This window comes from Diceros bicornis, chromosome 13 (assembly GCF_020826845.1).
Source record: "Diceros bicornis minor isolate mBicDic1 chromosome 13, mDicBic1.mat.cur, whole genome shotgun sequence".
Classification (NCBI taxonomy): Eukaryota; Metazoa; Chordata; class Mammalia; order Perissodactyla; family Rhinocerotidae; genus Diceros; species Diceros bicornis.
Window position 1 is genome coordinate 24,948,479 of NC_080752.1, and position 286,976 is coordinate 25,235,454.

General features: G+C 51.6%; 1 protein-coding gene across 2 annotated transcripts; it reads left to right on the top strand.

The window, feature by feature from the left end:
• Positions 1-51,222: 51,222 nt before the first annotated feature.
• Positions 51,223-178,634, top strand: AJAP1 (adherens junctions associated protein 1). Of its 2 annotated transcripts, XM_058552736.1 has the most exons (6): positions 51,223-51,323; positions 111,631-112,439; positions 164,502-164,589; positions 166,636-166,878; positions 168,714-168,844; positions 176,012-178,634. In XM_058552736.1, exons 1-5 carry the CDS (start codon positions 51,295-51,297, stop codon positions 168,784-168,786), a joined length of 1,242 nt encoding a protein of 413 aa, XP_058408719.1. In that variant the 5' UTR covers positions 51,223-51,294; the 3' UTR covers positions 168,787-168,844; positions 176,012-178,634. The 2 variants fall into 2 exon arrangements, with proteins under 2 accessions (XP_058408719.1, XP_058408721.1); XM_058552738.1 differs by lacking the exon at positions 168,714-168,844.
• Positions 178,635-286,976: the final 108,342 nt, after the last annotated feature.

Consider the following 286,976-nt stretch of genomic DNA (forward strand, 5'->3'; position numbering starts at 1 on the left):
CCTGGTGGCACATGTCAGAACTGCCTCTGCGTCTCGTCCCGCGTGGTCCAGCCCAGAAAAGTGCTTTACTGCAAAGGCCAGGGGCCTCATCTCCCTCTCTCTCTGCAGCCTGGGATTCCTCTGGGAAACTTTCAAAGGAAGGCCCCAGCCAGATCAGGGGGCAGCAACAGGGACAAGACTGAGGCTGGTCCTGGTTGAGACGCTGGACCAAGCCAAGGACAGGCTGTGTGAGCTGCTTAAAGACGTTGTAAAGTAATTAGGATTCTTTTTCTGGGGAAAACAACTGAGATAGATTTTCCCATATCACAGAAATAGAAGATCAGACTTTCTAAATGAAAAATTAAATGTACAGATGATGAAATAGAAGGATTACTGCCCCTTGGGACCAAAGTCATCTACAGCAAAGTGGTTCTGCAGGAGGACTCAGCTGCTGTGTGCGCATCCCGCCACACCCTTGCTCGCTGCCCTCCCTGGGGTCAGGAGACGGGCTTCCTTCCACTGCACTTGCTCTTTGGGGGTGTCCTTATCCAGGAAGCTTAACTATTCAATGAAACCAGAAAGAGTCTTGAGCACCTGCCGTGAATCAGACATGATGAAGGTACCACCACACGAGGATAAACAATGTCCCTCTTTTCAAGGAGAACAAGGTTTTGCAAAGAAAATAGATGTGTGTTGTGTTGTCATTTGTGAAGTAAAAAGGAAATAAAAAATACGCTGTGGCAAAGCAGAAGAGGGGATGACCACATTTGCAAAAGGGTATTGAGGACGGCTTTACAGGGGAGTGAAATTAGGATTGGGGGTCAAAGGAGTGGGAGGTGTGGGGGAGGTGGGGTCCAGAAGACACGCTGGTGAAGATTCGGAGGGGAGGAGGAAGCGATGTGTACCGATGCTATTGATGAAGGAGGGTGAGGGGGACTGGCCGGAGATGAAGGGGGAAAAGTAATTTGGAAGCAGAAGGTGAAAACCTTTGAATGGTACCCTAAGACGTGAGACACCGTCAGAGGCCACCCACGGCAGATGGAGGAGCCCCGGAAGGGGGCACATGACTTCGTTTATTCACTCACCCATTCATTAATTCATCATCAATATGGTGGGGCCCATCAGACCTAGTTTTATTTACCTCAGAGGGATTCAACTAGACGTGCTGAGTAAAGGGTGGGAGAGACAGAAAGGAGAGACCCATAGGGGTGCCTGCCTGCCTGACACAGAAATGCATTTTACTCCATCGCAGGGCAAGCTCCAGTGGTGGGGGGCGGGGCTTGGACCTGTTGCCCCTGGCCACACCACCCACACCGGCATCCGAATCTCGCTGGGTTGGGAGAGACGATCTCATTCAAAGATTTGTATTTTTCTTACCTCATGGTCCCTAAATGCACACCAATTACTTTGTGTAGATGCAAAACCACGTGTTTCCCAGGATGGTCTTGACTATTAGTGACTCTCCTATTTCAGGCCAGCTTGGGACACCCACAGTCCGGTAAGAAGTGCCCACACTGTCCCTAGTGTGTGGCCAGCACAGTCTCAGATACCAACACCCGGTGAGGGCTCCAGCCACACCCAGGGGACGACATCATCCGAGAGGGCGGATCTTGATGCTACAGTTTAGAAAGGAGTAACCACCACCTGCAATGGTCTAGGCTGTCCTGTCCCTTCCTCTCCTCATCCTCCAACATCTTGCAAATGCAACAGGATGTGCTGCATCTGCCAACTGGACAGGTGAGTGGAAACAGTGTGGCTCAGAGTGAGTTCTGACTCACTTTGTTGAAGCTGCCAATCACCAGGGACTTAGGGTGGCCCCTTCCCCGATGGCGGAGGCTCAGCTCTATCCGCCCACCTCAGCACCTTAGCCTAGCCCAGAGAAGCCCTCGTCAAACCCCAGGCCAGTGCTTGTGGTGTCAGAACGGAGCTGCAGCACCAAGAAGTGCTTTATTTATTTATTTTTTGTGAGGAAGATCAGCCCTAAGCTAACATCCATGCCAATCCTCCTGTTTTTTTTTTTTTTTTTTTTTTTTTGCTGAGGAAGACTGGCCCTGAGCTAACATCTATTGCCAATCCTCCACCTTTTTTTTTCCCCTTTTCTCCCCAAAGCCCCAGTAGATGGTTGTATGTCATGGTTGCACATCCTTCTAGTTGCTGTATGTGGGACGCGGCCTCAGCATGGCCAGAGAAGCGGTGCGTCGGTGCGCGCCCGGGATCCAAACCTGGGCTGCCAGTAGCAGAGCGCATGCACTCAACCGCCCAGCCACGGGGCCGGCCCCAAGAAGTGCTTTAATGTTGAGAACAGACACTTGTCTGTTTATATTCCGAGGCTCTGCTGGAGCGTCACCCCAGCAGAGAAATGCCACCCCCTCCACTGTGGATGCATCTAAGAGCAAACATGAGGTAGGTGCCTGCTTCCCAAACAGCGTCTCCCGCGTTTCTCAGGTGGGCATATGGGGGAACATCAGGCTGTCCCCTGAACCAAAGGGGCCTCCCTCCCCCAGAGCCAGTCCTGTTGCTCTTTCTCCCCTGGACGGGTGATCTTGGAGATGTAACACTGGAATCCCTCACTCTGTCTTGGTTGGACAAGATCTGTGGTTCTGCCATCCACAGGCATCAAGCAGGCTTTGAGCAAACCCTCTTTAAAAAGGGAGCAGTGGGGCAGTGAGGGGGCAGCCCTCCACAAATGCCCGGCAATTGGCTCACACCCTTAGAAAGCTGTCTTTTAAGTTGGGGCTGTGTTTCTGCCGCTCACCCCGCCCGTCGGCAGCACCGGGAAGCCCCCGGGTCTTACTCGGACTGTTGGGTCCTGAGTGGTGTACCATCCCTGGTGAGGGGCTGCTCTGTATAAAGCTACCCTGATCCCCTCCCCAGTCCTTCGGGCTATGAAAGCTGAGCTGGCCAGTCACCTGATTTAAAGGAAAGCCCGTGTCTTCAGTGCTCCTGCCAGGGCAGCTCCACAGCTCCAACCCCAGCATTATCCAGGAATTATTTTCCCTTCACTTTGCTCCTGGTGTTCCTGGAACCCTAGCTCTTCTCCCACCTCAGGGCCTTGGCGCTGCTGTCCCCTCTGCCCCCAGACAGCTCAGTGGCTCACACCCTCAGCTGCTGCCTGGGGCCTATGCTCAGAGGAGGCCTCCCCATGACCTGCCTTACCTCAGGACTCTCCAGGGCCCTGTCCCCGCCAGCCACACCCCTTACGCATATTTTCTCTGGTCTCTTTGTCCACCCAGCACTTATTATTCCTGGCTAACCTGCTCTGTGCTCACTTGGGTTGTTTGCTTGTTTCTCGTCTGGCTTCGCCCCTGCACTGCAACGTGAGCTCCAGGAGGACAGAGTTTGAACATCCTTGTTCTCACGCTTTCTCCAGGCCGGGGCAGTGCCGTCACTCAGTAAACATCTGTTGGTGGAATGAACAGATTTCCGGTTTCTCCACCACCACACCTCTGCTGGGTCTCCCAGCCTCCGGCCACCCTCGCCCCCAAGTCCCAGAGTCTATGTGCACAGGTAGGGAGGTGCAGTCGGCTTGGAGCCAACACATCCACTCTCCACGTGGGCACATCAGTTCTTCTGTCCAGAAGCTTACTCGAGAACCTCTGCAGAGAACAGCCTGGCCATTCCTTCGTGGCTCAGCCATCCTGGAAGAACCACCTGGTCAGCAGGTGTGAGCCATTTTCTCTAACACCGGAGACTGGAGGTGACTGCCACGTTTGAGACCATGGGTGACCTTGTAGCAGTAAGAGCTCTCTCCCTTCCTGGAAGCCCGGCCCTGCCAGGAAGGGGGTGGATGTGTTCTTCCAAGAAGAGCTAATTCTCCCATTGTTACTCCCCCAAGAGTGCAGGGTGGGGGTCACCCTAAGAACAAGGAGAGAAGATCCAACCTCTCTCTCACATGCCCACACCCAGGCGTCCCAGGAGAGAGGGACAAAGAGAAGGTGGCATTGCTGCCTGGGAGCAAATGCCCCACAGGGATTCAAGGAGGGTGAAGGCCCCTCCACTGCCCTGCACGGGCTTCCACTGCATGTCTCACGGTGCTTTGTTGCTGGTGCATCAAGTTTCAAGACTAGAGCCTTTGCAGGTTTTGTAGGGCGAAGGATGGTTTCACCGTTCCTGCATGGAAATGCAATTACTGAGCGCTAGGTATCTGCCCGGAGCTCACAGCCAGTCAGAGAGGCAGATACTGACACAGCAAGGTGGAGAGTGCTGGGCGCAGAGCCGGTGGGCAGGGAGGGCTTCCTGGAGGAGGCGAGGCCCAAGCTGAGCTAGAAAGAACGAGGAGGTGGCCCCATATCAGGTTCCTATGGCCGCTATAACAAACCACCATAAACGTGATGGCTGAAACCTACACGTTTATTCTCGCACAGTCTGGAGGTCAGAAGTCTGAAATCGAGGTGTTGGCAGGGCTGCACCCCCTCCAGAGGCTCTAGGGGAGAATCTATTCCCTGTGTCTTCCACCTCCCTGTGCTGCAGGCCTCTCATTCCTTGGCTGGTGGCCTCTTCCTCCATCATCATGCCAGCAGTGCAGCATCCTCTCCAGTCTTCGCATTGCCTTCTCTATCTGTGTCACATCTCCCTCTCCCTCCTGTTTATTAGGACACCTGTTATGGCATTTAGGGCCAACCCAGAGAGGCCAGGATCGTCTCCCACGTCAGATTCCTGAACTTGACCACATCAGCAGAGACCCATTTTCTGTATGAAGGTATGAAGATATGGATACCTTTGGGGGACACTATTCAGCTTTCTGAGGAACCCACTTATGATCCCTCCATCCCAATAGAAGCTATCATTATTTAAAAAACCACGGGGCCGGCCCCATGGCTTAACGGTTAAGTGCACGCGCTCGGCTACTGGCGGCCCGAGTTTGGGGGCGCATCTACACACCGCTTCTCCAGCCACGCTGAGGCTGTGTCCCACTTACAGCAACTAGAAGGATGTGCAACTATGACATACAACTATCTACTGGGGCTTTGGGGAAGAAAAAAAAAAAAAAGGAGGAGTATTGGCAATAGATGTTAGCTCAGAGCCAGTCTTCCTCAGCAAAAAGAGGAGGATTAGCACGGATGTTAGCTCAGGGCTGATCTCCCTCACCAAAAAAAAAAAAACACGGACAGGGCCGGCCCGGTGGCTTAGTGGTTGAGTGCACGCGCTCCGCTACTGGTGGCCCGGGTTCAGATCCCAGGCGCGCACCCACGCACCGCTTCTCCGGCCATGCTGAGGCCGCATCCCACATGTAGCAGCTGGAGGGATGTGCAACTATGACATACAACTATCTACTGGGGCTTTGGGGAAGAAAAAAAGGAGGAGGATTGGCAATAGATGTTAGCTCAGAGCTGGTCTTCCTCAGCAAAAAGAGGAGGGTTAGCATGGATGTTAGCTCAGGGCTGATCTCCCTCACAAAATGAAAAAAAAAAAAAAAAAACCACGGACAGATTATCCTCTGATCCCTTCGCTGGATGAGTTTGTGAGCATTTTAGGAGGTGGTGTTTGGGGGCCCCTGGTGCTGATGTGTCGTGGTTGGGGGCCTGGGTCTGGGGCTGAACGTGCAGCACGGACCCAGCCTCCAGCCGCTCCCCAGCTCCAGGGGCCGGGCTCTGCACGTCCTTCTCTATCGCTGCTCCCCCACCCCCCGTCCTTCCCCACCCCAGCGAGACAAAAGCAGACAGAGTTCCAGAAACAGCTCTGGGGTTACAAGCAACCTCAGGTGCTGGAAGAAGGGAAAAGAAAAAGGATGAAGACATATTAAAAGAAGTCCTGAGAGGATGTGCTTGGATGTGTCCACTGAACACAGAAGCGGGGGGCTCTGAGGTACCCCGAGTCCTTTGGAAACAGGCACAGGGCACTGCAGAACCCTGAGGGGGCACCTTCCAGGATCCTTGCTCTGTCCCAGTGGGGAGCACAGCTGCGCCGGGCAGGCCACCTCGGCCTCTTGCTGGAGCTGGGGACCACCTGCGTGCGAGCCTGAGCCCTCTAGTGGAAACTGCGGCCATCAGAGTCCACAGCGCGCCTCAGCCCTCGGGCTGCTGTCTGCTCGCCTGCTCCTGCGGGCCTGCCCGGGGCCCCAGTTCCGCCGCACACCCAGGCTGCTGGGCGGGGAGGGGAGGAGCCGGCCAAGGACCTTCCCTGCCTCCATCTGACTTGCTAGAACACCGGATCCCAGGAGTGTTGGAGGCTCTGTTATAACCAGGGCCTAGGGCCGCCATCTCTGGTCTTGGGGACCCTCGTGGGCAGGATGGATGCTTCATCCATTTCTAAGCCCCTACCACCTGGAGCAGGGGTCCGGGGCTTCCTCCCACTCAACGCATGTGATAAATGGTAAGTGTGGCCAGCCCGTCACGCCCCCGACTGGACATCTCAGCTGTCTCTTGCAGGCTGAGCCAGACGGGGCTGGCCGTGGTGCGTGTGTCCTGGCCAGCGTCCCAGGCTCAGAGGCTGTGGGTGAGGAAGAGTCCATGAGACGTGGTCACAGGAAAACCTTGAATTGGCCCAGATGTACATTAGAAAGAAAGCCACCTCGGAGGAGGTAACTGACCTCACTGTGGTGGCCGTTGTTCCAGACCCATTTGTCACAGCGCTTCCCACGTCGCGGGGCTTGGTTTCCAGACCTTTGGAATCCGCCCCTCGCCCAGCACCGAACAAGCAGCCCCCTGCAGCCCCTCAGCCAGTCCTGGACTCTCCCCTCCCAGGATGTGGTGCTGAGTCCCAGGACAGGGAGTCAGTGGGTGCCCCAAGGGCTCCCTTCTTCTCTGGGGGTATCAGAGCCCCACAGACCAGGTGGGCACAGAGCTAGAAGACAGTCGAGCCCTCAACAGGCTCCTGAGGATGGAACCACAACCCACCAACGTCTCCTGGCCTCTCCCCAGCGGTTCCCATACGGTCTGCTCATCTGCTGCTCCTGGAGGAAAACTCCAGATGGCTGCTGAGATCTATGTGTGTGAGTGTGAATGAGTGTGTGTACGTGTGTGCGCTTTCACGAACACGGAGAGGCGGCCCGTCCCAGGCATCCCTTTTTCTTTTACGTCAGGTGGGCATGACTCTCACTTATGAGAAACTGGCCGTGCTCCCGGGCAGTTTAGACCCCGGGAGGATCAGCTGCGACACGCACGGGCGAACCTTGTTTAGCTAATAAAGTTCTTGGGCTGCTTAATATAATCACAATGTTTATAAATAAAACCATATTTTAGTTGCCCTGGGAGACGTATTATTTAAAGAAACTTTGCAGGAAGTCTTTACCAATTCGCTAATGACTTAAGTGTCTCCAGTGCTGGACCAGGCAACGGGACACAGGGACCAACCAGAGTCCCCTTCAAAGAGCTCACAGACCCGCGGTGGAGGGCGCAAGTCCACACGGCCGACACACAGGCTACTGATGTCCTGGTGGCACGTGTCTCCTCATCGATTCAGCACTAACCAGCAGTTGGCTTTCGTTCCAGACAATTTTCACAATGAAATAAAGTTTTGATCGTGTCATCAGATTTTCTAGGTAATACCTAGTAAATTACTAGGTATTTACATATTAAATACCTGCTATTTAAATACTAGGTATACCTATTTAAATACCTACCAGGTGTTTACCTACCTATTACCTAGTAAATTACATATCACCTGGCAAGTTACACCCCACCAGGTAATATGTAGAAAGCAATAAACGTGCAGGTGCTTGGCGGTCCGCTAGGCTCACTTCTTAGCTAAGTGATTTATTTTCCCATGCCTGCCTCATCGTCCATAACTTAAATCCAAATCCTAACAGAATTCCAGAGATTGCTGTAAACCTTCAGTCGCCTGTGTGTTTTCACCTGTATCTGCCATGGGTAGCTGTGCCAAGCACTGAGGTGGGGAGGTCACTTGGCTGGGGGCAGGTGGGCTGTCAACTGCTCTGGGACTGGAGACGTGGTTGGGTATTGCCAGACAGGCAGGAGCTCCAAGCACCGGCGGAGAGTGTCCTGGTGGAGGGGGAGGGGGCATGTGGCCTGGCTGCCGGGGAGGAGGAAGTAGGGAGATGGAGGCAGAGCTGGAGGAGGAGAGACTTGGGAACCAAGCAAACATTTGGTCCTTCCCTGGAAGCACCTTCAGAAAGGACCACATGGGAGAATCTGGTAGAGCGAGAGGAGTCTGGCTGGAGTGTGGCTGAGATGGGGCAGCAGGGGGCTCTGGGGCTGGACAGACATGGATTCTGCTCTGGACATCACTCATAGCCAGCTGTGTGTCTTGGACTAATGACTTAACCTCCCTGAGCCTTGGTTTCCCCATCTGTAAAATGGGAACTATAAAGGGACAGAGCAAGTTTACAGCCAGTGCTCCCATCCCATACTATTAAGACGCTTTCACAACAGTCTAGAAAGGGCTCCGATGCGGTGGGGTCATGGCGGTAGAGACATGAGTCTGCGGCAATTCACATGTTGCCGGGCACTTCACACACGAAGTGTCACAAAGGGGTGTGCTCATGAGCGTCTGACCCAGAACCCACTCACGCTCTTCTCATTTCCATCGCCCTCCCAGACCACATGCCTGCGGTCCCCTCCCTTCCTCCCCTCCAGGTGAACTTCTGTGATTTCCCGCCTGACACTCCAGCATGTGCTTTCCTGGGTGCTCACTGTCTGGAGTTAGGGAGTCCGTGGCCCCTAGGAGACGCAATCTTTCATGTCCTTTCTCAGAGCAAACACAGGAGGCGGGGGCCACCCCTCTGTTGACAAAACCTGTCAAGAAAAGGCAAAGAAAAAAACTCTCCACTTTGCTGTTGCCCAAATCATCACTTTCATGCACCAACAGATAGCTGAGAGGTTCCCAAGTCACATTGGAACTATGAAAAGAGGAGATTGTGAGAAACCAAGAGGACACAGGCATGAATGGGGCACCCCACAGATCCAGCGCTCCCCAACTCAACCCGGCACTTCCGCCCCCGCGGCCTCCCTCCTGTCCCAGCTGGTTGATGACACCTGGAGTCAGCGTGTCGTCTCCCTCTGGATGCAGCTGCCCTGGAGCCAGCTTGCCCCCTCCCTCCCTCTTCCCGTTGTCCTGAAATGGATGAAGTCACACCCTGGCGCTTTCTGGCCCTCTGATCCCCCGATGCTAACTGGGTGACTTCTAGTCTGTTCCCATTCATCCTATTACTGTCAGGTGAGGCGGCTGTTGACGGGGACATTGCCGTGGGGTGGATTTACTGTCAATACCGAGGAAGACAAAGAGAATCAGGTGTCAGCGAGCTCTTGTTTGTGACCAGGAGCAAGAGAAGGGGCTGGCAGCTGTTTATGGGACAGGCTGGCTCACTCCCTGCCCCTCAATTCAACCTGGCAATTCGAGGGTCCCAGTAAAAGCTGTCCAGCTCAGGGTGGTGCATGCAGGCTATGCGGCCCTTCCTGGGTCCTCTGCTGTCAGGACACTGTCCCCATTGGGACCGCTTTGTCCTGGCAGGCCAATAACACGCCCCTGCCTGAATGAAGGAGGGGGCCACTCATTCTCGGCCTGACCTCATCCCACCTTGAGACAAGAGCAGTCTAAGCTCCTGGACTCTGATGGACACACTCTGTTCTTTCCCAGAGAGTTCTAGAATTCCCAGAATTTCCTCACCTACACTCTGAAAACAAGGGTTCCCAGATAACCACAATAATAACCCCCAAAACAGGCATGTATTTCCATCTTAACCTTAATTCCCCCAAATAGCAGAATTTCTATGGGACGAAGAGGCCACAATGATTGGCCACAGAAGGGCTGCCTTCCCAGCCAGTTCACGTGCCGTCCACCCACTCCTGAGTTTCACAGCAAAAGCAAACCTGGGAGCAGGCAGCTCCTCGCCTCCCCGCTGCCTTTCTGCCGTAACTAGGCCTCATCCTGGATAAGCCCTGGGCTGGTGAAAGAGCTCTCTGGAGAATGGCTTTCCTGCCCTGGGCGGACACCTGAGCTGAGGCCCCAGGAGGAACCTGGGCAGAGCGCACAAAAGGCCAGGCCAGGTGGGCCGACTTCTCTTTGGTGCCACCCCAGACCCGTCCCGTCTCTGCGGACACTTTATCTTTCTGCCAGCTCTGTCTCTGCTTTATTTGTTTTCACACTTGTCAGCCTGGTAGGTTTCCAATTGTTTTCAGCAATCTTCTGTTTGAAGGGAAAGGGATGGCACCCAAAGCTGTCATAAAAACCAGTGGATCAGCTGGCAAAACATAATTCCTTTTAAAGCCTGAGAACTAAGGTTTTCTGGATGGCTCACGGCAGAACCTTCACAGACACAAGCACACAGACACAGACAGTGAGAGAGATGGGTGTAATGAAAAAGACTGTGCATGTGGACTTGGGAAAATGAAGGCTGGTCGGAGCTGACTTTCCAGTGGCCTTTGCAGAGAAACTAACAGTAAAACCAGGTGAAGGCAGCCTTCTGTCAAAAGCTCGGACATCTCACGTTTAGAGGCACCGGTGTTCCGACCAACGACTGAGCACTGAGCAGGCCAGATCACCCGGCACAACACTGGGAGTGCAAGGGGCAGCTGGGAGCCCTGTCCTCACAGAGCGCAGCTGGGGTGAAGCCATGAACGCACTGGCAGGAGAAGCCCCATGATCCTCCAACCAGAAAAAGAGAAAAACAGACAACACCACCTCTTCATCAGTCAGACTTGTCTACAGAGGGAGGTTTTCCCGGATTCCCACTTCTTGCCTTGTTCTTCACAAGCATAGTGCTCTGGGGCCGGGTCTCCGCAGAGGCAGAGGAGGGGGAGCAGCACGCTGTGCCAGGGCAAGACCACTGCCTAGACGGCTTCATGTAAGGGGCTCGACCCCTGCTTTCAGATTTATCTGTTCTCTGCTCTGGCGAAGGCAGGGGGACACCAGGGGGCTCACGGCCTAATTGGCAACTTACAAGAATCTCTTTTCCGAATACAGGTCAGAAGTGTGGACATCAGTCTTACAGGTGCAAGGAAGGGTTAGCGTTGAGGAGGGATACAGTCTTGCTTGGTGTCAGGTGCGCCCATGAGCCCCTGGGGCATCCCCAGGTGAACGGAATTTGGCTGCAGGGAGGGGCCACCCAGGTTTTCCCCAGACTCATCTCCCCATATGCCAAGTGCTCACTGGGGACCACAGCGCCACCGCCCTCTGGAGGGGTTTGCTTTCACATTTTTGAAAGTTCTGTCATCTGCCATAGACAGGAAAATGTCAGAATTTACTGTTCAATTCCAGCTGTATTTGGGGGCGTCCCTTCCGCATGAGTGTGAGAAGATTTTCAGGTTTAGAAGAGTCACATGAGAGAAGATGAGGCAGCTTTGGTTTTGAATTTAGTTATTTCAGGTGGACAGAATTAGGAATCTGCAGATTAATAGGTATATAATTTTATTAACATAATACATGTATATATAGTATTTCATAATTACAATGAAGCAAGGGGTGAGGAAAGGGTTGAGCCAGGTGCTCCAGCTTCTAACCTTAATTTAATGACCCAGGAATGTCTTGCAAAGGGACTTAGGAACATTGGGTTCCTGCTTCCAGGCTGCAGTTTGCACACCTGATCTTGGGTCTCTAATGCAGCTAACGGGGGTGCGGGGCACCTACAGCCATCCTGACACATTTAGGGTATCTTTTTTTATCTATACAGACTTTGTTTTTTAGAGCAGTTTTAAGTTCACAGAAAAATTGAGCAGAAGGTACAGAGATTTCCCACACAACCCCTGACCCCCGACATGCACAACCTCCCCACTATCAACATCCCCACCAGATGGTGCATTTGCTACAAGTGATAAACCTGCATTGACACGTCATCACCCAAAGTCCACAGTGCATGTTAGGGTCACTCTTGGTGTTGGACACTGTGGGTTTGGACAGATGTGTAACAGCATACATCCCTCGTTCTGGTATCAAGCAGACTATTTGCACTGCGCTAAATATCTTCTGTGTTCTCCCTATTCATGCCTCTCCCCCAATCCCCTAAATCCATGGAAACCACTGATCTTTTTATTGTCTCCATAGTTTTGTCTTTTCTAGAATGCCATGCACTTGGAATAATATAGCATGTAGCCTTTTCAGATTGGCTTCTTTCATTCAATAATATGCATTTAAGTTTCCTCCATGTCTTTTCAAGGTTTGATAGCTCGTTTCTTTTTAGCATCGAGTAATATTCCATTGTCTGGATGGACCACTGTTTATTTATCCATTCACCTGCTGAAGGACATCTTGGTTGCTTCAAAGTTTTGCAACAAACATTTGTGTGTAGGATTTCGTGTGGACATAAGTTTTCAACTAATTCATGTAAATACCAAGGAGCACAATTGCTGGATCGTATGGTAAGAATATGTTTAGTGTTGTAAGAAACTGCCCAACTTTCTCCCAAAGTGGCTGCACACATTTTGCATTCTTACCAGCAGCAAGTGAGATTTTCTGCTGCTCCCCATCCTTGCCAGCATTTGGTGTTGGCAGTGTTCTGGATTTTGGCCATTCTGATAAGTTTGCAGTGCTGTCTCATTGTTATTGTAATTTGCAATTCTCTGATGACATTTAGTGTGGAGCATCTTCTCATGTTCTTATTTCCCGTCTGTATATCTTCTTTGACGACGTGTCTATCCAGGTCTTTTCCCTTTTTTCTTTATTTGTTTGTTTTTTTTTGGTGAGGAAGACTGGCCCTGAGCTAACATCTCTTGCCAATCCTCCTCTTTTTTGCTGAGAAAGATTGGCCTTGAGCTAACATCTGTGCCCATCTTCCTCTGTTTTATATGTGGGACTCTGCCACCGCGTGGCTTGATGAGCGGTGCATTGGTCCGCACCCAGGATTTGAACCTGCAAACCCTGGGCCACTGAAGCAGAGCGTGTGAACTTAACCACTATGCCACCAGGCTGGCCCCTTGTCCGTTTTACAATTGGGTGGTTTGTTTTCTTATTGTTATATTTTGGATCAAAGTCCTTTATCAGATGTGTTGTTTAGGATTTCTTCACAACATGATGCAACCCCATGATTGAAAAACAATGACTTTGGCTATCAAAGCTCTTAAAAAGCCTCCGCCCTGGGCCAGGATCTGAGCAGGCCACTGGAAAGGAAGAAATACGATGTTAATTATGTTGCTCCCGTATGACCGGGGAATTTACGGAGCGAGTACCTAACAACTGCTGGGTAAAATCGAGGACGGGCACACTTGGGGGAACAGGTCCTTGTGCACATGCCAGTACTTCCAACAGACCTCAAGGCTAGCAGAAGCTCAGGCGTGACTTCATAGTAACTCGCTCTCGGGAAGGATAGCTGATATGACTGATGCTGTGCCAAGCGTTGGGTTAAGTGGATTCCAGGAATTGTTTCTGCTTCTCATCAGCAGCAACCTGTCTGGCACATGGTCAATTCCATCCTCAACACTGAAAACTAACCTTCTCAAGGTTGCCAAGGACTTCCATGTTGCTGCATAGAAGGAACACATCTGTCTTCATCATATTCGAGCTTTCAGCAGCATTCAGCACCGTGGACCCTCCCACCCTCCCCTGGGCTACTTCTTACGTCACCACCCACTCCTTCCCAATCTTCTTTGCTGTCTCCTACTCCTGGTCCAGCCTTTAGGGGTCAGAGCACCCCAGGTCTCACTCTTACTTCTTCTCGTCTCTATCTCCACCCACCCCAAGTATATGACCCAGCCCCATGACTTTCAATAACCCCTATGAGCCGATGATTCACAGGAGTCCACCTGCCGCCTGGGGCTCCAGACTACACATCCAGCTGCTTGCGTGCCTTCTCCATTAGAAAATACACCAAGTGCCTCAAGCTCCCCATGCCCGTGCAGGGCCCTGTGTCCTGCCCCATCCGTAGAATTGTCCCTTCACTGATTTTCCCCTTGTCCTGGGTCTGTCCTTCATAAGCCACCTCCATAGCAGGCTTTGTTTAACTTGTTTGTTTTTAATGTAAATCAGATCCATCACTCTCCTCCTTAAAACACTTCAATAACGTCCTGAGTCCTTAGACTAAAACCTGAAGCCCTTGGCGTGGCCAACATGACTCCCTGTGGACCGGTCTCTGCTCCTTCTCCAGGGCGTGACCCCCAGTCTTGGGCGTTTTAGGCTGGGTGGGTGCTTCATTATGGCCTTTTCGTCTCCCTGGAAGGTTCTGAGCTGCCTCCCTTCAACTGTCAGGGAAACGCTCTCTAAAGCTGCATTTTGTTCTTATGCCTGTGTATTAGTCAGCTCGGGCCGCCATAACAAAGCACCCCAGACTGGGGGCTTAAAGAACAGAAATTTATTCTCTCACAGCTCTGGAGGCCAGAAGTCCAAAATCCAGGTGTTGGCAGGGCCGCACTCTCTCTGGAGGCTCCGGGGGAGGATCCTTCCTGCCTCTTCCAGCTTTGGGGGCTCCAGGTGTTCCTGGGCTTGTGGCAGCATCACTCCCGTCTCTGTCTTGGTCTTCACTTGGCCTTCTCCTCTCTACACATCTGTCTGAAAACTCCCTCGGCCTCTCTCTCATAAAGATATGCACGATTGCATGTAGGGCCCACCTGGACGATTTAGGATAAGCTCTTCCTCTCAGGACCTTCTGCCATTGAAGGTCACATTCACATGTTCTGGGAATTAGGACACGGTCATATCTTTGGGGCCACCGTTTGACCTGCCGCACTTGGTTTTATGAGTTTCTTAAATAAATGGGAGCCACTGCCTGTGGATAAAGGGAAGGGCCCACATGTATCTTACAGGCTGGTCAAACCCCCATCTTTGCAGCCTGACATTTGAGCTTGCTGGAATATTCTCAATATGAAAAGAGAAGACCTTGGTGTTTGCCTAGAAAATAACGCCTGTCTTTCAGGGCAGGAGGCAGCCCTGTACTCTTAAGGAGGGGAGGTGACAAGTGCCCAGTGGACGGTCTTTTCCTGGATAGGGTGTACTGGGAAGCTGCGAAGGGTGGATTTGAAGAAGAGGAGCCCGGGAGCAGCAGCTGGAAGTAAACCAGGAAGCGTTTCTCTGGCGAGGAAATGACGCTGGGGTCTTCTTTTCCCCTCCTCTGGAGCGGGGTGCATTCTACCGCCACCAGCGACAAACACCTCCAGCTCCCCGTCGAATGGGGCGGGTGGGAAAGAGGTGGGGTGGCTGCCCTTGTCCGCGGTCCTCCTGGGTCTGCTCCCTGGCCGTCCCGGTGGCTCTCTCCTTGGCATGTGTGTCAGCCTGAGGCTCAGGTGTCCACTCTTGAGGGATTCGGAGGCCCCTCTTTTCCCTCCTTCTGCCCCCCTGAGGTCCATCTGTGGTGTGCGCGGATAGTCCAGAGGGAAAAGCCCAGATTAGAGGCATTAAAAATAAAAGTCAGTTTGTCCTGCCTCAGAGTGAGAAGGACCAGACCCTCAGCAATCCAAACACATTTTCATTCTGCTCCTGCTCGAAGCTTTGCTCCTCCAAAAGAGGGAGAAAGTGAACACTCGCTTCCTCTCTCCTGCTAGAAAAGCAAAATGCAAATAAGTCTTCTGAAAATTGCTTCCATGTATTAAGATTTTTGTGTAACATTTTGGAACAGACAGGGAAGACGGAGGGACGCACAGATGGTGAGCTGGGAATTAACCAGGCACGTCCTCGATTCTATCTTCAGTTCTGCCCCAAACCTTCTGTGCAAACTTAGTTTGGGTTGTAACCACACTGGGCCTCTTTTCCTCTAAAACCCATAGAGATGAAGCATGCTCTGGTTTTTAAAAAAAACAACAGAGCATGAGTTTTAGAACCAGACAGAATGGCATTTAAACACTACCCAGTCATGTGATCTTGGGAAAGTTATTTAACTATTCTAACTCTATTTCCTGAGCTGATATAAACAGGTAATATGCCCCTCATTAGGTTGTTATCAAAATTGAACAGAAAATATACTTCAAAACTCATAGTCCAAACTCTTGTACGTAAGCACTCAAAAACAGTGGTCTTGGGGCCGGCCTGGTTGCATAGTGGTTAAGTTTGCGCACTCCACTTCCGCAGCCCAGGCTTAGATGGTCTGGATCCTGGGCATGGTCCTACACACTGCCTATCAAGCCATGCTGTGGAAGGCGTCCCACATTTAAGTAGAGGAAGATGGGCGCAGATGTTAGCCCAGGGCCAATCTTCCTCAGCAAAAATAAGAGGATTGGCAACAGATATTAGCTCGGGGCTAATCTTCTTCACCAAAAAAAAACCCAAACAAACAAAACAGTCATCTTTCTGACTTTCCAGAGTGAAACTGAGAATTAAACAACAGAAGTGAGCAGTCAAGTTCAGCCCCACCCTTTGTGAATTGTTCCTATGTTCTTAGCAGCAGGGAGCTAAATATTTTCTTCTCCACCAATAGGAACTCAATTTTTATGAATTTTAGTAATTTAGCAGGAAGGAATATGTAGCACATTAAAATGTAGCTCAGAAATAATATCTTTTTCTCAATCAGTTAATTTGAGGCATGGGAGTATCTTATTTTCAATGTTTTCCTCTAAATACAGCCTTCAATGATCAAACCAGCCAGAAAGGGTGGAGCCATCCATGATTTCCTGCAGTGGCTTTTCTGTAGTGAACTTTGTTTTAGTTATGTGGTTTGTTTCTCTCTCTTTCTCCTGCAGCACTGAGCTCTTTGAAGGTGAGAACTTATTTGGTCATAATTTGGGGACACGAGGGCACCTGAGAAGGTGCCTGGGACTTGCTCACTGCGTGGTTGGAACACATGTCTTTCTGGGAAAATGTGCACACTCCTTGCTCTTGCCCAGCCATACACACCCCTCCCCTTACCTCGGAGACTGTGTCAGTTAGGAATTCTCTAGCCACAAATCTACAAAGACCCGCTTCAAACTGGCTGAAGCGAGGCAGGGAATTTATGAGCTTTCCTGACCTCATGGTCCAGAGGTGGAAACACCCTCAACACCCAACAGTGTGGTGACACTTTCTGATTAGCTCCCTAGGGCTGCTGTAACAAAACACTCAAACTGGAGGCCTTAAAATAACAGATATTCATTGTCTCACAATTCTGGCAGCTAGAAGTCTGAAATTAAGGTGTCAGCAGGTCTGTGCACTCTCTGGAGGCCCAGGGGAGGATCCTTCTGTGCCCCTCTCCTGACTCTGGTGGCTCCCGGCAATCCTTCGTGTATCTCAGCTTGCAGACACATCACTCCAACCTCTGCCTCCTTCTTCCCTCTGTATGTCTCTGTGTGTCCTCTCCTCTTCTTGTAAGGACACCAGTCTTATTGGATTTAGGGCCCACTCTAAGCCAGTATGACCTCACTTAACTACCTGCGTCTGCAAAGACCTCACATTCTGAGGTTCCAGGTGGGCATGAATTTTGGGGACAACTCAACCCACTTCACCCTCCCCCGCCTCTTTTCTCCTGGTCTCTCCCCACGGCTTCCAGGAGGTTTCATTATAAGGCTCATTCTCCCCTTGTCATTGCAAGATGACTGCCAGGCCCGCGGCCACCGGGCCTGTACCCTTCCTGAGCCCACCCCGAGGGAGAGACTGGAGTCTGGTCTCCTTCCCACCTTTCCCAGAAGATGGCAGAAGGTCATCAGATCGGCAGCTTCAGTCTTGTGCCGTGTGAACGACCCCTGTGGTCAAGGTGGTGGGAATTGCTGACCAACTGGCCGGAACCAGGGAAAGCCCCACAGGAGCCTGGGAGAGAGCGTGGGGTGGGACTTCCCAAAGAGATGTGGGTGCCCGTTCCCTAAAGCGGGGAGCGGATGGTGGGTGACGAAAACAGGTGCCCTGGAGAGAGGGAGAGTGACACTGTGACACCCATTAGAAACCGGGACAATAGCAGGGAAAGGATGCGCTCCGCCCAGCTGCCAGGGCCCAGAGGAGGCCCCTCGGCTGAATTGCTCGGCCTGACAATCCCCGGATCAAATGGTGCTTAAACATGCTGAATAATTTAAATGGCAATTCCTAGGAGCCCTGCCAGCAGAGACAATAAAATGACACTCCAGACCCACCGCCTGCTCCTGCCTCACCCCTAGGGGTTAATCAGGGACCCGGCTTTGTCTTTTGATGGGTCTGAGGGGCTCTCGTCTATCAGTTCGGCTTTGTTCCCCATCGGGATCTGAAGTGGTTTCCTTCTTTTTCAAATAAATAAAACACAGCAGAGACGAACCATCATTTCACCAGCATTCAATTAGGAGAGAAAGCCATGACGGCAAAGGAAGGTGGATCATTGTCGGCACAGAACTGGGGGAGGGCGGCCTCCACATCAACGTGTCCCCTCTCCCTGTGACCAGGACGGGTCGGTTAGAAACCAGAGCGGTCCCCGGGCCGGCCAGAACAGCCTGTTAGGGTCAATAATGAGACATGAGACGTGGCGTCCAGGGGGTCTGCGGCCTGGATTTGAAGCTCTTCTGGCCCCATAAACTGGTGGCCGCCTGCCCCTCTGTTGCCTCTGCTTCCTCCTCGCCTCGCCCTGCCCCCGCCAGCCCCCCATCTCTGCTGCTGCTTCCCGCTCCCCTTGCTGTTAGTCTGTGTGTAGCATCAGCACAGAATGACAGCCGTTCTGACAACCAAGGTCAAAGTCTCTGGGCGTGCACAGCAGATGCCTGGGCGCTCAGGCCACGGGGTGGGTGTGTTTTGAGGAGTGGTGGTCTGGGGGGCATCAGACTGCCATCCAGAGGCCAGTTGCTCACACTGGAATGTTGCGGGGGAGCTCCTGAGCAGAGCAGACAATAAGGCTGTACTGAGGTGTCTCCCATTTCTGTATGGGGTGCCCACCCCCAGACGCAACTTCACCATCGGGGGGCCTGCTCGGTCCAGGTGATGGGGCCTCAGCAGGGGGTAGTGCTAGGGTCATTCCTATGAGGGTCTTTCCCACTGGCTTCCTGCTCCAACCTGCCCCCTGCCCACCCCAGGGCGCTGTGGCTCTGCTGTGGCTCTGTGGTACCCACACGGTGCCCCTGGTCATCCGCAGGAAGGTAGCACATGGACGGTCTCACGCGTTAGTGGCTTTCATTCCTCCATGATGGCTTTATCCTCTAGAAGCGTTCTCCTAGAAATGAACAGAAGGATACTGTTAAGCCTGGGCACGGGGCGGGCAGGAATGCAAATGGAAACACAAATTGTCAGGTGCCCGAGTGGGGGCAGTAAATTAACAGTTCCGCTGTAAATCAGGCTTATGCTTTGCACTTTCCATGTAATTGTTAGATTGCTCTAAAAATAAGTCACCGGTAAAATGAATAGTGATCCAATTTGCCTCATTCCTGACTCGACTTGAACCAAGAGCTGACACAGACACTGTCGCTTTCATACTCACCATTTGGCAGAGGCAGAGAAAAGCCTTTTATTCCACTAGGTTTGGGATCCACTTCAATGCAGAGAGCTAGATTGCAAAGCCAGCCGAGGGTCAGCGTGCAGGTCCATCCGCTTGGCGCTGAGCGACACCCCTCCTTCCTCTATGCACTGAGTCTGCAGCCTGGGGACACCTCTCTGAGAGCTGAGGCTGTGTCCTCAGGCCCGGCCCTCCCTACTGCAGCCCCTAATTAGCCATCCTTGGTACTGAACTTGCCCTGTTCACCAACCACAGGGATTCTTGATTGGACCCTGATGGATACACCGAGTTATCTGGACTCAGAAGAAAACCCCCAGACCTAAAATCTTATTGACGAGCTTGGGAACACGCAGTCACCCCAGCCTCCTCGAGGGCTCAGCTGTCTAGTCCGTGTCGGCCTCAGTCCCCTTTGTCAGCTGGGGACAAAGCCACTTCTATGCCTGGCCTTCTCAAGAGGGCTTTCAGGGCACTGCAGAGCCAGCGGGGGGTCCCGGAGCCCAAGAGACCCGGTCACACGTGAGCCTGACACCGCACATGTCATGTTCCCCAGCTGCAGAAGGAATGGACCCACAACCAGCCTGCAGAGTCGTCCGTGGTGGGGATGAGGTCAGGCAAGGTGTGCCCAAGGCTGAGTCAGCCGTGTTTATTTTACAGGGTTTGAATAAGACCTGACCTCCGACTTGGACTTTGCAGGACAACTCTCCTTCCTTCTGTGTGAGCTCAGAGCCGGCCGGCGGAATGTACACACCCATAAACGTGATGTGCGGGTAGGCCTTGCGCCAGGAGGGCAAAGGTGAAGACCGAGGTCTCCGGCCTCACTTGGTGAGCATGTGAGCCACAAGCCCGGGAAGAGAAGACCACCCAGGACGCACAAGGAGAGTGACACGCACTCGTGCATTCCAAACCCACCCACCAGGACTGAGTTTGCACCAACAGTTGGACTGCTTAGCGGGGGTGGAGGGGTGGGGTGTGGGGGACAGCAGGGGGAAGGGGATCCGGGAGAACTCAGCCCCAGAGCTGGGTCTTCAAGAGTGACCAGAATGCAGGCAGGGAGGGGAGCGTGGAGGGTGGGCGCAGAGAGGGGCAGTGTGAGCGCAGGGCTGTGTGGCGACGTGGCGGGACCTCTCTGTAGCGGAGCGGCAGGGTGGAAGCTGGGCGCGAGCAGTGCTGAGCTAGAGAGGTGGGGGTGACATGACCGTGGAGGGCTCTGCGTGCTGCGGAGGAGTGTGGCCTCCATCGTCCGGGCACTGGCGAGCCACAGTAGAGCTAGAGAGAGAGCAGCAGCACATTCAGACTGGACCCTGACAAGCAGAGTTTTGAATGATGGGTGGGGCACGAGGAGCAAACCATCCCGAGTGGTGAGAAGTGGGCAGGATGGCATTGGGTTAGACTGTACTGTGTGGTGGGTGACCAAGCTCTCTGAGGGGGACCCTCCCTGTGGGCTGGCCTCAGGTCCCGCGGGCTCTGGTGGCTAGTGTTGACACGGACTTGGGTCACCCCTGGGCGGTGGTACAAACTCCTTGCGCCTCTCTCTGGGCCGCCCTGCCATGTCTGGCTCTCCAGTGCTGTGCTCAGGGGAGACAGCTGCTGACAGAGGGGCCGTCTGTATCAAGAGAGCAGTCCCAAACCCCCTGCCCACCCAGACCCTGTCTCAGGCAACAGGGCCAAGAGCAGGCTGGGCGGGGCGCACACTCCTCCAGAACGAGCCCCCCATCCCACCACACCTGGCTGTGCAGGAAGCTATTAGGAGCTGTTTTGATTGGTTCATTTCAGCGGGCTCATTATTTTCACAGGGAACAATTCCTAACAATTTTCCTTGTCACTCAGGGCGGTTGCTACTAGCTGAGCTTCTCAGGCCGTTATAAATACATCATCAGACACCTTCCACGAGCACTTGCAGGTAAAAATAATCCCCTCGGCATTTGCATTGTGGGTGCAGACGTGCCTGATTTTTGGCAAGGCTGACACATTTGCGGCTCCGCGTGGTCTCTCCCCGCGGGGTAGGGGCGGGGGTCTGAGCTGCACAGCACCTAGGGGCCAGGTCCAGGGACAGGGGCTCAGAAAGCCAGGAAGTGTGAGCACCCCCCCCTTACCCCTTCCTGGTGACGGGGTCACGCAGGAATTGAGGTTAGTGATGTGGAGCCACCGAGATGCAGCCAAGAACTCGGACCCACAGGCTGGTGGCACCTGCGCCCTTTGCATTAGAATCCCCCGGGAACTTCCGAACAGGCAAACCCTCAAGGCAGCCCTGCTGAATTTGAGCCTCTGGGAATGGGGCCAGGAATACTCTGGGAATACTCCCAGGTATTTGAAGTGAAGGGCGAGGCCCAGGCAGGACACGCACACCTGCATCTCCAATAGGCCAGGCAGGATGGAGCCAGGAGGCAGAGCCAGAAGAGCCAGGCACGAAGTCCCCTTCCAGCACCTTCTAGATGGGTGGTGTGAGTGGCCTAACTTCTCTGAGCCTCAGTATTGTCTTCTGTAAAGTGGGCACGATAAGGCTTACCACGTAGGAGTGTTTAATGTTCAATTTGCCCACAGCCTGTCACAGGCGTTCGTGATCATGGTGGTGTTGTTAAGTGACTACGGTGAAGGCGAGCCTGACGACTTCCGCCCCTGCCAGCTGTGTGATCGAGAGCACGTGAGTTCATCTCACAGGCTCCCTCCTCTCAGAGCTATGGTTTGTGTCAAGTGCTGGGAAGTGCCTGGAACACCGAGAGCAGCACATAGTAGGGGCATCGGGCCCATCTTTACGGGGTAACTAGTGCTGCATGTGCTAAGGGCCATGGGCAGGGGGTGGGCGTGGGGGACATCTGTGGGATGTGGGGACAGGGATCCCTCTTGGAGTCTGAAGGGAGAAGAGCTTTCAAGGAGAAGACAGCACTCCAGGCAGTGGAGATGGTCACAAGGCTCTGTCCGAAGAAGGATGGTTACAGGGAGCTTGGGCAGACAGATGGGACAGCTGGTTCATAGGTAGGACACCTGGTACACAAGCAGGACACTTGGTACACAGGTGGGACAGCTGGCAGACAGGTAGGGCAGAGCAGGACACCCTGACAGAACTGACTGTGGAATCGTGTCCTTTCTGACCCTCCATGGCCATGGACACCCACAACTGGTGGGAGCCTGTTCTCCCTGCTCCTCAGTCACCCTTGACTGTGCTTGCCTTTGCTGAGTGCCGACTTTATGCCCCAACACTGTGCCAACACCTCAGCAACTCACGGCATCTCTCAGCAGCCCTGGGCTCTGTTCTGTGGATGGACGGAGAGGTGACTTCCGTTACCTCTCACAGCTGGTCCGTGACTGAGCCGGGGCTCAGACCCGGATCCTTCTGAGTTCAGACTAAGAGAAGAGTGGCTACTATGGAGCTAGGAAATTAACTGCAAAGGGCACAAAAGAACTTCTAGAGTGATGGAAATGTTTCGTGTCTTGGTTGGGCGTTGGTCACACAGGTGTACATTCATGTCAAAGCTTATTGAATTGTACACCTAAGATTTTTGCCTTTCACTGTGTTGTAAATTATACCCCAATTAAAAAAACAACAACATAGGTCTCAGATTGCCTGCATCAGAATGAAATAAGCTGCCAGGAGATTCTAAAGTTTGAAACTCTCCATGCTCAACAAACTTGGATGGCGTGTAGGCTGATCATTCAATCTGTCATCCAAACTGGGGCATGTGAAGAGTGAAAGGGGGGCACTAAAAATAATGAAAGTTATATATTTTTGATTGATAAGTGGGTTTTACTATATTGGTAGACTCGTTGGAATTTTTCTGAAGAATAAGTATTTTTCAATAGAATCTCAACGTTTTAAATGTTTCCATAAAATTGCTTGAGCCCTTCCTCAAAGTTGCAATTTTTTGTTAACACACTTGAAATTGTTGACATTTTAAACTGATTCCTCTCTGTTAGATCATAACATTTCTGAGACCATTTTCTCTCTGCTTGTGCAGGGGTACCTGAGAAGCTCAGAGCAAATTCTGCTCTACAGAGGATATGTGCATGGCTATTTGTTTTCCACGTTGAAATGTGGAAATATCTCACCCAAATGCATTCACAGACGCCGGCTTCTTGCCTCCATTCTGAGAACCTTTCTTTGACAAACACTCTTACAAGATAAAACTCATCAAATAAGTTGTCTATTTTGACGTTGAGTCTGTATATGATTCTCTCGAATGTGTCTCCAAATTTCGATGCAGCAAACTCGTAGATCTTTTCATTTTGTTCCATCCTGGTTCAGGATATAAATTTGTTTAATTAAAAATAGGGCTTCATTAAAAGATGCTTCTCCTCGTCGAGATACTGCAAAGCGCAATTATATAATTTCTAAATTAAATCGTATATGCTGTCGGGACTAGCATTGTTTTATTTGTTGCCTCCCTCCCTTGCTTGTATAGGGATAAATTTAATGTCTTCCTGTTTGCAAGCTTTGTTTTCAATAATTATAATTTTATAAAAGCCTCAAAAGCTGAAGTTTGTTTGTTGTTGCTGCTCTAGTCGTTGGATTACTGGGTGCAACCAAAATTCAGAGCATTTGTTCACACGAGCTTCAATGCCATCCTAGGACGCTCGGGTAGACTTACAAAGAAGCTCTGCAAAGCTCACACATTTCTAGAGTCTTATTGATGGCGAGCAGCAAAGAGAAATCACATATTGCCACGTTGAAGGGTTTTTTTAAATTCAATATCTGCTTGTCACAAAATGTTGCAATTCAGTTACTCTAACGCTATACATATAAATATTTGTAACTTTTGACAGCGACAACTTACATGATTTGATTGTTAGATTGTCTCAACTTGTGAGACATAATTTTGAATTATGTGTACCCCACAACCACTCCTCCCTCATATCTGCTCCCTACGTTTCTTACAATAATGAGAACATTGCTTTTACCCTGAAACTTATATCAAATATGTATGCATATTATTACCACAATAATGCAAATAACTTTATCTTCAATGTGGAACTTTTCAACTGAATTTGCAAAAGCACTTACAGTAGTCTCAGACGTTTTGCCTCCAACAGAGTGAAATTCTAAAAGCTGTATTTTTAGTTCATAAATTGGATTGAAATACATTGAACCATGCTTGGAATTCACTGATTTCCTATCTGAAGTGTCTGGTGTTATCGTTCAAAACTGGCTTCCTTTACCTGTTTGCAGTCCTTCTTCGCTGGTGGCGCTGACGTATGAACAGTCACCGCTTCACCTTTCTCATGTGCACAAGAAAACTTAGACTCTGAAACGTGCAGCCTGGGTTAGAAGAGCAGCACTTGATCTAAATGAAGAATCATGCCTTATAGAGTGATGTGCAAGAGACCTTCTACAGCCAGACATGGTAAATGCCCATCTTCAGGGAAAATCTTCTTCAAGTGACCACTAATGTTGGGAGTAGACGCCTTGCCTGGTCAGTGTCCTCGCTACGGCCCACGAGTAGATGGACAACGTGAATGAGCATTTTGTGCAAGCTGCAGCTTCAGCATAATTTTAATGACCAACGGAAGTTCAGTATTTGCTTTTTCATTAAATGTGTACTTTCATTATTTTAGCTCATTGCTGCCAAAAGCGTTTATTTAAAAATTTAAGAAGCATTAGCAAACAATGAAATAAATACTCGGTTGTGTATTTATCCCTCCATAAAGAAAGGGTTGTTTGTAGCAAGAGCGTGCTGCTCCTCTCGTCTGTATGCCCCTTGGCAGGACTGCTCACCTCTGTGTCTTTGTCAGATTTTTCACGTGTTTGGCTAATAACGTCCCACCAACCCCACTGACTTCCAGCTGGGGGTTTTGACGTCTTTCTAGTGGTGCCACGGGCCACAGCACAGCTGGCTGTCCGGACACCAAGGGTTGGCCCGGGTGGGTGAGTGGGGCAGGAACATGGGACATTTCTCTCCTGACTTGAGACCAGAAGAGTTTATTCTTGCTGCCACCCGTGTCTGAGCAGTGCCCAGGGTCATCCTCCCTGGGAGGCAGGAGAGACAGATGTCGGGTCTGGAAAGAGTTGAGAACAAGGCTATCCGGTCACCACTGGTGGTCTTTCAGCTTGAACCATGTGTTAAATTGAAACTGCTCCCGGGGCCTCCAGTTTTTGCCTTCTCCGTGCTCACCCTGCACGCACAGCTGAGCTCCGGCCGACCTGCTCCGTTAAATCTCTAGAGGCAAGGGACCAGGGTCTGCGCTTCCGCAGGATCCCCAGGTGGCTTCCACTCAGGTGAGCACTTCCCCTCCCGCTGGCCCCGTTGCGGGGGGTCAGGCCGGTGAGGTCAGTCCGTTTGCTTCCTCCCCACCTCCTGTCCCCAGCTCTGTCCCACACCACTTACTTTTGGGGAGAACGCAGCTGCACCCGGCTCCCGGGCGGCTGTGAGTGGCTCCTGGCCCACCTGACGTCCCAGAGGCCTTTTCGCCCAGCCCTGGCACAGACCCCTCCTGTGGCCACTTTGCCAAGAAGTCAGGCTGGACGCTCTGAGCAAGATCCTTCTGCCCCTCCATGTGCAAGACACTTGCTTTCTCAACCCTGACCCGAGCCCCAGAGAGAACGACTCGGCTCCTTCCAGTGGAGCGGGAAAGACGTGAGGAGGGAGGGGACTTCCGCGGGAACCGACGACTCGCAGAGCGGTGTGCTGTGCATCCACGATCAGAGCGAGTTCCCACCACAGCTCTGGGGAAAAACCAGCCCAGGTCCTGGGAGCAACTGAGGGAACCCCCGGCCCCGCGCCTGGGTGGTCTGGGGTGCAGCCAGCCCTTGACAGGCTGGTCTCTGAACTCAAACCTGTGTCCAGGGCTCCTCCCTTCCCTCTGCGTCTCTGTACAGAGATTCACCATCACAGGCTCTTTGCAAGGGCGGCCCAGCTTGCTAGCAATGCCAAATTCCCCTCTGTTGAACCCCAAATCTTCATGCGAATCAAAACCCAGAGGCTTTCTTTGGCTCTGCCAACCACACAGCTGCTTGGTTTCAGGGTTGAGGTCTGAACCCAGGTGCGGCTGACCTCAGAACCTGTGCCCAGGGGACCTGCTCTCCCTCACCTGGCTCACCCAGAGGTTGTCCCGGGCCCAGGATGGCTTCAACCCTCTGCACTGGCCCTCGGTCCTCTCCCACAGCCGCCTCTACACATTTGCCTCATTCCCACCTCCCCATCCCCTCCCCCACCACGGGACCCACCTCCCGTTGCTGCTGAGGCAGGACCAGGGAACGTGAGGAAAGTTCAGGTCGGCTCCCTCCAGGCTCCTCCTGCACAGTGATGGAGTGGACTGCTCGGAGAGCGCTGGAGTTCCTTCTGGAGATGGACCGTATTAGGAACAGCTCTGCTGCCCCCAGGAGAAGGCCTGGTCCTCACGCCTGCATGGAGCAGCCCCCATGGGCATTAGTCTCACTTACAGCAGATGACAAATCAATTCCTCCCTGAGGCACTCTGCGTGCAGACGTGCACAGAGAGAGGACACAGGGCAATTTGTCCAAATTACAAACAGGAAGACTTTCAGACAGATCCACCTCAATTAATGGCGATGCTTTAATTCCAGGCGCTTCTGTGACAGGAAGAACGGTAAACGCAGAGCCAGCCTGCAGCTCCCTTCGCTCGTGGTTGTCGGGTCTGTAAATGAGCTAATAAACTGAGCTGTTTCACGGGAGCCTGCCCTCCATCCATCCATGGATTATGCTCTTACTGAGCACCTATTATGCGCCCGACAGAGCTAAATGCACAGTCAGTGTTTCCTGGGCCTGCCTGAGCAGGTCTGGGGAGGGAACTGAAGGACCAGACCTGACCCCAGGGAGGAGTGAACAAGCGGCTTTGGGGATTTTCCTCCAATGAGCTCCGGCTACGTCCAAGGTCATTTCTGTGGCCTGGGGTGGTCGCCATCATTTCATTCAGCAAAGGCTCATGACACACGTATGTTCCAGGACCCTGAGCTGCGTGGTGCGTGTTACTCATAGAGAGATGAGGAAGACCTAAGCCGTGAGTACCCATGTAGAGGAATTTTATAATTATAAATCTTTATTTTTATAATTATAAAATGAAATTCAAGGGCCAGCCCCGTGGCTTAGCAATTAAGTGCGCGCGCTCCACTACTGGAGGCCCGGGTTCGGATCCTGGGCGTGCACCGACGCACCGCTTCTCCGGCCATGCTGAGGCCGCGTCCCACATACAGCAACTAGAAGGATGTGCAACTATGACATACAACTATCTACTGGGGCTTTGGGGGAAAAAAAAAAGGAGGAGGATTGGCAATAGATGTTAGCTCAGAGCCGGTCTTCCTCAGCAAAAAGAGGAGGATTAGCATGGATGTTAGCTCAGGGCTGATCTCCCTCACAAAAAAAATAAATAAATAAGAAAGAAAATGAAATTCAGAGAACGCACTGGGATGTGTGCAGGGTTGGGGGTCCTTAATCTGGCCAAGAGGTGTCTGGTCAGCGTGGGCTTCCAGAAGAAAGAGACTGACACGCCTGTGCTGAGCCGGCTGGAGCCGGGCAGGATAGGAGCCAGGCAGGGCAGAGGGGCCCACGCTGGAAGGTATGGAAGTGACAAGCAGCAGGCTCTGTGTTGCTGGGAGCAAGGGCCAAGGTGGGAAGTGGGCGCGGCGAGGGGAGGGGTCTGGGGATGGCAGGCCCAGCATGCACGCCAAGGTGGGCCACGTTTGCCGAACGTCGAGAACCTGGAGAAGACGTGGGCCTGCCCTCCAGAAGGCAGAGACAGAACGCACGTAGGCACAGCAGTTCCGCTCCTGCGTGGGGAGCTTGCCGTCCGTGCAGAGGTGGTTGGGGCCGCTCGGGCAGCCCACGAGAGCCGGTTGCTGGACACGCAGTTTGTGAGCGAGTTGTTCCGTGGTTGGTGGTGTGAATCGGCCTAGTGGGAGTATTGGCATCACGGGAACCGGCAAGGACTGCAAAGCCGGACTTTTTCTCTTTCTTTCTTTTCCAGGGAGCCAGTGTGCCGGCACAGCAGCACGGGGACGGGCAGGATGGCTGTGGAGTGCAGCAGCCCCAGTAGCTCACTCACTGAGTCTGGGGATGGAGGGGAAGGAGAGGCCGACCTGGATGCTGGTGGAGGGGCAGCAGCCCAGGGGCGGGGCCGGCAGTGGCCCAGGGCAGCCACCCTGTGGTTTGCCACAGGTTTACAGGGGCCGCCGGTTCTGCCAGGAGGTGGCTGAGAGCAGCTCCACCTGTGGCTTCCTCTGTGGGGACAGGAGGAGAGCAACTCCACTGGGGGGTCAGTGTCTTCACGGCTGTGCTGGGGGACAGCTCGGCTTTGAAGACTGGACCTTCCCCCCACTCACGTGAACACTGAGAACGCTCTAAAGGAAAAGCAGTTAGAGTGCACTTTGAGATGCCCAGTGTGAGAAGCTGCTGGGGGTGCGGGGAGAAGGCAGACTGGCCAGTGGTCACAGGTTGGGGCTCTCGGTGTGCCCTGCAGAAATGGGTCCAGGTGGGCCAGAACGGGCCCGCACCCGAACTGTGAGGGCGGAGGCCTCTATCTACTGAGCAGTCAGCTCCCAGGGCTCCCTTCAGAGCCTCCTCCCTGAGTTTCAAAGCAACGGAGAAGGGTTTTTTATTGTGCCACTTTAAATTAAAATCTCTCCATTTTGTGCAATTGTCAGCTGCTGGAGGAAATAAAACTGCTCATCGGCTTAATCATTTAAATACGACATTTCAAGATGGGCGATGACATGCAGAGGAGTAAAAGTTGCCCCACTTTTGGCAGGGACAGATCACGGAAACGATTACTCCCCGTAACTTTCAGTTTGAGGGTTTAATGTAACAGGCCTGCTCTGTGTTGATAAATAGTTCAGGCAGAGAACAAGGACTGGGGTGTAGAGTCGAGGCTCCCAAGGGGAGAGGCTGCCGGCCTCTGCGGGAGCCGGTGTGGGGAGGCAGTGGGTCTCTGTCAGCTTAGGCGCCATAACGAAGATGGCAGATGGGCACTTAAACGACAGACGTTTATTGCTCACAGCTCTGGAGGCTGGGAGGTCAAGGTCAAGGCACCAGCAGATTTGGGGTCTGGTAAGGACCCATTTCCTGGCTCACAGACAACTGCTGTCTCGCTGTGTCCTCACATGGCAGAGAAGATCATCTCTCAAGTCTCTTCTTAGAAGGGCACTAACCCCATTCACAAGGGCTCTACCCCCAGGACCTCCCGAAGGCCCCACCTCCTAATACCGTCACAATGGGGGTTCGGACTTCAACATATGGATTTGGGGGAGACGGTCCACAGCAGGCAGTCCTGGGGCAACACTGCAGGAAAGTCATCCTGTGACTCCTAATGGCAAGAATCTGCTGCCTCGTCCAACTCACCTGCAAGCGTTTGGCTGTGCCTCAGGCAGCCCCGGGCTGCCGCTGCAGGCGGAGGAAAGCGGGGTGACAGACGCCAGCATGTCCGTGTCCTCAAGCAGATTGCAAAGCAGAGGGGGAGAGCTTGGTCCCTGGAATCAGATCCGGACTCCAATTCCTGCTCCCTTGTCTGGTCCTAGCTGTGTGACATGGGATGCCCTGTTAATTCTGAAATTCAGATAAACCACAAATACATTTTGGTGGAAGTATAGCCCATGCAATATTTGGGATACAGATAAAACTTACTTATTGAAAAATTACTTATTGATTATCTGAACTTCAAATGTAACTGGCTGTCCTGTATTTTATCGTGCAGCCCTAGACCCAGGCTGGCCTTGGCTCCTCTGAGCCTCAGTTTCTTCATCCCAAAAGGATGTCCACCTGATGTGACAGGCTGACTCCAGTTAACACAGGTGTGGAGCCCAGCCCAGACCTCCTCTGTCTGGTGTTGGGTGGGTCTTGGCTGTCTTTCTAGTGACCCAGATGCACAGGAAACAACTAGAAGGCCACTCGAGGTGGCTGTGCAGAGACAGGTGCAGGACAGCGGTGGAAGGTGTCCATTCACTAGTGACACAGGGCTGGGCCAACCAAGGCACTGCTTCAAGGAAGGAGGGGAGGGCTGGATATGAGCAACACCACAAAAAAACAGCTCTGAGATCTGTGATTGTGGCACACTCTTGAGTCTAATCGGAACCTGTGACTTGCTTCCAGCCCATATACTCTGGGGATGTCATTAAGGTACCTAATCAGTTGATTTTGAGCTCGTCAAAAGGGAGGTTATCCTGGATGGGCCTGATCTAATCAGGTGAAGGTCCCTACAAGAGGGATTGGGGCCCTGCTCAAGTCAGGGCCTCTGTCTCCTGCTGGCCTTGAAGGAGGAAACCACCATGAGTTCCACAGCTGCAAGGAGCTTAATTCTGCCAACAACTCTGGGAGCTTGGAAGAGGACCCTGGCTCAGGTGAGACCCCAGTGCCCACCAATACCTTGACTGCAGCCTTGTGAGACCCACGTGGTGGACCCAGCCTGGACTCCTGGCCAACGGCAACTGTGAGATGAAGACTGTGTGTCATTTAAGCTGCTGGATTTGTGGTGAGTTTCTTGGCACCATAGACAGCCATGCAGACCCTGAGTTCCCGTCCCTGCGAGAGGAGCCAGTGTGTGTCTTATAGGGACTGGCTGTCTGGGTGAAGGAGCCCACCAGACCACTCGCCCTCGGGATCTAGAACCCATTATCCCAAGTCCCCGCACAGACTAGAAGATGGGCATCATTCATTCATTCATTCATTGGTTCATTTCAACACATTTTGTGCAAAGTGTGCTTTAGAGCAAAAACCCCAGTGGTGCCTGCCCACGGGGCTTAGACACAGGTGGAGAAGGTCGTATGTTGGCATGCAGACACATGGCAACCGGATCACGCTGCAAAACAACGCCTGTGGTGCAGGGAGGGCGCTTGGAAGGGATTGACCAAGCTGGGGGCTGCGATGGCTTCCCAGGGAAAGGAACGGCTCCAGAGAATCAGCGTCAAGGGTTTGGCGTCGACACAGAGAGGGCAGAGGCCGATCTTCCCTCAGAGCAGCAGCGGGTGAGGGCTGGGTCGGCAGCAGGGACCCCGGCCTCCCTTGCCTAGGCCGGACCTCCTCCTGGTGTGGCCCCCAGGCTTCCACTCAGGTCTCCTCTCTCACTTCTGCTTCCAGGTGGGGGTCGTAGGCCCTCCAACCACCAAGTTCTCGCTTCGGGCTCGGAGGAGGAGGAGGAGCTGGAGGAAGAAGGGCCAGTGGAAGACGTGAAGAAGGTAAGGGAGGCAGATGAGGGCTTGGGCAGCCGCGCACGTTCCCTCTGATTTACAGGGGCTGGAGGCAGCTCTGGCCGCCCGCCAGGCTAGCCCGTGTTTACAACATCTCAGACGAGTTCGTGCAGTGGGACGCGCTCACGTCACCCAGCTCTAGCTGTGGCACAACTTCTTCTTCTGTCCCAGTTAAGAAGCAAGTTTACATTTGGGATCTAGAAAGATCCTCCTGCCACCTGAACCTTCTTTCTGAACAAGGCGCTGTTCTTCCTTGCTCTCTGCACAGCAGGAAATTTGCATTTTTAATGCTCAGCGCTGCCCGTGTGATTGAAATTACCCTGATTTGCATTTTCGAGGTGGTCAGCCACTGGAGCTGTTTTTCTAACTCACATTTCTTAGAGAAAAATCTCAGAGCTGTAAGCCCTAATAATGAGCAGCAGAAGACCTGGAATGTGGAAGCAGCTGTTGGAGCCCTCCTTGGAGGGGGAACGCCTCAGGAGGGTGTGGCTTTCCACATTGGTGGGGAGGGTACCTGAAGTTGGCCAGACTCCAAGGTCAGAGGACCCAGTCTCCACGCAAGACCACTCTCACTTCTGACACCAACACCAGTGGGGGAGGGGCTCCCCAAACCATGCTCAGGTTTGAAAATTTGCTGGAAAGATCCAGAACACCCACTAAAGCTGTTCGCTGGCAGTTATGGTTTATTACAGGCGGGGATATGGGTCAGAACCAGCCAGGACAGAGGTGCATGGGGCAGAGTCTGGGCAGGCTCCCAACAGGAAGCTTTCCTTGTCCTCTCCCCATGGGATCAGGACGTGCCCCCTCCAGCATCGAGGTGTGACAACACACGCCAAGTGTCACCAACCAGGTAAGTTCACCTGAGCCTGGCTCCCAGAGCTCCATCAGGACTCCATTCGGTAGGCATAACTGATTGATGATTGACCGATCGGTGACTGATTGATTGATTGGTTGCCCATGAGGTTGACCTCAGTCACCAGGTTGGCTGAGACTGAATGACTGAAAGCGCCTCCACAAGTCACGTGATTGGTCTTTCTGCGTGGCCAGCCTCACCGGAAACAAAGGCCCTCCTGTCAGATGACATAGGTTACCTCCCAGAAGCCAAGGGCAAAGGCCAGACTGTTCTTTGGGCGTGGCTAAATTCTTTACTCATTAGTGGACTCCACTGGATGCCCCCAATGCCAGACCACGCCCCTACATTGCTCTCTAAAGGATCCCCGGGCAATGAGGGGTTCAGGAGAGTCAGGGTCAGAGCCTGTGTTGGTCTGGCGGCCCGGCTGTGGGCAGGGGTCATGGTGTGTCAGCACTGGACGGGAAGGATGGAGGCCTCTGAACCAGGCAGGGGGATGGAGACGGCACTCCAGCCATGACCTCTGGCCATGCCACCATCTGCTGGCCGCACCAGCTCTTGCTGCCTCCACGGGCAGCGCTCTGCCCTCCAACCTCACCAGCGCTGGGCTGGCCCCACTCACCAATCCAGGCTCCCGTCTGTCTGAGGTCACCTCCTCAGAGAGGCTCCCTGGCCGCCCTGTTAAAGCAGCCACAAGCCCACCCTGCCTCCAACAGTCACTCTCAGCCGTTACTCTGGTTTATTACATTCATAGACTTTTTTTTCAGTTTCCTATTTCTGCTCAAGCAAAATTCCATAAACTTGGAGACTTCCAACAACACAGATTTATCCTCTTACAGTTCTAGAGGCTGGAAGTGCTGACGTCGAGGTGTGAACAGGGCTGCATTCCTTCTGGAGGCTCTGGAGAGAATCCTTTCCTGCCTTTTCCAGCTTCTAGAGGCTCCAGCATTCCTCAGCTGGTGATCCTGTCCTCTGTCCTCAAGGCCAGCAGAGCGGCATCCTCCAGTCTGTCTCTGCCTGTGACCCCCCACCTCCGTCTTATAAGGACTCTGGGACGGCATTGGGCCACCCAGACGATCCAGAATCCTCTCCCATCTCAGGATCCTTAATTTAATACCATCACAAAGTCCCTTTGCCATGTCAGGTCACGTAGTCATAGGTTCTGGGCATTAGGATGGGGGCATCTTGGCGGGGCCGTTATTCAGCCCTCAGTAGGGGGAGATTATCTATACATTATCTATGTCTATATGGTGTCTCTTCATTTTCTTCCCTCACTAACTGTCTCCCCCAACCCCGCACCAGACTAGACATCTCCTGGAGGCAGAGCTTGTTCACTGCTGCTCCTCCAGGTCCTACTCAGTGCCCGGTACACAGTCGGGGGTCCATGCAGATGCGTGACGTGAAGGAACTAATGAATTCGGTGGTGAGAGTTAGCGGGGCTCTTCTTGAGATGGTTCAGAGAGAAGGTGGACCCTGGAGAGGGCAGAGACCTTGCTCACTGCAGTGGGGGCTGCAGAGCGTCCTCCCGGGACACCTGCCATGGGAGCTGGCGGGGCAAACCCGGAGGCTGGACATGCCCAACCCTGCTTCTGACACATGTGGGCAAGTGGCCTCAGGAAGAGCGGAGATGCAGGAGGTCACAAAGCCACCACAGAGGCTGGTTCTCCCTCTTTTGTCCACCAACAGGGAACACAGCACTACACCCTCTCTCCATCTACCCTCCCACCCAGGATGCTGCTTTAGCCAGGAATCTGTGAGCCATAAATAACCACACAAAGACCGGGTACCTGGAACCCTAGGAGGGCCTCAAGCTTCGAGGTGCCACCCCCTCCAGTCCCATCAACCTCCTCTCAAGTTCCAGAAGGTACCACCTCATTGCTCATCGGTCATCTGCGTGGCCCTGAGCTGGGAGGGAAGCATGGACAGCAGTGGGTGAGATCGTGTTAGTTCAAGAGAAACAGCTGTCTCCACCTGAGTCCCCACGGCCGGTCCTCCCACTGGGGTCCTGTCTCTCCGCATCCTTGGTCTCCCCTCTCCCGGAAGGGGGGCCTACTTTGCTTCTGAGTGAGTCAGACATCCTGAGCTATCGTGCTTTGCTTTTCACTTGTTTTTTAAAAGTCTCCAGAGCCCAGAATAGCATAATCTTCCTTGGGCAAGTAAAGGCAATTGATGAGAATGTGCCTGTCTCTCCAGTGCCGATGCCAGGGAGGCAGAACCGCGTGGAGATCTTGTCTGCAAGCAACCCTCATCCGACCACTCCTCTCGGTTAAACCAGCTCTTGTTCTCAGCCAGGTAATCCCAACGTGCAGTCAAGAGCTTGGTGCTTAGCAAAATTCTTGGGTATAATACACTTCCAGAATGAATTCATCACTTCACGATATTCAACAAAAATGAAAGGAGATGTCTACTCTTTGAGGGTCTCCTTAGAATTGACTTCCGTTAATTTGTCAGAGGGTTTTATGATGACACAGGGGAGTGAGTCTGCCAGGCGACCCAGGGGGCCTTCCCTGCAGGACAGAGAGGGTATAAGAAGTCTAGAGTGACCCACACTGCCCACCCGTGCACCTATCCACTTGTCCATCCACTTGACACACAGCCACTCAGCACCCTCGGCGAGCCAGGCAGTGAGTGGCCCCTCTACGTCGTCTCTCTGTGACCCCTGAAATGCCCGATGAGAGGGGAGGAGCTTGCCCAAGAAGTGTGGACGTCGCCTTTGTTCACCAACACTAGACTCCACGTTGAGGCTGGCACACTCCTGGCAGAGCTGGGAAAGGCTTCCCAGGACAGTATCTGGGCATTTGCAAGGACCAGTCACTAAGATGGCCAGTCCAAGTTCTTCCATGGAGGAAATGGTCCAGCCAGAGGAACAGAAGTTGAGGAAGATGAGGATGAAGGAAAGAGAAGATAGAAAAGGAGGATGGGGAGGAGGAGACCGGTTGTGGACTGTGGCAACGAAGGGGATGTGTGGGGCACTGTGGACACACAGAAATGGGACATCTAATCCAACAGGGAGGGTGGGAATACTTCCCAGAGGAGGCGACGCTGAACTGAGTCCTAAAGAACTGGGGCAAGATGGCCAGGAACAAGAGAGCAAGGAGGAGGAACTTTCCAAGAGGGACCACTGGCCAATGTAGAGGCCTGAGGGTGAGTGAGGCGGTGCAGAGAGCTTCACAATGCACAGGGCAATGATGGTGCTGGGTGGGGTGGGTGGTGTGGTGGCGGGTACCAAGAAAGGAACGTAGAGGAGAAAGAAGACCCAGGCTCTAAAGAGCCTTGTGTGCTGTGCCAAGGGCCAGCATTGTATCCTAGCAATAGGGAGCCATTGCTGAATTTTAAGCCAGGGAGTGACACCACCATGGCCACCACCCACTTCACCATGATTTATTGAGTACTTACTATGCACCAAACACTATTCCAAGGCCCGGATCTCTGATGACTCGTAATACTTAGAACCCCCAAGAGGTAGAAACTATTATTAACCTCATTTTACGGAAGCACAGAAAGGATAAGTAACTTGCCCCAGGACACACAGCCGAAATATCTGATGCAAAGCCAGAGTTTGAAGCCAAGCCTGCACCTTAGCTGTGCTCTCTATTGCAACGCAGATCTGGTTAGCCCTTGACCTTTGATTGAAGCCACAGCTCCTGGGAAGAGGGTGGCATGATGGGGACAGAGTTAGCTGCAGAGAATTTCAGAATCTTCGACACCCAAGGTCCCACTTCCTCCAGCGTTTGGGGACTTTTTGCCTCTGACATCAGTGCCTGGACCCCACTTAACAGACACATGCATCTAGGGACCTCCTCATTCTATTAACCATACTGGGTAGAAATGAGAGTTTTTTCCATCATGAGTCTGAAAGCTGCATTTTCAAAGGATGCGTCTCATTGTACAAATGAATAGCCGTCTCCTTATAAAGGCTTCTGCTTTGAAATCCCGGGATGAAAGGGCTGGAGCTGTGGTGGTTGGAAAGATGGGAATAACGGTAACAATAATCATTACCATCATACTGCACAGTCATTTTATCTTTGAAGTCAGGGGAGGGCTAATTAGTGCTCTCGCCTTTGTGCTCGAAACCTGACCTGTGCCCTTCCTAAAGCAGGAATACTACCAGCCCGAGGAGCGTGGCTCACGCAGAAATAGGGCTTTGTCGAGGTAATGCCCTCACCTTGGCTTTCTCCTCCCTGCCCCCGGCCTTTAGAAGATCCGGCAAAAATGCTTTCGTGTCATGCAGGAGCACTGGGGACCACCAGGGACTTAAACGTGTTAGAATCCAGGACAAATTCTGCAGCAGCTCTGGGCCACGTGTCCAGCCCGCGCTGCTGGACTCAGGAGGCAGCAATGTCTGCTCCGCCCCAAATACAGGGAAATCCCTCACCTTGGACCAGGGCAGTAAGAGCCTCAGACAGCGGCATGTGCATGAAAGGACTTGTGAAGCTTCCGACACACCGGGTGAGGGACAGGGGGACACGGATTACTATCCCAGGCGGAACAGTCAGGCCAGTCACACGCGATGCCCTTCTCGTCCGCGTCGCCCACCTCCTCTTCCTGAAAGTCTTCCTGAAAGTCTTCCTGCACCGCTAGCAGAGGGCAGAGGAGGCCGCCAGGCGGGCTGCGTGGGTGAGAGAAATCGCAAGATGCTCACAGCAGCTGACCGTCCTTGTTGGGGTGCAGAAAAATAAGGGTGATCTCGCAAAAAGAGAAGGAACGGAGACTTCGGACCTGGGGTGTGATCTCCAGCCAGGACGCGCACTGAGGGTTGCTCACCACGGGGAAATGCCTGGAAAGAACAGGCCTTTCAACGTACCCCCAACAGTCAACCCTCCCCATCCTGTGCAGGATGAGGTGGGGAGTGTCCCCCAAAACAAGCAATCTTGGGGTTTTCCTAGATGCTCATGGGTCAGAGCTGCTTCAATGAGGCAAGAAAAGACAGGATTCTTCACGACAGTGGGGCAGAGCCTGTGCAGGGCGCTGTCCAGATGTCACCCATCCTGTGGGGGAGCGTGTGCACCAGCTTTCTTGACCCTAGTGGGAGCAAAAACAGCAGAGTCTGCCTTGCTTTCTCACTCGGGCGAGCACCCAGTGGTCACTCTGGCTGAGCAGGTGACCAGAGGGTGCGGGAGGGCTTGGCTTTGGGAATCTTCTGGTTGACAGAGGATGAGGCCAAGATCCCATCTTGATTCCTGACCTTGCAGAAAGTCCTTCCAAAACTCCTCATCGACTGACCCCCATTGGAAATCTCAGTGTGGACGAGAGAACAGGACCCTTATCCACGGGCAGAGGCTCCTGTGGGGAGCGCTGCTGCTGTTGGGCAGGAAGCAGATGGAATGCGGATGGAGAAGGATGGAGAACCGGGACGACCCACGGGCTTGCTTTCTGGTTTCTTGTTTATCGCCTTTTCTGGACCTCAGGTGCACAGAATCTGAGTAACCCTGCGTCTCGCTTCACAACCCACCACCCATGCATGGCCCTTTTTTATTATTACTGTCGTTGTTGTTATTGGTTGTTTTTATTATTTCTTTACTTTTAATAATTTAAGGAACTCCTGAGAATCCACCACCCAACCCAAGGACTAGAACAAGTACAATTACTTAATGCTCCCATATACTTCTCCAGGATTTTGTGTTCATCATTCCTTCTCTAAAAATAGTTGTGTCATAGCTATATGTATGGCTAAGAATATGATTCATGTTGTTTAATTTTGTTGCTTTTATTTTTATAAAGAATATCATGCTGTTTGTAGTCTTCCCATACTTTTCTCAATGAAATCTAATTATGAATGAGTTTGGGTATTTCTTCAAATATTTATTGGCCATGTGTATTTTCTCTTCTGTAAAGTGTCTTTTCCTTTATTTTTGCCCATTTTCCCAATGCACAGTTTATCCCTGCATTACTAATGTGTTTACAAATTTATATATTATTGATACTAATGCTTTTTCAATTTTCTATGTTGGAACTATCTTCTCCTGGTTTGTAGCCTGTCTTCACTTTCCGTAAGGAACTTTTGATAAACAGAAGTTCTAATTTTAATGAAGCACACATTTCAATCTTTTCTTTTATGTAAGATCTTTGTGTGTTTTGTTTAAGAAATCTTGTCCTCCCCCAAGATAAAACTACAGTCTCTTTTAAGTATTGCAAAGTTTGCTTTTGGCTTGCAAGTCTTTAGCATCTGGAGGCGAGCTTCTGTACAGTGTGAGGTAGGGATCCAACTTCACGTTTTCCTCCTGGATCATAACTTTCCCAGCTTCCCTTAGTAAAGAGCCCCTCCTTTCCTCAGTGCCCTGACAGACTGGACCCTGATCTTTTCTGTCTGTCTTCAACCCCTCATTGGAAATCGGTAGGCGTAAAATGGTTAATTAACGGTTCATCCTAGAGGCCCCTCTTGATCAGGGTCCAGGGTCCCTAAGTCAGAGCAGCCTGAAGCAGTGACTTTGGACCATTTGGGCTGCTGTCCCCGTGGCCGTATAGGGTTCCTACATCACCAGTCAGAGTCAACACATAACATAGATTTTCATCTGAGTTGTGCACTCCCATCTGCTGCCTCATTTTAACTTCCTGCTCAGTGACACAGGAAGGCCACAGGACACCGAGGTCTGAGGGGGTGGATGGACTCCTGGACACACACCCAGCCAGGAGGAGGTGGAGCTGAGCCCTGGCCCCTCCCTCTTGGTCAAGTCCACACGGGCCACCTCATCTTGACACGATGGGAGGGAAACAGTACAGGGATAACTGGCATCTGGATGAAGCTTCTTACTAAATGGACTCTTAACCAGGAGCCACTCACGTGGGGCTCAGGCAGCCAGAAGGAAACCTGAGAAGGAGCCCACCCTGCAGAATTGGGGGCTGTCGCCCCTCTGCCGCTGGATGCCGTCCTGCCCCCACCTGCCTTCTCCCTGTCCTCCCGTCCTGATGCCTGAGACTGGACCATCACAGCTGGAGGCCGCCTGGGCGCCTTTCAGTGTCCTGCACCTGAGCCTGAGGGGTTGGGGGAGAGCTGGGACCAAGCACATCCCAGGGCTCGCCTCCCTGACCAGCACAGAAGCTTCCCACTCTGATTCATGGCAGGTGCCTGATGCATGTCACAGAATGAACACATGAGTGAACGAATGAATGAGCAGCGCTGCAGAGATTCTGATTCAGACAGTGAAATCCAGCTGCTTTACCACCCAGACTCGGCCCCGTGTCTCATTGCCTCTGGCCTCATGCTTCATCCTCACGCCCCCGCCCTGTGGGTTGTGTGCCCCTCAACCACTGGGGACTTAGTCACTTCTCTCTCATCCTGGAAACACTGTCCTCATGTCCGCCCTCCCTGACCTGGCTCACCTCTACTCATAGTTGAACAGAAATAGAAATTTTCATCCTTGGGGCTCCTGGAGGAGCTCCTAGACACACTTGATGTCTGCTGGCCTCTGAATCAATGAGAGACAGGGGAGGAGCAGTTAGCACCTGGGGAGGGCTGGCGGGTAGATGCCTTGGGGTCCTGTCTTGGCCGGCTCTGGCTGCTAGAACAAATACCACACACCAGGCAGCTTCAACAACAATTTATCTCTCACAGTTCTGGAGGCTGGAAGTCTGAAATCTGTTCCTGGTGAGGGTCTTCTTCCTGGCCTACAGACAGCTGCCCTCTCTCTGTGTTCTCACAGGGCAGAGAGAGTGAGCTCTGGTCTCTTCCTCTCGTTATAGGGCACCAATCCCATCATGGGGCCCCGCCCTCTTGACCTCATCTAAACCTAAGCTCCCAAAGGCCCCCCTCCAAATACCATTACACTAGGGGCTAGGGTTTCAGCATAGGAATTCGTGGGACACAAACATCTAGTCCATGTACCTGCCAAAACCATGAGGCAGGTGTGACCATTATCTCGATTTTACTGGCGAGGAGGAGAGAGGTGACATCACTGGCCCTAGGCCGCGTGGCTTCTAAGTGGCATTCCAGCTCCGGGGACTGTGTTCTTGACCACTGAACTACCCTACCCCACCCCACTGGCTGACCAGGAAGCAGACAGGTGGGAACCAAATGCCGTCAGGATGTGGCTGAGGAGGCAGCCAGGTGGATTTCCTATCTCTCTCTGCACCCGGCACTGAATCTCCGTGCTGGAAGCCCCAGGGTGGGGAAGGGTGGGGAAGAGGCTGCTGTCCCCCATAATGACCATGGAGAGCAGCCCTGAGCAGCTGTTGCACGTCCCACTGAGAAAGCTACGGCCACCAGCGTATGTGCCCACCTCACCATCACCTCGGGGAGGATCTGTGCGTCAGATTAACCACAGACGGGCCCTGCCTCTTACCCACGTCCCCCAGCCGGCGAAAGGCCCAACAAGGCCTGGACCCGGGCTCTGCTCCAGAATACGCACCGTGGACCCGTCCCTCAGCTGCTTCCCGGAGCGGCTGCCTGGGCACTAATATTCCCACTTCACAGGGCTGCTGTGAGAGTTAAATGGCTCAAATTTATGGATCACTTTGTACATAGTGACTAGTTTATAATATTAGTTAGAATTCATACAATCATCATCATCATCATATCATCCAGGCACAGAGTGGGCATTCAATGATTTTTTGAATGAATGAATGAATGAACAGCTGTGTAAGTTCAGTAATAACATGACATCTATTTTACAGCTGAGGCCAGTAGCCAGCTACTGAGTCTCCATCTCCTTCCTCCTTTTAAAAATATTACTGTTGTGAATGTAAAAAACATTTTTATTAAAAGTAACATTTCCAAATTAAAAAGAAATTGCATAAGACATCTGGATTCTCATATCTGTGTCTTTATTCAGTCTGTTGCAATGTGTCATTTCGGTTCAAGTATATGAAGCAAACGCAGCCTCAGAGATACATGTAGTTGGGAAAGAGATGAGGGTTTTAATAGCCTTTCCAGATAATTGTGGGCATCCTGTTTGATTCTACACTAAAATGTGACAAGTGGTAGTTTCTTAAGGATTAGTTGCAGTGTGGAATCCATACCCTGGCCTTTTGTACTGTACTGCATTAAAATCCAGCGGTTTATCTTACTTCAAATAGATCTTTTACCCATGAGTGATTTTTTCACAGCTTTATTGAGACGTAATTCTCATACTATACAATTCAGCCATTTAAAGTGTACAATTCAACGGTCTTGGTACGTCCACACACATGCGCAGCCATCACCAAAGTCAATTTTAGAACAATTTCGTCACCTCAAAAAGAAGTGGCACCCTTTAGCTCTCTCTCTCCTAGCCCCCTCCTACCACCACGCCCCCAGTCTTAAGCAACCAGTAATCTACTCTCTGTCTCCATAATTTCCCTATTCTGGACATTTCACATCAATAAACATCGTGTGGCCTTTTGTCTGGCTTCTCTCACTCAGCACCGTGTTTGCAAGGTTCATCCACGCTGTAGCCTGTGTCAGGGCTTCACTTTATTTCATGACTGAATAGTGTTCTGTTGTGTGGATGGACCGCATTTGTTTATCTGTTACTCTGTCGATGGACATTTGGGTTGTGTCTACCTTTTGGCGATTGTGAACAGTACTGCCATGAATATTCATGCACAAGTTTCTGTAAGGGCTCACTCCTTATGCTTAAGACCCTGGTGGTTTACATCCCCCAGGTGGGCTCTCCCTAATGCCCGAGAGCTTTTGATGTGGGAGTACTTGACTGATCAGGTCAGCATAAAAGTTATAGTCAAAACTGGGGCACTTTGACAGCGAGACGGAGCACTGCCAACAATTACTTCAGGATGACAGTCCCAGGCAGACCAGAATCTGTGGTCCCCTGCTTGCCTTCCTCTGGGTCCCCCACCTCCCCTAGACTGGCAATCTCCTTCTTAAATACCATGCGGATGAGGTGACCTGCCCCATCCCCATTTTCAAGCTTTAACAGGCCCGATGCTCCAACCACAGAGAGTTAATAACTTTCCCACCTAGATGCTTGGGGCTTGGGGTTTGACTCCAGGACTGGGCGTGGAGATGCCCAATCCTGCCAGCCCCTAATCCCAAGTCCAGGTTTCAAAGGGATGTTTGTCTAATGTGTATTTTCTGGAACTCACTAGAATGAAACAGAGAATACCCTGAGAGGAGAGACCTCGTTTGTCTGATTCAGCTGTCACAAAATACGTTTTTGGCTAAATGAACGAATGAATTGAAGAATGACTCTGACCTGAAGAGAAGTTACACAAATGTGTGGGCATCCGTTCCTACCACGCTCGTCACAGGCCCGGGCGGCTTTCTATCCCTCCTGGCTCTCAGCAGGTACTCGTCTGCCTCGGTGGCACTCAACTCCTGTTGAGTAGTGATGGCTCTCACGGACACACGTGGATGGAGCACGGCTCTCCCACAGTGTTATCCTGCTAACTCCCTTCTGAGATCCGGACTGTCCCTCCACAGCAGTTCAGCATCGTTTGCTCCTGCAGGAAGGAAGGCTGGGAAGGTGGTTTGCAGGCTTCTAGCCCCTGAGAGCAGGAGTGAACTTAGAAGGCAGGTGATGGTGCTGAGTGTCACAGACAACAGCCAGGCAATGACCTTCAGAAGGTTGTCAACGGACAGTTATGCATTCACGTCTTGCTCATCTGTTTATTATCTGAATTCTACTCTGAACGGTAAGTCCTATGAGGGCAGGGACCAGGTGTGTTTAACTTACCGAAGTATACCTGGTAGCGAGCACCGTGCACAATACAAGCTCGTTGACCGAAGAGGAAGGTAACAGACAGTTGGCACCTGTCCTCAGCTGTCCATCAGTTTTACCCACAGCAGGCCTCTTCCTAATAAGTTTCCAGAGACACTGGAACAAAGGGATGATGAATTCCTTAGCTTCACCATCCCCAAACCAGTGCAGAAGTCCCCAAAGGTGCGACACTGGGCCCTGGTGAAAAGGCGTAGATCAAGATGTATATAATGTGAAGACTTAACTTAAAACTTGTGTGTTATGTTGCTATTTAGCCTTTTGATTCCAGATTTATCTCAGTCTTCTTCTTCAGTTATAACGTTTAGCAGAGGTAAGTAAAATTCCTCCCCAGAAACTGAAAACCTTGAAGAAATGAAGGCTGGTGCCTGAGTTTTACCAGCCTTCCAGTAAGTAGTGGCCTGCTCTATCAAGTTAGGATTACATTTGGCCAAAAGTTATAGAAAGCTGGAGTAAACCGTAGCTTGAACTAATGGGAGATGTATTTTTCTTGCCAACAGGAAGTCTGCAGGTAGGTTCAATTTGGGGTTCATATGGATGTCTACAATGCCCAGACTACTTCTATCCATTGGCTCTGGCATTCTGCAGATGGAGCTTCTACCCTCATACCTGTCACCTCATGGTTACAACATGGCTGCATGATCTCTTGCATCCTGTCTGCATTCCAGGCAGGAATAGTAACAAGAAAGAAGGCAAAGGGTGCATTCTAAAGTGTTAGCCCCCTCCTAAAGAAATTTACCAGAAGTCCCATCAAGCAATTTCTGCGTACATCTGGCTGGCCAGAACTGTGTCACAGGCCACTCTAGGTGCAAGGCAGCCTGGAATATATAAACTTTTAGCCAGGCACATTTATCACCTCACCACCACCACCACAGTTCTGTTAGTAGTAAGGATGAAGGGGAGAACAGATGTCAAGTGGTCAGCTGGTAGCGTGTAACTGCAGCCACGCTCCCTGGAGGACCAAACAAAAGTGGGCACTTTATAAAAGTACACTTTCAAAGGAGAAATGAAGGGCCAGCATGGACGATGCAGGAAACGGCTCTGTTGTGTGTGAGATAAGAACAATCCAGGGCAGCAATTGGTGGTTTGGATGTCACTGTCTTGCACACATGTTGCCCACCAGGAGTTCTGCTTTTTAACATCTTCAGAAAGCGGGGAGGGACATGGCGTGAGAAGGGGCTCTCTGTGAAGTGTCCTGCAGGTCTTGCGCTACAGAGACCCTGAGTGCTGGACGGGCCCGGCTGGATCCTCCAGTCCTCCCTCCCCTGCTGGGCAATCTTGGGCAATCTGCTTGAACTTCTTATGCATATGCATGTGATCAGGCCTGATATTCAGCCAGCGTGCCCTGGAGCAGCCACACCGGATATTACAATATTGGAACACCTTCATCCCAGTGGGACACAGCCCCTAACTTCCCCAGCACCAGCCCAAATTGCTTCAGGTCAGCGCCCAGAACCCCTGCTTGGCTCTGTGGCTGTGGCCAGCCTCCATTCCAGTGCCCAAGCTGCACGTGTTAAATATTTTAAATATTAGGCCCAGGTATGATAATATCACCAACCTCTCCGGATTGTTGTGGAGGTTAAATAAGATCAGAAATGTAAAATTCATCACGGTGGCTGATGCTTACAGACTGGGGTGAATTTCAGGCCACACGGGGAGAACCAGCTGGGTATCTGCCCTGCATCTGGGCATTCAATACGTGACATGTCTTCCTCCCTTCTTGGCGTGTTCCGGAAGCCTCTTCAAGCCTGAGGATAACAGCTTGGACAAGGCATTGTTAGAGGAAGTGGTTTTTTCGCTCAATTACTCTCTAGATGGGCTGAGAGCAGCCCAGATGCCACCTGAGATGCTGCTTGGGGAAGGCAGGGTCTGACAATTACTGGATGAGAAAGGGGGCGATAGACGGGTCTGCTGCTTTTTGGTCTGTTAAGAGTGGTTCTCTCAGTAGAGCCTGAGTTCCAACAAAACTCGTAAAAATGATGATAATGGTGATGATGGTGGTAATAATGGTGATGGTGGTGATGATGGTGGTGATGGTGATGATATTGACGATGATGATGGTGGTGGTGGTGATTATGATGATGGTGGTGATGATAATAGTGATGATGGTGGTGGTGATGATATTGATGATGATGATGGTGGTGGCATTGGTGGTGATGATGATGATGGTGATGGTGGTGATGGTCGTCATGATGGTGATGAAAATCATGATGATGGTGGTGGTGATGATGTTGATGATGATGATGATGATGGTGGTGATCGTGGTGATGGTGGTGATGATAGTGATGGTGGTGATGGCCGTCATGATGGTGATGATAATGGTGGTGATGGTGGTGTTGTTGGTGGTGATGATGATGGTGATGAAAAAGGCAATGATTATGAGGATGATGATGACAAGGATGATGGTGATGATTTTTCTTGAATAATCACAGCTCTCCTCTCTAGATAGAAGCACAGCCCCTAAAGACACATTATTTGACCAACTTTACAGTTAGGGGTGAGCTAACCATTGTTGGCAAGTGTCTGACCCTGAGTTTCCAACATTAGTCTGGTGCCTGCCTCCCAGTTGGGTGATGAAGTCTAGTCCAGAATCTTCCCAGCCTTGAGATTCAAGGATCTATTCAGAGTTCAGAGGTAGAAAAGGGTATGCAAACTCAGCATGCTTGCCAGAAAACATGCTTTCTTCCTTTGAATAAATTCTGGCACTGCCAAGTTTAGGGGCTCAGTGAAAACAAGATATAAATCATCTTCTTGCATTGTTGATATCTACCGGTAAGTGTAGAAGATTGTATGAGTGTCCAAAGTGTTGCCTGCCCATCCCTGTGTGAGGTTCATGCTTCCTCAGCTCACTGGCGTCCACATGGCTGTGAACTGTGCATGGAAGTGACACGTGCCCCTTCCCAGCAGAAGCCTTGAGGGCCATGGTGAGGTTCCGTCATGACTCCTTGCCCTGTGCTGTGACTGGGGATGTCCAGGTAAGGGCAGCTCCCTCCGGCTGGGTCCCAGGATGAAGACAACGTGCAGCAGAGCATGGCAACTATTGGTGGCCATGAGTGTGAGCAAGAAACCTTCATTGGGTTCAGCCACCGAGCTCGGGGGGTTGTCTGTTGACGCAATATAATCTAGTCTGAGCTGAGCAATGTGGTTTGTGAATCTATTTGGAAGAGACATCAATAGCCCAGACTCATTGGTGCCCAGCTTTGCCTTTTCTGCCTGGAGCCAAGTAGCAGCCGCCTCTCCAGGTCAGACCTCCTTCCCTGAGCGCTTGCCACTGAATGGGGAGCTTCTCCTGCTGCCGGGAGGACTCGTTCCCAGGGACCCTCGTTCACTGGTAATTTCCGCACACTCTCAGGGCCCAGTCAACAAGATGCGCACATCCTCTCACCACTCCTACAAGCGTGATTCGGACCTTCACGGGCCAGAGAGAGACTCAGCCCTTTAGGTTATTCCTAACTGTAGCCAAGGGTCCACTCCTTCGTGTCCCTGATCTCTACCCTTTTCCTTAATATCCAAATAAACCCTGTCTCGAGCACTTTGTGAAGTCCAGTATCCCTTCCTGCCCACTCCCCACTCACGCCCCAGGCCCAGAGTCTTCTGGAATACTAGAGAGGAAGGGAATTTTCCTCACATCTCTTCCCAGGATAGTCATCGTGTCCCAATTATTCCTCCTGGCTCCCCCCTGGCTGCCGTCGTCTTCCTCCTGCCTGCCCCACAGCAGAGACCACCCCTTCCTTAACTCCTGACACATCTTTAGCAGGGGCACCACTTTCCTGGAGCAGAACCACAACACAACACAAAAACTGCAGACTTTGTTCTCAGCCACCATTGTGAGAAAATGTAAGGACTCAACTTGGCACTGCGGCCCCTCCCCCGGGGGCAACCCAGCACCTGACTGGCTTCCCTGCCCGCGCCTGCCCCCCGACCTGCTCCTCCTCCTGCCAGCTTCAGCCCCAAACCTCCTGACCCCACAATGCCAAGGACTGTGTTCAAATTGTCACTTAATTTTGCAATGCAAATTAATCCTCTTTTTTGTCCTCCTTGCCCATCTTAAGAGAAGAGGCAAAACTGTCATCACAGAGAATCCCTAAAAGCCTTGAAATGAGGGTTTTTCTCACCCCAGGCCAGACGCAATGTTTAGGCAGCCTTCTTTCCACCTGCAGTGAGAGTCCGTCCCTTGCTCAGAGTAAGCCCAGGGATCACCTTTTTCTCTTTCTGATACACAAATATGTTTGAATGGGCAGTGGAGACCTGGCACTTTCTCTTGCCAGCCCCGGGGCTGGGGGATGTTGGCCTGTGAGTCATTTTGTCAGGGGGTGGGGGGGTGGTCTCAGCTCTTCTCTCCAGCCTCTGACCCGGCAGCCTGGTCCCTGCACTCAGCGGGAGTTGGCAGGTATCTGTGTGTGGCCTCCCCTGGGAACAGCTCCAATCCCAGAGGAGGAGCACCAGAATCCAGGCACTTGACTTCCCCCTAGAAGGAAAAGTGTTGGAGCCCCCCACCATGTGTCCCCCCCACCACATGCCAGCTTTATTGAGGGGAGGGAGCTAGTAGGCAGGAGGGTGGAGGAGATAATAGAGTGAACACTTTAAAGAAACTTCTAATAATTTTAATCAGCATTTTCCCTTCCATTTAAAATCACAAACTTAGCTACTTAATCAAATGTCATGCTTAAGACACATTTGCCTCCTTGGGAGGAAAATGAACAATGGCAGCTCAATTTGGCTTTCGATGGGTTTTAAAAATAGTCAAGTCTGTGAAGGCCATTAGGTAAATGGCCTAAGAGAGCTTCAAAGAGGACCTCCTGAGGGGCCTGCCAGCTCCTTTGTTGGGAAAATAGGGCGAGGCAGACGTGAGGGGGGCAGAGAGGCCCTCGTGCGCCTGGTGGCTCCTGGGTTCCAGGGTGCAGATTTCTCCTGGGGAGGGGGAAGAGGAGATCTTTCCATATCGGGTGCATCTGAAGACTTCCCTTTTGCACTGGCTGAAGCTGATAGGCATGTGTGTGTGTATGTACGTGTGTAACAGTGTGTGTGTAACTGCGTGTGACAGTGTGTTCATGTGTGTGTAACAGTGTGTAACTGTGTGTGATTGTGTGTGACAGTGTGTGTGTTGGGTGCAGGATGACATAACACCTACCTTCCCAATTCCCAAGAAAGGAGAAAAAGGAAATGCTCAGAAATGTGAGATGCTGTCCAAGTACAGGAGACCAGTTACATTCATGGTGAAATATAAGTCCTGGTTTTCTTGTTTTACCATGTGTAAAAATGACAGTGTCGTCACCAAGAGAAAAAATAAAAACAAACAAAATACTAGGTTCTCTTTGGAGGGAGCTGGACTGGGGTTATTGGTGCCGAGGGAAGAGAGAAGCTGCTGCTCTGGTCCTAATCGCACTTTCCAGTCTTGGGGTGCTCCTCCCTCCCCAGTCAAGAGGCCCGCACCCACTTGGCCTCTTTAGACTCTGACCTGCCTCCAGCCTCTGTCACAGCTTCTTCCCACCATTGCTTTCAGAAAACTCTCCTTTCGACTATCTTCTCAGCCAGGGGTTCAAACCTGGGGCCTGGGGACCCCCAGCATATCCAGGGAGAATTCAAGGGGTCTTTACATTTGGATGGAGGAAGAATTACACGTTTATTTTTGCAAACTCCGGCTGAAATTCAGCATCTCCTTCCACTATAAATGTAGGCACAGACCGCAGTGGGACGACCTTAGCTACGACTGTCAACAGAGAACCTGCAGGCGTTCTCCGATCACGTTACGGTGATTACGGATACCTCAAAACACTATTGCCGCATATCTCGACGCCTAAGTTGTGGTATTTTTTTGGATCTGCCAAGTAATTACTTAATGTAGTAATAAAAAAGAGTGCACATTGCTATGTCAAAAATTTATTTTATTAAAATTTTTACATTGCATTTCAATATAATTGGTTTCCTAACAATCCCGTGCATTTTAGTGTCTGCACTCATAAACCTACTGAGACAAGTTCCGCAGGTTTGCACAAGGCTGCCCGAGGGGTCCCTGGAGCAGAGGGGTCAGGAGCCGCTCTCAGCCCCCTGGCTTGCTCCAGGGTTATTCTGGCTCCTGGAAGGGCATCCTGGTGCAGCACCCCCACTTCCGCCCGCTAGGTGGCAGCAGTGCAGGCGCCCCCTTCTCTCCAGGCTATTCTGGGAGCAGCCTGTTGTTCCAGGACCTCCTTGTCTCCCTTGGTGGGATCTGTCCCCCACGTGCCCAGGGCGGGGGCTCTAAGGGAGACCATCACGAGTGGCCAGGCAGGCAACGTGCTGACTCGGCCTGTTGTCTCTGGACCATAACAGTTACACCCTGTGAGGCCCATCACCTTTAGTCCCCACAAAAACCATGGAAAGGAACATGAAACCCACTTTACGGACAAGGAAACTGAGGGTCAGAGAGGTTAGAGAACGCACCCAGGTCCCCACGGTCATAAACAGCAGTGCCTGGTCTGCCCATGTCAAGACTTGGGTTCCTGACACCACCACCTGTGCTCCGGCCCCCCTCCTCAGGGATCTCCATGGGGAGGCAGGTCACCCCGGCCTCCTAGACGCCTTTGGCTCTCCAAGACCTGGAGGCCCTGGGATGAAGAGCCTACCTGGGAGGCCGCGGTCCCAACCACACTGGGCCTCCCGCCCACGCCCTTGCATCTGCAGCATAAGGGCTGCACTAGCTTGATTTCTAGGGACCTGGTTTTGCACCTCCCTCCAGGGCCTTGAGAGTTGAAAGTAGGGCTTTGTCGTGGCTTCTCAAGGAGTCAACAGGTCTGGCCTTCACTGGAGAGTCTTACTGCTTGTCACTTTCTCAGGGAAAGGGGTCCCCATCAGTGCCCTTCCTCCTCTAGTCACTGTCTTGCAAATACAGCCTACCCAGGTAAGCATGGTTCCTGGGATGCCAAAGCGGCCAGAATGGAGAATCGGGGAGGCCAAGTCCGGGAACTCTCCAGCGACTCCTCAGGAGCGGGCCTGGCCCTGCAGCAGCTGCGGTTGGGCTAGCAGGGGCTGCCAGATGCTCAGCTCTGGACTGTTGGAGCGTCAGGATTCAGGACTGGGCAGGGATGGGGCAGAAGTGCTGCAACTCTGACCAGGAACGCAGACTTCTTCCCTCAGCGCCCGAGGCCGGGGCCCAGGCAGTGGGAAGAAAGGAATCCCCTAGGAGGGGACCCTCTGCCTCCTACAGACTCCGTGGCCCCTGTCGTGCAGCTCTGCCTAGAGGAAACTTTTCGCGCAGCCCCCCGCTCCACGCGCCCCCGAGAACTTCCTCGGGAACGCCGCCTCCCCACATCAGCTCTCTGGGTCCACCCGGCACACCCGTAACCGGGCCGGAACCTCGAACTGCTTCGCATGCCATCTGGTTACCGTGGCAACACCATCCGGCGGCGCTGGCGGTCCAATCCGAGCCCGCGGCCTTTCTCTAGCCTTTCCCAAGGTGGGGACCTGACGAGGCCGGGGATGGGGGAAGACGCGGCCGGGGGCCCTGCCTGCGGCGTCGCCAGGGTGGGGCACAGGCCCCCGCGGCGAGGCGGGCCCCTGGGAGCCTGGGCGGCGAGAGGCAGCCGGCCCGGACAGGGGGCTCGGGCTCCAGTTAGAGGGGCGGGGAAGCGGGTGACGTGAGCCGGGCCAGGCGGGCGGAGTTGGGACCCGCTCGGGGAGGCGGGGGCGAGCGCGCGGAGAGGCAGACGCGCGGAGGGAGGCGGCTGAGCAGCGCGGGCGGCTCTGCGGCGGGCGCGGTGGGCGCGGGCGGCGGGGCCCCGGGATCCCCGCGCGCCTCCTCGGCGCGGCGCCGCCGCCGCGCGTCCCCACGCCCCGCGCTCCACGGCGCCCTCGCCCCGCGCGCCTTCCGTGCCCTCCTCCTGCCAGCCTCCGGCGCCGCGGCCGTCTGCAGAGCGAGCGCTCAGACGGAGCCCCCGGCCAAGTTGACCGGCGCCGACCGGCGGCGAAGATCCGGGCAGAGCCCCCTCACCCGGCGGCGCGCGGAGGGGACCTGCGTCCACCTGCGTCGCCGTCGCCCGCACCCCGGGACCGCGCCGCCCCCTCGGCGCAGGGCTCGGACTGGAGGCAGGAGTCGCGCCGCGAGACACGAACCGTGCGCGGCGGCGCCGCCTGGCCTCCCTTTTCGCTGCCCCGGAGGACGAAGCCGCAGCTCCTCTGACCCTCGCCGCGCTGCCATAGCGTCGGAGCGCGCCCCACCAGGGCCGTCCGCGGGGGGCCCTGCCTCGCCTCCACCTTCGCTGGGTCGCCCCCGGAGGGGGCCGGGAGCCCCGCGCCCCGGCCGGAGGATGTGCGCCCCCGCGGGCCGCCCCGCCTGAGCCATGCTCCCCAACGGCGGCGGCGCGCCGGCCGGCATGGAGCCCCGCGCGGCCGCGCTCTGACTCGCTCTGCGCCCCGCGGCCGGCGGGCGGCGGGCGGCGGCGGACCGAGAGCCAGAGACCGGCGCCGCGGGACGGAAGCGAGCGGGCGCGGGCGCCGCGCAGATGGCCGGGACGAGCAAGGTCTGAGGCTCCGCTCCCCGAAACGTGACCATGTGGATTCAACAGCTTTTAGGACTCAGGTGAGAGACCCGGCTGGCGCCCGGGGTACGAATGGGTGCCTGGGTGCCAGGCTGGGCTGAAGCGGTGCTTTCCTTAAGGTTGCAAATAAAGGGATCCCTTCCCCGCTCCCCGCCAGCGGCCAACGGCGTGCACAGGGAACCGGGTCTGAGCGCCAGACCGGAGCTCGGAGCCCCGCGGCCCCGCAGGGAGTGGCCCGCTCTCCCGGGCTCCGCGCGTCCAGGTCCGGGCAGGGGCGCCTGCCCCAGCTCACCGGGCAGCGGGGCCGGCCGGGCGCGCCCGCGGCTCCCGGCGCCAGCAGCGCAGTGTCCTGGCCGGCCGCCCCAGCGCGCATCCTCCCAAGGGCCCGGGGCGAGGTGCGGGCCCCTGGACGCGGGGGCCGGTGGGCCCAGGGCGGGGTCCGAAGCTGCCGGGGAAAGCCAGGACTACCGGCTCCCGGCGAGAGCTTGGCAGGCGGAGTTGGAGGAAACCAAAACCAACAGCCACTCCGCCCGCTTTCCCCTTCCTCGGGGCCCCGGGCCTGGGCAGGTGCCTCCCGGGCTCCCAGCTGCCAATCCAGCTGTTTGGCAGTGACCTCCGGGCCCGACGGGCGCGCACAGCTGGCGGGCAGCTGGGGCGGGAGACGCTGGGGCTCTGAGGAAGCCTGAGCGGGCACCCCCCACCCACCCACACAAACACCCGCGGGAGCGCCCCGAGGGTTGTCTGTGTCTCGGACTCCGGGGCCACTTGGAACCGGGACTTCGAGTCCGGAGCCCGCCGTGGGGGTACCTAGGAAGACCCTTTTCGGCAAACTTTGTCCGAGTGCCGTGTCGCTAGTCCTCCAACCCCAGCCTTGGCCGGCCTAGGGCCCAGCAGGGCACTTGTCCCTTTGGCTGGGTAGGCTGCCTCCGAGCCGTTGGTCGCCTTCTTGGGGGGCTCCGCGGAGCTGGTGCGTTTCGGTCCCATGTTGCAGCCTAGAGCCAGCCGGGAGGACATAGGCGGAGGCGGAGAACCCAGCGTGCGGTTCTCGCGTTTGTCCACTGGGATGCACTGCGCTCACGCGCTGGGGAGGAAAGCGGCCGGTGGTTACTGGAGCAGGCTGCCTGAGCCGCCTCCACCGCCGCCCGAGGAAAGCTGGGGGGAGTGAGCCGAAGGGAGAATCAAGTGCGCGTCCTGGTTTTGACAAATCGGAAGAGGACAGAGCATGCCAAGCGTTTTCTAGCTACCCTTGGTTCATGAGCCGATTCCCCACTCTGGGGATAAGGACTGTTTAAAACATCTAGTGAAACTGTCAAATGTTATCACTGCCTTTTTCTGGAAAGCGGAGTTCCTTCTCTTGGTGGCTGAGTCTTGCTTGCCGCGTGGGCTGTAAAAGGTTAATTATGAAGTGGCTCGTGTTGGGTATGATACCCTGTGCTTGGACCACATAAGATCTGGGCTCGGCCTTTCTGGGACACAGACAAAATGGAGCGAGGGCAGCTTTGCTGTGGTGACCCCATCCAGCTGCCCTGCTGTCTGCCTCCTGGTCTCAGCCAGACCCCAAGGGCCTTGGGAACATCAAAGGGGTCTCTGCCCTGGCCTGGGGTGCACCTTCAGCTCTAGATGCTTCCTGAGCTGCTGTCTGGCTCTCGATGGCTGACTGACTGCCCGCAAGTTATTTGAACCGACATTTTTTTATTACTAAGTTGCTAGATTGAAAGATTAGTACATTTTGATAAGGGGAGAGGAGAGTCAATATCACAGAAAGAAACATCTCTGTTGGTTCAAAATTCACTGAAACGGTTCCTCTCCAGCGTCCCCAGGTGAGAGCTCCTTGGGATTTTGCTTTAGGAAATAGTTCTGTTGGTGATTTTGAAGTTTGACCTTTTGTTTTTTTCCCTTCGGTGTTAGCACAAGAGATTTTCTGTAAGCATGCCTCTAAGGACGAGCCATCGCCTGCTGGGGAGGCTGACAGGAGAGAGCTCTGTCATGTCTGTTAGAGCCGTCTCCCGGCCAGGAGAAGGGGCCGAGCTGGGAAGGTCTGTGCACTTTGCATCGCAGCACCAGGCATGCGGTCACGGTGACCGAAAACCAGGGGTTGCTTCCTCGCGACCTGGAAGTGTGCTTTTTCCTTGCAGATAGCTCGTCACCTTGGCTCACAAGCCCCTCCACCGCTCCCCAGGTGAGCACTGGCCTGCTGCCAGGCTCCGAGCCTGGTTATGTCAGGCAGACACTGAGCCTGGAGCCCAGCTCGGGCATCGCCTGAGTGAGGGGCTGTCCGCTCTGGCTTCTGAGACAAAGTCTGGGCTTGGATTTTTGCTTCTGTGTTTGAAAGGAGCTGTGCGTGGAGCCTTTTCTTCTTAGGAGCGGGGGGAAACAGATTGAGTCTTACTGAGCTGTTTTATGCCTTTTTGGTGTAGTTGTAGCAAAGCTCCAAGGATACCTTCCATCAGCACAGATGACGGTGTCTCTTGAAGGCGGCCCTAGCTTGACCGGCTGCGTGGGAGCTCACACATAGACGAGCATGAGAGCAGCCTGGAGGGGCGCGCTTACTCAGCAAGCAGCACAGAGTTCCGAGTTGGGCTGCCTGGTCGTGAGTGGCCTCTGAGGCCCCTGCCCTGGGTGGATGCTGCAGCTCTCTCGGGGGCTCAGAGCCTGTGAGGCATTTGCTGGGCGCCCTCAGGAGCGGAATGGCTAGCCCATGCCACGGCTTCTTCCCAGGCCGTGTCCATTGGGGTCGCTCTGTCTGCTCCTCCTCCCTCCCTAAGGTTCTGTCGCCCCTTTGGTGTGGGAGGCCCTGGGTGGGTGTGTGCGTGTGTGGTGGGGTGAGCTGTGTAACAACGTAATGTGCCTCTCTTCTTCCGTGGGGTGCTTCACAGCTCAGAGGCCCTCACCGTGCTCGTTGCAGCTCATTTGGGCCTCGGGCACAGACTCAGTGGGTGGGCTGTCGCCCGCCCCGCTTGTGAAGTCTTCCAGCAGCTGGGGCTGTGCTGCCTGGCTTTAGAGGCCGGAGTGAGACGCTCTGTCCACAGACATTGCCCTCCTGGTGAGTCCTGGCTTGTGCCCATTTCCAGCTGCTGCTATCAAATTGGCTGCAGCTGGAATCGTCGAGTGTCAGTGGCCGTGACACTCCTCGGGGAGAATAGTGCTGGCAGCAATCGCCATGTTAGGAGGCAGCTCAAATCTCCCCACCACATGGGTGCCGGCCCCCATGTACCCACCCCACCCCACCCAGGGGATCCACAGTCCAAGCAAGGGAGGGGCTGGTGGGGTCCTCCCAGTCTGTCCCTTCTGTTGACTTATTTAATCACTTGCTTGCTTTTCTTCTGTGCGTTGAAGAGGGCAGTGAGCAGGGAGCAGGGCAGGACAGCCCCATGCCTTCCTGAGATGTGTGTCTCCAGGTCCCTGGGGAGGGAACAGCTTACTTCCTGTATCCTCCTGGCCCAGGGCACCCGATGGGGTGGGAATGCTGGTGTCCCACCCCGGCATCCTCATCCCAACCCACTGACCTGGGCACCATCAAGGTGTTTGGCAGAAGTGGGCTGCGTGTCCCCAGGCTTTTTGTGGGAAACCCAGAGGGTGCCCAGAGCTTGTGGACGGAAGCGTCCAGGTCACGATGGAGTGGCTGAACACCAAACCCCGACCGACCGATGACTACTGAGCCTTCGGGAGCCCAGGGGCTCCTGCCTGGGGTCACTAAGAGTCATCTACTTTCCATCCGTGGTTGCTAGGTATTCTTCAAAGGGTTACAAGTCAGGAGAGACTAACTTGATGTAAAGATTAGCTTGGAAAGCCAAATATGTGCTTGATCTAGATTCTCGTGTTTGAAGTCTGGCCCGAGAGGGTTTCTCCTGCCTGATACCAATCAGATGTGAGGGGGAGGCAGGAGCAGAGGCTCGCTGGGGCGGAAGCAGGCAAACTGTGCGTGAACTCGGCTCTCTTCCCCTAAGACCCCCTACCCTCTTCCAGGAATCCAAAGAAGTCATGAGTCGTGAGGCCGCCAAGTGGGGAGTGCTGCTTGCATAACTCGGATTAACTCTCAGTTAGTAGTCAAAGGTTGCAGCGAGCCCCTCAGAGCTCTGGGGGCCCTTGGGTGGGGGCCCTGGTACCCCCATGTCCATCCATGTTGGGGATGGATCAGAGCCGGCCACCTGGAGGAGGCCTGGCTGCTCCAGCCCCCTCTCTATGGGCTGCACTCTGGACCCCAGCCATGGGCCAGGAAGTTAGGATGCTTCTTCAGCTGCGGGTCCCCGGGACCCCTTCCAGAAGGGCGTGCAGCACGCATTCCCTGACTGCTGCTCGAGGGTGGGGGCTTGAGGGGCAGCTGACTAATGTCTCCCAGCGGCCTTGGGACCTGCTGAGTTAATTGGGATGCCTGGGCGGGCGCAGGGAAGTGGCTGTGCTGGGCTCTGTTTCTCTCATTAGACAGGCTCCTGGGGATGGTGAGAGGCCAGAAACCCACCATGTCTGTGGGGATGGTCACAGAGGAAAAATCTCTCCAATGTGACCCAAAGAGAGTGCGGAGTGGAGGGCGGCAGTGGGAGTCGTGTGTTGGCGAAGGCCAGGCTCCTGCCTCTGGACCACGGGCCGGCGCGTGGCTAGGGGGAGCTTGTATTTGCATTTCCATCCAATGTACACACTCTGCAAAAGGGCGTCGCTTTATTTCTTTGTCTGCTCCCACCCAGGAAAAGATTGGGGCGGCCGTGCTGGGTCCATCTGTGCTTCGACCTTCCCAGCCCCCTGGTCACTGTGCTGCTTCTGTCCTCTCCCTGGGACTTGTACCATTTGTTTCACTTTCTCTCGGGTGGCCGGCCAAGGAGGGTGGGGCTGCAGGGCCCGCGGCCTCTCTGCCCTCCTGCCCCGTGTGGTCAGTTGCCTGGGCTGTGTGGCTGCTCGGGCCCTGCCACCTGCCCTCCTCGGGCGTCAGTACACGGGCCTGTGTGTGACCTCAGAGGCTTCTGGAAAGGGCGGCATCAACAGCAGTGCCAGGACCGTGTAGCTGGCCATGGGGACTAAGGGGCGTGTCCTCCGGGGGACCTCGGAACCGTGTGCAGACTTCCTGTTTCGCACTGAGAAGAGCCCTGCTCTCTGGACCTGGGCTCTGAGGGCAGGGACTGTGACTCATTCTTTATCACCTCTTGAGCACGGCGTCTGGCACATAGTAGATGCTCAGGAGATGTCTGTGGATGAGTGACTGTGTCCGCCTGGCACAGTGCCCTTGCTTCGTCAAGTCTTGCCCTTGTGGTTACTTTGTCTCTGACACCACACTGAGACCCTAGAAAGGAGTGGCCAGCCAGGGTCAGCCTTAGATTTAGGCCCTGTCCTGCCCCAAATAGATATACTACTTCTTCAGCTTGGCTTACTGGCACTCACAATTCCACCGTTAGAGATTCATCCCTATGGCTAGAGGATTTAGTCACAGTTGAAAGCGGACATGTTCAGGAAAGACTATCCCATTGAGCTCTTTCGGTCATTATCAGTTCAGGATGAGTGAGAGCATCCAATTTTTAACTGTCTGGAAGGAAGGGTGGGTATAGCTGGGAAGAGAACATGAAGGTAGGTGGCACAGGTCTGGTAGCTGGAAGGGGGAACCAAGGTACTACCAAGGGAGGACATGGGGAGGGGCTTGGGGCAAAAGGGGAACTTATTGGCTTTACAATCAGGCTGAGGTCTCCCCTTCTCCTCGGCTTGCTTGGGAACTGGGACAGTTCATACTTCTACTGGGGACTGGGAAAGGTTAACTAGAGACAGAGCAGGTTCATTCAGAAGAGAAGGTTCTGGTCAGTGTATGAGCCCATGAGTGGACACGTACATACCGTAAGACACCTCCACTCCTGTCCCAAACGTGAGCTACAGAATTTGCACTGTACTTGGCTGAAACATGACTGCTTTTTTAAATTTAGATGTATTTGACATACAGCATTATGTTAGTTTCAGGTGTACAACACAACAGTTGGGTATTTGTATACATTGCGAAATAATCACCACAGTAAGTCCAGTTAACGTCCACCATACATAGTTACAGGGTATTTTTTTCTTGTGATAAGAACTTTTTAAAGTCTACTCTCTTAGCAGCTCTCAAATATGCAGCACAGGGGCAGGACGTAGGGGGTGGGAAAATGGGTGAAGGGGGTCAATAGGTACAAACTTTCACTTATGAAATGAATAAGTCATGGGGATGTCGTGTACAGCATGGCGACTACAGTTAACAAAACATGTCTGCTTTAAATATCTATGGACCATGGAGAAAATGCCCTGGTCCCTGTTTTCATTCATTTCTTTGCATCTTTAATTCTTTCCCCAGTTCTTGAACACCTGGGGGATGCCCGGCCACGAGCAGACGCCATGCAGACCCAGAAAGAGTGGGTTTCTGCTGTCAAGGACTCTGCAGTCCAATAATGAAGGGGGAATATATGTGGATAAAAATACTTTTATCAGAGTAGAGACCAGCACCATCCAATAGAAATATGATATGAGCCACATTTGTATTTTGAAAATTTCCAGTAGCCATATTAAAATAAAAAAGCAACAACAGGTGAAATGAATTTATAATGAAATATTTCATTTAGCTCAATATATACAAAATATTATCATTTCAATGTATAATCAGTATAAAATAGTATTAACTTTACCTTCTTACCCGGTTCTATGTCTTTGAAATCAGGAGTGTAATTCATTCTCACAACACATCTCACTTTGGGCCAGCCGCCCTGGGGGTGCACAGTGGCCTTGTGGGCTAACAGCTGCTGTACTGGACACTTTCCTAGGGAAACTCAGAAGTGAGAAAAGTCAATGTTTAGAGCCTGCCACCTCCCCAGCCAATGTCTGACTTTGGCACGGTTGCTCTGTCTGTACGAGCGCTGGAGGGCCAGCCTGGCCGGCAGCCCTCCTAATTCAACAGTGGACGTTTGCCGAGTGCCAGCTCTGTGCCCGGTCAGCGCCAATGCCAGAGGCAGAACAATGAGCAGGTGGGGGCCAGCAGCCCCTGCCTTCAGGGACCTACAGTCTCGAGAGCGAGGCGGCCGGCTATGCAAGTAGGTCGTTCATACCTGCTGGGGCACATCCCACGCCAGGTTGTAACGAAGTGCTTTTGGGGGCCCGAGGAGGGAGTGACAGAGCCTGTCCACTTGTAACAGATGCTGGGGGGACAGCTGATGGAGAGGTAGGACCAGCAAGTGAAAGAGCAGGACAGAAGCCGAGTCACCTTCCAGAAGGGAGAGCTGACCTCCTGGAGGGAGGTTTCCAGGGTTCTCCCCTGACCTACCACAGAGCCAGCGCCAGGCCAGAACCAAGTGGTCCCCGAGTGAACACCCTGGGGTGGCAGACATCGCGGTGGCCCCTGCTGAGCTCCAGCAGCTCACATTCGCCAGAACTGACCCAAAGGCGGGGCCTTCATCCTCTCCCCTGCACCCCAGCGCCTGTCACCGATGCTGACTCCATGCCACCTCGGGCCCCATGGGACGGGGAGAGATGGTCAATTGCCATGGCCTGGTTTCAATAACAACCTTTGGGAACGTTGTTCCAGAAGTCTGTGTCTGTGTGTGCATGTACATGCTGTGTGTGGGGAAGAGTGGGTGCCTCTGTTGGGCAGTATATGTGGGTGTACATGCGTGGGTGTGTGTTATGTGGGTATGAGTGATTGTGTGCACGTGTAGTGTGTGTGGGTGTGTGGGGTGTGTGTTTGGGGAGCTTGGAGGCCAGTGGATATCAAAGGACTTATTATCAGGAGCTCCAACCCCAGATGAAGAGACTGGTTTCTAAAACAAAACTCCTCCTGCAGAAGGAAATTTGGGCTGGTTCACGGGTTTGAGAGTCTGAATAAGAGAGCGTGTGGAACCTGCCACATCAGAACTTGTCTGCTGTTAAGTGCACAGAGAGGCACCTGGTTCCAGGGCTGCACAGGCGCAAGGGGGGCTCCTGAGGGGATTTCGAGGTGTGCCCTGCATTGGCAAGCCCACCCTGTGCCTTCACAGACCTTGATGGGGCGCCCGCTAAGTGCCAGGCTCCACACAGGTGTGGCTTCCAGGTGGTGGGGTGGGACCTGTGGAAGGAGCACACTCTGCGGAGGTGCCTTGGTGATCACCTGTGGCCGCCCTTCCTGTTAAAATACAGAATTTGTATTGCTGGACAATTTCACAATTTGGGAGCTCTGTCTAAATTAAATGGTAGACTCTGAGCTCTGAGACAGCTCCGGTTGTGATCGCATGTGAGTTATTTTGAATACACTGACTTAGTTAGGCAGGGCACAGATTCCTTGTAAGACCTCTACATTCAAACTTACAGAACTTTGGGGCGACTGACTAGCAGATCAAGTGCCCTCTTTTCCCAAATCCAATGGTGCAACCTCCTCAAATTGACATAAGGGTTCTATTAGCTGTTGTGAAGATTCTAGAGAATGGAGGGTGAGGGGGTAAGTAAACAGCAGTGACTTTAGGAGGGAATCTCAGGAGTTTAGGATTGAGTGATGGGCCACAGGGGCCCAGGGCCCTGCAGGGCATTTTCATGCTATTTCCTGGAATCCATGGTCCTGAAGAAAGGGTGTTGAGGTTGGAAGAAGGGAAGAGCTCAGTGGGGAAGGTTTGGCATCAGGAAAGTGCTGTTAAAAAAACTAACATTCTCAGTTCATTTTATGAACCTGATATTACCCTGATATCAAGGCCAAAGACAGTAAAAAAAAAAAAAGAAAATGAAAACTACAGACCAATATTGCCTGTGAAAATAGACCCCCCAAAATGCTTAATAAAATATTAGCAAATAAAATTTAGCAATATGTAAAAAGAAGTATATACCATGGCTAAGTGGGGTTTATTCCAGAGATACAAGGATGCTTCAATATAATCCATCAAGGCAATCTGTCATATGAAAAGGCTACAAAAGATAAATCATATGACCACATGCATTTGATAAATTCAACACCTATCCATGATAAGAACTCTCAGAAAAATAGGAATAGAGGGCACTTCCTTGACTTGATCAAGAACATCTGCAAAGCCTGCCACTTGCTTCATATTTAATGGTGAGAAACTGGAAGCTTTCCCCCTGAGATCAGGAACAAGTCAAGGATGTCCACTCTCACCACTCTTATTCAGCATAGAGCTGGAGGTTCTAATCAGTGTGAAACAGGAAGAAGAGGAAATAAAAGACATACAGAGAGGAAGAAATAAAACTGTCCCTTTGCAGATGATATGATTGTCTATACAAAGGATCTCAGGTAATCTATAAAAAACTCCTAAAATTAGTGAGTTTAGCAAAGGTGCAGGATACGAGATAAATATACAAAAATGAATTGCAGTGAACACATGGGCACTGAAATTAAAAATGCAATACACTTTACAATAGCTCAAAAAATAAAATTTTCAGTGTAAATCTAACAAAACATATGATGCTGACAACTTGTATGCTGAGAACTACACAATGCTGGTGACAGACATTAAAGAAAGTCCAGATAAATGGAGAGACATACCATGTTCATGGACGGGAAGACTCAACATAGTATGGGTGTCACTTCTCAAGTTGATATAGAGGTTTATCACAATTCTCATAAAAAACTCAGCAAAATATTTGTACATAAAGATTATTTTAAAATTCATATGTAAAGGTAAAGGAACCAAAATAGTTAAAACAATTTTGAAAAAGAGTAATAAAATAAGAAGCATCAGTCTGTTTGATTACAAGACTTTTATTATATAGCTACCACAATCAAGACTGTGTAGTGTCGATGGATGGGTGGATATGTAGGCAGTGAGACAGGACAGAGACTCCAGAGATAGACTCCCACAGATATGCCCAGCTGGTTTTTGACAAAGATGCAAATTCAGTGGAGGAAAAACAGCCTATTCAACAAATGGTACCAGAGCAACAGGACATTCATAGCCAAAAAGAAAGAACCTCAACTTAAATCTCATTCCTTATACAAAATTAACTCAAAATTGGTAACAGAATTAAATGTAAAACTTTTGGAAAAAAAATAAGGAGAAAATCTTCAAGATGTGGGGCTAGATAAAGAGTTCTTAGACTTGACACCAAAAGCTCAATTCATAAAAAGAAAAACTGATAGAGTGGACCTCACCAAAGTTTTAAAATTTCCTCTGTGAAAGACTCTTTTAAGAGGATGACAGACAAGGTACAGAGTGGGAGAGAATATTTGCAAACCGCGTATCTGATAAAGTACTAGTATGCAAAATACATAATGACTTCTCAAAACTCAACAGTAAAAAAATTGAACAATCCAATTAGAAACAGGTAAAAGCCGTGGAGGCACATTTCACCAGAGAGGATATTTAGATGGTAAAAAGGACGTGGAAATATGTTCAACAGCGTTAGCCATTAGAGAAATGCAAATGAAAACCACAATGAGACATCACTATCCGTCTATCAGAATGGGTAAAATAAAAAATACTGACAACACCAAATGCTGGCGAGGATGTGGAGAAACCGATCCCTCCTCCACTGTGGTGGGAAGGTAGATGGTCCAGCCCCTGTGGAAAGCAGTTTGGCAGTTTCTTATGAAATGAAACGTGCAGCTGCCGTACAGTTGAGCGTTTCACTCTCGGACGTTTATGCTAGAGAAATGAAGACTTACGTTCACACAAAAACCTGTACGTGAATGTTTACGGCAGCTTGATTTGTAATAGTCTCAATTTGGAAGCCACCCAGATGCCCTTCAGTGGGTGAATGGTGAAACAAACTGTGGTTCATTCACACCGTGGCATCGTGCCCGGCAATAAAAATGAAAGAACTGTCGATACACCCAGCAACCTGCATGAGTCTCCAGGGAGTTATGCTGAGTGGAAAAAGCCAGTCTCAGAGGTTATATACCGTGTGATGATTCCGTAGTGTTCTTGAAATGACGACATGATGGGGGTGGAGAACGGAGTGGTAGTTGCTGGGGGTTAGAGAGAGGCTGGGAGGTGGGAGGGAGGAGAATGTGGCTGTAACAGGGCAACGTGAGGGGCCCTTGTGGTGGTGGGGATGCTTCCTATCCTGATTGTGTCAGTGTCAATATCCTCCTTATATCACTTTACTGTCATGTTGCCGCTGGGGGAACTGGGTGAGGGGTACACAGGATCTTTCTGTGTTAACATCTTACAGTTCTTGTGAATCTACAATGAACCTAAAATAAAAAGTTTAATTAAAGAAACTATTATTCTCTACCTACTTGTCAAAGATTAGCACCTGATTGTCTGCTTGTTTGGGGGGGGGGGGCTATGACCTCTTTAGGGACTGTCTATGTGGACTTAATGGCAGTCATGGGTGATGTGGAAATGAGGAAAGGGGTAAAAATTTTACTTTACGAAATTTGCTATGTTGTGATTCTGCCACATTTTTCAGAATGCAAAATACAGCAGCATATGAATGTGCGGTGATGCTAATATTATGAGATTCATCATCAGTGACAGTAATAAATGACCTGGTGCATAATTATTGGATAAGAAGAGCTGTCCACATCCTTGCATAAATCAGGTCAGCTATGAAAATAGAGCGGCCTTTTTGGGGACAGCCCCACTTTCCTACCCTGGCACATAGGGTGGCTTCAAGACCATGCTCTGAGGATTTTAAGCCAAACAGGAAAACAGTTGATTTCTCATTTCTGGATCAGTAGACATGAACCTGAAGGTTGTGAAGGCGGAACGTTAGTCTGTGGCTTTGCTGATTTGGTCTTTATGATAAAGACGTGGAGTTTGCGTGTGTGTGTGCGTGCGTGCGCACACGCGCACTCTATAAATGCTTGTTGAATTAAGTTGGGTAATGCATTGAGAAGCTCTATGTTAGATTTGACTGTGAGCTTCTGAGATCCCATGAACTAGACCCATCCAGCTAGGAGGCGCTGGAACACACTAGTTCCAGACCTTTCCATAACCCAGGCTTTGCACTAAGTGACAACCAAAATATGCCATCTCACTTCATCCTCAGGACCCTCACGATGACACTGCAAGGCTGCTCTCATTTTACAAAGGAGGAAACTGAAGCTCAGAGAGGTTAAGGAATTTGCCCAAGATCACACAGCTAGCTAGTGGGACAGCTGAGATTTGAACCCAGGTTTCATGGACTCCAAGGTCCATTCATGCTCTTCCCACTGTCCATTACAGCTCCCATGGTTTATGTAAAATCTACTTCTCACTCTTTTGATTAAGTTACACGTTGCCCTTTTGAGAAAAACAAAACAAAATTTAATAAAACAGAATAAAACTAGAAGGACCCAGCTGCTATGATGTCAGGCCGGCACTTTATGGATCCAGCCCTTGTATCCAGCTGACTCTGGAACCCTAAGTCCTTCTGGCACCCACAATTTTAGGTGAAAGTTTTATAGTCTAAATGAGAGATTATTTTGCGGCAAAGAATTAATGAAATGTCATAAAGGGATGAAAACATATCTGTGACAGATACTGTTAATCAATCTATTTAATAATTAAAAATAAATATGTCACCAAATCCAAGGAGGCCCCTCTTGAGAGCTCTTGTGAAATTAAACTGGAAATTAGTGAATGACCAGGTTGAGAAGCTTGGGTTCAGCGTAACTTAGAAGCCTGTGTAAAAAGGATGGCCCACCGTGCGTGTGTGTGTGCACGCGCGCGCCTGTGTGTATTTATTTATTGAGGTATAATTTGTGTTCCATAACATCCACCCATGTTAAGTGTACAATTCAATTATTTTTAGTAAACTTCCCGTATGTGCAGCCATCGCTGTAGCCGTACTAGAACATTCCCATCACCCCCGATAAGGTCCCCATGCTGTTTACGGTCAATCCCCATTCCTACCCCCAGCCTCAAGCAACCACAAAAATCTATTTGTCTCCATAGATTTGCCTTTCTGGACATTCCTATAAATGAATCATACAGAATGTGTGTCTTCTGTCTGGTTTTCTTCATGTAGCACAATGTCCTTGAGGTTTGTTTACGTTGTAGCATGTTTCTTCCATCCTTCATTATTTCTGAGTAGATTCTGTGTTTATCCACTCACCTGTGACGGGCTTTTGGCTTGTTTCTACTTTGTGGCCAGTACGAATCATGCTGCTGTGAACGTTGTTTCCATTTCTCTTGCCTCCTCATCTACTTTATAACCACAGGGGGAGATGCCTCTGGGGCTCGGAGAAGCCCCCATGCCTTATCCAGAGAAGCCCCCATGCCTTATCCGGCTGGTGGAAATGCTCTGGGCCAGGTGTCCAGGCTTGCCCCCTCTGGCTTGGATTCGCTCCTTTCCTCACTCGAAGGAGAACAGCTGACTACACACAAGCATTGTCTATTTGTTCATTTTTCATTTGATAAACATTTATTGAGTGTCAGCTGTGTCTCGCCGTGGCGCTGTGTCCTGGCGAGATAAAGGTGAGGACAAAGGTTTCCGTGGGCCTTGGTACAGAGATCCTGTGAGAAGGAGCATCTTGATTCATGGGAGGGCGGGCTCCTCGCTGGCCCGGGCGTGGGTCCTGCGGCTGGAGGAAGGCAGCGTGTGGCCTTGGGGGGAGTGGAGGGGGTTGGTAGGTGGTCCTGCAAAGAGCCCCCCACCACGGAGCCTTCTCTGGCTGTGCCTCGGTGGCATGATCCTCAGGCCCTCCAGGGAGCCCAAGGGAGGTGCCGTGCTTGTCTTGATCCCGTGGTTCCTTCCAGAGGGCACTGGTGCTTGGAAGTCCACCCTCCTGGAGTGCCTTGCGGCAAATGGCTTTAGGTTTCATTTTAGATGAAGGAGACGGTGCCGGGTCCATACACACAGCACAGAGCCCACAGGAAGCTTCCCGGGCGGAGCTCTTGCTGCGTGGTGGGTGCTGCACGCAGCTCCTGTGAAGGTCCAGTGCTCAGCGATGCATGTGTGTTCCAAGATGGGGCTGTTTCCAGAGGAGCTGGGACCTTTGCACAGCCTGATTTCATAAAAGGAAAAGATGAAGCGAGTATTTACCAACATGCGAAGAGACAACAGACCCGCTGGTTGTCCTGGAGCCTGCGTTTCAGGCTGGGGACATGAGGAGGGGGACTCCTGGCATCCTTCCCGAGCTGGTCCCATGTGCCTGGACAGGAATCATGGCCCAGCTGGCCCAAGAGGGTCTTTGCTCTCAGATGCCAGCTTATCAGCTGGTGTCAAGAGCAGGGGCTCCCCAGACCCAGGGACGCAGGAGAGATCTCAGCTCTGCTGACCAGAGCTGATTGGGTGTAGCTGCTTCCTCGAGCTCTGTGTTGAGAAGGATTCTGAGTTCTCCTTGAGGCTTAGAGAGGGAAAAGTGTCTGTAGACTGTTCATTGTGTCTGTGCTGAGCGTGGGTTGGGAGACTGGTTGCCCGAATACCACAGGAGTCCCGTCCCCCCCGGGAGGACTAACTGCAGGGCTTGCTAGTGGTAGTGGGCTGAACACCTTGATGGCGGCATGTATATACCAGTGAACACGTGTGCTTACTGTGTACCAGGCACTGCGCTAAGCACTTGACATAACTTAACTCATCCTCACAACAGGGCTGTGATGTAGGCATTTTTTTTTTTTTTTTGCTGAAAAAGATTCTCCCCGAGCTAACTTCCACTGCCGATCTTCCTCTTTTTGTATGTAGCCACCACCACAGCATGCCTACTGACAGAGGAGTGGTGTAGGTCCACTGGAACTGAACCCAGGCTGCCGAAGTGGAGCGTGCTGAACTTAACCACTCGGGCACCGGGGCTGGCCCTATGGGCATATAATTATCTCCTTTTTGCAGAGAAGGCACAGAGAGGTTGAGTGGCTTGCCCAAGGTCACACAGCAAGTAAATGGCAGAGCCAGGACTCAAACTGAGGTGGTGTGGCTCCAGTATCTGTCCTCTGAACCGTCACATCCTGTTCTTCCCAGCCTAGAAGACAACACATGGAATTTGGATGTATTTAAGGACTGCAGTGTCCGCCAGGCCCAGGCAGGCAGCAAAGCATGGGATTGGAGCCCAGTGTCTAGGGTCAGTTTCTTTGCTGTCTGCTCCGTGTGGGACACACATGGATGCCCAGGATGCAGAGGTGAAAAGGACACTTCCTCACCCTCGAGTGTTCTGAGTCTGGTAGGAAGGATGGTGGCTGTGGAGTGCCCCTGTGACAAGAGAAGGCTGTCTCTCTGTTTGGGGGCTGGTGGCCCAGGAGTCGGGCCTGTCTGAGGGATCAGCTGGGGAGCACGGAGGACCGACACACACAGTCAGCTCTTCCCCACGATTGGCTGCAGAACCTCTGGACAGCGCCCTCCTGCTGGGGGGCGGGTCGAGAACGCAGTCCTCACACGGGTCAAGGATGGCCCTGGGAGGAGGCGGTGATTCTGGAGACAGGGCAGGTCGAGTCCACGCCTGCTGCTGTTTCCTTTGGCGAACCTTTAGGTGACGCCCCACGTGGCTCCGACGTGCTCCTGCTGGGGCGTCTAAATAACGTAGCTCACCTTGGACGGGAGCCCGGTAACCGCCTGCCTGGAGCGACGGCACCGTGATCGCAAGTAAACGTTCCGTTGTGGAGTCCATCTCCACGTTGTTGCAAAAAGCCTTCTTGAGCAAGAGTGAAGAATTACCCGGGGACAGTAGACTTCATTGGCATGCAAGTACTATTTTTTAAAATTGACTTTACTAAAAAAGAGTCTGTCACCAGGCAGGGGCCTTGTATCTTGCATATTACAGTGAACCTCCCGAAACCACGCGGCAGGCCTTGTGACAAAGCCTCAGCCTCCTGCCCCGCTGAGGACCATGTCCCCACCCTCAGCCAAGAGAATGTTATAATGAGGAGGGACAGAACCCACCCAGGAGTCGGTTTTCCTCACGCTTCCCACCCCCTTCTTTGTAAAGAGGAAATTCAGGACTGTACCCAGATGCTGAGGAAAGCTGTGCTTCCTGTCGAGGGACACGGTGGCTTTCAGAATGCAAGGATTCTTTAGGGAGCCAATTATGCAAGACAAGCGTAAGCATGTTTATTTTTATGACACCGCATTTCAAAATCCCAGCAAACGTTGATGGAATGGCCCCATTAGGCGCCGGGGCCCCTGGATGCCGTGGTGTTACACCTTGCTTTGCGGGGGGCGTTTGTGGGCTCTTGATTAAGGCCCCGGTGCTGGGCTAATTTACTGCCCCTCACCACCCTGGAGCTCTGCTTTAGCTCTCCCCGCTCCAGGTTCCTTCTTCCCTCAGCACTTTTCAGGCTAATTTGATTCCCTTCACAGAAGCCTGATGCTCCAGAAAACCTGAGCTGTGAGCTCACTCAGCTGGTTCTCACGCCCAGGTCACGGGTGTGGGGGGGGTCAGGGCTGTGGCTTTGTAGCAATAACCACCCTGGGTGTCCCCCGAGGGTCTGCTGCCCCAGGACCACAGCCCAGGCTGACTCAGTGCCCGGTGGGGCGAGGATGCCTTCATTCAACAGATGAAGATGGAGTGCCCACTGTGTGCGGGTGCTGGGCTGGGCACAGGGGTGGGGGAACCCCCTCCTGGCCCTGCAGGAACTTTCAAACGGAGGTGCAAATGGAATTGCAGGAGCCAAGAGGAGGAAGGAGGTGGCTCTACCTGGAGCAGTTGGGAAGGCTTCCTGGAGAAAGTGGCACTAGACCTCCATCTGGGAGCACGAGTAGAAGGAAGCCAGGTGGGCCCAGGAAGGAAGGTGCATCCAGGTCGAGGGAGCAGGGTGGCTGCTGGGTATCGAGCACTTACGGTGTGCGTGCTTCACAGACGGGGACATGGAGGCACCTGCTGGTTAAATGACCCGCTGAGGACCCCCACCCAGGAGGAGTGCAGGTGCAGGGAGTGGGCAGAGCAGGTACATTGGATGAGTCTCTGGTTCTGTGTAGCTGGGGGGGAAGGCACGTGTAGGGCCGCCAGAGGGAGGAGCCTGGGAGGGCCAGCAGGGCCCGAGCGTGGGGCCTTGACGCCAAGCCCAGGACTCCTGTTTCTGTCCTGCAGGCTGGGGAGCCGGGGATGGTCTTGGGGGAGGTTCTGCTCCTCCCCCGCTGTGTGTTCAGGTGGAAGGGGGAACACCACCCTGGGGAGCGAGTGGGGACGACACGGGCCACTGAGAGGCGGGGCAGCGAGCAGACTTAGAGGAGCCGCCATGGGGCAGAGCCTCATGTCATGGCTTGTCATCGTGGTCGTGTGCTGGGCCCCGGGGAGGCCGATCAGAAACAGAGGCCGAGAGCCCTGGGGCAGAGGCCCAGAGGAGACCCCAGTGGGCAGGGCCTGGGAGAGGGAAGACAGCCAGGCCAGGCCCTTGGAAGCGCGGCTGCAGTCAGTTGCCTGGCGACTCTGGTCTGTGTCCACTCAGAATTACTCTTAGGGACAGCGCTGGCTCAAGACCACACGGGGACAGCACACACCGTGCCCCCACCCTCCCCCAGGGCCCCGAGCTTTCACCCCTGCCGCTCCCTCAGAGAAACCCGTCCCCTCCCGGTGATGCTCAGCTCGTCCCCCACACTGCGCGTTTGCGTTTGAGGAGGACCCCCCTGGAGCAAGGGGTGAACCAACAGCCCGAGCAGTGCGGGGTGTCAAGTAGGAAAGGGAAGACTCTAGGGAATTTGTTTCCTCCCCAAATAATGTCGTCAGGGGCTGCTGCCTTTGTCCACGTGTGGGTCCACACCTGGGGGGCAGGAAAGCTAAAAGCCCCTTTCTTAAAGTAGCTCAAGAAGAGAACTGGGGTGCTTGTGCGTGTGTGTATGTGGAGTGTGTGGGGTATGGATATGTAGGTGTGTCTGTGTGTGTGTCTATGCATGTTAGGTGTGTCTATGTCTGTAAGTGTGTGTGGAGGGGTGTATGTGGAAGTGTATGTGTTGGTGTTTGTGTGTGTTGTGGAGTGTGTGCACTGAGGATTGTATTTGGTGTATGTGTGTGTGTATGTGTGTGTATGTAGGTGTTGTGTATGTGTGGGTGAGTGTGGAGTGTGTGCATGTAACTGTGTATGTATGTGAAGGTTTGTGTGTGTCTGTGTCTGGGTGTGTGTGTGTGTGTAGGTGTAGTGTCTGTGTGTCTGTGTCTGGGTGTGTGTAGGTATGTGTGTGTATGTAGGTTTCTGTAGGAGTGCTTGTGTATGTGCATGTAGGTGTGTGGATGTGTGGAGTGTGAGTGTGTGTCTATCTGGGTCTGTGTGTGTTTGGAGTGTGTAGGTGTGTGTGTTGGGTAGGGGTGTGTGTGTGAAGGTGTGTATGTGGAAGTGTGTGAGTCAGTGTCTGTGTGTTGTGGGGGGTATGTATGTGGAGTGTGTGCATGGAGGTGTATACGTGGAGGTGTGTGTGTCTGTGTCTGTGTGTGGAGTGTGTGTGTATGTCTGTATATGTGTGTGGGGGGTGTATGTAGGTGTTGTGTAAGTGTGTGTGTGTGTGTGTGGAGTGTGTGCATGTAGGTGTGTATGTGGAGGTTTGTGTGTGCGTCTGTGTCTGGGAGTGTGTGTCTATGTAGGTGTAGCGTATGTGTGTGTACATGTATGTATGTGTGTCTGTGAGTCGGGTATGTGTAGGGGTATATGTGTGTATAAGTGTTGTGTATGGGTGTTTGTGTATGTGCATGTAGGTGCATATGTGGAGGGGTGTGTGTGTGTTGTGAGGTGTGTGTGTAGGTGTGTGTATATGTGCAGTGTGTCTGCAGCTGAGTCTGTGTGTGTGGAAAGTGTGTGCCTATGTGTGTGTGTGGAGGTGTGTGGAGTGTGTGCACGCAGGTGTATATGTGGAAGTGTGTATGTGTGTGTCTGTGTCGTATAGGAGTGTGTGTGTGAGGAGTGTGTGCAAGTAGGTACCTTTGTGGAGGTGTGTGTCTGTATCTGAGTGTGTGTGTGGAGTGTGTGCATAGTGTATGTGTGTAGGTATGTGTATGTAGGGGTGTGTGTGGAGTGTGTGCGTAGGGGTGTGTGTGTATGTAGGGGTGTGTGTGTAGGTGTGTATGGAGTGTGTGTGTATGTAGGGGTGTGTGTGTGTGCATAGGTGAGTGTGTGTGGAGGTGTGTGTGTCTGTGTGTTGTGGGGGGAGTGGGTAGAAGGCCTCAGTGGACTGGAAAGTCACCAGTTAACAAATCTCTGCCTTTTCATCCATCAGCTGCTGAGCGGTTCAGAAACGTTAATTAACAAAATCTCTCACAGCCCTTCAAGGTCGGGAAGTAGATTAGCCTTGTTTCACAGATGGTAAACTGAGGCAGAGCAGGGTTAAGCAGTTTTTCTAAGGTTATGCAAGTCAGCAAAGTGGCACCCCAGGACTCCAAGAGGTGCTTGACTGGACTCGGGCAGCCCCTCCGTCCAGCCCCAGTCCTGGGAGGGGGACGCCCGGGGAGAGTGGGACACACCCTTTTCTTGTTTTGTGGGTCAGGCGTGTCCTGGAGCCAGGGTCCCCATCTGGGAGATGGAGTGTGTCCAGGGCTGGTGTCCACGGGGCAGAGCCTTTACTGGCCGGGCCTCTTGCCGGGCCCTGCCTGCCTTTGATTGTTTCTCACTTGTTTTCGGTGAGAGACTGAGGTCCATATAGGTCCATACAGCTCCCAGAGAGGATGGGAAGGGTGGGCTTACCCTCCCCCCACATAACCTCCCCAGCCCCTCCCATCGTTCTAAGACCCCTCTTGTGTAGGAATTCCAGAGTCCTACTGAGTCACAGGTGGGTAGAATTTATGTCAGTGGCCACAGGGCATATTTGGGTTTCATAGGAGGGACCCAGACTCAGCCAACACTTCTTTTTTGTTTACATTTTTTTCCTGAGGTGAAATTCACATGACATAAAATTAACCATTTTAAAGTGTGCACTTCAGTGGCATTCAGTACGTACACAGAATTGTGCAACCATGACTGCTAGCTAGTTCCAAAACATTTTAATCTTCCAAAAGGAAACCTGGTACCCATTAGCTATCACTCCCCATCGGCCCTCCCCTCCCCTGCAACCGCCAGTCTGCTTTCCATCTCTATGGATTTGCCTGTTCTGGAGAGTTCACATACATGGGATCCTACGATATGTGACCTTTTGTGTCTGGCTTCTTTCACTCAGTGTCGTGTCTTTGAGATTCATCCACAGTGTAGTGTGTGTCAGCACTTCACTCCTTTTTATGGCTGAATAATACTCCACTCTGTGGATGGACCACATTTTGTTATCCATTCGTCCATTGATGGACATTTGGGTTGTTTTGCCTTCTGCCTACTGTGGATGGTGCTGCTGTGGACATGGGTGTAGAAGTGTCTGTTTCAGTCCCTGGTTTGATTCTACAGGGTCCATGCCTCGGTGCCAACGCGTCTTGAATGTGGGTTTTATCCACAGCAGCCTGGGTTGGAAACAGCTGCACTGCTTGTGTGATTATGGTCCCTCAGAGCCTGAGTTTCCTCATCTGAAGGGCAGGGATGTCACCCTGCATGAGGCAGGGAGGATGGTGACTGTGCGTGAAAAGCACAGCCCAGCGCCTGGCGAGCACTGGTGGCTGCTCAGTGACAGGCCCCCCCAGGCCCCCCACCCGTCTCCGAGCAGACGGGCCCCACTTTGCCTGTGGGCCGAGTGTGGAGCGCTGGGCGTGGAGCAGCTGTTCCGTCTTTACTTCTCACACCTCCCCAGGGGGGCCGCTCCGGTGAGAAGGAGCACTTTTTATAAGCTCTACACTAAAGAGGGATTATGAACCATTTTGGGAGTGGATTAGAGCAGTCGCCCCTGGGATGAATCTTATCCTCGGTGACTTTTGCTTTCCCCTCTTCCGGACCTCAGCACTGAGCCTAGTGGTCTATTGAAAAATACCTGAGCCGACGTTTATCCTTTTAGTGAGATACCAGCCCGGACCTCGAGGTAACGTGGGGCCTCCAAGACCCAGCCACGTGCCATGAGCTTGGAGCTTCCCCGGCAATGACCCAGCTTGTTGAGGTTGTCGCTTTACATTGAGAGCAGCATCTTGCTGGCACGGAAGTAGGATGCCCACTCTGCTGCTGGCTCCCGGGCACTGCCGCCCCTCCACTCCAGTGCCCGGGTCGCAGAGCAGCGATGAGGCTGAGGTGTCAGCACCCAGCTGATCCATCTGCGGTTTCCTATCCCAAGAACCCACTGGGCAACATCTTCAGGAAAAAACCAATTAACTGGAGCACAGTTTTCCAGAATGTTCTTTTGCCCTCTCCCTTTGGGAGGAGAGGAAGAAGCAAATGACAACAAATTCAGTTGATAGTGGGGATTTTATTTTGGAAAACCTCTTTTCAGGGATGTCCTGGCATGCACGTTGTTTGAGAAAATATCCTGAACCTTATCCATCATTACTCTCTGCAGAGATGATGGTGATAGTAACACTTGCTGGTATTTTGGTTTGCATCACACTTCCCCTGCATTGTTTCCGTTGTTCTTCACAGCGATGAGTAGAGTCTGCTCATTTTATAGTAGAAGAAACTGAGGTCCAAAGTATAATAATAATAATACCAACATTATGATGACAATCTTCATAAAAATAACAGCAGCTGATTGTAATGAGGAATTTATGATGTATCACATAGCGTGCATATATCGCCTTCCTTAATCCTCTCCCCCCTTCTAGCTTTGGAACCTCGGTCTTCCCATCTAACAAGTGTGGGGTCATGGCTCTGACTTTCCTGAATGCACCCCGGGAGGTAGAGGAGAGGGACCCCTCCCGGGTCCTGCATCCTTCCCCAAATGCCCCTTCTGATTCTATATCCCCGTCCGCACATGCCCATTCATCAAAGGATGTTGGCATGATGACATGGAAACCTTGTTAGCTGTGCTTCTAATCTCAAAGATATTGGCCCATTATTTTTCCTGCTTTTGTAAATCCAGAGAGTGAACAAAATTGAATCCCTGGGTAACCAGAAAATGTAATTAATGGGAACACGGAGTTTCACAGGGAGGCTGGTTAGAGCCTGCTCTCGTAATGGTTTAACCAGGGACCCACCGCGCAGACCTCCACCTGCGCTCCGGCGCCTGGGGAGGGCAGAGACTTGGAGAATGCGCACTCTCCTGAGCACTGCTCTTCCCCATTCGGTGGTGTCCTCACAGAGCCCCTCACCTGCCATCCTTGGGTTCCTGTTGGCTTGAGACTCTCCAAGCTGCTTGTGAATCATGTTATGACATGTGCGTTTAAGCTAAGCAGCTGGGCGTCTCCCCGGGGTGCAGATTATTATGGGGGCTGTCATGGAGCATGTGCCCGGCCGTACTGGGTGGAAGGAGCAGTCAGGGGTCCTTCGGGCCTTCCATAGTTGGACCTTATGGCTGCCGAGGTTATTGGCACCTCTAATCACTGTGACATAAAGGAGCTCCAGGCGTGTCAGACGAAAGTGAAACCGCCGGGAGCCTCGAAGGGCCGCACAGTTGGATGTTTTCATCTTGGGCACATTGCAGTGGTGGAAGACTTTGTTTCTGCATGAGCTTTGCCCACGTGGCATTGGGGTATAGTATTTGTTTCTGTTCGGGACCCATTGTGCTTCCAAATGATGATAAAGCTCGAACCCTAGGGGTCTGGGAGCAGAATATCTGACGTCAACTCCCCAGGAGGCCCCAAACCAGCCGTTTGCTGGGCTCCAGACCCAGGGTCGAGGGGCTCCCATCGCAAACACCAGGTCTCTCCAAAGTCATGTCCAGGGATGGGGCCATATCTGTCCCGGGAACCACTGTGTCCCCAGTGGTGTGTGTCCCTGTCTCATGGGTGATGTGGGGGGAATCGTGAACCTCAGGCAGCTCTTACCCCTGGTTCCCAGGATATGACTATGCTGTGAACCCATTGCCCTGAATATGTCACCTGACGTGCAATGGGGACTTTGCAGAGGTAATTAAGGTCACTAGTCAGTTGATCTTAAGATAGGGAGATTATCCCAGATTATCCAGGTGGGTCCAGTACATGCCCTTAAACACAGAGACAAAAAGAAAGATGGAGAGATGCAGTGGGGGAGGGGTCAGAGACGGCGTGACGCGGCTTGAAGATGGAGACGGCCATGTGTTGAGGAAACCGGCGCCTCAGTCCTGCAACATGAGGGACTGGATTCTGCCGACCTCCTGAGTGAGCTCAGAATTGGATCCTTCCCTGGGGTCTCCAGAGAGGGACGCAGCCCGGCAGCCATGATGTGTGCTTGTGCGACCCCGAGCCGAGGCGGCCATGCCACTCCAACTCTGACCCACAGAGCTGAGCGCTGACAAATGGTGGTGTTTTAAGCTGCTGTGTTTGTGGTCATTTGTCATGCAACAATCGATCGCTGATACAGATAAATTGGTTGTGAGGTGCCCTTGATGGCCCAGGTTTTCTCCCACTCTCTCATTTTCCCTTCTCCCTCTCTCCTTTCTCTCTTCCCTCCCCCTCACTCTTCCCTGCAGTTTGTACTTTGGATGTGGGTGGGGTGGGGTCCAGGAGACCTCTTTTGCCCTGGGGGCTGTGGCCACACAGACGTAGCCAGTGGCCGTGCCAGAGCTGGGGTCGCGCAGTGACTTCCAGTCTCGAGTAGACAGACTTGGGCGTGAGTCTTGGCTCTGCCTGGTGTCTGGTCAATGACTGAGTCAGTGCACCATTGGCATTTTGGACACGTGACTTTTCTTGCCAGCTCTAATCAAGGCTTTATCGGAATTACTGGCTCAGGGGAGCCTCTGGTCCTGAGCTAGGAGCAGAGAATTCGGGATCTCGGTGGAGTACATCTAACCGCCCTGCCCCCAGATAGGGCTGCCAGATAAAATATAGGATGCCTGGTTATGTTTCAATTGCAGACCAACGACAAATACTTTTTTGGTGTAAGTATGTCCCAAGTTTTGTACAGGATATCCTTATACGAAAAAAAAGCTGTTATGTCTCTGAAATACAAATGTAACTGGGCGTCGTGTATTTTTATTTGCTAAATCTGGCTGCCCTAGTCCCAGAGATTGCAAACAGGCCGAGAGGCTGAATTAGAGCACAGGGCAGAGGGCGGGGAGAGGGCACTGGAGAGAGGATTCAGTGAAGCTTCGGCCTGTAGTAACTATTCTCCAGGTCAGGGGTCAGCAAAAGTATGTTATGAGAGCGAATCTCTCAGCTGCCTGATTTTATAAATAAAGTTTTTTTGGCACGTGGCCACGCCCACTAGTTTGCATATTGTCTGTAACTGCTTTTGTGCTACAAAGGACAGAATTGAGTGGCTGTGACAGAGACCCCCGCCTAGTCCGCAAAGCCTAAAACACTTGCTCTCTGGGCCTTTCCAGAAACAGTTTGCCAGTCCCTGCTGTGGGTTGAGGTCAGTGGGAAGGCAGAAGTGCTGGGGTGGGATGGAGGGCTGAAGTCAGACTCGAGGGACCGTCTGACAGGAGGGCTGCCAGCCAGGCCTCGGGTGGGCGGGCGAGGGTCCAGAGGCGCGGCTCGGGACCCCACTCCTGGGGCTCTGGGCCAGGGAGAAGCTTTCAGAGCCCTGGTTCTGATAGCACGGGGGACAGGGCGGAGGAAGCAGGCTGTGTCCTTCTCTGCCTCCCCGGCTCCATGTTGTGGGGGCTCTGGCAGAAAGTTCTGTGCAAACAAAAGCCTCGCTTCATCTGCATCTGCCTATTTCTGTCTCATTGCCTGCTGCTCTTCCTTCTTGACATTCAGCATTTTCAGACGCAGAATCTGCACAGCCATGAATCACGTTGCCGTGTGGCCACGGACAAGTTGTGCTGGGCGCAGGCTCCAGTGTATTCCTGCGGGCTGGAGAATGCTGTCCCTTCTCCATGAGGCCCGGGTGTCCGAGCAGGGGGACTGGAAGGAGGGGGCAGGACCCGGAGCACAACCTGTGCCCTCCTCTCCTGGCCCCCATCCCCTCTCTAAGACCCCTCAGGGGCCAGCCGTGGACGCACGCTTATGCAAAGTCTCCAGGACCACTCTCACTTCTGATATTGCCTCCAGCATTTGGGGATCCCAGGACCATCCTTACTTCTAACGACAACTGAGTGTTTGGGGGTCCCTAGGTCCACTCCCACTTCTGACATCAACTGCAGCATTTGGGGGGTCCTCATAACCACCCTCAGGTTCAGTAATTCACTAGAAGTACTCACAGAACTCAGGAAAGCCCTTATACTCACAGTTGAGGTTTACAGGGAAAGGATGCAGATTAAAATCAGCCAAGGGAAGCGATGCATGGGGTGGAGTCCAGGAAGGAACCAAACAGACTGCCAGCCGTCCTCTCTCCGTGGAGTCAGGACACCTTACTTTTCTGGTGACAGTGGGTGACAGTGCACATGGAGCGTTGCCCACCAGGGAAGCTCACCCGGGGCTCAGTCACAGGCCTGGTTGACGGCCCACATGCTAACCTCAGTCTCCAGCCCCTGGGGAGGTCAAGCAGATACCACGAGACCCAAAGCCACCATCCTAAGTCATGCAGTTAGACTGTTTGGTGGCCAAGGCCCCCGGAAAACACAGACACTCTCATTAGGCAGCACATTCCCAGGGCCTGGAGACACCTCCCAGGAGCTGAGGGCAAAGGCCAGGCTTCTAACTGGGCAAGGTTAAATTCTTTACTAGACAACGTGCCTTACACCAGGGTCCGGGTGTCTCACATAATCCCACTGCTGATAACCGTGTAGCCAAAGCCAGTTAAACACGGCCCCAGAGGCCTTCTGGACAGAAAAGCCAAGGAGCAGATGGAGAGTGGTTTCTCCATTAATCGGCAAGACATCCGGGTGTACAGTACGTTGCTGCAAGAAGCACCACCAGTGCCATCACGTTTCCTGTGGGACTCGGACGCCTGCGCTGGAGCGGAGGCTGCCTATGGGCTCCCTACCCCGTGCCCTTGCGAGGGACAGCCAGCCCGCGTCGCTCGCCACACCTCCTCCCCCGTGGCTTTTGGACACTGCGTGTTTCAGGAGAGGGTCCTTTTCCAGTCCATCCTCTGCTGCAGAGGCCAGCGGGCACCGCGCGTCGGCCACTCGCTTCGTCTTTGGGGCCTGTGTGTTAGTCACGCTCCCCTGATTTCCTCATCTCCTATGCACTTGCTCGGGTGCTTTTTTTTAACCAGTTCCAAAAATAGATGATTTGTGTGAAGGGTGTGAAAATTGAGTTTATTTACGACAAATCTAAACTTTGGCAAAGAAATCCAGAAGAGGCCGCTGGCTTCTGAAACGTATCTGTTGCATCATCATGTGTGGAGTTTCTGGTCCAGCTGGCCAGGCTAGACTCTGACCCTCGCTCCTGTCCTCCTGGGGTCCCCGATGTCTATTTCTGCACCACCTCTTCCCAGACAGTAAAACCAAGGCTGTCTGAGGGACTCTGTGAAGTCACCTTTCAAATAACGCACATGATAGAAGAGAGAAGAAAGGCTGTTCTTTGGGAACTCCAGCCCACAAGGCACCTGGCTGTTGATCTGGGGGCAAGAGCACGTGGGGCTGAGTGAGGGAGACCTAGGATTGTTGGGCCCCCCGCTTGTCTGTCATCCATGCTTTGGGGGTCACATGGCCCTCAAACAGAGAGTGTCTGCAGTCTACCAGTGTCTGCACAAAGAAGCCAGGCAACAAGAAATGGTAACCTGAGGATTTCAGCCTCTAGATGCCAAAAGGGGTATTACTGTGTTACTGAATTTGCTAAGAGTTGGAAAAATAAATGCAATGGTGCTGGCTCCTGGAGTTTAAAAAAAAAATTAACAAAAACATCACTGATGCGCTGCTGTCAGTTGGGTATGAGTAGAAGGTTGGACCTTCCCCAACCCTTGGGTGGAAGGGAGCGAGGGGGAGTAAAGTTCCCCAGCCACCAGAAGAACAGGCTCGCATTTGTATTCTTAAATCATCTGGCCTCTTTGGACTGACGCTTATGCCCCCTCAGCCCCTCCCGCCCCCTCCTGGTCCTTCCTAGAGAGGACGGCTCCGTCTCTACCCAGGGAAGAGGTAGCCATGGCGGTTGTCTTGCCCACACCCAGGAAGTGATGAGCCTGCGGAAGACCAGGAGCAGGTCCAAAGATGACTGTGGAGATCCTGACCCCCGCCCACCACACTCCTTCCTGTTCCCTCGCAGAGATGACCAGGCCAAGCCAGCCCCACCAGGAGCCATGGAGAGAACATTCTGGAAGCAGGAATGACTGCCTGGAGTGCCCCAGTGCCCAGCATTTTCCTTGGCTTGTTTGTTCTCAGCCCCGCAGGTCTCTAGTTCAGTGTACATCCCTGGCCTTCCTTCTCAAAGGGCCTCCTGAGACGCCATGACACCCCTTTTTGTTTGTAAGGCATTGGGGACCATCCAAAGTGGCCTGTTGAAATGGTCGCTTCCTCTGGGACAGATGCTCCAGGAGAGCAGGGGCTCTGTCCATTTTGCTCCTCCTGGGTCCCAGCACCTAGCACAGACCTGGCACTTCCCCAGTGAATGCCTAGACAGTGTTTCCTGACCCCATGGATGGACGGCTGGATGACAGATGGACTGAATGTGTGGACACATTGAGGCTGTTCATCCGGGAGGAGAGAAGGCTTGGGAAGGTTGAAAGGACTGAGGCCATGAGAGCTAAGCTCACAGGTCAGGAGGGCAGGCTAGTGGCGTGTGAGGACCCCATGATAGATTGGGTAGCCATGGGCAGGAGTTGCAGGGTGGCTGGGATTAGTTCAAGGTAAACAGTGAGGTCATTGCAAACGTCCAGTGATACAATGAGCTGCCCATGGTGACAGTGAGTTCCCCGCCAGAAAAGGTATGTAAGCCTGGTTGAGTGACAGGTGGCAGGGATGTTGCAAGGGGACACCGTGGCAGACAGTCAGGGTGGGATGTAATCTCATGCATGTTCCAGCTTGTAGGGCTGCTGAAGGTTGAGTCTCTGACCCCACACACTCCTGCTTCCACCAGTAGAGAGGCTGCCCTGTGTGTGCAGCTGCCCTACCGAGCACGCTGCTAAGATTAATTGCTTTTATTTGTAGTAAATGAACTGTTGGAATAGAGGAGGGCCTCGGCAGGAGCTGGCCAGTGGCTTTTCTCTCCTTTTCCCAGAGGGGAGCCCACCGTCTCTTGGCCCTCTCTGTTGTGCCATGCAGAGGACAGAGAGGGGATTAAGGAGGGAGAGAAGGATTAAAAAAACCCTAACATCTGAAACCAAAAGCTGCCAAACAGTGGGTGTGAAGCTGTGGTTTGCAGGAGAAACTCTTTTCAAGTCAGTCAGCGGATATTGACATGGGGTGGAAGAGAGTTGCCTCATAAGAAGGAACCAGCTAGTGCCCCAAATGAAAATGACTTGAAATTCAAAAAAAAAAAAAATGTATATGTGAATGTGTGTTCAGGTCATTAAGAGCCAATATGCTAAATATATCCCATAAATGATAAAAATTAAACACTTCTTTTCTCTATCCGTAGTGGTGCTGGAGCTAACCATTGGTTTAAATCAGAAAGCTAATTTATTAATTTTAAGAAGAAACACAAAGAACACGTGGAGTGGGGTACTTGTTTGCACAAATAGTGCATTTTCTCCCTGCAGGTGGTTTGCTGAGCCCGGATCAGCCTGAGTGGCGGGAGGCAGTGGGTTCAGCAGCCCCAGTGGGGCACACTGAGACGTCTCCCACACAGCGTAGGGATGGCCCTGCCAGCAAACGTAACGGGGATGTGCCTTTCTCAAGCACTAGGGGCTATGTTGAATTACTAGCTCCCTTACGAATCTCCCCTGTGGCCTGAAATTCACAGGATTCTTGCAGGTCCAGTTGAGAAAGAACACATATTTGTGAGTCACTCGGAACAACATCTGGTACAGAAAGCGTGTGTATTGCAGACGTTAGTGAATCTGGCGTGAGACTGTGCACTGCAGGGCCTGGCCTGTTTCTAAAGATGAGCAGTGTTTGTGTTAGTTATCGATTGCCATGTAACAAGTTAACACAAACTCAGTGGCTTAAAACAACACACATTTATCATCTCACACTTTCTGTGGGTCAGGAGCCCAGACCAGGCTTAGCTGGGCACTGTGCCAGTCAGGATGTCGGCTGGGCTGCATTCTCATCTGAGGCTCAACTGGGGAAGGACCCACTGCCAAGCTTGTGGTTGGTGCAGCACGCAGTTCCTTGAAGGCTGCCTGACTGAGGGCCTCCATATCTTGCTGGGTGTCAGCTCCTTGCCCTGTGGCCCTCTCCCAATGATAGCTCACATGGCAGCTTGCTTCTTCAAAGCCAGCCAAAGAGCGAATCCTCTAGCAAGACGGATGTCAGAATCTTATACAATGTTATCCCAGAAGTGACATCACCACCTTTGCTGTTTTCTGTTGGTTAGAAAGAGTCACAGGTCCCACCCACACTCAGGAGTGGATTATGTAAGGCATGAACGCCAGGAGGTGGGGACTGTCCACCACCAGAGTCTGTCTGCCATGGTGGTAAATGGCTCTGTCTGGGGGTTCCACATAATTGCTCACATTTGTGAACTCAGCAGTACCACGGCCAGTGCACCTACCTTGAAACATCTCATCTCATCGTCACGACAATCCAGTGAGCTCGACCCTGACATTATCCCCACCTGACAGCTGAGAAAATCGATTCACAGAGAGGTTCAGTAACTCACCCAAGGCCACATAGCAAGTATCTGAACTGCGCAGTCAGGTGTGCATGCCCTTACCTGTTTCACCCCTGAAGGTCAAGGGCAAGCTGCTGACCAGAATCTGAACTCTGGGGGACAGCTCTGTACCACGCACCCTCTGCTTCCCCCAGTCTTAAAGGTACCAGCCTATTTCTAAGAGCACCCCCTCCTCGTTGCTCCATATCCCACTTTCTGATGCACCCATTTCCCTCACTCATCGCTGTCTGATCCACTGTACGTTTTGCCTGATCTGTGTCTTGCCTGTCTCATCTCCCTAGAATGTAAACTCCATGAGGGCAGTGAGTTGCCTCTTGTGTCCCCAGATCCTAGAACAGAGATCTTCAAATAGTAGATGATCAATATTTGGTGGATCAATGAATGATTAAAATGGATGAATGATCATGTCTTGGACTCTTTGGTAGGGGCCTCAGATCATAAGTGACCCCACTTGATTAGTTTCCTGGGGCTGCCATAACAAAGGAGCACACACTGGGGGGCTTAAAACAATGAGAATTGGTTCTCTCACAGTTCTAGGGGCCAAAGGTCAAAGATCAAGGTGTTGGCAGGGCCAAGCTCTCTAAAGGCTCTAGGGAAGAGTCCTTCCTTGCCTCTTCCAGCTTCTGGTGGCTGCAGGCCATCCTTGGCGTTGCTTGGCTTGTGGCTGCATCACCCCAATCTCTGCCTCTATCTTAGCGTGGCCTTCTTCCATCTGTGTGTGTCTCTGTGTGCCCTCTCCTCTTATAAAGACACCAGTCATATTAGTCAGGGTTCTCCAGAGAAGCAGGACCAATAGAAGGCATGTGTATGTATATGTCTACATATACACACACACATGTATGTGTGCACACACGTGTACAGTCATGCGTCACGTAGTGACGGGGATGTTCTGAGAAATGCGTTGTTAAGGCAATTTCATTGTTGTGTGAATAGCAGAGTGTACTGACACAAACCCAGATGGTAGAGCCTACTGCACACCTAGGCTATGTGGTACTAATCTTATAGGACCACTGCTGTATATGCGGCTCATCATTGACGGAAACGTTGTTATGCGGCACATGACTATATATGTGTATGTGTGTGTGTATATATATATATATGTATGTAACCAGCCCTGGTGGTCTAGTGGTTAAGATCTGGTGCTCTCACTGCTGCGGCCCGGGGTTCATTTCCTGGACAGGGAACCACACCACCCGTCTGTCAGTTGTCATACTGTGGCAGCTGTGTGTTGCTGTGAAGCTGAGAGCTCTGCCACCGGGATTTCAAATACCACCAGGGTCACCCACGGTGGACAGGTTTCAGTGGAGCTTCTAGAGTAAGACAGACTAGGAAGAAGGACCTGGCCACCCACCTCCAAAAAAACTGACCATGAAAACCCTGTGAACAGCAGCAGAGCATTGTCTGGTAGAGCGCTGGAAGGTGAGAGGATGGCACACAAAGACCAAGCAGGGTTCTGCTCTGCTGTGCACAGGGGTGCTAGGAGTCAGTGTCGACTCAACAGCACTAACAACAAAAAATGTGTATATATGTGTGTGTGTGTATATATATAGATGTGTATATGTAGTATTAGGTATATATGTTTACACACATAAATAAGAAGAGATTCACTATAAGGAATTGGATCACGTGATTTGGAGACTGACAAGTCCCAAGATCCGTGGTTTGCAAGCTGGAGACCCAGGAGAGCCAGTGATGTTAAGTTCCAGTCAAACATCAGTAGACTTGAGACCCAGAGAAGAGTTAACGTTTTAGTGTGAGTCTGAGGGCAGGAAAAGACGGACGCCCCAGCTCAGAGCAGTCGGGCAGAAAGAGCCCCTCTTACTCAGCCTTTTTGTTCTATTTGGATCTCTACTGATGAGATGAGGTCCACTCTCAGCAGGGAGGGCAATCTGCTTTACTCAGGCTACGGATTCATATGTTCATCTCATCCAGAAACACCCTTACAGACACACCCAGAATAATGTTTGAACAAATGTCTGGGAACCCCTTGGCCCAGTCAAGATGATGCGTAAAATTACCCGTCACACTAGACTTAGATTTAGGGTCCACCATAATCCAACGTCATCTTAACTTAATTACATCTTCAAAGACACTATGTCCAAATAAGGTCACATTCTGAGGTTCCAGGTGGACATGAATTTTGGGGGGACCCTATTCAGCCCACTACACCCTCCTATGGGAGGCAGAGGCTGAGAAGGACTTGGCTCGTGTGTCAGCCAGGCTTTGCCTTCCTCCATCCCACAGCATCTCGCCTCACTAGACACTTGCGAATGAATGACCGTCACGGGACTGCACACAGGCCATCCTGCTGGCCCTCATCTCTGGCCACCATCCAGGCCTCTGCTGTCCATGTCACTCCGTAGCAAAGCCACCCTCGCGTCTGGTACAAATGCCAGGCAGAGACGGCTGCTCGAGAAGGAGAATTACAGCTGTATTTTCAGGTGCACTGGAGTTTTTATATATAGATGTATAAAATTTGTTTCCATCCCGGTAAGAACGGTGTCGTTCAATGTGGCACTCCTACTTAGGAGCTTCGATTCCAGCATGAGCATCTTTCTGGAGGTGTTTTTATATGGACTTTTGGCTGAAGGGGAGTAGAAATGGACCATTTCTCTGCAGGATTACAGTTTAGCGTCTTATAACCTATACAATATACCAGCTAAATAATAGGTCTTTGGCATTAGAATTCGGGTGGATTTAGAAATATTGCAAAGATAAACTTCTGAGCAAGTTCTGTTTGAAATGGAGTGTTTTCCAGCACCCGTTATTGGCTTAAAATCCTGAGGGGAAGAGTTAAATAAATCAAAGAGACAGGTGCAGTTTTTAGATTAAACAGCCAAACTCATACAAAATCCCTTTGTCTAGACTGGACAAACATCGAGTGTTATTTCAGACAGTTTGATGAAACGCCCCACTGTTAACCCACAGCCCGCTAAATGCCCGCAGTGTTTGGTAAAGCCCTTTGGAAGCCCGTGTTTTCAGCAGCACGGACAGTGTGCAAAATTGCCACAGACTGGAACGGAGAGGGGTGTCAACGGGGCCGCACTGTCAGCGTCCCCGTCTGCCAGCCACAGGCCAAGGAGAGGAGGCCAAGTGCCTGCCAGGGCGGGCGCGCCGGCCACACCCTGCTCGAGGGCGGGCCTCCTGGAAGACACACGAGGCGAGGCGGGGTTGTTGCTCTGGGGATGGCCTCCGTCTGGGTCCAGAGTCTGGCCTGAGGCAGGGCTGGGTTCTGCCTGTTCTGGGCACTTCTGCTCACCTCACAGACAGGCCCAGAGGGGTAGACAAGGGGCAGAGGGGACACATTTAGACAGGGGCTGCTCCTGGGGCAGAGGGGTTCTTCTTGCCTGACAAAGCCCTGCGCTCCACCACGGGTGTGGAAGCAAGGTCTCTTGGAAATGGCGCACCCTGAATGTGCCTGTCCGCGGGCCTCCCACAGAGGAGGGCTGGCCGAGTGCGGGAAGGCCACATGCTCCGGCTCTTACACCCCCAGGTGGGGAACATCGTCAGCTCTGTGATCTTGGGCAGGTGAGTCAGGTTCTCTGCCTCAGTCTCCCCATCTACAAAAGGAAGCTGATGACGGTAGCTGTGGCCACAGCTTCTGTCGGGTCTGCTAGTTCCAGGCGCTGCTCTGAGCACTGGACACGGTGCCGTGGTCAGCCCTCAGCACCCCTGCAATGGTCCCCATTTTACAGACGAGGAAACTGAGGCACGGAGAAGGTAAGTAAGTTCATAAGGCCACACAGCCAGGAGGTACCAGGGCCAGAATTAATCTAGAGAGCCTGGCTCAGAGTCCGCTGATAACACCATAGTCTGTCGGCACTATGATGCCGTGGATTGGTGACACATCCTAATGTCCCAACTTTGGAGATGCTGAATGAGCAGGCAGCGTGTCTTAGAGTCCATGGAATCTGGAGGAGCTGGCCTCGCAGGGCTGTGGTCGTTGATGAGGTTCTCCATGAATGGTGAGTGGTTGTCACCATGTGGTTGTTGCTGCTAAAATAGCATCTCCCTGTTCAGGGGCGCTTCATCCACTCCCCAGTCCAGTCCGGCCACTTGTCTAGCTTCCACCTCCCTCTGTGTGGCTCCCTCCCTCCAGCCCCGCCCAGGCCCCCCACCTGTGCCTCCACCTGGACCCCTGGTCTCTGCTCCCCAGCCTTGAGACTACATCAGCCCTTCGAGGCCAGCTCGCATCTCCACTGCCCCTGGGTTCTGGGCCCTTCCGAGCTCTGTCTCCCAGGTAGGTCTCCGTGGCACCCGCATAGAGTCGGCCTGGTTTTGTGTGGTCCAAACCCAAGACTGCCTTGTGTGTTTCCTGTACCCCACCCCCCACAGCACCACAGCCGTGCTGAGCCTTCATGAGTTTTGGACATGGGTGTGATGATGGTGAGGATGATGATTCTGTGAGGAGTAAGGCAGCCTCGTTGTGAAGCCCCGCTGTGTCAGCTCAGGCCCCCAGTGCTCTCTCTACCCCTGTGTGTGCAGGTTCCAACTGCACCACCTACCAGAGTCCCAGCTCTGAATTAATGGTGAGAGGCAGACTGGTAAGGCTCAAATCTGGATTCTTATCTGCTGTGTGGCCTTGGGTGCATTAGTCACCCTCTCTGTGCCTCCTTCCCCTTATTTGTAGAGTGCGTTAATAACAGCGTCTGTCCTTCAGGGGTGCGGGAGGATTAAGTTGATTGAGATCGTAAGGCGCCTTGCCCAGAGCCTGCCCGGAGCATGTGCTCGAGAAGGTCAGTCAAGGTTCCCGCTCGCCCACAGGGCTTGGAGTCGCCCGCCTGGCAGGGCTTGTGAAAACGCAGATTCTCTGACTCAGTGGGTCTGGGGTGGGCTGAGAGTTTGCTTTTCTTACCAGCTCTCAGGTGATGCTGGTGCCACGGGCCCGGGGGCCCCTCAGAACCTCAGAGCGGGTCCCTTCCGTTTCAGTAGATCTTCTATGACCTTGATGTGGGCAAAAGGCAAAGGTGACTCCACACACTCAGGACAGCAAGGAGATGCAGGAAATGCTGATTCTGTGTGTTTAGGGTCATTGCTTCCTGTGCTGGGTGCCCGCGGTCCTGGCTCTGCCGGGGGGACTCCCGCACATGTTCTGGCCTCAGAGCTTGGAAAATCTCCGTGAGACTCATGGGCTGAGATGAAGTTGTCCCCACCCTTTCTCTCATTCATTCCGCAGCCACTCGAGGGCACTGCCTGTGTGCCAGCTCTGGAGCGGGATGGGGCTGCAGAGGGGTGTTGGAAGGACCTGCCATCACTGCCTCAGAAAGCCCGGGGTGGAACTTGGACAGGTGCAGAGTGAGAAGGGTCAGGAGGGCTTGATGCACAGGGCCTGGGGGCGTGAGGAAGTGGGTGTGGGCGGGGCCTGATGGAGGAAGAAGAAGGTGGAGGGAGGAGGGGGCAGGGCGGAAGGCCAGGAAAGCAGCCCAGGAAAGGCGGGGAAGGGCAGGGCCGTTGAGTGTGCAGGGCTGATGGTGGCAGGGCTCACTCCAGTGCGTTTAGTTTCCTGCATCTGTAAAGCTCCAAGGTTCACAGGATGTTGCTGCTCTCTGCATGTGCAGGGCGGGGATGCATCCCTAGCTGTTTGGGGGCAGCTGTTAGGGAGCCGATAATTGTCCTCTGTGGAAACCATTCTCCATTCCATTTGCTCCGGGCTCAGCACATCTTGCAGGTTGAAGAGTTCACAGGGCAGGCAGGAAGGACGGGCCGTGCGAGTCCCTCACGGCCGGGGCAAGGGAGCTACACCGCCACGTTTATGAACAGCAGCTTTCGCAGCTGTCAGCTGAATGAGCTGCAGGAGGGCGGGTTCAGGGAGCGGACCCCGGGCAGCTCAGAGGCCTGCCTGGCTTCCTGGTGGAGGCAGCAGGGTGGGGATGGAGGGAGTGAGCAGCGGGGCAGGGGGGCGGAGCGGGGGCAGCAACAGGAGCAAATTACCCACACGTCCTGGTTCCAAGGAGCTCTTTCTCTCCTTCTTAGCATTCCAGGTCCACTGCCTCTCCCGGGTAGATTCCTGGGATGAGAAGACTTTTGTAGGCACCTCTGGGTCATCACTTGCTTCCAAATACAGCTATGTGTTAACCGTTGGAGACAGACAGACATCTCTCCATTCCACAGATGGGAATGCAGAGGCACGGGGAGGTGACTTGTCCGAGGGCAGCCGGTAAATGCAGAGCAGTACAGAGACAGAACAGAGGCAGGGTCAGACGGTCCAGTGCGCTCAACTCCCCTGGCTCCCGACTCCCTGGAGAGCCCCCTGAGTTCTTGGTGTGGACAGCAGGGTTCAGAGAATGGAGTCAGACCTAGTCCCAAGCAATTGTCTTCTGCTTTCTGTCATCGTAAGTCATCATGGCAGGAGGAAAAAGGGCAAGACGACAAAGGCAACCTCCTGGGGCTGGAGTTTCCCCTCTTACGGGCTTCTCTGGAGGACGCGATAATGGCCTAGATCCCGTCCCGCGGCTTTCCCGCGGCTGTGTGACAGCCAGCCTTCCTGGGCACCCACAGCACGTGTTGGCATGACTGTGTCCAGAACCAGGAGCTGTGAAATGCTCCAAGCCCATAAATCATGAAAAACAAGGACATAACCTTGGTTCTCTCTGCACCATCAATACCTTACCTAATTCAATCATAAAATGGAAGAGTGGTTCCATTTGTATAATTCTGTGTGAAAAATCAGCAGATCTTTGCATTTTAAATGCTGCTTGCATAGCTTCTCCACGGGGACGAGTGAGGCCTCCTTTTGATGGAACAAGTGTCAAGCAGAAAGGATATACACAAGCCCCGTGTCACTGCCTTCCGCCAGGGTGCTTATTTAGGGGATCTTGTAATGCCTCACTGTGATAGTTTATTTGCAAATGCTCTGCAAGCTGCTAACAATTTGTATTTCACAATTTGCGGGGGCCCGGTGGCAGCCACGATCTTTACTAATAACACTGATGGATCACCAAACCCGGCGTCTCTGCCTTCAGGCTGCTGCTGGCAGGAGGTCCTTCCGGGGACCAGGGACCTGACCCCACTCTGAGACTCCCTGCACCCCTGCCCCAGGTGGGGGACACACAGACTCCATGAAGACCGCTCCGTGGTGCCATCTGAGCATGCATGGTGGGGGCCTCCCTCTTCCCCTGTGGTGCACACCTGGCTGTGGGGGCAGGTGCTGTTGGCAGCCTGTGATCAGCCATCTGGTCAACCTGAGGCCACAGGGCTGAAGGTCTGCTTGCTTGGTTGTCACAGCCTCTGCCAGCTTGGGCGGCAGGAAGTGTCAGGTGACAGAGGGGCCCGCGTGGCCACCGAAGCCTGCACCAAACTTGGCAGGACCCCTTCCTTCAGGGATTGTCCCCTGCTTTCCCTGGGTAAGCCCAAACGGTAGCCTGGATGGCAGGGCCTTTCTTCTCCTCTGAGGTCTTCCCCCAAAACACACGTGCCAGGCACGAGGCCGCTGATGGTTGCTGGTTGCTGAACTGATGGAATGATTTAGCCTTATTTTTGCTCCTTCCTTGTAGCCGGTAGAGTCTCCTTTACTCAGCAACCCCTTATCAAATGATCACAGCTGTATGAGTGTCCTGGGGCTGCTGTAACAAAGCAGTGGTGGTGGGGGGCCTCAAAACCACAGGAATATATCCTCTCACAGTTCTGGAGGCCAGAAGTCCAGAATCGAGGTGTTGGCAGGGCCGTGCTTCCTCCAAAGGCTCTAGAGGAGAATCCTTCTTTAGCTCTCCCAGCTCCTGGTGGCTCCAGTGGCTCCAGGGGTTCCTTGGCTTGTGGCTGCATCACTCCCATCTCTGCCTCCACCCTCACGTGGCCGTCTTCTCTGTCTCCAAAATCTCTTCTAAGGTATCTTCTCTTATAAGGACACTTGTCATTGTATTTTGTGCCCACTCAGATAATCCGGGATGATCTCACCTCCAGATCTTTAACTTAATCACGTCTGCAAATACCCTTTTTCCGAGTAAGGCCACATTCTCAGGTTCAGAGGGTTGGGACATGGACATATCTTTTTGGGGGCTGCCATTCACCCACTACAACCGCATTGTCACGTTGAGTGTCTACTATGTGCCAGGGACTTTGTGTCCATCATCCCTGCTCTTTCTGAAAACTCCACAGGCAGCTTCTGTCATCCATGATTTACAGATGAAGAAACCGAGGCTCCCAGAGGAGCAAACATACTGAAGGCCGTATAGTGTAGCCAGGGAGTGAGTGGTTGAGCTGGATCTCACCCCAGGACTGTTGGGCTTCAAGGTTCAGATTCCTCCCTTGATGACCCCGTCTCCCTTCCCCCAACTGGAACTTCAGGGGGGGCTGGGTTCAAGTTTTCTTTCTTCATTGACAGCACATGTAAGTCCCTAATTCCCTTGTGCCCCCAGAATAACTGCATCTCCAAAAGAGCACCCCACACACACATGGCTTCAATAATCCCAGTCCTCCTGGACCCCTCCCCGACTCTGAGGGAGCAAGTAAATCCGTGGCAGGCCCCCACTGAGCCCTCTTGTCATGTGGCACCAGTGGGAATTTACTTCCTTGTTGCCATTCTACCCATCTCAACACCCACAAATGAAAAAGGAGATTAGCTTAGATGCCATTGTGGACAGACCATCATTCCAGAATGTTTTACCTGCTCTTCTTGGCTACGATGAGGATGCCCACCTGGGGAACCATGAGCCCCTTGGTCTGTTTGTCCCCTTTAGCCTTCCAGAAGTCACCAATGCCTGTGGTCCCTCAGTGTGACTCGCTGGCTGGTATCAACCCTGCTTTTGGGATTTCAACCTCGAAGTGAAGGATAGTCTCCGCTTCTGCAGAGGGATCAGAGTTAGCACCCCGAGTAAGCTCAGCACCCTTGCTTCCCACTCCCCATCCACGAGCTGACCGGGCCAGCCACCTGTCAGCTGTCAGCCAAATCCTCCCCAAGGTAGCCCTCCTGTAAGTTTCAGGACCAAGAAAATGGATGGTGACAGGAGCCAGGAGCCCTGGTCCTTCCCTCAGACCCTCTAGTTGGCGTCTTCCTCCTAAAAGACGGCTGAGTGTGTCTGTCTTTCTTTTCTCTCTCTTTTTGGAATCCATTCAACAAACATAGAAAAGTATTCAATTTTTAAAACCGTGATTATAGTGAGAATATAGGATTGAGGGCTTGAAAACCTCATGAAATCCACCGTGGGCACTCACCGTGTAGCGGAATCCTGGGGGAATTTATTTAGAGAAGTCGTGGACCATTTTTTGCAATCTCTCGTAATCATCTGTTGTCTCAGCCGAAATTTGGAGATAGGTTCTCCTTAAGCCCAGCATGGAAGAGGTTAGAAACTTGACACACCTTCTGCTGACCTCAGTGTACCAATGTAGCCATCATAACACCGTGCCCAGCCTGAGGTCAAGCCTGGGTGGGCAGCCTCTGGGCTGGGGTTGGAACCCCTGGGGTTCGTCGGCTGGATCATCTCCACTGAGGTCTGAGTTTCCTGTCTGAAGGGAAATAAAAGATCTAACGTCTTTTCTGTGCTCCTCACGGCTGGGGACAGGGGTTCAGGGGTGCCAGGTGAGGTGGGTGTGTCTTACTCCGGGGCCTGGAAGGATCCGTCGTGGAGCAGGCCTAAGACGTGTGAGCTAATTGTGGCCTGATTAACCCAAAAAGAAAGGAGAGAAGAGAGGGAGGGAGACAAAGAGAGACAGAGACAGACTGAGAGACAGAGAGGGATACAGAGAGAGAAAGAGAGAGAAGAGACAGAGAAAGACAGACAGACAGAGAGATAGACCGGGAGAGAGAGATTGAAGTCCTGAGGTGAAATGCAACATGTGAGAAATTTTAGTGTACTGATTGACATTCAAACACAGACTTATTTAGTGAAAACACTCAAGGTGTAGCTTGTCACTTAAAAACAAACAAATGATTAACTTGAAAACAGAATTCTGAAAAAAAAGGGCCCTGATTTGATGTTTTTCCTCGTCGTTTTCCTTGCTGTGGAGATTCTCCACATACTCGAATCGTATCACTCGCAAAATTCAGGGGAAGTCCCTAAGAACATCACTGCCCTTCCACAGTTGGGGAAACTGAGGCACGGAGGCATTGGCTTGCCGCTTAGCCCTGCTGGCGCCTGGCCTCACTCTGAGTGGCACCCAGTCAGTCCACACCCATCGGAAGAGCCTCATCTGGGTGCTCAGGCTCCTTATGAGGCCCAGGGGCTCTCCAGGTGCCTGGTGAGGGAAGGCGAGCCTCCCCCTCCCCGGTCACTCCTTTTCACGGTGGCGAGGGCTCCTGACCAACCCTGGCACACCGGCTCTGGTCTGGGACACTCTCCGTTCTCCGTGGAATGTTCCTGAGATCATGTCAAGGGAGCAGAGCGTCCAGAACAGCTCCTGGCAGAGTAAAGAGAGAGAAACACGCCGGCATCCTTCTGCCCCAAAAGAGGTTTCAGAGACAATTACCGATAAATCAGAACATCGCGCCCGGTGTGAATTCAACTGATTAAGGCGGTTAAATTGTTTTCCCTTGCCAAAGGGTTGCCCGATTAACAACCGAACAAGCAATTTGTTACGCCTAAAATACCTGTTTTCTGGTCTAATGGCAAGATGAGTGGAGTCTGGCAGAGCCCACCCACAGGCGGGCAGAGGCTGGACCGCAGAGGCGTAGGCCTGCTTTCTGTGCAGAAGGTAGAAGGCGTTCCTGGCGGAATTTTGCACACAGCAGGGTGAGTACCAGACCCCCCACTGCCCAGGACCCTGGGGACAGCTCTGGGGACAGCACCTGGCATTCCCTCCTGTAGATTCCGCTGGACGTGGTCGCTGTGCGAAGCTGGAACAAGATGCAGGATGAGGACGGGGACCCCAGAGACCTGGGGCTTGGCTTCAGCTCCTTTGGGTGGGGTGGACCTGGGCAGGTCCCTGGACTTTGAGCATCGGTTTCCTCAGCCATCAGGCACGATTGGGCCGTGAACTCCAGCATGAGCATGAAGGAGAGTGTGCTTTCCACGCTGTAAGGTGCTCGGCGCACGTGACGGACGGCTGTGCAGATAGCGGAGAGCGGAGAAGCGGGGCTGGTAGGGAGCACACCTGCCTGCCGAGGGGATGGAAGGCCCCGGTGGGGGCAAGTCAGGGGAGAAGTTCGTTCTTTCTCCCCTTCGAACAAGAAAGGGGGTTCCCACCCTCGTCTGGGCTGCCTGGCCCAGGGCTGCACCTGGATTTCACGGCTGCCCCAAGTTGTAACACCGAACCTCCCCAGCTCCGGGCACGTGGATCCCCAGTGCACCCCTGGAGAAGCGATGGATGTATTTCCTCCTCTGACGGAGACAAGAAGACTCGACCCTTCCCTGGAGGAGCACAGAGTCGAGGGTGGAGCCTTACCCTGGCCCATGGCCAGAAGACGTTCTGACTTCCTCCAGGAGGCCGGTGGAGGGCTGCACCCAGCCAGACCCTGCAGGAGGATTTCCAGGCTCTGGAACCAGCCCCTTCATTGTCCCAAAGACCTGTTCCCCAGGCAGGGCTGGGCACTACCCTGCCATCACCTAGGGGTCTGGGATGCTGAGCTGAGTCTGCAATGCTGACCCAAGGGGTCCAGATCTTTGCACCTTTACAATGATTTGTGTGACTCTGGTTTTAAGGATGGGAGCCCAGCAGAGCAGCCGTTGGCAGCCCCCACGGCCGCATCCTCTCCTCCTTGTGGACCCGCAGCCAGGAGCTGCTGCACGCGCTCGAGGTGGCTCCCAGGAGAGGGAACATCACTGTTTCCTCTGTCTGCGTCTCTGGGCCTGATGGGCGCTGGGTGCTGTCCTGGTCCAAGAGAAACACAGCTCCTCACCCATTAACTGAGCATCTACTGGAAGCCAGGTCCTAGACTGCTGTTATTTCATTTAATCCTCACCACTGTTCCAGGAGACAGGCATTTCAGTCCATTTTACAGACAGGGACACTGAGAGCTTCAGCAGCTGCCCAAGGCTGCACCGTCCACAAGGAGAAATGGAATTTCCCACGTTCTCTTGACACTCAAGGTCCTGGAACCATTTCTGGTAAAAGGGAAGTCTCCACTCTGTGTGACCCGATTCCTTTTCAGGGGACACACCTGGGGCTGGGCAGTGTCCGCTACTCTTGGCAACCCTCCCTCCCTCCCCTGCAGCCTTGTCAGACCAGGCCAGGGCTGGGCAGCGGGGGTCAGGCAGGGCTCACTGACGGCCTCCCCGGGTCCACCTCTGGGCAGTAGGGAACGGCACCTATAGGCTGTGGAGGGAGTGCCCTGGGCTGCCATTTGGTCAGCAGGGGCCAGCTGCCCGCTTGCTCTGAGAGTGCAGGGCACACAGTAGACCTTGGGGGAATTACTGGACACGTGTCCTGGGCTGGCCAAGGGGAATCCAGAGAGGAGGTGGGGTTCCGGGTCTCATGCTGCATCTCAACCATGAGCCGAGGAGATGTTGGAGGAGAACCTGAGAGTTAGCTGACCCTCCGAGGCGCCCCGGGTGGACGTGAGCACTTGTCTTGGGTGGTAAAGGCAGTTGACCAGCTAATGCTGGGCCCAGGAGTGGACAAGGAAGGAAGGGAGAATTCAGGGGGGTGCGGAGGAGTCGGGCAGGTGCTCCCAGCTGGGAGAAAGCCACGGGCAAAGCTTTCGAGGCCGGAGGGTGAAAATGCATTTAGGGGGACAGGCTCATAGAGGGCCGCCTGTGACCTCCAGACCCAGGCCTGCCCACTGCCGCCTCCTCTCAAGAGCCTGAGGAAAATCCCATCCATCCCATTTCCAAGTCAGGCTGGCCCGGGGGAGGGTGCAGGTGCGCCTGGGCCGGGCTGGGCTGGGCTGGGCTTGGCAGGTGGGGCAGGTGAGCAGAGGGAGCCAGAACAGCCTTGTCCCCGCAGGATGCCTCCCTCCTGAGGCTGGACACAGGCCGGGCTTCCCTTCCGAGTAGGCCCTTTCTCCTCATTGCTGAGAAGGACAGTAGGAGTAAGGACAAACTACCGGCACCCCTGGGGCTGAGCTCGAGCCCTGCGCTCCTATTATCTCCTTCCATGGTCGCCGCCTTCCCAGGGGTCAGATGTGGTCTCTGTTTACAAGTGAGGAAACTGAGGCCCAGAAACGGAGGCTCCTCTCTGCCGCTTGGTGCTGCCGGGTGCCTGCGGCCTCTGCAGGATCCCACAGAGAAGAGGGTTGTTGGGGGCTGGGTCGTCTCTCCTGTGCGTGTGCTGCCCTCTCCCCTCCTCCGTGTCCCTCCCTCAGCTCTTTCTCTCCCGCTGGCCCCAAACCTCCACCTCCACCTGGGAGGCAGCGATGGGCAGGGTCCCCCAGCGGGCAGTGGCATCAGTGATTCGTGATCAGGGTGACTTCTAGCTGCTGTGCTGATTGGGTCCCGAGGAAGCACCTACCTGGTAGAGGAGGGAAACGGCGTGGGCGGGAGCTTCCTGGTCAAGAGCAAAGCAGCTGGGCACTGGGGACCCCGGGGGGCCGGCGCCGCCGCTGCATGTGGTCACCAGGATTGCACACGTCAACACTGCTCCCCCAGATCTTCCTCCGGGAATCGTCTGCCAAGTGCATCTCTTCACCCTCCGTGCCAACAAGGCGAGCTAGCAGAGCTGTGGTGCACCGGGGGCTTTGGGGCCGAGAGCCTGGGCCTGAACCGCAGCTCCCCTCTTACTGTGGGTGCTCAGATCACCTGCCCATTCTACAGATGAGGAAACTGAGGCACAGGGAGGTGCCATGTCCTCCATCATCGGGTCATCATGGGGACTGACGGAGCTTGTGAATGTGAGAACCCAGCCCTGTTCCTGCCTCAGGCAAAGTGCTCAGTGAGCCTTGGGGGGTTCCTAACGCCCCCAGAGAAGATGGGTTCAGGAGTCCCCCACTGCCCACCTTCCTCGGCAGCCCTCCTGACCGCTGTTGGGCCTCCCCGAGCAGACTCCACAAATCAAGCCACGGCATTCCTTCTGCTCTCCCCAACTCCTCTCCCTGGTAAACTTCTACTGGGCATTCGAGACCCATCACCTCCTCCAAGCAGCCCCCGAGGCTCACCCAGGCGGAGCTGAATCCACCCCAGCACATAGACTGCTCTGCCTCTGGCTCATTTGTCCGCTAAAATGCCTGTTTCCCGAAGTGGACTGTGAGCTCCTGACTCCTCCGTCCATTCACTCATTCACTCCATAAACGATCGTCGAGTGCACGTTTGAGCCGGGCCCTGAGGTGTGCACTGGATTGGAGAAGGTGGGCACTTTCTCTCCTCATTTCTGGATCCCCAGCACCCATCATTATAGTTGCTTAATCAATGGTTGTAGAGTAATTGGATAAAAATAAAAATTAAGAAGCACAATTAACTTTAGTATTAAAGTGTAATGAATATTAAATAATTAAATAATATTAAATAACAATCAAGCTTAATAAACACCCACCTCAGGCTGCAATTTCGTTTTCCTAGCACCGTCCCTCCCCCACCCCAGCCCTTGGAGATCGGCGAGGCCGGGCCCCTCTCCCATTTTGTGGGGAGAAAGCTTCTGAGGAACCACATAGAAGCCCCGTGATGCTGCCAGGACGTGAAGACCTGCCAGGACGTGAAGACCTGCCTGGCAGAAGCGGGGGGCGGTGCCCACCAGTGGTCCTGGGGTACATAGGCAGGCACTGGTGGAGAGGGACTCTGAGCTTCATGGGGCCAGGAAAGAGGAAGGAAGTGGGGGAGGGAGTCATGGAGGGCTTCTGGGAGGTGTGAGGAGGGGAGAGGGGCTAGAAGATGCCCAAGGATGGACAGGGAGAGCTTCCTGGATGGGACAGATATGGGCTGGAGGATGCCCTCCTTGGAAGCACCATACCCCCACCTCCCACTGGCTGCAAAGGGGCCCTTTCTCCCCTAGTGAGGCTGGCTGCATGTGCACTGGGCACTGAGGGACTGAGAGAGGGAGAGAGAGAGTTGCCAACTCGTGTCAAGAATGATTAGCACTGGAGGAAAACGAGCCTCATTCCTTGAGTCGGGGACAAGTAAAGGAGAGTGGACAGTCTCAGGGAGAAGAGCCACCATGGGGCCTGCAGTGTCCTCCCTGGAGCTGTTCCTCTGTCTCTCAGCGACCCTTTGGCCCGAGAGCTGGGAGGAGCAGGGTGAGGTCCCTGCACTGGCATCTCCCTTGTGGTCCTCCCAGGCTGGGCGGGCACAGGCTCCATCCATGTGGGCTGCACACCTTCCACATGGTGTCCTCCGCTCATGGTGGTGAGGATGGTCCTAACCCATCTGACAGCCTTGATAATCAGGGCCCCCTTGAGGGATGGTGGTCGAGTGACTGTCCCAGAGCTGGCGCCGTTTCCTCTCCCTGACAGACGAAGGAAACTGAGGCTTAGAGAGGTCAAGTGACTTAACCACTCATTCACTCACTCATCCATTCATTCCCTCAACGCATCTTCATCGGGTGCCTGCTCTGTCCTGGGAGCTGTCTGCTTGTCAGAGACACCCTGGTGAGGAAGATGAGCACAGTTCCTGTCCTCAGGGAGCATCAATTCCAGAGAAAATAATCAGACTAAGGAGGAGATGAGCTCGTGGGTTGCACAAGGGGGCTTCCTTTAGATGGATTCACGAAGACCGGGGTGGTGTCCCTGGAAGGACACCGAGAGGGAGAAGCAGCGCACTGTTCAATTAGGTTGTAGCATCTTTTTGGCAGCTGGGTGGGGAATGGCTGGTGGGGAGCCAGCGTGAAGCGGAGACGGCTGGAGGCAGGCAAGATGGCGACCTGGAGGAGGTGGAGGTGGAGACAGGAGGATTTCAAGGTGTGTGTTAGAGCAATGATTCTCAGCCTGGGGCACTTGGTCCCCCAGGGGATGCATGGCGATGTCTGGAGACCTTGTCCCAACTTTGGGGGTGCTATTGGCATCTCCTGGGTGGAGGCCAGGGACGCTGCTGAACATCCCACGATGCGCAGGACAGGCTCCAAAGTCCTTGTACAGAAGCTGAGAACCCTGTGTGGCAGGAAGGAATGGACAAGGCCCACTGAGCATGTGTTTGGGGAGCCGGGAAGGAAAGGGTGGGATTCCGTGGCCTGTAGATTCTCGACTCTGGTACCTGGTAAATGGTGGTGCCGTCTGGGCACACGGACGGGTGCACCATTTTGAAGTGGGCAAGGGTTTTGCAGGGGCCGTGTTGAGTTCTCCTGTGAGCTGGCCATGTGGGTGGATAAGCCTGGGCTGGCCAGCCTGGTCCGGACCTGTGAGGTGGGGTCATGTTCGTGAGTGACCTCTGCACGTACAGCATCCAGAGCCGCGGTCCCCGAGCCCCCAGAGAGAGAGTGGAGATGGAGACGAGCCGAAGGCCCTGAGCTCTGAACCCCTCCAGGTGGGAGCTGAGGCAGCAGCAGCAGGAGAGGGAAGGGCCTGCTGTGGTCAGCTCGGGCAGCTGTCACAAAGCACCACAGACGGGGCCCTGAACCACGGACATTGACTCTCTCTCAGTCCTGGAGCTGGGAGTCTGAGATCAAGGTGTGGGCAGGGCTGGTTTCTCCTGAGGCCTCTCTCCTTGGCGTGTAGACGGCTGTCTTCCCCCCGTGTCCTCACATGGTCCCTCTGTGCATGTCTGTGTCCTCATCTCCTCCTCTTATAAGGACACTAGTCATATCTGATTAGGGCCCACCCTCATGACCTCATTTTACCTTAGTCACCTCTGTAAAGGCCCATCTCCTAATGAAGTCACACTCTGAGGTCCTGGGGGTCAGGACTTCAGCATATGAATTTGGGGAGGACTCAATTCAGTACATAACAGGGCCTCGGGAGGTGGGAGGTCGACACCAAGGGAAGACACCCCTTGGTGAGAACAGAGGGCAGCAATTCTCGGTGCTGCCAAGAGGTCCTACCCGCTGATAGCAGAGGCCTGTCCACGGGGTCAGAATCATGGTGGTTGCAGGCGATCTTGACGGTTTTGTAGAGCAGGGCGTTGGAAGCTGGGTCAGAGCGGGCTGCAGTGGCGACAGGCCCGGGGGCGGCCCCTTTGTGGAAGAATGTGCCCTGAGGCCACAAAGGCACATGAGGCAGCGTCTCTTGGCTCCTGGCTTAGGGTGCTTTCTTCACACCAGGGCGATGTTCCTGTGAGGGTGCAGCTCAGCGCCCAGCCTGCTGCCCAGAAGGTTCGTGGCTTCTGTGGACAGGCGTTTCTCTCCTTCCTCTTCCTCCCTCGAAACTCAGCTTGGCAGGTGGTCCTCAGGAGGCCACCGACCTCTGCCCCCTCTCCAGCCTACGGGCCAGCTTTGGAGCGGTGAGCCTTTGCCGTGGGACTGTCTCTTGTTCTTAATGATGTTTAATGACAACTAAAGGCCATTGATTTCTGCACAGCTGTCCCCATGGTAAGGATAATTACCTGCGACGGCAGGAGTTGGTGTGGTGACAGGTGGAGGTGGGCCAGGTTTAGATCTTGGCTCTGCTCCCAATCACGCCCTGCCCACTTAACCCCTGTCACCTTGGGCCTCAGGGTCCCCATCTCTATGGTGGGAATGGCCATCCCTGCCCTGCCTGTGTCGGACATTGTCTTTGGAGTGTGGAGCTCAGGTGCAGGAAGGAGAAAAGATGCAAAGCCAGACCTGCTTGTCACAGACACTGAAGACAGAGCTGCTAATTCCAGAGAGCTCGTTGATACCACACTGCCGTCCATCCCGGGGGCGGGAATGGAGAACTTTCCAGACAATCCTATGAAACCCTCTCCTGAGTGGAGAATGTAGTGTGTCTACAAACCAACCCCTCTTGGAAGTGCCCAGGAGCTGGTCAGGGACTTCCACACAAAGCCGACCAGAGCTTGAAGCCAGGTGTCCTGGATGAGGGGGATGGGGTGGGGAGGCCTCCTTGGTCCTGGTCCCTCAGAGCCCGGCATCTGGGGACATGGGTTTCCTGGAAAACAGAGCACTTCCTCCCCCTTCAAGGCACGGCTGCTGCCTAGAAGCTCTGGGCTTCCTGGAAATGCTGTCACACACCCCAGACATTCCCGGAAGGACTCCTGTGACACCTGCTTCTCGGGGCATTGGCAGGATGGGTGATCTTAGGAAGAGTGCGAGGTTCTGACCCCCCGGGAAGCCCCTTCCTGGGCCGAACGCTGGCCTGGCTCCACTGGGTTCTTTTGGGAAGAATTTCCCCAAATGGCAGTTTTTTGTCACCACACCAGTGGTGGCCATCACATCAGGTTTATACCAAGCTGCGTTTGTGGCCGAGCTCTGGACACTCCACTTGGAGACTCAGTGAGATGGCGTTTGCCTGATGGAGGCGGCGAGGACAGTGGGTCTCACAGCTGTGCCCCAAGAGGAGACGGTGGGGGAACACACAAGGGGCAGTGGGGAACTAGTGTCTATGTGTGTTTCTGTGTGTGCATGCATGTGTGCGCCTCTGTGTGTCCATGTGTGTCTGTGTGTAAGCATGTGTGTGGATGTGTGCATGTGTCTGTGTGTGTGTGTGTGTGCAGTGTCTATGTATGTGTATACCTGTGTGTGTGCCTATGTGCATGTGTGTGTATCCACATATGTCTCTGTGTGTATGTGTGTTTGTCCATGTGGGTTGGTGTGTGTGCACCTGTGTGTGTGTCTGTGTGTATGCCCATGTGCATCCGTGTGTGTCCATGTGTGTCTGTGTTTGTGTATCCATGTGCATCTGGGTGTCTGTGTGTATCTCTGTGTGTGTGTCCGTGTGTATCTGTGTGTGTGTCCATGTGTGTCTGTAAGTATCTCTGTGTGTGTCTGTGTCCCTGTGTCTCTGTGTGTGTGTCCATGTGTGCCTGTGTGTGTGTATGTCCACGTGTATCCATGTGTGTCCATGTGAGTCTGTGTGTCTGTGCATCTGTGTGGGTCCATGTGTGACCATGTGTGTCTGTGTGTGTGTGCATCAGGGCACATGCGACCTGTGTGTGGGAGTTTAGCTCAGGGGTTGGATGGGAGCTGAGCCCCCCGCAGGCAGAGCTGGGGGCGGGAGGCAGGAACCCCGTGGAAACTGTTCACGGTTCACACAGGAAGGCTTTTCTATCTGAGGAGCTGCTCCCCGTTTGCTCAGTGTTCTTTGGGGGTAGTGAGTTCCCTGTCACCATTTGTGTTCAAACAGAGGCTGGGAAACCATTGATGGTGGTGGTTACAGTGGATTCGTCTGCATCAGGCGGAACTTCCCCTGGCTCCCTCTGACTCTGCACAGCTGGCAGGAAGCTTGCCCCTGAATCGCTCTGCACCCAAGCCCCTGGGGGGAGGCAGGGCCGGGCAGCCACAAAGTGGGTTCCGAGTTCCGCAGGCCAGTGCTGGGTCCCCGAGGCACCACCCCCTACCTGGTGACCTTGGGCAGGTACGCCAACGTCTCTGAAGTGTCCATCCCCTCATTGGTAACACATGGGGAGTGGGGTCGCCTCTCTCAGAGGGCATAGACGGGGCAGATGGGACCAAGCGAGGACCTAGGAGGGAGCTGGCCCAGGTGAGCACACGGTACAGGGCTGTTCTGGGGCCACTGCTGGTGCTCGGGCAGCCCGCCTCGCCCAGGGGCGCTTCCACAGGCCAGTGTGTCCATGGCCTCACTTGCAGCCTGTTGGGACTTGCGTCCGGTGCTCTGTCCCCGTAGGCTGGGCTTGGGCTCAGGTGGGCATCAGGGTGGGGAAGGGGCAGAGCCTCTCTTCTCTGATGGGGACTGGGAACCTTGCGTAGCTGGAGACCAGACAGAACAGTGGCCTACACTATGGGATTTGCATAGACGATTTCATGTACTTCTGTCAATTCCAGCTTCTTTCCAATTTACCGTTTTCTCTTTTCCTTTCTATGGACGTTGGAGTGTTAGATGGACCATGGAGGAGCCCCTGACTGACCCCTGCCCCTCCAGGCCCTCTGTTCAGATCCCCTGTACCCCATGCAGGCCACCAAAAAAGTCCCTTGATCCCCTGCAAAGGCCCCATTTCATCTCAGCCTCATTTACACTCAGGTATAAGGGACTGAGGACAGTGATGCATTTGTAGGAGGGTGTGGAGAAGGCTGGTTGAGGACTTCTGGGCTCCCAAGTCCCCTTAGGTCGGTGGGTCTCCTTTTGACTGTGTAAGGCTGCACCCTTCTTCTCCCACCTCGTGCTACCCAGAATCTGCTGGTCAGAGACTCAGAAGGACCTTCAAGGTCATCTGCCCTTCCCTTCCCCCCAGTCGACTGCAGGAGCCCCTCCCCCAGCTGCCTGAAGAGGGCCTGTCTGTCCTTCCTCTGCGGGGTGCTCCTGGTCCAACACCGGTGCCTCCCATGAGGTTCTGAACCTCGCCAGCTTCTTCTACAGTTTCACCTCCTCCATAACGCCCACTCTGAGCTCTTAGACGACTGATTTCGTCTTCCTCCCAGTTTATCTTCTGCTGTGGGAGGAGCCACAGTGCCTTAGCTACACCGAGCCCCTTGGAGCAGCCACCCCAGGAAGGAAGCTCTTCCTCCAAGCTTTTCCTAAGGGATGGTCCTGGGGGTTCTGGGGGTCAGAGATGAGTGGCTCGGGCAGGGTGGGCCTGGAGACCGGTGGAAAGAACTAGGGTCCCAGCCTTAGTTGGTCCCCGGGGGTTCCTTTGGCTGTGGCCTTTCTCTGTCACTGGACACACGGCTGCTCTGTCGTAACCTCCTGTGGCCAGAGTCCAGACTTCCTTTTCATTGCTAACAAGTGAGGCCAGGCCCTTTGCTAAGAGCTCTGCCAGCATCTTGTCATCATCACATCCCCTCGTACAAGGTAGGCACAGGAGACAGTGCCCAGGGGTGGTGAAGGGACCTGGTCCAGGCCATACGGTTGGTGAGCTGGTTAGTGATGGAGCTGGACCTTTGGCCCAAATCCACCTGACTGTAGAGCTTTCCCTTGGCCGTCTTGCTCCCCCTTCCCAGTGCCTCGCCCTCCCTACCCCCATCAAGGTCATTCTTTTCCTTGTCTCTGCAAATCCTAGAAACCCATGGAGCCCACAACAGCCCTGCTGTTGTTACTCTGAGAGGCAGCAACTCCTTCGCTGTTCTCCTCCATCCTTCTTGTTGGCTTAAAAAGTGCCTGGCACGCGTACCGAGCTTTGTAAATACCAACATAACAATGGCAACAAAACCAAAATAGATATTTCCCATGAAGACAGAGGGACGTCAATGGGCGCTTTGGAAGCTGGCAACGTCTTCTGATTCCACTTTTCAGGGACGAGACTATCAATAATGAGCTGTATATCTCCAGGAGCAGCGTCGGAGATACTCGAATGTTCTCTCCGAGGAATGCATATTGCTCAGCATGAGAGATGACCGGACAGTTTTCAAAACCGGAAACCTTGGAAAAACACGTCCTGCCTAGAACCAACTTCTCCCTGCAGCTGAATATCTACCTCCTTCAGCATCACCTGCTTCCCGTTGCATTTTTAAGAGACTTCTTTGCAGAGAAAACACAGCCACTGTCTTCGTGCTCCCCTCTCTCCTGCAGGATGAAAGTAACAGCAGCCCTTCTCCGAGGGCTGCCATGCGAATGTCATGAGATGATCCCTGTGAAACGCTCTGCCCGGCGCCTGGCGTGGCAGCTGCACAACCCACGTGGGTTCCCGCCTCGTGCTCCACTCCGTCCTTTCTCCCCGTGCTCAGTCCTCCTCCGACTGGTTTTCATGATTATGTTTTGTGTAGTGCTCCTGTCTCTTCACATGATTGAGTGAGAACTTTCCCGTGAGCATCTTCCTGGCCTGACAACCCTGGCGGAGGGCAGCCGAGCTCTGAAGGAGCAGTGACACGTGTGTTTATGTCCTGCCTGGGACCCCTGTTCTGAAGTGTGCCCCGGCACCAGTCCTGCCTGCAGCATCGCTGCCCCCCAATCGCCCCCATCCTATATCTCTTTTTAAAAGTAGACATAAAGTAGGATTAAACTAGGTCCAAGTGAGGAATGGGCAATGTTCCTCGGCTTGCAACCCTGGACGCCCCTAGGGAGCTTCCGAAAACTATTGATGCTGGGCCTGGTCCCCCAAGATGCCGATTAGTGAGTCTGTGCTGGGGCCTGGGTCTCAGTGACTTGTCATCTCGCTCTCCCCCAACCAGGTGATTCTCACATGAGGCTCAGGCTGAGAACCTCTGCTGGGGGTTTGCAGAATCGCCTTTGCCTTTCCAGGGCCTTCTGAGCTTCTTTGCTCTGAGTTGACGTCACTGGGGGGGTGGGTACCACACAGCAGGATTCTAGTCCAGCTCCTATTAATGTCCAGCTGTGCCAAGTCTGTTCCTTTGCCCAAAGGAAGATGGATAGGATACAAGGCTTGGCCCCAAGATGGGCTAGCTCGTGCTGGAGGCCCATCTCAGATCTTTGTCCCCAACTGCAGAGGAATCATGGGAGGTGTGGCTCAGGGTACCTGGCAGACCTGGGGAGGCAATCTGGCCACTGGGGCAGCTGCTGGTCACATCCTGGGCGCTGCCCAGAGAGGGCACAGATGTGATGTAGGAGGGACAGTAGCTGAACCGAGGGACGTGCTGGGCCAGAGACACTTCATGGGGCAGCTGGTCCTGGGTGGCCTGCCCGCTGTCCCGCTGCAGTATGGTTGCAGGAGGGCACTGGGATGGGGCTGCAGCAGCAGGGGCTGTAGTGTCAGACACGCAGAAGCCCTGCTCCCCACTCCCGGGAGAGAACGTTCCCACCCACAGTGTACCCACCCACTGCTTGTCACCACTTCACTCCTCCGGAATGCTCGCGGGCATGTTGCCCAGGCAACCAGAACGCCAGCGTTGCTATCCTTCAGTCTCCTCAAGCACCGGGAAGGCTGTCGAGCAACCTCCCCCGTGCCTCTGAGTTCTGCAGACACCCTGCTCCGGAGCTCCCAGGGAGAGGAGGCGGGCCCCTCAGCACCATCCGCGGGCACAAGAGGGTGGAGGGATCACAGCTGACACTCATGAGCACTTACGAGGAGCCAGGCCGAAAGTGTGGAGTCCCCGTGATGCCCCGCGGTGTGGGTACCCGTGTTCGCCCCATCTTACAGGTAGGGAAACTGAGGCGCAGAGGTCACTCAGATTGCCCAAGCTCATGCAGCCAGCAGGGCAGCACCAAGATTGGAAGTCAGGCAGCCAGCCGTGAGCCCCTCCTGTCAGCACCGCACTGTTCCTCTTCTGGAGCATTGTGCGGGTCTGTCATCTCTGAGTCTCTTTGCTCTTGGGGATAAAGATGGTCATTCCCACCTCACCAGGCCCCAGGAGGAGCAAACCATACATGTGCAAGAGGGTTTCTCGACCTCAGCCCTGTGGGCATTCAGGGCCGGTTCAGTCTGTGGTGGCGGCTGTCCTGTGCACTGTAGGATGTTTGCAGCATCCTTGGCCTCCGCCCACTAGGTGCCAGTAGCAACGTACCCCCAGCTACCCGATAACCAAAAATGTCTCCAGACGTTGCTAAACATCCCCTGGGGGCACAGTCACCCCGGCTGAGAAACATCGATGTATATAAATGTGCTGTGTAAACCCTAAGGACCACGGAGATTCTACGGCTGATTATCTTCTGCAGGAGCGTGTGAAGCAATTCCCCGAGACCTGCAGGGTCCTGACTCTGTGTAAGGTTCGGAGGGGGCGTGGAGTAGCACCTGAAAAGGTCCAGTGCCCACCCCACGCCTCCCTGGGGTGGAGCCACTGTCCAGGGAGTGGGGTCACCACAGTTAACGGGGTCGGAGGTTCTGCCTTTGCTCTATTTTCTATGTCCAGTGTGTCCCTGGTCCCACAGGTCTAGGACTGTCAGGACCTAGTTCCTGAGCACAGAGATCTTAAGTCTGTGAGTCCGGGTCCAGGTCCAATGCTGGCTCCCTGTGACCCCAGCCAGGCCCCTTCATTTGTGGGTCTTGGTATCATCCGGGTCTGAGGGTGTGGCGTAGGAACACTCACCCACAGATGCCCCACGAGGGAGGGGTCAGTCAAGAGACTGGTTTCACTTTGCTTTGCCTACCGCTTCCCGCATGAGCCTGACCATAGGACCTAAGCTGATCACCCCACTCATGTCCCACGCAGCAGTGGGTGGAGGACCTGGCTTTGGGGTGGGCTGGACCAGAAGACTGCAGCTCTTCCTTCCAGCCAGGACATCCTGCGATTCCCACTGCGGCTGGTGAACGCGAACGGAGGGGTTAGGTGGACACACATTTGGGGTGGTCTCAGATTCTTCTCACACGCCCCCTGTGATGACCCTGGCCCTGGGCGGAGGCCGCGTTACAGCCAGCACACCCTCTGCAAGGTGCTGGCCCTCAGCTGCCCTGGAGCGGGCAGGAGGCACGCCCCTGGTCCACTCAGGCTTTGGCGCCTCCCAGGCTGGGACCCAGGAGTGAGACCTGCTCTTGTGGGGGAGGGTGCCTAGAGGACCCTGGCACCCCATGGCTGACCCCCATGCTCCAGGAAAGAGAGTAGCCAGAGACTTCTTGTCCTTCTGGAGGTTTCTCTCCAACACTGCTCCTTCTCTTTGTGTCAAATATCACGCGTGCCCATGAAATCCCTTGGGGCCATTGACGTGAAAGCCCTCTAGGCAACCCGGGCGCCTTTCCTGAGAGGGAGGACGCTGTTGATCCTCTAAGTCATGAGGTGACAGAGCAGCATCTGACAGACGCTCAGTGACATCGGGCTGAGAATGCCATTCAGGAGAATCACGGCTCCGTGGGTTTCATTAGGAAAATGGAACCTGTGACTGCGTTCCAGAAGAGAGCGTGTTCCTTTCCTGAGCCGATGCTGGGGACAGAGACCAAAAGACTGTGTGTCCCTGAGTACGGAGGGCAGCTCTCTGCTCCTGAGATCTGGTGGGGGACCGCCTGCTGCTCGGGGGACGCCGTCGAAAGGAGGCTCCCTGAGATTGTGTGGGCACCAGAGGTTCTCGTGTGGAGGGAAGAGACGGGGGTCTGCGGCCTGGGGAGATGGCATCGCTCTCTCCAGGGCAGGGGCGCCAGAGAGCTGGGGACAGCGTGGAATCGAGGGAGAACCTGGGGGTGACGGGCCTTGTCTGCAGCAGGCACCAAGATCTCCCTTCCCACCTAAAAAGCACATGTCTCTTCCTGATGGAGTGCATGTTTTAGAGGAGGAGGACGAGGGATGAGAAAAGGGCCCCCACCTGGGGTTTTTCTCTGCCCAAAGTCAGGGGTTGAGCCTGGCAGCCGTGGGCCCCTCAGTCGTAGCCTCGGGGTCTGGGATTTGTTCTCAGAAGGCTCGCTGCTAGCCCCATCCATCCAGCACCCCAAGCCTGCTGCCCCTTCGTCTCGTCTTTGCAAGGAATGGAATAACACCATCGTGTTCTAGGAGAAGGTGGCTCTGAGCATGCCTGAGAGCAAATCTCCGTGACGCCGTCCCTCTCAGGCCTCACTCCAGCTCCCTGGGGACAGATCCCTGGGGGCTGGACCCACTGGCTCCGCCATGCCAGCCAACACCCTGGAAACCCTTGAAGCATAAGTTTTAAGGAAAGGGAAAATAGTGCCTGTCATCCAGCATCAGCTCTGCGTGGGACGGTTACTTCCTTAGATCTGTCCCGTTCCGTTTCCTCCAGCCCGTTTGGCTGTCAAAGGGGTGAGTTATGAAGTGTTAAAAGAAGTGGGTGCCCCCACCAAGAGGCTCTCTGTGCTTAGTGACCTTCTTCCTGATGTTAGCATCCATATGGAAGGGAGGGAGGTCGTTCAGTGGAGACACTTGGCAGACAAGACCTCAGCCAGGGTACCGCGGTCAGCATCAACAGGGGTGAGTCGTGTCGATAGCAGCTCCCTGTGACATGATGTGGTGAGAAAACCCCATCACCAGTCTACTCACGAGAAAAACAGTAGACGAATCCCGATAGAGGGACAGTCGACAGAATAGCTGACCGGCCCTCCTCACAGCTCTCATGGTCCCCAAGACGAGGACAGTCTGAGTAGCTGTCACAGCCCAGAGGAGCCTGAGGATATGTGACGACTCAATGTCACCTGGTGTCCTGGGTGGGTTCCTGGGAGAGAAAAAAGGCATTAGGGAAAAAGTAATGAAATCCAAATAAAGCACGGAATTTCGTTAATGGTAATGTACCTGTGCTTTTCCTTAGTTGTGACAAATACACCAGGTGGTACAGGATGTTAACTTCAGGGGATCTGCACCAGGAGTACATAGGAACTCTCTGTGCTCTGTGCAATTTTTATGAAAATTGAGAACTATCCTAAGAGGACAAGTTTAAGCAAACAAACCAATGGAAGAGGAGTGAGATCAAGAAGCGTCTGGACACGGAGTCATGCTGAGGAGGGGCAGGGAGTCTCCACAGGGTCCCTGGGCCCCAGGTGAGGGGACATCTATGTCTGGGGCGGGGGAGTGTCCACAAAGGAGCAGGGACTCACATGAGCCGACGGAGTGCCAGAAGCACATCTGTGTCTCTTTGCCTGCGTCCCCGGAGTCATTTCCAGCTGTACCCTGTCGATTATTGATCATAGACGCATACATCTTCTTAGAAGGGGAGAAGACCTCAGAGTCCACCTGCTCCAACCATCTGGTGTGAAGGATGGAAAAACTGGGGCTTGCAGAGCAGAAGCAATAGGCCCACTTTTCCATCAAACAGAATTATTCCCACTGTGGCTTGTCCCTCGAGCCAGCTGATGACAAGCCCAAGAGCAGACACTCTGGGGGCTGGGGTCTTCCTCAGTCATCTAGTGCTGGGTTGTGTGTGGGGTGCTCGTCACTGCCCGTGGCAGGGCTGGGACAGACTGGCCACCTGCGGACGGCTCTGAGGTCCCATCCCATCCTGGACATTCCTGGTGGCCTCTGGGCCGGGCACTCCCAGGGCTCCTGCGTGAGCTTCTGGCCCGGCCAGCCCAGGTTCTCATCATCGCAGTGCTCTGGGAACTGCTTGCAGGAGGCAGCCCCTGCACACCTGCCCCCGTCGGGGAAAGGTGCAACCTCGAGTGGAGACATGTCTTTGTCTCCCTTAATTGACAGAGATTTTATGCTGGGAAGAAAATATACAGAAGGTAGCAAATTGAATCTCAATTCACTGAATCTTGTTAAACTGTTCTTGGGAAAAAAAGATTTCAATAAAAATTTAAAAGGAAGAGAAGCAAGAATGCTGCAAACTAGAAACTAAAGTGAGGTGGCGCAGCAGTTCCCAATTTGGAAGCTGTCAGGTGGGGAGGTGGGCGAGCTTGTTCTCCACCGGAAGGTCTGGGTGGGGCCGCTGCTGAGCGGGCGCCATCCCGGCCGTCCATCTCAGGGTGTGGACCTGGGCACCCGGGCGCTCACGCGAGGGGCGAGGCCCAGCGAGGATCGTGTGGACGAGTCTGAGACGTCCCCACGACGCGTTCACTGCAGTGTGCCTGCAGCCCAGAGGGGCCACTCCTGCCTCAGCATCCTTCCCTCCCTCCACCTGCCAGGCCAGGGCCCAGGTTAGGATGCTGTGCAGCGCACCCCAAGTCGGTCTCCCCACTACCCTTCACACATCCACTTCTTGAGATATGACTTACACACCCTAAGTTCACCTTTTTAAAGTGTACAGTTCAGTGGTTTTAATATATTTACAAGGATGTGCAACCATCACTGCTATTAATTCCAGAACATTTTTATCACCCCTAAAGGAAACCCTGTTACCGTTAGCAGTCACGCCCTGTTCCCCCTGCCCCCAGCTCCTGGCGCTGATGTACTTTCTATCTCTACAGATCTCTCTACTGATTCTGGGCATTTCATGTAAACGGATCAGGCGACATGTAGCCTCATGTGTCTCGCCTCTTTTCCTTCGTGTATTGTTTTCAAGTCCATGCACATTGTAGCACGTGCCAGTGCTTCTTTTTGTGGCCTGTAGGGGTAGACCACATTTTCTTTATCCATCCATCAGTAACGGACACTAGGTTGTTTCCTCTTTCTGCTATTATGAGTGATGCTGCTGTGAACATTCCTGTACCCAGTTTTGTGTGGGCATATATTTGTACCCAAGAGTAGAATTTCTAGGTCAACAGTAACTCTTAGTGTTTGAGGAACTATCAGGCTGTTTTCCGTAGTGGCTGTACCATTTCACATTCCCACCAACACTGTCTGAGGGTTCTCATCTCCCCACATCCTCGCCAACACTTGGAATTGTCTCTCTTTTTGCTTGTAGCCATCTTCATGGGTGTGAAGTGGGGACATGTTCTTAATGGGTCTGTGGATGCCCCAGAGTTTTGGGGGAGCTGGCACAGCCTCTGCCTGCACCGTGGCCTGGCATCCCTGGTGTGTATGTGTTGTATGCTAGCTTTGACAGTTAGTGATATCGTCGGCAGCCGAGAGGCCTCCCTCCTGCAGATGTGTGGGGTCCTCTGCCATATTGGGAAATGGCTGACAGCACCACGATGCCTTCCTGGGGTGAGAGGACTTGGGAGTGATCCTCCAAGAACCTCTTAATCATGAAATGAGGGTGGAATTGGGGGCTTCCCAGGCCTGTGCTGAGTGGGGTCAGAGGGAAGAGTGTTCCTGGGGTCCTGCCTGGTTGCAAGGCTGGCTGGAGGGATGAGGACAGACGTCACTTGGTGCTCCTCATGTGGTCCTTCCCGATGTGGCTGAATCCGCTTGTGCCAAGATGCGGCCTCACCCCAGGAAGTCCCCACGTGTGTCCCAGGACCAGGAAGGTCCAGATTGCACATTAGGCCAATGGGCCAGGTGACAGAGCAGAGGATTTGGGGCCTTTGACCCCTGTAAAGAGACCAATCGTGGGTCCCCTGCTGGCCACAGAATTGGCCCCTGACCTCCCTGTGGGAGGGGCTCTCTCTGCAACCCCCCCCCCCGGCCAGGCCTTTCCTTGCTGCTGGTCTGGGGTGGAGCCCCTGTCCTGACTTGTCCCCACGCCCTCCATATTTTCCCTCTCTGAACAGATCCATCACTTTAAAAAGAAGGAAGAAACTGAACTTGAAGAGGAAAAACGAATCCAGCTCTCCCTGCTGTTGCAGTGGGTGGGTTTTTCTGCATAACAGCTGGGTGTGTGGAAATGCTGGGGTTTCCATGGTAACCAATTACAGCTCACAGATGACGGAGCTCACAAATAGCTTCACCTGTGTGTGAAGTTACGCCAGGGCGGGCAGGCGAGCACAGGCTCAGGTGCCACGGTTTTAATTTCCTGGGGCGATATGTCTCGAAGTACTGACGGCAGGCAGGTTTGCCTGTGGCTGCTCTTCGTTCAGCCTGCCCAGTGGGGCCCTGAGGGGGCCTGGTGGTACCTGATGGTGGCTGGTGGTCCCCTCTGGGCTGAGGCACCACGCCTGCTTGGGCAGCATCTCATTTCTCTGCGGCCTGCACCGCCGTCCAGTGTGCAGAGTGGTGGGAGCAGCAGAGGCTCCACAGCCTCCTCCCTGAGTCACTGCGGCTGCAGAGTTGGTGCCCTTATGTGCAGGGGGAATTTCACACTGACCTAATTTCTGCCTGCTGTGACAGTGGCCCCGGTCCCTGCACCGAGCTTGCCTGGCTGGGCAGGGAAATTGCACCCCAGCAGAAACCTGCGGAGGCATTAGCATAATGAGCAATTCTTAATTTCTTCAGCAAAGCACTTTCATTCTGATTAAAACACTGGGGCCTTATTTGGGGATGAGTCCTTTTTGGTAATTAGCGCTCATTACTGCAAGTTTCTTCTTTTCAACATCTGATGACCGGCGGGCAGCAGCATGGTCCTCGGTATCGGTGAGAGTGGGGTCAGCCCCACGTGGGGTTCAGTGCGGAGTGAGGAGGGGGAGCACAGACAGACACACCCACACAGACACCCTCACACACACTGACACACTCATTCACGTGCTGATGCACTCACACCCACCGTACACTCAGCCTCACACTCTGACACACACTCACACTGACACTATCTCACACACACACCCAACACGCAATTCTGAAACACACCCCTGTGCTCACACAGTGACACACACACACTCACTCACTGATTTAGTCCCTTTTAAAGTCATGTGACACCTCATAAAGAAAAATTGCCAAACTTCATTTCTCCCGGCCTGGTTTGGAGCAACTTTCTGGCTGTGGCTCCAAGCACCCAATGCCCTCTCCCACCCCCACCTGCAACAGGCACTGAAGTTCTGGGTTCATGTCAATTTTCAGACGTGATGTTGGTGACGAGCACTGACTCTGCCTGTCACCTGGCCTCAATTATCTGAGCTGGTGGGATGGGGAGCATGGGCCCTGACCCCCAGCCCTTCCACGGGGCTCCCACTGTGCTCTGCATTTTCAGGTCCACTCCGTGAGCCCACCTAGCTTCACCTTCCCTACAGCCCAGCCTGCTGAGAGGCGGCCCCGAACCCTCACCTGGCTGTGCGGGGTCTGCCCTTTCTCCAGCCTTCCCTGGGGGCTGTGGGGGTGGATGATCAGGTTTCAGAGGGCACCTGCACTGAAGATGAACCGGGGAGGCGGGGAGGCGGCGCATCGCCAGGAGACGCCTTGCACAGAGCCGGGTAAACTTTCTGCTCATCCACAGCAGGTCTCGTGTTCCTGAGCACATCCAGAGGATGCCAAAAATAAGAAGCTTTCCCGTGTACAGCATGTGCACTGCTTCAACACATGCATATTTGCCGAGGTGCCAGGGGGAGGGGAGACGGTGGGGCGTGCAGAGTGCAGAGCGCGTGGCAGGGGCTCAGGAGATGGCTGGCCTGTGCGCCCCACGGGAAGCCCAACAGGTTACCTTCTGCCCCTCCAAACCTCAGGAGAGAGGACTGCGCTCTTCGAGTCACCCAGCTTGGGTCGGGTGACTTCTGTGACCTGGAGGAATGCACTGGGTCCTGGGCCTGGAGCGTAGACTGTGCTCAGGGCTCGGCCGTTCCCTCACCTGCTGGCCTCTTGGTGCCTCCGTTTTATTCTGGGCGAAAGCAAGCAGAGGATGGAAGGCCTCTGAGGCCATCTTGTCATGGGGGTTGGTTTGAGGGTTGGTTTCCCTCCCATGCGGTGGGCTGTGTGTTACCAACCAGCCGTGTGTGTTGCGAGCTCCTTGGAAGAGACGTGAGGTGGGGACGAGCTCTTGTAAACACACGCAGTCAGGACTGTTCTTTTAGGATGCCAGTTAATAGATCGCCCTTGAGTAGCCTTTGAAGTGAACTAATGAAAGGGTTCATTCCCTTCTGCAGTTGGGATTAGCGCTCATCATAGAGGGAGTTCCCTCATCCTGGGGGGGGGGTGGAGAGACGGCCCTCGGGGCCCCACACTGACGCTGCTCTCTCTTTTCCACGCAGTTCCGTGTGCATCCGCTGGCCGGGCTGCTCCCTAGGAAGCCATGCTTGGATACTTATAGCCATGTTTCAGCTCGCCATGGATCTGCCCGCCTGTGAGTCCCTGGGCCCCGGCCCCGAGTTCCGGCTCCTGCCGCGGCCAACGCACCGGCCTCCCAGGTTGTGGAGTTTTAAAAGTGGACAGCCGGCCCGGGTCCCCGCCCCGGTGTGGAGCCCGCGCCCGCCCCGCGTGGAGCGCGGTCACGGGCAGATGCAGAGTCCCCGTGCCAAACGGGCGCATAGACCCCGGGACCAGGTGGCCGCCCTGGTTCCCAAAGGGGGGCTCGCCAAGCCCCCAGCTGCTGTGAAATCCAGCCCGTCCCTCGGCTCCTCCTCCTCCTCGTCGTCGTCCCCAGCGGGCAGTGGGGCCACCACGGACCAGCAGGCCCTCCTGCGGAGGGGGAGGAGGCACCTGCAGGGGCCCGGCTTCAATGGTTTTGACTTCCGAGGCAGCAGGCCCACCACGGAGACGGAGTTCATTGCCTGGGGGCCCACCGGGGAGGAGGAGGCCCCAGAATCCAACACATTTCCGGGCTTCTACGGCCCCACCACAGTCTCCATCTTCCAAACTCGAAAGACAACTGTGGCCACCACCACCACCACCACTATGGCCACCACGGCCACTTCCATGACGCTGCAGACTAAGGGGGTCACCGAGCCCCTGGACCCCAGGAATAGGATCCCAGTTGGGTTTAGCACAACGGAGCCTTCCACCAGTCCCAGCAAAGACGGTGGCCAAGACAAGCCCCCACGGATTCTGGGGGAGACCTCAGGTACGGCTCTCTCTCTCTTTTGGTTGGGGTTCGCTCGTAGGGGGGAGGGATGCTGAGCTGTGCCCGTGTGATCCTCCCTTGTGGGAATCTCCGTTTCCCAGTGGTGGAGCCTAAAACAATGATGGCGAAGGGCTGGGAGTTGGGTGTGGGGCCTGGGGGAGGGATGGGGCGTTGCGTGTCCCTGAACTTGCACACACATGTGTACTGGCAAGTGTAGGCTGTGCTCTAGAAGGAGGGAGCCAGGCCGTTTTGGCTGGTGGAAGGAAAACGGAGAGCTCCATCCCTAGTGGGGGTCTGGAAGTGGTTGCTGTGCCCGCCGTGCTTGTCTTACGGGTGTCTGAGCCCCGCCAGACACAGAGCCACATCTTCCCAAAGGGTGGAACTTTGTCTCCTGGGCCAGCCCAGGAGTAAGATGTGGGCATATCTGCTGATGGAGTTAGGGGCCCTGTGGAGTCTTCAAAAACCTTCAAGGGTGTGGCCCTATAATGAGGTGATTGCCAGATTGGTCCAGAATTAAGAATCCCCTTAAACAGCAGGAGAGACTGAGGTCAGGTGTAAGGAAGAACTTCCCGTGGTGTTAGGTGAGGCTTTGCACACTGATTCAGGTTGGGGAGTGTCCTTTCTCCAGAGACAGGTTACGAGGTGTTTGGAGGATGCAGGTCAGAGCAAATGGCTCTGGTTCCTCTGCCTCTGTCATTTGATGTGCCTGTGGACGATGACCATTTCTTGGCTTTGAAATATCTACTACCGTGTAGTTTTGTTTTCTTTTCTCCTCCTGTACCTTCCCCTCCGCTTGCCTCAGAATTGCTCCTTGAAAATCTCCCAGGCCAAAGCTTGTCCATTCACGGGTAGCCACTGGCGTGTACCCAGCTTCACAGCCAGCTGAGGGAGAGTGCCGAGTCCAGGACCCCTGTGTTCCAGGCCGCCCCCAGCTCCCTTTGTCTCTGTGACCCGGCCGTGGCCCCACGCCCCTCTGTGACTCAGAAGTTCACGGAGCAGACTTTGCCTGCAGTCCTAGACACGCAGCGATGTCCGCTGACTTCATGAAGCGGGATGCAAATGCCGGGGCGTAAGTGCAAAGGGGTGGGGGCTTCCTCCGCTTGTTTCCCCACGCTCCCCAGGGTTTGGGCTCTGCGGGCCCCGTAGGGGTCCTCTTCACAACCCAGGGGACGGAAGAGAATTGTTCCGCAAAGGCGCCACCGTTTCCCCTGCACTCGGCGTCTGCACTTGACTCTGCCTCCTGGCCGGCAGGCAGACCACGGCCGGTAGTTGGACGGGTTTCCATGGAGTGGGTGGCTTTTGTGCCATGACCTACTTCCTTCCTTTACGGGACACGAGAACCTCAGTTTTCATTCTGAGCTCCTCTTCCCTAGAGAGCGACGTATCTGTGAAAGGAAACCCAGCTCCATCTCAATGCCAGGGGTCAGGGGCCGGGCCCAGGGATGGAGGCTGTGAGCTGGGGAGCACCATGGGCTCTGCAGGGCCACGCGTAGGCCATCTCCCTCATAGCCTGCTTTCAGAATCTACGGTCACAGGGGCCTGCGGTTCATCAGCTCTGTGCCAGGCTCCCATGAGCAGTTCACAAAGCACTTGTTTTTACCTCAATAAACTCACAAGCCATCATCATAATAGAATTTAGTGCTGTATTCATTTACTGTCATCTCCTCTGCATACGTCACTTACTATATAGACACGGGTGAGAAAGCAGGTTCCCATTTATTCCAAATTGCATTTGTTATTACTAAGTTAAACACCCGGGACAGCATTATAAGGCTTAGCAAATTAATTCACAGTACATTGGATGCTGCTAATCCAACTCGACAGATGCTTATCTTGGAAAAGATTTATGGTTCTTCATAATATAATCTGGTGCTACATTAATTTGTTTAGCAAAACAAATTTAAAAGGGGGAAACTCTGTGCGTTTGCTTCTAATGCAGAGCAATGTTAATTCTGGGAAGCGATGCCCGATGCTGAGAAGGGACAGCCGGCAGTCCTGGGCTCCCAGGCCAAGGCAAAGGGAAGAGAGAAAACGTGGAGATGGTTCCCCTCGCCGGGTCCGTCAAAGCCCAGCTGGTGCTACATAAGTTCTGGCGCATCGAGAGCCCAAACAGGAGTCCCCCAAGTCCCCCTTGCTCTGCTGTCGTCAGATGGGGACCCGGGCCCCTGAGTCTGTGTGGAGCACGACCGCCACTCACACTTCTCAGAATCTGAGGTGGCAAGGGTGGTTGGGGGTCCCAGACCATGGCAGTTAGCAGCACATGCTTCCAGGCTGCAGATCTGCCTGTGAAGCTGGGCTCTGCTGCACGTAGCTGTGTGACCCTGGGCAGGTTCTCTGCTCTCTCGGCTTCATTTTCTCTATCAGCAAAATAAAGCTCAAAACTGCTCTCCTCAAGGGTTGCTGTGAGGACTCAGTGAATCAACGCAGAGGAGAAACTTCTACAGGGCCCGGCACCTACGACTCCTCCGTCCCTGCCAGTTGTTTTTATACCCAGCAAGAGTGACTCTGAGGACAGGGTCCAGGTGTCAAGGGCAAATGTGCCCCCAGGGAATCTCGTCATCTCAGACACACCCAGCTTTGCCCCCTCACTGCCAGGGCACCTCACATTCTGGAATTAGGGTTCTAGGAAGTGACATGGAGAATTCATTGTCAGTTCTGCTATCCAAAGAGGGATGTTTGGAATCAAATTTTGGGAGTTGTGAGTTTTGTTTTTGCTTCTGTAGAGAAATGTTTAGAATGTTACATTTTCCTGTCTGTCTGTAGCACAGGCATTGCCGAGCATGGAAAGGGCAGGTGGTTGGTGATTTGAGGTATTCTGAACTCCCTCAGGAGCTAACATTACATGGAGTAGCTGCTGAAATCACCCTGCAAGTGAAGTGACCGGGAAATTCCTCCTGGTTTTACTGTAGTGGTTGAGAGTGCTCCTGCCTTCCTTCAAATTTCTGTCCTCACCTTGTGTCAGCTGAACTTGGGTAACTAGCTTGTCCTTACTGTGCCTCCATGGGAAATACAGAATTAACCATCTAATAATGTTGTCAAAATTAAGTGAGATAGTGTGTGCCAGGTGCTCAGTGCCTGACACATGAAAGCTACTCAATATATGTTTGCTGCTGTTAATATGATGATGATGGTGGTGGTGGTGATGATGATGATGGATATGATGATGGTGATGATGATAATGGTGGTGATGATAATGGTGGTGGTGATGATAATGGTGGTGATGATGAGGATGGATATGATGATGGTGGTGGTGATACTGGTAGTGATGGTGATGATGTTGGTGATGAAGGTGATGATAATGATGGAGCAGATGATGATGGAGATAATGGTGGTGATGATGATGATGGTCATGGTGATGATGTTGATGGTGGTGATTGATGATGGTGATGGTGGTGGTGATGATGATGGCGATGATGATGACAACGATGATGGTGATGATGATGGTGGTGATGATGTTGATGGTGGTCATTGATGATGGTGATGATGGTAGTGGTGATGGTGATGATGAGGATGATGGTGATGGACATGATATTGATGGTGGTGATGGTGATGACAATGATGATTATTATCCTTGTAACGACTTGCTGCTACCAACTTGCAGCCCCACTTGCTGCTCCATCGTGGGGGTATTGGATGAGGTCATTTTTGAGGTCCCACGTCCTCAACCCTGACCTTGGTGCTGCATGCAGAGGTGTAGATGGCGCTGGCCAGGAACTGCTCAGGGTGGAAAATCACCTGGCTCAGGTTCACTGAGGCACTGAGCTCCATCCTCACATGGTGCTGGCAGAGGGTGCGTGTCAGATGGGTCAGAAGTTCACTTACGGTCGAGAGAGGAAGGCTCCCCACAGCGAAGTGCCATCCTGTGACAGCTCTCTTGCTGGTTGTGTTCTGAGTCTGGAATCACAAAGTCTCCCGGGAGAAAAACAGAAAGTCATTTCCTGGGCTTTAATCTTGAAACTCATAAAGGGAGCTGTGGGGAATGCAAGGCGGCTGCTTTCCGTGACTGCCTTTGCCCGCTGTGGGGCCTCCCGGGCCGCGGGTGCTTGGCGTACAGTTAGTGCTCTGTAGAAGTCTCCTGTGCCTGAAGTTCTTAGACCCTGCCTGCTGGCCCCCGGCCCCGAGACTCTCCAGCCTGTTAGACACCCTTGGCACTTTCTTCAACAGCTCAGGTTCACAACTCAGAAAGTACACCGCACAGAAGGGGCCAAGAAGCCCTCTAGATCCCATTGTCATTCAAGGTTTGTTCCCATTTGGATCAATCACGTATTCCTGACACCCAGCAGCTCAAGGATGCATTGGCTCAGATGTCATCCCGGTCCAGCCTGGTAATTTTTACTTTGGAATCCACTCATGCATTTCCAAGGATGATTTCCAAGTTGCGTTGTCCTTGTCACCAGGAGGCCCTCAGTGTCCTTTAGGTGTGTCCCTCTGAAAGCACGAAGGACAGGCTGGGGTCAGCTCCTCTTGCTCTGATGGTCGGATTGCCTCCGGAGCAGGGCTCAGAGGATGCACTGCTTTCTCCACGCAGGATCGGAGTGGGGGGAGTCCACTGTTGTGGGGAGAGACGTGCTCCTCCCCTCTGCCAGCAGCTGCGGTGGTATTTTCAATGCTGAGACCCTTTTAATTAACTGGCTGGCTGTTTGCTACCAGGGAAGTGAATCTGTCCTTAATTTAAAGATATTTGAAGCAAATGACTCATGAACTTCAAAAGTTTTGAGTGGCCTAATTGGGATAAAAGCATCAAGGAACAAATGAGCATTCAGAGCTCACTAAACGTCCTGAGCTCTGTAGCTGGCGAGGCTGGCCTGTAGGGTCTTAACTGGGGCCTTTGAACGGATGCAGTGCGGCACGTCCTGCCAGCTGTGGTTTCGGATGGCGACCTGTCGCGGCATCACGTGTGCCTGCCAACAGCTCTCTGGACCCATCCGGCCTCCCAGGGCTCCCCTCTGCTTTTGCTGAGCAAAGCTGTGTTCACACCCAGTGGATAAATGAGCTCCAACTCATTAAAGCCAGCCTGGAGTTCTGGGAGGGCTGATCACCGGCTTTCTTTCGTTCCCTTTCTCATTCTCCCCGTTCCCACTTACTGCATTTAGTGCTTCTTAAGCTTCTTTGTTTCCCCCAGGGCCTCATTCTCCTTCTAAGTGCACGTTAGGGATCAGAAGTTTCCTGAATTCCTGCAGAACCGTGGGGCCTCTCCTAGCACACTTTCTACCTAGGCGCCTGTGCTCAACTCGCCCGCCTCGGCCCTCGAGAGCTGCAGGGAGGCCTGAGTTGACACTTCCTCCGCCTGGAAGTCGGTCTCCTCTGGGGGTGACGAGTGGGGTGACCGGCTATGCAGGTATTGGGTGTTGGTGAGCTGCAGGCGACACCCCCCTGTGGCATGTGTCTTCCTTACGTCCCGCACTTCACTAAACACTGAATTGCTGACAGATCTGTCATCGGTGGACTGAATTTATGGTTTTCCTCCCCTCACAGGGGAATGATTCTAAACGTTGAGGTTACATATTAGACAGAACATCGTTTTTAGAATTTTTATTTGGCTATGTTAAGAGGGCCGGTTGTAGAATTTCTGGCTTCTGATGGCAGAGGAACCATCAACTCTGTTACTTAGTTGAATTAAATGCTGCATCTCGGGTTGGGGAGGGGTGAGGTGATGGAAAACGCAGCCCCTCGCCCTCTTTCAAGGAGTTTAAAATCTGTTTGGGAAAGCTAGACAGGTAAGGACACCTACTTGAACAGGAAAGAAATGACAGCTAAGGACGAGAGAGGAAATGTCACAGAGCCACAACTTAGGCAGTCACACAATTGTTATTCTGGAAACACGGATCAGAGGAGGAGGGGTGGTTTCAGGTGGTGGGGGGATGGCTGGCCAGGCTTCTTGGTGAGTGAATGAGTCCTGAGGGGTGGGGAGGACGTGCAGGGGTACAGAGGATGGGGAAGCGGTGGCTGGGTGGGAGGGCTGAGCACAGAGCTGGAGACCAGAGCTCCTGTAAGCCCAGAGGCCTGGACGGTAGAGGGAGCCGGGCAGGCGGCACCCCCCAGACTCAGTCTCCTCGCCTCTAGAACAGACGCTGGATGAGAAAACCCTTGAGGCCCCTCCTCCAGCTCTGAACTGCCGTGGCCCTGTGTTCCTTCCGCCTGTAGCTAGAAAAATGGCCTTGGCAAGACTTCCCTCCTGGTTTGTCGTCAATGACAGGAGAAGCTGCAGAGGTTTGCTGCCCCCGCCCCAGCATCAACAGTCTGCCATCCTGGGGGGCCAGGCGCAAGCCCAGCGGTTCCTGGGCACCGGCCAGCTCTGGGGTTGGCGGGGCAGCAGGCTGTGGACTGGGTGTCAGAGCTGCCGTCCTGGGGTGAGGAGTCACTTTCCCCTGAGCTGGGTGAACCCCGGCCCCTGCCCAGGAGTGGCCCACATCGCAGGTGTTGGCTTGAAAGGGTCCCGCTGGATACACCTGGTGGGAGAAGCACCAGCCGCACCTTTGTGGCAGGTAGGTTCCTCGTGAAGCTCCAGCGCTCCCCGGTGGTGGCCGCCCAGCTCTGGAGACTCAGCTAAGATCACACGCGTGGTGAGTGTGCCATATGGTCAGACGGGAAGACGAGGCCTTGAGTCTTTGCTCTCGATGTGGTTCAGTGAATCTCCGCCTTGAAGTCTGTTGCTAGGAGGTGATGATAAGCAATAATAGAGGAGTATTTTTCCCTTTCCAGAAGTTTCTTTCAGCAGTGGAGATGCTGAGTATGTCACAGGAGCAAAGGCTCAGAATCTCCCCTTGGAGGTAACCGATGTATGGGATGTGTGGGGGATGAAGATGCCCCTGCCTTGACCCAGACCTGGCCCAGGAGCTGGTCGCCCACCGACACTGGCCAGAGCGTGTCCTTGACTATGCCACGTGACCTCGGAGTGCAGGTCTCTTTGCCTGCAGAACCTGGAAATAACTTCTACCTCGCGGTCGTTCTGAGACTTGGCCATGTTAACCCAGGTGGAAAGCTGAGCAGACAGTGAGTGATAGTCAGCGGACCCAGTTCACGTGTAGTCCATCTCGCTCTGTGGCTGCGTTGGGAGGATGGAACGGCACTTGTGCTGGAACAGAGCTACTTGTTCTGTCTCCTTCAGCATCCTTCCCCAAAGGTATTAGGGTCAGGACGTGCAGCTGTCCGGCCAGAGCTGTTCTAGTTGTTTCGTGGCCTTTCTCTGCCCTGGAAGGCTTCAGACAGTCAGATCTACCCTGGGAAGCCATCAACAGACCCCCCATAATGTGCCAGATCAGCAGCCTCCCCGAGGTGTGGTTGGTGGGAGCCGCATCACAGGGGTTCAGGCCTGGGGAGGGGTGTGGGCTGGAGTGGTGAGTCAGCACGTCCTTTGCAGGGGACAACTTCCTCTCTCCAGACCCTCCCCTGCACATCCAGACCCTCCCCTGCACACACGCCCCTCTTGTAGCCTTAACAGCACTTCCCAGGTTGCCAAGCACAGGCTCCACTCTTCGGTTCTCAAACCGCCGACAGAGGGGGCGGTGCTTATGCTGAGGAAGGTTTACCACTGGGACGGCGGGGCCCTGAGGTGCTGTGTGAGGGCTCTGGGTTTATTCTGAGTATTTGGGATAAACAAAGTGACAGATGTGATCCTGTTGATGCTCCTGTAGGCTCTGGAGCTCCTGGAGGACAGTCCGTGGGAGGAGGGCAGAGGCAGTGGGCCCGGAGCGGGGGTCATAGTGGGAATCCAGGTGAGAGGTGAGGATGAGGACTTACTGAGGAATCGGATGGGGAAGTGAAGGAAAGAGAACAATCTAGAAGGTCTCTCAAGTCTTTGGTCTGAGCAACTTATGTCTTCAACTGCAAGTTGTGCCTTTGACTGAGACGGGTGAGCTTGGGTGGGTGCAGATTGGAGACCAGTCAGCAGCCCCGGTCAGCCATGTAGAGTTTCAGCTGCCATGTTAGCCATCAAGAGGAGGCGTCTGTGGGACTTCTGGGTTTGTGAGTTTGCAGCCAGGGGAAGGTGCAGTCTGGGGTGGAGATTCAGGAGCCATCCAGTGTCTGATGTGGAAGGTCATGTGGACCCGGAGCGGGTGTGGACGGCGTGAGAGAGGGACGGAGGACTGGGCCCTGGGGAGTCAGCGCAGCATGAGGAAGAGTGCTCAGGGAAGAGGAAAGCAGAGGGCGGCCCCATGGAAGCCTGGAGAAGAAAGCACCTCCCCAAGGAAGAGAAGGGGAGGAGGGGTAGGAGGAAGAGGATGGAGGAGTGGTCTCATGTCAGAGCTCCCAGCAGGCAAGAGAGATGAGCACAAGGCGACCGTCGCCTTTGTCCTAGTCGAGGTCCTAGTCAAGGTTAGGCGATTGGAGGCTGGATAAGAGAAAGGCCCGCTGGAGGGGACTGGTGGAGACAGGAGGTGAGTGCGTGGAGGCAGTTGGGCAGCCGGAGATCTTGGGAGTTTGGCCTGATGGGGCTGGGGGTGCAGAGGGTGGAGGACGACAGAGGTGAGAGAATTTCTGCTGTTTTGTTGTGTCTGGCTGGTTTCTAACAAGGGCGTGTGGAGGCGTGTTGGCCCGCTGATGCCAATGGTCCAGTAGAGAATGAAGAATCATGATGGAGGGAGCAGAGGTGTTGCGAGGGGGAGTCCTTAAGGAGACAAAGGACTGTCCTGACGCTTGAGGAGCTGCCGTCCCACACAGTCCAGCTGAACAGGACGAGCCGAGCTCGGGGTCGAGAGAGCGAGGGGTGGCCGTGAGAAGGTGGGTCTGGAGGTCCTGCCTTAGCCACTGGTGGGCGTTTCTCCTCTTTGCTTGTGAGGATCTACCTTGAGCAGTGAGTGTCCACAAGAGACAGCACAGAGGAGGCTCTGTCGTCGCAGGCAGGGGACAGACAAAAAGCGGGAACACACAGAGGTCATTCAGGATGGCCTGGCACCTGCGGAGAGTCAGATGGAACGTTGGGGCTGACTTAGGTCATGGCCAAGGAGGCCCCCACGGAGGGAGGTGGGAGCATGAGGGCGAGGCCTGACTGGTGGGAAGGTGGTGGCGGGGAGGATGCGGGCCCGGAGCCTTCCAGGGCAAGTGCGGAGGCCTCCTGGCAGGAGGGAGACTGGACGGGGGAAGGAGATGGTGGGGCTGGAGCTAGTGGCGGGGGCGTGGCCTGGTCAGGAGCAGGAATTGGGTGTTTCCCTGAGTTCAAACAGGAGCTGTGGTAGAGCTGTGCCCAAATGTGCAACCCGGTTCTGCCCTGCTGGCCTTGGCAATGTCCTGGCCTCGCCTGTGACCCGTCACCTGTTGAGGTGAGCTTGGCATCCTCACCTGGTCACATAATGGGTCAGCAGAATCTCAAGAATGCATCCCAGACACCACCCTGCACCAACTCCTATACCCGCTCCTCTGGGGCCTTGCAACCCCCACCTGCCCCAGTCAGAGAGGTTCTTGGGAAAACACCACCAAGTGCATCGGTCGTCCCAGGCACTTTCCCCTGCCTTCCATCAGCTCCTTCTCAGGCATGGGGACAGACCATCTGGAGCACACCCTTTAACAGCCTTCTCCAACCACACCAGGACTGGCCTTGCTCCTGGCAGAGACTCAGTCCCTCACTCTTCCCTCTGAGGCCCAGGCTTTACTGGGAATTCACATTCTGTGGCCCCCATGGGGCCATGGGCCTACATTCAGGGCATGTGGACCCCAGACCCAGGGCTGGCCCTGCATCCAGAACCCCCGTCCGTGGTTGCTGCTTGTCCTCAGAAGACTGGGGAGCCCCTTCTGCTCGGTGGAGGGCTGACCCGTCAGATTAGGCAGGGCACCCGTTTCCAAAGGCTTGGGAGACATGAGCCACGTGTGGCAAGGCCAACAGCAGTGCTGGCTGCCTTTGATATCTCAGCAGCGGCTAAGGATGGGCTAGTGCCTCCAGGCCGTTATTAGGAAAAATGAAGCCTCCGGCTTGGCCGTGGGGGCTGCCGCTTAATGGAGAACAGACACTTAACTTGCCCTGTTGTTGCCCCAAACTTCCATGGGGTGGGTGCAGTGTGGGGCAGAGTGGAGATTGGGGCAAGGAGAGGGAGGCAGGAAGGTTACACATTTCCCAAGATATCCTGAAGACTCACGCCCACCGTCCTTCTGGCCACATCCCCAGCTCTCCGTCTTCCCATCAGCAGTTTATCCTTTGGGCCATTGATCACTGTTGGGACGCTTAAAATCCCCGCCCCTGCCCCACGGTGGAGAGGCACTCCCTGGTTCCTTCGTTAAGAACCTGGCAGCCTAGAGGGAGAGAGGGCGAGGAGGCCTCCTGGGATCCCCCAGGAGCAACCTGGGGGCCTTTCCTTGGCCAGGCTCCTGCTCCTCCCCCTCCACGCCCCTCTTCCTTTTGCCCACACCTCTAGGACCTCTGGATCCTTTGTCCCCATCTACTGGCATTCACCTGACTTCTCTCATTTCACAGTCACTTGCTCAGACGCCTGGCCTCCCCGCGCCCCACCAATGCCAATAACAGCACATCTCACCTGAGAGCCCAGTACTTTCCATGGGTGACCACCCAGCCTGGGAACTCCGTCAGGATCAGGAACAAACCTCCCCCTGCCAGATCCCACAGCCCTGTGCCCCTGACTCCCAGCACAGTGCCAGGTCCACAGCCAACCCCACATCAGTTTTCTGAATGGTGTTAAAAATGAAACTTCTGGGCTCAGAGACAGCTGTGGGAATGGGTCACAGGGTGAAATGCCACGCAGGTCCTTAGATCTTTGGGAGAGATAAAGGAAAGGAAAAGGAGAGACAGGATAACAATGTTGGTGCTTTTCAAAGTCGACAAAGCCCAGCCTGAGTAAGGTGCTTCTGCTCCTGTTCGGACACTCCACACCCTGGTCTCTACGCACACTGGGGCTGCGTGTGCATGGCCATCCCGGGACACACCTGCTGGCATCCACCACCAGCCCACGTGGGCGAATGTGGGCAATTCCAGCTTGTCTCCAAAGTGAGCAAAGCGGCCGTGTCTTGGAGAAAAGAATGAAGCCACTTGCCTGTGCCCCTCAGGCTCCAGGTAGCGGGGAAGTGTGGAGGCACTCAGCTCAGCTGAGGCTGACTGGTCCCCTGCAGCTGAATACAGGAGGGGAGTCCCATCCAGGTGTGGAGAAGCCTTCTTTGGTAGGGCCCTGGGAACCCGGAGTAGCAAGGGCCTCCCCTGCCCAGCAGGCAAGGAGGAGGAAAGTCACTTCTACGGCAAAGCTGGTGCCAAAGCTGATGTCCCTGGAAGCAGTGGAGGGGCAGCAGGGTGGGCCTCCCGCATGTGGGGGGGGGGGGCCCTCACTCAGGCGCTGGGTGGAGCACCCCACGCCCCTTCCCTGCCTACGCACTGGGCATTCCCCTCCCTGTAGTCCTCAGGGAGACGCCTACCCTGGGTAGTCGAGTGAGCTCACTGCGATGGGGCTGCATCCATCCTGTCCTGGGGTCCCCTTGCACCTCAGCTGGGGCCGTGCGCATGACCACACTCAAGGAGTGCCTGTGTCATGAACAAGGAAGCCTGCTGTTGGATACCCTCCTCCTCCCACCAGGGGAACGAGGCTTGCAAAGAGCCCGTGCTGCCCCGGGCCCCAGTGCGTGTTAGTGGCCGACCCAGGATTCACATGTGGGTCACCTGACCCATCCGTGGCCTGAGAGGTCATGTTGGACAGTGTTCTCCAGTGAGCCAGCCCCAGGACATTCCTCCCAATGGGGGCTTTACTGTAAAACTTTTACGTTAGAACAGAAGTGTGTGGGGAGGACTCAGGTTGACAAAGGTCAGCGGGTTTTCCTAATACAGGACTCCTGGAGCACGTTAGTATGCTAGGGTACCGTTAATATTGTCAACTGAAAAAGGAAACAGTCCAGTTGTTCTCCCTGCAGAATGAGCCTATTAGGGAACAACCAAAAGAACTGCAATTTAGGGTACAAAGGCCATGGGGACCACAGGCAAATCCAGAGAACAAAGGAGGGGGCTGCTTTTATAGAGAAAAGGGGGAGTTGGGGAGGGTGTAATAAACAAAGAGTCCATTGGAGGAAACTGGGAGTCTGACGTGTAGAGGCTTCTCATTGGCTGGGCTGTTGCTGGGCTGGGAGAGAAATCTTCCTTCCTCCTGCTGAGTAGTGAAGCAGAAAACACCTTCCTGTCAGAGATGCAGGATATGCCCTTCCTGTTTGGAGTAATCAACAATGTATCACAGGGCATGAGAGCTCCTCCTACAGGCCCTCCAACTCCAATTTAGTTGATTTTTTTTTTATTAATTTCACAGAATGCTGATGTATGTCATGCACTGCCTTGAGGGAGGGGGAGATGACAGTGTTTCTCAAACTCATTTCTCATTTGACTAAAGAACCCCGAGTATAGAGAATCTATCAGGATGGTGTCCCAGAGATCACTCCTTGGGAAGTGCCTCTCCAGTGGCTCTGTGGTCCACAGATGGCAGCCTTTGGGGTTGACCACACCATCAGTGAGCTTAGTCAGCACCGAGAGGTCATCAGGGGTCAAGACCAGCACTTTACAGGACTCAGAACAGGGTTGGCAAACTATGGCTAGTGGGCCGAATCTGGCCTTCCTCTTGCTTTTGTAAATAAAGTTTTATTGGAACATGGCCATGCTCATTCATTTCTATGGTGTCTATGGCAGCTTTCTCGCCTCAGTGGCAAAGTTGAGTAGTTGCAACACAGATTGTACGATCCACAAAACTAAAATATTTACTTTATGGCCCTTTATGGAAAAAACTTGCCATCCCCTGGAGTAGAGTCGTGCACCAAAGTGAACCCCCAATTAGAAAGGTGGGAGCACTGAGTTTGCATGTAGACATCCCTACTTGCTTTTGTTTGGGGAACTGTGATGGGGTAAGGATGGGTGAGGAAGAGAAGGGGTAAAAACATGCTAGAAGGACCTGGGCATGTGCCGGGGCAGAACAGGTTGCAGATCGCACATGTTGATCGTGTATGTACCACTGACCAGTTTCTCTGAGGGGCACGGAGATCACAGATGGAGGGCGCCAGGTGATCTTTGACTGTGAGATGGAATTGATTATTCCCATAGTGCAGCATGTTATGGCGTCAGAACAGAGGCTGTAACTGGCCCAGTCCCATGTTACTCATACAGTTGGGCTAGGCTTCCCTGCTTCCCTCCTTCCCTCCCTTCCTTCCCCAGGAAGTGCCCTGAGATTGAGGTTGGAATAACTTGGACAGCATAACGACGAACTCTCCTGCCTTCATGAAGCTTCTGTCTAAGGCAGAGGCAGGTCACCTATAGTGTGCACAAGCCAGCATGACACAGAATCTTGACAGGTCTGTAACGGAGACGTACCTGGTTCTGAGAGCCCATGATGGGGTGGGGCATGGGCCAAACTGGTCAGAGGGGCTTGGCTGAGGAGGAGAACAGGGTGGCAAAAGTGGGGGAGTGTCCGGGATTGACCAAGAAACCAGGCTTGTTCTGCTGCTGCCAGTACATCCCAGAGGGAAAACCAGACCTCAGATGGCCTTGGTCACTACGCTGGAGGGGCTGGCCCTGGCCACCCCAGTGATTTCCTTGGGTGGTGGGGCCTCCTATATTAGTCTGCTTGGGCCCCATAACAAAGTACCACAGACCACGTGGCTTCAACAACAGGATTTATTTCCTCACAGTTGTGGAGCCTCAAAGTCCAAGACCAAGGGGTCGGCAGGGTTGGTTTCTCCTGAGGCCTCTCCTTGGCTTGTAAATGACCGCCATCTCCCTGTGTCCTCATGGTCTTTCCTCTGTGCAGGTGGAGAGAGAGAGACAGCTCTCTGGTGTTTCTTCCTTTTCTTATAATGTCACAAGTCCTGCTGAATTAGGGCCGCACCCTTATGATCATTTAACCTTAATTACCTCCTTAAAGGCCTCTTCTCCAAATACAGTCACATTTTGAGGTACTGGGGGGGGGACCAGTGTAGGAGAGGAAATGGTGCTCCAGTCTCCATGGGGATGAAGAGAGGTGGATGTGGGGGGCATTCTGTAGAACCCCTTAGCAGAGGCTGAGTGTGTGTTTATGTGTGCGTGTGTGCTGGGGGGGGGCACCACTCCAGGGGGTTGTACTGGAAACTTACAGTGGTCAGGATTGTGTGCATTCCTATTCAACGTTCCATCATCTTTTTATGTTTGGTGGGGGAGCCTTAGTAATTGCATGGTTTGGGAAGCGTTCACCCCAGGAGCCAGGAGGGGCCCACAGTCTGCTTCCTGGAGTTGAGTGGGCTTCACAGTGGGGAGCGGGTACTGGCTGGGGTGGCAAGTTTGGGAGCCTGGAGGGGATTTCTGGGGGAGGTCTGGTCAGGAGGAAGTGGCCAGGTTCGGTTTATCCAGGGGTGGGTTTTGGAGCCCCCATAAGTGCTCTTGGACTTCAGGGCAGGTGAGAAGCACCATCTCAGGAAGCAGGACGGGAAACAGACAAGAAGGGCCCTGGAGAGGCAGAGGCGTGCCTGCACCGCAGCCACGGGCTGGCCTTGCCTCCTCTCCTCTTCTCCAATTCGGCTTCTCCAGGGGAGAAACCCCGCTGAATGGCCCACGGAGCCCAGCCCCCAGGGGCGGCCGCCCCGAAGCTATCCCCTCTGCACAGCACCGCCTGGGGGCTGGCCCCAGGTGCCTCCGTTTGGGTTGCGTCTGCTCCACGGTGAGTCCTTGCTCAGAGCCTGGGCCGCACTGCTCTTTGCATGCGGGAGCCCTGCAGAAGCGGGCGTGTGAAGACCACCTGACCGCTCGCTCAGCACCTGCCTGGCCGGGGGGCAGCACATCGCTTGGTCGCAGTGGGAAAGGCCTGCGGGGGAGCCCAAAGCCCTCAGGACAGAAGGGCCCTTGGTCCCCCTTTGTCACTCTGAGCCCAGAGTCAGGGCGTCCAGAGTATTGATTGGCTCCGGGGCCCACCCCTGTGTTTTCTGGGCTCCCGAGTCCACCACCTTGGCCACCATCCCTCCCCTTGGCTGAGAAAACTCATGACTCCCTTAAACAGTGTTTATTGCACGGCCACATGGAGCAGACACCCTCTGGGCACTCCCTGCCCTGGCCTCATCTGCCCCATGAATCCCCCTCCTGGCATTGGTGCCCCTGGAGATCCCTTCCCGGGGGCACAAGCGGGGCCTGCAACCTGCTTCTAACCGCTGGAAGATGGCAGAGGTGACAGGAGCCATCATCCCTTGATTACCTTTGGTCATACAGGACCGCCTTGCCAGCAGACTCACTAGGGAGACTGTCCCCTGCTGGCCTTGAAGAAGCAGCTGCCATGTGGTTGGACGGCCTTCAGGGGACAGGGGACTGCAGGCAGCCTCTAGGAGCTGAGGACGGCTCCCCTGGCAGCCAGTGAGAAGCCAGGGCTGTCGTCCCACAACCACAAGGAAATTAATTCCACCCACTCCTGGGATGAGCTCGCAAGTGTTTCCTTCCCTAGTCGGGCTTCCAGATAAGAACTCAGCCCAGCCATGGGAGGGCCCAGGAGCCTCAGAACAGTGGAGATCTCTGGTCCCTGCTTGACACCTCTGGAGCCCAGAGCCTCTGAGACCCCAGGCAGAGGACCCAGCGAAGCCACAGTGAGGCTCCCGACCCACAAATCTGACATCACAAAAGGTGGTGTTGAGACGCTGAGCTTGTGGCCATTTGTCCCACAGCATGGATGACCAACACAGCCTGGAAGCTAGGGAGGCCATTAGGTGGGTTTGATTGAGTGAATGCATGAATAAATGGTGGTCATGGGTGATGGGTCTGGGTGGCTGTCAGGCACTGTGGCCGTCCTTCGTTGGCCAATGTGACCACTGCCTCAGCCGCTCAGAGAGGAGCATCAAGGCCCTGGAAACTTCCATCTTGGGCCGCAGATGGCTACACTTTGTCTCCTTCTTGAATTTTCCTCTACCTGGACTCAGGTCCCTCTCCTCCAGTGCCCGCCCTCCTGGTGGGCTCTCTGTCACCAGTTCCCCCTTAGAACCAGCCTCAATGGGCCTGTCACCCCACACATGTGTGGCCCTCAGCCCTGGCCGCAGACCCCCTGTTGGTCTCCCCATTAGCCCCTGATGTTCATGGGGCCTATGGACCCCGAGGGCACTGTCCCCCCACTCCTGCTCCTTCCAGCCCTGGCTAGCACAGAGCCCATTGTTCTGCTGTGTCCTGGGAAAAATCATGGAAATGAATTACACATCAACACCCGGAGATGGGTCATCAATTAATAAACTCAGCCATCTCGACCTCCCACCTGTAAATAGCACCTACGGGGAATGAATGAGCCTCCCGGCTTCCGGGACAGGATATTGACAACTTGCTCCCTTTTCCTGCGGCCGAGGAGCAGATCAGAAGGAGAAACACTTGACGGGCCCATGTCCCTGTGGGTGTCACTACACTAACCCGGACGCTCTGACTGTCCAGCTGGAGGGTGCAGAGCTGGGCGGCCGAGGTGGGAGAGCCACCTGCCCGTGCACTCCATGCTCTGGCCCCTCCCGGAGAGCCGTGTTTTTCGACTCCTTGGCTCCATCGGGATGGCCTGCCTACCTGTCCACGGGCCTGTTTGCCAGGTTCCGACTTGGTGCCAGTGAATCATCGCAGAACGTCAGCCAGAGCCAAATAAAAGCTCCACACGTGGGGGCAGGGAGTCTTTCTGCCTCGGGAGCTCTGTGAGTTTGCGTGGCTCCCGCAGACTGGGGGCTTACACCACAGACATTTATTGTCTCAGTTCTGGAGGCTGAAGTCCAAGACCAAGGTGTGGTCCGGGCTGGTCCTTCTGAGGCTGCGAGGGAGACTGTTCCAGGCCTCTCCCCCAGCTCGGTGGTCCCAGGTGCTCCTTGGTGTATAGAGGGCGTCGTCTCCCGTGTCCTCACATCGTCTTCCCCGTGTGCACATCTCTGTGCCCAAATTTCCCCTTTTTATAAGGATGTGGGTCATATTGGATGAGGGCCCCCCTAATGACCTCAATGTAACTTGATTACCTCTGTAAAGACCCTATTTCCAAATACGGTCACCTTCACAGGTACTGGGGGTTAGGACTTCAGCATCTTTTGGGGGGACAAAGTTCAACCCTAGAGTACCCCCTTCTTTCCCCACCCCATTGCCAACCAAATAGAACCCTTCTCTCTTGTCTCCTGGTGTCAGCAGACGGCCCCTGAGGCCCCACAAGAGGAGGGAGGGGGCGTTTGGCTGTGGAGGGAAGGGGCTCTTTGCCCACAAGGACAGAAGTTTCTGGGAGTTTTCCTCGACCACATGTGGATTATTTAACATGTCTGCTGCTGTGTTGGTGGCAGTTTTCTTGTAAAGTTTGAAGTTATTTGTAACTTCGCTTCGGGGGAAAAATGAGTCACAAGGCCCTGAGAGCACTCTGGGCAGAGCGGCACGGCTGTTCCAGCAGCACGATTACTCTGCGCTCGCCCCACCGGGCGCCTGAGAAGAAGCAGGCGGTGGGAAAGCGCTCCCCTCCTCTTGATCTTGTCTCATTGCAAATTTTAAAGAGAAGCAAAAACACAAGCCGCTACTTCTGCTGGATTTGTTGTTCGTGCAGATGGATTCCTGGAAGGCAGGCAGCGTCACCCGCTAACCCAGATATTGGCAACGTTGCGGGGCCCCCCCACTCTGCAGCAGGACATAGCACTATGGACCTCGAGGCCTGCCTTTCAGGTCAGAGCCTGAGGGAAGGATGCATCTCCCTCAGGAGGAAAACGCTAGCCGTTTCTGTCCTTCAGTACTGAGCCCACATCTGCCAGATTGAGGCAGCCCCGTTCCCCTGTAGAAACAAACATTTCTTGAGCATCTGTCAGGTGCAGCATGGAGTTGGGCACCCAAAGGTGCACAAGAAAGGTCAGACATTCCAAGCGACACTCAACTCTCATCCGGGCCCCCCTCCTATGCTCAGTGCTTGAGCAGTTCTCATCCCCTGCCTGGCTGGATCAAACTTTACCTGCACTCCTCCTTTTCCCCCTAAGCAGAAAGTATGTCACTTCTTCCTTGGGTATCTCTTTAGTCTCATTCATGGATTCAGCTCCCAAAATTAAGAGGAGATTGCAAATGCTTTTACCACGAGGACATTTCATTGCTGTTGTTGTTTTTTAAGTAACTAAAGAGCTGACATTTGCTCAGACTCCTGTAAGATCCTGTTGTCACCAGGCAGAGCTGCAACCCTCCTCTGTGCATTCTTAAGTGCCCCCAAATAGTTAGGAAAAGTGTGAGATATCAGAGCATCCTGTTGTACACTTTAGACATACACAATTTTATTTGTCAATTATACCTCAATAAAGCTGGGGGAAAAGAAAATGAAAGAGACATGGCAGACGGGCCGTGCAGGCAGAGGGCCGTGGGGCACTGTCCGCCGGCAGAGAAGACCCCGTCATGTCATCATCTGAGGTCAGAGGTGCAGGGGCAGCTTGAGAAGGATGAAGAGGCAGGTGGTTTAAGGGGCTGTGGCCTGAAAGCTTGGCGGGTGACACACGGAGGCCCCACAGAGCAAGCTTGTTCTGACACGGGGTGCATTTTGCATAGACCTCTGGAAGGGCCGGCCCCCACAGGCTCCTGGCCTGCCTGGGACAAGCCAGAGATGCTCACAGAGCAGTCTCTTTGCCTGGAAGTTTCTGGAGAAAAGCCACAGCTGTACTAGGCTCCTGGGAGAATGCCCTCCTCCCCCATTCCCTCGGTTCCGATCCATCCTGGGAGGCTGGGGTTCCCCTCAACATCCATCTGGAGGGGCCGGGGGTCTGGCACCAGCAGCATTCCTCTCCATGTGGTCTGTCCCCCAAGACGCCTTCCTGGAGGCCAGGTGTCCCTCCTAATCTTGGCTGTGACAGTGACAGGGGAAGGGGGTGCCTGTTACTGACCCCCCCAGAACCTGTGAGCCCCTAAAGCCTTCGGAATGGCAGTGGGACGTGCCCTTTGGGGAGAGAGGATCCTCAGGAGGGGGCAGATGGAAGCATGCCTCCCCCTCGGGGCCAATGGCTGCGTCCCCCTCACCTCCCCAAAGAGCCTGATAAGGGAGCGGGGTGGCAGTAGACCCTCAGGGTATGAGTGTTCTGAGGAGGCCCCACCAGGGGACCCTAAAGCCATCTCTTCTAGGACCTTTCATTGTTGGATGTCACACGGGCCAAACTGCAGGAATGGGGAAGGAAGAATGGCACGGAGATGTTGGAGTGAAGCCTGCCCCCCGCCGTCCTCTCCAAGTCCTGGGGCCCTGGAAACGGTGCAGAGGCAAGGGGTCTAAGGGGGACCCTCAGAATCAGGCCTAGAGACAGCCTCTCAGTGCCAGCACTTACCGGAAACAAGAGCGTCACCTGTCCTGGGGGCCCCACGGTGCCAGCTGGCGCAGAGCAGCCTGGCAGAAGGAGCACAGGGGTGGGGTGGCACCCATCCACTGCGAGACCCAGGACGGGCCTCAGTGTGCACCTCTGTAAGTGGGGTGACCCTGCTGCCAGGCCCCCCTGGGCCTCGGGTCGGGGACACTAGAACTCCCACTAGTTACAGCATGCCTTTATCCTCCTTGCCTCTGACGTTCTCAGGACCCCTGGGAGAACTTCCTTCCCCAGCCAGCCGTCTTGGCCCAGACATCCACCTGTGGCCTCTTCTGGTCCACATTCCCCACAGATGAACTAAAATAGGATTCTGGACTCCTCTCTGCCCGGCGGGGCATCCAGAGCATGTGATCTTGGAAAACAATTAAAAAGCTGTTAAAACACTCATTTTCACCTCGGGAATCTTCACAGGATTTCCTGGCCCCTCAGCTGTGGGCCGCCTCGCACCCCAGTCTTCTCCTTTCTGGTCTTGTGGAGTTGAGAGGGGGTCGGCAGGGCCCCCCGGGCTGGGCTCAGGGTTTCACCTGATTTATTTTCTGTAGAAGTATAATGCTCCTTTCAGACTGCCCCCACATCCTGGAGCTCAGACCTCCTGGGGAAAATGTGGGTCTGCACTACCCAAGGCCCCAGCTGCCCTGAGAATCGTCATCTCCAAGTCCTGGGTTTAGAAGCAGGCTGTGCGGTAGGAGAAGCTGCTCGAGATAATCCCATTTGCTTGTCCATTCGTTCAATCATTCGTTCATTCAACCAACCAAAATATACCCGGTGCCCGGCACTGCGCTAGGAGCTGGGGCCTCAACAGTCAGCAGAATGGTCTCGCCCCTGTCCTCATGGAGCCTGCAGGCCAGTGGGGACCAGATACAACTGAACGGCTACCTTCCCTGTTCTGAGAATCATCGTTCTGGAAAAACGGGACGGGAGAACTGATCCTGCTCCCTAGCACGGCACATCCCAATGGGCATGACTTGGGGTCAAGGTCCCGTGTGTCCTGACCACCCCCGCCCCGGGTGGTCTGGGATGAGCCTGTCCCCCTCAGGTGGCCAGGGCAGGAGAAGGTCACTGTGACTTGTGCTATTTCCCAGAGACCAGAGAAAATTCTGGTGTTATGATCTGCCCACACTGTCGTCTGTGTCGGAGCCAGAAATAGAACGCGGAAGATTCTTGCTCTGATTTCTGTGCTCATAATTCTAGGGCAAGATGCCCTTACGAAATGTGGATCAAAGGAGATGGAGGGAGAGAGAACAGAACGGAGCAGTTCACGCGAGGTCTGTGCGGCACCAGCAGGGCCTCGCGAAACTCCAATTAGCTGCGTTTGTAAGCCATCACGTCCCAGGTATTGACTTGGCTCAGCCCAGGAGAAAATCAGAGTGATTTGCAAAAGGCCCCTTTAATCATGACAATTAAAATCCAACTACAGACCCGCAAATCTCCTGAACCCCGACCGCTTGTTCTGGGTGGAGGAAGAAAGGCGCCAGCTTGGATGATGCATTCTCTTAGAAGACAGCATCACATCAGCTGAGCCCTAGAAAATGAAGGAGGGGGGTCCAATTCATATCACCTGCCTTAATGTCAACAGTTAGATAGATTGCACACTCACAAGGAGCCAGGTTCTAATTGCTTGTCTTGAATGAAATCTTGTATGCATGAGGCAGTTCTGAGAGGTGGACACTCCTCTGATCCTTATTCAGCAGAGGCAGAAATGGAAGCACAGAGAGGTTAAGTGACTTGCCCAAGGTCACACAGCCTCTAAGGGGTGGAGTCAGAATTTGAACCCAGCTTCAAGGGTGTTATTGTTATGCATTGCACTACTGTAGGCCTTATCTTGTTCAATCCTCTCTACAACTCTTTGGGGTATATAGTATTTTTTTTTAAATTATTTTACGGATTAGGAAATGGAGACTAAAAGAGATTAGGGAGTCCGTGCACCATCTATGGCAGGGCGGAACCAGAGGCTGACCCCAGGGCTACGGGCCCCAAAGGTCCCCTGTTCCCTGGACCCTGGGCCTCCGAGCACGCACACCTGTGTGGAGCCGGCCCATCCCTCTGCTGAAGTCCGGCCCTGGCCCACCGGCTCCTGTCCAGGCGCATTCTCGGGGACCCTCTGTTCTCAGTTGCTCACACTGGAGCCTGCACGCAGCTTCTGCTGCCTCTCCAGGAGCTGCCAGCCCTGAGGGCGCCTGGTGAAGGCGCATAGAGCCTCTGATGACGGGGACAGAGGTGCCTGAGAGGGGCAGGAAAGCCCCCATACCCTGACGTCACAGCACCCCCACTGTCAGCTTTGGGAAACACCATCCCTCTCCCCAGCAGTCTGGGGACCCAGCTTGTTGTCACACATGAACAAATGGCGACCTTGTCGCTACGTGATCTCAGACCACATTCGAGCGGATGCAGTGCATGGGCTGTCTTTGTGGGCCTTCTGGAAAGGAAGGGGCAGCAGCTCCAGTGGGGCCAACTTCCTCACCTCCGTCTGCGCAGTTTCCAAGGTCCAGGGATGTCCCCTCCTCCCAGGTCCCTAACCTGGGTTCAGGGCTGCAATAAATAACCTTTGCACGTGGCCTCCTGGATCCCCCCACTCCCGCTGCTCTGTGGTCAGCCCTCCTCCTTCCACGGCTCACCTCTGCCTGTGGTCCCTCCCTGTCCCCTGCTCTGCCCCAGAGCCCCTGACCAAAAACACTCCAGTCACACACCTCTCTCTCTAATGCCCTGTGGCCGGAGTGGTCCCTTCCTCCCCTCAGTGCTCATGGGGGCTTCCTGGTCCTGCTTGTCTGTGTAAGTAACTCAGTAAGCTGAGACGAGGCGCTCCCTCCCGACTAACCCCCAGCCCTTCAGAGCAGAGCCTCTTTGTTCTTATCCTCTATGTAGCAGACTGCAGAGTCATTTGTACACATTGGTGCTCAATAAGTATCTATTGAATAAGTAAATGAAGAGACAATTTAGATATGAAGACCATGCTGCTGTAGCCCAGGCCCCAGTCGGCCAGGTGCAGGGGGGAGCAGGCAGGGGAGCCCCTCCAAACTTGGGAGGCAGCTCAGGGGGCTCCGCCTGGGTCTCTATGTGGACACGGCTGTCCTAGCGCAGGCTTCTGTGTGGAATGAGGCCTGGGCAGTCCATCCCGTGAGGGCTCGTTTGCATGCCTGGGTAAGCAAGGGCCTTCAACTCCAACCATCCTGGGAAGGATGGGATAAGCCCGACAGGCCTGAGCTGGCATGCGTGAATTGGGTGAATGGGGATTTTTACCCATTTTTGCGTCATCACAAGCAAAGTGGGGACTTCTGAGTTGCTTCTTGAGAGGACTTTGTCCCTTCTCCACCTGGAGTTACTACTGGGGTGGTTGACAGAGCACCCGTGGGCCTTGGGGGCTCTCATCAGAGCCCAGGCCCTGGGGTCGAGGTGGATATTGAAGGCAGAGCTGCATGGCAGTGGGGGTAAGCTCTGCCTGCTCCTCGCTTCTCCGAGCACCCTGGCCAGGCCCGTCTCACCACCCATCAGCCCCTCACATCTTGCACAGTTCTGATTCCCTGGCAGGGGTTGGAGGGCTGGGCACATTGTTTTCTCTTTCCCTTGCTGTCATGACCGACAGCATGATGGCTGTCGGTTTGGGTGTGTCGTGTTGTACAGGGTCGGGACCGGGTGCTGGGTCCCAGCCTACTGAGGCCCGTTTTCATGGGCTTGGGCGTAACTAGAGAAATGCCAGCTGCCTAATTGTGCCCAGGTCCCAAAAGAGGGAGCGATAAACTGAAGGGTGGGGGTGCCATGTGGGTCTGGGGATAACCTGGAACCCAGTGTCTCCCTTCCTGCACCCGCCTGGAGCTCAGGGCTTCCTGCACTGATTGTACCTGGGTGCTAGGACAGATCTCACTCACAGGTCTTAAAAGCTGTACTTCTTTCCTCCTAATCTGTCAGAAGAGCAAAGAGACCCAAAGCCCGGGTCCCTGGGCGATGGGCAGCCTCGTAATCAGGATGGGACGACCTGGTGCTGGGAGGACTGCCCCGGAGTAGAAGAGGGTCCAGGCCCAGAGAGGTGGCACATTCATTCATTCCTGTCTCAGGTCTTCATTGGGCCGCGGTGACAGGCCCTGGAAACACCGTGGTGAACACAGCGGGCCTTGTTCTCACGAGCCGGTTGTCCAGGGAGGGCAATTATCCGGAAATTCACTCAAACTAACGTGTGATTGGGAACTGCGGCGAGCACCTGGGGTGGACGTGAGGCCACCACAGGAGGGCTTACAGAGCAGCACCGTCGCTCGGAGGGGGAATCCTGCGCCCGCAGCAGGGGCAGCGGCCAGGACTCGCGTCAGCAGTGGGAGGAAGAGTGCTGAGGGCAGCACAGAACGGCCGGGCTGCACTGGCGCAGGGTCCGAGGCGTAGCGGGGAGGCGAGGTGCGGGCTGAGTGTGCATGGAGCAGAGGGGAGAGTGCGGCTGGCCTGGGCGTTCAGACCACGGGCAGCACCTCCAGGGCATCCAGAGACTAGGAGAAGCCACGGGAGGTTTGAGCCAGGGAGCGACAAGATCCGATCCGATCTCTGTTCTCAAGTGTGTTCAGAAGGGACAGCGGGAGCGGGGAGACCTGTTGGAGATGCCAGGGCAGGGGAGCCGTGCAGGGGCACAGGACCAGCATGAAGGCTGTGACTTGACTTGGGTCAGTGATGACCAGAAGCCCAGTAGGAGAAGGACAGGGATAGAGGATGTCGGCGAGATCTGGGCCAAGCAGCAGGAGAATGGAGACTGTCACCTGCTGAGATGGAGCCGGGGCATGCCTGGGCATGACATTCAGGTGGAGAGTTGGGACGTGGGGAGGGCAAAGCTGTCTCTTCCCCTCTCCCAGGAGGCTGGTTTTGCCATCAGCATTGGGCTGAGACCCCCGGTGGTGACCAGGACCTGAATGACACGGGGTGCCCAGGTGCTGGTCAAGCCAATAGATCTTGCTTGACCACAGGCCCTGGTCTGCCAGCTTGGGTCCATCCCAGCACAGACAGCTCCCCTCTGTCCACCTCAATGGCCAGGTGACAGGCCCCGGAAGCCCAAGGTTGGAAATGCATCTGTGACTCGATCCCCGCAAGGCTCCTGTGTTTCCCGGGAGAGAGTGTTAACCCGAGGTCTCGTTGCTGCCCTCTGAGCTTTCTGGAGAAATAAGTCAAAAAGTTAATTTGATTTTGAACAGATTCTTAAATCAGTTCCCGAGAAGCAGAGATCAATTTGCATTTCATCTTCTCTTACTTAGTCATCTTGGCTGGTATTTCACGTGAGTTGTTGGTATTTTCATGTTCTCTCACTGCACAGAAATGACTCTTAGAGCATATTTTTTTAAAAAAGAAAGCCATCTGAAGAAGTGGAGGAGGCAGCAGATTCTGGGGTTTTTAGTTTTTTTTATTTCCTTGTTTTCCTACGTACTTGTGATTTCTGTTGCTCACGGTATTGCATGGTTGCCATGACCCTCACCTCTGACTTTGCATTGTGTGTTTGGTCAAATGCACTTTTCTTTCTGCTTCCCCAGCAGGGTCCGGGGTCTCTTCCTGTCTCCTTGGCACCTGAGTGTCTACTGAGGGGTCGAGATCCCCCTATGTATACTCCCCACCATAGGCTCTCACCCACTGTGTCCTAAGAGGGCATCCAGGACCACTCCCTCCCCTGCTGGGCATCCCCGTGCAGCTCACAGAGGATTCCCTCATCTTGGAAGGTGAAAAGGACCTGACGGGGCATATTCCCAAAAGAGAGAAAGCAGAGACTTGAAGAGATATTTGCACACCCATATTCACAGCAGCATTATTCACAATCATCAAAAGATGGAAGCAACCCAAGTGTCCATCGATGGATGAAGGAGAAACAAAATGTGGTCCACTCACACAATGGAGTATCATTCAGCCTTAAATAAAAGAAGGAAATTCTGACACATGCTACAACGTGGATGAAACTTGAGGACATAATACTCAGTGAAATAAGCCAGTCACAAAAAGCCAAATACTATATGATTCCACTTATATGAGGTTCCTAGAGTTGTCAAGCTCACAGAGACAGAAAATGGAATGGTGGGTGCCGGGGCGGTGGGAGGGGGATGGGGAGTGAGTGTTTAATGGGGACAGAGTTTCAGTTTTGCAAGATGAAAAAGTTCTTGAGGTCAGTTGCACAACAGTGTGAATACACTTTACCAAACTATACACTTAAAAAGGGTTAAGGTAAATTTTATGTGTTTTTTTATCACAGTTTTTTAAAATTAAAAAAAAAGGAGGGGCAGGCCTGGTGGCGTAGTGGTTAAACTCGTGCGCTCCACTTAGGTGGCCTGGGGTTTGCAGGTTTGGATCCCGGGCGCGCACCCACGCACCGCATATCAAGTCATGCTGTGGCGGCGTCCCATATAAAGGAGAGGAAGATGGCCACGGATGTTAGCCCAGGGCCAATCTTCCTCAACAACAACAACAACAAAAAAGGATCGACAGAGCTCCGTCCAGTGTGAGGACTTGGGTGTCTTGCTCCTGGCACTGGACTTCATGCTCTGGAAGCATCTAAAGCAGAGACTTTCTGGATGTCTTGACAGCACAGGAGCTGTTGGGACTCTGCACGTGCAAAGAGAGAGTATCTTTCGGCTGAAAGTCCAGTGCCTGGCGGCCATTCAGGGAGGACATGAAGGCAGGGCAGTGGCTGGCAGGGTTGAGATGAGACTCATGCAGGGCCTGAGCAGATAAGCAAGCACATGCTGGGAGCCAGGCTTCTCCCTGGGCAGAGGAGGCACAGAGGTGGAAAGGGGGCGCTGAAATGGTCTGACGGCGTTGGGTTGGATTGGAGGTTGGATTGGTTTCCTGGGGCTTCTGTAACAAAGTGCCATGAACCAGGGGGCTTAAAACAACAGAACTTGATTCTCTCACAGTCTGGAGTCCAGACGTCTAAAATCAACATGTGGCAGGGCCGTGCTCCCTCGGGAGGCTCTCAGGGAGGACACTTCCTGCCTCTTCCAGCCTCTGAGGGCTCCGAGCATTCCTTGCTTGTGGCTGCACCCTTCCACCTCCACCTCCATCTGCACATGGCGTTATCCCCCGTGCGTGTGTCTGTGCGTCCTCTCCTCTTCTCACAAGGACACCAGTCGTATAGGATTTAGGGCCCACCCTACTCCAGGATGACCTCATCTTAACTTAATCACAGCTTCAAAGACCCTATTCCAAATAAGGTCACATTCTACGGTTCTGGGTAGAAACGAATTTTGGGGGGACATTATTCAACCCACTACAGAGGCATTGGTGCAGACTCATGGTTTTCCGCGTGACTGTTCATAAATGCATTTCCTGGCCCTCCGACTAAGAGGCCCGGGGAGCAGCAGCACCCCCGTGGCAATGACCATGCCCAGCACGCAGGCCTTGGTTCCCAGCATTCTCCACTGGAGGACCAGGGCTCTGCAGAAGTAGCTGACTCCAGGGCTGGGGCAGGGGAGGAATATGTGAGGTCTGGAACATCTTGTGGGACCAGAAACTAAGGAAGTGCTCAAAGAGCGATGGGGACATGTCAGGAAGACTGAGAAGTGGCTTGAAGGGGCTCCCACTGCCCAGATCCAAGAAAACTTCAGGTACAAAATAAGCAATGATGGTAAAACCCTGTGAGTAAAGTAGGGGTCCCTGAGTGAATAAAGAAATGAAAAGGGAACACTCCTCTTCTTGACAGTAGAATGCCAGCTAATAAATGCTGGCAGGAGGAATGAGGGAATTAGAACAGTTGCCACCATCATAGTAATCATTAATTCAGGCGAGAAACATCAACAGATGATAACAAGAGTGGGCCAAAGTTGGGCGAGGAATGGGACTTGACATCTCAAATTATCTCCCAGAAAGTACTTACTTCCACAAAGTGGGTAAGTAAATTTGTAGTGAAGATACTTCGCAGACGCCACCTGGCCCCAGTGGTCCAAGTCGCCCCCGCCAGGAGGCGGACAAGTCGGCCTCATGCTCCGGCCGATTGGAGTCACCGAGAACACAGCATCCTTCATGATTTTCCTCTCTGAAACTCATAACTCATGCGATAACACTGGACAAATCAAAATTGAGGGACATTCTGCAAAATGACTGGTTATTCTATCATCTTCAAAAATGCCGAGGTCGTGAAAGTCGAGGAAAGCCTGGGAAATTGTTCCAGATGGAAGGAGATTAGTGACAAGCCAAAACTCCAGGCGACATGTGGTCTGGGAGGGGCAATGCCGGGACGGTTGGTGAAACTGGGTGGGGGCCTGGGGAAAGGGTACGCGCTGTCTTCATGCTGTCCTCACCCCTTTTCTCAGAGTTGGAGGTGGTTTCAAAATACAAAGTAAGAAAAATTAAATCACTAAGTCTAAAAGCCCGTCACCTTTTCAGTTCCTCCTTAAGCCCCGTCCTGTGCCTGTGTGTGCACACACGCACGCACACGTGCACACACACACAAAAAGCGTCCCTGCCTTCAGGAGTCAACGGGAGGCATAACGAGGACATCGTTACCCCACTCCCAGTTAAGAAATGGTTAGGGACAATACTTATACTTTTCTCCAAAAGCCCTGGTGTTCAGAGGCCATTGCCACCATGAATGGGCTTTATGTTGTTTTCTTTGGGTAACTGCATCTTGTGGGGAAAAACAAGGTGATAATGATGGCAAAGATGTGCTGAGAGATGCCCCTCAGGCAGTGGTGGCTGGCATGTGCCAGGACATGCCCCTCGGGTCCTGTGCCTGCAGACCCCGTGCCGGTTCCACAGCTGCCTCCAGAATATGACCTGGGAGTTCTGAAGCTTAGCCTTTGCCCAGACACTTGCCGCAGGATGGCTGCAGTGCCGTCCACACCCACCAATGGCCACCCTTGGCGGAGGTGTGAGAGGCTCTTGTGAAAATGAAAGTGTTCAATGTTCTCTGCTGTGGGAGTCCCCGGGGTCCCCTTGGCTCCTTCTCAGGTTATCAGAACTTCATCAGAGTCCTGGGGCAGCAGGACACAGGACAGAGATTCCAAAAGCAGAGATATGCACACTAAGCTCAGCTTAGACGAGAACTTGTGTGCGGTGGGGGCGGGGCCCGGGCGGGGGAAGAGGTACAGTTAAGGGGCTGCGAGATGGGCATAAGGGTGTAGGGAATTAAAGGGGAGAGGACTCAGCGTCGGTGGAGATACAGCAAAACAAACTTCATGGAAACCAGGTACCCTCTTTGCCAGTTCTCCCTGCACGCCTATTCATCCAAGTATCTATGTATTCATTCATTCATTCACTCATTCAACAGCAGGCTGTCAGATAAATGCTGAGACTCCACCAGGAGCTAATTGTTTTCAGTTTCTTCCCCTCCCCACCTCCCAATGAGTCCATCTTCTACATTTTGACCTGAACCCTTAAGTGCTCTGTGCAGCTGGGGCGGATTTGCAAAATGAAGGTCGGGTTGTCTCAACCCCATCTGTAGGAGGTCTCGCCAGGAACAATTCCTGACTTACCTACTCAGAATTGATTGGGGAATGATTGGCCTCCTGACTTCAGTAACACACGTGTACTGATTCAATCTTGATGATATAATTAGGGGAGACGGCGGGGCGGCGCAAGCCTGGACCATCACAGTGAGAGCTCTCGAGACTGGGACTGCGGTTCGGTATGGGAAGATGAAGCGATCAGGTGTTCTACTTGGGAGAGGGTGGGATCATATGGACAGGCTAGGAGGCTAGTTAAAAGAGGTTATAGAGGGCTGGCCCGATGGTGTAGTGGTTGAGTTTGGGTGCTCTGCTTTGGTGGCCTGGGGTTTGTGGGTTGGGATCCCAGCACAGACCTGCCCACTGCCCATCAAGCCATGCTGTGGTGGCATCCCGCATGCAAAAAATAGAGGAAGATTGGCACGGATGTTAGCTCAGGGCCAATCTTCCTCACCAAACAGAAAAAGGGGAGGGAGGTTATAGGAGGAGAGTGGGAGAGAGGTGCACAGAGGCACACGGGCTTCTGGTCAATGCCACCTTGACCGCAGGGGAAATCTGAGTGTATAGACCAAATTGGCCCTTTGAGGGCCTGAGTCATTTTGTTGAGGGCAGAGAAGCCAGGCCGGAGCTTCGCAGCACACAGGGCAGCCTCTTGCATGTAGGTTTAGACCCAGAAGGAACCTTGGCTCCCAAGCTGGATGCAGCCATCCCTCCTGTTCCCAGCCTTGGACATAATCCTCACATTTGTACAATGCTTCATGATTTTTAAAGGACTTTCATGTATTTTTTTCCTCTGGAAGATGAGTAGGCTGAGAATTTAAGTGATTTGTCCAAGGTCAATGAGTCAATCCACAGAGCAATTATTGAACTCTATCAGAGAGCACGGTGCTGAGTGCCCCAGGAGAGGCCCCGTGGGGAAGGACCGGGCCTGTCTGAGCTGGGCCAGAGAGAGAGTGCGGATCTGAATGCAGATGCGACACATGTGCATGCACACCGGCATGCTCAGCCACGTGCTTGCAGCACACACAGGCACATAGGCACAGGCACATCCACCTACAGGCACACCCAAAACAGATGTGCATGCACACATATATGTGCACACTTATGCATGCACGCCCGCATGCTCAGCCATGTGCACGCAGCACACACAGGCACACACACCCACATGCACACACTCATCCACACACGTCTGTATGCCCAGTCTTATGCACACAGCACACGCTAACACATATGCACAGGCACACACACGTGCATGCACACAGACGCACGCACACCCAAAGACAAATTCCAATTTCAAGTCAAGCATGATGATTTGCCCAAGGATGGTGGCACCACCATGCAGTGTGACGGGAAGGCAGAAGTAGTAGAAACACGTGGGTTATGGGAGCTTCAGGAGAGAGGCAGACCTAAAACTTGGGCCTGAATGCTGAGCTTGGCGGCTGTTGTGGGGCCCAGGGGTCCAGACCTCACCTGCACCTTGCTCCTCTGGGGCCAACGCCCCCGTGCCAAGGAAAGAGCCACTTAGACCAAGCCTCCTTGGAAGGAAGGAACGAGGCAATCCCATCTCAACTTCCAGCTGCATTTCCCCTCCACAGCTAGAATTGAGATAATCAAAATAATCGTATGCAATCATGCTAGATAACAATGTGTAACAATAACAAATGGCCATCAGAGGCTCCCTCAAAGGCCTGGAATTTGTTGGACAGTCTAGGATGACAATTTCCTGAATTAATTGTTCTGCAGAGAAGCGGCAGTCATGGGCCACGTGTGCTGAAGTGGGCTCAGCTACGACTCTGCTCCCTTCTTCCGAGGAGGGCACAGGTGTTCTGGCTTCTCTGTTTGCTTTTCCCCGTTAAGAGCCTTTGGCTTCTCCCCACACCTTTGAGAGTAATGCCACCCCACTGTCCAACCTTGACAGCAGCTGCAGATCTCGGTGCTTTGATTAGAAAATAGTAACGCTCAGTACGGCACTGAGAGAGGGGTCCGAGGGAGTGCTCCTCTGGGGTTCCCCCTCCTTCTGCCAGGACCACGCCTCCCTCCCACTGCCAGTCAGCGGTGCGCTTCCCAGACTGATTTATGCCCAGGAATGAATTATGTATGTCTTGGAGTTCCCAGAGCCCCTGGCTGGAGCGGGCAGGTGGAGATGAAAGGCTGCCTCCGAAAGGTCTGAGGCGTCCCTTTTGCGTTTGGCTTTGAGTCCAGAGCAGGAGGGTCATTTGGGGATCTTAGGTGGAGTCTGGCCAGCGGAGGCTGCAGGGTCCTGGGAAACACATTCTCTTGGAGAATGTCCTTGTCCCATGTCCCTCTGTTGCTGGGGCAAGTGGCCTGCTTCGGTGTTTGGCTGGGACTTGAGGACACGTGGAGAGAGTGTGGGTTTGGAATCAGGCTGAGCTGAGTCTGCACGTGGGCTCTGCCACTCATCAGACGCCCGGTCACGTGGACAAGCCTCACCCTCCTCGTAAAGTGAAGACAGCCAAGTCTGCTGTGTGAGTGTCCTGGGGCTGCTGCAACAAGTCACCACAAACTGGAGGGCTTACAATGAGAGAAATTTATCACCTCACAGTTCTGGAAGCCAGAAGTCCCAGATCTAGGTGTTGGAAGGGCTGTGCTCCCTCTGAAGGCTTTACGGGGGGATCCTTCCTGTCTCTCTCAGTTTCTGGGGGCTCCCGGTGTTCTTGGCTCGTGGCTGCATTGCTCCATCTCTGCCTCCTCCTCACACGGCCTTCTCTTCTGTGTCTCTGTGTGTCCCAAATCTCCCTCTCTTTTCTCTTATGAGAATGTCTGTCATTGGACTTAGAGGGCACCCCAAGTCCAGGATAATGGAGATCTTTAACTAATTACGTCTGCCAGGACTACTTCCAGATAAGGTCACATTCAGAGGGACGGGGAGCAAGGAATTGAATCTCTCTTTGGGGAGCGGCCATTCAACCCACTGCACCCACTTTGTGAGATCACTCTGTGTGTCGGGCCTGGACGGCACCTGGCCTGTAGCAATGACCCAGCCAATGGTGGCTCATTGTCGTCATCTGGGGGAGGACCCACACTCTCCAGCACTGACCACTCTAGGTCCTCTCGGAAGCTGATTTCACACCATGACTGAAAACGTTTCATGGCCTAGGATGAAAATAGTCGCATTTGATACAAACTATTTGCATTGAACTCTGTTCTTTTGCAGCTCAGCGGGCACCCACTTGGGTGGCGGCGCTTGTGCGGAATGAACATCAGGCTTTATGTTTTGCCTGTTTGTTTGTTCACAGGTGGCCTCTAGAAATGCTCCCTCACCTGAGGAATTGCCTCCCTAAATCAGGACTTTGGTGACCTTTGGCGTCCCAGATGAGACAGCAGTGCACCACTGGTCATCGCATGCCGTGTTGGGAAGGCACTGTGTCCCTGTGGTCGCTGCACTGCTGGGACAGGGGTCTGAGTGTGGAGCCAAGGGTGGAGGCCCCGGATTAGTCTACAATGAAGAGTCTCTCTCTGCAGAGCCAGCAGGACGAGGCTGTGTGCGTGTGAGGTCCACCCACGCCTCGTCAAGAGAAGCCCCCTTCTGAAGGCTTGGCTGCCTGACCCCACAGAATCCCGTCTTTACTGTTTGTGAGTTTCTTGTTGCTGTTGTGACAAAGCACCACAAACTGGGTGGCTTAAAACAACAGAAATGTACTCTATTGCAGTCTGGAGGCCAGAGGTCCGAAATCAAGCTGTCGACAGGGCCGTGCCTCCTACAGGTGTTCCAGGGGAGGCTCCTGCCTCTCCCATTGCCACGTGTCCTTGGCTTGAGGCCGCATCTCTGATCTCTGCCCCTGTCATCACGTGGACTTCTTCCCTCTACATGTGTCTGTGTCCTCTCCTCTTCTGATAAGGACACTAGACACACTGGATGAGAGACCACCCTACTCCAGTATGCTCTTATAACTAATTACATTTGCCATGACCCTATTTCCAAATAAGATCACATTCTAGGTACTGGGGTTAGAACTTCACCCTGTCTTTTGGGGGGGGCACAATTCGACCAGTAACACCGTCTCTCTGCTCCTATCACAGTCCGGGTGTCCCTCCACCCAGCGGCTCAACCTTGAGGGCCGTCCTATCAACTTTGTATTCCCTGCTTGAGTGGCAAGTACCCTCAGGAGTTTAAACAGCTGTCGGGCCCCGCCCCCCCAGGTCCCATGGGACCCTGAAGAAGCTCTTGGGACGCACACCTCTGCAGGGCCTCTCGCGGAGCGTGGAGTCAGGCGCCACTCCAAGTGGTGCTCTGCTTCATGCCGCTGCGTCTCCTTGGAGAAGTCACCTTGTCCCTGGATCCTTGATCTTATCTGCAAAACTGAGACCCTCACCACCCATGGGTCTCTGCAGAGAGTGAAGGCAGGGGACATGGTAATCCCAGACATGTAGGGCCGTGGGAGGACCGCAGGTACTTCTGTGCATCTGCATCTCTCAGATGCAGTGCAAGCTCTCAGAGGACAGGTTGATCGGGCCTTCCTCAGACGCGGGAGGGAGGGAGGCACGTTGTGTGGGGTGCTGTGAGCTGATAAGAGGCCGACCAGGGAAGACAGAAATATTTGGTGTGTCTGCTTCGTCACCAGGAGCCGACACACGCTGGACGGGTGCAGGCCCCATGTGTGAGGGGCACTGCGGCAGAGAGGGCGTTTCAGGAAGGGAGTGCGCGTGTGCTTATGTGTCCATGTGCGTGGCCAAGTGTGTTTGTGTGCCTGTGTGTGCCTGTGCGCACATGCACCGGAGGCAGATGGGGGAGGTGTGGACGCACTTCACACCGTCAAGGCAGGATGACCCTGGCTGCCCCGCTGCCCTCGAGACCTTTGTGCTAAAGAGGAACATAGGAGGTGACCACAGGGACCCGATGGCTGACCTCATCATCCTCATAACTCTCCTTTTAAAGTAGTTTTCACGGAAGCCTGGAGTGAACGGAGCACCTGGCGACCGACACCTTTGCAGTGGAACCATCCTTGCCGCCAGGCCAGGACAAGCAGTTGCCCAGGTGTGGGGCCGAGGTGGGGCACATGCTGTAGTGGGGAGACATAGCAAACCTCAGAAATCTCCTGTAAAACTTCATCCTCCATCACTGTGTCCTCCTTCCTGCTGTCACCTCAGGAGGAGGGCGATGTGGCCCAGATTTGGCCTGATTGGACTAGAGAGGAAGGGATCTCACCTTCCCAGAGAGAGACACAGAGAGAATGAGAGAGAAAATGAGAGAGCAGGAGGGAGGGAGGGAGAAGTGATGTGGTCATCCTCCGTGTCCCAGGGAGCCAGTGATGTATTGGATGGAACTTCCAGGAGGCAGGGTCAAGACCCCCACGGCCCTGGCCTGGGCTGGGAGGGTGAGTGGGGAAGCAGTCAGCTTTCATTGATCCCACTGTAGAATCTGAGACTCTGAGCGGTCAGCCAGTCTGGTTCCCCGGGGTCACCCGGCTAGGCGTGGCCCCAAGGCCAGCGCTCCTCCATTACCCCGGCTGCTCCCCGTGCCGGTGGCTACCTGTGGACACTGCCTGGGAGGAGCTGCTCCTCAGGACCACCCATTTCTCCCCCATCACGATCATTTCTCCTTCCCCTCATCTGGAGACGATGTCAGGGTCACTGGATCTGGCAGAGTGCTTTGTGGCCTGGGAAGGATTTTGAAGGCTTTGGCCAGCACAGTGTTTGGCACCCGGGGTGACGACCGTGAATGAGCATCTGATTCCGGTCGGTTCCAGCAAGCGGTTGACGTGAGGAGCCTGTGAGGCAGCACTCCCGCCTCAGTGGGATGCAGGAGCTAGAGGAGAGGGGGCCCAGGCTGCAGCCAGTGTGCGCCAGTCTGGGTGCGGCTCACCCTCATGGCTGTGCGTGTTCTCTCTGAGGTGTCTGGTCCCCAGTTTTATGCAGGGCCCGACCGTTTCATTCAAAGAACAGAGAGGCCTGGTGGGCAGACCAGGTGATGGTACTTTGTCCAAGAAGCCAGGACGGCTATTGAAACAAAAGCTGAGGGGAAAGCATCCTGCTCACTGCAAAGTGTTTCCACTCCATGTGTGCTAAGAGCAGGTCACTGGGCCCGGACACACCTGCCGGGCCTGAGCAGAAGCCAACTGCACAGGTGACTCTGGACACAGCAGCTGAGGGGCTGGGCGGGGTCCCGGCTCCTGGACTCAGCCCCTGGGTCCTGATGCAACCAGACCTCCTCCTGAGACAGGTGGCTGCCATCTCACGGGATGGTGATGTCAGTGCCCACAGTGAGACGGGGCGAGTTAGCCAGGAAAGTCACCGTGCAAAGTACAGGGCTCGCTGGATGGAAGAAACTCCATCAGACACATGAGGAAGGAAGAGCCACAGCGTGTCCTGAAAGGAGGGGCAGAAAGGAGAGGCGGGGGAGGGGGAGGAGGCAGAGGGGGAAAACACTGGTGGCGTCCACTGAGATGCAGAGACAAGGAAGGAGGATTTGTTTTGTGCTGGAGGGGTGCAGAATTACTCCAGGGAGAAACCCAACAGATGGAAGAATGTAGAAGGCAAGAGATCTTGTAAGAGATGATGCCGTGGGCGTGGTCGGTGTGGAGACGGGAATCATGCTGCTGAGAGCTGAGCCAGCTGCCCAGGGAGAGTGCCCATGCAATCTCTGTGAGCCCGTATTCCCCATCCTATGGAGCTGGGAAGGCTGAGCGGTCCAGCCAGCACATAGTAGGACTGTTACATTGTGGCGCCCATGTTAGATAAGCAGGAGGGAGCCTAGTGCAGTTTCTGGGGCAGAGTTCTCCCCAAGGGTTGGCCTCTACCCTTCCCTCGCTTCTCGACGTCTCCACTGTATCAGGACTCAGGATTTTCTTGCTTCTCTGAATCCCTCCTGCCATGAAGAAATGGTCTTGATTCCCCATGCCCCCCACACTGCCACCCACTTAAACTGTCACCTGAATGATTTATTCTTCTCAAAAGACAACTATAAAACTGGGACCCAAATGGTGGAATTCAAGGCGTGAGACAAAGGCTGGGTGCTCTGGGGAGAAGGGGGCCTCGTGGAGCCCACGAAGATGCATCCTGATACAAAGGTGGCAGGGTGTCCCTTTTCTGCTCAGCCCTCCTCATACTCTTTGCACAGACTCCTGCCAACCGTGACCTGGGGACTCCTTGGCCACATGGCCTTTGTTCTGGCCACCTCACAGGTTCCCTTCCCTGGACCTTTCCTGATCATTCCACCCCTGCCTCTGAAGATGCTAGCCAGAACCTATCAGGAACCTCCTCCCTTTACAGAATCTGCATCATTGCCTCTGGAAGGGCCCTCGTGCACTAATCAAAGGTTTGCAAAGTTCTTTTAGTGAAATGTTGTATCCCCATGGAGAACATGTTGAAGGGGGACAGCACAGTATGGAGAGAGAGTGGGGACCCCAGAGCCTCCTCCGTCGTTCTTCTCCAGCTCCTGAAAGGTACGATGTCAAGGCTCAGAGGAACAGTTGGAGGACCACTGATGCAGGCTCAGTTCCCTGCTACACAGATGGGGAAACCAGGACCCGAAAAAGAAACAAGAATTGCCCAAGGCCAACCACACAGGAATTAGCAGGAATAGATTGTTTTCTTCAAAAGTATTCATATGTATTATTCATATATAAATATATAAATTATTCATGTGCATTATTTATAGATAAGATGTTAGTATTTATATTTGTCCCGATTCTCTCTTGAAATTCTGCATCTTGTAATCTGTTTTCTTTAATACATTAAAGCTGGTGCCTGATAATTCCGATACCTATATACTCTACAAGACTGTTTCTTTTGTCTGTTATTTTTGCCTCTCTTGATTTTTGTACATTTGGTCCTGCCCCGAGGTATGCCTGGTAATCTTGTGTTCAGTGCTGGACATTGTGCACAAAAAGATAGAGGGAATTTGAGGCTCTAGATGAGAGGTTGGCCAATCATGGCCTGTGGGCCAAATCCTGCCTGTTTCCTGTTTTTGCACATTCCGGGAGCTAAGAATGGTTTTTCACACCTTTAAATTGTTGAAAAAAATCAAAAGGATAGTATTTCGTGACAGGTGAAAATTATTTGAAATTTGAATGTCAGTGTCCACAGGCAAAGGCTTATTGGAACACGGCTGAACCCCTTTGCGTTTGTCTGTGGCAGCTTCTGAGCTACAGGGGCAGAGGCGACTGGTTACAAGGGAGACTATAGGGGCCACGAGGTCTAAAGTTTTAACTCTTTGGCCCTTTACAGGAAACAGCTGCTGACTCTTGCTCTAGTGGCTGTTTCTCAGCAACTAGGTTGCGACCTTGTGGACTGGGAGCTGTGTTTCCATCTTTCTGGAGGGCCCATCCTCCTCGGAAGGCTTCAGCCTCCGTTTTGTCTCTGCAGCCCACGGATGCCTCCTTGAATCCTAATGGCTGTCATTTTGGGGGTGGGAGAACAGTGCCTTTTCTGTTCTCCAAACTCGCAGGGAATTCCTGGCTTCTGATTTCCCAGACTGATCTTGAACATTTTTCTGTGTGTTTGTTTCTGCTTGTTCTCTGTGACGGGGTCTCAGCCTCGTGCTTTGAAAGGCTGTCTTGCAAACATGGGTTAGGATGTCACCAGGATCCCACAGCAAAGTGAAGGGCAGCTGTTTTCCTGTTGGCTTCCTTCTTCCACCAGGAGCTCCCCTCCCCTCCCTCCCACCCCTCAGGCCCTCCTCCCTGCTCTCGTGACACCACGGGGACATGTGTCCAAAGCCACCACTGCAGCAGCCCCCGGGGACAAGATATGGAGAAAAGCCCAGCCCTACCCAGGCAAAGCCTTTCCCAGCTGGCCCAGCAGGTGGCTCTGCCATGGAGCTGGGGGGGGGGACAGCAGTGACTCTCGTCAAGTGCCCCATCCTAGTGGGAGAAGGGCGAGCAGGCCACGGCCTGAGGGCAACAGTACTACCAAGTAGGGCCTCTGGGCAGGGGAAGGGGGCGTTGGAGCCTTTTAAATGCATCTATTTATTGTTTTTAATAAACTGGTAGTTAGTGGTGTAAAGACAGTGCCTGCTACTGGATATAACGGTATTCCCAGGAAGCCTGTAGGAAGTGTCCAGAGAACCCCTGCGGGAAGCTGGTGCTGGGAGCTCCTGGTGCTGGGAGCTCCTGCATTTCTCTTCTCTCTTACACCCCCCTTCTCCGTCAACGTTCCATTACAATTTCCCCAAACTTTCTGGCTGCATGGAGATCTTAATGGAACGTGGGGTAGCCATGTCCCTCCTGCTGGCTCCAGTGACGCTGTCAGTGGGTTTTGAAGGCAGAGCTGACAGCCAACGGGGCCGCCGGGCTCTGTTGGCAAGCTTTGCGCAGTGCTTCAAGGAGACAAGGCCGGACCCTCCCACCCTGCCTCTCAGACTCGGTATAACCCTAAAGGTTTGACTCAGAACTCACTGGAAGGTAGGCTGCTGATGGAGTTCTGTAGCTACATCAATGAGCAAGCCCCTCTCAACATGCAAATGGAGGGTGGCCACCATGGGCCCCACACCAGAAGCAGCCAGCCCAGGTGAGGGACTCGGTCCTGCAGAAGGCAGCTCAGTGAGGGCTGAGAGATGACTGTCTCTACACAGCGGGCCCCCTGGCTCAGAGTCCAGGACCAGTGCTCCAGAATGCTCTGGGTGACGTTTCTAGTGGACATGCATCCTGGACAGCTCTTCTCTGATCTTTTAATTTCCAAAGCAGGAGCTTGTCCCAGCTGTGATTGGGCAGCAAGGAGAATCCCCCTGGATCAGCGATTCCCAAGCTGGGTTCCTTCCCTCTCTCCCAGAAACGTTTACTGAGGGCTGAGGGTGCAGCACATAGCATGCTGGATTTGGAGAAGCAGCAGTGAGCAGAACCACAAGACAAGGGGCTCACTCCTCCTGAGCCTACGTTCTGCTGAGTTTCATGGAGCCTTCGTTTCCCCAGGGGTTCCGATGTCTGTGTTCTGTGGGAGGAGAGCGCAGGTGTCAAGTTGTCTGGGGAATGCTGGGCTAAACCAACTCTCTGAAATGGGTTTCTTTTCTGGAGGGTTCTCAAACTTGTGCATCATGAATCTCTAGGAGGGCACTAGGCTTCATGCATAGAGTGCCTCGTTCTGATTTGAGCACAGAACTCTTGCTTTTTGGAACACTGAGAAGGGTCTTTGGGAAGGCAGGGGGCTGCGTCCACCATAGTCCATGCAGATGGGGTGCCTTCAGGCTGCCCACAGCCACGTCCCTAAGCCCTTCTCTCTCTACAATGTAAAACCCGTCTGTCCCATAGCCCTTCCCTTCATTCCATGTGGCAGAGCCCAAGGTTCCTGAGCCGAGGCTCACATGTGAGTAGTTGTTCGGGGAAGTGATAACAGAGTGAGTGAGGCTGGGAAGATTAGATGTCACACCTGGCGATGTCTGGTACTCTGAGCTCTCTGGTCTGGAAACTGCCACGCCCCCGAGGAGCAATAATCCCCCTATACTGCTGTGTCAGTGGAGCCTTCCTGCCGCAAGGCCTCCCAGGCTGTCTCACTCCGACCTTCGTCCATGCAGCTCCTTCTCTTTGCCTGGAAGACCGTTTCCTCCCCCCTTCACCTAGCGTATCAGCTAGCTGTGGCCCCAGAAATGCTGTGTAACAAACAGCACCAAACCTCAGGGCATACAACTGGAAGAGTGTATTCCTCAGCTTCGCGTACGTGGCTGGGGCTTGCTGTCTGTTGGCTGATCTGGGCTGGCTTCAGTTCTCATGACTGAGGCTGCCAACTCTGCTCCATGTGCCTCTCATGCCCCAGCACCTGCCCTGGGCATGTTCTCCTCATGACGGCAAGGTGCACAAGAGCGGGCCTCACCCACAGGCCCGTGTCCAGCCTCTGCCCCCATCACTGGCCCAGCCCGGAGGTGAGACGGGGAGCACTGCAAAGAGACACAGCAAAGAGCATGGAGGGAGGGATGAAGACCTGGAGTCACAGTGGCGACATCTCACTCCTGGAGGACTGGTTTCAGTCTCTCGGGGACCTTCTCCCCAACTTCGTGGATTGGCTCCATTGTAGGCCTTCATGGTACTCCTTGTCATTGAAGTCTTCGTCACAGATGCAATGCACATTCATTTCTGAGCATATTTGCTAGGAGCCTGCCTCCTCAGCCTCTGACTGAGCATGCTCAGGGTGGGGACTCGCCTGCTGTTGTCCCCAACTGCAGCTTAGTGTCCAGCCCAGTGCCTGCACATAGTAGGTCCTCAGTAGACAGCTAGTGAGTGGATACATAGCACTTTTCTGTCTAAGAGGGACCTTCTGGAGACGAGGTGTGTCCCTCTTCAATTGTGTCTCTTTGTGGGGCTGTCAGGCCCTGCACGAGGACGAGGGAGAGAAATGATGGGGTGGCCATTTGAGGTCCTGCAGGCCCAGCACTGAGACACGGCCCTACCCTGCCTCACTCTCAGTGAAGGGCACACAGCATGGGCCAGCTCCTTCAGGACGGCCTGCCTGCGGAAGGCGTTCTCATGAGTGACCCTCGTGGATACAGGGGTCAGGGGGCAGCTTCTGTCTGAAATCAGTCTCAGACACTGCTCTTTCCTCTACCCAAGACCCCAGGACAGGAGCAGTGATGGTGGGCCCACTCTGCGCTGCGTGCTGGACTAGAGGCTTCCTGTGCTTCACCTGCTACCTCCTGAGCGATTCTGAAGGTAGGGAGCTCAAAGTTACAGAGCTGAGGTCAAAGTGCAAGTAGAACCGGCTCCGAGCGTGATGGAATTCTTCTTATATTTGTCTTTGCCCTGTGATTCTGTCTTTGTCTGTGACGCACCAACAGTCAGGGGTCTTCTCGCTGCACTTGGTCTGAGTGCCCCTCTGGTTTTCAGCCGGCATCCGAGAACCGCTTGCTCCGTCCTTCGCCTGGTCTCTGCCTGTAGACTGTGGAGGCCGTGCTCAGAGCCACTGCTCTCAGATGGAGCCTCTAGACGGGCGTGTCCGTCCTCGGTCACAGCCAACCCACTGAAACATCACTGAAAACAAGTAGGTGATGAGGGTGCAGACCACAGGGAGGTACGTGTCCTGTGGTCTGGTCTCTCGTCTGTGTAATTTGGGTAGGTGACTGGGGCATAGGGGATGTATTTTTAAAGAGAGCTTCAAATAAAAGATTGATGAGACTAAGACCCCTGGGATTGGACACGGTGGGAGTGGGGCCGCGGTGCTCTGAGCGTCGTGGGGCTTCCTGAAACAGAAGGGACATTGGGCTCCATTTGTTTAGAACCTGTTTACCAAGAGTCTGCTCCGGCCGTGCACTGAGCCCCAGCCTTCCTGCGCCAGGACTGTGGCTGAGCCTCTGTCCAGACTCGGCTGTGATGCTAACCAGGGTGAGAGCCACTGCCCTCCACACACCTACTGTGCGCCGGCCGCTGATCTGGAGTACCGCGGCAGCGCCAGGAGCAGCGTCTGCAGAATGGGAATAGTGAGGGCGCATGGCGAGGATGGCTCTGAGAGGCGGGGCAGCCAGGTTTTGTGGGGGAGAGCCTCGCCATTGCTTAGAGGTTTGATCCATTCACCATTTGACGGGCTAAATATAGACTCCGTCCCGATGGTGGGTGCTGGCGCTGCTGGTGAGTAATCCGCTCACAGACTTCGCAGCTGACATGTGGGACCCAGAGCCTCAGCTGCCAGGCCCAGGTCCGTGGACCGTGCTGCTTTGACAGCAGAAGGCCCCTCTGCTCTCTGAAGCGCTGGCTGATGGGCGCCATGTGGGTGTCCCTTCCCAGCCCCCCTGACCTCTCTGTTAGCAAGGAGCAATGCTGGCTCCCCCCGCACATTCCTTCCCAGCCTGTGGTGCTTTGTTGGAATATTCAGATGCTATTGGGAGTTAAGTGAAGGAAATGGGTCATTTCCATATTGGCTACTGAGCTCAAAGCTGAGTATCAGCTGCTTGGTCTTCAACAAGATGAGTGATAAATTCAGTACGTGTGCACGCGTGCGTGTGCATGCATGCACGTGTGTGCATGTGCCCCAGAGTCCTGGGAGGAAACAGCACACAACACGGGGAGAGGTGGAGGCGGTGACAGGCTTCAGAAGCCCCCATACTCCTGCTTTCAAAGCTGCCCTGGAAGTTGAGAATTTCATCCTCTCTTGGAGGCGTTTTGCATTTCCCTCAGGACTGGCCTTCCTGCTTGGAAACGATGCTGCCTGTAAATGAGCAGATCTGGTCCCCACACCTGGGGTGGCCGGCTCCCGAGCCTGGGAGGCACGTTTCCTGGGCCCCCATTCTGCGTCCTGGTCACTGCTGCCAGCTGAATGTGAGTCCGGGAGACCAGATGGATGGGGCCTGGCTTCCGCGTGTAACCCATTCTCGTGGCCATGAAATGCCATTCAGAGGTGCTTAGGAAGCCTTTGCAGCTCTCCGCAAGGGGCGACTTCCTGGATCCGTGTGATCGTGTCAGGGAGACACCCATGAGAAAAGCGGGTGGGCCGGGTCACAGAAGGTCAGCCGTCACTCCCCCCAGCTGCCCACTCGCCCCCGGGTCTGGCCACACATAGCAGTGCCCACTCTGGGATTCTCAGGGGTCCTCTAGGGCAGGGGTCCCAAACTTTTTCTTAAAGGACCAGATAGAAAATGTTTTCAGCTCTCAGGTCTCAACCCTGTCGTTGAGGCGTAAAGGCAGCCTTAGACAACATGTACGTGAGTAGACATGGCCACGTGCCAATAAAACTTCATTTACAAAATCAGGCTGGATGTGGCCTGAGGGCCGCAGTTTTCTGACCTTGAATCCAAAGAGCGGGAGAGTCACAGAACCTCAGCCCCTCAGAGGGAGGGCTGCCAAGTCAGAGTCTGCATTCACCTCCATCTCTGGAGGATTTGTGTGCATGTGCAGGGAGGAGCAGCAGAGCTGTAGAGGCCCAGCCTCAACACCACAGGAGAAAAGAAACCTGCGCTCACGGAGGCCTCCTGCGCGCCAGGCGTGCGGCTAATGCCGTGCCTGCATCCTCTGAATAAATCCTGCCTCCATCTTTTTGCAAATAAGGAAACTGAGGCAAAGTGAATTTATTAACTCCCTGGGGCTGCCATGACAAATTACCACAAACTAGGTGGCGTAAAGCAACAGAAATTTATTCTCTCACAGAAGCCAAAATCAGGGTGTCAGCAGCACCATGCTCCCTCCGCAGGCTCTAGGGGAGGATCCTTCCAGACTCTTCTAGCTGCTGGGGGCCAACAGCAGTCATTGGCTTGTGGCCACATCACTCCAACGTCTGCCTCCGTCTTCAATGTGGATTTCTTCCCTGTGTCTCTCTCCGCTCTTCTGTCTCTTATAAGGACACCAGCCATTGGGTTGAGGGCCCACCTTGAATCTAGGATGATTTCATCTCGAGATCCTTAGGTAGTTAATTAAATTTGTAATTTCCAAATAAGGTCACAGTCTGAGCTTCCAGGTGGATGTGAATTCTGAGGGGACACTGTTCAGCCCATTATAGAGAAACCAAGTCACTTGTCCAGGGGCTGGACACCCAGGTCCCAGTGTCAGCCGTCTCGGGGCCGACAAAGTGTGTGGTTAAGACAGTGGCTCTGAAGTCAGCTGTGAAGCCGATCGTGATTTTGTAAATACACAGTGAGGGCTCTGGGCCTCTTTGCCTCTAACTGATGCCCCAAGGTGCCTGAGCTGTCAGAAAGCATCTCAGCTCAGAAGGTGTAGTAGATTCCAGGGCTGCCATAACAAAGTGCCACAAGGTAACAACAGAATTTGTTGTCTCGCAGTCTGGAGGCCGGAAGTCCGAGATCAAGGTGTCTGCAGGGCCATACTCCTCTGAAGGATCTATAGGAGGATGTCCCAGGCCCCTCTCCTGGCTTTTGGTAGTTCCTTGGCTTGTGGCAGCATCACTCCAATCTTCTTCCTGTGTGCGTGTCTGTCCCCAAATGTCTCCTTTTCATAAGGACACCAGTCATTTTGGATTAGAGGCCTACCCTCCTCCAGTACAACTTCATCTGAACTTCAACCAATTACATCTGCAGCAACCCTATTTCCAAATAAAGTCACATTCTGAGGTACTGGGGGGCTAGGACTTCAACATACGAATAATGGGGGACAAACTTGACCCATGACATAGGGAAAACCCCATTGCCAGGGCATGGCGTTTCCCAAGCTCTCTGCTCACCATGTCCTACCGGGTCTGAAAGGGCGGTGCTTGCCCCTCGGGGTAAGCCACGGAACAGGCTGAGATCTGGCCGGGAAGATGGTGCTGAGATGTGGGAGCAGACGGATGCCTTTGCTGGAGTCTAGATCTGGCTGCTGCGTGATCTTTATAGCCCCCAGGCTCCTCTGTCTCCCCCTCTGTGGCACCGTGCTCTCAAGTTCAGAGCAGTCTCCAAATGCGAAGAAAGTTCTCCTTTTCCAAAGAGTTTGCTCCTCAATGTGGCCAACCCAGGGATGGGACAGCTTTAGTTGAGCCTAATGTCAGGGGATGTAAGTCCAACTGCAAGTCCCTTCTGGAACCCCCAGCCAGCAGGGTTTGTGTGATGATCCCCAGGTACTCTCTGGACCATGGCACCACGGCCACTGGCCATTCCCTGTGGAGACAGGACCACTGTTCTCTGACAGCCTGTACAGGGGAGCTGCTGAGGGCATGGGCCCAGAGCAGGCCTTCGTGGGTTTGAGTCCCATGCTTACCGGCTGTTAGCTGTGTGCTGTCAATGGTTAACCTTGCTCAAAGAAATGTCCTTGACCTCAGATCCTGGGAGGTCACCTCTAGGAAAGCCCTCGAAAGATCCTGCCTGATAAGAATGTCTTTGTTTACCTGGGGGCCTTGGGCTACAGGGTGTCAGCTCTACCTCTAAAGGGGCTGGAGACTAAGACCAGCCATGCAGGAGGTCAACTATGTCCACATGACCAAGCCCCACCAAAGACTCTGGACACCCAGGCTCAAGGGAGCTTCCCTGACTCGAGACGCTCCATGCATGTGGTCACCATCGTCACTGGGAGGAGTGGTGCTGTGGTGGTCCTCTGCTGGACGGGGATGGCTGCAAGCCCACGCCTGCTTGGGCTCTCCTGGCCTCCGCCCCATGTGCTTCTTCCAGTTTCTGACTTCAGTCTGCACCCTTTCACCGTAATAACCTGTGACTGGAGTGTAACAGCTTTGTTCAGTTCTGTGGGTCCTTTCTAGTGAATTATTCAACCCGAGGGTGGTTTTGGGGACCTCCCAGATTGCACTGTTCAACCTTAAGAAAACCCCTGAACCTCCCTGTGGAAACGGGGAGCATCTTTGCACCCACCTCACGGGATTGTAGTGAGCTGTGTGTGAACTAATTCACTTGGAACAGTGTGGCACCCACTACCAGTAAAAGGAGCATCATTCCGTGATGTGGATTGACTCCATAGCAGCTGCACGCTGTGGGGAAGTCAGTCCTGCATGCCCTCCCAGCCCTGCCTTTGCTCCCAGTGAGGGGGGGCTGGAGGGAGAAGACGGGATGTGGGGGGACAGGACCACATTTCTCACTTTGTGGCCACATGGAGTGTGATCGCAGGACATTTCTGACTCGCTAACCACAGGCTGCCACACTGATGGTGTCCCAGAGAATCGATTCGGATGGTGTGACGTGGGTTTGAGACTCAGAAGCCCTGTTCTTGATGTTGTTCACACATTTCTCCCCTTAGCAAGCAACCTCAGCATCGTTGACATTTGGGGCCAGATCATTCTTTCTTACGGGGCCGTCCTGTGCACTGTAGGACAGCTGCCAGCATCTTTGGCCTCTACCTGTAGATGCGAATAGAACCACCCCAGCCCTGTGTGACAATCAGAAATGTCTCCAGACAAGGCCGGATGTCCCCGGCTGAGGACCACTGCTGCAATCTGACTCTGAGGTCCCTTTGGGGTGATTCCTTGAGGACTTGCTTTCACCGTGTTGTGGAGACAAAGCTGAGTCCTGTGAGGTGTCAGCACAGCCGTTTCACTTGTGGGGCCCTGTTCTCTCTATTGATGATCCTGCCCTGAGCTGGAGGGACTTCAATGAGAGGAGACTTCATCTCGATAGAGCCTTTGCTCGAAGCTCCTCCATCACTCACCCCGTGGAAGGCTCTCGGGGTCACTCAGAAAACGGCGTGCCTTTGTGTCCCTGCCACAGAAGCTGGCAGCCTTGTTTTTCTGTGACAACCCCAGTTTTAGAAGGTGCATTTTCCTCAACATCCTGCCCCCACCCCTCAGAGGTGGCCTCCTGCCTCAGAACGAGCCTAAACCTTGGCATAAACCTTGGAGCATAAACCTCCTCCTCAGGAAAGCCAGGTTGGCCTCTGGCCTGTCCCACAGTGGACGCTGCAGCTTCACCGTGTTCCCGAGACTATTTGTTAAGGGTGTACTGTGGAGTCAACGTGCTGTAGCCTTTGTGGAAAAGGGATGGTTTCTTTGCAGTGGAATTGTCACTTTGAACACCCATTGTCACCTCTCACCTGTCACACCCCTGATGATACACATCCTTGGATCCATTGGTCACCAAGTCTTTGTTCCCATGATGCAGGCACACGAGATCTCTGCGTTGTAAGATGAGCTACTGTAAACTCAGAAACATCATCCCTTTGCTCTGGCAAATTCCAGGGCCATTGTTCCTGCCTTCTTCCAAACATACCAGCCAGATGTGCCACTCACCCCCCTCAAGTGCAGGAAAAGAAAGCACTCGATGGGGTTGTTTTTGCCATGGACAATGGCCCATGTTTGATTTGACGTCATGTAATAAGAAATTCGTCCAGACCCAGAGATGGATTACCAACTTCCACATCAATCTTTGGGGCCTGATCTTATTACACACCACCACAGATATAACCATAAAAGCCCTATTGATTGATGCAGAGCTTGGTAATCCATCTGTCCTCATCCATTATTCCGGGTGTAATTTTTCATTATCTGGGTGGCAGCTGATTCCTAGCACATTAGTATACAGTGGCAATTACCAGGAACAGAAAGAGCCCCTAAATTAGCAGGAACGATAACACCTGTCAGGAAAGGGAAGCAGGAACCCCCACACAGCATGCTCTGTGCTCTAGGACCACGTCTGAATTGCAAAGAGTTTGAAGATGGATTTAATACTGACCTTGGAAGAGGAGAGGAGAAACTTGGTTTTTTTCCTTCTTTCTTGAGGGTATAGAGTGTATGTTCCCTTAAGGTGACATCATTGTCCGCCGAATCACAGCCGCCCAGCAGTTGGTGTAGACGCTGTTCAAGAATCACCTTGCCCAGGGTCAGTAGGGTTTATGGGACAGATGTTCCTGCCTGCATTATTTAATGACCACCAGATATTGACCTGAGGGAACACTGTTAAAGTGTGATTGTTGAGAGAAATCAGTAAGGAAGGAGAGAGGTTGGGAAGACGTCCTCCTGAGAACGGGGCCACTTGCATGGTGGGGAGGGGAAGCACCATCCGTAGACCATCGACACGGTGACTGCGTCTGCTCAACATTCTTGTCGTTTGCAAGATGCAGTTTCTTTTCAACCTTAATGGAGAAAATTGAGAGACACGTGGCTGAAATATTTCTGTGGGTCATTGGAGGAATTAAATTGGTAAAATTCTCCCTGAGATTCAGTTTCCAAAACTCAAGACTCCTGTCTAATTGAGTTCTCAAGGGGAACCGTCACACGAAGTGATCCATCCTCAAGCCAACTTCACATGCACAAACCTAGCCCGCTGCTGGGTTTCCTGGCCCAACTTGATAAGATAGAAGCTGTGGCTGTCTTTGAAATCATCTTGTCAGTGGCCAGTGAAAATCTCAAAAGACAGTAGACCTTTGATGATGGAGTGTGAAGGTTCTAGTCTTCAGAACCAAAGGATTGCAGTCTGAGTCCCGGCTTTAACCAACCATTCAAAATAGATGTATACTTCTATTTCATTTATACGCCAAGTCACCTTCAATAATTCACCTAAATCAGGGGTCAGCAACCTCTAGCCTGTGACCAAAATCTGACCACTGTCTGTTTTTATAAATAAAGTTTTATTAGAACACACCATTTGTTTGCATACTGTCTGTGGCTGCTCTTGCGCTATAATGGCAGGGTTGAGAAATTGCAACAGAGACCATACTGCCTGCAAAACCTGAAATATTTACTCTATGGCCCTTAAGGGCAAGGTTTCCTACCCAGGATCCACACAAAGACTTAAGGCGCTTACACGGACGAGGAAACGACTCCCGGCACTCGTGGAGGACTATATGATGGACAGATGCTTGAAACGCTACACTTCTGACGTATTGTTCTGCTCTCTTCTTAGTAGCCGGCCCCTCAAGGGGAGGAAATGGTGCAGCATCCTTATGGACTTTCCATCTTCCAACCTGCTTCCTACAAATATCATTCCTACCACGTGTCAAAAGCATGGGGTCTGTGGGGTCTTCTTGTAGCCATTGACTCCTGATGCGTGAGCCCAGTGGCCCATCCAAACCCATGGGCGGGGGGATGCGGCACAAGGCTGGTTGCTTGGCAAGTCAAGTGTGTGAGGAGTAGTAAGATGTTACCTCTAACCAATTTCATTACCAGGAAGTGGCTCCAGATGCATTAGATCCGGACCTAGACATTTGGTTTTCACTGGAACTCCAGAGCAGAGAACTGCCTTTCCTCCTGGCTCTGCCGAATGACCACAGGAAAGTCATTTTGCTCCTTTGAGTATCAGGCTCCTCATTGGTCAGGCAGGTGCAAAAATGCAGGATAGGTGATGGATTAAATTGAGCGCATGTGTGAAGACTTAGCACAGGGCCTGGTGTAGAGAAGTCTTTCCAGAAAGCATAGCCATTATATTATTGTTGTATTTCTGCCCAGATGATCTTAGGTTATGAACCCATGTACCATTTCCTCCAATTTTTGATTTGGCAAGTCCTGTGGAGAAATTTCACACGGAAGGCAGGAGAAGGGCCTCCAGCACAAGGCAAACATTGGAATTCTGTTGTTCTTTCTGCCTGTTCCCTGGCTTTTATTCTCCACTCTTCATGCCTTGGTTCAATAATACGTCACATAGCTACTGTTGTAAGGTATTGTGTCACACAATGTTGGGAGGGAGGTATGATTATAAAGATGGTGAAGAATTGCCTTTCCTTAAGGGGCTCAGAGACTCACCAGGACCTCAGGCAAAGGTCTGGGCTTCTGTTCTCCCACTTGTCAGCGAGGGAGTCCCTTGAGCCACTGTTTTCTCCTCTGGGCCTCAGTTTCTTCCATCCATCAGAAGAAGAGAATCACTGCTTTCCTGTCCTCACCCACAGGGGGAGTGGGAGGGAATTAACCATCTAAGATACAGCTGGTCATGGACTCTTCTTTTCCAAGGACTTTGGCCACTGCAGATATTCAGCCCAACAGAAGAATTCCCTTGGTAAGAAGACGAAAGGTCAAAACCTGGCAGTACCTTGGGCCTCCTCTGGGCCTGCAGACGTTGGGGAATGGACGAGATGCTCTGCTCTTGTTAGGGGATGCCCAGTGCCTCTAGCAGGGCCTGGCCTCGCAGTTGAACAGGTCCCCACTGCTCCTGTTGGCTCACACCCACTCGCTGTGCTCTTTTACATTCCCCACTTCCACAGGCGTTGAGTTCTCCTGACCTAGAAGATGGCAGATTCAGCACAAGAAACAAAGGTATAGTTCTTGCCGTGGAGATGAGGGTGTGACCTGCCAAGAAATGGCTGAGAAGCTTTGGGCATGGGCCCAGAGCACTCCCCAAGGGGTCTGTCTGTGAGGAGGTGGTGAGGCTCAAGCACCTGCCTCCGTGATTTAGAAGCCTGTTCTCCCAGGATGTAGAGGGGAGAGGGGCCCGCCTCTGCCTCAGAAGAAGTGAGGCTGTCAGGTCAAAGCCAAAACTGAGATGAACGGAGTCTGAGCTCAGAATCCCGTAATACTGCCTCTCTCAGTATGGGCTTTGGAGCCGGCAGATCCTGTTGATCCAAGGGTTTTACACAAACTTGCCCAGGTAGTTTTCACTTCCATAAATGATGACAACAGTATCTACTTTTGAGAGTTCTTGCCAGGAATAAATGCGATATTATACACCTGACGATTGCTGCCACTTTTTGAGCATGATTATCTTCATCACTATCATCGTCGTCATCATCATCATCACCGTCATCATCACCATCATCACCATCTCCACTATCATTATCACCACCACCAGCATCATCATCACCACCACTTATGGCATCACTGTCATCATTGTCACCACCACCACCACCATCATCACCACTTATAGTATCACTTTCATCATCATCACCATCACCACTATCATCATCACCATCATCATGATCACCATTATCACCATCATCACCTCGACCATCTTCACCACCACCATCATCACCATCATCACCATCACCGGCATCACTGGACTCCTTCTCCTCACAGGAAGCACAGACACAGGATGAGCACACACTCTTCATGACAGCATGGCTGTCTCTTGACTGGGTTAGTGGAGTGTGTGGATGGAGGGTGAGGGGAGTCTGAGCAGCTATCCTCCATAGTTGCTCATTAAACTGGACACCCTTTTCAACCTCCCTCTGTCAACAGAGTCTGAGTTGGATCTCAGGGAAGCTGGTGAATAAATAGGGCTTACTGAGCCTGGTGGGCACTCCATTGTTGGTGAGGTTGAGGGTGGTCCCAGTGGCATAGCTAGCTTCCAACCTCGTTGGCAAGCCAATTTGGCAATCCTAGCGGAGAAGGAAAGCTGGCCCAGAGGTTTACTGCAGATGCCATGAATTGGTCACAGGTGTATGGGAAGCCACTGGCTAGAACCAGCAATGAGGGCTGCCACTTTAAAAAATGGCAGCAGAGTAGCTCTTCCCTCAGGGTGGCACCACGGCTGAGCTGGTCAAAACTGGCCCTGCCTGGCACTCAGCAGGTGCTCCATAAGTGGTTCTTGAATCAATGGGTAAAAGAATGAATGAAGGGAGGCCTGTGGCATCCGTGCATGTGCCCCAGTTTCCTAGTGGTGCTTATCCTGTGGGCTCAGGGTGAGAATCCCTCATGACAAACGGAAGCAGCCCGGAAGAGGGGCAAACAGGAAGAGAAAGCTTGCTTTCTGGTCACACCAAGTTTGAATCATTTATTAGCAATTCCCCCCACGAAGAACACAGTCAGTAGAGAGGTAACATCTGTTTGGGAGACTGTGTCCTTGGGAGGCCACCAGAAAAATCTTAGACTAAATGAAGTCCTCCCCGCTGGGACACATGTACACATGTTCTCACCCCAGGACCCCTGGGGTCCTCAGGTGTGTTGGGTGGGTCTCTGTAAGTGGACATCAGGATGGGGAGCTAGGAGTGGAGAGAGGCAGGTGCTCAGACATGGGGAATCAGCGCTTCTGTGGGGCAGGGAGCTGCCACCTGCAGGGCTCTCTGCACAGCCCCTCAGGGCCTCTATCACCCGGCTCCTCAGGTTTGATTCTTGCTGACAGCAGGAAGACGGGGCCGGATCCCGGGACCTAACAAGTGGTCCTCTCTGACCGGTGGCGCCAGCCAAAAGGTGCCCTAGTGTCCATGTCCTGGGAAGGATGTAACAGATGTGTCGCCAGAAGGAACATAGCTGTGTTTGGGGGACCAGAGATGAGAGCTGTTGCCAGCCTGCCTTTCCTCCCTCCCTGTGCCTCTGTAGTTGGTGCGAGATGGTGCAGGGGGCTGGGGGCGGAGGGAGAGTGTGGGAGAGAATTCCTGTGCTCGGCTGCCCATGTGTGGGGTTAGCAGGCAGCTGATTTGGGGCTCTGGCTGCCCTGTTTCTAGAGTGGCTGGTCCCTCTGTCCCTGTCCCCTTCTGTTTCTGTCCCCCCCCCCCGCAACGTGCACACACATGCACACACAGAGAAGGACAGGGCAGTGAGGTGAGACCACAGACCCTCCTCTGGGACTTTTGGAAGCATCAGCCACTGGTCTGGAGCTTTTATTCCCTGGAACCTCATCAGGCAATGAACTTCTTGAAGAGAACTTGTAAAGAGAAGATGTTTCCTAATGATCCACATGCCTGAGTCTGCAAGAGTGTCAACCCATGTGTCCCTCTTCCCCACCTTCCCAAAGTCCTGGGCCAGCCTGGCTTCACCTGGGTCAGGCCAAACCCTGCTCCCACTCACAGGCCAGCTGCCCTGGTGCTTAGAATCGAGGAGCAGACTTACCCAAGGTGGGAGGGAGAAGGGAGGGTGACAGGCCCTGGGGGAATGCCTCAGCCAGAGCTTACCTGTCCCAGGTGAGGGGCTCATGCAAGAAAGGACACAGCCTCCCATGGTTGGGTCACTGCTCGGGGACTGAGAGGCTGGGCTGGGGCCTCCCTTCTGAGACTCCAGGTGAGAGCAGCCCTGGTGCCCAACAGCACCTGCCAGCACCTGATGTGGGGCAGGAGAGACCCAAGAGCCTGTCCTGTCCCCACGCAGCCCTCCTGCACGGCCCCTTCCCTGGGGAGGCTGTAGACTGCGTGTGGACGGGACCTGCGTGTTCATAGCCAGGTTGACAGGAACATGTGGCCCACCCCGTCAGTCCGTCTCCCCGTGTCATCCCCACCCCCATTCCTGGACTCCTTTGTCTTGCAGCCCTGGTTTCACGGCTCCCCTCTCTCTCATTCTCTGTTCCCAGGTTTGGCTGTCCATCAGATTATCACCATCACCGTCTCCCTCATCATGGTCATAGCTGCCCTGATTACAACTCTTGTCTTAAAAAACTGGTAAGCCTCCTCAGCTCCTCTGGCCTGGAGGAGGGGGTGCTGTGGGGGTCCTTGGGGAAGTGTGCACAGAAAGATTGAACCCGGCCGGTCACAACCCAGGGAATGGTTTTTCCGTTTGGGCCAGAGAATCCAGTGCAGTCCCTTCTGCCCTGGCACAGCCCCCTCACCTTGGCCCCAGGGCAGCTTGACTGCTGGGCGCCGCCGGGCTCCCTGACACCGCCCTGGGGTGTAGCCCCCTCCGGGGCTTTCTCTGCAGAATGCCGGTGAGCCTAGCCTGCCTGACTTAGTTTCTCAGGCAGCAGGTTCCTGTTTCCGAAGCCTTTCTCTGGATCCAAGCGTAACTTTGGACCTCGCCCACCCAGCGCACGACCCTTTTTCTGTATTTCCTACCAGCCGCCTGGGCTGGTCCGCGCCTGCCCCTCGCTGTCCTGGGCTGTCCCTGCGGCCGGTGCTCGGCCAGCCTCTTTGTATCCTTCCTGCCTCTCGCAGCCGCTCTGTGTCTGCTGAACTAGGTTACTGCTTTGCTCCGGGCCGCCTGTCTTTACCTATTTCCTCCTGAAAATTGGCCTACTTTGAGGTTGGCCTTGCTGGGTGTACATGCCTGCTACACCCTGGGAAGATCGGGGAGCTGCGGGCTGACCCTGCTGCTCACATGCCTCGGAGGCGCCGTCTGCCTGCAGCCACCCCTCCAGCAGACGTGGCTCCTTTTAGCATCAAAGCTGGAGCTCCCTCGTAGAAAAGTGGACCCAATGATCCCCCGCTGCCCGCAGGTGGGATAGGAAATCAGACGGGGCTGAGGGGTGAGGGGTGGCACAACCCCACAACAGACCTCCCACCGAACCAGCGAGGCCTCGGAGCCGCCTCCTACTGGCCAGCTAGCCCGAGACCCAGGGCGTTTTCCGGGGCAGATGACGAGGACAAGACTCAGCTCACAGAGGGGCGTCTTGGGCAGGAGCTGGCCAGCTGGAGAAGTGCTCTGGAGCCCTGGACTGCGTGGACGCATGGCGGGACAATCCCATCCAGCATCTTGATCAAGGAAAGGCCCCCTACCCCAGGAGAAACCCAGCCGGTAGATGAGTGGGTTCTGTGACCTTGGGGACCCCCTGACTTTTTCATTCATCTTCTCACCCTCAGGAATCAGGATTCCTCTCGCTGGGAAGACAAGGCAGGGCATATCCATGACTTACAGGGAGGCAGGGTCATGAGCCCTGCCCCTTGCAGCCCCCTCATTCCGCATAGGCTCTGAGCACAGAAGGGAGGGAGAGGAGAAGAACCGCTGCCCTGATGAGGCTCCCCAAAGTGAAGCCTCCCCAAATTTCCTCCTAGCTGTCCCCCTCCGTGGGGATGGGATTCCTGCCCATCCTATGAACTTGCCAGAAGTGACATCCGGGGACAGGGAGGGTCATTGATTGTCTGTTCTGTCAAATCCCTTGGCCGACAAAGGTGGGATTCCCAGTCCATCCTAGGTGGCATCTGGAAGCCTCCGAGGTCCAGAGGAGTGGGCATGAAGGCCGGTGTCCTTGGGCACGCAGGATGGTGAAGGACGGACAGTCCAGTCTCATTTCCAACTTGTGGGCGTGGGCGGGGGAGGGGCTGAGGATGCCAGCTCTCCCCAAAGATAATTACAGAGTCTGTTCCAAAGTGAACAATCGGGCCACCCCAGCCTATGCAGCAACGCTTCCCTACCGGCACCCATCAGTTTTCATCCCGTCAAGGCGTTCCTGAGGAAACCGAGTCAGCACCACTGTCCGGCTGATGTTCTTCGGCCAGACAAGGCCTCAGCCCTGGGGTAACACAGCTCCACCGCTTACCTCATAATCCTCTCTGCAGTAATGGCCGCATTTAAAATTCAAATTTTATTAAAAAAAAAAAGCTGATTGCTTGATTGTGGTTGATCTTTCTGAAGAGGCTGGGGATTACCATTTAATATTAAATGATGTGTAATTAATGCCTGGAGAAGAAGGCTCCGCAGTTTAGCGCCGGACTTGTGTTTGCGGGTTTTGGCATCTACCTGCCCCCACCCCACCCCACCTGTCTGTCTTCCAGCTGTGCCCAAAGCGGGAACACGCGTAGGAACAGCCACCAGCGGAAAATCAACCAGCAGGAGGAGAGCTGCCAGAACCTGACGGACTTCACCCCCGCCCGGGTGCCCAGCAGCCTGGACATCTTCACGGCCTATAACGAGACCCTGCAGTGTTCGCACGAGTGTGTCCGGGCGTCCGTGCCCGTGTACACCGACGAGACGCTGCGCCCGACGGGGGAGTACAAATCCACGTTTAACGGGAACCGGTAAGCTTGGGTTCGGGCCAGACCCTGCCGCTGCAAACTGCTGGTGGCACGGCATTGTCACGGGGGCTGTTGATCCACGTGAAGCACCCTTTACATCTCTTGAGGGCCCGAGCAAGTGCAGGCAGCCGGTTTGGCGAAACAAGAGGGCCAGGGTAGACATAAACAGGTGTTTCTCCACGCAGAGAGAAAAGGCAGCAGCAGCCAGGGTTCACTTGGATAGTGGACGGAAACGCCTCCCCAGCCCTCAGTACCACCTGGCGGGGGCGGGCGTCATCCTGCAAAGCCAGCTCTGTAGTACAGGCCTCCTAAATATCAACAAACCATGATTGATCACTCCCCAGTCAGTATCTCTGAACCCCATCAATAAAATGTCAGCAGCAAATCTAGCAAAAATATCAAATACCAACCAGACTCCTGGTTATTGAATGCTCTTTTTTATTAATCGCGTGTAGTCTCTCAAAGAAGACATGCTCCAAAGACCATCCCTGGGAATATTTAAGAAACCCTTGGGTCAGCTTCTGAAGGTTTATCTAGAATTAGATTAAAACATCAGTAAGCTATTTTTTTAAGTGAGCATGCATTCATGCATCATTTTGTAAATTAAAAAAAAAATTCTCCAACAACTTAAAAATCTTAGGACAAAGTCAGTAGGACACCAGGCTGCCTTGAAGGGCCCACTGTGGGCAACAGGATGAGCAGCGGAGGACACTACCCAAGGTGCCCTGAGGGGTTCCGCCCGGAGCCAAGGTCCAGGAGACTCAGGGGTGGCTGCTCGCTCCTGTGTTGCTTGCTCATCAGGGGGAGGCAGGGGCCCTGGGAGTGAGGGCTGCCTGTCCAGCTGTAGTGCCCATACTGTATGTGTCCCGTCCTGCCCCTGAGAAGATTGGGTGCTCCTTAAATTCCTTCTCGCTGCTCCTCTCCTCTCTCCACGTGGGACTCTGCCATATTCTCTGTCTGGGAGGCCTCCTTCCCAGAGGAGGAGGCTGGAGAGCAGAAACCTCAGAAATGTCTTTCTAAACTACTTTACTTTCACTCAGCGACATTTGGGGAGCTCCTTGGTTGCATCCCAGCCTTCCAGAAGGCCGAGTTCGCAACAAATTGGCAAAAGGATTTTCAAACGGTTTCACTGAATGTGTGTGTCGGTTTGGGTGTGAATCCTGGCTGACCAGTGCCTCAGCCTTTGGGGGAAGGGAGGGAGGCGGGTTCTGGAGTGGTCATTGTCCTCTTTGTCCCACTCTCTGCCCCTGCGTCGTGTGAGAGCCCTGTCCACGTGCAGGGTGGGCACAGTTGGCGCTCCCACGTCCTGGCTCAGAAGCGTCGGATGGAACAGGTTCTTGCTTTTTGGCGGAAAGTGATGCCCTGTTGGCTCTCACTGGCCTTGGGAAACGGTAGCTGAGTCTCAAAAGTGACAAAACACAGGGGGGCCATTTTAGGAGTCAGGCCCTGCCCTCTACAAAGTGTGGTAACATGGGTGGAATCCCTGCGCTCGCAGGCAGAGACACAGAGCTGTATGTTTGTCCCACAAATTCAAAAACTGAAATCTGGAGATCGCACCACTGTGCTGGAACGCCAGCCTTCCGGCCTCTGTGTCGGGTTCCTCCTGTGCACGGATCCCTCGGGCCGTGTCCTCCAAGGCTGCCCACGGTGGAAGGGAGCATTGGCGGGCCACAGGGAGGGGTGGGTCCCTTCCTGCCACAGGCCAGTGGGTCCAGCAGAGCATCATATTCCTGGGCCCTTTTCTAGCCAGAAGCAAGTTTTCTGCGGCAGGCCCAACCGGGCCTGCCTGCCGGTGTTGTGTACCAGCGCGGGCAAGCACGTTTCTCTGCTTGCTGCAGACCCTCTTCTTCTGATCGGCATCTTATTCCTGTGGCCTTTGTGTCTGAGAAATGGTTTGAGATCTCCTGCTGACTGGCCGAAGTCTTTTTTACCTCCTGGGGCAGGGCAGACGCCATGTGTCTATTTTATGGTACGTACCTCTCTTTTTGGACACGATTGATTTTTCCCTCTGCCTCACCTTCCCCACCTTCCCCACCCGTCTCCACTCAGGGATAACCGGAAGCCCTTCTCACCGTGGGTGGGATTCCAATGGCGTTTCCCTGTCCAGAGGGCTGGGCTTGTGGTCTCTCCGCTGCACATGTTAGAAATGCCCCACGGCCCAGGGAGGGGAGTAACAGATACCCACAAACCCGACTCAGCACCGTGCTGGCTCTGTCAGTGCCGGCCCAGCCCAGGGAAGGCCAGGCGTGGCCTGTGGGGCAGGGAGAAGCAGTTCCTCTACAACCACAGCTCTCATTTCCCTCAACCCGGAGAGACGGGGCAGCTGCTAAGTGGGCAGGCCCCACCCCACCACCGCACGTCTTCACACGGCAGGGAGGGCACCAGGCGGAATTAAAATACAATTTTGAAACATAAAAATAAGAGATAAGAAGGAAAATGATAAAGAAAGGAAGTGAAGACTTGAGACATCCACTAATTTGGAGCCCAGGCCTGGTACTGAGACAGGATGAATTTTCCACGCTCTGCTGGATAGGAACATTTGGTTTGCTTTCAATGATATTAACTTTAATGCCTACGTTAAATTGCTTTCTTCTCCGAACGCCCGGCTGCTGTGGGGAGCATTTCGCCCCCGTGGCTGCACATTCTGTGCACAGTCAGTAGATGCCACCCAGGGTTGTGTCTTTGTTTTTCTTTTCAATGCTAAGTTTTCTAAGGATACACATTTTGCTCATCCAGAGAGCATCTTTTTTTCCCCCAGATATTCCTTTTAAACGTGACATCAGATCCCTTCCATGAGACGGGAACCCAATTTCTAGGTTGGCGTATTGATATTTGAAAATATTTTTTCTTACTTTTGCTCGCCTTCTGATGTGGGGACTGAATGGAAAATGCTGTCGTCAGAGTGAAGTGAAGGGCCCAGGTGGGAAGGTGTTTTCTCGGGGCTGCACAGGGCCCTCTGAGGACTCAGCTCGCAGCATTGACCTGGGGGCTGGAGGAGCCAGCTGCTTCTAGAAGTAGGAATGAAGTGATCAGTTCCTGATCCCAGCCCTCACTGCCTATCCTGAAGCCAAAATGACTTGCTTAGCATGATGTTCAGCCAACGAACAAAGAGCAGTGATTAGATTAGGATGGAAACCAAGCCCCCCACCCAAAGGCCTTTGCTGAGACTGTGCGGGCCAGGCAGGTAAGATGCAGTCTGTCCCCGACCATGCAAGGGCCAGATGCGCTGAGCGTGGCCCATCCATCAAAAGCGTGTGCCTTTGTCTGCCTCGATGTGACTCACCTCATTAAGGCCACGGACAGAGCTCCCTTCCGAGTTCCAACCAGGCTAGCAGTGGGGAGCTTGCTTATTAGCAGCGGAGTCCCCGCCTGCCTGGCAAGGCCTCTGCAGGGCCGGGCTAGGTGGTTGCCAACATCTTTGTTAGGATTTTAAACATGCGTAAAAGCATAAGACGTTGACCTGGTTGATGCTGGCCCTGCCATCAAAGACCTCCACTCCCTTCCTTCAGGAGCTGCAGGCCCGCAGGCCTGGAGGCAGCCACACCTTCTGGTCCAGAGAGCCCCCGCTAGGGGGGACAGTTCCCTAATGTGGACGTTCAGATGGCAGCTCATTGGAGCACTGTTTACATCTAGGAACTCATACAGTTCTCCCAGCAATCCCATCTTACAGAGGGGGAAACTGAGGCATGGGGAAGTGAAGTGACTTGCCTGAGGTCAGTCAGGTTGTGAGTGGTGGGGCCGGATCACCCTAGGCTGCCTGGCTCTGCCCACCCGTCAGAGAGCCTCCATTGCGAGCCCCGGTGCAATGCCTCTGTACCCCGTTCTACCGCCAGCCCGGCCCCAAGTGGGAAGAGAGTTGGGTGGTGGGAGATGAAGTCGATCTCTCCAACTAAATTGGTGTCCCAGGGACGTTCAGCCTGATTCTGCTGAGCAAGGAGCTGTGCAGCTGAGTGGTCAGCTCCTGAGCTCCCTAAAGCCTGGGCCGAGGGCCTCTTCATCCACCTGGGAACAGGGAGCTGCAGCCCTGACTTAAAAAATAAAATCCAAGTGGGAAAAAAGTGCCGTTATTACTCCTCTCCTCCAGAAAACTTTCCCATCTCATTAGTCGAGTTCTCTCCTGGCAACACGGGGCACCGAAGGCCCCCCACAAACAGTGTTGGCGCCATGTGGGTGCCCCTAGATGGGCCCTGGGTGGGCCACATTCTTCTCAAAGTGTACAGACCCCACTTCCTAACTGCACCGAGGAGCTATTTCAGGACCACCTCCATTTAGAGAAGGAGACACCTCTGTGTCCCAAGAACTTCAGCCCTTCGCTGTGGGTCTCAGGTAGGCCATTTGAGGTGGTGAGAAGAGCCGACAGGACTTACTTCGGGCCTGGCTGTGCTCAGCCACCATGCCTGTGGACACAAAGCAATGACTCACTCCAGCCATCTCTTGTTCCTACAGATGGGGACCAGGAGGGCTGTGCAAACAGCCTTGTTAGTCCTTGAAAAATGCCTCAAGATTCCGGCACTGCATGTCGGACAGACTGTTTATCACTCACTGGGAGGAAGGCATTCAGATTCTAAGAATCCCTGATTTTTGCAGTTAATGCCTGGACATGAGCATTGGGTGGAGAAAGGCCCAGAAGATCACTCAGATTTACTAGATACTTATTGTCCCTTAAATAAATAGCAATTAATACTGAAACATTTAATTAAGGTTTAAGAGCCAGCAGAGAGATTTATCTTGTGCGTAGCTGTTAAGCCTCTCCAGATGCATTTTTAATGATGAGAGAGCAGTTTGTGATGACACTGCCTTGTCTGCTCATGCCATCCCGATGCGCATTTGGGGCCCAACCGTGGCCAAGTTCGCTTCCCTGCACGCGAGTGTGGGTGATGCCCGGGCTTGGGGGCACAGGCGCCCCAGCGTGGGCAGACAGTTACTCTGGTTCTCTAGATTCAGCCTCTGTGATAGATTCCAGCAAATTCTTGCCTCCTTGAGACCTCTGTGGAGGGGCTCGATTCGTCTGGGTGAGACGAATGAAGCTGGCCTTCCCCTGGTGTGCCAGGGAAAGAAACCTCGGACACACGCCTGCCATGGCTCTTCGGCTAATTTCCTGTCATTTTTCATGTAACAAGTAAACTTCAGAAAACCTCATTAGTGTTCAGATCTTCCCATTTGCCAAGGCCACTTCATTCTGAAGGGAGCCTGAAAAGTAATAAAAGCTCTCGCATCTGAAGCAAGAGAGAAATAAATCATGTGTTATTATTATTTGCAAAAACACACCGAAGACATAACTAATAAAAAACAAGAACCACACCTGAGCCTTCCCGCTTTGTTCTAAAAAATACATTAACAGAACATCCAGCTTTTGAAATTCAAAGGAACACTTTTTTCAAAGAAACATCCAGACCCTTCTGGAAACCATTCTCTCTAAGATGAGAACCAGCACCAAGGAAAACTTTGGGGGACAGCGGCCCTTTCGGGATGTGGAGAAATTAACTAGCAGCTTCAGCGCTCCAGGGGGCTCTTGCTGTAGTCTGCCGGTTCTCTTTGTTTTGCAAAAGCAGACGCTGATCGTTAAGCCCACGACTGACTGTGTGGTTTGCAGCCCTCAGGGGCCAGGAGAGCTGAGAATTTCCTTCCAGGCAGCAGAGGGCACTAGTTTCTCCAAAGTCAGGATTTATCCCAGATCTCGATCTCTCGGATCCCTTTGCAGCACACAGCTTCCCCTTTTGGCCGGGGCCATCCTCGCTGGTGTCCTTCTCCAGCCAGGACGTCGAGGGCTCACCTTGTCAAAAATCTTTCCCAACTGGCCTGGGACGCACGTCCCTCTCCGACCCCTCCTCGGGTTAGTGCTCCGCTGAGAGGCTCATGGGCTGAGCCTTTGAAACAGAGAAACACGAGCACTCCCCCATGGGCTGAGGGCAAGCAGCAGGGTTTTGGCAGGAATGTAGGGCAGGCCCTGAAGGTGCTGGTGGGCAGCCTCAGACCCCTCCCCGCAGCCTGAGGGGCTGATGCTGCCCCTGCGGGAGCCCCTCGAGGGAACCCATCCACCTCTGCAGGAAGCCAGCGCTGCTCTTACAATGGCAGTTCGAGGTGCAGGGTTGGAGCCAGCTCCCTGTCTCTGCGTCATCCTGAGACACTGGGCAGAGACAGGTGCCCATCGGTTTGGAAGAGGCTCCATCCCGAGGTGGCCCAGAGCCCCTCCGTCGACCCTCCGAGGTGGCTCTCCCTTCAGTGTCCACCTGCGGGCAGCACGTGCAGGTCATCCCAGGCTTCAGTCTCCGGGGCCGAGGACGAGGCTGCTTCCACACAGATGCCTCTTCTCTCAGCTTCATCCAGGAGTGATTTCCCTCTCCGGGCCAGGCTCAGAGCCGGAACCCAGGTGAACCAAAGGTGGGCCTGGCAGACACCCCGTGACACTTGGGTGGCACTGACACACACTCGCTTAGATAAATATCACTGCAGCTCATCCTCTACCTGAGAAGCCATAGAACCAGTGCTCTAATAGACAGAAACGGGATGGAGAACACATTTAGGAAAAGAGGGGTGTCCACAAAGGCCTCCCCAGGGAGGTGACCGTCAGCAGCAACTTGAAGGAGTTGAGGTCTGAGATTTCCATTGGCGGCCAGGGTGCCACCTGGAATGTGGAGAAGAAGAGGAAGAGGAGGGATGAGGGGAACAGGAGGCGAGACTGTGTCCCAAAGGACCCAAAGCCCTGAAGACTCTTAGGTAGGAAAGTGATGGGCTAATGTCTGTGTGGAAAACCCGAGGGAGACGCCTGGCCTGAGGGAAGGAGCGGAAGCTGGCCTCCCACCTTGATCTGTCTGGTTAAGATCAGAATAAAGGATCGGAAAGCAGCCTCGGCGACGGTTCTGCAGAACCTTCCTTGTAAGGGCCGGAAGCCACTGACTCGTGGTCCAACCCTGGACGCATCTGAGAGTAAGGAGGGGCGCTGTCAGTCATCACGCTGGGACAATGGACGGCAGCTTAAACTGGAGGCTGTCCCTGGCCGCCAGAACTGGGTGGTTGGTTACCAGGCCCAGCTTTCAGTGTCCCCATATTTTTTAATATATTTTTTTAACTTTTAAAATTGTAGGAAAAGAGACATAACATAAAGTTTACTGTTTTACCCATTTTTAAGTGTACAGGACAGTGGCATTAAGTACATTTACATTGTTATGCAACCATCACCACCATCCATCTCCAGAACTTTTGCATCTTCCCAAGCTGAAACTCTGGCCCCATTAAACACTAACTCGCCATCCCCCTCCCCAGCCCCTGGCAACCTCCATTCTACTCTCAGTCTCTATGAATTTGACTCCTCTAGGGACCTCATAGAAGTGGGATCATACAGCATTTGTCTCCACATTTTTTAACTTTCAAAAAATTAGAATGGAGATAGACATGCAAGAGGGGCATTTCTCTCTGTTTTAATTATTTTGCTTTGTTAACCACCACTCCCTCCCCCAGTTCTAGAAAGTGGAGGAGGTGGGTGGGGCACAGTTGGAGGAAAGCTACCCTGGGTGGTCCAGCACCCATCTGATGAGATGACACGCCTGCTCACAGCAGAGTGGGCAGGTGATCCCACAGGATATGAGTAGATGCTCTGTTGTAGGCCTTCTGCAGTTGCCCAAACAGGTGTCATGTGAAGGTAGAAGGCAGGGTAAGGTGATGACCAGGGGCCCTGACTTCATTGTCCAGACCGGGAGGGATCCTAGAGAGGGAGCAAGCGTGCCCACCCCTGCTCCAGGAGGAATAGACGTAGATGTGGTGAGGCTCTTGGAGAAGATGACGAAGACAGCACTGAGCAGAATGTGTCCCCTCCACCTGGGTGCCTCTCAGTCCAGGCGAGGATCACCCAGCCAGCTTATTTGATTCAGGAGAAAGAGCCCCACACCCTAGTCTGTTGAGAAGAACGGGTAATGGGCCCGGGCCTGGCACGTCATCCGAGTCACCTGGAGAGCTTGCAGAAACCCATGTTCACGGGCCCCGCCCAGAGGCCCTGATTCTGGTTCTCCAGAATCTTCTTCCTGGCCCAGGAAGCTGTATTTCTGAACTGCTCCGAAGATGACTGGGATGGGGCCAGCCTGGCTGCCATGTCTGGGAGTTGCTGTGAAAATGCAGAGCTCCAGCTGAGTTCTTCCCAACTGCGTTTTGGAATCATTGCGTCCCCCATCTGCTTTCTAATTTGTATCAGCTGCTTAGATGAGGGTGCAGTGGCATTCCCCTTTACACTGTTTAAAGGTCCTAATTTCCTGTCATTGTGGGGTGCTGGTGGGAGCTCTGAGTGACAGCAGAGAGAAGCAATGCCCATCCTTGGAACGGAGGTACAGCTTCGAGCTCAAGTGCCTCCAGGCTCCTCCGCTATGATGCCTTCTGACTCACCTGGCCACGCCCGGCACGGCTGTAGCTCTCTGACTCCCTGGGGGATGTGGACTTTTGGGGTCTATCACTGAGGCAGGGAGACTTTGGGGTTCCCACTTTCTGAGGCACACACCCAGGCTGGGTAAGAGCCGCCCCCTTCTTTGCAGCCAGCTGATCTGGCCTGCATGCACCTGTGATTCACGTTCTTTCTCTCTTCAGCAAGATCCCCTCTTGGGGAGATCCAGGAGGTGGTTTTTCTGATGAAATCCGTTAAACTTCTCTGAGTCCCGGCCTCAGTGAGCCCTCAGCCCAGCAGTGGATTGAAATGGACTGCACTGCTTCCTGCCGTCCAGGCGTGGGGCAGGCGGCACCTCTGCCCTTGGTGGGTAGGAGCTGGAGAAGGAGTGAGCGTGGTGCTGGGTGCGCTCAGTCACGGGCAGGCTTGGGGTGCAATCTCCCCTTGAGGGTTAATGCGGAATGGTCCCAGCCCCTCTTAGCAAGCCCCGCCCCACTGCTGGTGCCAGCAGCAGAAACAGCTCCTCCACTGAATACAGTAACACACATGAGGGCCTGGGCCCGCTTCACACCCCTGGGACTCCTAGCGAGTATACCAGGTCCTGGGGGCCAGGTCCAGCAGACATCTGTGTGTTCTGAGGACACTTTGGTGCCCATTGGCTGGGAAGCAGGGCGACTGGGGCTTGATTACAGAGGCTCAGAGAGGCTGCCTAGAGTCAGCCTGCCCTCGATCTGCTGCCATTTAATCTCTTCTTTTCTTTCCACACAGGATTCCGTTGGTGAACCTGTAAAAAAATAAAATAAAACAATAAAAACACAAAACCTAAAACTAAACTATCTAAGAGGGAGGGTCCCCACACCTACCCCTTCTGTCTGCCGGTGGGGAACTGACAGAGCAGGACGCTATAGGCCAAATATATTTTTATAAAAATGCTCACGCCTATGGGGAACTGCCTTTTCCCGAGTTTTCTTTGGAGAACAGAACCAAGAAATGCAAGAACGGACCTGGAGACAGAGAGGAGAGGAGACCAAGCGACAGGACCGAAGGGAGCGCCTGACCCTGGGATGTGTACTCCGATTCCGAACCTGTGCCAATAATACCATTATGTGCCATGTACTGACCGAAAGACTTGGTGACACAGCTGAAGCCAAGCGAACCGCGCGTAGAAACTCACAGTAAACTGGGGTGGGAATCTCTTCCGATAGAGTCTCTATTTCTGGTTAATATATATATATAAATATATAAATACACACAGACACACACACACACTTTTTTTGTACTGTAGCAATTTTTGAAGATCTTCAGTGTTCCTTTTTAAAAAAAAAAAGTGTGTTATCAGTTACAAAATCTGATTTACTTAACATGCTTAGTATGAACAGAATAAACTGGTGTTTTCTACTTTGGCAATTCACACACACACGCATACATACCCACACACACACACACATACACGCACATAGATATGCATATATTGGAAATGCAGTTCCACGAGTGAGCATATCCTTTCTGGTGACCTGGTACCCCATCGCCATCCACCCCGGGGACAGCCTCGACCCATGCAAGGAGACCCTTAGATGACTTGTCCCGCATTTGCTAGGTATTTGGTGAGTGGCAACAGACGTGCGATTTATTATCTTGGGCCAGAATTAAGAATGCCATGGTTTTATATACATACATATATATATATACACACACACACATAAATATGATCTTTTTGCATTTAATTGTTTGAAGAAGCTACCTGACAGCCACGCGCACGTTTATGTAGCTGGCTGCTGACAGAGGGGCCTGAGCGTGAGATTGGGTGGGCCGTGGATTGTTGGCCATCTTGTGTTATACAGGCACAGACCGAATTAAAGAAATTTTCCAGTTCCAAAAATTAAAGGAATATATCCTTATAATGTGTGTGTGTATGTCAGAGCAGAACTCAGAAATTTACAAGGGCCCAAGTCTGTTTGGAAATGAGAAATAATTTCATGTGCGAAAGACCCAGGCTGCTCCCACGTGAGCCGTGCCCCAGCATGGTCTGCATTTCTTTCCCACACCAGTGGACAGAAGGTGCCTGCTCTTTCTTGAGCCGGAGAGTGACTTTGAATGTTGGGGGAGGCTGTAGCAAAGATGCTGTCTCTTGTCGGCTCCCATTGGGCGACATTTGTGTTTTGACATCAAGAATCCTACTAAGGAGGTTTCCAGCGGAAATGGGGCCCCAGACCAGAGCCTCATTACAGAGAATCCCGACCACACGCACTTCATTAAAAGTACTGCCATGTCTGGCAGGGTGGGACTCCCTCACAACCCCACTTACGAAGGCGCCCTGGTGCCCCAGCGCGCGTCAGTAGGGGGCGCTGTAAGGGATAAGTGGGTCCATCTGAGGGTCTCACACCTCCCCATTCAAAAGCGAGTGTCTCCTTGGGGGGACCCCAGATCAGGTGCGCATGGCCTACCTCCTATGAATGGCCCACGTGTGACTGTGGTTTCACCTGTGGGGTATGTGAGCCAGTCTAACGGAATGTCTGCAGACCAGGTTCAAAGGTTAAAGGTCAGGTGGACAGCTAACCTCGCACCCCTTTGTTGGCTGGGCTGGAGACCTCCTGATTCTCCCACTGGGCTCAGTCTCCCTCTGCGTCACCTTAAAATGTGCTTAACAAGTTCCCTGTTGCACCTCTTGAATATGGGAGAGTAAAGCAACGTCAATGGAGGGAAAAAATTGTTTTTGTAACACCGTAGGGTGAAGGTCTGTGTTCATGGTGTTGCTTGCCGAGTAGGAAAGGCATTGTTTTGGTTTGGTTTTGGTTTTGTCGTTTTCCCCCAAAGCTTCGGCACACAGAGACACCACAAACATCCGCCACTGGCGTGTGATCACATCCCGTTGCTGGGACTCACCTGTGTAGCGCTCCATCCCGCACCTCCCTTTGTGGGCCATTCCACTCATCCATCTCACTGCCTGCAAACCACGCTCCCCTGGAGGCTGGCGCTGGGCCTTCCTGACTCAGGTGAGCACAGCTTGGTGTCACTGTCACCAGGGCCAGGCTGTCAGCCTCGGTCAAGGCCGTTGAAGCTGCTGCTCTGCTCTAACACGCGGAGCTTCAGTGAGCCCAGCCAGGAAGAAGGTGATGGCAGGGGGCCTGTTCATTCTCCAACAGTGGGAACCCAGGGTTCCCGATGGGGCCGCAATTCGGTGTCCACCACCTCACCTCTGGCTGCACGCCCGATGCCCGAACTCTTTCCAGAGCACCTTAGGACTCCAGGCCTGAAATAACAAAGCCCCCTTCCCCCAAACACACACACACACAGCCCCTCGGGCACACACTCAGGGCAGGGCCAGGAGACGCGCACATGTCCAACCTCCAGACAGGCAGACCCCAGCACGTTCCCCACCAGGAGGTCTAGTTTGCACTAACATTTGTCAAAACAGATCCACGTGGGGAAGACTCCCATCTCGTGACAATTGAGGGAGTGTGTGTATAGATGTTTTGTTTTATTTTTTAAATGGTTACCTGGAAACCTCATCTCTGCACAAGGAGATAATAAATGAAAGTAGGGAGGCTTGCAAAATCCAACTCCACCACAGGAAGGTCTACAAAACGACAGAGCACAGGTTTTTACTGAATCAGGCCCTGTGTACACACGTCCAAACATTTTATGCGTCAGTGTCTGACGAGTTTGGCCTGCCCATCCTTGCGCAGCCGCGAGTAATGTTCTGGGCTGGTCAGTGTTCTCTCTGCGTGGCTGTCTGTACTTCAGGGTCCATTAGCAACCCCACGGGGGTCCATCCATCACAAAGGCTACAGCTTCTTGGCCCCAGGGCTCAGTCCTTACATTTGCTTTAGCGTTTTTTTCCTAAAGAAAGGTACTCAAAGGAAGGGCGATGTGGTTTGGTAAGGTCCCCAAATTACTGTCTAACCTCCATCTCATTCCTTCAGTGACTCCCTGAAATCCCACAGTCCTGGGGCCCCGGGCAGCACATAGACCACTGTCTATTGCCTACCGTTAGACTCTTAAAGCTTCCAGAACAACTGGGCTTGGCTTTTAGCTGTATAGTCAAATCTATTTCTAGGCGTAATCACCTCTAATCTTCACGTACTTGATGTCATTTTTATCTGGTTGAAGTAACAGATGTAATGACTTTTGTTTACAAGTTCTGAGTGCTAAGGGGGGGATGCTCCAGGCATGGCCAGGAAGGCTTACTGATCATTTCCCACCAGGCTCAGATTCCAGCAGTGTCCAAGGCAAAGCCAGGCCGTGTGCCCACCCAGTCTTCCTTCTCAGCTCCAGCCTGCTCACACATAGTGTGGAAGTAGAGGGACCCCTGGGGCATGTCAGAGAGTTGTCAGTGTCCAGTTAGTGTCCTTCTTGCACGGAAAGGAGGGGCCACTTAGGAGGCTATGTTTTCTCCCACGTGTTGCTGGTCCTTCCCCATCTTGAATTTGGGTGGACTTCTCATGCTGCATTCAACTCCTAGATATTCATCTCAGTCCTTCGTGGAGCATTTTAAATTTAGAAACCTGGACTCATGTGCAAATCCCACCAGCTCTCTGAATTGGACTTCCAGGAATTCAGTAATTACTACAGTTATCTTGCAGTCTTCACTCTTTCTTCTCACAAATATATTACTCTTTCTCAGTCACATTTCAACATCAGGCAGAACCTTCCTTACAGGTTTTGGTCTTCAGGAATTTTGTGCATGGATGTCCACTCCCATCTGTTGTATTATGAAATGTAAACATCAGAGAATTGACCCCTTCACCTTGTACAGTCTCTATTTGACTCTATTGCCCTTGGAGATATTCCATCTCTTTTGCCTCTCCCAGATGATCCAGTATCTGGATCCCAGTTTCTTGGAAGATAAGATGAGGAACCAGGGCTGATGTTCAGGGCAGGGACCAGCAGCTCTTTCAAGGCCAGGCTGGATCTTCCCGTGGCATTCATTTCAAAATGGCATCAGTACACACTGTTTCTTTGTCTATATATGGCACTGTCACCCTCTTTCATCAGGGAGGTTTCAGCAAAAGTGAGTGTCGATACTCCGCTGGGCTGTCTTTGCCCCTCTCTTCCACAGAGTCATCCTGCAAGTCAGGATGGGAAAAGATAATGAGATTCCTGAGTTCTATCGAGATTCCAGGGCCATTTTGTTTCGCCGAGTGAGTTCTTTAAGAAGACACTACTCGTGTATGCAATTAGAAGAGAAACAACTCTTCCTGGATCACCATAACTAGCTGATCATTTATCCATCTGATTGTTCAACAAAGTCTTGTTGAATTTCTCCATGTTGGCAGTAAGATGAGGAGACAGACAGACAAGTCCTGCCCTCATGGGTTTTACTGTCTGCTCTGAGAGGAGGCAGATAATTAACATAAAAGCAAACCAAATGATTTCCAGAGAGAGGAGTAAGTGATAGGAAGGGAACAGAGCAGAGTGACTGGAGAGAGAGAGAAGAGGGAGTTTGTGTCTCTTCCTCCTGCCACCACCTGCTCCTGGGAAATCATCACCGAGGGCTGGTCTGGGGTTGAAGGGAGCAAGAAAGCCTTACTCCTACCTTCCGGATAAAAATGCAGTGCAGTGCTGAGGATAAGATGTCTCAATCATTACAAACTCTTCTATCTGGTTTTCCACCAAACCCCTCAATCATTCAGCCAGGAGTGGTACTGCAGGGGAAGCAGAGAGGCGGGGCCAAGGGGTGGGATGTTACCCTGATGATGAACTTTCATCTTCCTTGGGTGCTGTCTCTGCCCCCGGACTCCTCCCCATGCACATACCTATGTTGTCAAGTCACCACTAGGTTAACCAGGTCTCAAGGAGGACAAACGAATTCAAGGACAGAGATGGAGCCCACAAGGCACTGTGGACCCCCAGGAGAGTCATCCCTCCTCCTAAGAGAAGGCAGCTGCCTTGTCAAAAGTTCACCCTCAACACTGATCACACTTAGCAGCGTACTTCTTAAACAACATCTGCTTTTAAGTAAGCAGCTATTCCAAAACATGCTGTGATTCATGTAATTTTGGAGTGGTTACTTGGGTGCAGTTTGTCAATTTGCTATGCCATACTGTTTTCTGATCGTTTGTTTGTTTTCCAATGTAAATAGCACAGCCCACATAAATGAGCCAAACTCGCGCCATCTGAGCATCTTTGAGTATCCGTCCGGACTTATTTTACATTGATGCGCTTCCTGTATGAGGATGAACTTCTTCTTCGTCCTCCACTCTGAGCCAAGATTTCTGTGTTAGTTACACTCAGTGTTATCCGTGAGGTTTCCAGTGAAGTCTTGCATGGTGGTTTGACATTTCGAAATATGCTACCAGCCCTTCCTTCCAAAAAGGGTGGAGTAGGGTTGTGCAGAGTTTCGCATTTCTGGGTTTAGAGTTTGCATTTGAATGTAAGGAGTGGGTGAATAGAGGCAGAGAATCATCATCTTTTCTATCACCCCAACCATCGAGCAAAGAGAAAGATTGAGCTTCTTTTGACCTCAAATGATTCTAGAAAGATCTCAGCCAGCAAGCACGCTTTAGCCAATCTGTGGAGTTCAAATCAGTCACCACGTGAGCGGGCAATCCGTGGGTAGGGAATTTAACTCTGTGCACAATCTCCCTTTATGCCAAAGGGCCAGTAGTAGCATCTGCGATGAAGCGGAGGAGCAGCCCCTCCAGAACTGGGACAGCCAGGCTCCCAGGTGCTCGCACGTCCCCCCCTCGTGCTGTTTCACTTTGCTTTGGGGGAAGTTAAACACAGGCTCAGCTGATGAGGAAGCTGTGCACACAATGGCACCAAGAATGTAGAATGACACAGGAGCAAGAGGCGAGGCTGGGGCAGGGGCTTCTCTCCAGGATTCCCAGACAGCACGCCAGCCATAGGTCCGCACTCCACACTTGTAAATGCACAGCCCACGCCCAGCTCTAAAGGCAACTGAAGAGAATGGTTAACTTGGTTATAATGTGTGTCTGTGTTGGAGCTGAAATGCTAAAATAAATCCTTCCAGGAGCTCCATTGCATTTCCCACTTGATAGATTTCCTCCTAAATGCTCTGAGAGTTACTGTGCATAGAATCAAGAGAGTAGTTTTGAATAAAACCATAAATCTAAGTCATAGATGGAACAGCCTCAGCTTAAGAGGCATGATATAAACGGGGTCGACCTTGCCCATGTGGGACACATAGGTTTATAAGCACTTAGAGTGGGAGTAGTTTAAGCAGCTAGTGAGTAGTGCGGGCGGGTCAGCGAATGTATAAATGCTATGTTCTTTCTTCCGTGTAGGTTGGAATCAGAACACACATGCACCATGGATAGTATAAATCAAATGGGCTAATATAACATGACAAGAGAGTTGCTAGGACATGCCCAGCAGGTGAATTAGCTCTTACTAATATCTTGAACCCCCCAGTAGACACCTGCTGAGAAATGCATGGCAGGAATGATGCAGAGAGGATGGGATTGTAGGAAACACTCCTTTATGAAAGTTGATTAGTTTTGTTCCAGGTGGTCTCTCTCTTAAAATAGAATCCCCTGGACACCTGGATTTTCATGCATAAATCAACACCCAAATATTTGCAACGCTAAATAACAACTTTCTAGAAGCTTCATTCTTATGTGGACATAAAGTCAGCTGATGACACTGGTTAACATTTGTCGAAATTCTGAAATTCTGCCATAAAATTCTCTAGTGTTGATGTTTATGGCTTTTGGGTTGGCAGACTGTCAGGTAATACCAGTCTTACTGCATTTGGCAAGTTATTGCTTCTAGAGAATCAAGGAGAACTTTGACCATGGGAGAAACAAGAACACTATGCAGTACTAAGTTTGACTTTTCATCACCATCATATAGATTTGTAGCCAGTAAAAGTCTAGGATGGGGGACCCTTTGAGACCCCCATATAATTGTTTCAAATCATTACACAGGAAACTGCAAGGTCAGACACCATTGCACCAACCTCCTGGGCCGCTGTCCCATTTCCCAAGAGGACCATCCCACTCTTGGGATGGAAGAGATGGAAGGATGGAGAACATCCTTCTCCACTCTTCAGTCATCCCAAGCCAAAAGGGGTAACTTCAAAGCCCTTGTGACACCCCAAACCCAATTTCCAACCTTTGGGGGACTAATTGGAGTAGGAGAGAGGCGTTTTACTGAAGTCTTCAGCTGCTGAAGTCCATGTAAGGGTGTAGCAGCAAGCCAATAGCATTCTTCTTGACAAGGTTTTGTGTGACAGCCGCTGCCACCAGAAGGAACTCTCTCCGTCTGCCTCTCAAGTCTATTTTAGCATGGGAAGACCACTCTATATTATCTCTCTCTTATACATATGGATCCCTAATATTAAGTTATGTAACTGCCTATAACTTAAAGTCTACAAAGCAAAATGAGTGGTTTTTTTTTTTGACTGATGAGTTTACATACAGCCAGGAAACATGAACTCGCATGAAAGTTCTGGAGAGGAGGGATCCCTAAGGTGCTCTTAGGTACTGTGCCATTTCCCATACAAGCACAACTGCTCTCCAGTGAAGGGCCTTAAAGACAGGGATGGGCAGCTGGTTTTGAAAAGCCAGTGGGCATTACAGATCCCACGTTTAGCCACACTCTCCTTGAATTGAACTGCCATGACCTTCAGACAGATTGTTTTATTTTTTTGTTTGCTTTGCGCTTGCATTCGGGTTGCTTCCCCTGAAGCCGGAAGGGTGAAATGACCATTGCAAACCTGCTTCTTAGTCAACTGACCATAAAGTCGATCCTTAAGGATGAATTCCCAACCCAGGAGGACGCGGCACGGCTTGAGGTTCAGTAGATGTTTCAGACCTTCACGTGTTGTGCTGCTCGGTGGGAAGACAGGAGAACACTGTCCACAGCACTCAACGCTCCCTGAAACTTTCCCAGTCGTGGTGAGAGGGAGAAGTGGCAACTTGCAAGGTTTTGGAATGAAACATTGAGATTTTGGGAAAACGTGACCAGTTTTGAGCTCCAGATAATTGTTTTCTTAAAAACTAGAGAGTTCTGTTTTTTTTAAATTTCCTCTTCTTCTGGCGGCCCCATTTGGATCCTTTCTTCCTCCTACCATCCCTGGAGGAACAAGATGGCAGGTACTGGAACCCAGAACACGGTTGTTCACCCTTCAGTTAAAATCATTTAAAGGAAAAGCAGGTCAACTGCAACAAAGCCTCACCCGAACTTTAATGACCTTGTTTATTAAATTTACTTAATTAGTGATTGACGTATGGATCGACAAGAGATTAATGGGACTGAAATGCAGTTTTCAGTCCCTCTACACATGCTATTGCCTGAGAGTCTCCTTGAACATGAGTTGGACCCAGAAGGTGTCAAACTGGACATTGCAGGAAGCGTAAGTCCAGGCCTTGGTTGTATTTTTAGTCTTTTATATTTTTTTCAAAAGGAATAAATGTTTACTGCAAAACAATTAGAAAATACCAATAACCAAACAGAACGGAAACGTCTGAAACCCTTCAATTATTGTGTAATTCAGTGGAAACTGGTCATTAAATGCCGAACTAGCGAGGACAAGTTGCAGGGGTCTCTCCATGGTTAGCACAGTTGACAATTCTGGCTCCAGTGAATGTTGTATGAAAAGGACGTCCAATTAGCTTTTGACTGCATCTTTGCCAGTTTCACTTATCATTGGCTTAGCTCATCATTGATCATTACAGTGTCTCTGTGATTAAGTGGAAAAGGCACTCAGTCTTTTGGATGTTTTGATTTCACATCATCCAGCGTGGGCTGTTGGGCACATCTGGGCATCAGGCTGAGATAAACAGAATACCCAGAGAAACATCCAAATGACTGGCTGCATTTTTCTTGTGGGGCATCTATCTGAGAGACACAGGTATGAGAAACAGAAGGGTTCATTTCCATTTCGACACTCCCAGTGTTTTAGAATAACACTGAATTCACCAGGTCTCATTCATAAATTTAAAGATGGGGCCCATTTCTCCCTCCTCCTCCCCAGCTCACCCATGGAACTAGAAAACTCACAAACCAAGAACCTGAACCACAGGACAGGAAACTAAATGATGATGGCCACAGTGGCCTATTTTCACAGGTTTTAAGTTGAATGTTTTAGAACTTTATTTTTTCCCCCTTACTCATGTATAGTAAAACTGAGTTTATTTTGATTTTCCTAAATTATTTTCTGATACAATAAACTGTTAACTGTTTATTTATACTTTTACACGGAGCACTTGTTATTTTTCAACAGAAAAAGGAAAACCTCTCTGTTTCAGTGTTATACATAAATCTATACCACTGCTGTCCTTATAGACATATTTATATATCATCTTCTTGAAAGAGTTAAACTATTGTAGTTTATTGTTGTGTTTTTCTTTAAATGCATATCATAATCATGTTAATAAACAGAAATGACACAATATATTTGGTTGGGGGGTGGGGGGCTGGGTGTGATTTCCATACAGGTGAACTTTTATTCCAGATTTTTTTAAGTTGTTTCTGTATTTCAAAGCTATGTATTTGGAAAACATTGTAAATGCAACACCTATATCAACTTTCCTGTGTATATTTAGTACTCTGATGTTGCTATTAAAAAAAAAAACATAATATGAAAAAAAATTGAGAAAAGAATCACCATGAGTTGAGGCCATGATCTCAAAGGGACTTTTTTTTCTAGTGTTATTTGTCTATTTTTTTGACAATCTTATTTGAGACCTACTCTAAGAATATGCACGTTCAGGTTTCTACGCTATGGCTCACAGATTCTAAGATTTCCACCCTGATTCTTCATTATTTCCAAACGAACGCTTTCCTGGTTTAACAGCTAAGAAGGTTTCCAGGTCTCTGTGTGCGGGTCCTGGGGTTGGTGTAGCTGAGTCTGGGCCAACTGGGATGGTCCCACAAGGCTGTACTTGAGACCAGCAGCACCCACAACAGCAGGCTTGGGGGGTTCCCGTTGCACTTTGAGGGACAGTCCGAGCCCAGCTCAAGTCTGCAGATCCCTGCAGTGGAAACCGCCCCTCGGGGAAAAGCATATACTTGTGCACCTGTGTCATGGCCAGAGAGCCAAAGGGCCTCCATCACTGGAGCTGAGGGACACGTGGAAGGCACAGAATTTACAGAGGGCAAAAGACAGGCTCAGATCCAGCCAATAACGTGTGAGCAAGAGCCCTGCCGCCAGCCCAGCGGTTCTTACCCAGGAGCGGTTTCCCCCCAGGGGACATCTGGCAATGTCTGGAGACATTTCTGCTTGTCACAGCTGGGGAGGGGGTGCTACTGGCATCTGTTGGGTAGAAGCTGGGGATGCCACTAAACCTCTTAGAGTGCACAGGATGGCCCCCCAAACAAAGAATTATCCTGCCCAAAATGTCAACCAAACAAAGAATTATCCTGCCCAAAATGTCAATAATGCCAAGGTTGAGAAAGACTGTCCCCTTTTTTAGGGGTTGCTGGACTGAACTCGGCTTCTGGTGGGAGCAGAGGTCTTGCTCGCCCTGAGGTAGACTGAAAGGCGAAGTCCTTGTGTCAGCTGCTGAGGTTTCCGGCCCCTGGCCAGTGGGCTCTAAGACTTCATCTAAGAAAGCCGGGAGGATAAGGCAGCCATTTAATGGGTGGGACAGACCAGGACACCACGAGAGCACATGGCTTGTGAAGGGCCCCTAGCCTGGGAGAGGTGGGGCAAAGCTGGACCCAGCACCGTACCCAGTCCACCCCCGCTCCAACTGCAGCCTCACATGCCTCCAGAAATGTCTTCCTGGCATGGTTAACCTGCTGCTAAGTTTTCTGGCCCTTCTTTCTTAAGTGTAGCCATTGCCAAGGCCAAAGACCAGCGTCAGAAATACAGGAAGGCAGGGAGCCGCGGTCCTAGGGATCATCCAGCCCAAAGGAGCTGACCTGCACATAAGGACCCCAAGTGAAGGTGTGCAGAGCTGGAGAAAGTCTCAGCCATCTTTTCTTAAGAGGAAAACACATTCAAGGATGCAGACATGCCAAGGACTGAAAGCAGGGGGTAGAGCGTTCCTCACAAATTGGATGAGCATCATTTTCCCCTGATTAGCTCAGGAGAGCAGGTGGTGCTCTCCCCCACCCCCATCCCATGTCCACTGTGGAATCGCTAGATGATTTACTCATTGCCTCTTCCAGCATGCGGGGCCTTCGGTGACATTTGAGCTTCTGTTCTGTCTTAGCTCGGAGTGCTGCCTTTGTCTCTCTCCTCGTACACCCCGGGAGCCTCCATTTGTTTCTGAGGCTGGGAGCGGGCAGACGGCTGAAGTAACCATTGGCTCTCCAGGGAAAACCTCTCCTGAGTCAGTGAGGGGCTTAATGCCCTGAGACACATTGATGAATGGGATACATAACTGTCTTTAACAAGCAGAAAAAACAATACCGCTTCGGTCGTTTAGCTGATTTAAACAAATCAACAGCCAGGATACCATTAACATAAACTTAATTTGCTCACCAGCGAGAAGGGGAAATTGGGATTCTAGTGTCCGTTTGCTAGTGCATTGAGCTCTTGCCTTTGAACTGGAGCCAGGAAAATAAATATGGGGTCTCAATATGGTGGCATCAACTTGGCAGAGTTGGCCGTGACAGGTTTCCAAACACGCAAGCACAGTAGAAACCTTTTGGCGCTGGAGGATGGCTGGGCAGGCTCCCCTCCCGGCACAGGCAAGATGGGCTGAGCATCAAAGGGACATGGCGTGCTACACAGGATCCCTTTAGAAGTGTCCCCACTGACTGTAGGGAGAAGAAGGAGGGCAAAGAAGTATGTTTTCAGGGAGCAGGGGCCCCACATCACTTCCCTCATGAGAAAGGCAATTCAGTCGTCTAGAAGTCAAAGGTGCACGCTGGGTCTGTTACAAAACCAACTGAACCAATGACCCAGGCTGGGAAAGGCCACAGGATTCTAGACCCTTCTAGGCTGCCAGTCTGCAGGGGCCCTCTACATTGCAGCCGTTCATTTTCCTCCTAACAAAAGCCTTTCAAGTAGATGCATCTCCTGTGCTTTATTGCTGGGCATTAAAGCGAGGAGAAGCAAGAACGTGGGGTCTAAGACAGTGTGATGGGCTCCTTTAGGACAGTGGTGCTCAACCCCGGGGATTTTGCTACCCCGCCCCGCCCCCTAAGGAGACATGTGGCACTGCCTGGAGACGTTTTTGGTTGTCACAGCTGGGGAGGGGGGTGTTGCCGGCCTATGGCGTGCGGAGGCCCGGGATGCTGCCACAGCTCCGACACGCGCAGGACGGCCCCACGGCAGAGCCATCTGGCCCCGCGTGTTAATAGTGCCAACGCTGAGACAGCCTGCCTTAGGGGAGTTGAAGGTGATCTTCTTTCTGCAGAGGGTCGTTGGGAATAGACGGGATGTTATCATCCAAGACATCCTGTCTGGCACTGGTTGGCTCCCAGGACTGACAGGAAAGTCTTCCCCAAAACCACAACTCCATCGGGAGACATGGTGGCGTCCCAGGCAGTGAAGCATGGCCTCCCTTTTCCCTGGTTTTTTATTTATTTATTTATTTTCCTTTTTAACTGGGTTATTGGTTTGCTGTGGCTGCTGGAACAGAGTACCACAAGCAGGGTGGTTTAGAACAATAGAAATGTGTCACCTCACAGTTCTGGAGGCCAGAAGTCCAAAATCGAAGTGTCGGCACAGCCGTGCTCCTTCACAAGGATGTCCCAGGCCCCTCTCCTGGCTTCTGGTGGCTCCTAGCTCGTGGCAGCATCACTCCAGGCTCCACATGGCCTTCTCCCTGTGTGTGCTCTGTGTCCACATTTCCCCTTTCTATACAGATGACCGTCCTATTGGATTAGGGCCGCATGACCTCATCTTAACCCCTCACAGCTGCAGTGCCCTGTTTCCTTATAAGGTCTCATTCTAGGTACTGGGGGTTAGGACTCCACCATGTGAATTTGGGGGGACACAAATCAGCCCAGAACAGCGGGGAATCAGAGTGCAGTGCCATCACTAGTATTGGAACCTGCCCACTTTTCCTAGTTCTGTATCTAACCTGAGAAAAAGTGGGGGGCTGGGGGCGGGGGGTGAATCCAGAAAGGAGGTTCCAGTTCCTTCTCCACCCCCGCTGAAGCTGGGGGCTGGTCCGGGAAAAGACGGAACAGTGGCCGCACCTTTGAGTTCCGAGGCAGCTGGGTTTCTAGTCGGAGGCCCAGCTGGGCTTTGAAAGGAGAAGCGGCTCCCCTTTCAAGTGATGTCCCCAGAATACTGCTTTTGTTTTGGTCTCAGGTTGCCAGACAGAGGTGAAGCAGCTGCCAAGGTTGTCTGCTGTAATGAAGCTCAGGAAAGAGGGCCCGGGATGCACACCTCCTTGCTCCAGAGCAGCTGCAAAGGCAGAGATTTACCTCTTTTTTTCTTGCTCGGCATCTGTGGTTCCTTATTTCTGTTTCTCTTCCTCCCTGAAGTTCCTGCATGCTTCCTCCTGCAGCGTCACAGTGTCCCCACTAGGATCTGCCACACTGAGAAAGGGAAGGAGGCCGCTGTGGCTGGCGAGAGGCGCTGTCGGCAACTTTGCCTCGAGATCCACTGGGCTCTTCCCAGCACTCTTTTCCCCCCTACACTCACCTTTGGCAAGAGAGTCTGGATTTGAGAAGGACCCCTCTGCCCTCTGACCTGTGCAGATCCAGTGCTGTACGCTCCCTCTTCTCCACAGCATTCTCTGCGTCTCCTAGCTATTAGCTTTGAACTTGGCAGAAACGAAGCAGCAATACCTCCGGCCTTAGAGGCTGTGGCTCTCCAGGCTTGCGGAGTTTCTGGGAGTGAGGTTGAGGGCCCCAAGGCGGGAGGCGGGGTGAGAGGGTGTGGGAGGGAGGCCACGCCCTAGCCACAGTGCAGAGCCAGTCTGGGTTGTCCTACTGTGTGCTTGCAGCTCTGCTCTAAGACGGCCCCGGCCGGTTCCAGAGCTCCCCTTGGCACTGGAGATGCTGGGGTCGGTTCACTTGCTCTCTGGCTTGATAGCGCATCTTGAGAACCAGCATGTGGACATCCTGCTGGGAGTTTTAGAGGCAGTCACCCAGAGCCTGGTCACTGAGAATGTTTCTGCACAAACAAGAGCTTCTGGAAAACTACAAGATAATGAGTTTTTGAGAATGACACTGAATGAGCTGTGGACACAGGCTCGGACCACTAACCACCTCCAACTGATCTCATGAATACCAGCTGGCTTTGTGGGGCTGTCATCACAAAACAGCTGAGTCAGGAGAGCACCTCAGGGCTTTGACTGCTTCACCCCATTCTGTTGAAGTCGTGCGTCGAGGCGGTTCATTCTGTGACCCCGCTTATCTTATATCCTCCCCACATCCACAAAGGACTCCCCCCCCATTATGCTGGATCACTTTGGGTCATGGAGAAAAATAATAGTGAAGTGTTATCACGGGCACCTGGCTGAGCCTTGTTCTTCCCATGAGAAAAGAAATCATGCCACAATCGCTCCAAGAGTGAAGCAGACACCTGATTCCCTAGACCAGACCCTCGCTGGGCTTCAAGACCGTGCCCTGTGGCTGCGTAATGATTGGGATGTGAGCGTCCCTCAGCCCAGGTCCTTAGGTATGATAACATAATGCAGAAAAATAATGAGAACTATTGAAAGATGCTGTTCACTTTGGGATTGAATTACTGCTTAAATCAAGCTGACGGTGGGCGGGGGCTGGTGGAATGGAATTAAGGAGGAAGCTGTGTTTCAGTTGGGAAGGTCTGGGTGCTTTCCAGGAGAGCAGGGCTCCTCTAAGTGAAATACAACACTGAGCTCTCATTCCATCCGCTGTGATTTATCTGAGCTGAAGAGGCTTGTTTGAATGGTTCCGAATGTTATTTTCAAAGAGCAAATGAACATCTCATTCTGGAATCAATGACACAGGAAACAGGCTCGGAAGGATGTGGCGCTGGAGGAGAGCACAGGAGGCAACTTGCAATTCTGCCGTATTCCTTGTTTAATCCCCAGCTCAAGGCAGGATGGAGGGGCCTGTGGAAGGGGGAACTTGTGGGTGGAGTGGGAACTGTGGTTCCTGGGGCTTTTCCTCTGAACGTCATCAACAGGCATTAGGCTTGTCTCCCATCGTCAGTGTTAGCAGGGGATGCACATGGCCAGGGGCCGAGGGTCGAAGGTGCGCCAGCCAGGGAAATAGAGAGAGACCGGCCCAACTCAGACCCCAACTTTCCCAGTCGGGTCCCATTGGCGCCCAGACCACCTCAGTGTTACACACATCCCACCCTCCTCTTCCTGCCTGTCCAATCCTAGGTGGTAGATTTCAGAACCTCCACTTGTTCTCCTGAAAAGGAGGTCAAAGATGACCTTGTCTCAGTCCTCTCATTGGGGGTCTTTTTGACTGGTAGAGCCAAGCTTCTGTCAACTTGCCCAAGAGTGTGGCTCTCAAAGTGAGTAGCATCTTTTCATGGCTCACATTCACCTTCTGTGTAAGGTTATCACATATAACGTGGACTGAGGGGTGCTCACACCCAGCTCACCCACCTTGCATGGTCTCTAAGCCTGTCCTGGTGGCCTCAGCACAGAACTCTTTGGAGAGGTGGCTGAGAGAGGTTTACTCTAACTCAGTTCTCATGGTTATTTTTAAATTTCCTGGACACAAATATTGATTAGCAACATAACTTGGGTGAACCACACATGAGGGAGACTAATAGTTCAGCTCCAGTTCTGCAGAAATGGCAGATCGGAGGGCCCAGTGGTGCAGCTGCAGGCTCATCACTGTCATTGAGATGAGCATGTGTGAAGGCAGAGGGTTGTTCTGATCTGTGGACCATTTGCATCCAAACCCAGGGGCTGGAGCTCCTCCATGCCCCACTTCCTGCTCAAGCTCTCTCTGTTCTCCTTCCTCCCACCACCACACCTGCCAGAACATCATCTCTGGTTTGTAAGGGCCTGTCTTCTTGAACCTAAGGAGGAGGAGCCTTAATCCTTCCTTGGGTTCAGTATTCCTCCTGCACTGCTGAGCATTGCCAAGAAAGCTCAATGTACCAGGTAGGGCAACTTGCTGGAGGTGAGCAGGGAGAGAAGGAACCGCCTTGGAGCCAAAGGGTGAGAATCCCTCCAGAAAAACCTTGGCTTCCTCCTCCTCCTCCCTCATGGCACCATTACAACAGGGCTTGAGCCATTCCTGGCCACAGATCCAGTGCCAAGCACATTGCTTGCATTGCCTCATTTACTCCTGACAATCATGCTAGGAAGGAAGCATTAGTGCCATCCAAGCTTTACAGACGAGGAAACTGAGGTGGGGAGATACTGAGTAACTTTCCTGAGGTCACACAGCCTGACTGGGACTGGGTGGTCCTACTCCAGCATAGACACACTTCATCACTCTGCTAAGCCACCTGCCAGGAAGGCCAGTCTGGAATGCCACATGCTGGTGGTGGCTTAGTGGGTTCTGGCAAAGCCCTCTGGAGGAGAGGTCTTCAACCAACATTCCTGGAGGGCTTGTGAGTCCTGGGAAGAAGACTCACCATCAGATGAGGGAAGGAAACTGAGTCAGATACACAAAAATGGAAAGTCCAAGAAAGAGGGTGCTTCAAGCATGTGGAAGTTACAGATGAGAAGGCCTGGGAGCCCCGAGGAGGACCCCATGGAAGTGACGATGCCGTACTCCGTCTAGCTGCCTCACTATGTCACTTGACTGAGGTTTGCTGGTGGTGCAGTTGATGCCCCTCCAGGAGGATCACTGGCACCAGACTCACCCTTGCCCAGGGAAGAGGCCGGGCTCTTTGGTGGAGACATTCTCCCTGAGCCCCGTCATAGCCTCTATGGTGGAGGCCACTGAACTTGCACCTACTTGAGCAGTGGGGACAGGGCAGCAGCTGTGCCTCCCCCCTGAGTCCAGACAAGGCTTCACTTCACACCTCCCACCTCCCCCTCCCACCCTCCTGGTCCCCGTGGCCAAGTGAGGTGCTACAAATCCTGCTTAGCACTTACACACATGGCTGGGCCTGCAGAGATCTGTGGGCTGTGTCCACTCACCAGTTCCCCCAGCACGCCATGCCTGGGTGATCCCTTGATATCGCAGAACTGGGCTTCCCCAGATGTTGCCCCGCCAGGCCAGGTCGTTTAAACCTGGACACGCACAGGGGTTAACAACCTTTGGGGCAAACTTTGCGAGAAGGAAGGAAAGAAGGAGCTGGATGATGAATTCTTCTCCTTTCCACCCCCAGTAGACCACTCCAAACAGAGTGTGTCCACGTGGCCTCTCTGGAGAACTCCTGCCTGACAAAGCAAGCCCACTGTGTGTTCTGGAGAGGCCGCAGTCAACGCGGTAACTCTCCCCACCTGGCATTTGTATCCCCTTCTGGACTCACCTCGTCCCCCACAGCGGTTGCATTCCTAGAATGTCACCCCTGTACTAAAGCATTGGCATAGAAACTGGGGAACTCAAAGGAAGACAGAGGTGGGTCTCAGAGGGAAAGCATGGCTCCCGTGTGCAGTCGGGTGGGAAGGTCGTGGCTTGGGAGCAATGTCAGGGAACCTGAAGGGGACCAGTCTGCCCCAGAGGTTTTCTCCAGGGAGCGATTGCAATGAGGCTACAGAGGTAGGGCCAGGCCTTGATGGATGGGTTCAGACATTCTGACCTCATTCTGTGGACCAGAGGGGAACACACTCAATTGTCACACACTGGGTCACCTGGACAATGGGCTCTCATTCAGACTAAATGGGTCTGGTTTTGAAAGGTGTCCCAGGTGGACCAGATGTATCCCACTGGACCAGAATCACTTCTTTATGCAATGAGGAGCCGTTGGTGTTTTTGAGCAGGGGGTGACATGAACGGAGCAGAGTTTGGGAAAAAAGACTTGGGCAGTGGATTGGAGGAAATGAGACCATAGCCAAGGGTCAGAGAGGAGACATGAGAGCAGTCACCCAGGGGAGGAGGCCACCCAAGGCAGACCCACGGCCCAGGGGGAGGATCCACAGAGGAACAGAACACAGAGCTGTCTCCATGACCATCTGGGGTGCTCACCAGGAAGCCAGATGTCCGTGCTGTGAAACGTCCACGCACAAGGCTGCTCCAGGCACAACGCCCGAAGGTGGTGGAGGTGGCTGGGGCAGAAGGTCTTACGGTGTGATCTGGGAGAAAACAGACCAGGAGCCCAGCCAGAACCAGAGAGCCCCGTTCTCCCGGAGCCTCTCCCAGGTGGCCCGTCAGCCCCATCTCTTGCTCACCGCCTACTGGGACTCCTGTCTCCACCTTGCAGGAATGTGGCCAGAGAAGAGGAAGGGACATGTGCCCATCAGGGAAGAAGGGTCTTGGGGTGGGTTCTGGTGAATAAAGACTGGGGCGCAGAGCAGAGATTGGGGGCTGCCCAGTGCTGAGGAAGGCAGGGGGGCCACCCAGGAATCAAGACCCCATCCCTGGGGAGGCCAGTTCTCCCCACAGGTCATTAAGAAATGGCTCTGCCCTCTCCCTCTCTGCATCACTCTCTCATTGTTCTGATCAAGCCTTGGGGTCCTTCATCCGGTCTATTTGCATCACTTTCTGATTGGTCTGGCCACCCTCTCTCCTAACCTTCTCACCTAACTGCCTGTTACAAATCTGACCTTAAATATTTTCTGCACAAAAATCTCCAGTGGCTCCTCATTGGCCCAAATGCCTTCACAGAGCTTCCAAACCCATTCAATGTCTGTCTTTGTGATGGTCTTAGGGAAGGGCTGAGTTTTCATTTCATCTATTCACCCAGGGAATGGACACCCTTGAATTCACTTTTTGCCTAGAAAAGAACAGTCCTTTGGAAATTGACAACACAGGGGAAGGTTTATTTTATTCAATGAAAGACAAACGCTAATTCTTCTAGGAGTATTTCCTACCTTCCCCTGAATGGTGGAGTCACACTTCTTGGTTGCATCCAGATTTTCTGGGTCGACTTTAATTATGGCTAGACCGGTGGTTTTCTCCCAAACCTCTCCCCTGGGTGTCGTCTGTCATCTGGCCCCTGTTTGAGAGCTGACCAAGGTGAAACCCACCACCAAAGGAGGATTTCTTCCTTCCCCTTTTATTAAGGTTTGGGCCCTGGCCCGTGATGGGCGAAGGAATATCAAGCATCACAGAAAGCATACAAATCAAACCGTTGGGTCATTGGAGGCCCTTTGCTGGGCGCCTGGGAGAGGCAGTCTGCCTCTGCTCCACCCTTTCCTGGCTGCGCTCCAGAAGCACAGGCATGCACCCCACAGCACCCTGCCTGCAGTCAGGAATGCTGGGCTGAGCACGAAGGAGCCAGAAGAAGCGTCTGCCCAAGCAAGACCTTACAACACCAACTTCTGGAAATATGGGGGGACAATGGCCAAATCAGGGTCATATCATTTATTGCTGTAACTCTGCTGCTAGCATCTCATAAATCCCTTGTTCACTTGTGAGATAAGCTGGTAAGGCCATTCCTCTCGTTTCCAATACTTGGATAAGATAAACCACATGGGCAAATCAAATGAAGGGGTTTCCAAAGCCTGGATATTTTCTGCCAATGAGAAGCTGCCCTTTTCCTTCAAAAGGCACTAGATTGGACAGGCTCCTCCCCACCTTCACAGCTTTTCTGCCCCCTCCCTACTCTTCCTATGCTTCGACCTCAAGGACCAAAGAATTAGTCCTCAATATATCTTATTATTTGGGGTCCATGCTTAACTGTTTGCTCAGCCTAAATTACTCTTCTCCCAGGAAAAGTATTTCAAACTCTTTGACATTCTGACACACACACCCTGACCTTGGGATTGGTCCACCGCTGCCCTAGGCTCCCACAGCATTGGGTTGTGTCTGTAGTACATGCTCATCACTGTAACAGCAGTACTGGAGGTAGTGGTAGTGACAACAGGTGGCACTGACTGGGCATTTGCCTTGTGCACATCTAGACCAGAGTCTTCCCTGACTCTGGCCTGAATGGCCAGTGCAAGATGAAGTCAGTGGTCTGGTTGTCTATTGCTATACAACAAACCACCCCAAATGTAGTGACTTAAAATAAAAATGATCATTTTATTTTTCATCTCTAACTCTTTTGGGAGTTAAGTGGGCTCAGCAGGGTGGTTCTCTCTCGAGGTCTCTCACCTGCTTGTAGTCAGATGGTAGCTGGAGCTGAAATCCTCTGAAGGCTCCATCACTCGTGTGTCTGGGGCCAGAGCTGAAAAAACTCAAACAGCTGGGCCTCCTTGGGCATCTCTCTCTATGTGGTCCCCTGTGAGCTTCAGTTTCCTCATCACTCAAACAATTTCCTCATCTTTAAAACAGAATTGATAATATGAACTATCTTTTGGGAGTGTTGTCAAATTCAAATAAGCAGGTAAACAGTTGACAAATATCAGCCGATATAGCGACATTTGTTATCATTATCAAGAAGACTTGGGAGCTGTGAGAAGTCTTGGGATACTGAATAGTGATCATTGGAATATAGGACAGCACTTGTCTACACACATTCAGAGGGCAGACTGAGGCCAATGGATGGAAGTTATGTGGAAGAAGAGTCTGGTGCAATTTCTAACAATCAAATAGGTCAGAAATGGCGCAGGCTGCCATGACAAAGAATAAGTTCCCAGTTACTGAGTGAGTTCAACACAGTCTGGCTGACCATTTACTAGGGAGTGGCAGGGGGACCCCCACACTGAATGGAAGATTAGACTAAGTTACTTCTAGGGCTTTCCTCACTCTGACATCCTGTAAGTCTCTGATTCTGTTTTGTTGCCATTGATGGGACCAAGAACATACAATGTAAACATCACCCTTATTTCTTCATGTAGTGGAGGATACAGTTACGAAACCAGGCAATAAGAGAAATGCTCTGTTGGGAAAGAAACCCAGAGGAAGGCAACCAAACCTCATCTGTGGAAGAAGATGGAAGGGAAGCTTTTCTGAAAGAAAGAATATTTAATTTGAGAAATGAAGAATGATTAGAAGTTTGGAGACAAAGTTCAGCTGGGGAGGAGATGTGGGAAAGAAGAGTGGGTCAAGAAGAGGTAATAGTACGTGGAAAGATTCAGAGATGAGAGACAGCATGGTAGAGGGGATTAATATAGCCATTTAAGTGTCCAGGGCACAGGATATGGAGTGGACTTGTTGGTCATTGAGAGACATTCTTGTGTCTCTGGTATATATGCTATCACCCAGCCTCCCCCCACAGTCTGTCATTTAGAGCTATTATTGAATTGATGAGGGCCTGTCTCAGTGAGGTTGCAGTAGAAAGAGAAAGAAGAGAGTAGATTTAAATGATCTCCAAGGAAGAATTGGCATGCTTTGAAACTGAAATTGATTTTAAAAAGGAGATGCACCATTAAGTTAATGACCAAGATTTTGAGCTTAACAGAAACGGAAAACAAGAAGAGCTGATGAGAAGGGAAAGATAAGGAAGTCACTTTGGAACATGGTGACTCAGAGATAATGGCAGGGCAGGAAATGTCCTCTAGCTAATTAGAGATGAGATCCAGACACTGAGGGAAAGGCTGGGTGGATTTACTGACTCAAGACTCAGCAGGAAGATACATCTTTGCTTCCACTAATCTAGAGTACATGATGCTGGACTTGTACTCACATTATAAGCAACTAGAAAACTGGATAAAATATATGAAACATTGGAGAACTGGCAGACTAGGACTGTGGCCCATGAGAGAAGGAACAGAGGAGGGGATTGCTCTCTCCCTGGAGCATACTGTGGCACAGAGAGGGGACCCAAGCAGACAACAAACAGAGGCGAGGAGACAGAGATTGGAGTTTGGGTAGACTGAGGCTGGAGCTGGTGGGAGTCCAATGCTAGAGAGGAAAGTGTCATGTTGAAAAAAAGAGCTCTAGAAAGCTCATAAAACCTCTCCTGAGGTTCTTCAGAGTTGTTAAAGTGTTCTTAGTGTTGTTAACCCCAAGCAGCATGGGGTTTTATGCTTTATTCCATAAAATTTGGTAAAGAACTACCAAGGAGCTGTAAGGTGAGCAATTCCTGAAATCCACTCAGGATTCCTGGATTCTTGAGTTCTGATCCACCACAGTGGAGAGACTTCGCTTAACATCTTGACACTCACGAGAGACCCCAGAAACTTACACCTTATTGGTAGGGCTAAACTGCCATATATTAAAGGCTACTCTAGACTTGTCCTGAAAGAAACTAACAACAAGTCTCAAAAGGATCAAACTGATCCACAAGTAACTTAACTATGGCCAGAACAAAATTCAATGTATTCTAAGGGAAATCAAAATACAGACACTCAACAATGTAACATTCAAAGTGTCTAGCATCCAATAAAAAATTACTAGACATGTAAAGGAGCAGGATAAGGTGACCTATTACAAGGAGAAAACTTATTTAATAGAAACAGACTCAGAAATCACAGAAATGATGGCATTCACAGCCAAGGTCTTTAAAACTAATTATAAATATGCTCAAGGGCTTAAAGAGAAAACAAAAATAATGGGAAAAAATAGAAGATATAAAAAATATCAGATGGAAATTCTAAAGCTGATAAATCAAATATCTGAAATGAAAAACTTCCTGGATCCACTTAACAGCAGATTAAATGCTTAAGAAGAAAAGATCAGTGAACTTGAAGATATAGAAGTAGAAATTATCCAATTGACACATAGAAAAAAAAAAAGCTGAAGAAAATAAAGCTGTGGTGATCTGTAGGACAAAAATCCACCAGTGTAACACATGTATAATTGAAGTCCCAGGAGAAGACAATGGAAAGGGGTCAGAAAAATATTTAAAGAAAAAAATGGCTGAAGTTTCCCCAATTTGATAAAACTATAACCCACATATCCAAGAAACCTAATAGACTCTAACAGGATAAACATAAAGAAAACCACACAAAGGCGTATTGTCACCAATTCCTGAAAACCAGTGGTAGAGAAAATCTTAAAAATATTCAGAGTAAGAAAAGACACCTTCCATACAGGGGAACAAAGATAGGACTTATCATAGATAAGTCTCATCAAAAACAATGCAAGACAGAAGACAGTGAAATGACTTAAAAGCGGAAATAAAGACTTTTAAAGATAACACAAGCTGAGAGAATTCACGGCCAGTAAACTTGTACTAAGAAATGCTCCAGCTTTTCAGGCTGAAATGATAACAAAGGAAACTCAGATCTACACAAACCAATGAAGAACATCAGAAATGGTAAATAAGTGGGTAAATTTAAAATAAGCTCTTTTCATCTTGACTTTTAAAAAGGTAATTTACTGTTTAAAGCAAAACATTTAGTGTTCTGTGGAGTTTAAATAAATATAGTAGTAAAATATATGACAATATTAACACAGAGGATGGGAAGTTTATTGATTGTAAAGTTGCTATATTATACATAAAATGGCATAATATTGGGTGAAGCCAGACTGTGATTAGTTAAAATGCATATGATAAGCCCTATATAAATCACTAAACAATTAAAACGAGGAGGTAAAGCCAGAGATGGAGATAAAATGAAACACTAAAAAATAATCAATCCAAAGTAAGGCAGGAGAAAAAGAGAAAGACGAGCAAAGAGAACATGATACAAATAGAAAGATGGTAGGCTCAAACCTAATCATACTGATAATTATATTAAGTGTAAATAGTCAAAATATTCACATTAAAAGCAGGTATCATCAGACTGGAAAAAAGCAAAACTAGTGGTCTGCCGGTAAATGTTTAACAACCAGCTACCTAGAGGAATAAAAGCTCTAATTTACATCAATTACTGATTTGTGTGGTGTAAATACTCCCACTAAGGCCAATTTCAAGATGCAACATGACATCTGCCAGCTTGCAAAATTCCTGAAAATTTAACAATCTACTATTATGAATCAATCTGATCTAGCGCCAGCAAATCGCTGATAAAAAACCTCGTCTCTGTTCTATCTACAAGAAACACACTATAACTATAAGGTACCAACAGGTTAAAAGTAAAAAAAATAAAAATGGGAAAAGATATACTATGCTAAAAATAATCATTAGAAACCTTAAGTGTCTACATTAATTTCTGACACAGTAGATTTCAGGACAAGAAATATCACCAGGGACAAAAAAGAATATTTTATAATGATAAAGGAGTCCGTTCAGAAGACATAATAATTCTAAAGATGTATGCAACTAATAACAGAACTTCAAAACACGCTAAGCAAAAACTGATATAACTGAAAGAAAGATATATTCACAATTATAGTTTAATAGTCCTCTCAGTGTTGATAGGACAATTGGACTGAAAATCAGGACAGTATAGAAGACTTGACCAACACTATCAATCATTTTGACCTACTTGACATTTATAGAAAATTATCGCAATCAACAGAAGACTACATTTTCTTTTCAAGTGCATGTGTAAAATTCACCAAGTTAAACCATATTCTGGGCCATAAAACAAATATCAATAAATTTAAAATCTTGAAACCATACACAGTATGTGCTCTGATTATAACAAAATTTTATTAGAAATAAAAAATAAACACATATCTGGATTATATGCAAATATTTAGAAATTAAATAAAACTTAAAAAAAGAAGTTACAAGAGACATTAGAAAATATGTTAAGCTGAACATAATGAAAACATAAAGAAGAAATCACACAGGAAATTGGAACATATTTAGAACTGAATGGTAATGAAAACACAGCGTATGAAATTTTATGTGATGCAGCTAAAACAGTGCTTAGAGGGAAATTTATAACTTTGAATGTTAACATGAGAAAAGAATCAAGTTGTAAGACCAGGGATCTAATTTTCCCCAAAACAAAAACAAAAATAAAAATAAAAGAAGTGGAAATCAATGAAATATAATATTAACAAACAATAGGAAAAATCAATAAAATGAAAAACTAGTTCTTTGAAAATATCCATAAAAATCATAAACTCCAGCTATGTTATTTAAAATACCCAGATAAGCCACCATATCAGAATGAAAGTGGGACATTGGCCCTCCAGATAATAAAAGGGAAGTAAGGGGATATTGGGAACAACTTTATGTGAACAAGTTCAACAAGTCAGATGAAATAAACAAATTCCTTGAAAGATACAAATTACTAAAACTGATCCGAGGAGAAGAAGAAATTCTGGCTAGCTCTGTACCTATTAAAGCAATTGAATTCACAACTGAAAAAATTCCACAAGGAAAACTCCAGATCCAGATGGCTTCCTGCTGGTGAATAATAGCACCAGTCCTGAAGAAATAACACCAGTCCTGCACAACCTCGCACAAAATAAAAGGATAAGTACTTCTTAGCTCATCTGTGAGTTGAGTACCAAACAAAGATATTACAAAAAATAAAACAAACCCCACAAACAAACAAAAATACACCCCCATTGACATAGATGAAAAAAATCCTTAATACCATTTCACCAAATCAAATCCAGGTATATATGAAAAAGGGTAATACCACCTGGTGCTTATTCCAGGAATGTGAAGTAGGTTTAATAGTCAAAAACTCAGTTAGATATTTCCTTATATTAACAGGAAAAAAAATATGATCAATTCAATGGATTAAGAAAAAGCATTTGACAAAATTCAGCACCCATAGTGTTAAAACTCTTAGCAAAGTAGAAATAGAAGGAAACATCCTCATTGATAAAGGGCATCCCCCCAAAAATCCACAAACAAAAACAAAAATAAAATTTATTGCTAAAATCACACTGAATGGTGAAAGCCTAAACGTTTACAGGCACATGGCAAGGGTGTCCATTCTCACTATTTCTATTCGTTATTTCACCAGAGGTCCTAGCCAGTACAATAATACATGAAAAGAAGTAACACACATTGGACGAGAAGCAGTAAAACTGTCTTATTCACAGACGACCTGATCATGCACGTAGAAAATCCTAAAGCATCTCCAAAAGCATTACTGGAACAAATAACTAAATTTAGCAAGTTCTTTGAAAACAAAGTCAGTATATAAAAATCAGTTTTATCTCTATATTATGGCAACAAACAAATGGAAAATGAAATTATAAAAATAGCAACACATAATATTATCAAAAAAATTATCAAAAAATATTTAAGGATATTTATTCAGTATAGATATATACACCTAATATATTATATACACTATATAAAATATGTAAATATTTGGAGATACATGGATATGTGTGTGTGTATACACACACACACACACACACACACACACACAAGAACTATCCACTGAAAAACTACCAAACATTGCTGAAAGAAATTAAAAACCTACATAAATGGAGAGAAATATCTTGTTCAAAGACTGAAAGACTTAATATTAAGATGTTAGTTCTTTCCAAATTGATCCATAGATTCAATGTAATCCCAATCAAAATCCACACAGACTTTTTTTGGAAATTGACAACTGATTCTAAACTTTTCCTGGAAATGCAAAAAAACCTAGAACACGCAAAATGATTTTGAAGAAAGAATAGTGTCTTCATCCATTCTTGCTGCTATAACAAAATGCCATAGACTGGGTACCATAGACAGTTTTGGGGACTAGAAAGTCCAAGATCATATGGTGGCAGGTGTGGGGGAGGTGGGGTGGAGAGAGAGAGGGAGAAGGGAAGCTCTCTGGTGAAGGGCACTAACATTATCTATCCTGGGGGTCCCACCCTCACCACCCCATCTAAACCTAATTACCTCCCACAGGCCATACCTCCTAATACCATCATCAAGGTGGGGGTTAGGGTTCTAACATATGAATGTGGGGACAGGCACAAACATGAATCCATAACAAATAGCAAAGTGGGAGACTTACCATTTTTTGATTTCAGAACTTATTATAAAGGCACGGTAATCAAGGCAGTGTGGTTCAGCCATGAGGACAGATACATAAGTCAATGGAACAGAATAGAGACTCAAGAAATAAGCTCACACTTACACAGTCAATGAAATTTCAGTACACATGTCACGGTAATTTAACGGGGAAATGACAGTCTTCTCAAAAGTGCTTGGGGCAACTGAACACCCATATACAAAAAAATTAGCTTACCTTACCTCTCACCATATTAAAAAACTTATTGAGAGGCCGCCCTATGGCTTAGCGGTTAAGTGCGCAGGCTCCGCTACTGGCTTGGAACCCCAGGCGCGCACCAACGCACTGCTTGTCCGGCCATGCTGAGGCCGCGTCCCACATACCGCAACTAGAAGGATGTGCAACCATGACATACAACTATCTACTGGGGCTTTGGGGAGAAAAAGAGAAAAAAAGGAGGAGGATTGGCAATAGATGTTAGCTCAAGGCTGGTCCTCCTCAGCAAGAAGAGGACGCTTGACATGGATACAAGCTCAGGGCTGAGCTTCCTCACACACACACACAAAAAACTTATTTGAAATGAACAGTAGACTTAAATGTACAAGCTAAATGTATAAACTTTTGGAACAAAATGTAGGAGAAATCTTCATGATCTTGAGGTTTCTTGAAGCAAAGATTTCATAGGACACAGAGAAGACAAAGCACAAGAGAAAAATGATAATTTGGACTTCATTCACCATTAAAAACTTCTGCTTTTCAAAAAACACCATTAAGAAAATAAAGTCACAGACGGGGAGAGAATATCTACAATATATATTCCTGACAAAGAACTCATATCCAGACTATGTAAAGAACAGAATATGAAATGAACCTGACAAAAGACGACAAAAAACTCTGTTTTAAAAATGGGCAAAATACTTGAATACTTCCAGGGACAAGTAGCTGGGCATCAAAAACCAGCGAAACCACACGGACGCCCACGGGGCACCTGCCGCCTGTTTAGCGTCCGGTATTGTGATGTGAGAAGAAGCGGCTGAAGGGGTGAGTAAGCCAGGACACTCAGGCCCTCAGGAATCAGACTGTTCTCTGTGGCGGGAGGCGGGGGGTGGATGATGAAGATCTTCCTCAGGGACTAACACGTGGAGATTTGGTTTTCGCGCTCGCTTCTGGCACCCGTGTGGACAGTAAACTGTAAGAGGCCAACGGCAAGTTAGAGGTGAAGTTAGGTATGTGGAAACCATGAAAAGTGAGAATAACTGAGAAAAATCGTTTTGAGGCAAAACTGGGAGGCTTTGGAAATTGGTTTGCTGAGGGGATGAGAGAGAGGCAAGACTTAAACAAAATCAACAAGTAAAATTTTTTAAAAAGATGGATTGCCCCATATAAAAAGGCCAATATTGTGAACAAGTGCCTCACAAAGGAGGATCTATGAACGGCCGATAAACACACGAAAAGCTGCTCAACATCATTAATCATCAGAGGAATGCAAACGGAATCCACAAAAATATACCCCATTGCACCGATGTGACTGGCCAAAGTTTGACAGTCTGACATTCTCTACTGCTTGTCGAGGGTGTAGAACAACAGAAACACATATAAATTGTTGCAACCACTTTGCAACACGGTTGAGCGTTATCTACTCAAATTGAACGTACACGTTCCCTATGCCCTACTGATTTCACTCCCAGCTCTGTACCCAGGTGCATCACGGCACCTGGACACGCATACGAGATTCTCCATAGCAACACTGAAGACAGGAGCCCAAATGGAGACAAGCCAGACTCCCATCAAGGGTAGAAGAGATATGTGAACTGCGGTATATTCTGACAATGAAATACTTAAGCAGCAGTAAAGATGAATGAACTACATCGACAAGGGTGGACAAATCTCACAAATATAATGTTGAGCGAAAGAAGCCAGACGCAGAATACACACAGCATGACTCAGTTTATGGTATTGCACGCAGAATACACACAGTGTGATTCAGCTTATAGTACTGCATGCAGAATATGCATAGCATGATTCAGTTCACAGTATTGCGTGTAGAATACATGCAGCGTGATTCAGCTCATGGTTTACGTGCAGAATACACATAACGCGATTCAGTTCACAGTATTGTGTGCAGAATACACACAGCATGAGTCAGTCTACAGAACTGCGTTCCGTGACCAGCAGAGCTAAGGTATGGCCTTTAGGGGTGCACACTTGGGCGACTTCACTATAGCAACAGCAACAACCAAAGAAAGGAAGGAATCAACGTAAAAGTCAAGACAAGGCCACCTCTGTGGAAGGGACAGTAGAGGTCCTCGTGGAGTGCTGGCAACATTCCATGTCTTGATTTAGGTGATGGTTACACGGGTGTATGCTGTAGAACTATTCATTAGTCTGAACGGTTATGTTTCATGCACTTTTCTTTGTTTATATTACATTCACAACTTAAAAAACTCAAAAAGGTCAGCAGAACATGGGTGGTCATTGAAAGCTTCGGAAGCACAGGGCCAGCATGCGTTGCTGCACAGGTTGTGTACTGCACGATGCCAGCAGGAGCCATTCACATAGACGCCAATGATCCCAAAAGTGAGTCAAGAGGAAAGAGCTGAGCACCTGGTCTGAGGCCTTGATGGGTAGGTGAAACGGATAAACAGTTAGCCGTTGAAGATTAGGGAGCCAGTAACTAAAATTTTTTTCTTTTTTGCAATTACTGATTATAGCTTTTAGTTGTTCACCAACCTATTGTTAACTGTGCTGCGTAGGCAATATGCTATCTGACTCCCACTAGGTTCCTACAGATAACATCTTGAAGCCTGGGTCACCATGGTAATGGGTGTTTGAGCTGTTTTTCAGGAATTGGAACCCCTTGTCCATTTCAGGCCGATTGAGACCACCAACCCATCAACTGGGCGCACACAGATGTCCGATAAGTGACCTTTTGACGTCAAGAGGCTAAAAACTCCACCCTTGGGTCATGCCAATGCCGCCATTTTGTGAACGTGTGTCCTATGAAGAGGCATGAAGTCTGACTACACTTGCGCAGATCATCAAGTACCTCACCTCTCCTCACCTCCAATCATCTATCTCCACATTTCAGACCACCTTGCCCTCTTCCAGATACATGTCCCTGAGTCTCCATTTTTGGGGAGGCGGATTTGAGACTTGTTCTCCAGTTTTCCTCACTTGGTTGCCTTGTGATTAAACCCTCTCTGCTGCAATCTCGTCGTCTCAGTGTTTGGCTTTCTGAGCTACAGGCAAAAACGAACCTGGTTCAGTAACACACGTGCTTCCTGGGAGAAGCATGAGACGCTGGGGGGAGAGACCAAGAAGGAAGGGCCAGAAGGCAGGTGGCCAACCAGGAAAGTGCAGAGATGGGAAGAGGATCCCCAAGGAGCAGCTCTGCCTCCTCCTGGTGGTCCCCTCTCCGGGCCCCACAGCTCTGTGGAGCGCTGCCTCCTTGTTTCCCCACCAGAACCCAGTTTTGGGGCAGGACACCCCCAGAAGCAGCCAGAATCAGAGCTGCTGGTGGTCAGGGCCCCAGGCCCCTCCCAGGGAGAAAGCGAAGGATTAGCTTTGAGAGTGAAGGTGGCTAAGAAAATGACGGAAGATGCAACCAAGCGTCTCCTGGAAACAGACTTGTGGTCACCTTGCTGGTCAACGTCCTTCTGTGTCAACCCTCTCGTTTTCTGGAGGAGAAAGCAGAGGCCCAGAGATGGGATGGGCCTCCTGAAGGTCACAGGGAATTAGCCTCAGGGCTAAGAGGAAGCCTGAGTCAGGCTGTTCCCGGAGGACAAGGACAGGACGGCCTCCTCATTTCTTATTCTGATCTGGTGGGTTAGCTCCTATTAATGATTCCTGATGGGTAGAAATGTTATTCTGTTAACATATTTGCATGATAATAGGAATTCGGTGTCTTAACTGGAGAAACTCCAGCCCCGGGGGAAGGCCAGTGAAGCAGGATTTTGCCACTCATTGGAGGTTCTGGACTTGCTGTGAATTTGAGAAAAGCCACAGACTCCCGCCCCAGAGACGGTGACATAGGCCCAGAATTGTGCACACACCTTAAGGGGTTCACAGACGCCCTCTAACCCCCCAACCCACTGGAGGCCCAGGCTGATACCTTTGAGAAGCCAGCTTTAGCCCTAATGACCCTGTGACTGTGGGGAAGGATTGAGAAGATGCCCATCATTTAGAGAGAGACAGAGAGACACACAGGGAGGGAGAGACAGAGGCAGAGACAGAGGGAGAAGTTCTCCTCTGTCATTTATTAATAATAATACCAAGTGACAGCCCTCATCCACTGAGCGCCCACCCTGGGCCAGGCGCTGTTCCATGCACATCCCAGGGAACAGCTCACTCACAATTAGGGGTTCATATCAGAAACCTCCCAGGGCTCCCTGTAGCCGTCCAGGACCATGGGACCCCAGACAGAGATGGCGTGAGATGCCGAGTCCTTGGGTCAGGAAGGGGCCTTGGCCACAGCACTTCTCATCCGTGTAGGTGAGGCCACCCCGCTTATTATAAAAGCCAAGCAAAGAACAACAAAACCCCCATCATTATCCATTATCCAGCCTCAAGACGGTAATTAAGGCAGCGAGGAATGTCTGGGGTATTTTAAGCGGCAGTCAAGATATCATTTTGAAAAATGGAAAGCAGGATTCTGAAGCTACAGGTCGCAGCCTTTTGTAAATAGCCATTTGAACCCCTGCTTCTTAGCACCCCCCAATCCCCTGTTCCTTTTATTCAGACCCAAGTCCAGCTGCAAGTCCTTTCCGGGAGGCAGGCACAACGGTGAACCATGGTGTGAAGTGTCCCCACGTAACCCTCCAGGACCCTGGGCCGGCCCTCCAGGATTAGTTCAACTGACCCCATCTCTTATCAACAGTGTTTTTAGGAATCACCTTTCAGAAAATCTGCAAAGTCATGTAGCCAGGACGTGCGCAAAAGAAGAGATTGTGACCTGAAACAACCTCAGAACCAATGATCTTCCTTCCCTCAGAGCTCAAAGACAGGGATACGACCGGAACTTGAAAGTCGGACTCTTATCAGAAGCGAGGTGTGCCTCCTTCAAGAAGATCCTGTGTTAAAATTCCTTGCCCACCTCATCAAAAATGTTTAGCACCCCATCATAAATGTCTAGAACTCTGTCATAAATGCTTGAAACCTTACCATAAATGCTTAAAGCCCACCAATAAAAACCCGTCCCACCAGCAATTCCACGTGCCAGCCTGCCTTCCCTAACCTCTTAAATAGCACCCCAAATCCTGAATCGGACAGATCTGAGGGCACATGCCCCCTGTCTCCTTGCAGATCGATCTTGCAGAATGAAAGCTGATTTCTCCCCCAAAGTCTGATGCTGTAATTAATTGGCTTCTTTACGCACATCTGGGAGAAAACCCCAGTTTTGTTCAGTAACACCCACGTGATGGATGTCCAGGAGGACAGGGGCCTCACCCTCACCCCAGCCCACCCTCCTCAGCCCCTGCAGGCTAGCTGTCACCTTGAGCTGGTCTCTGGGCCACATCTGGAGATGGAGATGGTCCTGGACAGATTCTGCACTCTCCCCCTACACGCTTGGTTGTACACTTACCCCCCCCACACACACACGGACACACTCAGCAGGGCTTGTGCTATGCACGAGGACCCCCTCATCCCCACACCCACTTGTCTTGAGCATTGCACACAGACGGGACCCCAAAGGTGGTTCAACAACCTGCACCCCACCCAGCGCCAGCCCCCTGCAACCGGCCCACAGGTGTGCTCGTGCGTTAATTCCTGAGCCCAGGTGACACAGGCTCTTCCCACCCTGGATCCAGGAGCCCAGGTGCCTCTGCTTTCTTCCTGCTTCTTTCTCTTGTGTTAACACAGCTTTGTCTCTCCTTTGGGGACTCGCTGGAGGGGCTGCTGCCAGTCCGGAGCAGATAATATCTGCCTGACACCTACTGGGCAATAAATGTCAGCGCAGCAACAATTGATGGGCGGGATTGTTTCCTGTTCCTTCCTGACGGTAGAGTTGTTGTCTGAGGTGTAATTGCGGGGGGGTGGAAGGTGGTGAGAAAGGGGGTTTGCAAGGCCCGTCTGTGGGGTGTGAGGGCGTGAGGGTGCACAGGCTGGTATAAAGTCCACGTGCATCTGCCGTTGTGGGAAGGTGGGTGTGGGGGAGGCGTGCGTGTGTGTTTGTGTGTCGGGGGGGGTGGCAGTGATGTTTGTCGGTGATGACATGTCTATAAGCATGCAGCTGGGGCCACTGAGAGTCTGTATGTTACTAAGTGGACTTGTGGACCGTGGGAGTGGCACCAGAGGGTCTGTGTGTGCCTGGGGCTGTGGGTGTGTTCACGACCAACGTGTGGGAGGTTGTCACTGTTTGGGTTTGTGTGTTGGGCACGTCTGTACGCTTCCACCAGGAGGTTATTTCTCAGACGTGCACTCTCTCCTCCACCCCTCCAGCCAGAAGAGGGACGTGTGACTTCACTTAAGGGATGAGAAGTGTGATTTCTTGGGCATTTTCATGTTCTCACCTAAAGAGGGAGCCACGTGTCTCACCTAAACACACACACGTGTGCACGCACACACACACATCCCTTTCACAATCTCAGACGCACAGAAAACAGGACGCTGCTACCCCATGAGGGATAAGTCCATGGGCAGGCAGGATACTGGGAAAAGACCTCCCCATCTCCCCTTCTCCCGGACACTGCACCGCCATTCTGGGTACCTGGACGTCCTGGCTTCTATGACGGTGAGCAGTCCCTTTGCCCCGTTGCGGTTCTGGTCTTTAGGTACAAAAGACCTTGATCAGGTGTGCCCCAAACCGATGGTGCTGGAACGTGATGACGTGGGGATGACAGCTGTGACCTGTGGATGCTCGTAATGTAGCAGGCGCTCTCTGAGCGTCTCACGTGCATTGTGGCATTTAGTCTTCACCGCAACACTGGAGGGTCTGCATTCATCCTCACGGGAACTTGGGGGGACCCGCCAGGTTACTTGCAGAGGACTGCTGCTGCCTTCCCCTTCTCTGGGTCCTTGCATTTTCCTCAGGAAAGGACTCGAGCTGGGCGTGTGGCTGCCTATGAAGTCTGCATATTCTTGCACATAACGAGGTCATAGACTCAGTGGGGTGCTTCGTAGGGGTCTTTCCCTAAAATGGATCAGCTGTGCCTTTGCCTGGTCCTTCTCCCTCTTCCGATGGGCTGCGGGATGGAAAGAGCTGGTGCGTCCCCATGACCCACAAAAGGATGCTGCGAGTTAAAGATGCAGAGCTGTCCTGCTGGCCATGGGTTGCTTACTTCTGAATTAGAACATGACAAAGTAAGTTCCTACCGTGATGAATCTGGGTCCCTGGCTAGAGCACTGAGATTGTTCTCTAATTAATACAGAAATGGGTACCAGAAATGGGATACTTACTCCAAAAAGATGTGAGATTGACTTAGTGAGACCCCCGATCTTGCAGGCTGGAAGCCAAGGCCCTTTAGTGCATCCTTCAGTTTCCTAACACCAGGAAGACCAGCGAGAGTCAACCACATGCTCAAGAAGAACTGGTTGAGACAAGGGAGAAAATTAGAACAGGTCAGCAGCTCCTCACTGATTTTAGCAAAGCCCAGCAAGAGAGGAACCCAGACAAGCACGAGCTGCTTTGCAGGCAGGCGGCGAGGAGAAGGATGACCGCCCTGCTAGGAAGACTCTCCACCGGTGCCCACGCCCCAAGTGGACGGAGAGTTCAGAAACCCGGGCCGTTGTTGGCTTGAGAAAGTCAACTGCGTTTGAACTGCAAAGAGTAGGATACAGGGTGGGGGCCTCTGCCTTTCCCAAGAGTCCCTCGTTAATACTTCCTGGCCAGACAGTAGAGCCAGTCCAGCTGGCAGAGCCAGACTGAGGCAGATTAAGGGTGGCTCCCCACCCAAGTCTGTCATCTCCATTGGTCTCAAAGGAGCCATCACTGAGGAGAAGGGAAAGGGGATGAGCCATGTGTAGAGGCCCGAATATGAATGGGGAGATGCTGGGCCAATTCTCATCATAAAGGAGGACTTTGCTTCTGATTCTGGGACTCGGAACAGCCTGGAAGTCTGTCAGACTTGAAGAGAACTGGTTTGCCAAGTACAATACAACCTTTTTCTGCAAATGTCGTGACCATTAGAACCTGGAAGTAAGTCCTAGCTCCCAAAACCGTAGCCCTAAAGGAGGGCGTCCTGCAACACCTCCCTCGCGTGCACAGGGGTGGCCTAGTGGTGAAAACCGGAGGCTGTGGACTGTGGTAGATGAGCTTCCCCGAGAGCAGAATCAGAGTCTGACCAAGGAACACGTTCAGCTCAGGAACAAGGAAACTTCAGAGTCCTTACCCAGCAGGGGAAATCCAAGTTTTGTGGGGCTATTTATTTAAAAATGAGCACAAAATCATCATGCATTTGAAACCTGAAAAAGCTGAGAAGCACATTATCTTTTGGTTTACGTTTTTGGCTTCCATTAGGATCCTCTTTTCTCTCACATTTAAATTTTGAGTGTGATCCATAATTCTGAAAGAATTAAAAAAATTCATCAGAAATCGATGCATTTTACTGCCACTGCCGTGTTGTATTGAACTACATCACTGTGTAATGAAATCATCCCACACTCTGTAGGTTAACTCATTGATGAATTTGTATAGTTTTGTCATTGAAACATTGATTTCATCAGCAGTTTCACTGGCTTGGTGGTATTACACGCTATTTTGGCTAAAAATTCTAGCCTTGGTTAGGATAAGAGACAGTGGCTATACCAAGACTTGATCCAATATCTTGGAATGTGGAGAACTGGGGCTGTTGCACACAGGTGTTGCTGGTGGTAGCTCAGCTACAGGTTTTTGTCTTACAAACACAATTCTAATAAAGTCTACTTTGTAATTTTCATCATAAAGTAAAAAATATATGGTGTTTTTATAATTGTATACACAGCACTATGGAGCATGTTCCTGTGAGCCTCTGTTTTCATGAGGAGATGAGGAGACCCAGCCCACCCCTTACTATTTTCACACCCTGAGTTGGGAAGAATTTACTGCACACCAGCTTTGTCTCTGTGTGTTCCTCCCCTACATACCCAACCCCAGTGCTGGGCAGGGAGAGACACTTCACATCAAGACATCACCCCTGCCCCCGGATCTTCAGGTCACAACTCTTGGTGAGTGGGCACACTAGGCAGCAAAGGAATTTCTAGAAGCCATTCCTGTACAAGACAGCTAGCAAAGCCCTATCCACAGAAACACCCCCCCATCCCCAGTGCACCCCAAACTCAACTCCCCCTTAGCCACTTCCCAATAGCCATTCTAACATCCCAGACGGGAGAGGAAATGTGATGAGGGACGTTGAAGTGGAAAGAAACAGTGGCTTAACTGTTGCAGTTACAATGTCTCCTGTGAATTTTATAAAAATACACCACAGTGCAACCCTCATGAAGCCCATGAAAATTATTTAAGTAAGGAAAAATTAGAAGATTTAGAAAATAGTGGAGGACCCATCAAGATGGTTTGGGGCTTTGTCTCCTGGTGAGCCCTCAGAGGTGATGTGAGAGATGGAACGAGAAGGTGATGTTGCCTCAGGAGAGCGAGGCTGGGGCCCCACCTCATCACTGACTCCCTGTGAGACCTGGGCAAGTTGCTTCCCTCTGCGGGTCTCCATCTCCCGATGACTAAAGCAGGCAGAGAGAACGTCAGCTCCACAGGCCGCCCCCATCATCATGAGGGTCAGACCATAAGCACTGCAGGCAGCGCTTTGTCAACCAGGCTGTGCTCGGAACGGAGTCATTACCGATGCCGGCATGTTTGAGGGAAGGTGGAAATCAGCTCCGTAGATCCCATTCCATCCCTGCAGAGCAACCAGCAGGACAACCTCCACACCGAGAGACTGCTAGTCTGGGCGTTCCCATTTGCAAACTCTCTGCTCATTTTTTCATTATTCTTTGCCTCAGAAACTTCTGGAGCACCTGCTCTGTGCCAGACGCCGGTGTTACAGGCACAGAGGCTGTGATGTCCCTGCTTACACAGCGCTGTGCTTTAGCTGTGAAAGTAGATCTGGAGATGGATGGGAGCAGACTGGACCAGCCCTTCTCCCTGCTTGACAGTCACGGGCTGGAGTGCACGCTGCCAGGATCCAGAGTCAAGGATAGAACAAACCACAGCCACTGTTGCATCTGGGCAGATCCACCCTGATTTTCCAGCCAGGCTTCTTGTTGCAGTTGTTGTTGATGTGGTGATGGTGGTGGTGGTGGTTGATGGTAATGTTGTTATGGTTTTGATAGTGGCTTTGATGGTTGCAGTTGTTGGTTTTGTTGTTGTTGCAATGGTGGTGTGATGCTTATGATTGTTCTTCTGGTGCTTGTGGTTGTTGTTGATGTTACTGTCGCTGGGATGGTGGTGGTGATTGTTATTGTGGTGGTGGTGGTGGTTGGTGATGTTGATGTTGGTGGTATTTGTAGTTGATGTTGTTGCAGTGTCGCGATGGTGGTGGAGGTTGTGATGGTGGTTATGGATGTCACTGTTGTTGAAGTGGTGCTGGTGGTTGATGTTGTTATGGTTGTTCTTATGTTAGTGGTGTTGGCAGTGGTTGATGATGATGTGGTAGTGGTGGTGGTGGTGCTGGCAGTTGATGTTGTGGTTGTTGCAATGGTGGTGGTGGTTGATGCTGATGTGGTGGTGGCAGTGGTCGTTGCTAATGTGGTGTTGGTGTTGGTGGTGTTGGTAGTTGGCGGTGTTGTAGTGGTGCAATGGTGGTGGTAGCGGTGGTTGACGATGATGTTGTGTTGTAGTGGTGGCAGTGGTAGTTACTGATGTGGTGTTGGTGTTGGTGCTGTTGATAGTTGGTGGTGTTGCAGTGGTGCAATGGTGGTGGTGGTGGTGGTTGATAATGATGTTGTTGTGGTGGTGACAGTGGTGGTTGCTAATGTTGTGGTGTTGGTGGTGTTGGTAGTTGGTGATGTTGTGGTGGTGGTGGTTGATGATGTTGTAATCGTGGTGGCAGTGGTGGTTGCTGATGTGGTGTTGGTGGTGTTGGTAGTTGGTGGTGTTGCAGTGGTGCAATGGTGGTGGTGGTGGTGGTGGTGATGTCACTGTTGTTGGATGGTGTTGGTGGTGGTGGTTTGGACTACATCTGTTTCCAAGTGCATCCACTATAGCCCCCTTTCCCAGAGAGCCACACTTACTTATTTTAATTATTGATGGAGAAGTTAATTAAAACGTGGAACTTCTGCCACCACAGAGCACCAGTCTTCAAACGCTCTCTCTCTGCCATTTATTATGACCCTCTATTCACAGGCAGTGATCCAGCCTTCAATCTTGGTGACAATGTTCCGATCCCAGCCAATTTAAATAATTCTGCCAGTAAAAATTCCACAAGACGCCATCAAACATTTTATGAGTCTAAATATATAGCACCAACTGTGTCAAATCATCTTTTTTTAAATCCTCTTGGGAGGAGACAAGCAATAAAGAATGTCAACATGATGTGTTCTCATGCGTCCCTCTTATTATTGCTAGGGATGCTGGAATCTTCCATTTCTTCTCCTAATTGTTCCATTATTTTATTTACTTGAAAATATCCTGCTAGGTGACACCTGAGAGCAGTTTTGTTCAACATGTATGAAGGTAAGTCTCCCTCACACAATGCTTTATTTACCAGCTAGCTGTGGGCTCAGGACAATCGGCGTCTCAGGCGTGAGAAAGCAGAAGGGAGGCTGCAGCCCAGAGACTTGTGTTCTGATCCAGCCATCAGCGCCTTGACCCGGGGCTGCAGATTAATTGCTGAGTCTGTTTCTTCATCTATAACATTGGAGTCACAATGCCAACCTGCAGGGCTGTCCTGAGGAAGAAATTAGATTGGGACGTAAAGCTCCCAAATCTCAGCCCTGCACAGCTGAGCAGCCCTCTCCATAAGGAGGCGCAGCGTCTCCTACAACAGCTGGTCCGAGCAGTCAGTGCTGCCAGTGCACCTGCCGCCGGCCTCCCTCACCCCTTCATCAGCACGTCTCCTCAAGGACTGCTGGCAAGGAGGGGGCATCCTTTGGGTGCACGGGCATTTCCTTCCTTGCTCATTACCGAGTTCCTGTCTTCTTTCCCCGGGCCTCCCTCGCAGGCCCTGATGCAAACTGGAAAATGGCAAGAACGAGACAGTCAGTTCTTGCCCTGAGGAAGTCCATGTTCTGCTGGAGAAGTGGGGAGAGGCGAGACTGGCTTCACAATTGCAGGGCCCAGTGCAAAAGCGACACGTGAGGCCCGTTGCTCATAGATTACTGAAAATTTCAAAACAGCAGAGGATTAAACCAAACACAGGGCCCTTCTAAGCACAGGTGCTTGTGCAACTGTGCAAGTCACACACCCCTGGAGCCATTCCTGGGGAGAAGGGAATGCCTGCCACCTGTCCTGCTCACGACAGGCCGGGTCAGGCTCTCTGTGTTTTATTTAAGAAGCCCGGAGGGCTTGAAGTGTTGAGAGAGTTCCCAAGCACAGATATCTCCAAAGTCCGTGCTTTACTGACGACGCTGGACATTCGATTCTCCGTGGTCCCCGCAGGCCCTTCCCGGGCTGTGGAGGCAGTGACGAGCCCGGCTGCAGTCAGGGGAAGGAGACAGGGCCTTGTTCATACAGCCTCGCTCCAGGCCTGGATCTGCCTTGCTGCTAAGAGCAAAATCTCTAGGTCTAGGGTTCAAATCCTGTCCTTCCCTCCTGCTAGCTAGGTAGTAATTGGACCTGTTATTAAAATCCTGTGGGCCTCAATATCCCATCTTTAAACAAGAGAAAATTGAACCTCATAACGTTGTTGAGAGGATCGGATGAGTGAAGATAAGGGAAGCATATGGAACTGTGCCTCATATTAGCGAGTCTTATATTAGTGTTGATAGATTATGTAATAACAATAATAATAACTTCTGTGGACCCAGGATAAAAAGTAGGCTTCATTTCAGCAAACAGAATGATCCTTCTAATGGGAAGAATCGTGAGGTTGGGAGAGGATGCCGCGATTGTTTATTAATGTCTGCAGGGGGTGCAGGTGGAAGGCAGGGCGAGCTGTGAGTTGCTGGCCTTCTTCTAGACAAACTGGGTACAGAACTCAGTAGTAGGGAACGTGGATTGATCCTCTCTTATCACTGGAGGCCACCGGGCCTCTGATACAGGCCCAGCACTGTGTGAAGCCCCCTCCAGCGAGACCTCATTTAATCCTCACATGATTCAGCATTGAATCTCTGCTTCAGCCCAAGGCTTTTTCTACCAAATGCTGGAGCATCTGAGGGAAGATAGGAAGAGAAGAGCCACGCCAAGACTGGATTCCATTTGACACCACCTCTGAACTGAGCATTTGAAATGGGGCTAGCCCGAATGGAGATGAGCCTGATTTTAAAGACTTTGTATGCAAAAATCATGTGAAATATCTCAATAATTTTATAGGATTACATGCTCAAGTGAAAATATTTGATATCGGTTGGGTTAAATAAATTATGTTATAAATAATTTCACATTTTCTTTTTACTTTTTTCAACGTGGCTTCTAGAAAACGTAAAATTACGTGCTGGGCTCACACTGTGATTCCATGGGATGGTGCGGCCGCAGAGTGCATGTTCTCCTGACATTCCAGGCAGACTGCGGGAAGCACCCAGTGGCCTCAGAGTCCCGTCCCCTGCACCAAGCACTCAGGGAGATGGCCTGGAGAGCTCTGGCTTATCCTGCAGGAGCTAAAACCAAGCCTGCAGCTCTCGTCATAGTTGCCCAGACCAGGGGGCACCTTTCTAGGATAAAGGCTGACCACGTCTGGGCTGGAAATGAAGAAAGACAACAGGGACACCCCTTTGACAGAGTTAGGCATGCATCTCCTCCCCGGGTTGCATGTGGGCAGACTGACCCACTTAGACCCTCTCCCTGGGTGGGGCTCAAACTCCAGATATGGTCAAGACTCCCTCCCTTTCTTTTTTTATTATTTTTTATTTATTTATTTATTTTTTGTGAGGAAGATCAGCCCTGAGCTAACATCCATGCTAATCCTCCTCTTTTTGCTGAGGAAGACCGGCTCTGAGCTAACATCTATTGCCAATCCTCCTCCTTTTTTTTCCCCCCAAAGCCCCAGTAGATAGTTGTATGTCATTGTTGCACATCCTTCCAGTTGCTGTATATGGGACGCGGCCTCAGCATGGCCGGAGAAGTGGTGTGTTGGTGCGCGCCCGGGATCCGAACCCGGGCCCCCAGTAGCGGAGTGCGCACTTAACCACTAAGCCACGGGGCCGGCCCTCCCTCCCTTTCTGGTCTTTGCTCAAACGCCCCCTCGTCAGGGAGGCCTCTCTGGAGCACCTTGTAGTGGCCAGCCACCCCCTCTGGCACCCGGTAGCCCTCCTCTGCCTTAATTTCTCCATGGCACCTATCACTACAGAATACACCTCTGTGATGGTTAATTTCCTGTGGCAGCTTGACTGGCCAAAGGGATGCCCAGACAGCTAGTAAAACACAATTTCTGGGTGTTTCCAGAAGAGATTAGCATTTGATTCCGTGGACTGAGTGAAGAGATCTGCCCTCCCCCAGTGTGGGCCGCATCAGCCAATCTGCCGGGGCCCCAAGGGAACAAAAAGGAGAAGGAAGGGTGCACCCTCTCTCTCTCTTCTCAAGTCGGGATGTCCATATTTTCCTGCCCTCGGACATTGGTGCTCCTGGTTCTCGGGCCTTCAGACTCTGGGACTCTCACCAGTGGCCCCCAGTTCTCAGGCCTTCAGAGTTGGACTGAATTACATCTCTGGCTTTCTTGGGTCTCCAGCTTGTAGATGGCGGATTGTGGGACTCCTTGGCCTTCATAACCTGGTGAGCCAATTCCTATAATAAATATCCTCTTCTATCATCTATCATCTGTCTGTCTGTCTATCTATCTATCTATCTATCTATTTATCTATCTATCTATCTATCTATCTATCTATCTATCTATCTATCTATCTACCTACCTACCTATCTATCTATCTATCTTATTGGTTCTGTTTCTCTGGAGAGCCCTGACTACCACAAGCCCCACTTCACTTATTGTCGGGCTCACGAGAGCAGGAGCTGTGTCTGTTGTGTTCACTGTTATTTGCTTAGCACCTGGAACAGTGCCTGGTCAGTGCTCAAGAAATATTTATGGAATATTGGAGAAAGTGTCTAGGTGACAGAGACAGCAGCTTCCTTTACTCGATCCCCAGAGTCATGCTGAGATCTCCTTTGTTTTCCAGCAGACCTGCCCTACAGAGCACTTGCTTCTGGGTGACGATGAAGCTAAAGGGACTGAGCCCTTTGTCCCCACATGTACATATGTCCCCTAAGACACCCCCACACACTGCATGCCCTCTGTATGTTTCTTCATGGGAATCTTAAAGAACAAGGGAAATTTCCATGATATATCCCCACTCCCAGTGGCGTGAGGCCCAAGCCTCAGGTCCATGCTTGCCTGGGACACGAGCAATGCCTCTGACCCAGAGGAGGCCCCCTTAGCACTGAGTCTGCCCTCCACCCCTGTGGATGACAGATCAAATTTCGGGATTAGGTCACAGATCACAGATGAAGATTTGGTTACATTCTTACCATATGTTGTCATATGTACACGGTTTCATAGACTCAGTTCCGTGGGGGCAGAAGTGACTGTGTCTTCTGATCTCCATATTCCCTAGATGCAGCACAGGGTGGGGCTCACACCGATGGAGGGTCTAAGGAGTTGGGAGGTGCTGTCTGCTGAATTGTGTCTCCCCAAAGGATTGAGTCCTAACTCCCAGTACCTGTGAGTGTGACCAATTTAGAAATAGGGTCATTGCAGATGATCAAGTTAAGGTGAAGTCATTAGGGTGGCCCCATCCAATGTGACTGGCATCCGTATAAACAGGGGAAATTTGGACAGAGACGCGCAAACAGGGAGACACTGCATGAAGCTGAAAGCAGAGATCAACATGATGCATCTATGAACCAAGGAACACCAAAGATGCCAGTCAATACCAGGGGCTGGGAGAGACATGGGACAGACTCTCCCTCACAGCCTCAGGAGGAACCAGCCCTGCTGGCGCCTCAATCTCGGACTTCCAGCCTCCAGACTGTGAGGAATAAAGTCTTGTTGTTTCAGCCCCCCAGTCTGTGGCACTTTGTTATGGCAGCCCAGCAGATGAATAGAGGAGGGGAGGCAGCTCTTTGTGCTGTTCACTGAATATTTCTGGTTCTCCTTCTGGGCATGTGGTAGGACCACCACTCCCTGGTCCATTCAAGGTAGGGGTGACCACAGGACTTGCTTTGGTCAGTGTGATGTGGGCAAAGAAGAGTGTCAACTCAAGTAGACGCTCCCAAACCGCATGTGAGTCGCCACATTCCCTTTTGTCTGCTTCCATGACCCCAGGAGCTGTGCTGGGACGAAGCCTTGTCAGCTTCTGTCCCCTAGGGGTGACAGTTATCTTGAGTCCCCTACCAACCTGCAACGGGCCTTCAATGGATGAGGCATAACTTCTGTTATGTTGAGCCTCTGAGACTGAGGGCTACTTGTTACACAGCATAACCTAGTCTACCCTGGCTGATACAGGTAGAGTGGAAAGAAAGAAAGGAGGGAGGGATGGAGGGAAGGAAGAAAGGAGGAAGGATGTTTGCTGGATGACAATGGGTTTTCTTCCTGGAAAAGCTGAACTTGGGGGCTTCCATGTGGCAGCCAGATGTGCCCATTAATTTCAGTCCCTGATGCTGGTGGTTTAGACTAAGAGTGTGCACATGTATGCAACACTTGCACGCATGTGTATGCGTGTACCACGTGTGAGCATGCATTCCTATGTGCGTGCACACGTGCATGTTACTGTTCAAGCAGTTCCCTGTGGAGTCCGCTTTGAAAGCTGATACTCTGCTTATGCTCAGGGGCCAGAGTGTGCATTAGTTCAGCCAGGTCTGACAGCGCTGAGTCGGAGACACTGTGTGCGTCTGAGACGGGGGATCTTCCTCCTCCCTCTGGATCCCGAGCCCCTTACCTGGGGCTGAAGCGGGCTTGCAGTGAAGAGCTAACGCTATAAAAGAGCTGATGTCCAGGTAATTTGTCACAATAAGCCTTTTCCACCTGCAATCTCCCTCAGCAGAGGTTTGAAATATGGCAGAAACTCATTTAAGGCAGAAGAATGATAACAGACCCAGAGCTCAAGGAAACCAGCTACTCTCAAGCAAAATCAGTCTTGGTCACAACCAACCCATTAAAAAAAAAAGAACACAGCGTGCCTAGTTCTATGCAGGGCATTTGCGTATTTTTCAAGTTCTCAACAGAGAAGAATCTCAAGGTGTCAGGATGGGAACCTCAAGACAGCTCCCACTCCCTTCAAAATGAACGAGAGCGTCATTTTTAATGGAGAGAGAAAAAAGATGCCTTGAATCCCCTCGCCAATCTCCCCCCCACCCTCCACAAGTTGGGAGCCCTCTCTTTGTAAGCCACAACAGAGAAAGGAACGTGAAAATTACCCAGGTTGGTCTGAGTGGGGCTCATTAGTCTTTTCGACTGAACAGCCAAGGGTCTCCTGCACGTGGGCTTGTGTGGGCTGGCAGTGAACTGGACATCGATTCCAGGCAGTGCCGTCTCCTGACCCCCACAGTCTCCAGGGCGCGCGGAGGCTGCACCCAGCCAGCCCTGAGCCAGGCTCCGCCCTTTCAAACCAACAGCTAACCCGCAGGGCAAGCCATGCCTCCCTGGACGTGGAGGTGGAGGGTGACGGGCAGGTCCTGGGGGCTCCCCAGGTGGGGGCTTCTTGTGAATGTTGCAGAAGGTGCACAGCTTGGGGGCGGGGAGTCTGCACAGAACAGACCGCACACAGCTGTCCAAGCAGGACTGAGCCGAGCTGTCCGCGGCTGGAGTCAGTGGGTGGGGGCCCCCACGGCACTCCCCATCCCCCTGCAATCATTCTGGCCAGCAGGCCATTCCAGCTTCGAATGTCTGCTGCTTCATTACTACCCACCAACGTAATCTCCAGAGGCTTGCCCCTTTAAAATGAAATAGTTAATTTTAAGCCTCATTGACTCTAGGAGCTTTCCTTCGCTGGAGGAGTGGGACCTCGTGGCAGGCAGAATTTGAAGATGGTCTTCGGGATTCCCAGCCCCTGGTTTGCACGCCCTGTGTAATCCCCTTTCCTTGGGTGTGGGTGGGCCTGACCTAATCAGGTGATCCCTTTGACAAGAGGGTCTAGGGATCAGAGAAGGAAGAAGTCAGAAGGAGTCAAAGCTACAGAAACGCTCTCCTGTTGGCCTTAGAGGAAACTGCCGTGTTGTGAGAGCCACGTGGCAAAGAACCGCAGATGGAATCGAGGAGCTGAGGGTGGTCCCTGGCCGGCAGCCAGCAGGAAGCAAGGACCTCCATCCAGCAACAGCAAGACACTGGATTCTGTCAACTCCACGTGAAGTTAGAAGAGGACCTGAGGCTCCAGAAAGGGCCGCGGCCCGGCTGATCCCTTGACTGCAGCCCTGTGAGACTGAGGGGAGAGCCGGCTAAGCCGAGCCCAGATCCTGACCTTGGAGACCCCAGGACCATCAACGATGGTGGTGCAAGCACCCAGCGTGTGGTCATTTGTTAGGTGGCTTAGACAATTAATGCAGACTTTCCACAGGACGTGGGACTGAACGCTGCCGGCCACGTGCAAATGCACGGCTGACAGAGGATCTGCACCCACTTCTGGCTTCCTCTGCAGTGCCACACACCCACCCCCTTGCGTTAACGCAGCGGGTCGCAGTTTAAGGAGGGGCTTTGTGTAGGGGGCCTCCTCCGTGTGAGCCCGTGCTTTCCTGCTGGACTCACCACTGGGGATCGTCTCCCCAGGAGGGAGCCCCCGAGGGCGGGGGCTGTCTGTTGTTTCTACCCCAGGATGCGCTGCCACCGCCAAGCAGCTTGGTAACTGCTGTAACACTTGATGAGTCCTCTAGTTTAGCAAGATCTTTGTGGCACTCTGGAGACATGGCCGTTACCTCCCAAGCGACCGCTGCAGCGGTCCATCTTGTAGCATCACTGGTTTGAGTGGGGTTGATTCATGCCCCCCCGCCCTCAGGGCTCAGGAGGGGGCCCTGGCTGGTCTGTATCAGGCTGGGAAATCCTTCCCACCTTGCCACAGAGATGAGCTCAGAAATGGGCAGAAGCCCAAACAAAGGCAAATCAGTGCATGGGGTTGCTGTGGCCCCAGGGTCTGGTTACCACGGTGATGAGGCATTCTGTCATTTAGCGGTTGGAGGAAGAGAAGTCCACTTGCTCTGTGGACAGTCAGATATGCACACAGACTTCCTGCAGTAATTTGCCCACCATGAGGGAAGCCATCTTTACATGGAGAAGGGGAGAGACAAGATTATCACAGGGACGTGGAGCTGTATCTTTGATGAAACCATGCCTGAAAACCACACACTTCTGTATTTTTCTTATTGTCATATAATCAGAGTTGGGTTTTTTTTCGCCCCAACCAAAAGCAACCCTAATAAACCAGATGGGAAGGTAGATATTTATTCCCTTTTCGTAGATAAGCATGGAGGCCTCAAGTTTTTAACCAAATGGTACTGGAAACCATCAAAGCTAGAAATCATCAAAGGAGAAAGAATGAAGTCAAATTTTTTCTAGTAGGTGGTAGGCAGAATTCTAAGATGGTTCCCACAATTCCCACCCCCCAGTGTTCACAATCTGTATAGCCTTTCCCTTTGAATGTGGGCAAAAGTTATGAATATGATGTGATATCACTCCCATGGGTGATCAGGTTATACTATATGGCAAAGGTGAAAAGATTCTGAAGATATAGTTAAGGTCCAAACCAGTTGACTTTGAGATAATCCAAAGGGAGATTGTCCTTGGTGGGTCTGACCTAATCAGATGATCCCTTAAAAGAGACTAGAAGGAGCAGAGACTCCCCTGCTGGTCTGGAAGGAAGCAAGCTGCCATGCTGTGGAGGGGGCCATGTGGCAGAGGTCGATGGGCAGCCTGTAGGATCTGAAGGCCCCAGTCCTACAATCACAAGAAACAGAATTCTGCCAACCAGTGAGCTTAGAAGAGAACTGTGAGCCCCAGATGATACTGTAGTCCTGGACAACGTCTTCATTTCAGCCTTGTGTGACCCTGAGCAGAGAGCCCAGCTAACCTGTACCCAGAGTCCCGACCCACAGAAACTGCGAGATAATAGGTTTGTGTTGTTTAAGCTACTAAGTTTGTGCTAATTTATTACACGGCAATAGAAAACTGACACACAATATAACTCATTGTTATATGAGTTTAGACTGATTAAGAGTTAAAGACTAAACTACTTATGCCTGCATAATCAATCAGTCAATCTATATCTATCTATCCATCCATCTATCTTTCTATCTTCTGTCTATATGTCTATTATCTATCTATCTATCTATCTATTACCTATATATATATATATATATATCACCTTGGTCCACCCAGGATAATCTCCCTTTGATTAACTCAAAGCCAACTGATTCGAGACCTTAATCGCATGTGCAGAATCCCTTCACTTTTGCCATCTAATGTACCTAGTCACAGGCGGAATCTTCCATCACATTTGTATATATGTTCACATATCTTGAGTGCTTTCCCCATGCCAGACCCTTCCAAATACAGAGCCCCCGGGTGTTCCCAATAGCCCCAGAACACTGTCATCCTTGCTTTACAGATGAGATAGTTGACACTCAGGGTCAAGTGACTTGCCCAGTGGTGCCAGAGCCAGGTTCTCCCTCTGTAGTTGGCTTTTAACGCCAACCTTGTCCTGTTGGAGAGAAGAAAACAGCACGAATGTGAGAAAGCAGACGCAGATTTGAATCCTGGCTTTGTCACTTTGTGGTTGTGGGATTTGGGCTGAGTGAGAGCATCTCCCTGAGCTTCTGCTTCCTGCACGATAAGGAGCGTAGATTTATTGTAAGGATTAAGTGTGATGTTGTGTGTAAAGTGTCCACAATGCTGCCTGGCATACAGAGTAAGCACGTAGAACAGGCTATGGAAGCTGTTACTTTCAGTTAGTATTATTTTTATTGTTACCACTGCTGAGACTACCCCATAGTAGGAAGGTAGCAACTTCATTGGCAGGAGCAGAGGAGGAGAGAAAGTGACAGCACCACAAACTGATGAACCTGGTTGGGAAGTTGGGTTTGCCGGGAGACCTTTGAAGAACTTCCTGTTCTTCAAAACTCTTCCAAAATCATAAACATCATCACAGGACCCAAGTGACTAGAGTTCAGTAAGTCCAAACCACTAAAGTTATGTCCAATTAGCTAGTCTTAATTGACATTAAGATAAATAACATTTCAAATTATTTTTCCTCTATGAAATTGGGACTTGTTGGAGGGCAAGCATCTCTAATTTAAATCAATGAGTTAAAACAAATGTGATTTAGTGGCTGCTGAAAGGAGAGGGAAATTTTAATATGCTAATCAACTCATCCGTGTTGATGGGGGAAAATTATAAAACACATTAATCAGCTGTGGATAAAACAGTGTGGCGACAGTATCGTGCTGTCAGGAGCGTACATAAGCAATAATGGTTTAATAACAAGCAGCACTGGATGTTTCATCCCCCCCACAGGTAGGGTTCGCCCACTGCCCAGCACCGCATTTTTTTCTCACTTGCAGTTGAAAAGGCTGGTCTTCAAGTGCTATGCCCACTGTCTATAAAAAGCATGGCTTGACACTTATTTTTGCTGTCTATTTCTCACTCATCCTGCCTCTTTTCTTGTTCTAAGCTCCTGCTGACATCCAAGTCTGAAGTTTTAAAATGTATCAAAGTAAGTTTTCTCTGAAATATGATTGTGTGGTGATGAGGGAAATAGTATATTTCAACAAGGGGAGAGAACACGTGGAGTGGCAGCCCACTTCCTGCATGTGTTGAGAGTTGGGGGAACCCAAAGCTGACCCCAGAGGCAGAGGCATAGCACAAGCCAAGGTTGCAGGCAGGGGCAGCACAATCTGACTGTAGTTAGGGAGGCAGCCCCAAGAGGCTGAACATTTTGTTCAGCTTTTCTTTGTTTTCAGCTTCTATGTTGATTTAAAAAAAGGTCAACTTTATCTTTCAATTTCACATTCTATTTAAGTTGTGAAAAATGAGAGAATATTGAATCAGTTACGATCCTTTCTATTGAAAGTGACAAAACTTGATATAAACTGTCTTAAGCAGAAATGGGAATTTATTGGCTCACGCAACTGAAAATCTTGGAACGTATTCAGCTTAGGGCAGAATTATAACCAAGACACAAACAAAGCTCTCGGAATTTTCATCTCTTAGCCCTGCTTTCCCTCCATTGGCTCCAGCCAGGGAGCTCCAGCTCTCCTGTCGTGGTAAGGGGATGGATGAGCCATCTCCAGCCTCATAGCCTCTCACATTGAGATGACCAAGGAGAATGAGAGTCTTTTCTGTAGGTAGACCCTGGAATCTTGCCAATCACTAATTCAATGGGCCTGGGGGATACACAGTAGACTGTGGTGGTCAAGAACTCAAGCTCTAAGTGACTTCTTGGGATCACATCCCTGCTCTGTGTCCTTGCGCAAGTCACTAAACCTCTCCAGGCTTCATCTATAGAAGGGATGGTACCTACTGCATAGGTAGATATGCGACTTAGATGGGTTTGCACAGACTGAGTGCTCAGGGCAGCGCATGTCACACAGTAAGAGCCCAGCAAATATCAACTACAGCTGTCATCTCCCTGCCCTGCATCTGTCACAGGGCGAGGAGACAAATGACCTGGACTGGGTGCTTAGGCAGAGGTCCTGTGCCCTGGCAGACCACCTAGACAGAGAGAGGAGAGAGGGCAGACCCCCACAGTAAATTTACACTATCCTCAGTGGGGACAAGCCCACATTATAGCCTGGGTGGGGACACATTGAGACGTGGGGGGAGGGAACTGCAGCACCTCCTTGCCTCTTGGGTGCTGTGGGGTGGTGCATCCTGTGGGGGTGGCCAGCTCCACTCGCTGTCATTCTAGTGACTGCAGGGCTTGTATTGCATGCCTCTCCCTCCTGCTTTCCCGCTGGATGGAGAAGCAGAGGAGGAAGCGCTCGTCCGTGTGTAAGAGCTGTCCAGAGGGGGCTCGGATGGTCAGACTCGCCGCCGTGTTACTCAGTTACCAACACAGCTTCGTGCTCAGAGCTCTCCATGCTCAGAGCGTCGACTGAGCTTGGCTTCCGTGGAGATGGCTTCCACTGATGGGAGTCTACTCAGAGTGAGGGCTTCTGGATTACGGAGCTAAGGATGTGAGACAATTTCCTCCAACCAGAGGCTGACACTCGGCTCCCTGATTTGGCAAAGTGGCTTCCTTGGTCTGGCCCAAGGTGGGTATGGGGTGACTCATGGGGCACGACCTCCATAACAACACGGAAAGTCAGGATGGGGCACAGATGTGGGGTTGGGGGCAGGGGCACGGGCTCTGATCCTCGCAACTAGCAACTCTTAGAGAAAAATTACACGATGTCTCTGAGCATCAGTTTCCTCATCTGTAAAAGGGGGAAGTAACCCTACCTCACTGAGCTAACATAAGAAATGAACAAGGTGATGTGTGGAAGGGCTTGGTGTGCAGCAGGTCCCAGGATGTTTTCAACGTGCAGGATTTCGGCACATCCTAATGTGCTTGAGTTAGGGATAATCTTGACCTGTCCATCCATTCCTTTATTAAAAACGACACTGCACCTGTGTCTTCCCGGGACCCGAGACTTCCCGATGTACCTTCTCCCATTCAATCCTCCAACCACAGTAAATCAGTGGATTGTCCCCTATTATGAACCCTATTTTCAAGTTAACTTTAAAATCTACCCTCACTGAGGGCTTTCAGTGTGAGAAAGGAGTGTTAATACAACCCTCTAAATTAGACCAGATGGCAGAAGAAGTCATACAAATAACCCTTTCCCAGGTTCACCAAATGCTGCTGTGACATCACGCCCCAAGTGTACTCAGCAGTCACCAGCTCAACAAACAGGTCCTGGTCACCAGGCCCTCTAGACAAATTTGCTCATTGCTCTTCAACAAAAACTCCCCAGTGGTTCCCAGCCCCACTCATCCATCTCCCCCTGCAGGATGATCCCCTCACAAGCCTAAACTCTGCCAGCACGGAGGGTCTCCCCATGCCTAGTCTTAAATGTCCGTGGGGTCTTGGGCAGGATGGTTCAAGTCCCCTGGCCTCAGTTTCCTCAGCTACAAGACAGGGAGGAAGCCAAGGTCGCCTCTCAGAGCTGTTAGTGCAACCAGGCCCGCAAAGGAGCCACCTCAGGCAAACAGCCAAGCGCCATGGGGCTGTTGGCCGCCCCAAGCTTCCTCCCCCGCTCCTCTTCCCAGTCTGAGGGAAGGATTTGAGGGTAAATTAGGTAATATAAGTGAAAGATCTCCATAAACAAAAGAGCGCCGTGATGCTTCAGCCCCATCATCAGTATTACATTCAAGTGCTACGTGATGAGCAGTGAGCAACAATCCTCTCCCAGCTACAATCAAGCAGAGAAGAGCAGGCAGGTTGCAACGATGGTTCCCCCAAGTTAGCTTTCCCTCATGGATGCGCTATTTTCCAATCTTTATTTTTCCATCAAAAAAAAAAAAATAGTCCCTCCCCAGAGGCTCCCTCCAACACTTTGAAAATATACTCAGCACAGCCGCCTGGCGCCTGAGAAGCGCGGTCTCTGTGCTTGTTTGTTTCCTGAAGAAACGGCTTTGATGGACCCACTGGTGGAGCCGTACGATGGCGGCATAAATTCGCAGCTCGTTAAACCAGCCACATAAAATACTGCGTGGACCCAGCATGTCCCGGAGGAGGCTGGTGGGAAAGAATGGGAAGCTGCAGTCCGCATCAGGCCAGGCGCGTGATCACGAGCCCGCAGCACGCAGCACAGAAGGTGTTGATTAAGAGCTGTGGTGTGGTGCCATGTTAGAGTAAATTCTGTAATTGTTAATCAGGCAGCATTATCATCCCTGATGATACCCCATTCACCACCTAAGGAGCCAGAGACGCCCACCTGTGTTCTCCCGGTACATATTTTGCAGCACAATGCACGGTGAGATGGTAATTCAGAGTAATGAGGGTGCATTTTTATTCCTTTCTGCTTGTATACATCACGGAGAAACACGAGGCCTTAACAAGCCCTTTCAGATGTAAAGTAATGTAGAAGAAAAGCGGGCTCCTTGTGGGGTTTCAGAGATGGATGGCAATTAGGAAGCCCTGTGCCCCTGATTAATGCATGTTTATAAACACACTTGAAGTGCCTGCCTCCTGTGGTACACAAGGGAACAGGGACACGATTCCCATGACACCACCTTGACACGGAGGCTTGTTCTTTGGTTTCAAAGCCCATCATTGGAGAGAAGCCTTGCCTCTCCTTGCGGCCCAGGAAAGCCTGTTGTAGGAGCCGCCAGATCAGCGCTGGGCAAACCTAGACGAATGCGGCCTTGGTTCTGAGTGCTGTGTGGGCGGGCGGCGGCTACATGCTGACGCAGATACTGCCGAGGGTTTCATCCAAGACACAATTTCACCTTCAGTGAGAAGTAAGGCATCTCCAGGGCACGAAAGTGAAGAGTAATGAGGTCCTGATGGGAGACCCTCCCAGATTCCTGAGCTGGGAGCAGCTTCTTGACGATGTTCACTGACTTAGGAAATGCGTCAGTCAGGGTTCCTCCAGAGGACAGAACCAGCAGGAGACCCATATCTACATCTGTATCCACATCAATACCTGTATCTGTCTACCTCTGTCCGTATTTGCATCTACATATCTACGTCCATACCTATGCAGACATCTATATCCACATCTATGTGGAGAGAGAGATACAGGAAGATATGGATACAGACATAGATAGAGCTTTATATTACATCTCTGTCTCTATATCATGACATAGAGAGAGATACAGAGATAGAGATATATGGAGATGTAGATATAATCTCTCTCCATCTATTTCTGTGTTGATCCTTTCGGGCTGCTGTAACAAAATGCCATAGATTGCGTGGCTCACATACAGCGCATTTATTTCTCACATCTCTGGGGGCTGGAAGCCCGAGATCGGGGTGCCAGCATGGTTGGGTTTTGGTGACAGCCCTCTTCCAGCTTGCAGATGGCTGTCTTCTGGTCATGTCCTCACACGGCTGAAGGAGTGAGAGGGCTCTCTGGGGTCCCTTTTATAAGGACACTGATCCCATTCGTGAGGCCTCCACCCTCAAGACTTAATCACCTCCTAAAGCCCCTCCCCCATTACATTGGGGGTTAGGATTTCAATATATGAATTTGGAGGGGGTACAAACATTCAGTTCATTGCAATATCTATATCATATGATACAGAGAAAGATATACAGAGATATGGATACAGATATGGATATCGAGATGTGTATTAAATCTCAATATCTATATAAGGTCTGTCTATATATCTATATCACAAGATCTATCTTGTTTATCTGTATCTTATGATATAGTTATAGAGATCTACACAGAGATATAGATACGGATCTAGAGATAGAGGTATAGACATTCTTTCTCTAGATCCATGTCTATATCTATTTTATTTCTATATCCATATCCATATCAATATCTACATATCATATATCCATATCTTATGCATATCCATACAGATATCTCTCTATCTCTATATGTATGTATGATCTCTATATATCATATATGATATCATATACATATATTTATATTTCTATGTAAGTATATAGAGATTTATATCTATTTTTAGAAATAAAAACAGAAAAAGGTAGATATGGATAGAGACATATACATATATGCAAATACATATATTAAGAGGTTTACTTCAAGGAATTGTCTTCCACGATGGTAGGGGGCTGGCAATTCCGAAATCCTAGGGCAGGCGGTCAGGAAGGGCAGGCTGGAGACTCTTGGGCAGGAGCAGAAGCTGCTGTCCGCAGGCAGAGCTTCCCCTTCCTCAGGGGAACCTCAGTTCTGTTCTTAGGGTCTTTCAACTGATTGGACCAGGCCCACCCAGATTATCAGGGTCATCTCCTTTACTTAGAGTCCCCTCAGTGTACATGTCAACCACATCTACAAGATGCCTTCGCAGCAGCACTCAGATGTTAGTGTGGGGTGGACTGGGTACTACAGCTTAGCCAGGTTGACGCATCAAACTGAACATTATAGGAATGAACGTAAGATCTCTTGTTAAGTTTGAGAGGTTGGTAGTTGTGTTGGGAAGTTAAATATCAGAAAATAATTTGGGGGAGGAATTTCTATCAACTCTTCAGATTATTGGGTGTGTTATGGAGGTCTCACTAAATCAACACCAGCCAACCAAGAGCATGCATCTGATGGTGCTCAGGGCAAGCTGCCCCAGGAAGCACCACTCTGGTATGCGGATTATTTCGAGCTGAAGACAATAAGGATATTTGACCTCCCCCACTAACTGCCTAGAGAATCTGGCATGGTGGCTCATTCCTGGAACAGATCTTCTATCATGATGGCTATAAAGATAATGTAAAATAGATGTTGCAATGGGAGGGGCACCAAGCCCCTTTTATCAAAAAACTCTATCTCTCCCTGACCAAATTGTCAATAGATGACCCTGAAAAGAATTGTCCTTCTGCCCTCTGAAGTCCCAGGCCACTACCCACCCCCAGCACGTTCCTTCGCCTTTAGCTGCAATACTTAAGCAAGCAGCTTAGACAGAGGGACGAGTTGCTCATTTCTGAGCTTCTCCCATGTATACATGTTATTAAACTTGGTATTATTTTCTCCTGCTAACCTGTCTTGTTGATTATTTGGCCAGCCAGAAGAACCTTAAGGGAAAGGGCAGAGGGAGATTCTCCCTCTTCCCCCGACACATCCATATGCTAGCCGGTGCACCCATGCGCTAATCCATAAAACCATGCCCTAGCCCTGTCCTCCACCTTGCGTGGCTGGGTCTTACTGAACCACCCACAAGTATAGGAGAGAGACCCCAGTTTCATGCCCACTTTCCTGACGAGGACACGCAGGTGCAGTGGTGTCTCTGGGGCCATGTAGTTAGCTCATGGCAGAACCAGGGTTTGAGCCCAGGAACCCTGGCACCCGAGCCTTTAATCATTCTTTTATAAGTTGTCCCAATGATCTTTGTATTTTGAGCCAGTCCTGAATTATTCTTTTTTTGGGGGGAGCGGGGGAGGAAGATCAGCCCTGAGCTAACATCCATGCTAATCCTCCTCGTTTTGCTGAGGAAGACCGGCTCTGAGCTAACATCTATTGCCAATCCTCCTCTTTTTTTTCCCCCAAAGCCCCAGTAGATAGTTGTATGTCATTGTTGCACATCCTTCTAGTTGCTGTATGTGGGACGCAGCCTCAGCATGGCCAGAGAAGCGGTGTGTCGGTGCGCACCTGGGATCCAAACCGGGCCGCCAGTAGAAGAGCGTGCGCACTTAACCGCTAAGCCACGGGACCGGCCCCTGAATTATTCTTGAGAGACAGATGAGAGTCAGAACCAAGGACACCAGTGTTCACCTGTGAAGCTTTCGACAAGTTGCTTTGCCTCTCTGAGCCTCAGTTTCAGCGTGTGGAAATGGCTGTGCCGTCCCTGTTTCAGGCAGTCCGTGGTCTGCTAGCTTGCCCGAACGTTTAGAAAGCACCAAATGTGTGGATATGTTTCTGTAAAATGTAAGCACTGCAAATGGGAGGAATTCTTTTCCCTCAGTTTCTCATATGTGTACTTTTACCAGCTGCTACGTCTGTGTGCAGCTCTGCTTGATGAATCGCCCCGTGTAATAGGCAGGACTAGCTCCATGGCACGTGAGGTGCGATTAAAAAATGCCATCTCTAAAATGCATTTATTTCCAGCTCCTTTAGAAGCAAGATTGGAGAGAAGTCCACTTCCACTCACTTTTTCCTGTTGGCTCTTTCCTCCTCTCCCATGTCTCCTAGAATGGGGAGCTCTGGGAGACCCCCGGGCACAGCCGGATGGCCTCTGTTCTCCTTGTCCTGGCTCGGACCCCCATTCCTAGGAACATCCTCTACCCGAGCTCAGCCACCAGGAATCTTGCAGAGGCTCCCGAGGCCCCATGTTCAGAGCCTGACCCTCCACAGACAGCTGTCATGGGCGTCCTATCCCCTCCAGGCCTTGGGGACCCTGCCACACTTGGGTTTCCTTCCCCTGGTCTTGGGCCATTTCCTTGTTCCTCTAACCAGTCTCCAGTGCCTTCCCTTCCAGGATACACAACCCTGATGGGCTTCCCCTTCAAAGCAGCTCATGCCAGCCTCACCCACTTCCCCCTTCACAGGACTGCTCCCCTGGGACTCGAGGAGCCTGGATCTTGGGAAAGAAGAGCTGATCTCTCCTTGGTGAGAAGGTGCAAAGAGATGCTTCCTCCTCCTCTCCTCCTCCCCCTTCTCCTCTCCTTCCTCTTCCCTTTTCTTTCTTAGTCCAAAACTGTAATTACAAAACTCTTATTCTTTCTTTAATGGGCAGCTCACCCCGTCACATCTAGTTGCACAGACAAGCACGGAGTGTGGTGGCGGCTCCAGGGACTGGCAGGGCGGGTCCCACATGCGTCTTTCACCCACAACACTCTGGGTGGGACCTGAAAGTGAGGAGGAAGCCCATTCGTGGCGCTCTCTGAGGAGGCCTGTTGCTATGGGAACTCCAGCTTGGCACCATATGCAAATACCTGTCTGCCTTGAAATCCGCCTGACAGTGATGCTGAGCAGAAAAATATAGAACATGATAAAATGGGTTTTAACTTTTAGGTAGGGACTGTGAGAGCTGTGCCTGCTCATTAATTATGCGCAAGCACATGAGAGGCACCCAGTAGACATGTCTGCAGGTAATGGCCTTCTGACAAATTCCCTTCAACTCATAATTTTTTAAAGGGAATCTTTTTTTCACTAAATAGGATAAGAAAAGGAGAGTCAGTTCATTTAGAGCCGGCTGCTCTGGACGCCCATTAGTGGAGCCCTCACTGCACTGCTTCTCTCTGCTCCTCATTAGTTTGACGGCAACACGACCACTGAGGGGCCACCTGCCCTGCCTCGTGGGCTCGGGCAAATCCCATGGGGATGCCTATAATAAGGGAAAGCGTGGAAGGAGCTCCCACAGTATTAACAGCAGCCACTCTCTCAGTGTCTGCCATCCGAGGGCACCAGGGGCCTTACCAACTTCAGCCATCGGGGAGCGGCTCTCAAGTCCAGTCCAGGAGACTTCTCGGAGCTCAGAGAGACGGGGACATGGAGTTTGGGTCCTGAGCCCTCCGTGGCTTCCAAGGACATAGGGAAGACATATCCAGGCCTGGTACAGCTCTCTGCTCAAGGTCACCGAAATTTATTAGCATTAGAGGAGACCAGTGAAGGGGGAAATTGAAATGTTAGGGGATGAGATGAGAATTAGAGAGATAATGGCATAAATGGGAGAATATTGAGAGTCTGTCTGTGGATGGAGGTGGCCTCCATCAACAGGACCCTGGGCAGGCCCTGGTGAGGAACTTTCCAGAAGCAGGGCTGGAAGCACTGGGCCCCTCAAGCCCACCCTCTAGGGTCTGGGTCCTTCTCAGTGGGGTGCACAGAATGTGATGGCACAGCCCACTGGGACCCAGAGGCTGAGGCGGAGCAGAAGTCAGACAGACGGGCAGTGAAGTAAGAGGCTGGTCCCTGCGCAGTGGGATGTGGGTCAAGTGACGCAGGGAGGTGGAGAGGTGCTGGGCGTGGGGGGAAACTGTGAGAGAGCATGAGGCAGGTCCCAGCTGTCATGTGGCTCTGTTTCATCCATACATTATCTAGAGTGGGCCCCAGCTCCACTTTATAGAAGAGACTGAGTCTCCACAAGGTGGGAGGGGCTGGCCTGGCACACAGCAAAGAGGGCAGCAGCACTGGGCAGCATCCTTCAGTCCTTCCCTTAAATTCCCTGGGGCAGCATGTAGGTGGGATCATGTCTCGGAAAGGAGTGGCACACCCTTTGGAAACCACTTAGCAAGATTCGGGGGCATGATGGCTCTCAAATTTGCATCCACATCTGACACACTTCCTAAGCCTCCCTGGGCCTCCTCTATTGTGAATGTACCAGTAGGAGAGGGGGGTTATCTTGTGGGTTGAATTGTGTCACCCCAAAATTCTTATGTTGGAGTCCTAACCCCCAGGACCTCAGAATGTAACCTTATTTGGAAATAGGGTCATTGCAGATGTAATTAGTTGAGTTAAGGTGAGGTCACACCAGAGTAGGGTGGCCTTAATCCAACGTGACTAGCGTCCTTATAAAAAAGCATATTTGGACACAGACACGCACACAGGGAGAAGGCCATGTGAACATGAAAGCAGAGGTCAGGGTGATGCAGCTACAAGCCAGGGATCACCAAAGATGCCAGCAAACCGCCCGGAGCTAGGAGAGGCCTGGAGCAGATCCTCTCCACAGCCTCAGAAGGAACCAGCCCTGCCCACACTTGGATCTTGGACTTCCAGCCTCCAGAGCTGGGAGAGAGTATGTTTCTGCTGTTTAAGCAGCCCCAACTGTGGTGCTTTGTTTCAGCAGCCCCAAGAGGCTGACACAGGCGAGACCACCCCTCAGAGCCATTCTTCATGAGGCCGGTGGTGACTGTCAGTGCTCCTACGACAGCTGTTTGTGGACCATGCAAGGATGGTGAGGAAGGTGATCAGCAGCCGCACCGGGACATCCTCTCCAGGCCTCAGGGAGCCTGTAGGATGCCATATTAATGTGGTACATTTTCTGGGGGTTGCACAGCTCTCTGCTAGGTTCTCTCCTTTGATTCTCACAGCCGTATGGCAAAGAAAACAAACCAAGTGTTGGTATGAAGACCGTGAGGGCCTTGTACCCACAGCTGGTGAGCAGTGAAGGCCAGCCTTTAGGACCCAGCCCCACCCCCCAGTGCGTTACACCTTCGGCTCCACTGGCCCCGGGCTGGGTCCCTGTTTGAAGGTGACAGCCTTCAAGTCAGTAATATTTCTCCAGGAGAATTTCAGCTGATGAATTGTTTAGTAGGTAAAATTCACTTCCTCCATAATTGGAAATGCAAACAGAAGTGATTATAAACTGATTTGTAGCAATTTGGCAAATTTAAGGAGCATGCCATTCTGCTGGAACATAGGCTGTCACTGTGGGCTCTGCCTGCTCATGATAGATGTGAGGGCCGCGCCAGGGCCCCTCGGCAAGAGGAGTGGGTTCCCGGAGGGCACTCTGCCAGCACAGCACAGCCCAAGCATCAGGATTCTGCTGTCAAGGGGGACGCTTTTAAAACTCAGACCCAGGACTGTGGGTGCCACAGACACACGGAGGCGCTGTCTTCAACTACGCTGAAGATGTGAGGTTTGTTTCTTGTACCTCCCTTGGCCCCAACATCACACACATCACACAATCACCATGCATGGACACAGAAACACACAAGTGTGCACACATCCATGCACATATCGTACATAAGCACACACACCACACAACCACCACACATGTACACGCACGTAGGCACACATCTACACAGACATAACACACACCACCCCACACCACACACACGTGCACAAACACATTCATGCACACTCACACACACACATACACACAGGCACATATACATCCCATATGCCTCTTTTGTAACATCTCCCTCACTCTGTGCTGTATCCCACTATATTCACTCAGTCCTTTGGGGTCAGGATCCTCCCAGGCATGCAGAGATGCTGATGGATGCAGAGATGCTGATGGATGCAGAGATCCTGGTGGATGCACAGATACCGGCGGATGCACAGATACTGGTGGATGCACAGATACTGGTGGATGCAGATATTGCATGATACTGATGGTGCCGCCTCCATTGCCTGGGTGGTCTTTCTGTGTCCCAGGCTTTGCTCACATCAGCTCATTTCAGCCCTTCTCCAGCCAGGCAGAGAAATCTGTACTTTTGAGACATGAAGTGGCCTGTCTGTGTCATGCAAGGTCATGTAAGGTAATGCATGTCCTTAGCCACACAGCTAGGATCTGTGTCCGGTCAGCCCAGCTTGAGTGCCCTTAACTGCTGGCCTTGCTGTGTGCCCAAGCCCACCATCCCACCTTCTCTTTCTGGTTCCAGAGAACAGCTGATGTAGAACTGATTCCTGCCCCCACCGCCCCTCACTGGCATTTGGGGGCCGCTGACATCTTACGTACCTGCCTTGTCTTCTCCAGTGGCCTCTGACAATGCCCTTACTTTCACAATGTTTACAGGTTTAAAGTAGAGGCCAATGCCTAAACCCAAAGAATGAACCCTTCAGTGTAGAGTGTTTAAGTTCTGAGAATCTTTGCCAGAAAGTTTGGATGACAATGTTTTATTTAATGACCGCATGCCTTCTTGTCTAGCTCCCAATGCTGGAACACCTGCTGACCCTGCTGCTGGCTGTCCCTTCTTGTAACTTAAAATTGATGCCTCCCCTCTTGCCCTCCTGCCCCCACCCCCCAGGCCTCTGGGGCATCGCTGGGTTCAGCACCGCCTTTCAGTCAACAAACCAGGGAGGCGCTGGATGCTTCTTAGGGACACTTCCAGCACGGAGACTCCAAAGGGTCCTCTCACTGGGCCTGAAAAAGTGACAGGCCTCCGAACAGTGGCCCTGTTCCCACGTGTTTACCTACCGAGAGGCTCATCCAGACCTCCCCTGAAGTGGCTTCCTGCAGCCAAAGCCTTCCTTGTGGAGCCTTCTCCTTTCTCAACCAAGGCTGCCACCTGGAACTAACCCTATGGAGATTAGGCCTTGCTTGTCACACATTTAGATGGCAGCGTACTAAGCTTGTGTCAACTCAAGGTGCAGAGTGATTAAAAAGAGTAAATCGAAGTGAAAATGACTTTTAAGAACCCTGGATTACTGAAGCCTTGGTCCTCTGCTGTCTGCAATTTTGTCTCTAATATATATCATGCAAATCTCTCTGCCTCTGTCCCTCTAATGGAAGAGTCTGGCTGGGTTTCCCTGGATTTTTAAAGTAGAAATTCACATACAGTATCTGAAGCTTTTAGCCTTACTTACGGCAACACAAAAAATCCAATTATCAATTAGAACCGATAATGTTTTATAGACTGTTCTCTTTATTAGAGCCATAGTGCAGCTAATTCTCGAGAATGGCTTCTCGGAAATGTCCCTGGGTTATGGTTTCGCTGACTCCATTTTGCAGAAGATTTAAGATTCCAGCGAGAGCCGGTCTGAGCGTGCGGAAAGTCCCGCCACTGCCATCTCTCGGCGGCCTGCATGGCCCCATGCTCCCGTGCGGTGCTTGAGAGGCAACCACAGACATGCCCTGAGGTCCCTGGTCCTCCATTAGGTGATTTACCAACGTCTTTACACATTTGGTTTGGGTCTTTATTCACTGCTAGGCGCATGCCTATGGTACCTGCAGAAAGTCTGCAGAAACAGAGGAAGCAGCCTCCTGCATAACCTTCCCGCCAGCATTTCTGACACCAGATAATGGGAGCTGACCCCTCTGCAGGACTCATGGGCAAAACTCCCAGTCCTGGCCCCACGAGCCCTCCGCAAGCCCACATTTGCAGATTCAATCTTACACCATTTGGCGCACCCCGTCTCCAGCATCTCGCAATTTGGCTCACCCTCCCGCCGGCAATTTAATCTGGAGGCAGGAGGGAAGCGGCTGTCTGCTCTGCACTGGGCCATTTTTCCAGGTCGAAGTTCTGGGGGAGAATGGGCGGTTTCCACCTCAAAATGCAAACCCTGCTGGGCGAGTGTACAGGAACAGAGTGAAAGGAGCTGGGCCTCAGAGCCAATCCTTCTGAGAAGACGACTTTCAGGTCCTTGTCTAATTGGATCCCTGGGAACCCCCAGGCGAACATCATTGCTGGTTTTCCAGTGGAGGAAGCGACCCTCAGGAAGGTTCAGTAGCTTGTTCAGGTGTCAGAGCCTCGAGGAGGGGGAGCCAGGACTCAAGCTCGAGTTTCCTCTGCACGAGTGTGGACACTCCCAGGAGCCTTGATGCGGAGAGAGGCAGCCAGAAATGCTTCTCTTTTTAAAATGGAGTGTTCTGGTCGTTACATCTTCCCTCCAGTCCCAACCTCTCGGCTGTGCTCCTGTGCCACCCAGAGGCTCGTCCACACATCTGTAACGGCCGGTGCTGACGGCCTGGTTCCCGCTCTCGTTACTGACTGATTAGCAATTAGGGCTGAGCTAAAATTAACTCACTGTTCCCAGAGCCCAGCACAGCCACCCCACGGAGGCCTCTCTCATTGGGTGGGGGGTGGGGGGAGGTGGGGGAGTCAGCCAGTGAGGGGGGACAGAAAGCATCGTTTGTTCACTTATTCATTCATTCAATGCGTTGTCACTGAATGCTGGGCCCACGTAACTTCTGTTGTTAGGACTCCCAGATTGTAGCTGCAGAGTTGTCCCAGCCGTGGGGTAAAGAGGGGCTAAGCGTTGATCGGGGGTTCTTCCCTCCACCCCTGCACGATCCCACCATGCAGGCAGCTCGGGGGGTGGCTTCCAACATGAGGGAAAACCCATCTCCTTTAGCAGGAAAGGGAAGTTGTTAAATCTGGGCAACACGATAGGATATGACGGGCGTGGCAAAACCAAGACCAAGTACCTCCACCCCCTGAGGTGATGGGCTGAGGAGGAGACCCTCGGACGCTGCTTCCCAGCAAATATTGTGGTTGCCTGAGTCCAAGGTCATTGACCTGTGGTGCCCTGCCAGTGGGATTTCCATTGATGAGGTGGCATAAAGACCTATGTCCCTGCTTCTGGATGGTCTGTGGTCCTCTCTCTCCTTACTAGGGGATCTGGGGGAGAGACTTAGAGTATTGTTGGCAGCGGTCTTAGACGGCAGAAGTGGGAGGGAGTTTGTTATTAAGTGAAGCTGCAATCCTAAACAAATCACAAGGGATGTGAGAGAGGCATGAAGGAACAGAGAGTTTGGGTGACAAACCGAAGGATGAGAGGCGAACGTCCAGGAGGCTGGCAGCCTCTCCTGTCACAAACATGAGTGCTCCAGCTTCTTCTTGGTGCTGGCATGGGCAGGTTTCCCTGGTGACCAGGTCAGCTCACTCAACAAGGCCAAGAGGGGAAAATCTATCTATGTCTTGGCCGGTATAGAGACAGGAAACGTACTTCTTGGCCAGAACACTGAACGTAATCAACTCGTGGGCTCTTGTAGAACCAGAGAAATGGTGAAATCTTTGCAGGTGGGATGTGGGACTCAAATGCCAAGGGACATTAGTTCTAGGGGACAACACGGGTCATCCCTCTCAGCCGCTGGAACCCTCCTCAGGAAGTGGGGAGCAGAGAAATGCCCAATGTAAATCCTGTTGCATATTTCAGCTCCTGGGGAACAAAACTCTAGCTTGTATTTTAATGAATAAATTAGTGGTGCAAAAGGAGCTTGGAGCATGTGAATTTATCTTCAGTTTATTGGGAGGTTCGTGCAGGTGATCCTTCTGAATTTCCACAGATACCTCAGGCTAAGTCTGGTTCCATCCCAACAGATTTTCGGTAGAGATCTTCAGTCCCAAGTGCCCCAGTTCTTCGAGCTGAGAAGATGTTGGGGGCTTCTTGAAGATGACGAGTCACTGCAGGAACAATGAATCAGGCCCTGGTCTGCGAGAAGACCAGTGTCCTCTCTTTTTAGACCAGGGGCCTGGCCTGTTATGTTAACATGTGCTGTCAATGCTTCTCCTCCAAGTAAACACACACCAATCTAATAAAGAAGAATACAGAATTGCAAGCAAATGGCCTTCAAGTATTGAAAAATGTACAGGTGGTTCCTGGGCACAAGTGACGGGTGGGGAGGGCTCCTCAAGGAGCTTGGGTGGACACAGCTTCCCAAGGCAAGGAGGAAGGCAGTGGAAGGGACGCACATACAGAACAGGACTCACACATGGCTGAGATGCCCAGGTGAGAGGAGGTGAGGGCTCTTTCTTCAAAACCCCAATTCATAACTTGGGGCAACTCTACCATCAGCCAAGGAAGGACGGAAACAACAGGAGTGCAGAGATTTCGGGTGGGGACTCAGTGAGGGTTGCATTGCATAGGGATTAAGGATGGAGATTCAGGGAGAACAGAGAACAGAGCACCTCCGCCTTAATTATCGCCCTGAGGACTCCAAGGCCAAAGTCACCATATCTGCTCATTTTCATCTAGACACACTTTCAGAAGCCAGATCCTAAAAGAGAAGTTGGAAAGATGCCTTTGAAGGGGTGCCTAATAATGGCTCAAGACGGTGCTTTTATTTAGAAGTGTGACTCGTCTCATCAGGCCATGGATGGCCGGAGGGAAGCAGACAAGGCAGCATAGCCCCCCAGTTAGTAGTTTCTTCCTTTTAAGCTGCAAGGACATGGAGCCAGAACCCCAACTTCAAGCAAAGGCTCAGAACCTTCTCCCAGCAGCTCAGAAATAAGAGCCACTCAAGACTTGCTTGGCGCAACCAGAAACTCTAATGAGTTTGTTTTGTTCTGTTCGATTCACCAGGAACAGAGGTATTTCATTCTCTCCTTCAACCGGGGGATGATTTAACTCCCCTTCACTTGCTCCTTCCCTAAGGAGCTCCGAGATGCTCCGTGGACTGGGATCCCAATTTGTAGACAGTCGGGGGTCACTGGCTGACCTTATCCTCCAGAGGCATGTTCCTTTTTGTATTGAGCGTGGCCATCTAGCCTGGGATGTCTGAGACAGAGTGCAGTCATCCCTCTCCACAGGAATGTTTGCAAGATGAGTGAACCTGGAGTGGGTTATTGGAGACTTTTTCTCAGGGTTAGCATGAGGACACCAGGGAACACCATGGGGACAAGAGGAGGACAGTGACACCCTTCTCCTAATTTGACTCAAAGGCCCGGAGGAGGAATAAGGAAGAGCCAGGCGCACCCTGCCACCTAGAGACCCTCCTGTGGGCTGTTCCTGGACTTCTGGCAGAAAAACAGATTAAAGAGAGGCTTCCCCTTTGAATACTGCAGGGCAGAGGGGACCTAAGCAAGAAGCCAGAAATAAGACCCTGGAATTCGGGGGCACTGAGCAAGCCTGGGGCTTCTGTGGCTTACAGAGCTTTGAGGCTGAGATGCTCGCTCCCCAGGGTGATTGGATTAGGTGTGTCTATCTTATCATTTTTATTTTGCTTTTTAAAATGTAGACTGATGGGGCTCAGAACATGATACCCCAAATCTGGCACCTTGGCATAGTGACTATTTTCAGCTGAAGGAATTCGAGAAACAGCAGGTGCAGGAAAGACTCTCTGACCTTCCCCTGCGGCAGGTCGGAACGCCTTCCGTGAGACGGGCCCTCTGTACGCCCGGAGGAAAGGAGCATCCTTGTCTTCGAAAAGATGGAGAGACGCTGAGAGGAGTCTGAGCAGCAGGCCTCGCTCGGTCCCCCCAGTTCACTCCCCTTAGCGCACACCCTCTGTCCCATCACAGTTTTCCACGACTTTGCACTCTTCATCAAACCTGGTATAAAATGGTCAGGCTTAACCAGGCATTTGGGTCTTCATTTCTTTATGAAGGCTGTCGTGTCGTGTAATATTTGTGTTAAACACATTTGTGTACTTTTCTCCCAATAATCTGTCTTTTGTTACAGACCCCAGCTGAGAACCTAGAGGGTAGAAAGAAAAGACTTTTTTTCCTCCCTACAGGACTGCGTATTTTTCCCCTCGTTGGTCGTGTATTCTAATAAACAGCATTGTTGGCTACGTCCATCCTACAGCTTGCGTTGGCCACCGCTTTTTCTCAAGAACAGGGACTGAGCTTCTCGCTCAGTGCGCAGTGACCACAGCACACAGACAGACGCTCCTAGCTGGACTGCCCAGGTTCGCACCAGGGCTCAGCACCTTACTTGGCAGAGGGACCGTGGGAAAGTCCCTAATTTCTTTGTGTCTCTGTGATCTCATCCACAACATGGGGATAATAATAACCCATATCTTATGTGGTTGTGGGGAGTCAATGAATTAATATACGTAAAGTACAGAGATCCGGGTCTGGTGAGAACTAAGTATGGGATCTTGATTATTGCCCAAGCTTGGTCGGAGTTTAATTAGTTATTTTAGAAATAATTGAGGCATGCTAAAGGAAAACTTATTCTGGCTCCTGTTAAAATGATAGGGTAGACTTTATCCAGGACCGTCGTGATAGGTCCAGGGACTGCTGCAGTGGGGTTTGCAGTGCGGGAGGAGGTTGAGCTCCACTTCCAAAACAGCAGGAAAACGGAGATTGATAGACAAGGAGCAGGATGGGGGGGTCAGTGGATGGAAAATTACTAAGAGGGTGATTCTTCCCTAAAGCGACCTAACAGTGTTCTTGCTGAAGGCAGGCCAGGGCGGTCAGACATCACCTAGGTGATGAGGAGTTTGATCACATATCATATTGAGAGTGACTAGATATTGAGGGTGGGGGGTTCTGGCTAAACCAGCTTGATGGGATTCCTGCTAAAATTGGGCAATGAGAAGACGGACACAGAAATCCAAAAGCAGGCCTGGTTGGGAAGAGGATACAGGGGCCTGACTAAACTCCAGTCAGGGAGAAGCTCTCTGTTCAGGCAGGAGGCAAGAAATCGGAAAAGTCACATTTCAGAGCGCTTACTCCACGTCAGTATCCGGCAGGGTTTGGCTTATTTTGTCACTGAAGATTCTTGTGCACCTACTGCGCGCCAAGCACTCGCCCTGAGCTCTCCATCCTGTACACACATCAGCTATTTGCTCCTCACCAAGCCCTTGGGGGTCAGTCCTACAGTGGTGATGCCCAGGAGACTGAAGTCTGGAAGAGTTCATTGGCATCAAGAAGAACCCTGGACCAAGACCGTCCTGATCCAAGGGCTTGTCCCGGAAAATCGGATGGCTGGGTGGCTCCTCCTTTTTTGATCTTGTCTAAAGAGAGGACGCAACTTCAGAGGCTCTCACAGATGCTCTGAGGACCAGCGGTTCCCAGGCCTGCTGGCGGCCCCTGTAGGTAAACAGATTTCTGAGATCCAATCCTTTTGGCCAATGCTGGACTAAACAAAACCTTTTGAACTGCTTCTACTCACTTTAATATGCTAATGTGTGCTGGGAGTGGGGTATGGGGTCTGGGGTTCCCAGGTGGATTTGACTACAGAATATTATTTTTATAGGATTATCTCCTTACCCGTTTCCAAAGGAGAACCACTGGGAAACATTGTCCTGGATGCTCTCGAAGGCTCTCTGCAGGTATTAAAACTCTTTGACCAGCTAATTACACAAGACTGAGTAGCAACTTGTATCTAAGAAAATACACTTAAAAGAAGAGTAAAAGGAATATCAGCCTTCCTTCCCCATAGATGGCATACAGAGGGTAAAATAAATTGCCGTCTGTCCTAGTCCCTCCTGCGTCCATATCTGGGCAACCGGACGCTGCAAAGCCATCATGTCGTGTCAGTTGGACGCGATCTGTCATCGGCGGCATTTCAACCTTTCTGCTGGGCCTCTGCCTTTGGTTTGAAAAGTGGGCCCGTATTAATTGTGAGGCCCTGTTTCCCTCCTATTCCCCCAAGTGAAAGACAAGGGCCGCTGCCTTCCCTTCGCCGCAACAGTTGTCAGACAGGAAGACAGCTCTCCCCCAGAGTATCAGTTCTGCGTCTCCATCCCTGCGAGTTTTCCATCTACAAGAACAGCTCCGAGCCATTTGGCAGTATAGCGCCTGAGATCTCAATGAGAAAATCTGCTTGATATTTGCAGGATGGAAGGTTTATCATTTTGGCAGGAGCCTGATTATGTAAATTGGAAAATGCTCTGCCCGTTCCCTGGAGGCCTACAAACCTTTCCAGGTGCTCAAGACGAGAAGCGGCGTGCTGTTCCCTATGCTGCTGATGGCCAACAGGACCCCTAAAGTGGGTCTATAGAACCCTGCAGATGGAGGCAGCTCTTCCCGACCATACTGACGTCTGGACTGCCCCCAGATGTTCGACTCTCTCAGATGGAAGGGTGCTTCCAGGGATAGCCGGCAGGGCGGACAGCCAGTGAGCTCTTCCTAGTGTTACAGTTTTTCTTGAGAAATGTCAGCAATGTCATACTAACCAATGGGTAAGACATAAGACTCCAAAATATATATGGGCCAAAGACACAAGTAGGTAATTCACAAACACAAACATACAGCTAGGAAGTAAATGAATGGAAAAATGTCCAACAGCCTGGACACTCAAAACTGCAGTTGAAACAATGAGACATAATATGTGTGTAAATGTGTGTGTGTTTGCCTATCAAATTAGGAGTGACTACATATGTGTCTAATAACCAGCTAGTGAAATGATGAGTCTTACTCGTTGCTAGTGGCTATATTAACTGATTTTGGGGGCAATATTTATCAAAGATTTAATAAAGCCTTGTAAAAAGAATAGTTAACACTTACCAGACACCAGGTCCAACCCTAAGTACTGGACACACTGGCGTATGTAGCCATCACACAACTCTGCACGGCAGGTGTACTTAGTCTTTATCCTCATCTTCTGGGTAGTGAAACAGAAGAAGAAAGAGTTCGAGTAACTGGCCCGAGGCTATGCAGCTAGTAAGTGACAGACATAGAATCTGGACACAAGACATGTAGCCCCAACCACCTCACTCCACTGCCCTGTGTGACTCACTCCTGAGTTCCACGTCTGTGATGGAGCCTAAATCCACACTCACATAATGACTTTGACGCTAAGATGTTCACCCGTTTGTTTATGATAGTGAAAACTTGGAAAGGACTCAATGCAATAATACACTGTCACTTAAAAATAACATCTAGGATTTCAGGTTCTAGATGTCAAAATGAATGTAAACACATTTATCTCTAGGACCTACTACAAAGGAGAATAGGTGGAAATTTTTAATAACACCTCAGATCCCAAGGACAATGAGAGCAGACAAGGGAACAATAACATTATTTTGGATGCTGAGAGGCAGACAGACAAATGTTTACAGATCCAGCCATCCAAGAAAGGAGAATCTAATCAGCAGTAGATAAAATGTAGAAGAAAACTCACAGAACATAGAAGGCTGATTGGCACTGCAGGCCTCCAGTGGGCTCAAGACTTGATGCCCCTGGCACCCTGGAAGCAAACGTGGAGGTGTGGTGAAAACAGGAGAACTGTTGATGTCCATACAGGAAGTGGTGAGACCACTCCTTCCCCCAGACTCACCTCTCCCACTCAGTGTTCTGGAAGAGTGACCTCCCCACCCTGGCAGGAGACTGGAGGTTTATTCTTTGGCTAAAACAGAGTGTCACTGAAAACGAGAGGAGTAAACAAATGGCCAAATTGAAAATATAACAATTAAATGGAGGTTATCCTCTGGTTGACTCTTGGGACCCTGGTGGTCAGACTTCTCCCTTCCAGGCAGGATACTGGAAGAGTCTTCTCTGGTAAATCTGACCAGTCCAAGAGAAAAGACCTAAAGAAACTAATAGCAGAGTCTCCTCAATGACATCCCAGGCAGATCACCCCCCTGCAAGACCACACTTGACAAGTGCCAGTGTTACTTAGGCTTCCCAGTCAGCTTTTTAGAGCCCATCTCTTAAATATGAGCAAACTTTCAAAGGTCACCAAATATTTGAAGAAGGCTTATAACATAGACAAATACCAAACAAGCAAACAGAACCCCAGAGAAGAAACAATTATGCAGAAAGATGAAAATCAAAGCCAAACAAATAAGAAACACCCCATAATATCCTCAGAGTTATAAGAAAAGATGTTACATCTATGAAACAAGAACAGAGTGCCATTAAAAAGGAACATTAGAGAACAAAACAAAACAAACCAGTCTGGGGACATTAAAAGGACAATTGTGGGACCAGCCCAGTAGCATAGCTGTGGAGTTTGTGCATTCTGGTTTGGCGGCCCAGGGTGTGCCGGTTTGGATGCTGAGCGCAGACCTGCTGTCCGCTCATCAAACCACGCTGAGGTGGCATCCCACATACAAGAGCTACAACTCTACAACTATGATACACAACTGTGTACTGGGGCTTTGGGGAGAAAAAAGAAAAAGAGGAAGATTGGCAACAGATGTTAGTGCAGGACCAATTTTCCTCAAAAAAAAAAAAAGAAAGAAGAAGAAAGATAATGGCAAAAATTAAAAACTCAGAAGAAAGTTTCTAAGATAAAGTTGAAGAAATTTCCCAGAAAGTAGCAAAATGACAAAGAGATTTTTAAAAAGATCAGAAAATTAGAGGATCAGACGAAGAAGATGAAGAAGAAAAGATGAAGAAGACAAAAAGGAAGGTGAAGACGAAGAAGAAGGAGAAAACGGAGGAGGAGGAGGAGAGGAAGAAGTTAGAGAAAGAGAGAACAGACGTCATAGAGGAGAACAAATTGTCAAAGACTAGCTGAGATAGTTGGCGATGATGTAGTGATGCTATGTGCCTCGAAATATACCAAGCATTGCCTATTAACTCAACTCAAGCATTGGGTATTAACTCATGTAATCATAATGAAAACTCTTGAGGTAGACATTATTTTTATCCTATTTTACAAATGGGGACACTAAAGAACAGACAGGGTAGAAGACTGATTACCCCAGGTCACCCATCTGGTAAATGGCAGAGCGAGGATGTGAACCAGGGCAGGCTGACTCTCTTGTTCTAGCTCTTAACCACTCTTCTAGACTGCCTCTAGTAAAAGAGCTGTGGAATTCAACAAATACTTCAAGATTGTTTTCCAGACCTGATGGACATAAGTTTCCAAATTTAAAGTACCCTTTGAGTGTCTGGCACAATGAATAAAAAATTATCCATACTAAGTCATAAAATCATAGCATTGTGGAACTTCAGAATGCTGAGGACAAAGCCAAGATCCTAAAAGCTGAGAGAGAGATGAGAGAGAGAACAAATTGCTTATAAAATCAAGAATTGGAATGACATCTGACTTCTTAAGAGCAGTATTGGAAACAAGGAGAAAATGGAATAATGCAATGTCTTCAGTTCTGAGGGAACTGTAGTCAAACTGGCAGCTGATACTCAGCCAAATGGTCAAGTGTGAGGGTGGAGTAACAACATTTTTAGGTGCTCTGGGTCTCATGCACCTTTTCTCTGAAACCTACTGGAGGAGGCGCTCCATTGACATGAGGGAGTCAACCAGAGAGAGGAAGGCATGGCATCAGGAAGTGGGGATGGATGCAAGAGAGATGGATCCCTAGGGTCCTGGGGAAGGAGATTCCAGGATGACAGTTGTATGTCAGGATGGTATCCAGATCAGAACAGTCTGGAAACCGGGAGAGATGTCCCCACGAAGAAGAAATTCACCAGATGTGTTTAAGTGAACCTTTTCTACAAGAGAGGCAGTTTCTACAAGAATATGGAAAAACAGGCAGACAAACAAAACAAACCAAGAGACAATACCCAAGACAATTAACTCCACTGAGAATAAGCAGTTGTTCAGGAAAGAACAATGATCTCATTGTCTCGGGTTCACATGTTACCATTCAGATTTGTGTGGATATAAAAGCATGAACACCGAATATGGATCTAACCAGAATGGGGATGTGACACCATCATTATGGTGCGGTGATGGAGGAGTGGGGCACGGGCACACGTGGGAGTGGGAAGGGTTAAAGAGTCCTGGACATGTCTTGTCCTTAGTGGTAAGCCAAAAAGTAGTGACTGGTGTTGAAAAGTCAACAGGTATAAATATGTTATTTATTAGAAGAGGAATAAAGACCAAAAGAAACAGCTCAAAACTGGAAAGTGGTAAATTCTAGGCGGTGGGAATGGGCAGGAGTTTGATCAGGCACTATTGATTTTTGTAATAAATCTTACATAATTATTAACTAATTGATTCTATAGCTATGTGTGTGGGTAACTGATTACAATGAAAACTCAATAGAGAAATGATGACGAATAAGAAGACTGTGTAATAACATGAAGGACGAGAATCATGTGGTGTTGAGTGAAAAGCCAGATCCCAAATGACGTGAGCAGCAGACTTCAACTGTGTGAAAAAAACATAGAAAAATGACTGGAAGCAAATGCACCAAATACTAAAGGTGGATGGTCAGAGAGTGGAGTATTTTAAAGTTTCTTCTTTTAAGTGTTTATCACATTTTCTGTAATGTGATTATAGTCCTTTGATAATGAAAATGGAGGGGAGAACAAATGCCTCTGTAAAGCAATGGTGATCGCTCACTTTAAACAAGGTCTCCCTGTTTTGCTGGGAGCCAGGGAAGCCCTCCTCTCTGTGAAATCTGATGATGTCCACGCCTACGTGTTGGTCAGGAGCCAGGGCATAACACTCTGGAGTGGCCATCAGCAGAAAGAACTGAGAAGAGCTGGCAAGGAATCAAAAGGGAAAGCTAGGGGAGCCTGCGCACGCTGATGGCATTCAGCTGGTAACTGCCTACTTGACTCCCCCGCACTGCCTTGGACTATCAGGAGCACTGGGCCGTGGACCGTCCTCTTGTGTTGCTTCCAGACGCATCTCTACCATGGTGGGAGGACTAGTGTGGGTCAGCTCAGAGTGAGTCACCCTTCCTCTCCCCTTTACACTTCAGCCCGCACTCCCTCAACAGACCTGAGACAGAATCCCCGTCATGGAGGCTCCATGGGGCCCCACTCTCATTTCTTCAGTTGTGAAATCCTCTTCCACTGCAGTGTAATCATCTCTACCCCTCATCTCCCCCATTACACTAGGGGCTTCTTGGAGGCAACTGTACGACGTTGTACACACGGGAGACACTCGACAAAGGAAGAGATCCTACCTCAGGGAGAGTTTCTCAAACAGCACATCTGTTTGATGAGAACGAGAACTCTCCCAGTGGCGGCCGGGACCAGCTCACATGGGCTCACAAGGATGGATGGCGAGCATCTTTTCCCAATTCCGTGTTTTGATGTCGTGTCAGTAGTTTGGAATTAGCTGTAGTGGGAGTATTTACACCAAGATAATCGGTAAAAATCACAAACAGGCTCCCAGCTCCCCAGGAGAGCCAGTTAAGCATTTACCCCCACACTGCTGCAGATCTGTACCCACTTCCTTCTTGGCCACAAGTGTCTATCCCTGGAAGCAATCAACAGTCCGGTGATCCTGCTAATGGCCACACTGTCACTCTGAGCTGGCACTCAGGCATCCACGAGGACTTTTCCAGCAGAGAGTGTTAAGAATCTTTATATTTGAGAGGATTGGAAGGTCAAGGCTCTTTATGTCCCAATAATTCTGGCACTCACCTCTGAGGCTTTCAGAGATTTCAGTTACAACCCAGGGAGAGGGGAGGGAGAAGAGTGGGGTTCCCAACCATTGTCTAATTCAGCAGCAGGACCAAGCAAACATTCCACAGCAGTCTTTGGAATTTCTAGAGACTATGTTTGAGCATTGTAATATTTTAGAATTTTTTTTTTCATGCTTGTGCCTGGGAGGAAGCCACAGATCACAGACTATCCATCTCTGCACACCGTTGCCTGGTTTAAAAATCAAAAACGTGGTAAATGAGTCCTGGGTGGATCTGCCAACACAGAGTAATAAAGGTTGATGCTTTGTAGAAGGTTTCATCTCAGAATGCAAATGCTGTCTCTGTGAATCCCAAGTGTAATCACAGTGAGTGAAAAAACCCCGACGTTCAGTGCTAGACCCCTAGGTAACACCAGGTCTCTGAGTCAGAAGGCAAGGGGTTCTATGAGGTTCTTTGGGGGACTCTAAGATCCCCACTAGGGCCAGCCCAGGTGCTTTTCGAACCCCAGAACTGATGGGGTGACTGAGTGTCTTGAAGATTTCTCCTTCCTGTTAACAGAGTTCAACTATATTCACACTTGATATAAGCTACCATTCACTCATTTTGTTCAACGGGCACTTATCGACCACCTACTTTTTGCCTAGATTTTGTGCTGGCTGCTTCCACAGCAACAGTCTTATTTAAAACTTTACACAGCTCCATGAGGCAGGTACCATTACACGCCCCTCAAGACGAGGAGACAGCCTTTGAGAAGTGGAGGGTGCCTGCCAGACCTCCTTCCTCTCCCCAAGGCATCCTCACCTCACTTGCCAGCCTCCAGACACACTCTTCTTCTTTCTCTGCCTCAAACGCTGCGCTCCTCTCTGCTCCGGGGCCTTGGGGCAGGTTACTCTTTCCTCAGAAGTCTGTTTTTCTGGCAGCTTCCCAGAATTGGCTCTCAGCAGAGCCCTGGCCCTCTCCAGGCTACTCCAGCTTTACGTTCTTCACCGCGGTGACTCCCCGACCCTGCTGTCCAGGGTACAGGCCCCCACTCCCCACACACCACATCTTCTCCAGACCTGCTGCCAGGAGGCGCTGAGGAGGCCACATCGAGCCTGACCACTACGACTATTATTTCATCTACGCGCATTGTCTTGTAATAACGTTGTCTCCATAACATGGGTCTTTAACTGTCAGGGCAGCTGGGGTTATTTAAGGCTCAGGGCTACCGAGTCCTGGGCTCTGCTTGGTTAAGTTCCCGCTCTGTGCGACCTGCTTCACTCTGTGCGTGACAGTTTCCACTCCTTGTTCGTCTCTCTGTGAGGTCATGGGGACGTGAACATGTTCCTCTAAAGTGAACGACCCTTCATGTTCTACTTCTGCCAACAAACCCTGATAACTCGCCCTCCCGTCTAATAAAATAGGTTTCCCTCTGATCTGTGCCACCAGCTCAACGGTGGGAGGAAACCCAAGTTCTGCTTGTCTGTGATTTGGCCTGTCCTCCCCGGGAGACCGGCCGCTCCAGGGAAGTTGATGCAGCCCTGACTCCTGGGTTTCTCAGATGGCGCTCTTCAGAATTGGTGGGTAAACAGTCAAAAACGGTAGTCGTCCTACAGTTCAATAATAGAGACAAATAACCAAAAAACAGAGAGAAGAAATGAAAAAAAAAAATGGGAGGAATAAAGCTTGAACAGACACTTCACAGAAGGTGTGCAAATGGCCAGCAGCATATCTAGAGGGACAGCATCATGAGTCATAAAAATGATGCATATTAAAACCACAATGAAGTATTAAAGCCATAAGGAAACAAAAAACTTGATTAAAAAACACAAAACGGAAATCCCAAATGTTGGCAAGAATGTGGAGCAGACAGAACTGCGTCACTGGTGGGAAGGTAAAACAGGACAAGGATTCTGGAAAACTGCAGTGTCTCCACGCTGACACTCTCACCCTATGATTCCGTGGGTCTCCTTCCGGCGTTTACCCGGGAGAAATGAAAGCAAACGTTTAGCAATCCCAACCAAATGTGCATGGTGCACAAATGTGCATGGCAGCCAAATTCATAATGTCTTCAAATTGGAAATGATGCCAGTGCCCACCCACAAGAGGCTGGACAAATTATAAGTCCATGCAAAAGAATACTTAACAACAAAAGGAATAATCCACTGATACACGCAACAGCTTCGGTGAACCTCACGGTGCTACACTGAGAATAAGAAGGATGCCAGAGTACCTACCATAGCATGAGTTGATATGGAGTTCTAGGACAGGCAAAACCACTCTATGGGAAAGAAAATCAGAACAGTAGTTGCCTGTGGGGTGTCGGGAGTTGACTGGAATTGGGCTGGAGTACTTTTTGGGGAGATGGAAACGTTCTATATCTTGATTGGAGTGGTGTATACACAACACACATGGGTGTACACATTTGTCAAAAGTCGTCCAACTAGACACTCAAAATCTGGGCACTTTAGTTTATGTACATTATACGTGGGGAGATAGAGAGATAGATAGACAGAGAGAGAGAACTAGAGAGAGGGAGAGAGATAGGGCTAATCAGAATCTCCAGGGACCACTTTCCCTTAGAATGATGTGTAAAACCCAGAAAAGCCCACTGATTAGCAAAGAGCCAGTTGTGTGAGTGTGTTTGCTGTAGAGGGAATTACTGGCCCCATCCTCCCGCTCCCTGCACCCACTCCCAGTGCCTTGTGACTTTGCCGTTTCTTCCAGTAAAAGCAGAGGGTGCCCTCCCCTGTCCCAGGGCCCATCCTGTGGCTTTCTTTGGCCAGTGGGAGAAGAGCTCCTCCCAGCTCACAGTCGCCCCTTCTGTTTGGGCCCCAGGATGCACGCACGTGGAGTGGACCAGATCCAGCACAGCAAGGAGCCGAGGCAGAGGGGAATGCGGCAGAGCTCAGCCTAGATGACCTGAAAATGCCTGAGACACAAATACTCCTTGTTGTACGTCTCTGAGACTCTGTGGTTGCTTGTTACTCATCAGTAGCTGGTCAGTACCTTCTCCTCTCCATTCACGCTACCTTTGCGTCTTCCCCCAAAAGTCACTTGCCAGCTGACAGTATTCCTTCCACTCTCCCACAATGACTATTAACACTGCTGACTCCAAACTGCTCTGATTATATCGCATGCCACCAGACTACCAGAATAACCACCAGACTCCTACTGCTCATCAGATAGAGCCAACCCAGGTCCTTCAGTTGGTATCCAGACCCCACTTTGGCAATCCCCAGCACCCCTCATGCTCTCTATGGCCCAATACTTTCCCAGCATCTCACAGTCACGCCTGGACCCAAACCTGCCCAGCTCCAGAGCCCCTGATTTCCACATCCATCTCCTGTTACAGTTCTTGCCACCACACCACAGTGTGCCTCCTGTGGAGTTAGGTCACTCTGTCTCTGGTTCTCCAAGGACTGTAGAGAACACCTGTGGAGGAAAGGAGAGGAGGAAGGAGGCAGGAGTGGAGGGAGGGGAGGAAAAGACTCCCCAAGGGTGGGCACAGAAGTCAGATGCAGAGCATCACTGTGGATGTGGAAGCAATGAATGGAGTCCATCAAGAGGATCAGGATGCATCACTCCAAAATACGCACCAAAGAATAATCGCCATAAATACCCTCCTGTTCTCAGAGAGGAGTGGGCACCACAATCGGGACGTTGCCACAAGACTATCCTGTCACCCACTATTTCTCCTAAGGGCCCATTTATCTTTTGAAAAAATTGATCAGTGTTTCCATCGCCCTCCCTGCCTTCTCCCAGAAGTGCCCCGTGCCCCTCCCCACAAGCTCTCAGATGTCACCCCTCCCGTGGGCATTCACTTCTTTCTGAGATGCCCCTGCACATGTAAAATTAAAAATTAATAAATATGTGTGCTTTTCTCCTGTTAGTCGGTCTGTCGCCAGTTTTAATTCACAGGTCCTCCAGCTGCTAAACCTAAGTGGGTAGAGGAAAAGATTTTCCTCTCCTACGACCACACATGTGTTGAGAAGTCAGATTTTGGAAGCCAGAAGAGAAGTTAGAAATTGTAAGATTAAGAAGCAAGGCCCAGAGGGTTTTATTTTGCTTGGCTTGTAAACAATTCTGGGTCCAGCTAAACAATCTGCCTCAGTCTCCCTCCCAGGGTGACCAGGAGCACTCTGCCTCCTGCCCCCTCCAGCGGCTGGAAGGAGCAGACGCCTGCGATTTATAAGGACGTGGTGTTTAATGAGGCCTGAGGAGCCGCACTTGCACTGTTCCCATGAAGCCCAAGAGCCCAGGAGCAGGCGGTAGAGACGGCGGCCGTGGTCTTGGCCGTCAATACCAGTTAAATGTAATCGTGGGGTCTTATTGACTGTAAGAGTCTTAATTATCAGGAAGAATGACCCTGTCTGTTAACAGCAGAAAAATGATTAAAACTGAAACCCAATAAACTTAAATTGTTTGCTTGTCCTTTTATAAATAAGATTAATTGGCTAAATGGAGCCTATAGGTTAAAAGGGATAAATGGCAGGTTTTATCCAACAACTGCCTTCTTAACACTCTCAGACTTACGCTCCGGAGGTTCGATGTGGGAACATTCATCAAAGAGCATTATCGTTATTATGTTTTAATGCGTCTCTTCTCTCAACATCTCTCACCTCAGTACGTCGTCTGCTAGAAGTCAAACAGGCCTCCAGGCTGCCGGAATTGGATGTTCTGAGGAGGGTGGGGTGGGTGGAAGCATCCCTGGGAAGTCACTCAGGCCCACACACACATGGACACACACGCACACACAAATAAACACATATCTTGCACTTGAGGATGGCAGGTGCCTGGAAAGGTTTAATACCAGCTAAGCCACCTTTGTGCAAAGGTCCCAGTGCGCATGGAAGACGGAGAACTCATTTCACTGGCTGATTTATTTTGAAAAGAAAGCCTGGGTCCTATTGGGATCTTTTCCTCTGCTATGACCTGGGACTTAATTGCCTTTCTTCTTGAATGGGCTCCTTTGGTGGAGGTTTTCCCCTCCTCACTCTATGCCCTTCTGACTCCAGATGTGTAGTCACCACAGTTTTAAGGATGTGATGGACAGCCAGGGAGAAGGCCTGCACGTCCAGACTCTCATCTCAGGTTAATCCCCCACATCTAGGAAAACAGTGATTCTTCCACTGTGGTGGGCAGGAACTCAGTGTTTAAAACGAGGTGGGAAGTAGAAATGAACAGAGAATCAAGCCAGCGGAAGAACACACCGCGTCATTGATGGGGAGTCATTCAAAGTAAGACAGGTGATTCCTCAGAACCCAGGAGTGGGGGTCAGCTGTGCCCACACTGCGGTCAGTGAGGGATTCTGGTCCAGGACACGGGGCTATGGGCTGAATTGTGCCCCCCAAATTCACCTGCTAAAGTCCTACCCCTCAGGACCTCAGGATGTGACTGCATTAGGAGGTAGGTCTTTACAGAGATGATTAAGGTAAAATGAGGCACATGGGTGGGCCCTAATCCAATGTGACTGATGTCCTTACAAGAAGAGGAGATGAGGACACAAACACCCACAGAGGGACCAGGTGAGGACACGAGGAGAAGACGGCGTCTACACGCCAAGGAGAGAGGCTTCAGGAGAAACCAGCCCTGCCGACACCTTGATCTCAGACTTCCAGCCTCCAGGAAGGCAAGAAAGTAGATTTCTGCTTATAAGCCCCCTAGTCCGTGGTGTTTTGTCACAGCAACCCAAGCTGACTAACACAGCAAGTCTCTTCTGTTCTCTGTAGGTTTCTCGAAGCCCAGCTTCTGAGACGAGGAATGGGGAGGAAACAGGTGGGTCCTGCCTGGTTCTTTTCCCGCAAGGACTTTCTGCTCTGGTCTTAACTTGCGTGGCATTTTTAAGGCAGAGAAAACATCCTTGCCCTTAAATCAAAGCCTTATATTTCAAAGGAAATTTAATAAAGCCTGCTTTTGCAGCCTCATGGAAATGTGTGCTATGCAAACAGTGAAGATCCTTGTCTGAAAGTAATTCTCTCCTGGCTCCTTGGGCCACCGAGGGAACGAAATCAAAAGATGGGCAGCAGTTCCAAGCTCTTCATGTGTCAAAGCAAGGCAAGCTCAAAGCTGCAGACTTTTGTGTCCTGGGCTAAATTTAGCTAATCACCCCTCGGGGCTCTGTTCTCTGTCCAGGACCCCTGGCATCCCCAGTGAAAGGATTAGCGGTGCTGACAGCAATAATGATCGTCTGCGCCTTCAGCTCCTCACTTCAGACTGTGTTGAAAGGACTCTGCCACCCCGCCTGCACTCGTGTCTGTGACACCCAGCCGAGACTGCCCGGGGGAGGATGCTGAGCCTGCCCTACAAGCCACAGAGTGGAGAGGCAGACAGATGCACATCTGTCCACGCGCTAGACACACGCAGAACCGGCCTGTGCGTGCACTGTCCCCATCCTCCAGGACACACCGAGGACTCAGGGTGGGCCACCACCCTCATGAAGCTTCCACCATGGGACATTCCAGAGAAATGAAATGTGTCACCTCCCTCGGTCTAGGTGGTTCTAAAGGTGCCCTGGTGCAGAGGTCACTTGGGACACTGCTGGTGTAGTCTCCTGACCCATCACCATGAGCGCTGCTGGAGTGGCTCACAGGTGATGCCCAGGGGGCTGCGTGTTTGATAAGGACCACAGGTGATCCCGTCTCGTGGGCACCCTCTGAGTAAGCACGCTTAGCTGTGACAACTGAAGGCAGAGAGAGAAAGTGGAACTCCCCCAGGACCCCAGGTGAAGTGGGACAAAGTGACCACAGTGGCCACATAAGTTCGGGAGGGTGGGGGTGGGGTGGGGGGAGGAGTCCCTCTCCTCTGCTGTTCCTTCTACCGTGTGTGGAGGGGGCGGGCTTGTCTCCAGTGTTTCCTTCCATGGTGACATGTGGAAGTGGCATTCTCCAGCGTGGGCTCTACCTGAACCCTAACATCCCTTCTTAACGGTTTATATCATTTCTCAAATGGCTCAGAACACAGGCAGGGAGAAATGTGATACTAGTGCCCCCTCTCCCTGCCCACCCTGCGCTGCAAGTCTCGGCTGCTCTGATGCAGAAGTAAGTGTGGGATCTGAGTTATAGTTCTAGATATGTTTACTTATCCATATTCGCAGTGATTCTGGCCAAAAACAACACGTGAATTTGACAGCCTTGAAATCTAAACTAAAGCTCGGAACTTCCAGGGGGTGGGGGATGTGAGCTGAGGCCTGCTGGAGACTCAAGTCACCTGGGGGATCAAGGAAGTCTCTGGAGCTGCAGCCTGTCCACGGCCCACACCTCCCTCTGCCCCTACGTTGTGGCAACAGACACCAGAATGACGTGCAAGGCAGATGGAGACGTCCCTCTCGGCTCTCCGGCTCCTGGGGAAAGGGGACGCAGGTCGTGTGTGTGGCAGAGGTTCAGTCTATCAAGGGCTCTTGTCCGGGGACCCTCCCGGCTCCCAGCTCACTGATGAAGCTGAGGTGCGTGTCGGGCTCTGAGCGCTGGTGGTCAGGGTGGCCCGGTGACCAGGCGGCCCATTCACACAGGTGCGCTCTGCAAAGGCAACCCATCTGTCCAGCGGCTCACTCCTTCTCTCTGCCCTCCTCAGCTCGTGAGTGGTTCTGGGGGTGTCAGGATGAAGGAGGTATCATCTCCATCCTCAAGAAGCTCCTAGACCCAAGCAGGGGAGAAAGGATGCTTGAGAGCAGTGTGACCTCAACTCTGTGACTGCCCAGAGCTTCTTAAAATGCCTCTCAAGGCCCACCCTGGCCCCTGCTGCCGTTCGCCCCATCTGCTGTCCCCTCGCTCCCTCACTGCAGCCACACCAGCCTCCCCACTACTGCTCAGAGGGGCTCTCACTCCTCCTCTCAGTCTGCAAGTAAAACCCCTAGAGGGTGAGGAAGGCAGCAGGTTTACACACGTGATGGGCACAGCTCACTTCGGAGGGTCCAGGGTGCCCGGCCCCACCCCCAGGCAGCTGCGGACGCCCAGACGTCATCACCAGCGCCTCACTGAGCCCCGGTTTGACTCTGCAGCTGCCACCTGGGGACCCCGAAGAAGTCCCGGCAATCCAGTCTCCCCTGAGAGGTTCCTTCCTCCAGACGGTGGACATTCCCAAACAACGAATCTGAGTCCTCAGAGCGGCCGGCAATAAATTGTCTCTGCAGTGCCCGCCTCTCCACGAGCTCGGACCCCCGTGCGTGCCCATCCTGAGTGACCACACACCCAGGCCACTGGGAGTAAAACTCAGTGGTTTCTCAGCCCATCCTGCCCCCTGCCCCCACAGCTCCACTCAGGCCCACGTTCCAAGTAGAGGTGTTATTATCTGTGTGGGTCTTGTTTCAGTGCCCTCCCTTCTGCGTCCGTCAGCATCCAGGGGAATTTTCTGGGTCAACTTTGCCGCCTCCAACAGGCGTCTCCCGTGGGTGGGAAAGGAGTCCGTGTGGCAGTCCTGGAGAATTCCCTGCAGCTCCAGCTCTGCTCTTGCAAGCGAGCTGGGGCTCTCCCTCACTGCTGGCACCCCGGCAGGCGCCACTGTCCCTTTGCGGAGAGCAGCCACCCTGGACTTCGTGTGGTGAATCAGCTGGGGTGTAAGGGAAAGAGAGAAACAGGCCTGGAGGCCAAGGGCTTGGGGGACATCATGCTGCCTCGCCACATATGGCTGTGTGAGCCTGTGCAGCTTACAGCCTTCTGAGCCTCTGTCTTCCCTCTGAAATGGGGATGCACTCCTGCTGGCAGGTGAGCCATCACAAATGGATAAAAGTGAGCGCAGCTGCCACTCAGGAGGCACTCAACTAAACAAAGCCTTCTTTCAGTTGTTAGTAAAATCTGAGGCTGAGTCGAGGAGCCAAGCCTCAGGGGTGATGTGGAGAGCAGGGCCTGGGTTGGGGGGGCCCTAGGGTGTGGCAGGGGAGGGGGGCTAATGAAGGCCGACAGTTGGTGGCCCTAGACCACAAAGTACTTGCCTCTCACTTTCTCTCACTTTAGAGTCATTTTAAGGGATGGGGTAGGCCAGCAATTTGGGACAAGTTGTTAAAAATAAAAGATTCATTAAAAAAATACAAAACAATAAAAACTCATCTAACACATTTTATGGATGACTACACAACATTGAGATAATTCAGGATGGTAATGTCCTTTCAAACCTCCTAGTGGATAGATACGGTTTTCTTTATTTCTCTTTTTTCCCTCTCTACTGCTTTTGTACTTACGTTTTTCTCTTCTTTTAATTTTTTCTTTAGTGGTTTCTAATTTTAAATTTTAGTGTCTATTAACAAAGCCTGATAATAAACAACATTTCTATATGTCACCAGAATTTATAAAACTCCAACACCAAACTCTCTCCATTTCCAACTTCATGTTTTTGATGGCTAGTATTTTAGTATCATCATGTTTTTAAACCCTTGTCATTTTTTTTAGACATCATTGTTTATTTAGAGTTTATTTAGAGTTACCAATGTGTTCATGACTTTCTTAATTTGCGTAGGTTTTCTTGCATCCTTACCTGTTCCTTTGGGTTTGATTTCCTACTTGTGGAAGTGTATCCTTTAATACGTCTTTCAAAAAGGGTTGCTGAAAAGCAAATAATGAACAGTAAACTCCATCAGTCTGCGTCTGAAATTGTCTGGATGGTAGATAACTGGACATAGTACTTCTGGGTTAAGAGGTGTTTCCTTCAGTGTTTAAAAGCGTATTCAATTGAATTCTATTGAATTCTATTAGCAAATCGGCTAATGAGATGTCTGCTTTCCATCTTATTATTGTTCTTTTGTTACTTTTCCTGTCTCTTTCCTCCAGGAGAGTTTAAGATTTTCCCTCTGTCTATGAAGTTCTGAGGATTTTGTGATTCTATCTTGGTTGACAAGTTTTGGTAATTTTACTATAACATGCAGATGTGTGGGTTTGTTTTATTTATTTTGCGTGGAACTTTTTGAGTTTCTTAGATCTGAGTACTCACATCTTTCATCATTTTTGAGAAACTGGCAGCCATTTTTTTCTTCAAGGGTTTTCTCTCCTTCTCATATTTCTAGACACTTGCTGGTGTTTCTCCCTCTGTCCTCCCCGTGTCTTAGCAGTTCTCTTACTCTCTCCCTGACCTGCCTTCTCAGCCATCTCCTCTGATCTCCCTGCTCACCCAACCTGTCTGCTGTGCCCTGTCTACTAGCGTTCCTTCCAGGAATAACATCTAGTCATGACAAATAAGCCTGTTGTTGTTGTTTGCACACCTTCTCAGTCCCACCCCCCCTTCCTATATCCTACGGAAATTTTAAATTAGTGTTCTGAAATCTCTTTCACCTTTTATTCCTCTCCTTCCTGAGGTGCTGATTCTGTTGTTGTTGGGTTGCGGGCTCTGGTCTTGGATCGTGTGTTCCTTTTCAGGAGGGATGTTTTTATGGGGTCTCGTGGGCCTGCTGGTTTTCCCTCCGCATCCCCTCTCATCGTCTTCCTTACTAGCAGAACCCTGGTTTGGATCGATTGGTAATCGACTCCAGTAAAAATGTTTGTTCCCAGACTGGCATTCGGCTGGCACTAACCACGCAACCCAGACCTGGGGTGAGGAGAGGTCTCTGAGCAGGGCCTCCTTCATCCTGCGGGGCCCCACATGACCCAGCATGAATGCCCACTCCTGGATCGCTGGTTGTGTGACACAAATAAATCCCTCGCTTGCTCAGTTCTATACAGAAAGTTCTATTAATTTCCCGGCCTGAGTTCCTGCAGCAAAGCCAAGTGTGAAGTGAACTCCATGCTCAGTATGACTACAGTGTGGGGTTCTCAGCTCTTGCTGGTGACACTTTTTCCAGTCTCTGTCCAGGCCACAACTCTTCCCTTATTCCTCACCAGGGCTGGCAGCCAGCATGACTCCAGGCTTAATGCGGGAGCCCCCTCTCATGTCCCCACAACTCAAGGACTTGGACGCTCCTTGCAGACAACAAATGCTCGGACCTCAGGCCCTGTCCCAAAACCCCCGCAAGGCCTGCGGCTCACTCTCTCATTGCTCCCTCTGAGCTCGTTTGTCATTTCTGACCTGCGAATGTCCTTTCTGGTTTTGGCCCTCGCTGGTGTTCAGCCACTTCTTCTTATAGTTAATCTGTGAGTGAGTGGCCCCCCACATCACTTCCATTAGCCACACTCATCTCAAGTCTCAACAATAATGGCCTTTTATAGTCTAATGAAAGATGGAAATCCTCCTCCCAGAAAACTGTGCTTATCACCATGGGCATTCATGGAGGCACTCCCGGGTTAAGAATCTGTGTTAAAGATTCTTTAACACAGCCATCCCACTTCTGGGTATAGATCTGATGGAAAGAAATCAGGATCTTGAGGAGGTATCTCCACCCCCATGTTCATTGCAGCATTATTCATAATAGACAAGACATGGAAACAACCTAAGTGTCCATCAATAGGTGATGGATAAGGAAAATGTGGTGTGTATATATATATATATGATGTAATATTATTGAGCCATAAAAAAGAAGGAAATCTAGCCATTTGTAACAACATGGATGGACTTTGAGGGCGTTATGCTAAGTGAAATAAGCCAGGCAAAGAAAGACAAATATTGTATGATCTCATTTGTGTGTGTAATCTAAAAAACCCAGACTCAAAGGAACAGAGAGTAGAATGGTGATTTCCAGGGCCTGGGGATGGGGATAATGGGGAGATGTTGGTCAAAGGGTACAAACTTCTAGTTATATGATCAACAAGTTCTGGGGGCCTAATGTACAGCATGATGACTTAGTTAACAACACTGTGAAAGTTGCTGAGAGAGTAGGTCTTAAATGTTCTCACCATAATAAACAAAAGGTAATTGGTGAGGGGGTGGAGGTGTTAACTGACCTCCTTGTGGTCATCATTTTGCGATACATATGTGTCAAATCACCACGTTGTACACCTTAAACTTACACAATGTTATATGTCACTTATATCTCAAGAAAGCTGATGGGGAGAAGGATATTTTTTAGCACAGACAGATATTTATTCTATGTTACAGTTTTGAAAGGTAGATAACAAAATATCATAAGTGGTAAGATACACTGTAGGTTTATACATGTGCTATACTTGTACATACATACCTAAAATGTACACATGGCAAAAGTCTGGAATGGCTTCTCCCCAAACGTTAATACTGTCTTCTTCAGGGTTCTATGATTATGTGTGACTTAGTTGCTTCCATTTATGTAAATGTAGCTGCTGAGATTTTATTACGAACATTGATTTGTTTTGAAATATAAAAGAGAGAACTGGACTTCTAGACCCTTGTAAGCTGGTAGTGGAAACAGATGCGACTCCCGAGACAGGAACAAAACTCCCTCCCCACAGGAACGAACTGAATTTGCCCCACACACAGGGGCAGCTCTCGGAAGGGCCCTAAATCTCGGCTGATGGTCCGACGGGCCCTGAGGGCTTGGTTGGCGCTCTCCACTTGGAAGCTGCATTTTGAGTTCACTGTTGAGCCCCACAGGTAAGCCAGGTGCGGTGCCCTCCAGGGGACCTGTCACTCCCATCCCCACAATCGGCCTGGACGTCTTGACCTCGTTCCATAAAACCAATGAGAAGATCTGCTGTCACAGAAACAGCTTCCAAGAAAGGGGTGCATTCCTCTGGAGGAAATTCCCGAAGACTGGACCTCCTACTTGGGCTGCAGCAGGCGTCTTTCTTCTGGCTGCCCCAGGGGAGTGTTTTGTGGGGATTGTTGGGGTCCACTCCCAGGGAAGTGTAAAGTCCCCCCAGGGGGCAGCCTCTGGAGACAGAGATTCTCGAGCATAGGCACACAGCACAGGGTGTGGTCCACCCTCTTCGAGCTGCAAGGTGGTAGGGTCCCATGTGGAGAGCCTGGTCAAGCATCAGCCTCGGGATATCCAGGCTCCTTCTAGCTGCCAGCTCTCACTCACTCCTCACTCATCCTCCTGCGTTGACAGTTTGAGCCTCCGAGTCACCGCCTGCGCCCCAGATGGTGATTACTAGTCCATCGCTGGCCGATTTAGATTCAGAACACTGACCCAAAGCCACCATGTGGCCCATTAGGACAATGATCAGACTGTGAATGATCTGTTTGGCCACTGTGAAGGGTCCTCAGAGGATTAATTCCGCCTTTGTTAATGAGAGCTTTTCTGATTTCCTGGCACTGCTTTTCTTGATGTATGACAGATTTATGATTCATGGATCATTTTAATATTAATGTTGGCCTGATGGGAGATAAATCGGACACAGAATTTATTGGTGTAGTAAGGAATTAGATGTTCCCTGCCCACGACAAAGAAAACGGCAGCAGGAATTCGCTCACTGGACACCCTGAGCCCTGTTTTGGGGCTCCTCAATAGCAGCTGGTGGATGGAGACTGAGTCTGCACCCGGCAGGAGAAGGTCCAGTGAGGAAGCTGCCTGTGCTCCAAGGCCCCATAAATGGAGGGGTACGGGGTGCTGCCTGGGAAAGCTGGTTAAGTCTGCACCTGTTGCCACGGCCTCCACTTCTGTTGGCTTTTATTGGACCTGTAAATAAGGCCTTGCGGCTCGAATGGCGGGTGCATTGTGGGGAGTGCCCGCGAAAGAATTCGGAAAGAGAATAAAATTGATGGATGCCCTCGGCGTCTCCTGCCGGCGTCGGGAAGTCGTGCAGGAATTGGCTGGGCATTCTATTCTCTCCTGGGGAATTCTGTATTTCAGTTACAATTTCTATTGCTGAACACTAAGATCCAGAGTTGGCCTGCCTCTGGCTTTCCCAATTTAAATACAGAGACAAAAGATGTGACGTGTTTAGTGAGCGCTCACTCTACATCAGGCCAGCTTCCAGGAAGTGTCTTATGTCATATCACCCAATCCTTGAAACAGCTCTGCCTAGTAGGATGTGTTATTACCAACCCCGTAACAGTGGTAGAGACACCACGGCCCTCTCAGGTTAGGAAGCGTGCCCAAATTCACTGAGTGACTAAAGGGCAGAGCTCAGATTCAAAGCTGGCTGGCTACAAAGTCAAACTCTTCACCACAATCGTGCATCCTCAAGTGGCTGTCAGGGGTAAGACCCTCCTCTCCTTCCCTATTGGGCTTCACCAAGGCATGAGGCCCAGCTCTAAGCATTGACCTCTCTGGTGCATTGCATGTGTGTGGATTCTATTCTTTAAAATTCTATAGGAAATCCTCAGGCAAGCACTTATTGTCTGGATTCCCAAATTCCCAGGAACAAATGTCATCAAGGCACTTAGCCCTCAAGGCCAGTTCTATGGGGACCACTGGCTGGTGGACACAGAGACCATCTGCCTTTGCCCCACCCGCTGGTTTTCCAGAACTGTTTCTTTGTGACAGTGGTTTGAGGACTTTCTTTCTCTTCAACAGCACAATAATGGGGGAACACGATGACGAATGGCGTCCTAAATGGCAGAGAGGCAACACCATCCTCTCTGCAGAAGGCAGCTCCTAAAATAAGTAAAAGCTGTCTGCTGGGTTTGTGCCCATGGAGCTGTCTTTCTTCCTTTGTTCTCGGAGTCTATTCTGTTTCCACCCCCACTGGGTGGACCCCAGTGCAACTCTGACTCAAACCACCCCAGTTAGCATCAGACCCCACAGATCAAGGGCTCCGTCCTCCCCAAGACGGTCCCCACTTCAGATGCAGCTGCAAGTGGAGGCCTCCGACCGCCCGTACTTCTGACCAACTTGGTACAATTCGGGGGTTTTTGAGACCTTCTCCTCAGGTTTGATAATTCACTAGAATGACTCAGAACTCAGGGAAGCTCTGTATACAGTTTTATTATAGAAGATACACATGGGAATGACACAATGAAGAAATCCATAGTGTAGGCCTGGGTGGGGGCTCAGAGCTTCCGGGCCCTCTCCTGGGGAATCAAGGTGTGTCACCCTCCAGGCACATGGATGGAAGTTCCACCGAGTCTCAGTGTCCAGAGCTTCAATTGGGGTCTCATTACACAGACGTGATGGATTAAATCATTGGCCACGTGATTGATCTCAATCTCCATGGAGGCCTCCTCCCCTCCCAGAGGTCTGGCTGGTTCAAATCGCGAACCCTTTAATCACGTGGTTGGTCTTTCTGGTGCCTGGTCCCTATCCTGAAACTATCTAGGGGCCCACTAGGAGTCGCCTCATTAGCATAACAAAGAAACTCCTGTCACATAGGGCATTCCAAGTGTTTCTGAAGCTCCTGCCAGGAACCAGGGACAAAGATGAAAGGCACGTTATATTAGACCGCAGGGTCCCTTGCTCAGAGTCAGCTCTTCCCAGCACTGTGTCCAGGCCTCAGTATTCAGTGGGCATTGCAGATGCTGCCATTGTCTTCCCTGCAGGTAAAGCTCTACACCACCCCCACCCACGGGCTCTGTCCTGTGGGTGAGATGCTGTGGGGCCCACGTGGGTTCCAGCCCCATCCTCTTTAAGACTCTCATCAAAGAGCCCTGAGCACACAAGGGCTCAAATATCTGGCTTAGAACAGGTCAAGACAGTGCATAGCAGGAGTTTCAATGACAATTACCTTGTTCTCATTTCTTTCTGGCGAGTAGGTCAAGGGGGTCATTCTCATTGAACATATTTTGCATTTTTAAACTGTAGCCAAAGGAGTACAGAGGGTAAATCAGAGACATTATTAACTCTTCAGGACCAGCCCATGCCTGAGCTGACGGTATCACTTTCCTGCTAATTATACGCATGAGGAAATGTCAGAAGGCCCTAGGCTTCTTGCCCTTTTCAATTCTGTTTCCTTCCTTGTTGACTTTCTGACTCACTGGGCTTAAACAAACTCTTCTTAGAGAGACGAAAGGGCATCCACTGGACAGAGCTCCCTTTTGTATCCCATCAAGCAGGCAGGAAAAGTGTGAAGGGAGAGGACAGTGGGATGCGCTGTGCTGGCTGGAACATACAGCCCCTTCCCACCATTTGCCTCTCCCAGGGGCTTCTGTTTCTGTCAGGATCTGGGCAGATGCGGTCCCAGAGCTCAAGGATGGCCATGGATGCCCTATCATCAGGATTAAAGCAGGGTCCAGGTAGGCAGGCTCCAGGGAGCTGTGGGCCTGACCCAGTGTCTCAGTCAGCAGGGGCAGCCGTAACAAAATGCCACAGACCGGTGGCTTACACAATAGATATCGATTTCTCACAGTTCTGGAGGCCGGGAGTCCAAGATCAAGGTGCCAGCAGATTCCGTTCCTGGTGAAGAACCTCTTCCTGGCTGGCAGACAGCCGTCTTCTCACTGTGTCCTCACGTGGCAGAGAGACAGAGAGAGCGTGGGGCAGAGAGAGAGAGATTGGACTCTCTGCTGTCTCTTCTTATAAGGACACTGATCCTGTCGGGTTGGGGCCCCAACCTCATGACCTCTGTTTACCTTAATTACTTCCTTAGAGGCCCCTTCTCCAAATCCAGTCACACTGGTCCATATGAAGTAAGCAAAAGTTAACATATGGATTCGGGGGACACAATTCAGTCCATAGCACCAGGGTTTTGTGGGCAGGGTATTGGGAAACGCTTTAGAAACTCTTTTTCGACTCCCCACAATTCTTCCTTCCGTATTGTAAGAGAAACTTCATTTCTCTCCTCTCCTCTCATACTTCTGACGCCAGGTGTGTGGAGGTAGCCATGCCAAGCCATGCTCCAGCTCTCAGTGGGCATCAACCTCCGCCGGCTCCCACCCGTGTCCTTGGTGCACACGCAGTCTTGTACTGAGCTACCAGGGCACACCTGTCTACCTCAACATGCGTTATTTCCACTTGAAGCTTGAGGGGCGGCTTTAGGACAATGATTTGCATTGCCTTTCCGGTTTTCAAAAGAGGAAAAAATCTGCTACACGCTTTTGCTAAAAAATACACAGGCATCTTCTAAGGGTTTTTAAGCAGTTGGAACATAAAAGGAAATTGGCCTGACAGAGGCGCAGTGGTTGATTTGGCCAATAATACATATGATATTGCATTCTAGAAACCTTAGCGTCTCTGTGGGCAATCTCATCAATACACGCAACTTTAAATAAGACACTTTGTTATTAAATAAAACCTCCTCGCAGACAGGGACCGTAAGGGCTTGCCGGGTCACTCATTTGGGTTTGAAATCTCCTTTAATATGAATTTCCAGAGGATATTACAAAAGGACCTACATGGGCAATAAAACACATTGTGTGAAGCAGCTAAATATGCATTTCTGCACTGGACCTCTTCAAATGTCCGTAAATACATATGCATGAGACACAGATAAGGCGCTCGCCTCTTCTTCACTCTGGGCCTCAGGTTCTGGGAAGACTCTGTGACAAGCCTTCTATTCACCACAGAGCCGCTGCCTGACCCAGGGCCAGCTGGAAAATTCAAGAGGGGACAAACAGCCCTTGTCTCTCAGGCTGGAGGCCCCAGTGTCACTGGAGACAGCAGGCAGACCTTTTGGCATTCTAGAAGGAAGAGGCCCTGGGCCCCCAGTGACCGAGTTCAACCCACCCCTAGTGACCAGGTTTGTTTTCCATTTCCATCGTCCCCATGTATAAGCTCCAGAGACCGGCACATCTGCCCCATTATTGTGGCCATCTCCTCCTAGCACAGTGCCTTCAGACCCCGGCAGGATCCTTGAGGACAGGTTGTGGCCTTCTGCCTTTCCAAAGATGCATATGTGGCCTTTTAAGGGGTGACAGTGTATGAGATTCCTGTGGCTGCTGTAACAAATGACCACAAACTGGGTGGCTTACAACAACAAGAATTTATTCTTTCCTAATTCAAGAGGCCGGAAGTCCAAACTCAAGGTATCTGCAGGGTTGGGTCTCTCTGGAGGTTCGGAGGGGACTCTCTCTCCTAGCTTCCAGTTGCTGCCAGCAATCCTTGACGGTCCTCGGCTTGTGGCTGCGTCACCCCAACCTCTGCCTCTGTCATCACATGGCCATCTTCCCTCTGCGTGCCTGTTGTCTCTTCTTATGAGGAATCAGTCATATTGCATTAGGGCCACCCTACTCCAGTATGACCTCTTCTTATCAGTTACATCTGCAAGGACGCTACTTCTACCTAAGGTCACATTCTAAGGTCCTGGAGGTTAGGACCACAACATATGTTTTTGGGGGAAACAATTCAACCCATAAGAGATGGCTGTTACTCATGGTAGCTATGGACACTGCAACTGCATTTTCAGTACCAGAAATTCATTTATTCATTCATTTATTCAACTTGCCAACAGTTAATAAGCACCTACCAGGCGTCATGCTGAACTCAGGGGATTTAGCGGGGAGTCAAGCGAACATGTACCTCTGCTGGAGGCAGCACCAGATCAGAGGTGAGGATGGAGGGGTGGCGGAGGGGGTGAGGATGGAGGGGGAGGGGGGCACGGTGGGTGAAGATGGAGAGGGCACCTGATTGTGTAGGACCACAAGGCCACGTGAAGATTCATCTTTATCCCAACAGCAGAGGAAGCATTGCCAGTTGCAGCGGGTCATAAATGCAATCAGATTTGTGTTTTAAATAGAGGAACTGTGTGGCTGGGAGGAGAAAGCTGCCCTGAGAGCCAGCACGGATGTGGGCACCTCCTGAGGAGGTACTGTGAAGGTCCAGGTGAGAGATAATGGTGGCTTCAGTCAAGGAGGCGATAACAACTCAGCCAGACAGCAGAAAATGGAGTCAAGAGACCCCGCAGCAGAATTAAGATGTGGAGATGCTCAACGTGACCCAATTCAGCACCGTCTGAGAGTACCCAGCATACCTGCTCACTCCAACTATTAGGAGGGGAGATGAAGGACAGCGGTGAAACCATAGCAAAAAGCCGCAGGGCTGTCACAGAGTCCCACGAACTCCTGGAAATCTGCAGCGACATGAATAAAACAGGAGCGCCCATTTTTCACTTGTCAAATTGGCAAAAATAAATCAAAGGAAAAAGGAAAATAATACTCAGTGCTGCAGAGGTGGGCTGAAATATGACTGCCATGCCCTATGGAAGGGATAGAAATTGGTGAAACCCTTCAAGAAGACCAGTTAGCAGAAAGCTCTCTTCTGGTAAACTACTGCTGAGAATTTACCTTAAAGCAATGATCACATCTGCGCGAAGACTTACACAGATGGGGTCTCAGAGCAGCATTCATCAAGCTAATCACCTGTGTATCAATAATAGAGGAGCAGTTAAAAAAATTAGGGAATGTCCACATTTAAATTATGGTTTGAAAAGGATTTAGTTAGTGGGGAAATGACTACCACATAATATTAAATGAAAAATGCTAGATGTAAAAATATACTTCAGTATGTTTCCCATTTGTGGGGAAATGTATATAACATAATATTAAACGGCAAGGGCTGACAACAAAACTGTTTATGGTATGATCCCACTTGAAAGGCTGTGTGTTTGTATTGTGTGTGAATATATACAAATCACGCAGGTGTGTATGTATTTGGAAATTGGAGTGAAAGAAAATACATCAAATTGTCAACAGCGATTATTTCTGTTTGGTGGGGAGCGGGGTCATATTTAAAAAATTCATTTTTTTGTTTTTATGTATTTGTAACATGATTTCATGGCAATGCAGAAAAATGTGTATTATTTTAGAGCATTCTCAAGTAACACAAATCGTTGGATACCTTCTTTCTTAGACCACTTTGCTAAGCTCTACTTCTTAATTTTTCCTTTGGGAGACTGCCTCCCACTTATCTTCTGAGAACCAGATCTTCTCCCCTAGGGATGGAGTGCAGGCTGCGGAGAAGACGCCCTCCAGGGACGGCCTCCTGGACCTGATGGCCTCCTGCTCCTGTGCAGTGGGGTCACCTTAGGCGTTTGCCGGCACCTGCCTGGTGAGTACATGTGAAAGAATTGTGAATGAAGCGTGAGAACAAAAAGGAGGCAGGGTGTGTGCGTGTGTGTGTGCGCGCGTGTGTGTGAGAGAAGGGCGTGAACCGGGACTGGGTCCAGGCTGATTCACCTGGACGTAAGGAGGGCAACTTCTGTCTCCAGGGACCATCCATCTGACCGTTTTCACCGACACTGAATCCTCCTTAGAGCAAGGCAAATAATTAAGCGTTCTTTTAAATATATGTTTTTAGAGGTCTGGCTTTAAAACCTGGAAGCTAGGAAACCTGAGCTCAGGCTGAAATTCTCTTTGCAAGCAGGTCTGGGGCAGCACAAATGACATGAATTATACCCGCCGTTACCTCAAGACACACTGCTCTGCGTTGGCATAAAATGGCCATTTCCTGCGGTGATATAAGGGGCCTTATTCTCGACACTTGGTCGATATCAGAGCTCCTATTTCGTCCCTGACACATCGGTCATTTTAATCCCCCACCCTCCGGATCTGGCCGTGTCCCACTCCTCTTTGGCCATATTTCTGACTCTGTCTGCAGTTTTCACTGCCTGGGTCCTTAGGACGGGCTCATATTATCCAGAAAAGTCGAGGGCCTCATCCCTCCAGGGCATGTCAAGAAGTGGAGGCAAGGTGATAGCACACAGCATAAATAACAGGGCAGTAAAGGCAGCGGTGAGGTGGTGAGGCCTTGGGAGGTGTCATTGGGGGAGGGACAGTGGCGTCTCTGAGCACCTCCCACGTGTGTGTGTGCGTGTGTGTGCACGTGTGTGCACATGTGTACTTGCACCCTCCCCACCCCCAGCGTGCGCGGAGCCTGCTCCCCTCCAGCTGCCCTGATCTTCAGTGGAATTCCAGAGGAATGGACCTGGCCCCCTTGCTGCCCATTTTACCATTAGTTCTGCTGTAACGCTGGCTTTGCAAACGCGAATTTGTTCCAACTTGGTTGATATGTTATGGAACAATCTGAGCATGATGCAATTCTGATTTTCAAGTTTGCTTACGTGCGATTTTGTCAGGAAGAAACCGAGGAAGGCAGAAAATGCAGGTGAATGTAGGTGAATGCAGAGAGCTGAGCAGAGCTGTTTAGGAACACCCTGACACACACACACCTCAGATACCTACTGCTGCCTCTGTGCACGACATGTGCCAGGAGCCACACTTGTCCATGTCAGGTGTCAGAACTTTCCATCTGATTTCAGACAACCTTCCTTCCACCCCCACAATAACTCAGGAGCTGCAGCCTTTCCAACACCCATGTCCACAGCAAACTGCAAAGTGAGAACGTGGCGTTTGTGCATTTCCTAGCCGTTTCACACGGTAACAGGATGCTACTGTGTTTATTAGGTTCGCATCTTATTGTATGTGTTACTATCCAGGATATTAACTGGTGTCCTCCTACCCCCATTTCCCCACAACCTTGTGGCTTTAGTGTGTGATTTTGCGCAAGGCCATGACTTTTAGGGGCGTGTATGTTGCACTAGCAGAACTGACTGTACTTATATAATTCTTTTACCCAGGAGAAGTTACAGGCAAAATCTGAATTTGTTGTTGCCATTTTGTTCCCCAAGAAGATGTGGGGATGGTGCTGGAGAGAGACTAGGGAGAGGACAATGACTGGGATCTCTCTGGAGGATGGAGATAAACGGTTTGTAGCAAAGGACTCTGGGGTTGTTGTGGGAGGCTGAGGAATGCCCCCAAAGGTACCCACATCCTAGTCCCTGGAATCTGTGAGTGTCACCCATGTGGCAAAAGGCATTTCACAGATGTGATTAAGTTAAGGATCTTGAGATGGGGAGATTATCCTGGGTTATCTGGGCGGGCCCTAAATGTAATCAGAAGGGTCCTTGTGAGAGGGAGGTGGAGGAAGAATTGACTATGGAAGAAGAGGCAATGTGAGGACCACGAGATGAGGCAAGAAGATACCCTGCTGGCTTTGAAAATGGAAGAGGAGGCCACAAGGCACAGAACACAGCCCTAGAAGCTGGAAAAGGCTGGGAACAGACTCTCCCCCCAAGCCTCTGGAGGGAGTGTGGCCCTGCTGACACCTTGATTTTGGCCTGCTGAAACTGATTTTGGATTTATGACCTCCAGAACTGTAAAAGAGTAAATGTGTGTTGTTTAAAACAACCAAGTTTGGGATGATCTATTACAGCAGCCACAGGAAACTCACACACAAGCTTTATTTGATGAGGCTCAGTCTTGGAAACAGCCTGGGCTGGCGGCAGGGAGGAGCATGCAGCCCAGGACAGTTTGCCTGGTTTCTCTGCTTCCCAGATGCCACGAGGGCAGAATGGCCTTGGCAGGACATGTAACTTCTCCGTGACAATCTGGTCTTTCTGGGTTGCTTGGAGAATTATATGAAAAAAATTCCACGGTACATGGCTCCCCCTGCGCCTGACCCAGAGAAGGCAGGTGACGTATTTGGGTTTTTTTCTTCTGAGAAGTGACCAATTTCCTTTCTTCTTAGCTCCTCTGAACCTGGCTCCTACCTGCCCCTCTTCCTGCGGTCAATGCCATGGAAGGAAAGCCTTTCCGGAACCAACTCCTACCCCAGGCACAGGTGTTCTCTTCCAGCATCCAGATGCTCCAGCTCCTTGAACCCCACCCAGCCCCCTCCCAATCACAGCTCTAACTGCCCTCTCAGTCATGCCCGCTGCTTCTCCGTAACCCCATTATTGAAACCCAGAAAACCATTTTAGGATGCAGTTTGCAGGAGAGACATTATCCAAGATAAATGCTGATGGCGTTGAGCTGTTTTTTCTAGCATTCATCTTCCAAATGCCATTAATCAACCTGCCGTTCTCCAAGAGGACAGACTGCACCCAGCTCTGGCTTCCATTAACAACGTCATTGCTCGCCTGGGTTGCTTCCTGGGGCTGCAGCTGAGGCTACATTTCTGTTGTATCTAATTTGGGATGTGTGCAGGCATGGGGGTGGTGGTCTCATGCCCCTGAGCTCTGCCCCAGAATGTTGAAATCACTTGGTTACTTGCTTTCAGACAGCTTAGGAGCTGTGGGGTGGGGATCACACAGATGCCGCAGGTGGGGTACAAGGTCTGGCCTGGTTAGGCAGCAGGGGACAAGCCGGATGTGGGCTGAGCACTCCACTCCCTCACCACTGTCGGATTGCACTGGGGTGTTGGGTTCCAGGAGGATCAAACTGCCTTGATTTATCAACCCCATGAATGGATTAATTAGCCAATTAACCCTTTACTCAGCTGGTGCCAGGCGCTATCTGCAGAGGTAAGACAATCTTCGTGAGCCAGCGCTCCCAGTCTGGAGGGGGTGAGGGTTGTGTAAACAGACAGACCACCAGCAAATTGTCCCTTATTAAGGAGAGAGCTGCCCGTACCCAGGTCCTCACAAAGACCGTCACAGAACAGGGAACTCCTGCAATTTCTTTATTTTGAACCACATCATGCTAGACGAGGAAGAGGCATCAGCCAGGGTGACCTCAATCAATGCTGGTCACAGATGCTTCCAGAGCGCAAAAAATGGGAACAGCTGGTAAAAAAGAAAGAGGCAGAGGAATTCAATACACCATGATGATGCTGACGACGATGAGATTTCCAGTGACAGACTCAAATCAGAATTTCAAAGGCTCCTCGACTCAACCAGCCAGACAGGAAGCAATGGCTTTACCCCAAAGATGCCCTGCACAGTGTCTGAATAAGATTGCCTGATGAAATAGGAGTGGAGCAAAAAGCAATGATTCCAATTAATGCATTAATTCTACGTATGGATGTTTAACTAGGTAATTTAATATGTAGGATTTCATTAGTTCATCTTTATTCAGAAAAAGTAAATATTCAAGATGACCAGACTTTTTTTGCATGTTATCAATGGAACGTGTGTATGGGGGCGGGGGTCCCTTACACTTGGACATGGATAGTGGACCTTTTGGGACAAACGCAAAGAGATGAATGAGGTCAGTGTTGTCTGAGGCCAGGGCCTTGCAGGAGCAGTGAGGAGGGAAGAGAAGGGAAGGAATCAGGAACGGGTTTCTGAAAGAATCGAGTCTGAGCTGAGACTGGAGACAAGTCTGGGTGAAGAAAGGAGGAGAGAGAGATTTCCACTGTGAAACACAAAGGCGTGAGATTCCACGACCCATGAAGACCCCTGAGGGTCTGGAGTCCTGACTCCGAGACATGAGGTTGCAGAGAGGGACAGGGGCTGATTTGGGGGAAGCACGCCTGGCTGAGGAGTGTCTTTCAACCGGGCAAGTGGCAGAACACACAATGGCTCCCCCATCCTGCAGGACACCCCAGGTATCATTTAAAATTCTTCCCCTCCTTGCCATGCCACCAGAAATCACACCAATGGAGAAACTTGTGGATTAGCAGCAATTGAAATGTTCAACCTGAAATGTCCCGGAAGATTCTCTGGGCTCCATCTAACACATCTTTGTGAGGATTATTTTCAACAGGTCGGTTTCTTTCAAGTTTAGGAGATGAGAAGTTTGGATTCGGAGGGCAGTGAGGTTGGAGTTGGTGGGATAACAGGATTAGGTGGGGGCAAGAGAGAAGAAGTGACTTCAGGGGAATGGACACCTTGTGGAAGGGTGAAGGCAGGAGAGCTGCTGGGAGATGGGAGAAGAAGACAAACCTGTGACCGGTGGATTTAAGAGGCATGGTGACAGGCCATGAAGGGTTAACTCTTCAGACCTGCAGTGCTCAAACCTGGGCCCTGGATGGCTCTGGGAGAAGTCTCTGAGTTTCTGGGACATCCTGTCTGTTCACCTGGGGCCTTGGGCCAGGCCAGCTAGTTTATGCCAACAGTGTGGTTCACAGTGAGGCCTTGGGTCACCGGTATCAGCTTGGCCTCTGGGGCCTGGACACTTAGCAGTTCCGGTCAGCTGTGAGGGCACTCCATGCCTACATGGCAGATCCCCAAGAGAAACCCTGACACCAAGGCTCGGCGAGCTTTCCCTGGCTGGCAATGCTTTTATGGGTTGGCACATGTCATTGCTGGGAGAATGAAGCGCTGTCCACTGACTTTCCTGGCAGAGGAAGCTAGAAGCCCATGCCTCATTTCTCTTGGACTCGCCCTACTGCCTTTCTCCTTGCTGACTTACGTCTGCATCCTTTCCCTGTAGTAAACCATAACCGTGAGCATGATGGCCTTCTTAAGGTCTGAGTCCTTCTAGTGAATCATTGAACCTGGGGTGGTCTTGGGGACCTTTGATCTGAAGGGGAATGCTGCAGATTTAGTCCTCATATGGTTGCACCATAAATAACTAGACAAGGGAGAGAGCAGAGTGGACTTCAGAGGGAGCCTAGATTTCCAGTTGGGAGAGAGCAGGGCACAGCTTAAAGCATGGCTGCAGAAACGACGAAGCCCAGCACGACTGCGTCTCCATCCCCCTTCCTTTTCCTGTGGAGCCGTCTTGACTGCTGCCCGTTTTCCTTTCCCACCAGACTCACTGCTTCATTGTTCCCTATCTTAAATCCTCTCCTCCCCTTTCTTTGGCAGAAGAATTTCTGCTCATCCCTCAAGAGCCAGCCTAAACATTTCACTGTGAATGTTCCTCTAACCCACCAACCCCCGAGAAACATTTTGCATTTACCTCTATGACAACATATTCCTTTGTTATCAAGCATCTTAAAGAGTGGGCTCAAACACGTCTTACTCACCTTTGTGACCCTATGGTCTAACTTACTGCCCAATACAATGAAGATTTAGATTCCTATGAAGTCAGCCAAACAATCCCCAAAATCCTGGAACAATTTTCTTTACTCATGATTTCAAGAAAATGTCAATGAACAGTCTTGATTTTTATGTTTTAATCACCAAAAGCCAATGTGTGAATATAATAGGTGGAACATTAAATTAAGAGTTAAGAACTTAGATTTAAAACTTAGATTTAAGATGTTGTCTCTAAGTTTCAGGGGAACTGTGTTGGTCATTTCCCCTTTCTGGCCATAGTTTCTACAGGAGATTTGGATTAGGCCAGGGTTGGGAGCTCTAAGACGTTATGTACTACCATTCCCATCCTATGCCCATGGCAGACATAACTAATCATCAGGGCACTCATCCTCATGTCTCTCTAAGCAGGCGGAACACATTTGGTATGGAAATGAAACCTACTTGCCAGCACAGGGTTAGACGATCCATAAGGTTTTCACGTTCCAATTTTAATCCAGTGTGAGTTTTTGCCTAAGATCACAATGGTGTCAGAGATGGATGGGGAGTGGGTAACATGGCCCTCTTTAAGTTAATTTATGGTGATTCAGCTAAGGATTCTCCCAGAAAGTCCCCATGGTTAAGTCATGAGGTCAAAAAAGTTGATCTACATTCCATCTAGTCATCACAGGGCAAGATGTCAGGCCATGAAATAATCTATCTGTACAGAGGAAATTCCATGGTAAGAGGCTTGCTATGGGATGAGTTCTGTCCCCTACAAAATTCATATGTCAACATCCTAACCCCCAGTGCCTCAGAGTGTTACTCTATTTGAGATAGAGTCTCTAAAGAGGTAATTAAGGTAAAAAGAGGTCATTAGGGTGGACCGCAATCCAATCTAATTGGTGTCCTTACAAGAAGAGGAGATTAGGCCACAGACACACACAGAGGGATGACCATGTGAGGACACAGGGAGAAGATGGCCATCCACATGTCTAGTAAAGAGGCCTCAGAAGAAACCAACCCTGCTGATACCTTGATCTTGGACTTCTAGCCTCCAGGACCATGACAAATACATATCTGTTGTTTATGGCACCCAATCTGTGGTACTCTGTGATGGCAGTCCTAGGACACTATTACAGGGCCCTTCGAAAGGAGGCACAAAGAGAAGAGGAGGAGAGCTCCTTTTCTTCATCCTGCACCTACTGTGCTATAAGCATCTCGCCTGTGTCAATAAACCCCAAAGCAACAATGCCAAACACCCAAAGAAAAGGTCTCTGAAATGTGTTAGTAGACTGAAGGCCCAGTCTGGAAAGAGAAGGGCATCACTCACTGCCTCCCAGGCCACTGTTGTGGACAACCATGAAGGTCTGTCTCCATTGCCTCTACCTTTATGCTCAACACCACTTCCTCTCCCCTTCCAGAACCTTCCTCTCAGTCTCCAGAACTCCTCTCTCTGACTCTCTGGCTGGGAAGAAATAAATTCAACCAAGTCATTTGCATTTTATTTCTGATGAATTTCTCTCTTATGACTGTTGGTAAAATTAGATTTTAAACATAAGAGCCAAAAAAAAAAAAAAACAAAGAAAAGAGAACCAGGTGCACCCAAGGGGAAATATCCTCTAATTGTGGTATTTTGGTCCCCAAGAAGGGCAGAGGAGCAAAGGATTGGTGTGATGGGTTTTCTTTGCACCCCTCAATGATGCCACTCAGGAAAACCCCAGCTCTGGTCATCTGTCGCTTCAGCCCTGGTGGCTAAAGGATGAGGTAGAAGCCTTGGCATCTGTTCTTGTCTGTCAATCCAGAAAGTCAGTGGTCTTTTCCTTGGATCTGTTCCTTCAAAGCAAAGTAATACCTCAGACACTCGTCTTATCAAAAGACAAGAGCTGCCCCTTTTAACCGAAGGACCCTTATTCTGATGGGAATTTGACGCATCTGGGTAGAGACTGGGTCCCAGCTCGGTGGGTGTTGGCAGAGTCGCAGAACCTCCAGATTCCACCTGGCCATGGACTGAAAGTTTGTGTCCCCTGAAGTCATATGTTGGAATCCTAACCCCCAAGGTGATGGTGTTAGGAGGTGGGGCTTATGGGAAGTGATTAGGTCGTGAGGGTGGAGCCCACATGAACGGATTAGTCTTATAAAGGAGACAACAGAGAGTTCCCTGGCCCCTTCTGCCAGGTGAGGACACAGTGAGAAGATGTCCCTCTGCAAACCAGGAAGTGGGCCCTCACCAGACGCAGAATCTGGGGGTGCCTTGATCTTGGACTTCCAGCCTCCAGAACTGTGAGAAATAATGTCTGCTTTTATAAGCCCCCAGTCTCCGGTATTCTGTTATGTCACCCCGAACAGACTGAGACACAAGGGCAGTTCCTGGTTCCCTCCCAAGGCAGCCAGGAAAGGAGCTCATGGGCTGGAGTTCTGACGCGAGGGGACAAATGAACAGAGGCCGGGACTACAGGGATCCATACAGTTTCTTGGGAAGGATCAGACTGTCACTCAGAAATGTCCCTAACATTTACCCACCATCGTCCCAGCTGCTCTACTTGTTCCCAAGGGAGCGGAGGGTGGTGATGTCAGCTGTTGGCTGGGCTTTGGGCAGCAGGGACAATCCGGCATTGGCCATCACCTTCCAATACTGATTAGTGTCATCCCAGGACTCAGAATGGCAGAGACCAGGCGTGCATGTGTGTGCGTGTGCATGTTTGCGCATGCGTTAATGGCACCAAGCACCTGAAACAGGCTTCGTGAGTTGCCTCACGCCTGTGGCTTTGGCCTTGGGGACCCAGCATCCCCGACAGAGCTGTTTTCCTTTTCTACCTCTCTGTCCCCAAAGAGGAAGGGAAAAGCAGATGGGAACCAGCACATAGAACAGGGGACAGGCTATTCTCCCTGCCATTGCTAAGCAGAGACTCAGTGCCTTGAAGACACGTCCTCTGATGGGGCACACTCAGCATCCTCCTGCCTGCGTCTGGAAAACAACCCGTGGCTCCTGGCGCTTCCCAGAACCAGAGGAGCCATTCTCAGAGCAGTTCAGGAAAGCATTGCTTCTTAAAGTGAAAGAATCCAGCCACCTTCCACCTCTCATCACTGAACAGGGTGAGCAGGCTTTCCAATCACCCCTGTTTCCATTCAGCTGTAAGCTTTGTCTGTGCACTTTTTTTCCCAGAACAGGGAAACTGCCACAAGATGTAATTTAACTAGTAATTTTATTTTCTGTGGGGTAGCTTAAGCAATGATTGTATTTGACGTGGAGTTGAAATGCATAAAGAGATAAATGGCTTAGTTTGAATCAATATTAATTTTGTGCAATTTACTCTCAACTTTACTTCATAGCAAATGAAGTTACTCTGCTCAGGAGTCACTCAAAACTTTTCCCTGCTCAGAAAACTGCGCTAACCCGGCAGGGCTTTTCACTGGTTGAGGCCCCAAGTTTACCACTTCAACACAGTCTGCTGAAGACACACATGAGACGTTAAATGAGAAGAAACTTCCTCCAGCTTCCAGGGGAAACACTGAAGGTAGGGTCCAAGAGTTGCCTTCCCCCTCCCCATTCTGCTGAGACAGTTCTTCACAGGAGAAAGTAGGCAGAAGGAGAGAAGACGGCCATTGGCACATGCTCTTCCCAGACACCAACCACGGCTGTGTTTTCCTGTGATGGAAATTCATCCCGTGTTAGTGTCCTGGGGCCTCCATCACAAAGTGGCACAGACCTGGTGGCTTCAACAGCAGAAATCTACTCTCTCGAAGTCCTGGAGACTGGAGGTCCGCAATCAACGTGTGGGCAGGGCTGGTTTCTCCTGAGGCCTCTCTCCTTGGCGTGTAGATGGCATCTTCTCCCTGTGTCTTCACATGGTCATCCCTGTGTCTGTGTCCTAATCTGTGTCCTAAACTTCTTCTTACAGGGACATCAGTCAGATTGGATTAGGTTCCACCCTAATGACCTCATTTTACCTTAGTCACCTCTATAAAGGTCCATCTGCAGATACAGCCACATTCTGAGCTCCTGGGGGTTAGGACTTGAAAACATGAATTGGGGGACACAACTCAGCCCCTAACAGGCTCCTTAGGCTCTCTCTTCCCCCAGGAGAAAGGAGATGGATTTGGGGTCCAATGTCACTCCTAAATGCAAAAACCTAATCTGAACTGCACATGGAACCAAGTGCAGATCCCCAATTCTACCTCTGGAGGCATCATCCCCAAGCCCTGCCCACTCGCAGCTGGATGGGACATGGGACACATAACCGTGGTGACCGCGTGGAGAGGCTGTACGGAGCAGGCGAGGTGCTGAGTTCTCCACCCACATCAGCCTTCACAAGAACTCTCCTGGGTAGCACCATTATTATATCATTTTACGGGTGAAAAAAGTGGTTTTTCAGGAAGTGAGCTGCCCTCACGTCCCTACCCACTGCCTTTAGGATAAGTGGCCATGGCAGGACCACAAAGATGTTCCCGCCTTCCGCAAGTTTTTCCCATTGACAGAAGTCATCCTCCACGGGAAAGACGTGAGACATCAAACCCAGCCTGCCCAGGGAATCCTTTCTCTGCGCCCCTTCCTCAAAGCAATGGGCTCCCAGGCAAGAAAGTTCTAGATCAGGTCTTTTTTGTTTAATCGAAAATGAGTCATATAGGAGGTGTCTCTTATCCCAGTCAAAACACCGCATTTATTGTTTCAGATTTTGTCTATTTTATCTGTTAAGTGTTCTGCATGCACAAAAACTACGACATTCAGATCCTCAAACTTAAGGGATTGATAAAGGAGAAACCCGTGTGCTCAGAAGCTCACATTTCAGCCGAGATCCCGGTGGAGGATGCATGCTTTTGTGGAAGCCATTGGCATGAGTGTTTCCTCTGGGTCCCCCTGTAAATCCCCACAGGCCAGGAGATGGAGGAGAAGCTCTGAACACACAGGGGTGTTGGAAATTGGGGATCCTTCATGCACGAGGAACAAGGAACGTGTGGAACATCAGTGGTGGGGAATTGTTCATGACCCCAATTGCCAACTGAGTGGGGAAAACAGAGTGATCTCTTGAAATGTGAATGAATCCTGTGGTTCCAAGGGCTTCAGCTCACCATAAAAGCCAGTTCCTGGCCACCACTTCTGAGGTGCAGGCTGCAGGACTCTGTTGCCTCTTTCTTCTCAGTTCCTGCTGTTCTCCCGGGGCCTTATTCCAGCCCAGCCTCTGAGCTCCTTCCTGAACACACCTCGGGGTCTCAGCAGGGGCCGTTCACCCTCCAGATATTTCCTCAAGCAGCACAGCCTCCCTCGGCACTGCAGGCACATCTGCAAGCTTCCCATCTCCAACAGTTGCCTGCTTTGATTTTCTCCTTAACACACATCACTGTTTAACCTCCTATATAATCTGTGTCCTTACCTTGCTTGCTATATCCATCTTCCCCCCTGAAATGTAAGCTCAGGAGGGCAGGGAGCTTTGCCTGGATTTCCATGCTATGTCACTAAGACAGGGCCTGGCACAGAGTAGGTGCTCAGTAGCTGAGGAAGGACTGAAGGAGCGTGTAAAGAGAGGGAAATAGAGAGATGCCCCAGGGACGAGGATGCTGATGCGTGTCAAGAGTCGGTGAGAGTAGCCTGGTCAGCCAGGCCTGCCAGAGATGCTGTTTTCCCTTGAAAAAAAAATATTCTGATTTTCAACACATAGGTGAGTGGGAAAATGCAAATTTTACATACAGATGCTCAGTTTATAGCCAACTTTATTGGAATAGTTCTGTTCACTAAATTGATTTGCATCACATTGCGTTTTAGTGGCTGGCTATCATTTCTGAGAGTACTTAGAATTCCATGGGCGGTCTTGCATTTGCTTAAATAGACGTATAGGTCTATATTTTCCTTTTGATAGGGGAAGATAGTTCTACTCAAATCTTGGCAATGTACAGATGAAAACGTTCCATTAATTGGATTTCATCAGCCATCGTGGAAAGGTTTGGATTTGACTGGAGATTCGGGGGAGTCTGGGGTGAGTGGGTGTCTCACCAGGTTGATTTGTCCAATTCTAATTGGCACCAAGAGAATTACAACCCTCAAAGAGTCTTATGAGAGGATATAAACCATTTCCTCCTAATATTTTATGCCAAAAGTTGATGGTGCAAAATTTAAGCTCCCCGAAGCCTGACAACTCGTTTGCAATAAATTCTAGAAGGAGAAAATAATGACTCTGGGGTGTCGCCTCATTCCACCCCCACATTATTTCCTTACTCTTTCCAAACCATGGTCAGGGGGATACGTGCACATGGTGAGTGATGGTGGGCAGGGCATCTCCTGGACCAAGAACCACGTCCCAGCACCCTGGGTTCTAATTTTGAGTAACTTTCCTCAAAGGATTCATCTCCTGGGGGCCCGGATAAGTTTCTGCCCAGAATCTGTTTGTGGGCATGGTCTTTCTATTAACCGCCATGACCGAAAGGAGGGGAACTTACAGGACATGCTATGGTTTGGAGCCACGCGATATGGTGTTTTCACAGCCAGATCACTGCATTGGCAGGCAAACTGCAGATAATGGGCTTTCTAAATTACGCCATGCAATTGGTATTTTCACACGTTTTTCAAATGTAATTTCAAAATTGAATTAGGCCAGATGTATACGGGAATGTGGTGGGCGATATTCCACGTGGACCACAGCCAGCTTCTTCTCTGTCCACATAGAAGGGAGAGAAGACTAATTAACATTCTGGAGCTCCAAGACCCGGTCTGTATGTGCCGATCAAAATCCACCTCCTTGCTGAAACCTTCTCAGCCTTCCTCAAGGGCATAATGGGCATCTGCAGGTTTTAGAGTGAATCCATCTCTCCCGTAGTCATTGCTTACAAGTGGCAGGAGAGAAGGGACAGATGACAGTTGAAGTTAAGGTGAGTGGACAGCTATTTGGGTTCCACTGAATCCTGCACCTTCCCCACAGCCCCAGCCCTGGGCCTGAGTCTAGATTATGTTGACTGACCCTCTCAAGCTGCACTTTGCTTTGTAGGGTTTTGTTTGCTAGGATTTTGCATTGGAAAACTCATCTTTACAACGAAGTAGTGCGCTTCTCCAAAGCCCCCAGGCATTGTCCCCTTTGGTGACCCACATCCACTCCATGTGTCATTATTCTGGGCACATAATAGGGCCTGTGTGCATTTGAGGTCATTCCACAAACAGAGTATGAGCTCCTACTCGGCAAACAGGTGTGCTAGGCTCTGTGGGGGACACAAAAATGCACCCATCGTATGTCCTGTCCTCAGGGAGCTTACAACTAGGAGGGAGCTGTAAAACAAGCACTCCAAAACCCAGCACAGGCAGAGTACCCAGCACAGGGCAAAGTACTCAACATAGGCAGAGTACCTAGCTCAGGACAGAGTACCCATCACAAGACTGTACCCAGCACAAGACAGAATACCCAGCACAGACAGAGAACCCAGCACAGGGCAGAGTACCAAGCACAGGCAGAGTACCCATCACAGGACAGAATACCCATCACAGGACAGAGTACCCATCACAAGACAGAGTACCCATCACAGGACAGAGTACCCATCACAAGACAGAGTACCCAGCACAGGGTAGGGTACCCAGCACAGGCAGTGTACCCAGCATGAGGCAGAGTGAGAGAAGAGCTATCGGAACATTCTAGAGATCTTTTCTTCTTTTCCTTCTGAAATTTCTTTCTGTAATCTGTCAAAGGTATGACATTTTTTTGGAAGTAAAATTCACATAACATAATATTCACCATTTTAGACATCTTTAAGTGTACAATTCAGTAGCTTTTAGTACATTCACAAGGTTATGCAATTGTCACCACAGTCTAAATCCAGAACACTTTCATTACCCCACAATGAACACCTGTACCATTAGCAGTCACTCCCCATTCTTCTCTGCTCCTGCTCCTGCAACAACAAACCTTTCTGTCTGAATTTGTCTATTCCAGACATTTCAGATAAATAGAATTATATACCATGTGGCCTTTTGTGACTGGCTTCTTTCACTCAGCGTGATGTTCTCAAGGTTCATTTATGTTGTAGTGTGGGTCAGCAGTTCATTCCTTCTTATGGCCAAATAATATTCCATTGTATGCATCCACCACATTTCGGTTCTTCATTCATATACTGATGGATATTTGGGTTGTTTCCACATTTTGGCTATTGTGAATAGTGCCACTGTGAACATGTGTGTATGAGTGTCCATTTGAAGATACATTTTCAAATCTTGAGTCTATACCTAGAAGTGGAATTTTGGGGTCTTATGGTAATTCTAGCTTTTTAAGGAACAGCCAACTGTTTTCTGGGTGTGAGAGTTTCTGTTTCTCCACAGCCTCGTCAACACGTGTTATTTTCTGAACTTTTTTCATTATTGTAGCCATCCTACTGAGTGAGAGACCAGCCTTAAAGGGAAGCTCCTTCCTTCCTCTCAGTTCTTCACACTTGATCTATGACACACTGAGACTGGCTGGGGCTGGCCTGGAGAAGGGCGTGGGGTGGGAGTGGGGCTGAGACAGCTTCTTGGCTGACGACTGCTTTGTTCTGGGGGAGCAGCAGGTGTGGGAGCTCACGGCACCTCAGAGAGCAGCCCCCGTCCCGGGCTTCTTCATCAAGATCTGTGCACAGAACACAGGCAGGTGACCAGGGCAGGCTCTGCCGTCACGGCCTTGCTTAAATTTTCACCCCAGCATGGGAGGGAAGGTGCACAGAGGATGCTCAGAAGGCAGATGTGACTCTTGACAACTGTTGTCCAGAAGCTAAGGAGAGAGGCCTCAGAAGGAACCAACCCTGCTGACACCTTGATCTCAGAATTCCTGCCTCCAAGACTCTGAGAAAACAAATTTCTGTTGTTGAAGCCACCCCACCTGTGGTGTTCTGTCACGGCAGCCACAGAAAGCTAACACAGTGTGTTACACGGGGGCATGGGTTCCCACTGGCTTCCCTGCCGTGAGCCGTCTAGTCCCTTCATCAAGGCCAGAAGCCACCTGCCAGGGGCAGCTAAGATTTGGTGGAGGGTGAGCAGGGAAGGCGTGTGAAGTGCTAACATCCCAGTGTGTGGATTAGAATCATCTGTTTAAAAATGGCACCATCCTCTGCTCCTTTTGGCAAATCTTCCCGTGGCCTATGGCCAAACGATCTAATTTTGCCCCAACTCATCATCTCTATCATTGAATCTTAAGACATGGCCTGAGGACAGAAGGGGCTTTGCTCTCATTTTACAGGGAGGGAGCTGGACCTGGAGTGATCAGGGGCCTACCCAAGGTCCTGGAGCATCCCCCAGCAGGTCTAGGGTGGAGCTTGGAGCTTGGAGTGGAGGATATGGCGCACAGAACATGCTGCGCCCAGAGAACCAGCCCTGGTAGGGAGCGGGGGAGGCAGGCAGAACCCTCCTCCCGAATCTGAGTTATGAGCTGTGCATTGCTGACTGGGGAGAGCTGCTGAGAGTTTTTCAGAGACTGCTAAGGCCAGAGAAGGGCCTGGTCCCCAAGGTCGTTAGCTGTGCTGGGCTAGAGGAAACTGGAAAGTGTGCCCCTGAGAGAACAGAGAGGCTCTTCACCTTCCCTGCCACCACCAGGTTACAGAACATGGTGCACACACACTCACACTCACATGTACACAAATACACATACACGTGCACACATACACACGTGCACACCCATGCTGCACGTCTGCCATCCAAACCACCACCTTCCAAACTGGGTTCTTTCCAGACGCTAATTCCAATTGTTGGGTTGACAGAGGTGACACTAACATGGCTGTGTGTGGGGGACAAATTAGTTACAGCTACATTTGCTTTCCTTACTGGTCTAAGGGATCAGGGCCCCTGTTCTGTTCACTTAAAGAGCCTGTCTAGCATTTCGCTCACCTTACAGCACACAGTACGCACATTATGAGCATGTGCATAATTGAGTTGAGTTGAGTGAAACCTCTTCCAGTACCCATCAGCGTCCGCAGGGACCCTAGCACTCAGAACTGCGAGAGTCAGGGATGGAGAGCACTCTGGTCTCAGAACATCGGGTTGCCTATTCCCGGGGCTGCTGCCCCACATCGGTTTTTCTCTTTTTGCTAATACATGGGCATGCTTTCACACCGTCCTGCGCGGCCTCACTCTGGCAACAATGGATTCTGTTATGTATTAAACACAGCACTTATCTTTCTAAAAAATGGGTAAGGGCTTTGAACATTGCTTTCCACCTTCAGGCTAAGGTTGTTTCTTTGGGGAAATGTGGTAGAATAGAGGATGTTTTGATCTGTTTTGCATTTGCCTTAAAAAATAAAAATCACACCCAACACCTGACAGCTGATTCGTTCCACCTACCCCCTCCTTTTATTAGGTTGATGCACAAGTAGAGAAAGACTTTGCTCAGCAATGCATTCCCCTTGTTCTGGAGAGGCCGTGGGGAGAGGGAGCCTGGAATCCTAATGATCTGGCACATCGGATTGGGGGAGGGCACAGCCGCGAAACAGGCAGACCCAGAGGAAATCCTTCATCTGTTGCTTCCAATCATGGGACCTTCGGTAGGTACTTCATTTCTTCCCAGTTTTCTGTTTATCGTAAACAAAATGGGCAGTGTGCTTGTATCTGGTAAGGCTGCTGTGGTTCTCACATGAGGCCACATTTATAACAGCACCTGGAACAGAGCAATATGTACTTCTAGTTGTTGTTGATATTATTATTTGTAACCTTTAAGACACTCAGGCAGAGCTAAGAGAGCTATGCCATTGAGGTTTTGGGCTACACCAGAAGTTCAGGCTACAAGAAGCAGCTCGCCGGCCACTCCTAGAGAAAGGTGTTGGACTCATTAAAGTGAGTCGGTGTGAAGCATGCAAAAAGTCCCCTGGCCATTGTCCCAGTTAAGCAGACGTGCTGTTTATTAAAGGAATGGTGATTATGTAGATTATACTGTATTAATAACAATAAATCTGAGTAAAGTCCTGTGCATAGCCTCCTTCCCAATGCAATCTGAGTCAGTTGGTGCGTTAATTATGCACAGCCTTGGTGCACAGGAGCACGGAGCTCCCACCAGCACATTCCTTCCACCTCAGCTGGGAAATGGTGCATCTTTGGACCCATCTAGTGTAATGATCAGCTTAGGACAGAAGGGGAACAAGCAAATCTCTTTCTGAGGACATTCACAGATAAGCTTGGATTCATTATGGAAATGAGAGAAAGAGGGAGGGAGGGAGTGGGGGGAGAATGAGAACTGACTCTTTTCGGAAAGGTGGCTGCCTTGTCACTTTCCTCCCAACCACACTTCCATCAAACCCAAAAGGTACAGGAGTTGATTTGCGTTTTAAATCAAAACAGTAAATGCTTTATGGGAGACATTTATTTGCTTATTCATTAGATTTACGTTTACAGAAAGAACATTTCTCTCCAAAAAGGCAAAGCCGTTGCCTATTAAAAACATTTTTTAAAAATAAGAGGCAGCAAGTTTAGCTGTTAGAAATAAAAGGCAGTATTGTATCCTATTCTTATAAGAGAGAAGCTACATAGGAAAATGTTCTGATCAGAGACCAGAGGCTGGTCTAGTGCTGGGAATTCAGTGAACGAAGCAGGTAGAAGCCGCTTTATTATGGCTCAACTAGCAAAGAGAAGATTCCAGAATATGGCTTGACAGCCCACACCCAGGGTCTGATTCTGGAAACCCTGAACATAGAAAAGAAAGAGAAGTCAAATGACGCAAGTGAAGATTCCCTCCCTCCTTCCTTCCTTCTGTTCCTCCCCTCCTCTCTCTTTCTCTTTTCTCCTCTTTTTTTTTACATTTAGAGCAGGACTGGGAGTTGACAGTGGTGCTGGTGGAGAAGGGAGTGGGCCAGTGAGTGGAATGCCCAGTAGTCGGGCTGGGATCCAGGAGATGCAGGTGCTGTGGGTAACTGTCTCTGGACGCCTTCACCAAGGATTAGAGCAGAAGACGCCACTGTGGAGGAGAGACAGAGGGAAGAGAAAAGAAGATGTCCAAACCACCGTCCAGCAACGAGAGGAGGGTGAGGCTTCCTGTCAGCAAGGTGGGGCATGGCGCTGCAGTCTTCGGGGGCCAGGAGTTTCACCTCACAGACGGGGGGAAGAAGGAGAAGTGAGCAAGGTGGTGGGATTCAGCCATCCCGGGCGTGCTGTCCCAGATGGGCCCTGGGTGGGCTCCGCTTGTTCAAATGGAGCAGGAGTGGGGTGGCGAGGAGTGGGGGAGTGCAGGAGTGGGGTGAGGAAGGGCGGGTGAAGGGTGGCACCAGCCATTCTTGGTCTATGACGTGCAGAGTGAGCATCGGGGGAGCCTGTTGAAATACAGTCTGATTTGGGGGCTGGGTTGAGTCAGACGCTGCAACTGGTTCACCAGGGGAGCTCCTTGAAATGCAGAGTCTCAGGCCCCACCCCAGACCTGGGATTCAGAATCTGCATTTCAGCAAGAGCCTCGGGAGATTGATAGGCACCTTAGATTGCTCTTAGACACCTTAGACCATTCATCTTAAAGGATGGCCATGAAGGCAGAGAGGCTGGAAAGTAGATAGAGAGGAAGAGAGGCAAAGGAATGTGCCATTTTTTATAAAAGGTCTACTTATTAGCACAGCAAATAATAATAAGCGCTTATCTTCTATGCATGTGGAGACAGCAGTGAGCAAGCCATGCCAGTCCGTGGTCACTTGGGGCTTCCTTTCCGGGGGCGGCAACAGGCCCTGCACAAATACAAGAAAAGAAGATGCCAGCTGTTGTGATGTGTCCTGAAGAATAAAGCACGGTAAGGTGACAGGACGTACTTGGGGGTTCTAGAGTGGGTGGTCAGGAGTGACATTTGAGCCGAGACCTAAAAGATAAGAAGTCAGTTGTGGGAAGATCCGGGAAAGAACCTTCCAGAAAGAGGTGGCAGCATGTGCTTAGGCCCTGGGGCAGAGAGCTGGCCTTGTGAAAATGGAAGGAAAATGGGCAAAGGACCTGAGTAGATGT

Coding starts and splice junctions, on each gene's coding strand:
- AJAP1 (XM_058552736.1), top strand. CDS start 51,295: ATGTGGATTCAACAGCTTTTAGGACTCAG. Junction 164,590..166,635: donor ACTCTTGTCTTAAAAAACTG/GTAAGCCTCCTC, acceptor TCTGTCTTCCAG/CTGTGCCCAAAGCGGGAACA. Junction 166,879..168,713: donor TCCACGTTTAACGGGAACCG/GTAAGCTTGGGT, acceptor TGCTTGCTGCAG/ACCCTCTTCTTCTGATCGGC.